This window comes from Candoia aspera, chromosome 18, assembly GCF_035149785.1.
Source record: "Candoia aspera isolate rCanAsp1 chromosome 18, rCanAsp1.hap2, whole genome shotgun sequence".
Lineage (NCBI taxonomy): Eukaryota > Metazoa > Chordata > Lepidosauria > Squamata > Boidae > Candoia > Candoia aspera.
Window position 1 is genome coordinate 3,622,839 of NC_086170.1, and position 284,574 is coordinate 3,907,412.

The following is a 284,574-nucleotide window of genomic DNA, read 5'->3' on the forward strand; positions in this document are numbered from 1 at the left end:
TTTCACATGCCAGTAAGGTAATGCTCAAGATCCTGCAAGGTAGACTTCAGCAGTTCATGGAGCGAGAATTGCCAGATGTACAAGCTGGGTTTAGAAAAGGCAGAGGAACTAGAGACCAAATTGCCAATATCCGCTGGATAATGGAAAAAGCCAGGGAGTTTCAGAAAAACATCTATTTCTGTTTTATTGACTATTCTAAAGCCTTTGACTGTGTGGACCATAACAAATTGTGGCAAGTTCTTAGTGGTATGGGGATACCAAGTCATCTTGTCTGCCTCCTGAAGAATCTGTATAACGACCAAGTAGCAACAGTCAGAACAGACCACGGAACAACGGACTGGTTTAAGATTGGGAAAGGAGTACGGCAGGGCTGTATACTCTCACCCTACCTATTCAACTTGTACGCAGAACACATCATGCGACAAGCTGGCCTTGAGGAATCCAAGGCTGGAGTTAAAATCTCTGGAAGAAACATCAACAATTCAGATATGCAGATGATACCACTTTGATGGCTGAAAGTGAAGAGGAACTGAGGAGCCTTATGATGAAGGTGAAAGAAGAAAGTGCAAAAGCTGGTTTGCAGCTAAACCTCAAAAAAACCAAGATTATGGCAACCAGCTTGATTGATAACTGGCAAATAGAGGGAGAAAATGTAGAAGCAGTGAAAGACTTTGTATTCCTAGGTGCGAAGATTACTGCAGATGCTGACTGCAGTCAGGAAATCAGAAGACGCTTAATCCTTGGGAGAAGAGCAATGACAAATCTCGATAAAATAGTTAAGAGCAGAGACATCACACTGACAACAAAGGTCCACATAGTCAAAGCAATGGTGTTCCCTGTAGTAACATATGGCTGTGAGAGCTGGACCATAAGGAAGGCTGAGAGAAGGAAGATCGATGCATTTGAACTGTGGTGTTGGAGGAGAATCCTGAGAGTGCCTTGGACTGCAAGAAGGTCAAACCAGTCCATCCTCCAGGAAATAAAGCCAGACTGCTCACTTGAGGGAATGATATTAAAGGCAAAACTGAAATACTTTGGCCACATAATGAGAAGACAGACACCCTGGAGAAGATGCTGATGCTGGGGAGAGTGGAGGGCAAAAGGAAGAGGGGCCGACCAAGGGCAAGGTGGATGGATGATATTCTAGAGGTGACGGATTCGTCCCTGGGGGAGCTGGGGGTGTTGACCGACAGGAAGCTCTGGCGTGGGCTGGTCCACGAAGGCACGAAGAGTCGGAAGCGACTAAACGAATAAACAACAACAAGATCCCTAGAACACACCCAGCTACATGCAGAGAAAACTTAAACAAGGTCAAAACAGACCATGCTTAGTATGTTGTACTAATCCAAGACTTACACTGGCCTGGTTAAGCATTTTGTGTGAATCTTGTGTTCCACCTGGATTTTTATCCAGTAAGGTTTAATAGTTACCTGAGTTAATGGAGGAAAAAAATTTCTGCACCTTTCTGCAGCCCAGCAATATCCATTTTGAGTCACGTTTCTTCCCAGAGCTTAACAGAGCAAACTTGCCTCTTGTTATATTTATTACAGCCCTCAAATTGGGAGTAGCCGGAATGAAATATGGCCTTCTAAATGCAACTTTGCAGAGGTTGATGTATTCAGGCATTCTAATATTAGCTGGACCCAATGCAAACTGGTGGGCTGGCTATTTTTTTCTCCACCCCCTCCCATTTAAAAAATTAAAGCAATTTCACAAATGAAGCCACCTCTGAGGACAAGACCGGCTGAGAATTCTTAATGTAATAAAGAGGTTGAGGGTGAGGAAATCCATTGGAGCAATTAATTTAATTGAAAAGCATTGCAGAGGAGAGAGAGTCAAAAGAGAAGTAAAAATGCATTTTCTTTTGACAGGAACTAACTGAAAGAAAATATACAGTATCTGGGCATTTTGGCTCCTATTTCCTGCTGCTCTTAGTACTTTTAGTCTTTTGGCTGCGTGCCCAGGGGCCAGCAAGCTTCAAGTACTTTTTCAAATAGATTTCTCCTTTTCCAGACATTTAAGGCAGTCCCCACCACAAAAGTAGAGAGCGGGTGGGTTAGAGTTGTAGATCTGGAGGGGCTTCAGGGAAGGAAACTGATCAGATTTGATCCACAGATTCACCACCCTTATTTTTGGCTGTGCAAAATATGCCCATTGAGCGCTGTGGGGTTTGTGCAAGTGCATTCCTCAATAAATTGTGTCTGGACAATCAAATCTCATTCTCCCATTAGTCTAAGAAGGGTGTCATTGCACAATCCGTGACAGCCTAAAGGTGATGATTTGAGCCACGCATCTTACGCAGATCTGGTTAGTTTGTGGTTCAGTACAGAAAGAGCTCAACCTGTCTCTCAGGTGTGCCAGGTAAGATCAAGAAAAGCTCTCAGGTGTGTTGGGTCAGTCCAGGCAGAGAGACCAGAAGCACAAAGGCAAAGCAGATCTGAAATACACCAAGCCAGGCCAGAATTAGCAGATCTAAAGTGTACCAAGTTAGACCAGGAAAATAAAACTAGAACGTAAAAAGGAGACCAAGAAGAGCAGACTTACAGCTTTACAGGCCAGACTTGGGATGTCTATGAATGAATACCAAGTGCCTCTTCATCTTGTGATATATTATAGATGACTGTTCTATAGGGCTGCGGCTCAGTTGTTGATCTATGAATAAATCATAAATAAATCCATACACATCCACTCTGGTCCATACCTGAGTTCTGTCTTGAAATTGTAAACAGACAAGTCACTCTTCACCCATGTATCTGCAATATGAGGATAATATTAGCCTACTTTGTAAGAAAAGATCATAGGAAGATCTTTTAAAGGAGCAGAAAGTGCTCTACAAATGTAATGCAACAATAAAACATACAATGCAGTATAATTCTTAATGCTGTATCAGCTGTCAGCCAGGAGATGGCACTATAGTTTATTTTTATTCTTCCCGGCCTGTCCCAACCCATTCACCCCTCTGTCCTCGTCCCTTCCCACCCCACCGGTCTGTTTTCCTTCCCTTTTCATAAAGGCAAAGAGTTAGAAGGAAGCTTGCCCAAGGATGTACCCAGAGGATCCAAAGGAGAACCCCACTGAGCCTCTGCTTAACCTGTGGAATTCATTGCCACAAGATGTGGGGAGGGCCAACAAACCTGGATGGCTTTGAATGGATGAATCCATGGAGAACAAGGCTATCAGCCTTGAAGACTCAGTGGTATCTCCAGCTTGGAAGCAGCTTCCAGGTACCAATCTGGTGGGAGAGAGGCAGGCTGTTTCATTGCCAAGAAGCTCTGAGGAGCAGGAAATGCCTTCTAAAGTTCAACCAAACTGCTTCCCTGCCATTTCCACCCCTTGGTTACCAGGCCTGCCTGCTGGGCCTGTCATGACATTCAGCACCCACAGTAAACCGTCTTCTCTTCCTTGACAGGTGATCTCAGCCAGCTAAAGCCCAAAGGTAGAATCCGGCGTTTCAGTTTAGTAGTTTTCTGTTCGCTTAAAGAGTTTGCTCCCAGTTGAGTTTCACTGCTAGCTGTGTGTGTTTTTAAATTGTTCATGGCACAATCTAATATCTGCTGGTGGAAAGCATGCCTTTTTCTCATGGAAGGAGGACACCTTTCAGAAAAGAGAAAGCAAAATTGCCAAGTCACATGTGATGTGAAATAAAAGCAAATACTGTCCAAAAGTTCTGTTAAATGTCCACTACAGACCACGGTGAGTAATAGCTCTCCTTTATTTGGCACTTGGAAGAACTCACCTGGACGCTTTACTACAGCTGTGTTCACGCCATGCGCATAACTTGCTTAATTAATTAATTAATTAACTGACCCTGTGATCTGGGTTTGCACAATACTTGGAACCTTAAGCCAAGCAGGCTGAGTTCGCACAGCCCGCTGAGCTGCCAAAGACTATCCAGGATAACAGCTTGGATGTTGTGTGAATCTCGTCTACGGAACTGAGGAAGGCTGGGAGGAAGACACCCTCCACGTCGCAGCAATTTGCTTCACTCCCTAAAAATGGAGCTTTCAAGCGTGCTGTGTGAACTTAGCCAATGGTTTCAGCCTCAGAAAACGAGTCTGGGGGCTGCCAGTCCTTATATCTGATGATTCTATATGGTAGATTACTGCAGTGGGCAGGGGGCTGGACTTGATGATCTCCGGTGCCTTCCATTCTGTGATCCTGTGCCTCAGAATATCAGCTACAGAGCTTTAATCTGTGCTTCTTCCTCATTTGATAGCAGAATGTTTTAAATATACCCCTCACCTTCTGTATAGGTCATCCCTATTTTCTAGGGACCAGGGCATTTGCCAGGGCCTGCATCCCTTCGGGGCCTCTTCTGTGGCTTCCCACAGCCTTCATCTCCTCCTTCTCTTTCAGCATTCATCTGCCCCTTTGTCCCCCTGCTTCCCAGCATGTTAATTCTGCATTCTACCCCTTGTATCACCTTGTATCCAGAGATAAAAGATAGGAAAAAAGATAGGGAAAGGATTTTGACCCATTTTGGAAGGGAGAGTCCCTAAAAGCATCTCTGCCCGGTCTCCCAAAATGTTGGTCTCTCCAGGCTTGAGGAGACAGCAGCAGAAGAAAAAGGTCTTGGGTGGGGAAGGGGGGGGTGGAGGGAAAAAAAAGCACAAACTGAGTTTCTAGATTAGTTGCAAATTCCTTACAGGTATTTTCTTTTCTGATGTGAATCCTGCTCATGGGTACCTGGGGTACATTCATGACGTGTGTTGGATTTTAACTTCCATACTTTCCTAATCAGCAAGGTATTATTGTTGTAGGACAGTTGTTGTTTCCCTAATATTTTCAAAATGGAAATTAGAACTTTAACGGTAGAAGCCTGATGGCCTTTCAGTCGTGCCATCTATGCATCGAATTATTCTGCTTCGGTCTGTATGGACATTCATAATAGAAATCCATGGTGCAAACACGGTCTCTGTCTATAGACAACTGTACATTCACCAACTCAAAACATCCAGAAGTATTACTAGAAAAAGTATTTGGCTTCTACCAGCCTGGCATTCAAATGTAGAAATATGCACCCTCCACCTGATAAACGCTTGATGGTAAATATTTTCTCTGACGTCTCCCTGATGGACTTTAATCCCTGCCGACATCATTTTCTCCACAATCCAATGATGGAGGCCCAATCACATGATTGGGTCTGTGGTAGAAGGAAGGAAACATTGCTCCCCAGCATGGTTCCTAGCTAGTTTGATTGCTGAGTAAAGATTGGAAGAGGAAAAAATGTAATCGTTTCTGAGTTCCTAGAAGGAGGGGAGAGTGGGGATAGGATGCGATCGAAGAGAGGTCAGTTACAGGAGGTTAGATTTCGGCTGAACATTAGGAGGAAAGAGCTACCCAGCTGGGCAATCAATATTGGGCAAGGAGGGGCTTTTAAACCAAGACTGAAGAAAGACGCTTTGCAAATGTTGGACTACCTTTCCCTTCAGGGTCTGCAAGTGGATGTTGGGGTCCCTGGGAGTTACCTTCCCCTGATGTGAAATTCCTGATCTTTCCTTCCACTCTCCTTGCATCACGCTTGCTGCACAGTTTGCAGAGTTTGTAGGAAAGCCCATCAATTACTCATTCTTTCCCAAACAAAGTTCTTTAGAAAGGAAGGAATCAGTGATTCAGGCGGGGAGGGGGACAGAGAGGAAGGATTGCTTAAAAAAAATAAATGAAAGACATGAAACCATGTTCCTCAGGTAATGTGCTGTGGTGTGCATCTCTTCTAAAGGCTGGTAATGAAGTCAGCCGTGGTCAATAACTGGCAAGCTGTGAAGGGCTTGGAGAAGGCCTGCTCCACGTTCAGGCATGCAAAAGCAATTAGACTTGGATACTCCTGTGCCTTCCAGTCTGATCTTGAGGGATGAGGTTGAGTTTATGTGGTCGGCAAAAGGCACATGCTTTTGAATCGAATCCATGCACAGGGGTGTCTTTTGAAGATCAGAACCAAATGGCGCCCATGATAGCCAGCCAGCCAGCCAGCCATTCAGCTAGCTAGCTAGCTAGCTAGCTAGCTAGAATCCAGTTCTCTTTACACAGTAGCAGCCTAAATGCTACTGTGTAAAGTGGGAGGAATGGTGGTCTGTTGGTTCCTGAATCATTTGGATTATCCAGTCTGTAAGACCAGATCTACCTTCTCGGCTTTACAGGTAGATTTGGCGTTCCTCCTATTTTGAAGGTTAGGAGCTACAGGTCCCCTCATCCTTAAACACATTGGCTGGTATTACTGGGGCATTTGGAGGGCCATCCATCCTCCATTCCAGTGGGTATCGTTACTAGAAATGTTGCCTGTGATCAATTCAGTTTAAAGCTTAAAAAATGGGAGGGTCAAAGAGGCAGAATTAGGTTAATTATTATTCTGCATGTCAGTGAAACCAACTGTCCCAGGAGTTGAGTCGATGGCCATTTGTCAGGGAAACGGACAGGATTCTGAAGATCCTGCAACTTGTATAGGCTTGGACTGGATGACCTCTAAAGCCCTTCTCCACATTCACTAGTTTGGCATGGCTCCCACCTTGCATGAATCATCACGAAACCATCATGCCTTTGTCTGCTGTAGCTTAGTGCAGTGTGCAGAATCTATAAATCATAGTTTATGGTTGCCATGTGAGAAGCCAGCTAACAGCACATTACTCACCAGGCTGTGATTCTCCAAACCGTCCCTTAGCAAGATACTTACATTCTATCGTTTCTCTTCTTGAGTTGGCTTTGGTAACTAATATTTTCAAATTGCATCCTGCATATATCCCATTTCCTGTAATGTTCTAGCATTTGTAAAAGAAAAAAACGGATGAGGATGAGGTACTATCAAATTAGTGTCGAACTTTTAGCGACCACATAGATGTACCTGTCCCCAACCTGCTCCTTCAAGCCTTCCAATGATGTGTTCATCTCCACGGTAAGTAAGTCCCTCCACCTTCTGCTGGTGGCCCTCTTCTCCTCTTTCCTTCCACCTTTCCCAGCATTAGAGCCTTTTCCCGAGAGGCATCATGTGTCCAAAGTAGGATAATTTGAGCCTGGTCATTTCTGCCCTGAATGAATACTCTTCTTCGATGATCCATTTATTTATTTTCTTGGCTAGCTATGGCATTCTCAGGAGTCTTCTCCAACACTGAAAAATGGGTAGTATCTTTTTAAAAAGTGGATTGCACTCTATGATGACACATTCTGGTGATCTCTAGTTGTTCTGGAGCACAGGTCCTAATCCCTCAGGAAATTAGGCTGGGAGTGGTGTCTTCATGCCCTTGGGATGTGCTTGGAATGAAGCCTAGACCGTGCCCCCACCCGCCCGCCCCCCATTCAGAAGGGTGGCACATTGCAGCTTTGGAGAGAAGCAGTCTTGCTGGCCTTTTCTTGCAATCCAGTGGTAATTCAGACAATCCAGCAAACTTTATTTGGTTGAACAGATGCATGGAAATGTTAAAAAGAGAGAGAGAGAGAATTAATGAGCCCCAAATGGTCAACTCCTATGCATTCAGTCCTGTTTACGAAGAGGGTGAATTCTTTTCCCTTTTTGCAGATTTGAAAGAATGTACTGTGTGTGTGTGTGTGTATTAGTAGAAAGAAAAATCTTTTAAAGAGCTGGAGTTGTATCACTTCCCCTGTTTCCTGCGCTTTTTCATGCTTCTGCTAATGGGAATGGCAACAGTTACATTAAGTATTTGGCAAAATCTCAAGATTACGGCTCCCCCTTAAATTCTCTTTCTTCTCCTTGACGTTCTGCACCCATTAATCCTGTTTTTATGGATTTAAAGGAACAGCAGAATTACAGGTTGAAAGTCCCACGGGTCCCCCACTACGGAGGGCAATGGGGGGGGGGGTGAAGGAAAAAACGGGAAGGGTCCCCCTTCTGCCTTTTGGCAAGAGGCATCCAGGAGACACTCTGCTGCGTTATTTCAAAGGTTTGAAACCCTGTGCCAGAAGACAGAGAGAGAATGTATGTATATAAATGTGTCTGCATGCCTTGAATCTTAATATCATCCCTTTTACCGGAAGCTACTTTCCCAGAAGCCCTAATGCCTTTTCATTCAAGAGGAATCTGAAACTGGAGTTCATTACTTTACATAGCGCCCCCCCCCCAATTTAACCTTTATGCTGTCTGCAAACCACGTGGAGTTCTGCAAATGAGATTAAATTTGGGACTCCTGACCAGATAGGGACAGAGGGACAGAGTAGCTGCCTTGCTGAGGATAACACTGATGCTTAAAATGTGCAAGCATCAATTCACTATTCCAGTGTAAAGTGCTTCATTTCACAGTTCTGGCCTATTTCATTTGTTGCGCCCTCCATCTTCAAGTCCTCTTTTGCAGTAGGCGGAACTACAAAACAGGTTTCTTGCAGCAGCATGCTGTCTTTGTTTTCCGACATCTGGCCTTAATTTTTTTTCTTGCCTAATAATTGATAGGACTTCTGTGAATCTCCCGATTTCCCTCAGCCTGTTATTCTTGGACACCGAGGGGATTCACACAGCACCTCAATTCATAAGTTGTTCAACAGGCTGCCAGAAATGATGTCACAGATCGTCCTGTGGTTGCTGTGCTCAGCATGTTTTACAGACCCCACCATTAAGATCTGTAAATCGTGGTTTATAACTTAGTGGATTGTGTGGATCTTGCCAGGAGGTTAGGAGTTAAACGAGCCACAGTTTAGCCAGGATGTGAAACCATGCAGCATGGATCAGTGGCCAGTTGACCAATAGCTGGCCCCATATGAGGTATTTTCCCTTTTTCTTCTTGGGGAACAACCTCAGCAAAGGGCCTAAAGTCTGGGTCAATGAGCAACTTAACATGGTTTGTAGGAATGGATATGGGCAGACCAAGTGTGTCTCTGTTGCCAAATCTTTTGCTGCATGTCTCTATAAAATAGGAACTATGAAGCAATTTCAGGATTTTTTTTTTAATAAAAAGGCAAATTACAGGAATCCGTTGTACAATTTAAAAAACCATCATGGTAGCAATCTGTGTCCCAGGGCATCTTTTCCTTTCCTTTTAAAATACAATTTTATTCTATTTTATTGACATTTTATATTTTAAAGTTCATGATGGTATTCTGCCTCCATTCCCTCCACCACCCTTGCTTCCCCTGGTTATCTCAATTATTTTTCTGTGGCTTTCCGGTGTCTCTTGCATTCTTCCACCCGAGGAATTACGAAAATCCATTTTGTACAATGCAGCAGAGAAAAGAGGGCGGTGGGAAATATTTTTATTTCAGTGTTATTAGCCCATGACAGTGTAACTGACTTTAGTATCTTAAGAAAGATAGATTGCCCAATGAAGCATTTTTACTTCTCTCAATTAATCCCAACCATAATACTAATAAATCCAGCAGGAGCTGTAATTAAATACAGCCAGCCTTGGGCACCTACAGGCTGTCAGAGGAAATGGAGAGAAATATTTCCTGCCTAGGAGTGGTTGAAGATGGATATGTCAGCGGCAGAGAGATTTCTCGAAGAGATGAATGTCAAAGGTTGGGAATGAAAAGCTTTGTGGTTTTTTTTTTACAGAGTACATTTTTATTCTGTCCATCCGCATTTGGGTACCTGTGTGGTTAAGAGGGCAATCGCGTATCCGCAAGACTGTTAACTCCAGTGCAATTTTAAATTTTAAAATGGGATTTGATAATGGAGAATCTTCTCTGACCCCCACCCCATTTGGCCCACTTAAACTGAAAAGTGGATTCCAGCTTTTTCAGGTTTGAAAGAACAATTCGGATGCTTAGATATCCAGGTCATTTGCCATGGACAGTCTGATTTTTTATTTTCCTGCACCACAAATGACATTAAGCTGTAATTATAACAATAATGATATGGATTGCATATGGCTTAGTGGCCTGTAAATCATGGTTTACGGCACTGTGTGAATCCAACCAGTTTTGATTTAGTATTAGAGATCGTAGGCTAGTGTGTTCTTTGAACGAAAGCCACAGTATTAAGAATGTAAGAATTTGTCAAGCATTCCATCTCTATCCAAGATGAGTCAGCCAATGTCCTTTAGTATCGTTGTATTTCAGAGAGAGACTGCCTCTAAATAGGGAGGATCTATGAGTAATTGCTGTGATGTTAGATGGCTTGCCCTGAATTCGAATTGAGATCATTCTGTCATTTTTTGGATTGTATCCAAGCACTGCTTTAGCCACTTTACTATTAATTATGAAGGCTACTCCATTTCTTCTGTGGTCCTCTTGTCCACAGTAGTAGATCTGGTGGTCATTTGATGTGAAGTGGCCCATTCCAGTCCATTTCAGTTCACTGACGCCCAAAATGTCTATCTTGAATCTTGACATCTCACCAATAACCACATCCAATTTGCCCTGGCTCATAGATCTTACATTCCAGGTTCCAATGGTGTGTTGATCCTTAGAACATCGGATTCGCCGTTCACCACCAGCACCGTCGGCCGCTAGCCGTCCTTTCGGCTTTGAGCTAGCTGCGTCGTCACGTCTGGGGCTAGTTGAGCTCATCCTCTGTTCCTCCCCAGTAGCATTTTGACCATCTTCCGACCTGGGGGTCTCATCTTCCGATGGTATACCGACATATCTCTGGTTGTACTGATCCATTTAGTCTTCACGGCAAGAATACTGGGGTGGGTTGCCATTACCTTCCCCAGGGATCGCATTCAGTCTGACCTCTCTGCCATGACCTTCCCGTCTTGGGTGGCCCTTCACGGTTTAGCTCATGGCATCATTGTGGTGCTCAAGCTCCAGCACCACGGCAAGGTAACGATCCTTTGCTGAAGGATGTTACAGGAGTGAAACTTGTGTAGAAAATCATAAGGAAGAGGTCTGAAAAGCAGGAAGTTGAAGGAAGTTTACGTTAGGGGCTTTTTAGCTTAGAAAAATGGGGCACAAGGATAGGGTAGATGTGGATACAATTATACATGCTGTGAAGAACATGGGCATTTGAGTCCTACATATTGGAGGTTAAGGCAGGCGGATAATATTTAAACTCTAAAACTGTTACCCGATATCTTTATTTCCAAAGTGACTACTTCTGGGACAACTATATTCAGGGCATAAGAGCACCCTCTTTCTTTCCATTGTTTTGAACATACCAAGGCCAGAGACCTCACGGGGATAGACTGCCCTGTTCAGTGGAGGCTCCATTCGTCTAGCACACCTAAGAGCTGTGGACCTGGGCGTGACGATACTCCCTTTCCCTCCACGGTTTTGAGTGTTACAAGGCTGGAGATGTCAGCAGCGCGAGGCTGCTGAGAACCAGGAGAATTCATTGAGGTTTTTTGTTTTTTTTAAAGGGTGACTTAAAATCAGGAGACTTCATTTGAGTCCGTTAAAAAGGGACACGTTTGTGTGTGTGTGCGCGTGTGTGTGTTCAGAAGCGGCTCACTGCATCACCGAGAGTGGGGAACAATTACAGCAACAGAGTTTGCTCATGGATGACACCGTGGGAGATTTTCAGGCACATGAAAGAGCACTCCCCCACCCTTCCTCTTCCTCCTCCTCCTCCTGTGTGTCATGCATAAGCAATGCCCCCTCTGAGCCCTGCCAAGGACTAGCCCCTGCAAAGCTGTGCTCCTTCTCCAAGGATCTACCTAGGCTTCAGGATGTGGGTTGAATGCCTCATCTGCCAGACCCGAGCATCTGCCCTGACCTCACAGCTTTGCTCACGCCCTCCAGGCTGACTCAGGAATTGCACATGAACACTCCCCTCCAAGCATTTCCTTCAGATCTTCTAGGATCTTGCCTTTCGATTCCAGCAGACATTCCTTCTTAATGGTATGAATAATGCTCAGAGATGTTAGCACTGAGGGGGCATACAAGCCCAGTTCCCCAAGGAAGAAAACACGCGGCTTAAGGGCTGCGCTCTCAGTAGGGGGCCGTGCAATTATATTGTGGATCAGTTTGGATCGGGAGGCAACTATAAAGAAAAGGAAGATGTCTTCGAAAAGCAGGCCCCCATCGAGCTTGATTATTGTTGTCTCTTCACAACCACAACCCTGTAATTTTCTGAGGAGCAACATGGAAGTGGCTTGCCACTGCTATCTTCTCAAACCTTTCTTCAATTTCCCAGGCTGGTTTACAGCTCTGGAATCTCCTGGTGGTCCCATCCAAGTGGTAATCCGGTCTTTTCCCAGGGCTGCTGTAAAGATACGACTGCACCGAAGAGATAGATCGGGTAAGAAGGAAACAGAAGTTGCCTTATGAGACCAGACAGTTATGTCTCTCTTGCTTTGAATTATTCACACATCCTCCAAATCTCCAGTTTTGAATTATTCAATTCGCTTCTAATTGCTTACTCTCTACATTACTGATGGATTTGATTGGCTGCACATCCCCAAAACCTCAGGCAAAGGTTTTTGGCAGCAATCCATCTATTGCTTGATCACCTGCATGGAATTTGGGACCATCTAACTAGGGGGACCATCTAGCCCACTAAACAGAGAAGGGGTAAATTTGTAACTACTGCAAAGATTGATTAATTCAGAAATGATATGCTTTGCCCGTAGCCCAAGATGGTGCCCAGATTAAGCTAAGAGTCTTCTCTGAAACACTGTGAGCATGGTGTCTTCAGTGCCCACCATCCCTAGCCAGCAGGGCCATTCATGGGAGTTGTAGTCCAATACAACTGGAGGCAGCAGGTAAAGGAAGCATGTTGTAGGAGATGTGAATATTTCTTCACTTACTAGATTTATAGCACTGCGCAACTCAGTGTGACTCTGGGCAGCGTGCAACAGAAAAACCAACAATAAGCCCAAAGAACCACATAACGTTAAAATATATAGAATATATAGAATGCAAGATATAAAATGGCAGCACACACAGTAGTAAAAACCAAAAAGGGACTCTACCCTAACCCTGAACGCTTGGGGAAGAAAAAGTGCTTTTCTTTGGCCTCAGCTGAGAAAACAAACAGGGTTATATCTCTACTTGTTTGGCAATCATACACACCGTCTTCTAGCCAACACTGCCTCTTTCCCTTCCTTCAGAACATATTCCAGCCCCCACTGGGCTCTCATTAATAGATTTAGCTATCTGAAAATCATTATGCAGGCAGGCGATCTGATGAAGGAATGGGTCTCCCAGGGGCGGCTGTCTAGGGAGGTGATTGAACTGTGGCGGCAGAGAGATTCAGCACAAATACTCTGCCAATGTCCAATGTCACTGACGGAGGTTAAATTTGAGAGAGAGGAAAGTGCAAGTGTAGGGAAACAGAGCATGCGTTGGAACCTAGTGCAAATATTTTCCCAAAGATGTGGGCTTGATTTAAAAAAAAAAACCGCCACTGGGAAAACCTTTTTTAATCGTTTAGTAATCTGGGATATCTTAACAAGAGTATTGACAGATTTGCTGGTTGATGGTTGACAGATATCCCAAAGCTGTTTTAAGGGCTCTGTAATGTTCAGCTCGGCAAGAGTGTAAGCAATTTGAACAAAAAGAGGGCCTCTGTGTTACTTTTATCACAGAACCGAAAATAAACCAATAACCTTCACTAACAGAGAAATGGAGTCTTTTCTTCAGGCACCTGGGCCAGAGAATATAATCGTACAGACAACGTATTTCAGACTACAATCCCCTTCATCTGCTGGATCTGATGGAAACTGTTGTCCCAAATATTTGGAAGGGAGCAGATTGATCATCCTTTTGACACATTTCAGTTCCGAGTCAGCCCTACTGAACTCAATGGGACTTCAGAGTAGAAAAATAAAACGAATTTCCTGTTGCTTCAGGAAATAGGGAAAGTGAAACAATAGGGAACCTTTAAAAAGAAAATCAAGGTAACCCTCATCTTCTTACCCATGGAGCCCAAAATCAGCTCTGGCATACACACCGGGAATATCAGAAGATGGCAAGTGCATGTGTGGGTGCCTATGTATAATGCCCACTCGACCTGCGAGTCAAAAGGAAGACGTGTGCCAGCAAAACCACCTTCCAACTACTTGATTTTCGAATGTCACAAGGTGCGCTTGAGCCCAGGCCCAAGAAGTGGAATTTAACGAGGAGCAATTAAGAAAAAATTCAAATGATTGCAGTCCTGATTTGTACAAGGAAAAAACCAAGCAAGACATCCAACGACTAGCTTAAAGATTGAGCGTTTTCTATGCAGCCGTTGCTCCAGGTTTAACACAATGGATGAGTTAACCCACTTTCTGGATTCCCAAAAATGTAATGAATCACAAACTAATTAAAAGAAGACTGGATTAGCATATAAATCTAAGCCACGCACAGAGAAAGCCCGGATAAAAACTAATCAGGTTAACATGCTATCAGCTAGAATCCCTTACATCTTTCCCAGCCGATTAACCCTATGCTGCAGATCTTCTCTTCTGAACGCATCTCCTTAATCTCAGGCATTCAGAAAGCCACTGAGCCTGCAGGTCCAAACTGAGCCATTGTGGTTTATGTTGGCATTACATATTGTGTGAACCAATCAGTCCTCCAATCTGTCTAGTGTTCTGTGTTAATTGGGTATAATCCTGGTGGTTGGTTGGAATTGGTCGCCAACGTTGGCTTCACACAACACATCGTCGTTGTTTGTGGCTTAAGGTCTTCTATCAATCTGTGGTTTGTATACCATGGCTTATTGTGCTGCGTGGGGCATGAACCTAGGTCAGTGTGGCTTGTTCAGCAAACTGCAGCTAAAAAAACCATCACTTAGTGCAGTGGACCAATATGGTCCATTTGGTCCAACAGTCTAAAAGGGAAAGCTTCTCTTTTCGCTCTTGTGGAATTACACTTTTGGGTGGTAGGCACCTTTGGCATTCTAGAAATGTGGGCATTTTTGCAAAATGGCGACTAGCTCATTCATTAAAGAGCTGCAAAGGGGCCTCCTTGCCCATTGCAATGACCAATGACCTGAATGTCTACTTACCATCATCCAAGACCGCAGGAGGTTATGATTTGTGCTTGACCTTTCCTAAGGAAACTTACAAAGCAATGGTCTAAGAAATATCTTAATGCTCGTCTGGCACTTGATTTTATAACATACCCATGCCCTGTGTATGTGTTTTTTTTTAAATTATCTTTTCCTTAGGCAGAGCAGGGAATGCACCAAGTTCCTCAGTGTTGAGTTCCTGCTCAACCTTCACTCAGGATGCTTTCTCTCCGGTTAAATTCCCTCCAAATATTTTTTTTTCGGGTGGGGGGGACTTTCATAAAGTGCTATTTTAGCCTTAAAAGAAAAGACCCACTTGAAAATTAGAATCTGTAATTCTAACTCTCGGTGATGCAGTGAGCCTAACAGCGATTAGAATTATCATAAAATTGTAGTAAAGCTTAATTAAATATTAATGTTCTTGAATACAACAAAAATTAAATGGTGTCAAATGTATTAAATGTTTTTTTCCCCTGCCAAACTGAAAAGCACGCGCACGCACACACAAAATCCCAGCCTCACTGCAACCTCGCAAAAGAATTGCCCTGCAGTTTTGTCTCTCCAATTAAATTGTTATTGTCGTTCCCACGTCGATTCAATAATTCAACTGCTGGCCCTCCCATTACAAACAAAGCTTGTTCAGGGTCCTATCTGTGAAATATCCTTTGTACAATCAGCATTTCCCAGGAGAGTGCTAATTTGGAAACAAAAATGAGACGATCCATCTTTAGGTGTCCCTGATGCTTTCCAACGTTGTCATGATCATCAATGACAGTTTATTTCCTTGTGGTGTACCTCATACAAAGGGAAGAGAGACCGCATCCCAAGGAAGAAGTGGAGGAGACAGACAGGCTAAAAAAACCCTCTATATGTCACTGAACATTACATTTCCCCAGAATCTGCCATGTCCCCAGCCTGTGAATGAGTCCCCCTTAACTTGCTCTTAGCTTTTCTTACTCTGTCCCTGTCCAAGACGTGCCTCAAGGTGGGTAAAATCTGTGAGGTTTTGTCCCCCATTTCCTTGGAGATAGATCAGGACAGGGATGCCAGGCGGCAGAGGGCACGTGGGCAATTGATTTCATGCCAGGCCAGTGGAGCTTTCCCCCAAGGGTGAGTGGAGACCTCTTCGTTGCCACCATGGGAAATATCTAGTCCAGTGGCAGTAAGGCAGAGAAAGGCCAAAGAGAAGGCTGTTGCCATACAGGCCCTTGACTGCTCTGGGGGCGGTCCACGGACTTCTCCAAAGATGGATTTCACCTTCGGATGCCTCCTGGGTTGCTTGAAATGGTTTTGAAAGCCATCGCAGGTTCAAAGAACTGTTTTACTCGGGGTCCCTTCATTTATTTTGTCCTACAGTGCTCAGCGAGGCAGTCCAAAACCCATCTTGGACTTGTCCCGAGTGAAGGAAGGGCAGGGCCTCCCCCAGGGTGGCACCAAGACTGAGTGCCATTTGCGTAACTCCTTCCTTGTAGGGCCAGTGGCTGCTTGGCAATTCCAGCTGGCATTTAACCCAGGATCGGTCATTCTGTTAAAATACTTTGCTTTAATCCCCCCACCTCCCAGGCTGTAACTGCTGCCACTCCTCCTTTTAATCCTTGACTGCCTTTTACTGCTGCCACTCTTTCCATTTATTGTTGGATATTTGAACAAGAAAGGGGACTATAAGGAAGTGGGGTTGTAAGGACACCCAGAACCTAATAATCAAAGCTTGCTCGGTTACCCCCTTCTCTGGGTTTGTCCGGCACGCTCAAACCCCAAACTAACCACGCCGGCGTGCAAGGCGGGCTACTCTCTGTGTCGGCGAAGCTTCCCGTCTGCACCGACCGGTCGCCCAAGCCCGACACTCGTTCCGATCCGCTCCGGGCGGAGCGTCGCCTCTCAGGGCAGGGATGCAGGAAGTGACTGACTGGCACGGGGCGACTCCGGAGTAAACGGGGCCAGAGCGCTCGTTTCAGCTCTTTCCGGTTTGCCCTCCTGCCAGGAACGCGAACGGACTTTCCGCGCTGAGCGCGTCTTGGCGGAGAAGGGGGCGCGTTTCTCCCCCGCTGCGGAGGGAGAAGCCAATCCGAAGGAAAACCGGGGCGGGGGACGGTGCCGACCCCTGACGTCCCCGCTCCCAAGGCACCGCGCTTGGGGGCCCCCAGCGGCCTCCCCCGGCGCCCTTCGGTCCCCCGAGCGAGGAAGCAGCCGCCCGGCGGGCAGCGGAACGCCAGGAGACAAGACGGCGGGCGGCGGCTCCCTTCCGCCCAGCGCCGGCCGAGCCGCGGGCTCCGCCTTGCTCGCCCGCCCCCGGAGCGCCTCCAGCGGAGCGCTGCACCTTGGCGAGTCGCATCACGTGCGGCGGCGGCGGCGGCTCGATTAGCCATTAACCGGAGCGGAGTCGGTTCCGGCGGCGGACGGGGGCGTCCTCCCTGCCGGAGCCCGGCTTCCCTCTCTCCCTCCTGTGGCCGCAGAGGCGAGCAGCGGGGCCGGCTCTCTCCCCCCTGCTCTCTCTCTCTCCCCCCCTTCCTCCTCCTCCTCCTCCTCCTCCCCCCGGCTTGCCCCCTCCCCTTCCCCTTATCAGCAATTCAGATCACATGCAAATTCCTCCCCCCGCCTCCGCCGGAGCCCTTTTCTGCCTCTGGCGAAGGAGGCGGCCAGCCTGCGCCGGGAAGGGACGGGAGCTCTCGGCCGGCGCCTCCGCGGGGCCGGCAACGCCACATCCCTCCGTCTCCTTTCTCCGCCCCCCGCGCTCGCTCGCTCTCCCTCCCGCGCGCCTCGCAACTCAGGATCGCCGCGGGGGGAGGCGCGCAAGCCAGCAGGGGAAGGCTCGCCCGCCCGGCCGCGTCGGGACGCGGGCAAACTCCGGCTTCCTCGCGCGCGGCCGCTCCCGGGCTTCCCCCTCCGCAGCCGGGTCTTTTGTGCCGCGATGCGGTGGGGAAAGGGCTCCCCCGGCTCGCTGCTCTCGCTGCTGCTCCTGCTGGCATCGTGGCCGGCCCGTTGCAACGGAAGCTGTCCGGAGAAGGAGCTGGAGCGGCGGGAGGAAGAAGCCAACGTCGTCCTCACCGGGACGGTAGAGGAAATCCTCAACGTCGATCCGGTGCACCAGACCTACTCGTGCAAGGTAATTCGGGGCAGCGGCCGCGGGCGATGGGGGAGGAAGCTGCCTAGATCCCGTGGGTCCGTGCGCGCGCACAGCTCCCTACGCACGCGCACACCCTCGGTGGGAAATCGGCGGGTGCGGGGGGGTTCCCTCCGTCCGAACTTTACCCGCTGGGGAAGAAGATAAAAGGGCCACTGCGCGGCCCCACTTGTTGCTTTCCGGCCCCCCCGTCCCTGGTTAGGAAAAAAGACGCGTCAACAGTGCGCTGGGTTCCTCTGGTTTTTCTCGGCCAAGGTCTCTGGTGCGCCGAGGATGTCAGGACTTTTGCAGGACCAGACTAGTTGGGAGGAAGCCCTTCCTTTTCTCCGAGTCGGAGCTCCCCCCGCCCCCTTCTTCCCTCACAGGGGCTTCTTTCCTGGTTGGTGTGGAAGTGGCCAGCAGCTGGTTCTGCATCCAGGACTGAAGAATGAATTAAACCGCTTTCAGACTGAGTTCTCCAACAAGCAGGGAGTGAACCCCCCCCCCCCCCCCGTTTCTGTGTCAGTGCCTTTGGGCCCGGAGGAGCAGCCTGGCATTTTAAATAACTGCAGCGGGAAGACTGTCCCCATTCTGTCTTAGCTCTGGCTTCTAATAAAGTCTGCCTTGGACCCTTCGCCATTTTTTTCAAAATCAAAAGCATCTCTCTCCACCCATGTGCCAGCAGGACGTTTTCAAGGAAAGTTTGGGAACAAAATTCCACCTTGTTTTTCAAGGTACACGTAAAGGTACATTTTAGGCACTTTTTCAAAAAGTTTTCTTGTAAATGCACAGCCACAAAAAAGCAGGAAGGGCCTTGCTGGAGAACCAGGCACTTGATCCCCTTTTTCTTTATTCCAGAAGAGTTGAGTCAGATTGTTAATCCTTCAGTCAGCTTCTGTGGGTGAAAAGCAGATAGAAATGGATGGATAAACACCCTCCCTAACATATAATCTGCCTGGGAATAAGTCTAATTAAAACAGAAAAACATCACTTCCAGGCTGAACTCTCCGCTGATGATGACAACCAAGCCTTGGTTTACACATGATGCTAAACCATGGTGTGTTTTGACTCTGATTTTAATAAACCAGGTTTGCAGGCTGAGTTATAAACCATGCATGGCTGGGGGGGCCCAGCAGCATGTGGAAGAACTTCGGTTGCACAATGGAGCGGTCTCCTCTGTGAGTAGTCCCCGGTGGCCACAGACAGGGACCACTGTTCTTCCTTAACGTGGACACCTGGCAGGTTAGAGGGATGCAAGCTTTTTGGTTCACCTGCATGAAGTTTCTGGTCACCTCTGTCAAATAATTAAATGTCCTCGTCTTTCCATAATTTTTCCCGCAGCCATCACTGTAGACGTTCAGGGAACGCACATGATTGATGAGATAAGAGCTCAGCTCGCGAGTGCAGAAATACCGTTATTTCTTGCAGGGTTCAGAATCCTGTGCAACCTGGTTTTTGAGCCCACTGGGGGATCTCTGCATGCAAGGCAAGCTTTTTCCACGTTATGTAGAAGATATTTACCTCTGGCATCTAAAGCTTATTCCCTGTCATTGCATGACAGACCTTCTTAGATATTACATGATGGAAGAGGAACCCTTTGACGTTCTTGGAGAAACAGGAGCTGCTTTCCCTAGAAGAGTAGGGTGCAGGACAGACCCATGCAGGGGCACAAGAGATGGACTTATAATTCAGAATAATTCTGAAGCCCTGTGGAAAGGAACTGAGCAATTTACAGGGATTTGCTGCAGGGATAGGGCAGAACTAAATGATCCAAAAGGGGATGGTTAAGAAAAGGGGTAGAACAGTAAATCATACAGAGAAACTAGGCAGCTCCATGAAGGTGCTCTGGACTCAGCCAGAGCATTTAATCCAGAATTTCTCCCGATCCATCATTTGTGAACTACTGTGCTCCCAGATGTGAGTGTTCAAGGGAGTTCAGCTGGAATTCAGTGGCCAGCCTCACTCTTGGTGGTATTTTCACCTTCGCTAAACGGAATTGCTGAATTAACCATCTTTTCTGCTTAAAGCTGCCGTGATTTGCTGTATCTTCAGATGCACCGCTAACTTCCCGCAAATCTTTTTTATCTCCATTTATTGCCAGCCAAATTTAAGATTGGCTTGCGCTCACAAATGCCTATTTGATTATAGGTGCTTTTAAAAACTTTTTTTTTAATGTTTGAACAGGATTCCATTTTTAAGACAAGAACATATGCTTCTCATTGGGTTTGAATTCTGGTGCATAATTACGTATTTTTAGACAGCAAGTAAAGAAAGGCTATTGCTTGAAAAGTCTTTGAAAAATTGCTGCTGAGGGAATCCAGCCTCAAACATCTGTACTGGAGCAAGCTGTTTTTACACATTCCGGTTGGAAAAGTTTCAAAGCCACCCCTTGGAAGAGAGCCTCTAGTTGAAAATAGTAGCTGTCTATTGTTTGACTCTAAAACCACCTTCTAGCTACAGATTTTTTTTCTTCCTCTGCTAAACCTTGCTGATTTTAAAACCAACCAACCAACCAAACTGAAGTGCCAGCTTTGCATAGTTGTTGGTATTTTCCAATCCTGTATTGCAACACTGGTCAAGACAGTATTCTCTAAAAGACTTCTGCAGTACTGCTTGTCTCCAGAGAGCGAGGGAGAAAACTTGATACTGAGAGAAGATTAAGCTGCTAATCTGTTAACCAAGATCTGGTAAGCTGTAATTGGATGGGTTGCGCATCCCATCCAATTACAGCTATAAACCGTGGCTTATAAACCAGCCTAAATCAATCAAGACATATGAAGGCTAGGCGCAACACGCGAACCCTGTTGGCCAGAAAATGCCTTCAGGTATATTCTTTTCATGCTGCAATATGTACTGGAACGTTTAATATTTCTGGCCTGTATTTGACAAATCTCTTTTGCTGTTCACTTGGCTGCTGAATGCCATAACAGATACCTTCACAATGCAGCTCTCCAATGGTTCATGTCTGATCTTGAAGCACATTTTGTGATCCTGTATTTATTTTATTCCTCGTGCCAAGGGAATTAGCGTTGCATAGAATTTTGTGGGGGTACAACTCGCCCTTCAGTCCTCTTTTCTCCTTGTTTAGAAGGACATACTTGCTATGGCAGAACCCGTTCCTGCATGAAAGCGGTCTCTGGTTTGATTCACCTACAGAGCTAAACTATAATGTGATCAGCTTTGGCTTCGGGGGCTGCGTGACTCCAACGAGAGAGGCAATATTCCCAGTGGAAGTAGACCTGGGAAAATTCTGGATTCAATTTCCTGCCTCTGACTTGAGCCTTTCCTCTGTTGCAACCCCCCTGTAAATTATCTTTCTCAATACATTGCTTCGGAATCACCCACCAGCCTACCTCATGGGGCTGTTGTAAGGATCCATTGGCAAATCCATTTAAGGCATTGCAAAGGACAGGCGTGAGTGAAAGACCTGTAACTTTGGGGCTGATCTTAGATTGACCTGAAACTTCAACTTTGCCCCCAAATATGTGGGGTGCCACAAGCTGCTCTTATCTAACTGCGCTTGTTAAATCCTAACACCCATTCCCCAGGCCGAAGCCTTCGGTAGACCCCAAGATAAGGAAATGCAGCTGATGAAAGAAATCTAATGCTGTCTAAACAGTGGCAGTTTGCTTCCAGCCATTAACTTCCCAGACAACTGATTAACTATTGAGGGGCAAAACAAGAGGAAGAAAGGTTAGGAGTTGAGGGATGGAGACAGGCTAATCTTGTCTCCCTTGGCTGTTCCTGGAAATTGTGCTTTGCTGCTTTTGAGCTAGGTTTGATCCTCTGAGTTAGGAGCTGAAAAAGCTGAGCCAACAAGGCTCAGAAGGTGGATGGGTAGTTTTTAAGGTTTTTGGATGGCTGGCTGGGAGAGCTGGGTGTGTCAGTTACCGAACAGTATTCTTTGCTCATTTTATTCCAGACACACAGGAAGCTGTGCCCAACACTCGCTTCATTTCATGGAAGCCTAGAATTGCAGAGTTGGGAGCCCACAAGGATGATCTAGTCCAACCCTTGGCGGTGTGCAGGAAGATCAGTTAAATTATCTGTGAGTGGCGGCCCGTCCTGGCTAGTGACGGAGTTAGCTGTTTTAAAATCTTTTCCAGCCCTCTTTGGGAATTTGGAAGCTAATGAGGGCCTTTAGAATATAGAAATGATATTGTAGGAGCTCTTCAAAATGGTTTCCGTGGGAGAGGGGCTTGGTTTAGTTTGAAAAGGGCCGCTACAGAGGCCGTGGCCACCGGTATCCAGCAAGCAGAAAGTCCCCGGTTGGAGGAGATGGGCGGTGATATAAATTTAAATAATAAATAAATAAATAAACGTCAGCAGTTGTTCCCCCTCTGTCCCTACGCTGCTTCCTTCTGCCCCAGCTCTCCTTGGGCCTTTTGTTTGGCAAGTAGGATGGAAGCCAGACACCATCTTTATCTTCTAGGAATTCCCCTGAGCGCAAAAGCCTCCTTGTCAGCAAGAGGGGATGTTAGAAGTTAGTTTTTCACTTCGCAGCATGCCAGCCTCCCGCTTGATATTGTAAAAAATGAAAATAAAATTTAAAAAAAAACCCAAAACTGACAACCCAAAGAAAAAGGCAGTCTGTTTTGACTGGCCGAGGCCCTCCAAGGTTTCTGCAAGAAGTTTTTCTGAAATCAGAAGGGCAAGATCACCGATGACATTTGCATGCTTGGATCAGAAGGGTTTTCAGTCCCTGAATTTTCAGTCAGTTTTCAATTGAATCCAACTCAGTTTTTAGTGGAATCTTCAGTTACAAGGATTGTCAATCCCGGAAAAGGCAATTTCATCACTTCAGAGACCTCCCCATACAAATCCAACCCCTGCAGTTCGTAAACCTCAATTCGATGCCTCGGGATGTTGCGTGAACCCTCCGGTTGGTTGTGGCTTATTTGACAAACTGTGTTTGAACAGTTTAAAATAGATCAACTTCTCTGGGAATTCTGTGGTTTCTGCCTCAGTGTTCTGGGAAGTTGCTTTGTATCGGGAGGTGGGTTTTGTGATGTTTTATTGTCCTGGATAGTTCTGCACCCTCCCCCCCTCCCCAGGGTCCGAGCAGCATAAAAATGTGGCAATTAAATAAATAAAACATTGCAAAGTCCGAAGCCCTGTAGATGGTGATGCGAGTAAATCTGCACAGGCTTTCATTAGGAAAGTCCATCTTTGAAAGGCTGCCCCCCCCCTTTTTTTTTAAATGGGAGACAGCTCCAATTAACCCCACAGGGTTCTTAATGGGTAATTTGCCACCAAAGTGATTGGCCATTCCTCTCAATGTTCCCTGCTGCAATGTCATTTCGGCTATTTCTTAAAAGCATTTTTCCACCCCTTGCAGCGCACTGTCTTTCCCTGTCTTATAAATCTCTCTGAAAGGCATCCTTGTTGCCAGTATCTCCCTTGCTCAGACTTGATCCTCTTAGGAATCTTCCTTCCCACTTTTTCAAAAAAAAGAAATCCTCCGTGTGCCCATAAGGAAACTCTCAAGGGGCTTAGCGCAGCTCATCTTAATTGCCCCAGCCCCGGGTGGCGGTGGTGGTGGTTTTAACTCTCCTGAGCAGGCTGCTCAGTTATTCTCCCCAGCCAGCCCAAGAATATCTCTGGAAGCCTTTAGTCCTTGGGCTGATCCTGGCAGCATATTCATAACCTCAAGGCAAAAATGATGGCTCACCTAGATTGCAGGCCTTAAGGTAGCTCAGAGCTGAGTTTTGGGGTTGGTTGAATCAGCAGCAAGCCTTGCTGCTGCATTCGTTGGTTATTTTAAAATTCACTTACTTCTCCAAAAAGGTCTCAGTGGCACAGATGCCTCCCCTGCCCCCTGTTTTTATCCTCAAAACTGCCCCATGCGGTAGACTAGACCGAGGAAGGCTAAATGAGCTGAGCTTACTTATTAAATATTGTGGCTGAAAGCCTCAATAGCTTACTATTGATCCTGAAAAGGTCATTTTATTTAGTGTTCATGTAACCGTATTTTATATGTAGGTCTTACTGTTCTGTGTTTTGTATTCTGAGCAGCCAGCCACGTATTTTGCATGCTTGCTAAAGGGTTATACAATCTGTGTTTCTGAGGGCGATGGGATTTGTAGTCACAAGCACACCTTAAGGGTGCTACATGAAGGAAGCCGTGGATGCGTTTGGGTTGGGTGATAGATATTCTTTAAATTCCCGGACACATATGCCTCCCTTGTTAAAGGGGGATGATTTGGTGGTTGTGGTGTGTGTTTAAATAATAATAATAATAATAATAATAATAATAATAATAATGATAATAATATAGTCAATATGTTTGATAAAATGTTCCAATCCAATCGCTAAAATCTCTGCTCTTTGTAGGTTGCTCTTATCTACGCACTTAGACATTGCCTTTACCCCATCTTTCAAACTTCTAACTATTTTGAATGAACTACATTTTACAAACTGGGGTGGGTCAACATGTCTCAGCATTCCTTCCTTTGCCATTCAGTCACCATTTGCATTTAAATTTTGGGGGCGGCGGGGGGGGGGGGAGTCTCTTTCCAGATATGCATGGAGGAACAGGTGGGGAAGAGGCCAACTTGTCAGACTGGGTTTTCCCCCTGTGGCCCCAACCTTGGCATAAAAATCTGCTTACAGGTTTACAGGCATTTTCTCCATCAGGCTACACATCCTGGGCCTTTCCAATTCCTTGTCTTCCCTCGTTCTGCAAAGAAGTTAGGTGGGGCTATTTGTGTGCTTCTGGGTTATTGGTTCCCGCCCCCCCCCCCACGTTCCTGCTGTGACTTGAATCTGGAGCAAAGTGTAGGCAGCCGGTGCCAGGGCTTTTCCCTCCTGGAGCAGTTTTTCAACTGGTGTGGCTCCTGTTCACTCCGGTGTCAGATGGCCCCTGTTAATGCGGGCTTTGTTAGGGCCATTTCTTCTGTTTTCCTTCCTGGAGACGGCCGTGGTCTTCCTAGATAGAGCAGTGCCAGCCTCTGCCAGGACAAATTTAAGGAATGTCTAGTATTTGCCTTCTGATACTCAGCATTGTTTGTCTGCTCCTCACCTCTCTGCGCAAGGGGGTCAGCCGCCATGCGGAAGTATTCTGGGTATGGCAAGGGGAGCTGAGTTGCAATCTGCAAATGCTCCTCTTTCTGCAGTGGGTGCCACTGTCTGTAGAAAATGCAGCATTCACGCTCTGAAAGTGGGAACTTCAGTGAGAATATTGAGGAACAGGGCTTCAAACCAGGCATTGGCTTTCGTCCTGAACACAGGAAACCAAACCTGTGCAGGGTGTTTTATGCACTCGATTGATCAATGCACTACTTCCAAAAAATAAAATAAAAATCTCTTTGCTAATAATTTTGTTTGTTTGTCTGTTTGTTTTCACCTGGCCCACAGATTGAACTGGGTTTTTTATTATTATTATTTTTTTTTTTATAGAGCCAGAATGCACTGCTAGGAACTTCTTTGGGTCCCCTCTCAGCCAGTGGGGGGAAAGTATCCTTCTGAACAGCCCGTTTCCCATTGGCAGGAATGCAGTTTTGCCTCTTCACTTAGCCTTCACCACGAGGATTTGCCTGGCCCACCTAAAAGGCCATGCTGGCTGTGGCTGATGGGAGTTGTGGTCCAACTCATCCAGAAGGTGCCAGATTGGGGAAGAGCTGTGCTAGGTAACCTCCAAACGATTTCCCAAACCATTTGTGGAGGCCTGGCTCCTTGCTCCACACGTAATTCGGTGGTGGTGTTTTAATTCCGCCCCTAGTCGATATAATCCTCCATCTCATTTCTTTGTTTTTTTAAAAAAATCATTTCGTTCGGACTTCATTACGCGCAACGTTGCCCTCACCTCTTCACGTGGCTTGGTTTTGTGTTACTTCTTTATATTGGTCCCTGCCTCCTCTTGCTGGCTTTCTTTTGCTTGACTTCGTGGTGTTTGCTGTGATTGTTGTATTTTATCCTTTTAATTTACCTGGGTGCAGAGAATTTTGGGTGTCTGCAGGGGAAGAAGAGTGTAGAAGAAGGTAATTGCCTGCTGAAGCTTCACATATATGAAGGTGTGGATTCTAATCGAAGAGGAGATGGGCTATAATAAAAAAAAAAGTGGCTTTTATGATGCTGCTAGAGTTTTGGGGTTGCAGTGCTGCTGTTGATTACGTGCCGTCAAGTTGTGGTCAATTCCTGGCGACCACACGGAGCAGAGGAACAGTAACGTCTGATTGAGGGGTTGAGCTAGGTCAGTGGTTCTCCAGCATTTTGGTCTCAGGACCCCTTTACATTCTTAAAAACGACCGAGGACCGCAAGGAGCTTTGGTTTATGTGGGTTGTATCTGTCGATACGTATTAGAAATCAAAACTGAGAAATGTTAAAATATTGGTTGGCTGGTTTGTTTGACTTCACGGACCCCCTGAAACTTTGCGAATTGCTGGACTGGGCAATGTCCAGTGTCCCTTCCAGCCCTATGATTCCATGGTCCACCTGGCTCTTCTTCATTCACAACAATGATGTGGCCACTTGAGCATCTGGAAGCACAGGTTGTCCACCTGCTTGCTAAGTGCAGCCGTCCTATCAGTCTCCCTGCCCTTTCTGAAGCAGAAAATGTTGCAGAGCTGGCTGGTTCCAGCAAGTTAGTTGGGATGGCTGTCTCATGTCAGCAAGGCTGTCTTGGGATTATTGCCTCTAGGGTTCAAATTTCGCCTTGGATCGAGCGTCTTGGTGCTTCTTTTCCCCCCTCCCCTTTGGAATGCAGAATTTTGGGGATCCCCCTCTTTGAGCGCCTCTGGGATCGTGTTCACGCAACACTTGACTTGGTTGAAAGGACATCCACCTTCGTTGCTGTGTCATGGCGTGCCCCTGGTCCCCTTGGTGAAGCAGTGTCACCCGGTGGGTCCAGGAAGGGTGACTTCTCTGCTGTGGTCCCTGCCTTGTGGAACACCCCACCCCCCAGAGATTTGGATGGCCCCAACCCTGTTGGCCTTTTGGAAGGTGTGAAAACTGGCTTTCTCCTTAGGCACTGGGGTCAAGATATTAGTGGAACGCCTGTGTTCGTTACGTGGCCTGGCAGATTTTTATACAGGTATCAACTTGGTTTTTTAATGGATTCTGTTTCCATCTTTTGTGCGTGCCCAAGAGTCTACTGGTTAGAGGGGTGGTTCTCTACCTTCGTCTAATAAATATATGAAATTAGCTCCATTTTCCAACGGTGTAGTTAACGGCCTGGATCAGAACGCTGGCCGAAAGTGACTTGAGCGTTGAAAAAATAATCTCAGTGTTCTTTCTAATGTCGTCTTCTTTAATTTCTCCTCCAGGTGAGGGTTTGGAGATATCTGAAAGGGAAAGAGGTGGTGACGCATGAGGTCCTCTTGGATGGTGGGAACAAGGTGATGATTGGGGGTTTTGGGGACCCCCTAATCTGCGACAACCAGGTCTCCACAGGGGACACCCGGATTTTCTTTGTTAATCCTGCCCCGCACTACATGTGGCCTGCTCACAAGAATGAACTGATGCTCAACTCCAGCCTCATGCGGATTACTTTGCGCAACCTGGAAGAGGTAGAACACTGCGTCGAAGGTAAGTCCTAGGCTCAGAATTTGGGTTGCAATGTTGGCTTGTTTTTATCATTTTACCCTGCTCTTATTAATCATGGGAAGTGCCCAAGATCACATCGGGCAACCAGGAATTCCTAGCAATTAGGCCCAATCCCTTGGACCACCCTTCTGTCATGAGTACTGATGGTGAGCAGGAGAGGGCCCCTGTCCAGGGGGGAAAACGCATGTGTAGTTTAGAGACTTTGAGCTGTCATTCAAAGAGACACAGAACAGACCCGCCTTGACTTTTGGGGGTTTATCTGTCTGGGTTTTCCCACGCTCCTTCAGTTTGGTAGGATTTTCTGTCTACTATAGCAATAATAAAGCACTTCCTTGTCTTGGCATGGTTCTTGCTTAGTTTGGACACCTTTTGAGAATTTATGGGAAATTTCCTGTGTTATAATCATAAGGACTAGAACCCTTAAAAAAAAAAAGCTGAGATATTCAGACAGCAGGCAAAGATATATTCCATTGTGTGTTTTTGCTTTCCTGCAATTTATTTATTTACTTGTCAAACTTAGCAGGCCACCCAACTCCATAAAGTTTCTGGGTGGCATACAGTATTACAAACCGCGAGAACGATAAAAACAAAGAAAAGAATGATGTACGACCAGAAGGGAAAACATGCAAACTGACATATAAAATCCTATAAGGAGCTTGCCACCCATCCTAGCCCAAGATTTGGGGAAGCAGCCAGGTTTCCAAATACTTTTTAGACACCGTCAGGGTAGATCTCTGGAAGCGGCTCTGGGCTTTTGTGCATCTTGACCGACATGGTGCGTGTCCCATTCATAAGAACTGTGTGCCTACTTAAGTGTGTGTGTTTAACCGCTCCAAACCCCAAAGGAAGCTCCTTAAGCATTCTAAAACTGGAATGTGTTCAGAATTACACATTCCAGGCTTGATTGCCTCTAGCTTTTCTCTGTATTTGCTTTCCAACCTGTGATTATTTAAAACCCCCCCACCAAACTGCAATATGTATATGCTCTCTGCCATGCCATGCTGTGCATTTGTTGCTGATTATCCCTTGTTTAGAGCACTCTTAGGGCAAATAATGTGTTCCATAAGTTCTGTTTGAAAATCAGCTTGTATTGTTTTAGCTTCTTTGCAACCTGGCAGACGTGGCCGGGACATAGATTCCACACCAAGACCTAGCTCAGGGTTAATATATAAAATATATGTAACACACAAACCAAATGGTACGCGGTGCGTTCCTCCATGTAGCAGGTGAGCAAATATTAAGACAACTTCTGGAATCCTGCTGGAGCAGCAATAAACTTTCCCACCAGTCTTGTCATCCTGTGAGTGGCTTTCTGAGCAAAACACAGAAAAAAGCCCTAGAGACTTCATATGTTTGGCCTCTGCACCTTTCCAACCAAGGGACCAAGTGCAGATTAGCTTTGGCAACAGGGAAACCATGTTCTGGAGGAGGATTGGGGGTAGAGGAGAGAATAGGGACATATTAAGGATTGTCCCCAGTCCCCAAAATGTTGCCCATTTCTGTGGTTTTTATATCCCTGGGAATAAATCCCATTGAGCTCTGTGGAATTTTCTTTGGGGAAAAGATTAAGTGCCTAGAAGACACCTTTTAAGTTTCACTCAATTTCCCTTGGATTCCTAGAAAGTGTTTTGCTTTATTGGGTACATTTTTTAAAAAATAAGTCAGTGCCACCGTTGTCTGATCTGTAACATTGACCTGCTTTGTTTTGTTGATATGTGTCTCCTGCAGTGTATATTTATCCTGAAGAGCAATGTAAAAAACAAAACAAAAGACACAAAACCAAACTCTAAAGCAGAATAATAACCAGCTGTATTTTAAAGAATGCCTTTTGCAATCACACCGGTGTTTTGTATATAGGTAGAACATTAAGGGGAATGAGGTAGTCTCCAAGTAAGTACTTTCTTTTCATCAGGCTTAATAAAGAGGCACAGGGCTAAATTTCAGTGTAATTTTGTATAGGTTGGGGCGGGTGGGAAGGAGGACGGTATTTTCGCCTAGTTTCCTCCCAGGAAAAGAAATATAATCTCTACAAAATTGAGTATTTAAAGTGCAATAGAATCTTGATTTAGAATCTTGCAAACATTTCTTGTCTTTTAGGCAGGTACTACAAGTGAGAAGTTGACAGTTTTCCACTGGAAAGCTGGTGCAGTGACGTGGCTAAAAAAAGTCTAATTTCCTAAGCTGATGTACGTTCGTACAGAAAGCATTCAGGGCTGGATCCTGGCAAACTGAGGGATTGGCTCTGATGATGCAAAATATGCACAAATCTTCTGTTTTGTCACAATAAGTCAAGGAATCTTCAATGTACTTTAGGTTCACAACTCACACCTGAATCAGGGTTTGTTTTAACTATAGTCAGAACAAGCTAGAATGGCCTGATTTACACACAATTCTGGGTCAAAGCTATGATTTTCAATCACAGTTGCTGGCATCACAGGTCGGTCTGTTTATTTTATTAGGCTTGTCAGCTGCTCCCATCTTGATATTATGACTCCCTGCACTATGTGGGCCCACCCAGTTTCCTTAGACCCAAACTGTGAAACAAGGTTTGCTGAGTTTGGAACCCATCAGAATCTTAAACCAATTTCTGTGCTTAGTTTGAAGTTTCAAACTAAGAAACGTCAAGATCTTGGCTTGTTATGAACCAGGAAACCTTAGCTTCCTGTGACATTCAAATCAAGGCATGTTGGTTAATTAAAGACTTCTGAAAACAATTGTGGCCTGCTGGGTCACAGGTGGGGTCCCTCCTACTTACTCTGGCTTATTCAGCTAAAATTTGGTCATCTAAATAAGCCCACTTTGCAAACACCAAAGTGGTGGTGGAAGTATTTGATCTAGGAGAAAGCACGTGGCATTCTGGTCTAGAGCTGCGTGTTCTTTTTCTTCTCTGTCTCTCTCCCTTCTGTCTGCCAACCAACCTACTCATGTGAAAGTTCTCTTTTCTGTTCCTCGTTTGACTAACTGCGCTCCAATTTCCCATCAGGGTGAGTGTCTCTGACTGCAGGTATGAAAAATGAATGCGGACTTCAGTGCAGGGAGTCGGACTCTGTGCTGGAGATTAGAAAGAAAAGAGGAAAAACACCTTGGCACAGGGTGGGGGGAAGAAGGTTGGCACTGTGCCAGGCAGAACGCTCTCCTCCATTCATTCATTCCAACGCAATGAACTCAGCTGCATTTTTGCTCCTTTAAATCATGTGGACTTTGAACTCTGTGGGTATAAAAGAGAGAGGTGCATTCCCTGGGAAGTGGTGCCAATCCAAACTGGTGACTAGGACATTATTTGAGGAGGAGGTGGGATTTCCAAAATGCCAGGGAAGAAATGGGGCTAATCCTCCTCCCTGCCACCTTAGTAGTTAGCATTCACACATTCCACTAAGCCTTAATATATCTGGTCTGGTTTAGCTCTGAAAAGGTCTGACTGTTGTGGTTTCTGAAGCATAATCAGTGGCTTAGCAGGATGTGTAAACCAGGCTGCAGTGGCTTGTTCCACAAATCATGGTTGAAAGAAACCATGGCTTAATGCAGGGTGCGAACCCAGCCTTTGCAGGTTAAATCTAAGCCAAATTCTGAATTCAGGGAAATTTCTGAGCTGCTTGCAAGATCATTACTGTATGGAGTTCATTACAGTGGGTCCCATTGTGTTGTTTATCCTGTGCACACTTGTACACACACTCACACTTACTTTCAGACTGATGTTAATGCAGTAATCTTAAGGAAAGGAAACCAGAGTTTCAACAGGAAATAACTCAGATGGGATTATAAACCACAAGGTCTAGCTGGAGTCATCATTTTGCTTTGAATGTATTTTCCCTCCTTCCCAGGACTAACATCTGGGCTCTTGTTCCTAATGAAGAAGCAAGATAAAAAGCCACTTGCTTGAAGGGGGTCAGTTTTGAAGACCATTTAGCCCAACCTCCTGCTCAGTTCAGAAACCGAGATCTGGAGCATTTAAAACAGCCAGGGAAAGGCCCAAATATACTGTACTCCACGTATATATTTATTTATCCATTAGATTTATTCCCACTGCTATTAAGGAGGCTCATGGTGGTTTATAGCACATCTGTAGAAATACTGTAAGAACCCAATGTAACAGTCAAATAGATCTATATAAACAAAATCCCATAAACCCCAAATACATACAGCCAATCAGTAACCAGTGGCATCAGTTCATCCCCCAAAGTTTCCCTGAAAGAGCTCATTTATAGTAGCTTACAGGAAGCCAGTTGTTGGGAAATTCCCCCTGCTCTTGACTTTCTCCTAGTACTCAACCTAAGATGCTGGAAGTGAAGCTAATGAGATCTTGTTCTCAGAGAACCAGTCCTTGTTGTTTTCTGAATGAACAGATCATGCCCTTGCTTAGCCTGTTCTTCTCCATCATGTGTGAAGTGTGGTTGGCCAACGTATGGATGGCTGAGTGGAACTGTCCAGTGAGTGGTGGCCAACCTGTGACTGGACTGTACCTCTTCATGGAGCAAGTGGGCTCCGAAAAAGGAGGCAGGAAATTGCTTTACTCTTCCCCCATCACGCTCTGTGTATGTTTGTTTTAAGGAGGAACATTTAATGGGTGTGAAATCTTCACCTGTAGTTGAAGTGGTAGAGTCCAATGGAGGTTGACTTCTGTGTCTGCTACTTCGTAAGAATAAAAACTGGCCAAAGCAGTGTTTTCTTCTGAATTATGTATCCCATTTTTCTTGACACTGTATGTTCCTCGCAATGTTAATGATTAATATCGGGTGAGTATTCAGGACTAACAGATATTTATTCATTCAGCTTGATAACCAACCCAGGTATTCAACCTGAGTCTTCAAGACTCCACAATCCATATTCATTCTTGAGCTTGTCTCTTTTTAAAGTTTCCATTTTATCTAGTTGCTCTCTTCCTGCCTGCCCTTTATTTTTTTTTCTCCACCTCACTTTCTTTCTTCCTTTTCCACACAGCCTCTCTTAACACTGAGAAGTTTTGTTCTTGTAAACTGGCCCGTGCAAAATTCCCTTTTCAGTGGCCTTAAAAGAGCTTGTAAGAATCTCCTGGAGGGAGGCTCTAAGCAAGGAAAATTGCTGGCAGAGCGGCTAGATCTTGGTGAAATCCGTAAATTTCCCAGGCTCCTGGCTCTTAGCAAAACGCCATCAGCTCTGGGAAGAGTTTTCCTTTTCTGTCTTAATCCTTCCTTGTGCCTTTGTGGTGGTTTTCAGGCAAGAGAAGGCCTTGTTTTCTTAAACTCCCTGTGTGTGTGTTGTGTCTTTCTCTCTCAAACAGGCTTCTGTTTCAGGAGGCTGAGAAAGTTGGTCAACAGCTGTGAAAATGGTATTTTACTGTAAGGAGCTCCTGCTGGGCAAAATTCTGGCCTGGAATTTGTTGTGAGGCTGAGATATCCACAGGGGCCAGAGAATGTGATAGATCCTTGCCTGCTGCATTAGGAAACCTCAAAGTTGTAATCTAGGTAGTTGTAATATCTAGGGAGCCTTGAATAGATAGATAGTTGTAATATCTAGGGAGCCTTGAAGAAGGGTAGGTAGTCTTTGCTGGGCTTCCTGCAGTTTTATTGTTAGTGTTGCAGAACTGTAATTCAGAGACGTGATATCCATCAATTGTACTTGGAGTGGTATAGTCCTCTCAGAGTTCATGTGCATCAACTGTCATTTGCTACTTGAACATCTTTTTAAACTTGAAAAAGCCGATGCCGGAATCTTAGAATTACAGAGGTGGATGGAGCCATTTAAGGACATTTGCTTGCTCAATCCAGATTAAAGCATCCCAGACCGGTGGCTCTCTAGCCCCCACTTCCACACCTCAAAGAAGGGGAGCCCACTGCCTCTCTGGGAAAATAGGCCTCGTCTTTCTTCTATATAACACCCCTTCAGAAGTTTGAAGAACACTATCCTGCGATCATCTTACCTCAAGGCTGAATATTCCCAGATTCTAACCACCGAATCAGCCATCTTGCCTTCCTTGGAGCTTATTTCAGTTTTCTAAGCCCTTCCTAAATGTCCAGAGGAACTGGATCAAATTCTTGACGTAGGATCTGAGCAGTACAGAATAAAACAGAACAATGGTACCCGTGATTTAGAAATTATGTGTGGCCTAAAACAGCATTTGCCCTTCTTTTTAACCGTGTCACACTGCTGATCCCTATTCAGCTATTATTCCAATCTCCTTTTCCATCTTCTTTTTTTTAGAAAGGGGAAGTTGTTTCATAAGACGGCATATGAAAAGCTTGTTTTCTCCCCTCCATTCAGGTTCAGCAGAGACCTATTCCCTGGTTAATGACTTAGTTGTTATTAGTGTTATTTTAGATTCTTTTCTCTTTTCCGCCCCCCTTGCTTTTCCTGTTTTGGCTGGCTGATACAGATTGTCAAGGCTGTGAACTTCTGATTTGAGCAGAAACACAGAATGCAAAGGATCAGCTTGGTCATGGCCACTGGGCTATTATCACTCTCCAGAAAAGGAAATCTTGACAATATCCAGTCTTGCTTCTGCCCAAATCTCCCTTTTTCCTGCCTTTTGAGTTGCTTTTGGCTTTCAGTAATTTCCTGTTGGTGCAGCACTCATCTTTTTGCATGGGAATAGAAATAGCCTTTAAAGACAGTGCTCTTACAACTAATGGTTTGTGAATACCTTTATTGGCTGTATGGGAGAAAGCACAGAACATTTGTCTCTGGATGGACTGCCCATGAAATTCACACAGCTCTACTTCCTACATCTTGGAAAAGATATTAAAAAGCAGGAAAGGGATTGACCAAATGAGTAGGCTAGAATAGACAATATCTTAATGATTTGATTTGATTTGATTTGATTTGATTCGGATTCGGATTTGTCACCGCCCATCTCCTCCCACCGGAGGGACTCTAGCTTGGAGCAAAGGTGGGTAAAGCGAAACACGATAGAAATACATCGCAATCATACCTGATAAGGAAAATAAACAGAGACAATTTTGTCTCTTTCCCACAAGGTTAAAATCGAAATCAGCCCCTGAAGCGGAAGAATAGAAAAGTCAATGGATAAGGTGGATTGTTAAGAATCACTTCCCAGCCATACAAGTTCTGGAGACCATTTTATAATCAGCCGTTTGCATGCTTTTCCCTTGTCGGTGAAAAGGCCCATCTCTCCTTGCAGAAAGTTAATAAAGATAATATATTATTATATGTAAGAAATAGAATAGAAAGTTAATCAGAATGTCTCTGCCCTAATGTATATGCCGATGGATTGAGTCTAGTCCGTTTGATGGAATTCTTGTAACTCTACCCTGCTCTTCTCAAAGATCTTGTTAAAGAAGACTGTGAGAATCACGCTGGGAAAGAATCACTTTCTGAATTAAGCCGTTGCCAAAGAGTTTATCATGGAAGGAAATTGCTGGGATGTCCTTGAAAAACTTCACGTTGATCACAGAGGACAGGATGAGAGGAGAACACTTGGGCATAATGTCACCTGGAGCCCAGCTCAGTGGCACCTAACTAAAAAAAGAGGAAAAGGGAAGGATCTAGCTATCAGTGTCCACTAATTTTGATGTCTGTTTTCTGCCTCCTGAGTTCCAGGCAGCAAATCTGAATTACCAGTTAATTTCTGTCCAAACTCTGCATTTGTCAAATGCCTCTGGTTGAAAGCTGAACTGACACAGAATGTCGAATTGAGGTACCTCTTGGCTTGCTCCAGCCTCAGGGTTCTTCTTAGGTTCCTACATTTTAAATCTCACCAGGAGTGAGAGAATAAAAGAATTTCCTCTGCTGTGGATCTTGCCATGAATACAGAGGAGATTATCCTTGGGTGCAGCCTTGCATTTGCAACCTTCGCTGTTTCCCGGCCTTTGCACAAATCATATTTGTTGGAAACGCTGATAAAATTTGAATGGGAAAAGAGATGGTGGGAATAAAGCAGCTCTTTAAAGCCCAAGCCAGAAGAGGTGATCGTTTGTCCATCTCATGGACCCAAAGGACATGTGGGGAACGAAAAGAGGAAGTGGTAAACAGCGAGAAGCTATGAAACGCAAGGCGTGGGGTTGGTTAACCTCCTGCACCAAACTCTGCTGTGAGGTACCAAGTAGAAGTCCCTGGAGATGCAAGGCACTAGTCCAGACTTGCCTTTCATGATTCTGCCCTGAAGAATTAAGTTCAGTGTTGGCTGTTTATCTTACTAACTGCTCTGTGTAAAAACCCACATTCTTTTGACATGACTCCTGGAGAGAACAAGATTTGAAGCTGAGGGTCTTGTAGCTACCTTTTCCAAAAAAACCTTTGGGCCCCTGTCCAGCACATTGGCATGCTTGATCCCCATCCCCAATTACTGGGCAAATGGCCTCTTCTGATTGTTTTAGGATCCATTGGTTTGTTTTCTTGCTGTACATGGCATTCTCAGGAGCCTTCTCCACCACCAAGGTTTGAAAGCACCAGTACTCTTTCTAATCTCCTTCCTGCTTCTTCGAAGTCCATTGAACATCCTTGGTTGTTTACTGAAAGAGGTTACAATTTGCAGATGGAAGGAGCTACTGTTGGTTGTGCTGCGCTGCCACCATGAGAGGAGGCCAGGCGTGGTATTACATCTGTGGAGTTCCCAGCAATGCAAGGGACCAAGAGGGATTTTGCATGCATCCTGTAAAATGTCTTTGTGGTATCTTTTTGCTGTCTGAGCAATTTATTGCTTGGCTGTGGATGAAATGTTGGCTGTTAGTGGACTCAATCCAACTCATTTTTTTCCCCTCTTTTTTTTTTAAAACAAAAACACTAGATGAGCGTTGAGGAGAAAATTCTGCAGGTGTAATGCCAAAAATCTTGGTATTTTTGTAGGGGCTGTAAGGGCCAGTTCTAGTTTTAAATTAAAATCCCCTCCCATTCTGCTTTCCCTAAAGTTGCTGTTGCACATCTGCCTTGGTTTTCTCTGCTGAATTCCTTCTAAGTTTTAAAATATAACCAAACTCATGACAATGAAACGGTTTAGCATATTGTTTAACTGGAGGGCGCCGTCTTCGAAGTGGAAAATCGTAGAAAATGACCCAGGAAAAATCCAAAGTGGTTAATAAAGCTTTGCAGACTGTATCTGGCCAAATCATAAACATGCCTAAGGGAAGAGTGGTGGCTGTTGTGGGTGGAGGAAGGATAATTTGACATAAGGCCTTCATTGGCCTGCCTGCCTCCTTCCTTCCTTCCTTCCTTCCTTCCTTCCTTCCTTCCTTCCTTCCTTCCTTCCTTCCTTCCTTCCTTCCTTCCGCAGCTGGCCCCCAAAAGCTGCATCATCTCATGGAAGTGTGGGTGGCAGGTCCTTCTGGCCTCTCTCTCTGATCTTGTGCACATAGAGCATTGGCTGGTCCCTGCTGCTTGTAATGATTGGGTTGGATCAAACCGGAAGCCCATCTAGTTGATCCCCTGTTCCACAGCCAATCTGCACTCATCGCTTAAGTCTAAAGAGGTCCAGACGTTGCGCTCCTGAAGCCTGCCTTTCTCTTCTCTGCTTTTGCACAGATTCTCCCTGGCTTAGTTTTTTACCCTGGTTCTTGGCTCCCGTTATCTAAAAAGGATGACCTTCGAAGGATTGGGATAGAATTGCTACCATTCAGCTTCTTTGGGGCTGTTCCTTGTCTGAGCCCTGCGATCCTTTCTCTCGTACTTTCCCTCCTCGAGAGTGTCTGGCCAGTGTTGAAAACTTCCGATCCACTGCATGGGATGGAAGTGCCCAGGCCTGTGGACAGAGGCAGGGGCATTCCTTCCATAGATGGGGCAGATCGGTGTTTTGTCAAGGAGCTTTGCAGCTGCCGGGCGGATTCTCTTATAGAGAAGGGTGAGGCACGTGGAAAGGGAGGAGAATCAGCAATGCTTCTGAGCTGCCATAGAAGTAAAAACACAGCTCCACTGGCATAAATTACATGCATCAGCACATAGCCACCAGATGTGGGGTGTGTGTGTTTTTTTTACGAAATATCACATCAGGTGCCTTTGGATAGGTTTCAGCGTTCATGTTTGAGACCATAGGCTTAGCATATACCAACATTTTATGCTATGTAATAGGAGGCCATGTTCTTTAGCAGGCCTCTCTGGCGACAGAACAAGAAATTGGGGAAATGCACTGATGGTCGTATTTTGCATGGAGAACCACTGAAGTCTGTGGCATAAATATATGGCGCAGCATCTGGACCCACCCAACGGAATTTTACAAGCTGACCATCAATAGTAGCCTCAGATGAATCTCTGTGAGATTGCCTAATCCATCTAGGCTTAAGAGCCATCATATTTTTGGGAGAAGCAAGCACTGTAAATTAATTTCGCGTCGTGCACACACATTTTTGTTGGTTTCTTTGACGGAGGGAACAGAAAAATAACACCCCAATAGGGAGAGCCTCAAATTGGCATAATTTAACCCTGCCTCTTTCCCTCCAACCTTGTACCATATTAATCCCAAACTCCTTGTACCATCCATATTGCAGCATCCATAGGGACAAGGTTTACGCCTTCCTGAAGGTTTCCGAGTCAAATGAAGGTGAACTTTGAACCTCCTTTTACTTTTTCTGTGCCTGGTATCTCTACCAGTTCTCATTATGCCCTTCCCTTTTCTGTTGCAAACTTCCCTAATTAACAGGGCGAAGAAAGTTGGCAGCTGTTCTTTTCTTCCCTCAAGGAATGTAAACTGTAATTCTTGAAAATATACATGCACACTTGTGCACACACACACACACACACACACACGCCCAGAAGATAAATTAATACCCTTTTTTTTTCCAGGCAATGGACCCATTGTTATGCTTGGGGATTTCCTACTTTCCAAATGATGGTCTTGGGAAGAAACAATGAGAGTTCACGATCTTACTGTGGCTGAAGAAACAGAAGCAGGAGAAGGGAGGGCCCTGTGGGATTTTCTAAGCAGGTTAAGAAATTATAGATAACTTGAATTCGGATCTCACCACTTTGCTTCCCGCTTGCTGTCAATTTGGTGCTATTCCAGACCAGCCCTTCTCAACCTTTTGACCCTGGAGGAACCCTTGAAATGTTTTTCAGCCTTCAGGGAACCCTTGCACATTCAGGCTCAAACAGAGGCCAGAAGATATACAAAATTATTCTATTGGTTCCATGTGTTGGGCTGTATAGATGCATCGACAGTGTTCTTAAACTAAAAATAAAGAATGAAACTTACCTCTTGAATGTGAAGTAGCCCGAACTGGAAATAATTTTTTAAATAAATCGTGATCTCCCAGGGAACCCCTAGTGATCTCTCACAGAACCCTAGGGTGCCACGGAACCCCGGCTGAGAAACCCTGCTCTAAACTAACTCTGGGATATTGCAACTGCTGTGCTATCCAAGGTTTTGAGGGTAGAATGTCAGATGGGCTCATCTTTGCCTGTAGAAGGCAAGCATGTTAGTGATAGAAAGTCAGCCTAAAATCCGCTCGCTCTCTCTGGGGATATTAGTTAGTAAAAGTGGGGTTTGGCACATAACCTTCGTAGCTGAGCAGAAATTTGAATCCAAAACTTCCTGGTGCCTCTGCTCAACCTGTTCTAAAATTTGCTCTCTGGCTTCCATGTCTTGGACGTTCCAAGAAGTCAAGTGCCTTTGATTTACCAAATCCAGACATTGGCATCTTTGCTCCTGGGGCCTCGAAGAGCACGAAAGCAGATAGCCTGAACTTTGATCCCCACCAGCCCAACCAGTAGGGCCAGTGGCAAGGATTTGTGGGAGTCATCGTCCATAACCGGCTATGGACCCGACTGCCTCTCCCTGCTGAAACTAACCAAGGTATGGATTTGTTCTTTGTTTGTTCTCTTGCTTTCTCTAGATGCCTGCTGAAAATTTCCTGTCCCAAGGAAAGCTGTTTTTAACCTGTTTTGGCATGTGCCCAGGTCAGGTGGATTAGAAAATCCGCCAGTTTGGAATGCCAATTATGTACCTCTTCAGAATTCAGGTGGTAACAGAGACATTTTTTTCCCCTCAAGAAATGGGTGGCTCTCTCAGGGAATGTAATGAATTGAGCATTGCATAAGCTTCCCTTCCCTTCCCTTCTCTGGTCATGCATCTGGATGCTGAAATTAATGGTTACCCTTACTGTGTATTGCTGCACATAATGCTCTCCTTTGGTCACTTTGGGCAGGCTGTTGGCCATTCAGTTGTACCTTACCATGCATCTTTTGTGGCTCACTCTTTGGGCACCTCACTGATATTTATTTGCAGAAAGTTGAGGTAATCGAATCAAATCGAATCAAACCCAATCTTCATTACGGTTGTAGACCAGTGTAAGAGTGGCCAGTCAGCTCTAGCCTTTTCACATTCAAAACTCACGTGGCCCAGAAATCACGCTCACAAGATGTGATGCTGGCTACCAGCTTGGTTGGCTTCAAACAAGGGTTTGAGCAATTCATGGAAGTCCTCGGGATCAGTGTGGCTATTAGCCTCGATGGCAATGGGACCTCCTCTGAAGGCCATCTTATGGGAGACTAGTGGCCATCCTTGTCAGTTGGTGGGCCACTGGGGAACAGACTGCTGGGCTAGGTGGTCTGATCCAGCAGGGCACTGCTTATGTCCTTTTGCACATGCAGCTAAAGGTTTAGGGTGCAACTCTTTGTTTTCATTTGCAACAGTCCCTTGATGGCATCAGAATTTTGCTAATTTAACAGTTCCTGGTTCAATGGCCCTGAAAACGAAAGCATCTTATATGATAGCAACAGTGTGATTGGATGGCACCACAGATGCAATCTGAATAGTTTTAAGTAGCAGCCTACATTTTCCAATGTTTGGATTTCGACCTTTGGTTGACTGCAACCTTCTCACTATAAAACACATGCAAAGTAAACAAAGGCCTAGGTCATCCTTGAGCCGATTCTGCTTCCTGTTGTATAGCTCGATGGAAGGTGGGAGAGAAGGCTTGTTTTAATTTTTTTGTTAGTGCTTAATTGTTTGTGGAAAGAGAAACTTCCTATTTCACTGACACCCAGATTGGGTTACACCCAGACAGAATGACATTGTTCTACTCAGGAAGCAAAGAGAATGAAGCTTTTAAAACCGTACCAGGAATAATCTCACCCATTACTCGCTTCCACTAAATCTCCCTCTCTTTCTGGCATTTGTTGGTTTTGCACCCCTTTGTCCCAAACTCACTGCATCCAAAAGACACCCATCTCTCTGCATTCTGCTCAAGATACACCTGAGAGGGTGATGGGTGTCTGCTGATTGATGCTACTGGGAGTCGGGGTACTGATTTTAAAGAGGATCAGCAGGTATATGTAAGAGGTGATCCAGGATATTGTGGCTTGTATTCACAAGTTAATTCACCTTGGGCCAGGTTTGGTTGGGGACGTAAGCCATTGTGATTGAGTAAACGTGGTTTGCAACTTGGCATCCATGTGAAAACCATCCAGTATGTGATTTATTTTTTCTTTTGGAAGAAAAATGTCATTGTCATCATCTAAATCTTGGCTCAGTGCAAGGTGTGACTCAGATTATTATATAGTTAATTTTACCCCCTCCCCCAAAAGGGTTAATTTCGTATAAGCTGTGGTGCAGTGAAGAATACGGGAGCTATATGCAAAGGTTCCTGATCTCTTCACATGGACTCTAAAAGTTTCCTGAGCCTGCAATCTTGAAAAACTGCTGCTGGGTTGATAAAAAGGAGTTAAGATTCTTTTATCCAGCAGGAATTAAAAAAAATTCTGACATATGTAAATTTGGAAACTAAATGCAGTGGCTTACCTACCCTTCCCTTAGAATGCAACTTTTACGATGAGCAAAAGGTAAAAGGAAAACAGGATTAGCAATAGAGATTACAGAAGACTTGGAGGACTGACTTTGCGAGGTGTTGCAACGAAAGGCATCCATGCTAGCATTTTGGGCGCGCACATTATCTAGCAGTAAATATGCCGGGCCGCCCACATAGTTCCCATACCCTCCTGAGGTTTTACAGATGAAAAATACAGGCTGTCTTGTGTACTTGAAACCCCCCTCTCCTCATTCCTCAGATCACTTCTCAAGCTGTCCCTTCCCCACTGTGTCACGTTGCTCAAAGCTTTTTCCTGTTTGCTGAATGTTGCATTCATTTATTTTTCAGCTGCCTGCCCTGCAAAGATTTAGGAGTAAAAAGGGCATTTGTTCTCTGGGTTAAACACATTCTAGAAAAAAGGGAAACCCAAAGATTGTTCCTAAACTGATGGGATGGAGGCGCTGAAAGGGTTTGCATGGTTTCCAATATTGTATAATATGTTATTCATCCCTCTGCAATGTCTTTTGTTCTGCCCATTACCACTTCAGAGCCTGGTGCTGTGGGTGCTTATTTGACACCAAAGGCCATAATGGGAAATTAAGACATAGAATGCCAGAAAAATTTAACTTCTCAAGGCCCAGGCATGGGGGCTAGAGGAGTAGCAAGTGATGAAACGGTCAGATTCTGGAGATGCTTCTGGGCCCAGCGGAAGAGAACGATACTGATTTTAAAAAAGAATATCCCCACAGCAAAAGTAGGATGCAAAATTTGATCCATCTTGACTCCCCGCCCCCCCAAAAAGGCATCTTAACAAATCTGTATAAGACAGCTTTGAGAAATGCAAGCAGGAAAAGCTAGAAGTGACGGGGGGAGGAGGGGGGGGGGAGAAGATGAAGATCTTCTTTACATCTTTTTTGCACAGTTGCCTGGAAATAATTATTTACTCACCCCAGGTGACTAGGTGAGTGATTATTGGTGCCCCTTCGCATTTGCAAGGCTCACAAATAGGCATCGAGCAGGGATGGGGTGGGGAAGGACAGAAGGCAGAAAGCAATCACTTGCTGTAAACCGCCCAGGAGATGGGCAGGGATAAATTAGATTAAATAAATAAATTTAAGTAAGTAAGTAAGTAAGTACAGGGCAGTTAAATAGATTTTGGTGGGGGGGATCCAGGTAGGCTGTTTGGGGGCAAAGAGGGTAGAGGCCAGGTCAAAGTCTCTGGAATTCCATCCCATTTCATCCCACAGGCCCTTCTTCTTTTCTGGCCGACGGACGATGTAAATTGCTTGGGTCTGAGGATGGAGGCAAGCATGAGATGGAGGGCAGTGATGTAAGAGCCATCCCTCCTCACTTGTACCCAGGCTAAAAAAGGCGGGCAGGTATTTCATTTGAGGGGCCAACATCCTGACTTCCTGGCTTAGCTTTTGCAACCTGCCCCTTTTGCAACGAACACCCTGGGAAATGCAGGCCCAGGCCCGCCTTTAAAAGGCCGGAGAAGCTTTTGAAAGGAGAGCGCTGAAGATCCTTGGCAAATCAGTTCCACCCCAGCGGTTTTCGAACGGCTGTGAGACAAGAGATTCTACAAGGGGAAGGGCGATAGCTGCAGACAAGCTTCTCCTCGAAGACCGCCGGTCTGCGGCTGGCTCGCTTGCCAAAGGCTTGTGCTCACCCGTGCAAATCATTTGTGCCCTGGAGGGCATCCCAGAATCCTCTGCAACCCCGGGCAGAGAATCGTGCCTGGCAGGGATTCCCTCTGAGCATGGAGGAATCAGCATCCTGAGACATGTCGGAGACAGGGAGTGATTCTCAAGCCCTGCCGACACACAGCCGTATTCTGAGAAGCAAGGTATTTGTTTGTTCAATTTCAAGGCCGCCCAACTTCGTGGCTTACCAATAAAAATGAAAACACAGTAGATCAAGAAAATCAGCAGCAGAGGCTGCCCACTGAGCCCCTGCATGAGTTACTGCTCGGCTTTGGTTTTGCAGTTCAAACTGCCCAGCCTCCAAGGAAGTGACTGGCTGTCTCTCTGTGTGAGTCAGTCTGTGGCCAGGCTTTGTCCAGATTGCCCAAAAATCCAGAATAGCAAGCTTGCATGTAAACCAAAGGAAGGTGGATGGGTTGGCTGCTTCCCAGGGTAATCCTTCTCCATTTGGAATAAATGAATAGAAAGTTGCTTTATACTGAGCTGTGCCACCTACAGACTGGCTACGACTCTCTGAGGCAATACTAGAATTACAGCAACTACCCAGAGTTGTAACTCATGTAGAGACACAACGGGCAACCTCGTTATGGGATGAGTTAGTGAATTACATCCCCTTTCCATTTAGACACGTGTGATTTACACTGGCAGGGGGTAGGCCCGTAGTATAGCCTGAGAAACCTTGCCTTCCAACGGCCTTCTTGCAGAAGCAAGCCAGTTTACAGGTCGGGGCAGGCCCAAGGAGACAGGGAGGAAGATGCAAATTTAAAAACGGGCTGTCCTTGTACATCTGGTTTCCCCAGCCTTGGAGAGGGATGGAGAAAAAAGCAGCAGCAGTAGGTAAATTAGGCCCAAACGTAGAAACGATGGCCCGCAGCAGTAGGAAGGGAAGAATAAGCAGCTTTGTGCTCCCTTCTTCATTGCTTGTTGTGGCGCACGCCACCCTTGCTCGGAGCCTCAGGCTTCGATTGGGATCAGCTAGTCAGCCGGCATCCGGTGTGGAGTGCCACCCTTTCTCTGGGGCAGGGGAAGAACCACATGGAGAGAAAGAGGTGGTTGGAACTGGGGTTGCACTTTTATGCACAGCACTTCTATCAACCGTGACTTTTATGGACCTAAATTCCTCCAACGATGGGGATGTACTTGGCCTCCTGTGGAGGGGGCCAGGAGGGTCCCTATCCAATGGGGGGGGACGCATGGCATTCTCGGAAATCCCATCCCCGCTGCTCTTCCTCCTTCAATCCACAGAGGAAATTAAAATGTAGGAAATCCTCAGGGCATTCTGTTCTACCACCAATAATGCCTCTCCGGTTTCATTTTGGCCCGATAAACAGCGGCTCTTTTGGCAGTCCTGGGAACAGAAAAGGCTAACACTCACCGATAAACTGAAAATGATTCCTATTTAGTTGAATGTCTGTTTGCCAGGCAAAGTAGGCAAACAAGCATCTCAAAAATGGCACACAAGCTATGGTTGATATGGTGGCCTGACATTTTCGCCTGGAGAGAAATGGGTTTCCAAATTGCTGGGTTCTAATACATATTGCCTTCTTTGGGGCCATTCACTGCATCTCGGCGGTGGAGAGGGAAAAAAAGCTAGATAGTAGATGGTCTTTTCAAGAAAAAAAAACCCTTAGAATTGGAAAAGATCAAGAAAAGGGCCATTAAAATTATTAAGGGGAGGACTGGAGCAGTTTGTCTGTGAGGAAAAACCAGTGCAGATGGGTCTTAATTATTCCGAATAGACTTCTGGCAGAGGAGAAGCTTGGCAGGGTTTCTAGAATTATGCATGGTTTGGGAAAAAGGAGAAGAAATGCTGCCTTTCCCATAATACTTGAATTGGGAGCTGTCCATGAAATTAATCAGAGGAAGAACTGGGCTTGATAATTTATGCCCCAGGGACTGTCTGTGAAACTTTTTATTGGTGTTACCTGTTAGTTTATTTCTATCTTGTTCTTCGCAATAAAGCTGTAGGTCTAACTGCTGGGAAATTGGGGTGGGGGCCTTAACCATGCCCAGATGTCAGAGCAGAATCCTTGGGATGCCTCCCCATTTTGCAGAGGGTTGGACTGACAAATTCACCAAAGAAAGCAGCTACTCTGAGAATCTGCAGCCTCAAAAGAGTGAGGGAAGGAACAGGAGGGAGACCAAACAAACAGCACAACGGGGCATTTTGCTGGAGTGTAGGCAAAATGACGTCTGATCCGTGGGAAAAAAAGGGGGGCCTTTTATGAACAAAGATGCGTCGGCAGATGTTTTTGTCAAACGGAAGCGGCTTGGGTCCTCTCTTCCCAGCGTTACCCCGATCAGTATCACTCCATTAAAAGTTTTTTCTCCGTGACTGTCCTCTGCAATGATATTTCCTCTGTGATAAGAACAATTTCCTCTTTAGTCTTAGTATGGCCCCGTGTTGCAGTCATAGATAAGGGTAGTGGACGACGTGTGGAGGTGGGACGACACTCCACCCAACAAAATCCATCTGGTTTTCCACCAGAGAGATCCTTCCAGAAGGTGAATGGACTGCTACTACCGAACAAGGTTGTTCCATTGCGTATTTTGAATAATGGCATCTCCGTCCCTGGAGCTTTCGACAGACAGACACAGGAGTTGACTGGTTGACCTTTGAGATCTCTTCCAGATCTCATGTTCCACACTTCAAGAAACCTTTCCATGTCTTTGTCCCGGTAGTGACCATCACTACACCGGCAAGTCCAGAGAACATGGATACTGCCACGAGAGAATTACAGAATTACTTCAATGAATGGCAGGGGAGAGGAAATCTCATCCAACCCAGATTTCTACCTTAGAGCTCTGTGGGGTGAAGATTCATTACTCCCCATTCACAGGGCGTCAAATTTAGTGAGGAGTAACAAAAACAATGAAACAAACTAAGCCCAAAGAAGAAAAAATGGAGAGGCGAAGGAGTTCCTTTCACTTATCGCAAGAAGGAACTTGTTTTCTTCCTGTTGGACCTCCGCATGGAAACCCATGGGTGGGAATAGGGAAGGAGATTTTTACTACATTTTAGGGTGTATTTCCATACAATAAGAGTTGTTCAGTAGATGCTTTTAAGAGTCGGTAGGCTCTTTTCAGAGGTGACGGACTCGTCCCTGGGGGAGCTGGGGGTGGCGGCGACCGACAGGAAGCTCTGGCGTGGGCTGGTCCATGAAGTTGTGAAGAGTTGGAAGCGACTGAACAAATAAACAACAAAAGGCTCTTTTGTGGTGGAAATATCTCAGCACAGGTTGGAGGATTGACTGTGAGCATGGTAGGTCCACACTCAGTGGTGGGTCGTTCCTGTGGTGCCCCAGTTCTATGTTTCTATACAATCCTGGGATTCTCTGAGCCCCTTTTGGGATATCACTGATTGGCATTCCCTCTCCAGCAACGTCCTGGCCTTGCTTCATCCATCCTCTGTTTTTACCTGTGGGAAACAGCCTTTAAATAGAGACAGAAAGTGGGACTTATAAATCAAATTAAGAATAACAAGCAATCTTCCTTCCTTTGGCCTTCTGTGTAAGAGATTGTGTGGATGTTGAGAAAGAAAGAAAGAAAGAAAGAAAGAAAGAAAGAAAGAAAGAAAGAAAAAGAAGCAATCAGCAGATGGGAGATCTGGTTACCAGCTGATCAAGTAAACGAACTCTTAGTTCATCATGAAAATATTCTGGGAAAAAGAGATTCAAAATCCCGCCTTAATGAACTCATTAACAAGGACTTCTGGAGGGTCCCTATCTCAGTTCTCAAGGTTATGTACTCTAATCCCTAATTTTTGGCATTACAATCCGTTAAGGAAAGTCTGTGAATCTTGGTTTCTTGATTGTGCTCTGTGTTAAGGGTCCTGACAGTGCAGTTAGGTGGATTTCGATGATGCCGTATGCCAGCAGAAATAAGTTTTTTGGAAAACAAGCTCTGGTTGATGTTCCGTTTTAGCAGAGCTGGGATCCTCAGGGCGGAAAACATGTCTGGTGCAAGTTCTGTTGGAAAAGTTTAGGAAAGGCTGGGAATGTACAGATAACCACATTTGGAGTCTTCCCCATAAAGCAGTCCTTGTCAGGCCAAAGACTTCACAAGACCCCTTACCCAGGAATTTGGAGGAAGAGATTACCATTCACTTTTCTTACCCGTCTTGCCCCTTTCTTGAATTGGTCCTACAAAAGCTTCTGTTGATCGGGTGCGTTGTCCTGCGCAAGAAACCTCTCTGGCCTTTGGTGTGTGACGCCGTCTGTTTTGAAAAGCCGAGTGGCCAAGCCGTTTCACTCTCTGCTCTTCTCCCCAAGGAGCTTCCGAGTTCCAGAAATGTTTTTCTGTGTTCCTTGGTATGCAGCAGCAGAAGCTGCTGTTCCCTGGAGAAAATGGAAGGTCTCCTTTTCGTTCCATGTGGAGACAGGGTCAAAGATCATGCACATTTAACCCTAGGCACAATAACACGGCCTGTGGCCAGAGTCCCATCCAGAGCTATTCTCAGCGAGAAAGGGCTGCTGAACTTTGTTAGCCCTCTCCTGTTTTTGTATTCTCCGTTCCACCCAGCCTGGCCATTCAAATAAGAGAGAGATGGATAAGTGCTGTTTTAATTTGCAAGGAGAGAAGGAACCAGGAGGGAGTAAATGCTAAGGCTCTGCAGTGCTTTGGAAATAATTCAGAAAAGGTGTTTTGGCACCCACAAGGGTGTGAGTGTAGGTCTACAGCTCTTTAAAGTAGCTGCGCCTTTCCTTGCCCTCCGTAGCTACCATGGGATTCCGGCAAAACTGCTGCTGCTTTAAAGATTGCGGGCAGGTGCGATGCTGATGATTGAAGTACTTCAGATTAAAGTACTGCACAGCCTTAGTAAATACTTTTCAGTGCCCTGTAGGTCTCCGAAGCTGTAGATCCAAGGACCGGAAAGAAGAATAAAAAGTGATTTGTCAGCCACACGCTGCTTGGATGCTCTAGGTTGTCCATCCCTGCTGTGGCTGATGGTTTTCAGCCTCTTCAGAAGCTCCACTTTTTTGCTGGCACCAAGCAATAAAATTAGATTTATTCCAGTGGTAAATATTTCTGTGACATCCTCAGTGGCATTTAAAGGGTTTGCTTGGTGTTATGGGCGGGATGTCAGAATAGAAAACTTGCTTGGCCATAGAACATGCTCAGTGAGTTGGGTGAATTTCTATCTATCGGCCTGAATTGCTTCCTGGAGTTGTTCTAAAGATGACATCGACCCTGCGGTCCTCGGTTTTTCGGAGCAAGAGAGGAACAAAAACCGGATTAATCATCAGGACTACCAAACAGACAGGTCGCTGCCCCCAAGTAGTTACAATTAGGCGTGCGCATCCCCGATAAAATCTGACTTGTTGATTGGATTGAGGGAGTCAGTCCTCAGACATTCGAATCAAACTGGATTGATTTAGTTGGAATTTCTTAATTGATACGGAGAAGCCGTTCCTGTGTGGGCACAGAAGTGTCCAAATCGGCACCGGATTCCAAAGGGGGATAATTTGGAGATTAGGACGAATCGCTTGCAAACCTTCCGATCTTAATTTTTTGCAAAGTCTGTCTTACACGCTTGGATTTGGCCGAAGGAGGAGAGGGGGGAAAAACAACCCTTGCAAATATGAAAAAGGGCCACGTTTGTTTCATTTCAATTTGGCATTGTCCCCCGACAAGAAATTCCTTTCCTGGTTCAGTTATTGCAACCTGTGCAATGAAAAAGCCTGGGGGTAGGTTTCCCACCCACCACCCACCCCCGCTACTTCTGGCTGTAAATGCAATCTTTTAAAGTATGAATATAAAAATATACTCTGCAAGGGGAAGTTTGGGCTGAACCTGGTACCCTTGACATACTCGTTTGACAGGCGGGGGGGGGCATTTCTTTGCTAGGGAATGTTCAAAGAGGCAACCATCCCCCCCCCTTTCACTGTTAGGATCATCCTTGGTTTTCAGGCAGGTCTGGCTTAATGGGGCAGTGGGACACGAAAGACAGGAAGTGAGGAGACAGCCTCCCCTCTTCATCTTAGATTTCGGAGAATAGTTCTGATACGTTTCTTGCAAATGACTTCAAAGGCGTTGCTCCCTGCAGCCTTGGCACGCTCTTTTGAATGTGGGCATCAGCTGTCTGGCACAGTCACAACCGTTCTAGGCAGAGGCAGATGTTCCAGATGGGAAGCGGTCTGAAAGCATATTCTCAGTGGGCCTCAATTCTCCCCGTCTTGCCTTTTAAAAGTTTGAGATTTCCTAGATGGCCAAAATTTCATTCTCTCCCCAGGGCCCTGAGGAGGTGGACTAGCCCCCTTCCTAATACTGACACATCGCATCTAACTGCTGGGGAAGAGATTATGTCACTGTGGGATGACATAATGCAAATGACATGATGTATGTGCTTGTATCAGGCATCATGAGGTCACTCTGCCACTGCACAATGACATCACCAGAAACATGTCATCTGTTTGATTCTTATGGATGCTAGAGCATGGATGCCAAGCCTGGTCCATTACTAGAAGTTCTTACAATGCTTGGAGTTTTGCCCGCCCATCAAGGACATTGCTGTGGGAAAGGAGAATGCTGGCTGGGGGCACTTCTGGATGCACTTGGCAAGGCTGTTTTATAGTTTCTTGAGTCTGCCTCTTTCATTCCCCGCAGATGCCAAAATGTATTTTGAGCAGTGATCTCATGCGGTCGAGAGAACGTGTGTTTTACTAATGCATCGTTCCTGAAAGAGCAGGTCTTGCGGGGGACAGACATGTTGGATGCAACAGACAGATAGTTCAGACAGATGTTGGATGCAACAGGCAGTGGAGAGCCCATTTCTTCAACCTGGCCCCCTCCTAGTATTTGGGGCTACAGTCTTGCCTAGCCAGCACACCAAGCACATCTGGAAACCTGGCACTGAGCTTTCTGTGATGGGGAATAAGGAAGGGCTGGATTTGGTATCGAAGAGCAAGCATATGAAAAGCATATCTTTATTTCCATCTGTAAAACATTGGTGGTCTTGTTGAATTTGTTGAAGATGCTTGTAGCAGAACCACGTAGCTGTTAGCATTTGCGTGCTGAGAAAAGCTGGTGATAGAATATACTGTATGGGAATCCACTTGCATAATTTTACTTGGCTGGAGGTGGAGAAGGAATTAAGGAACGTGTCCTCCGTCTGCTTGGTTCTGAAACCCTGCCCAATTCCATGTGTTTGTTATAATTTTATTTCCCCTTTCCTGGGAGAAGAAACACAGCATTGCAACAACCCCCAATTTTCCCAGCAACATCCACCCTGCAAGTTGGGCCAGGCTGAGAGAGAAGGACTGGTCAAAAATCTGGTGAGCTTGAACACCATCACCACTGCAGAATTAAGCCACCTCCTTTTGCTAAGCTCCATTCTCTTCCCAGGCCTATCTCTGAATTAATAAGGATTAGAAACCTGGCTTTTTGGGGTTTTTTTTTAAAGCAGACATTCCAAAAGTGTTTACATTCCATGCTTTGTTTTAAATAGTATATATACACTGAATTGCAAAGGAACAAGTTGGGTGCAAAATGGGTGATGGGGCAGGGGGAAGGAAGTAAGTGTCTCTTAGAAAATTCAGATGTTTTATCTCCGAGATACAAACTCTGCCAGGGCCTGGATGCAGCCTTGATGAGAAAAGAGCACAGAACAGATTTCTTAAGAAAAAATAGTTTGCTTAACCCTGGGAGAATTGGAGCAAAACTGAGTGCCTTGGAAAGCTTTCAAGAGCATCGGCCTCCTGGGAGGAGGAATTGTGCTGGCTGCCATTGGTTCTAAACAGAGGGAGAGTCCCTGGAAAGAAGAAACATCATAATTTCAAACGGTGGCAGAATGGCTTTAGAAGACAGTCACCCCATGGCTTGGGAAGGGCTCATGGTTTGGCAGGACCGCATTGACATTGCATGTAGAAGGCCACAGGTGCAGCCCTCACATCTCCACTAGCTTGTTCAAAATATTGGCAACCATCTGCCTTTCCTAGCCTGGATGGTTTTCAGATGTGTGGACTTCAGCTCCCAGAATCCCCCACATGACCACTGCTGAGACTGCTGGGAGTTGGTCCACATCTCTGGGAGATGCCTAGGCCTAGCAAGGTTGCCATAAAGCTGCGTGGGAATTCACTGTGAGGCAGCTGCCAATGTACCTGAATGAGTTCCAGACTTAGCCCTCTAGTATTTGTGAGCCGTTTGTCCCTTTTTTATGCCTATGATCGTACAGAGCACTTAAGCGCCTCATTGAATGAACAATGCACTAAGCCACAGTGTGCCATTTTAAGCCTGGTAGCAACCCTGCAAGGCAGGCTAGGCTGAGAGGGGAGGACTGGGTCAAGATCACCTAGTCACAGCCTCATAGATGGAGCGGGGAGACCAGACCCCGCATCCTGCTGGCTCAAATCCAGCATTCTGGTTGTGTCCACACAACACCCTTTAGCGGGCTGGAGAAGGGCTTAGCAAATGCATTTATGCATCCTTATGCTTTGTCAGTTCTTTTGTGGCTGAGCCTGTTTATATGGTCCCAGCAGAGGGGTTAGTTCCCAGCTAGCTTAAATGCGTTGTCTGAACGCAGCCGTTCTGTCTCCTGCATGAGCAGGCCCAGAACTTCAAAGCAGTCAGTTTCTGGCATATTTGGGGTGTCTGCATACAGCTCTTTCCCCCCTTCTTGGTGAACCCCATCTTCAGGGTATTTTGAGCCTCTCTATTGATCCCTGAGCTAGGGAAAAACAAAATGGGGGTTGCTGCTGCACTCAGAGAAGCTGGCCAGCACCTGTGGAATACTGGGGGGGGGGGCTTTAGCCTCAGTGCCAGATGTGTTGTCACCTCCCAAGCATTGCATCTGGAAAGAATGATACCTTTAGCCAAGAATTGCTGGCTGAGCCCCCTCAAGGAAATGTATATTTGGAGGGAGACTCAGTGGTGGGTGATAAGCATGGGAGGGGGGAAAAGAATGAACGCCATGGGTGAACTTTCTCCCAACACAGTCCCGCACTTTTAGGATGCCCACCACACCTCTCACCTTCCCTGGCGGAATATTCGCAGGGGAAGGTGAGAGGTATGGTGGGCATCCTTGACCCGGGAGCAATATCTGGAAGAGATGGGTGCTGCATTTTTAGGGACCTGTCAGCTGAGTGTGTTTCAGGCCCAGGGACGAAGTTGGCTCTCGGTCCCTTGTTTGACATCTGGCAGATTGTGCCTCTCCTGCATCAGAAAGCAAGCTCTCTCTAGCCTTTCCAAGAGAGAATATTCTCTTCCTTTCCCTCGTTTTTTAACTAAGCCCTTTATTCCGAGGAACAGTGAACGGCTTGCATCTGGCCTGCATTTAAATGTATTTGTTATTTCGTTTATTTATCTTAGGAAGGAACGCGAAATTCCTTCAGCGTTTGTTTCTCAGTCTGCGTTCAAACCAATATTGGTGGGAAGTTTTCTGGGGTGGGGGGTGGCTTGGAAACTCCGGGGAGGGGATTCTTGTCAGCCCTCCACAGATGTGCCAAGTCTTCACTCAGCCATTTGCAGAGGCTGGTTCCAGCCCTCCCCTCCCCAGACTGATGGGTACAGTGATCTTCTACCAGGAGCACAGAAGCGCTTTGTGTTTGCTCTGCATTTTTTGGAGCTTTATTGGCTGGGAATTTTGGACATCATAGTTCTGGCACATCTGGAAGATGTCACGGTCGGGAACGTTGTTTCAGACCTACCCATTGCGTTTACACGACACATGTAATCTAGCTACTGAATTAATCTATTTTCTGGGCTTGCACAGTCTTGAAACTGAAAACAGAGCTTGCAGGACAGACTAAGCCATACGCAAACAGCCCTAACCAAAAGTAACCCTAACCAAGCTTTGGAGAACGTGCAAAAGCAGGTAAGAACTCGGCTGAGCCTATTTGTACAAAAGCTGTCTTTTGCGGGTGCCTTTAAAACAGACAGGATTGCGTGCACGTACATCCTGATGTCCTCCTTGAAACACCCGTCTCCTGGCCTACCGCCCGCCCTCCATTAACGTGATTAAATTGCATCATGCCAGTAGACGAACGGCTGCTCTTTCTGCCTCGCAAAAACCAGCTGGTTGAGCATCAAGAGATCTGATTCAAATTTCAGCCGTACTCTGAAGCCACAAGCTGTTCCTCTGATAACGTGCGACACGCAGGCCGACAAGCCTAACTTCTGCATGCGAAGAATCCTGGGAACAGCAAAAGTGCGGTTCCGTTTCTTGTGTTTGCAGCAGCTTCCTTGCTGCTTTCGGCTTGCCACAGCTTGAGAGGTGCTTCGGGCTGTGTGCTGAACAGGGCTGGGTTATGTAGGAAACTTCATATTAGGAGGGCAGAAGCCAAGGTTTCAGGTTAATGTCTCCTTTGGGGACAAAAATGGTAACCCTCTGCTTTTGGTTGTTGTTCACTGCAGTCTCAAAACACCTTCCCTGCCTTTTTTTTTTAAACTTCTGCCATTGCTTGTTCTCTCTGTGGCATTCTGGCAGTGACATCCCTCCAGAGGAGTGGCGGGAGAGGAAATGAATTTCAACGAACCTTTGAAAGAGTTTAAAATTTCATGTTGAACTTCAATTATTCAGGAGTTCTGGAAAGCGACTTTCAGGCTTCGGGGGAGAGGAGAGAGAATGAGCTGGTGGCTGTCTTTAGTTTGCTGCAGACACTTTATTTTTAGGGGGGCCCGTTTGGTTTGGTTCTGCTCGAGTTCAGTAAGAGATGCTCTGGGAAAGACAGGTTTCTTACCGTAGCTGGCACCAGTGACTTCATGCGTGCGATGAGTCAGAGATCAAAGAGTTGCGGATTTATTTTCATTTAAAGACGGCATGATTGGAGGGTAGGGAAAGGAATTACGAACCTTGCAGTGCAGTGCCGGTGGCTCTGCTGAGCGAGGAAGATTGATTTTCTTAAAACCCACTGCCCGTTTTCCTGCAAAAGAAAAGCATAAAAGGAAAAAGCTGGCACTCGTTTGTATGGTTGCAGTTGGCTTGCCCTTCAACCTCTGGAACAACTAAAAAGGTTCTAGAGGTGTTTTTGTTTTTAAAACAGGTTTCTGGTCCTCATGGTGGCTGACAGCCCTTGGATGGTAACTGACAATGTGGCTGCGAGATTGCAGGAAAAGGGGGGGGGCACAAGGACCCACTTTTGTATTTCCCCCCTTCCTAGCGCATGTTCCCAAGGGTTGAGATGAGGTCTTCTTCACACTTACTTATTAGATTTGGGCCCCATTTTTCTGCTCAAATGTGCATTGAAGGAGGCTAACACAATTGGAAATAGACAGTGGAGAAGATTAAAGCCATAAAATAAATGCTAAAGTCAATTTCCCATGAAAAGTCGGGTGCCAAAGATATATTTTTACAGCTGTTTTAAATGCTCTGCCTGAAAGCATTAACATGGGCACAGTAGTTGTTGCGGTGGGGGTTAATAATCATATTAATGGTAATAAAACTCAGTACATCTTATTTCAAAAGCAAAGAATGCAAAATAAAATGAAGTGCGTTTTATTTGTTTGAAAAGGACAATTCAAAAAAAAAAAAACAAAGCAGAAAGGCTCTGAGATGGCCAATCCTGGGAGGGGAATCCAGAGTTGCTGGCCAGAGGCTGAACTCGGTTGTGTTTTAGGTACAGATTGGAGACTTGTGACCCCAACAGGGTAGCCCAACGAGTGAAGAAAAGACCATTTATGCCGTCTTTTTCATTTATGCCGTCTTTTTCCACAAGCCACAAGGTTCAGCCTTTCTGTCACGCCACATCACTCGAAAGCTGTTTTGTCTCTTTGCGCACTGGATTTATTTACGCTTTACCCCTGTGCCAAGGCTCCTCTGCTCCTCTCCCGAGACTTCCCTTTTTCCCCGAGCGCTGGGAGAGCTGTCGCCCTTAAACTTCATGGTAACATAACCCCTTGTAACGCTAAAGGAATTTGTGCGATTCCCGCCCAGCGACTAGAACTAATGATTCACTGGGTCTCAGAAAACTAATAAATAGACCACGGTTAATCATTTCCAGAACAAAAAAAAAGTGACCCCTCTCTAAATTGCTTCTGCTGTTTCCCCCAGGGAATCCCAACCCAAGTCCGAGAAGCCCGGAGTTCGATTTTGGGGCTGGGGATTTGGATAATTTTGAGCGAGTGCCTCTCTTAACCAAGCCCCCCTTACAGGGCTGTTTAAAGATAAAATTTGAATCCTGTATTTTGCATACGGTCTTGGGGGGAGAATGGGAGGAGGGACCGTGTAAGTCTCCGGAAGAAAAGCGGGATCTAAATCTTAAAACCACAGTAATACCACATGTTTTACACTTGCGCTATAGCGGGGGATTCAAAGAGCTGAAGCCCTCTGTGTCCTTTGGTCTGGGGAGAAGTTCGCTCTTCCTTCCAAGACACATTTTTGGCTCTTCTTCTGCGCCACCGTGCCAGCTGGCCATGCCTCCTTTTGCAGGGCTCCAGCCGGTTGGCATGCAAGGCGGGTCTCCATCTGCACAACCCCTCGCCGGCCCGGCGTAACTGCGCCAGACAAACACGTCTTTTCTTCTTTACTGGAAGAGCTGCCAGCCCTGGCTTTCTTCCCAGCGCACAGAACTGTGCGAGGCAGAACATAAGCACCGATTGTCCACATGCTGGGCGGGTTTGCGGGGGCTTTGTCACAGAAACTGCCCCCCCCCGAGATATTTTGCACAGAGCAGCAAGGGGGACAGAGTGGCGTTGAGAAACGAAAGCGGAGAAGGGCGTTCTCTTGATTGTATTTGTTTTGCCCCCTTTCCCACTTTCTCTCTGAGGCTTTGTGAAAAGGAACATGGCTGGACATTGGCACAGGAGGCCCTTTCTCCAGCAGCCGAAGGGGGCCGTTTTGGAAAACCATCCGAGCCAGGAAACTTTAGGAGAAAGCAGCCCCCGATTGAGTTTTTGTCTTTCTTTCACTCAAGGAGAAAGAAAACCCACCTCAAGATGATGGGAGGTTGTATTCTTCTGGGCATTGCTCCTCTGCTGTCCCTGCTCTGTGGCTACCAGATCTTTTTAACCCAGAAACTGAGGCTGGGCCTTTTTGCATTTGATTGACTGAGCAGCTCCAGATGGCTTTCAGGTCCTACCCACGTGACAACAGCCTTGGGAGGTAGGCTAGCAGGGGAGGGAAGGAAGGATCAGGAGCCAGTGATCCAGGTGGCTGAAGAAGCAGGGATATAACTCTAGCTGCAACTCATTCTGACTCACTGCAACTAGCACACTGTGATGGATGACTTTTCTACACCTGTCCGTGCACCCTGCTACCAAGCTATGTCCTGCTCTCCTAAATTTCATGCCATTAAGATGCCGAGGGAGGGAGGGAGAGATTGAGGTGGCATTTTAAACCTATGGGCTTCAAGCTAGAGAGAAACTCTATGTCAACACAGACTGCAGCTAAGAATACCAGACGCTGGACACCACAAACTGGGGAAGTCTGTTGCTTCCTTCTTCCCCAAGCCATTCTTAATCCAAAGAAAAATGCCCAAAACAGAACAAAACAAAGCAAAACATGCTTCGTGTCTAAGTAGTTTGCATGAAGTTTTATGCTGATTCAGCCCACAACTTCACTGATTTTGAACTGATGGCATAAACTCAAGATTTTTTTTTGCCCCCTAGATGCAGGGAGTCCTAGTCTTCAGCCTGGGCCGTGAGGCAGGAATGCACATTTTTTTGTTGTTATGTCCATTTCACGGCTCATTTAACAACAATTCGGATGGGCTCTAGGGAGAGGCGGGCAGCTGAAAGACTTTGTGAGTGATTCCCTCACGCTTCCCAATTTGACCGGGAGCTGCTTGGAAAAGTTGCGGTGTGGCCTGAAAGAAACTTCAGATAACTTCCGTTTTTTATTTCAAAACACAGTTCAACGGGATTGCTGGAGGTAACGTTAATTGGCATTCTGGCAAATGGGAAGTATGGCAGTGACCTTTGCTTATAGGGAAGGGGGGTGGCCGAAGCAACATAAATTGAAATAATAAATACATAAAACATGTATTGCCTAAAAGAAGGCTTTATGTATACCACCCAGAGTCCCCCTGTTTGGGGGGAGATGGGCGGTGATAGCAATTCGAAAAATAAATAAATGTTCAAGGCAGAAAATGGATATTTGTCCCCTTCCAAATTTTCTTCCATATTTCTGATTTTTTTTAGCAGGCCCTGCCTGCAGACTTCATCCTATTTTCAGTTCATTCAGGGCTCAGTGTGTAAGAAGCTAATGCCTGTAGTTAGAAACTGGGGGCATTACCGGCATGTGGCCGTTCTTGCCTTAATGGGGAGCATCTGATTGCTAAAAAACAGCCTGATTCGAAATGAAATCTTACCGTGCTGCTTACCATTTTCTCCCAAAACAAAGAGGTGGGGACTGCTGAAAGAAAAGGAGTCAGTTGGGAAGAGAGGGGAGGTGTGGGGACTGGAAGGGAAAAAAAATCACAGAGCATAGCATGTAAATTTGGAAGGGATCTTGAAGGTCATCTACTCCAGCCTGCTCTCCAAAGCTGAATCTAATACTATGCCAGAATGGAAGATTTCTTTAGGGGATGGGTGGTATGACTTAACCCCCTTACATCTGCACTGGTATTGTTTTAGACGTGAGTATGAATTGTGGCCAACACGTTATAAATCCCTGAATAAAACCATGGGCCGTAATAAATTCAATCCATATGAATAAAAACCTCTTTTGGTTTTGATGTTCTGTGAAATTAAAATATAGCCTCTACCCAGAGAGAAACCCAAATTTTAGATGTGATACAAATCCATGTATTAAGTTGTAGTCTAGGGATGGTTTCCAGTTTGAATTAAATTCTGTGTCAGATTTACTTTTAAGACCCAGGCTTATTCCAGACATCGAAGTATGTTCCCACAACTCAGCTAGCCATTCTTTGTGGAGGAGAGCCAGAAAAAAGCATGCAATATCCTGCGGCAGTTAGCATATGTGCAGTTAATCCAGTATACTTTGAAGAACTATATGGTTTGGTAAAGTTTAATATCATCCAGTCTTTTGCTCTTCTTTTCCCATCTCAAGTGCAAACATGTACAGTTTCTGATTTTAACCTAGAGAAACTGTGTGTGCTAAGAATCTAGATTGCCCTACTTCTTAAAAATAGCAGCACCTTTCTTAGTGCTTTGGGGGCAGTTCTTCCCGGCCTTCCCCAAAGCATGTAGCAGGGGATAGCCTGGTGGCGACAGCTCTGAGGGGAACCTCAAACCATTGCAAAGCTCTTACGCCTAACAAGACATTTCCTACACGCCTGGTTTCAATTCGGGAAGCAGCTCAGTTACAGCTTGGCGTGCGAGTGGTTTAATTTTTTTCAGCATGTACCTTGCAGGAATTTAGCAGGTTCCTCAGTGGCTGGTACATCTTCACCCTGCAAAGCAAGGGCTGATGCTCGCCTCCCGCCAGTCTTCCCCAATCCTGCCTTCTTCCCTGGAGAGAGAAGTTGATTTATAAGTGAGCGCCGATCCCCTGCCAGTTGATTGATAAGGGGGCATTAGCATAGGCTGACCATACGTCCCATTTTGAACGGGACTGTCCCGTTTTTTAACATTTCCAGACCAGACGGTCGTTTTAATATAAATGTCCATTTTGTCCCATTTTCTTAAAAATCTTACTTAAAACGTTGAAAGTTCCCGCGAACCTGTCAGAATGCAGTCCGACTTTGGGTGGAAGGAGGGGGAGCTCAGCAGAAACGGCGGGAAAAAAGCCGCAGAGCTCAACCCGGCAGGAAACCTAAAAAGAAAAAGACAGGATCGGCTGATAGGCGGTGATCAGAGGGCGAGCCGATTGGCTCCTGCCTTGAAACGGCAGGAAGAAAAGAACGTAAAAGCACAGCCAGAGGAGGAACGGCTTGTCGGGGACAACCGTTCACTAGACTCTCCGGCCCAGCCTTGCCTCTCGCAAACGAAGGAATCCGACGATTCCCAGCCCGAGAAAACCGAAGAAGTTCCTGCCTGCCGATCCAGCCCCTCGCCCAGCCCTGCCCCGTTTTGCCATCCCAATGCCCCGTTTTTGTCCCAAGGAAATAGGGTCAGCCTACACTGGCAAGTGTCCTAAGTCGAGAGATGCTCTGAACACAACCGATGAATTCACCTTTCTTTGCTTCTGGAAAAGAAGTGACAGTGTTCAGGAGAGTGCCTGGATTTGAGGCCCAGTGGAAGCCAAACGAAATGTTTGTGTGTGCTAAGTATGGGTTGTTTCATTGAACAAGCCACTCTGGTTTGGATTTATACAACCCTCAACCCAAAAGCTGATAAACCACAGTCTTTTATTTATTTGTTAGATTGCTCTTCTGCTTTTCCTTCAGGAGCTCAAGGTGGCATCCATCACACCCCCTCTTCTAATTTTTCCCCCCACCACAACCTGTGAGGTGGAAAGACTGGGCTCAGAGAGGAAGACTGGGCCCAAAATTCTGTGGCTGCGGGGGCCACCAGACCCTGGTGCCTGGCCTCATGCAGGCAATTACCACGGTTTGGCTTCTCCCTGTAACAACGACGACGACACAACGCAGACCAGGCAGCTTCTCACAGAACTGCCTTTGGGCAGTGATGGATCTCAACTCTCCCCTAATTCCGTTTCCCCCCCCCCCTCTCCAGTCCCTCTTAATTGCCACTTGGCTCAATAAGCAAATCTCCAAGATCAACAAGCTGGTGTGGCTGCGATTCCCTCCTTAATTTTTTGTTCTACTGCACATAAAACCTCAAAAAGATCGTTGTGTTGCTATTTCAAGGGCAACACACTGATTTTTGGTATTTTTTCCCCCTTTCCCAGGGGAAAAGCCATCGTTCAGTGCTTGGACCACCACTTTTACGCAGGAAGTTTCAGTGTCTAAAATCTCCAGGTGGAGTTCTTTCCCGGGAAACCCTAATGCAGTGTTTCTCAACCTGGGCAGCTTCGAGCTCTGGGGACTTCAACTCCCAGAATTCCCCAGCCAGCCATGCTGCCTTTGGGGGACTGAATTAAGCCAGTGGGTTTGCACAGTCCATTAACCCCAAACTAGCCCAGCAGCCTGGGTTCCCCTGACGTGTTGAACCACACACTCCCCCAAAATAAGTGTGGCGTGTGGTGTGGTGCAGCTTTTAGGCTGGCACAGGTCTGGCTAAGCAAACATTTCGGATGTAAGGAGAGCCCTTGATGTGCCATGAGAAGAAACTTGAATCCGTAGGATGTTTTCATCAACGTTTAGTTCTAATCCAGTTTGGACCGCAGAGATTTCCCTTGGGAAGTAGTACATCCCCCTCCCTGCTTTTCCCCTCCAAGAACGATGCTGGATTGCATACCTTGCTGTGCTAGTTCCCTATTTTCAGGTATTTCCCCCTTTCTTTGGTTCCCCCCCACCCCCTCCAGGCTGGGAAGTGCCCCCTGCGTCTACTGCTGCAGGGTGTTACTTAGCCGCCCAGGCTGGGAATGACTGCCAGCTTGAGCCACAAGGAACAGAAGCAGGCACATTAAAATAGAAGAAGTTGGCTTTGGATGGGTGATGCTGGTCAGACGGTGGGATCTATAAGCGGCAGTCCTTTGGGGTGTCTGGACTCTTGTGGGGTTAATGTGCTGTGTCCTCTTACAGCTGGGCCTTTGTCCCAGCCTCTCCTCTAACCACAGACCGACCGCTTCTGCAGGCTCATCCCCATTTGCAAAGAAACCCACGTGTTCAAAGAATCTATTCATCCTTCCCTCCTCCCCTTCCCCAAAATAGCCCCAGTGGTATGGGATATTTTAAGCTGCTTTAATCCAACCCTAGGGCCTGCAGCACGGGAAGTGGGTCAGGTTGCCAACATGTTACATCGCTGCTTTGGCACGCCTCCCCCCACCGCCCCAGAGGTCCTTGGGCCACTTTGGGAAGCTCCCTCTTGCTCCGTGCCCCTGGTGGCCCTGGAGTCAGCTTCCTTGGCTGTTGGATTGGTTGTCTGAGCAGTGGTTGACATTATCCGCTTGGCACTGTGGGCAGAGGGGTATTCCCCCCTCCCCAGTGTTGTTTCCTGTTCCTCTGCACATGTCACACCAATTCTTTGCAATCCCATCCCCACCCAACCTTGGTCAGATTCCCCTTTGGATCCATTCTCCCTCTGCGGTTACGTGCTGTACCAGCAGAAGCTTTCAGAGGCAGGGTTAGAGGGATACATCCAGGATTGTGGCCACCTGTTCTAAATTCTGCCCCGTGGGGTGGGGGTGGCAGAAATGCGTTTTCCCAGCCAGTCCAAATTGTAGGGTGAGACCATGGAGTGCAAACCAGGCTGCAGCCAGCAGTTCAGTGGAGTGAGAAGTTGTCTTCCTGTGATGTAAGCCTCATCAGGAACTAACCTTGAGTTGAGTTGAGTTTATTAATTTACACACAGAGACCCCCAAAATAGGTTTCTGTTTTGTGCACAAGAGAGATTGGCAATAATATTCTAATAGTTCTGGGTAAATAGATTGTCTTTCTGCGTGTGTGTAGACGTTTAGATAGGCAGGCAGGCAGACAGACAGACATTCAGTGCCCTTAAGCAGTGTGAACACGAAACCCAGAACCTTGTAATAGCGATTGGAAGCGAGCAGGGCTTTGCTACCTCCGTGGAGATTCCAGTGGAGGAGCCAGCAAATTAAACCAAAAGCAAAGCACACCCTAACTTTAATAAATATATCCTAGAGTATAGTATTTTTTAAAAATTCAGGTAATTATGAAAACTGCAAGAGAAGCTTCTAAGAGGATCTCTTTCTAGGCAGCGTATTGTTACTCTAAGTTACATCTTCCACCTTCTGTGAATTCAATAACTTCACCGCAGCCCAACAGTACTTTCCATTTAGTAAAGGTAAAGGTTTCCCTTGACATTAAGTCCAGCCGTGTCCGACTCTAGGGGGCGGTGCTCATCTCCGTTTCGAAGCCAAAGAGCCGGCGTTTGTCCGAAGACACTTCCTCTGTGGTCATATGGCCGGTGTGACTAAACGGAACGCCGTTACCTGCCCGCCGAAGCGGTGCCTATTAATCAACTCACATTGGCATGTTTTCGAACTGCTAGGTTGGCAGGAGCTGGGACTAGCAACGGGAGCTCACCCCGTCACGCAGATTCGAACCGCCGACCTTCCGATCGGCAAGCTCAGCAGCTCAGCGGTTTAACCTGCAGCGCCACCACGTCCCTACTTTCCGTTTACCCATGCCCAAATTTACGTCCATTGATGAGGCGTTACCTTCTGTGGATGAGAATGGAAAGAACTGATCTTCTCCAAGCAGCTTCTTCTCCTTCCTCTCAGCTCCCTCTCCTCAAATAGGCAGAAATTTCATGAATCAGCTAGTTGACACTGCCATCCTTTTGATCCCTTCGTCAAGAAGCCTGGTCTGTCCTGATGGCTGAATTCAGACCTAGCTGTAGAGGTCAAACTCGAACCCCTTCCACAAGTTTGGATATACCCAGATGGCTGGGGATGCCCACTTGTACCTCAACCCATTATCGGGTGAAAGAAATAAATTCTACAGCCTTTCTAAATTCTGCATCTTACGGTCATTTCCCATGGTCATCTCATGTTTCTTCCTATTTTGTGTCATTCTCTTTGGGTTAACCCCTTGGAAGATCCTGGGAAGCTGAATCCAACCTTCTCCAGCACAATTAGTGTTCATTAGTTGACGCTACCATCCTTTTGATTCCTTCGTCAAGATTCCTTCACCAACCTTTTAAATTGCCCGTCAATTGAAGGAGATACTGTAGATTCCAATTGATTGGAGTGGGATATCCAGACTAACAGTTGTGCAAGAGGACACGAATGAAGGAGTTGGGTGGGACCTCAGGGGCAAGGTGCTGGGACATCTAACTCATTTTTTAGTTGACGTAGTCATGCCTTTCTTAGGAAGGTTGGAAGGATGTCAGGAACTCCTTTGATACCCCTATTCTAACATCCTAATTTCTCCTTTTCCTCCACCCCTTTCTCCCTCCCGCTGCTTTGTAAAGACCACAGGAGGCTGCTTGCTGGTGAGTGGCAACATTTCCCCCAAATTCCTCTTTGCCTTCAAAACCCACCCAGCTGTCCTCACTTCAGGAGTAGGAAATCTGCGGCCCTTCCAGATATTCATAGAAGCTTCCATCCACAACCATCAACACTGCCTATACTGTAGATAGGAACACAGAAGCTGTAATCCAAAGTATCTGGAATGCACCGTTCTCCAACTTTTATCTCTAAGTGGGGTATTTTCTGCCGCCGCCTCCTCTCTTCCAGACTGCTTAAGCTGACGTAATATATTCATCATTCAGCGCAAAGAAAATCACACTGATGTGTTTCAGAGGGTTCTTTTAAGGTGAGCGAATTAGTTAGCTGTGTAGTAGAAACACCAAATATCAATCCCTGGTTCTGTTTGGCCTACTTGGTCCTCCAAGAAAAAGAGCTGGAGGGAAGGAGTGGCTGGAAAAAAGGAAAACAGTCTCCATCAGAGGACTTGGCTGCAGTGCTCAAGCCAGGCCAATAGTGAGGATGCTGGGGATGTCTTGAAGCCTTACGAGAAACGTAAGGGGGAGCTTCTGTGTTCTCAGAATAATGGCTTTTGACTCCATCATTGATTCTGTGGGCCTCCCAAAGCACTAGATTTGACAGAGCCAGTGGCCGACTGGGATAATAAAGGATATTTACAGGAGCAGGGTTGAGTGCAGAGATATGAGACGTACATTGCATGGAAGCAGTGAACCAGTTAATGAACTGTTTTAGATTTTAAAATGGAAGTTAGTTGCTCTAAAGCCGTGTTTCTCTACCTTGGCCGCTGTCAGATGTGTGGACTTCAGCTCCCAGAATCCCCCAGCCAGGAATTCTGGGAGCCAGAGTCCAGACATCTGACAGTGGCCAAGGATGAGAAACACGGCTCTAAAGAATAGAAGAGCTTGCTTTAAACAGCACATTGCAGCTGGCATAAGACAATGTTCTGTGCCTTCTGAAGAATAGATGTTTTGTTCTCGCTGCTAAGAAGGATTTTTCGACGGATTGATTTGACGTCGTCGTCTCAGTGTTGCAAACTGAAATCATAAAAGTCCTCCCTTGTGATACAAGCGCACTGTCCTTGTCTTTCGCGGTAGCTGGTTGCCCCCTCCTTGGCTCTGTGTGTGGTTGGCAGAGGGGCAATTCGCCCTTGCCAAAGGTCTGAATGGATCCCTTGCAGAAGAGGGTGGAAATCAGGCTGGGAGGTGGAGGAAACTAGCGTGGGGGAGTTCTCCAACCCACCCCATTCGCAATGGAAGTTGTGCATCCCTGGACATTGGTCTCTTTCCCGCCCACCTTCCCAAGCGGGCTTTGATGAACTGGGATAGGATACCAGCGGCTCCTTTGTTCCTCCGTGGCAGCTATGGGCAGCATGCGAGACAGGAATCTGGAATCTGCCTGGCTCTGCCAAGCTATGCCTAGCATGCAAAACCCATTTTTCCTTCTGGTGGCTCTTTCGTGCTGTCCTTTGGCTGGTGTAAAGGGCTACAAGCAAGAAACACTGCCCCCTGGTGGCTACAGTGAAGCAAACGAATGCAGGCAAGCCATTATTCGCCATCCCACTTTTTCAGTCGGCTTGCGACAGCTGGATTGGTGTTATAAACCTTCTTAGTTTCTTGAGCTGGGTTCAGACTTCACACTAAACCACGGTCTGTCAAGTAAGCCACAGAGGCCGGGCTCAGCCAAAAGGGGTTGGCTGATTTTTAAAATTACGTTATGCAAATCCAGTGAAAAAGCTGGCCCCAAGGTTTACAAGCCAGTGGCTTCATTCATACAACTGAGCCCAAAGCAAACTTAATTAGCACTTCAGCAATTAAGGAATCAATCAGATTTAAGTCTCTGCTTTACATTCAGCAGCTCAAGGCTGTCTGTAGCATTTCTTCCTTTTTGCAGGAAGAAGTGAGAGAAACTGGATCTCTCACTGATGTTTTTTCCAGACTGTCAAATAAAGACTTTTTCTGGCCCTCTGTCACCTGCTGTGGCTGGAAACCCTTGTTAGAGCATAGGCAGCCCCCTTGAGCCCTCCTTCTGGGAAAGTGTTGTCCAACACCACCCCCTGCTGGCTAAAAAGCAGAATGCGCCTTTTTCCACCTTGCCTTTTCCTCCGTTATTCACAATTTTTCTATTTCCCGTGTTCCAGTGCTGTGTGCCTTTATTAACATGGACAAAAGGGCATGACTTTCATTCAAGGCCCCGCCCCCCGCCTCCAAGTTTGTATACTCAGTTTTTCTGTACCAAAATCTAGGGTTTTCTTGTGCTGTGTCCAGAAAACCTGGCTGGCTGCTTTAATATTAAGAAGCCATACAAAAATGCATCATAGCAGAGGTGACTTTCAGATTAGTAGTTTGGCCATTCATAGATTGGAATCTTAGTCCGTTATGTTATGGCCAGCTCTTAGGATAAACAGGTTGTTTATCCTATTTTATTTACTGCCTCTGCACTTCATCCTACGCCTTCCCCAGGGATCAGGCCTGTCTCCAGTCCCCAGCTTTTGTGGCTCACCCTAACCCTTTTTTCACAAGCTACAGACAAGATGCCTCTCAAGCAGTCAGGCCAGGAGATCTGTTCCATTTCAGCAGATGCAGCTGGTCGGGCTTGGCTGGTGGCCTGGCTTCTGTGGTGAGGGAGAAGTTGTGAGAAATTTATACTTGCATCCTCTCTGTTGGGTTGAGGACCTTTTGCCCCAAATTTGTGCACTGGAAAGCTGTTTATTATTCTTGCTGATCTGTTTGGCAAGTCTGCTTCAGTTTTCGGTCTCTGAAAGACCAGTGGGTGGCAGCATTGTCCAGCAGAAGGGAGGAAAGGATGCTGATTGTTTATATCCTGGATCTATAGCTAGGTAACCAAACTGCATAAGGGGCTGCAGTTTTTCAAGTTCTCTAGACCACCTCCTCTTTCTTGAAGAGCTAAAAATGTTCAGTACTTTACATGTCTGTCCTTGCACTTTCATTAAGCTACGCTCTGCTTCTCCCCCTGTGTTTTAGGAACACAGTTTTTGCTGGGGCAACAATATTCTTACTGCCTGGGACTGAATTGAGAATGCATTCATGCCCATGGATGTGCCTATCATTTTGAGGCTGTCCTTTCACTTGCCCTGGAAATTCTGCAAAGGGCCTTTCTAAATCAGTGACTTCGGTTTAGGTTGCCAGATTCTAACCACTGCGTCCTTTTCAGGTGCATCAGCTTCTCTCTGATGGGAATTAGGGTTTGAGATCAGCTTTGGGGGGTCTGTAGGAAAGGGCACCACTGGCTGCTTTGTTCTCTTCCTTGTGAACTGTTTGTCAATGGCTAAAGAGATCATTTTAAAAGATGCTGATCCTGGGAGTTTTTGTACCCAGAGACATGCTTTCAAAATATTCCTACTATCCAGATGATGGGTAATTTACTTTTTATCATCATCATCATCAAGAATCAATCAGCAACCAAACATGAAATAAAGTGGATAGCTAGCAGTAAATGAGAATGCCATGGAAAATGGGGGTCCAAAAGATGGTAAGAAAATATTGTGAATCCTGATGCCTAGCCAGAAATAAAGTTATGTTTGAGGGGAGGCTGGGACCAGATTTTTGGGGGAGGGGGTTGAGATTGAAGCCAATTTAGTGGCCTGCTAGAATTACTAAAATGGAGCAGAGCTTGTAACACAGCTGAGAAGCTGGCACAGAAAAAGAAAACTATCTTAGATAGCTTCAGTGAGCATGCCAGAGAAATACAGGTTATGGATCTTACACATTCAGCCCTCCCAAGTTTAAAGAATCACACGCTTAGACAGATTAGGTTAAGATAAGTAAAAGAGAATCTTACTGACTTTATTGTTGCTTCTGTTACATCCATCTTGGTGGAAAAGATAAATTCCTTTGTTCTTCTTTTCTTTCTAAATACTTAGTTTGCCCTAAACTCTCAGCCCTACAGCTGCCAAGAGCTGTGTGGAAGAAAAGGGTAGAATCCTTCATCAAGGCCGGAGCACATGGCCCTGATGAATGCAGAGCTGCATGCTTGCTTCTCCCTGGGTGGAAGAAGGGGAAAGAGAGGGAGACAGGAAGTGGGAGTGGCAACAAACAGCTTCCTCAGAGTTGCATTGTAGGACAACTCAATTTACATGCTAATTCACATGCTAATGAGGCATGCTGGATTTGCCAGGACTTCCCACAGAGAGATGGTGGTAGCCATATCCTGTGCACTAAAAATAATTAGGGTCCGCCATGTAGGTAGGGATCCTCCCTTGGTTGAATCTGGGCCAAGCTTGTCTTGCAGCTCAGTGACGGCATGCTTTGAAAACACAGGTCCTTGCTGGGAGGGGAACGCTGGGATTCTGGGAGAGAGACTTTTTAATGGGGTTGTCATGTTCACTGATTCAATGTAGCTTATACATGATAACGTTTCCCATGCCGTGGCGCTGACGCGCGTTTCTGTTTGGGAGGGAGCTGCTGTGAGACCTTGTACCAAGCTCTGTATGTGAAATCAGTACACTGGAATGTGTTTGGGTTATGTTCTCTGCTCAAGGCCTTTCCCGCAGACCATCAGAAACCGTTAGGAGCACCTGGGATGGTGAACTTGGGAAGATTCTACAGGGGGAGGGATCTCATTTGCACCGAGGGTTTTTAGTTTGCATTTGGCGCGCTTTTGTCGTTCTCAGCTTTCTCTGTGATCCTGCACACTATTCTTTAATAGATCAGATATCTTTGAATTCCTGCTCATGAGTCTGATGGTGCTTTAGAATAGGCAACCATTACAGGGGTGATATTTCACTTTGAACATAAATGAACATTGCTGCTTTTCTTCGGTGACTTGCAGCCATCTATCTCCCCATCTCCTACCTTTGCTTGATTTGTCAAAAGCAGCCCTAGAGTATTGACTCCACTGAAATCTCCTGTGAATTAAGCGGTGGGCGGGGAGGGGGGAACTGGCTGTTTCCCCACCACTCCATCCCTGGTCCTTTCCCCTGGCATCTCCGGCCAGGGCAAGGAAGAGTATGGCAGATGAACCCAGACTCCAACTTCTGTGGGCCACCAAGTGGGAGCCCTGCTGATTGGATCAGCAGCTCAACGAGGTTGGCGATCGTTGAGGGATGAGGTCAGAAGACCTCTGTCTTCCTTCTCCACATCCCACGGCTTCTTCCTGCCCCAGAGGGCACGTTCTGGGTCCCCTCTATCAAACAGTGCCATCTTGGTGAACCCAGGAGTGGGGCCTTCTCTGTGCCAGGACCCACCCCCGAGATCTGGATGGCGCCAACTCTGTTAGCCTTTTGCAAGGCTCCCAAGACTTGGTTGCTTCCTTGGATACATGTGCCAGGAGCTTAGGCGAGCTCTGCCATTGACCCACTTTCTTTGATTAGGGTGAATGTCGGGTGTCATGGGTCATTGCTCGTGACTGTTCTTTGAATGTAGTCTTTAAGCCGCCCAGAGTCACTGTTTTGAGATGGGCAGCCTGATACATTATTTAAATAAGATAAATAAATAGCATGTGGACATTTCCTTCAATTAGCAGCTAATGAGAGAAACCCCAGCCATCTTGCATGATCCTCTGTAGCATCCACTTTGGGCATCTTTGGCTCAGGAGGCCACGGGGGTGGTGGTGGGGAGTTGATTGAGCTGGGCGTCCCCAGAGAGCTTTTCGGTCATGAACCCATTAGCAGCTCTGTGCTTTTAAGGAGGCTGTTTCTAAACATTTGGAGTTGGAAAGTTGGCGGGGTTGGGGAGGGAGAGAAGCAGAGATTTTGTCAAACGCTATCCTCTTCCCTGCCACCTGGAGGGGCGTACCTTTATTTATCTGCACGTTTTATTTGCTTTGTTCCTGCCATGGTTATGGGCAGCTTACAAGCCACACTTCATAAAAATGGCATTAATGCAAAGCCCCAGTTTTTAAAAGGCATTATAAGGGCTTGTGAAAATAAATACGTGTTGAGTCCCCGCCCGAACCGTAATAAAGAGGGGGCTTACTTCAGATCCAGTACAATTTATTCCACAAAACAGCCCCCGTCTTGGAAAAAGCTGGACAGGGTAATGATATCAAAGATATCGGTGGAAGGACCAGCAAAATTTCTCCTTTGCTGCTTGTTTTTTTAAAAGTCTCCCCTTTAATGCATAGAAATAATTCTGTTTGGAAAACTTCGGGGTGTGTGTGTGAAAGAAACAGAATAAGACATGACTGTTTCTGCCTTCCTAACAATGTGCAGGTCACTTTTTCAGCTTGGCCTCCCCAAACGGTGGAGTTAAGTATATTTAGCATTAACTGTTGGAATGCATGATTTTGATCCAGGTTGGAATAAGGGACAGGAGTTGTGTTTTTCAATATATCCTTCCCAACAGGATGGTGGGAAAACCCTTCAAATAGGAAGTTAATGTAACGGAGCAGGCTGATATGCATGCCTCTCTTTGTTTTTTTAAAACAGAGAGAGTATTGTGCAGAGGGGCTGAGAACAAATCCTCCATTCTGCAATCTAAAATGGTGCCATCTGTTTTTTTTTTCGCCCTTTGTTGAGAGGTCTTAAAAATGAATCAGGGTATAACAGGGTCAGTTGCAAAATGGGATGACCCCATTTAATCAGTTAAATTGGCTTTCTCCTATCCCCTTTTAAAATGGTTTAAGCAAAGCTTCGTGAATGTCTGCCCAAGCCAGATGTGCTGGAGTGTGTTTTCATTTTCTCCAGCTAGAGAATGTGTAAAGAAGCCAGTGCCTTATAGCGAAAGTGCCCCAGGCATATGGTTTCTCTGATGGATGCATTACTTACAGGTAGTCCTCGTTTAGTGACCACAGTTAGGAACTGGAAATAGGTGAAGTGATCGCTAAGTGAAACCGCAACTGTGCTTACCATCTTACTTCACCCTTCCTTTGCTTTACAGACCTGCAAAGGTCATAAATGCGAGGACTGGTCGCAAAGTTACTTTTCATCACCGTTGTAACTACAAGCAGTCGCTAAAGAAGGCAATCACAAAATGAAGACTACTGGCACTAATTTTTTGTAGCCTGTGGAAAAACTGCTCAACAGGGAACGCAAGGCGTACTTTGCTGCTGTGATCCTCCCTGTGTGTGTGTGGTTAATTAATTTTTCATGTTTAGCCTTTGCTTTGCTAAATTATTGCGCAATATTTAATGTCACGTCCGTCCCTCTGGAGAGTCCTGATCCTGCTCTTCTCCAGAATTATGGGAACAAGGTAGAATTTATTTATTTGTGCATTTATGTATAGCAGGCTGGAGTGCCAAGATAAAAAACAGGCAGATCGGGGCTGTGACCAGCAGAGGGTGTTTGGAGTGTGGGAGGAAACGGCTTTTGAACTGTCGACAAATGCCTTGTGCGCTGCAACTGCTGTGGGTCACCACTGAGCAAATGGAGGCAGGGGGAAAAAAAGCCCCATTCCCATGATACAGACTTAATGTATGCAACTCACAGCCCCAGGGAAAGGGGTGCCTTCTTAGAGGGACTAGATGTGTTTGTGGTTTACGAAATGAAGCTTCTGTGCGCAGGGGCAGTCTACCTTTCTCTCTCCCGTGCTTGGAGAAACAACAGGGGGTGGTCCTGAATCACCTTCCTTCTGCCCCCGCGTTGAATTCTTAACCCCCCTTTGCTTGGGTATCTGACCTTCCTTCCCTTCCTCCAGTTTTCACAGAAGGGGATAAAAAACAAATGAGGTTCAGGCTGAGTTCAGGCAGTGGCCCATGGCAAGCCCCCTGCCCTTTATATCTCCCACCCAGCCTGCCTTCCCCCCTCCCTCCCCCAGATCCCAGGATATGCACTCCCCAAATCCTTCCTATTAGCATTTCATGCCCAACTGGCAGATTTCTTGAAAACCCCAGTTTGTCTTTGCATGATGCGGGATGTCAGTTTTTAAAAAGCCAGCTTTTTAGAAACATTCTTTTGCAGTCTAAATTCTCAGGTTGGGCGGCTCCGTCTGGGAAGATACAGAGAGGCCCTGGCTATTTTTGCAAAAGGGCAGTTTACTTGAAGCCACCAGGTGCCTCCTTGATTTGGCAGGTCCAGGGTCTGTTCTGTATCCTCCCTGGGCATCTTTCCTGCCCAGGGCTGGGGAAGAGGCCAGGGCTCCGTTTTGCAGCCCAGGTCCAATGTCAGGTTTGAAGCTTGGGCGTCAAGGGGATGGACCCCAGAGAGTCAGGTCCCTCAGGTGATAGAGCTTTGTGAGTTAGTGGTCAGACGCCCTACAAGGCCACTACCCGCGCTCCTATCTTGCCGGCAGGAGAGAGGCATTGGGGAAAACATCCCTCTTAGCACTATGAAAGCTGGCATGGTAAGGAAAACTTCCTTCCCTGCAACGCCATGCATCGATGTACCCAATGATTTGATTTATTCTTAATTCAAAGCCCTGCAAGACTTCTGCTTTGGTCCAAAGGCCAGGAAGAGACGGGTCACCGGATTCCTTCTTTCTCACTTCCCAGCTGCTGCCTCCGTTTGCCTGGGTCAGATTCTTCTCCCAAAGAGCATGAAAAGGGGACCCGCACATCCTTTGCATAAATGTCTCCTCTTTGACCCAGCAGGGGCCCTGACTTGGGGGGGGGGGGACATTCCTGTCTGCTGTCCTGGCTTTGCACCTTTATTTCTGGTTGCAAATGTATTGTTTGCCACTTCCATTCTCTTCCTCCCTCCCTTCCCCCCCTTTTCCTTTCAATTCGTTTTTTCCCCCAGGGTGAACCCAAGGGCTGGGAGATTTAAAGCTTTTGGATTAGGTCCAGGGTTTCCAGGAGAAAGAGACTTTGAAGTCTTGGGCCTTATCAGCGGAGAAATAGAGCTTCTGTGTAAGGTTCCTGCCCAAGTGCCCCAGGATAACATTTCTCCTGAGAAGCCCAGCCCTCTTTTTCCAAATACTTTTGAGTATTAAGCATAACTTCTTTCTCGCTCCCGGAGTGAGAGGAGCAAGCTGGAGACCTCTGGTCCGAAAACCAAAAACCCAAATCTCTCTCCTCTTTTAAAGAGGCTCTCTGCAAAAGGGTCTTTTCTGCTGGCCCTCCTCCTCCAGGTTAATTTCCCACAATGCCCCAGAGCAATGCATTGCACCATCATCCACACCCACTAGAAGAAACAGCAGGGAGCTGAATTTCTGGGAGCAACCATTACAAAACCTCAGCTAATAGTGTTTTAGTATCTTCAGCACAGAGCCATTTCCAGATGTCCCAGCCAGATGAGGAATAATGGGCAATTAGAAGGAGACCGCAATTTCCTTGGTTGCCCTGGCTTCTTTCATAAAATTACAGTTATGAAAGGGGCCACAAGGACCATCTAGTCTAACGTGCAGGGAAGCCAATTCAACCATCCTGTCCAGCCTCTTTCTAAAATCCCCCAGATGGTGAAGCCACCACCTCTGTAGACTGTTCTACCATTGGCCCCCTCTTTCCTTCCTCTTTAAATGGAATAGCACACCACAGCTTCTTGAGCATCACAACCTGGGATCGAAAAAGAGGCTTTGTTGAGACCAGGCTGGGCATCTGGATGTGAGTGTTGGAGCCTGTTACGTCAGGAATCGGTTCCGGGGCATCACGAATCAGTCTGGAATTAGAAAGGGCGTCTCACTTCTGCCTTGTGGGCAGGGAAGACAGAAGTCCTGGGAGTCTGGAATTTATACCCAGCCTCTGGATGTAGAAAGGCTGCTTCTTCTGAAGGCATCTCAGGATACTTCCCAGATCCCATCACCACATGTAGGACGTCCTGTTACACCTCCTTTGTCCAATCTCAGGCGTCGAGCCTCCCACTCAGAGTCTTTTAGGAGGCAGATGGATCTGGGTCAAAGACAAACTTCTGGGGAATTGGTCTTTTGAGAGGGAAGGAGGAGGAACTGGGAAGTCAGCCGTCTTTTCCTGGAGTTCTGTATGCAGGAATAGAAAAGTCGCAGTTGATCCAGCCAGTCTCAAATCCATCACTCTTTTTTTCCAGAGGAGCCAAGCAGATCTCTCTTGGAAACCCCCCAACTTCAGCTTGAAAGACTGAGCCCAGGTTTGACTCCCCTTGTCCGCTGAAAAGTTTCCGTATGCTTGAATAAGCTACAGGCAGCTTTGGGTATTCCCCCAACCCCACCATCACATTGGGTCTCCAGAAAGAAAATGCCATTTCTTTCAAGGGGGAAACTTTGCCTTCCCCCTCCCTCCCACCCCCCACCCCTGGGCACAGCTGGCAACTCCTCTGTCCAGCACCTCCTCCCCACAATGCCACCGTGCCACTGCCTTCCTTCCTGCTCCCCAGTTTCCCAAAATCCGCCGCCGCTGCTGACTCGCTGCGTCTGTCTGCGGGGAGGACCTATCAACGTGTGCGCAGAGAGGCAGTGCTCGGAGGAGTGGGGAGAGAAACACATAATGAATTTTGACACTGTCTCCTCCGCCCCTCTCAACATCTTGAGTTCGCAAATGAGACGCCGGGGTTGGGGGGGTGGGCGGGCGGGCGGGGTGAAGAGGGAAGGGAGGGGACGAGCGCCTTTTGCCGCCTTCCAGGGAAACAGGAGCAAGTGAATGGAGCATTCCTGCCCAGCCCTCCCCTCCCCTCTCTCTGGAAATGCTGACAGGTGTCCACAGGTTCAGAACCCCGGATCTGGGCTCCTGTTTGCGTGAGGACGGCTTCCCCCCGAAACCCAGGGTGCCGACGTTCCGCTTCCCCCTCCCCGGCCATCTTCTCCCCTTTGTTTTTACAGCTTCTCTGGGCCACGCCGTGGCTGAGCGGGGTGGCTCTGCGAAGAAGACCCCGGCGTGCCTCCCCTTCCCTTCCCTTCCTTCCTCTCCTTCCCTCGCTGGCGCCTTCTTGTTCCACTGCCTTACCAGGGAGCAACTGAACATTCGCACTGTTGGGCTTTTGTTTGTGGTGAAAGATGCATCGGAGGAGGATGGTCCAGCTGCTGGCTGTTTGCAGAGGGACCGCTTAGGTTGGGTAAGACGGGCGAAGCCACAGCGGTGACTCAGGGACGCTGGGGGGTGTCCGCCTTTTGTTCCTGCTTTTCCTGGCTTCCCACCCCACCCCACGTGGGGTTAGGAAACTTGGGTCTCTGTTTCACGCCCCGCTGCTCCGGAGGCTGTTTCCCGACGCGCAAACAGAGCCGCCGGAATCCGGACTCTGTGGACGCCGATGCCCCCTCGGCCCCCGCAAGGTTTTTAATGTTCAGGTGATTCCCTTATTCCAGCACAGCACCTCGAGGAGAGGCGTCTGGAGGAGGCAGCGGTCCCGTTTGCTCATCCCAGCGGATGCAGAATCGGCAAAAGGCGCTTGGAACTGCCTCTCCATGAAGTAGCTAAGGAGGCACCTAGACTGAAAGAGGCTTTCGCCAGCTGCTCTCGAGGAAACCGCAGCCGAGGGCCCCCTGCCCCCAGCTTTGGCATCCCTTTGAAAGAGGCACGGGGATGCCAGCGCCGAGGCGTCCCTTTGAAAGAGGCACCTGTCTCCAGCGCCGAGGCGACCGAGTTTGTCTGCCAGCTTCCTGGGTTTACTTTAAAGGTGGCCCAGGGGTCTGTCCCTCTCTTTCACTCAGTCTGTCTCCTCCATGCCTTTCTCGCCCATTTGCCCACGTCCCCAGCGGTTCAGATGGGCCGAAGGAAAGCACTGCAATACGGGCACCACTCAGCCATTAAGTTGCCGGCTTAATAAAGAGACCCACGCCTTTTGAGAACTTCTGAAGACTCAGTTAACACGCACGGTTGGTGAGGGACCTGCCTTCCCCCCTCTTCTTCTCCTTGCTCTTCCTTGCATGAGGGTGGACAGATCTCAGGACTACGATTATCCTCCTTCCTCCCCCCACGGCAACTCTGCTAAAGCTGCCGAGTGGAGTTTTACATCAGGGCGGCTCTTTTTCAATCCGGGGGTACCTTCTGGCTTTGCTCCAGAGTGGGGAGTTTCCTTCCTGGGGCTGGAAATGGTCTATTGTTCGTCATGACTGCGTCCGAGGTGACAGTGGGATCCATCTGATGGGGCCCTGAGCCATCCGACTCCGGCTTCTCTCTGGCTAGTTTTGGATTATGCTCTGAAGATGGCCTGGCCCAGGATCGGCTTTCCTGCTGAAAACTAAGAGCCCCAGGCACGCTAGCGAAAGAATGGAAGTCACTGAAACCACTTAGCTAAGGGCCATCTTGGAGACGGGCAGCAGAGGGTTGGGGCCCCCGTGGAATCGCTGCCCTGGATCTCCCGGGGGCGGCCTGGACCCCTGTTCGCGGCATGACCGCTTGCCAGTACCCCATGGGACCGGGTTCCTTGGAGCGGGACCGGATGTACCAGCACAAAGTCTCCCTGGTGGTCCGGTACTTCATGATCCCATGCAACATCTGCCTGATTCTCTTAGCCACCTCCACGCTGGGATTTGCCGTCCTGCTTTTCCTCAACAACTGTAGGTGTCCCTCTCAGCGTGTGGCTGGGGAGCGAAGGCGTGGGGAGGGGAGGAGCTGAGACAAAGCGGAGGGCGGGGAGGGCGGAGGATGACGCTTCAGCAATAACTCTTTTGGAAGGCCGTCTGGGGGGCTCTTTACGGTGGATGCAGTTCAGCATTTTTCCCCCTTCTGCGCCCTGGGTAGTCGTCCCTCTGTACTGTCCCCCAAGGGGTGGGGCCTGGCCTCCTCCTGAACCTCCCCCCTCCCTGGTGTTTTGAGCAATTTTGAGTCAGAGCTGCAGAACAAAGTGCCATGAATGGGAGCGAAAATCAGGAGTGTGGAGTCGAGCCTTGCTTCGTATAGAAGGAAGTGACCTGTGTTGACAGTCGAACTTTGCATATTGATAGGGCGCGGGGCGGGGGGGGGGATGCCATGGCCTTCCTGTCTGTCTAGGCGCTGTGGGAGCATGGATGCTGGCCCTTCGATGCACTCCAAGATGGCTGATCTGATGATGCTCTTATCCCCAGATAACTGGGAAACATGGCTTGGCTTCTGCGAGAGAGGTAATCATTTTCCTGTCCAGCAGAAGCCAAGCCATGTTTCCCAGTCTGCTTTCATCTCTTCAAGAGCAGAACTCTGCTGGTGTGTTTTAAATGAAAGCACACGCCCTCCTCCCCACACGCATTCTCTTGAACCCGAGGCCCAGCTCTACAGCCTGTGCTGTTGGGCCGAGCTCCCCGCACTGGGTAGGCTGGGGAGGAACAATGGTGTTGCCGGCTTCAGTGACCTTCTGCCAAAAAAAAAAAAAAAATCCCTCTGCTTTTCTGGTTTGATTTTGGCATCTCCGAGGCGTTTGGCTGAGCCCTTTTGAGCAGGCTGGTGTAACCGAATCTTTGGCCTAATCCACAGAGGTCTTAGCTAGAAATGGAGCCTCCATGTGTAGTGGCCGTATACCTTTTTGGGCCGGGGAGCCCAGCAGCAAAGAAGGGAAAGGGTTTTGTGCCGTGCCCCGTGGTGTCTAAGTGGCCACCTGAAAATGAAGGATGAGAAGTGGCTTTTGTTGCTGTTCCAATGGGTTCTTCTTGGACAGAAATTGAGAAGGAGAGAACTGCAGCTTTAGGCATGCGTGGGCTGAGGCTGTGGAAGCAAGTGCTTCTGAGTTTTCCAGGACCTTCTCTTGCCTCCTGGATGAAGAATCCTGTGCAACTCCGAACTCAAACGTGATTTTTCCCCCTCTGTTCAGTCCCCCATAATGCCCCCACCTACTGTCTCCTGTATGCTTGTTGGTCAGTGCTTGCAAAGACTTGAAAACTCCATATGTGCGTGGCAACGGGTGGGCGGGGGAGCACGATTAAGGAGGTGACTTGGAGCCATAAAAAGGCATGGGTGAAAAGTGTGCTTTCTCAGTCATGCCTCCAAAAATAGTTTTTGGTTAAGGTGCTGGGCTAGAAACCAGGAGGCAGTGAGTTCTAGTCCCGCCTTAGGCCTGAAAGCCGGCTGGGTGACCTTGGGCCAGTCCCTCTCTCTCAGCCCAAGAGCCAATCAGGCGTGGTAGGAGAGCTCTAGTCCCGCCTTAGGCACGAAAGCCGGCTGGGTGACCTTGGGCCAGTCCCTCTCCCTCAGCCCAACCCACCTCACGGGGTTGTTGTTGTGGGGAAAATAGGAGGAGGAAGGAGTATTAGGTATGTTCACCGCCTTGAGTTAGTTATAAATAAAATAAATATAATAAAGGCGGGATAAAAATTAAAGAAACAAAGAAATAACCAACCAACCAACCAACCTCTGGAGTTGATGCTCTCAGCCGGCTTGTGAGTAACATGTAGTTCAGCCTTCCCTCTGAATTGTCCCGTAGGGAAAGCCTGCTTCACTGGCATTTGCATCTTCTGTTTCGAAAACCCCAATCCAAGGCACACTGGAAGAAGAAAAAGAAGGTCTCTCCTTTTTTTATTTGAACTTTGCAAGCTCTAGGCCTGGGCTCGGGGCCAGAGGTGCCGTTGCAGGGATCTTGTGAACCTTTTAGGAGCGACACCAAGTCTGTCTTCTGTTTTTCTGGGAATCCCTGGAACGTGTTAGGGAAAGAGCAATAGGGCGTGGTGGGGAGTGCGACCGGGGCTGGAAGTATTTCCTTCAAGGGCCTCTTATTCTTCACATTTAGATCTGGCCTCGGACGCAGGAGATCGGCACCGATGGGCAGAATTCATTGCTTAGGAATTCTGTCCACGCACAATTGCCTGGCTCCCCACCCCAGGTTATGAGTTGGGGCAGAGGCTTGGTTTGGTGATCGCTTGGAACCCTTGCAAGAAAAAAAGTAAAATCTCCCTTGAGCCAAACTAGGCTCCTGGTGATTTCATGGATGTGTCCAGTGGGGTTTTCTTGGCAACAGCACAGAAGTGATTTGCTGCTACTTTTGGATTGTTTGGTTTTTCTCGACTTCCCAGGTTTGCTCACAGCCCCATGGTCTTCCTGGTGGTCTCCCATCCAAGGACTCACCAACACTCACTAGGTTTTTGAGATCATTTGAGGTTGGCCACAGGAAACCTCTGGGTCTTCTAAAGGATGCCATGCTGCTGACTCCCCATGCAACTCGATTGTATTTTATATCGTATCAGATAAAAGTAAGCAGGAAAGAACCCTTTGATGATTGGACCCCTGCATCTTCTTGTGCTAGTGTTTAATTTGGGAACTGGGTAACCAACTACAGTTTCTGAAGGAGGCTGTTCCTCAGAAGAACCCCCTTCCCCACAATTTCCATTTCTGCCATCCAGGGATCTGTTTTCCATTGGATTCTCTTGCATCTCTGAGGGGGTGCTTCAAAACTTTGCTTGCCTGGTTATTTGTTTAAATGTATTAGCCGCCTAAGTTCAGTGGACTCTTCTGCATCTCTTCTGCGTTGGTCTGAAGCCTTTTTCGCGCACTCTGGTCATTTGCTGGAGGAGGGGAGCCCCCATCTGAACCTGGGTTACCAATCAACAAAAATGGGTTTGATGGATCAGTATCTTGGGAGGCCCCTGTGTAATAGCTAATAAATAGTTTGATTTGCATCGCAGCTGGGGTCAGGAAGGAGCGTAATGAATTGACTTGCCCCCAGCAGCTGTGGCCAGGTCTCCTCCCTCCCCTTGTCCAGGAAAAGATGTATTTGCCAACCAAACGTGTGTGTGTCTCCCGTGTCTTCTACTTCATGAGACCTTCAGCATCAGAGAAGATTCCCTTTTCTGACCTGTGAAGGATAATTCCTGATTCTAGAGGAACGTGTGTGTGTCTCTGTATGAATTGCCGTTCTTAAGTGTCCTTCCTTCTGGGAAGGCGTTAATTCTAGACTGCCTTGACAGAGCCGGGAAGAGAGAATGTAATTCTCTAACGCAGCTCGATACCTCAGGCTTAACTCAAATCACGTCTGCTTCAAATTCATCCTAGGACTGTTTCCACCTCCCCAAAGCAAACACTGTTTGGAAGCAGGCAAGACCCGAAAAGTTACCCATCCAGGGAAGCAACAGGCAGCCTCGCTTGGGGCAGTTCTCAAGACGCGCTCCAAGATCTTCAGGAGCCAATTGTATGAAGAACTTAGATTCTTAGCTCTCTGTAAGCAAGAGAAAAACAGTTTTGAGGCTAGAAATGTTTTCTCATGTTCATTCCTCCCATTTTTTCTTTTGTTTTGTAGATAAACCGGTGAATTACTTCCCCCAGGCAGTGCCCCAGGATGGTAAGTTGTAAAAAAATCAGATCTGACTAACACTTGGCTTTTCTGCTCTCGAAAGCTAATCTTGCAGATTTTGAGAACTTCTGAGGGAAACTCCTTCCCAACTCTTGACTCAGTAATCTAGTGCACTGACACCTCCTTATGCAGAAGTTTAATTTCAGTTTAATTTTACAACAGCCTTTAGCCAGCAAACAAAAGAAAAGCAAAACGATAAGTAGATAAACAACAAACAAGCATACGCAGCAATCTATATTTTCTACTATGGGCCCCCTGCCAGAGCCTTGATGCTAAAACTTCATAGCAGTTCATGGATACAGCTGTTGTGTCTAATACCTAATTCTGTCATCTGAAAGATAAGTTATTTCCACTATTAGTGATCTTAGGGGTGTGCGCAAATGATACCTGATTCAAATTAGTATAGAAAAGGGACTCCGTTGGATCAACTTGATCTCATTTATCAAAACAGAGAGAAAGGGCGTAGGGCAGGTCTCCCAAATTGTAGAATCAGTCTGGGGACATCTAGTTGCTCCAGAGCGACCCATCTGATTTAGAAACTGAACCACATCGCCTTCAAATTCCCAACAGAAACTTTTACACACTGATAGTCTTCTAATACCAACACAATTCATGCAAGGGGGTGATGATGATTATGCGGTGTTCGGCTCTCATCAGCATTCCCTACGGACAAGGGGATTGTGGAAATGCTTGGCAGAGACATCTAGGGGTTGCCTACCCCTGTCCTAAATATAGGTCCCCCACGTGCTGTTGGGATGTGGCCGAGGGGAAGAGCCGGAATAAAACCTTAGCGGAAGAACGGCACTTAAGCCCGGAATGTGGATGGAGCCTAACCAAGTTTATTACCAGTTACTTCTAATATTATCCCCTTAAAAAACTACATAGTCCAGCACAAAGAAGGGGTTGGTGGAGATGCGAAATCCCGAAAGAATTCAGCCCGTATATGTAGAATATATATTTCATTTAAATTCCCTGCCATCCCAAAGTAAACACACCTGGTGTGCAGATAATGCACCTGTGGTTTGCATCCATGCAGCTTTTCCATCTGTCTGTCTGTGCATATATGTGGCTCTGGCCAATTACTTCCATGTGCTCACTGAACTGGCAAGGAATTGTCAGTGGGTTCCCCATGTTCCCCCCCCCCCTCAAATAAAGGTAATCAGTGTTACTTCTCCAAATTGTATATGCCTCTGAGCTTTGCAAAAGTGTCGAAGACTTGGTATAAATGGTAAAAAGGCAGGCAGTGGTGAAGAGGTAACTCGGCTCTGAGTAACTTCAAAGAGTGCAATTTTGGGGGGAATAATTCAGATGTGGTTCATTCTCACTTCCTTCTAGGAGGTAATTTTGCCTGTGCCTTGGATCCCCTAGTGGTCCCCCATCCAAGTCCTAAGTAGAGAGACAAGGTGGATTGCAGTTATTTGATAGAAATGAGGATAGACCTCACCATCTAATGAGTATGAAGGAAGTGCTCCCTAAAGTTCAGTGTGTGACAGACTCAGATTACCTTCAAAAATAAAAAACAATTATCTTTTTAGAGATTCTGTTTCTGTTGCCCTTTCAGATGATCTATATTATCTTGGGGTGGGGGGGGGGCATTTCAGAGAAATTCCGAGCATGCAAAATGCATTTGGTGAGAGCTTAGATCTGAGATCTCAAGCAGGTTAGGTTTAGCAAAGCTTATCTTTATTCTCCCGAGTCTTGCTAAACCAAAAACTCTCCTTTGAGCTGACAACTCAGGACTGACAAAGCTTTAGAAGTCTTCCAGGCTACCCACTGACCGTGTGTTGGGCAAAGTGTTTTCCTTCCTGGGTAGCATTGACCCCCCAGCCCACCATGGCAATAAGGAGGACATTTATTTAATTACCTAAATTGTTTGTCTTGCATCCATCATGACAACGGCCCGCTGTGGGTTGGAAAGAGCAAAGTTAAATGGAAGAGAGAGCATTTCACAGTCGAGAGAGGGGAACTGACATATCTTTCTCCTTCTCTTAATAATAATAAAGACTAAGGTCTAGAGATGGAAAGGAGCTTTGGAGGTTATGGATGGAGACTTTGCTGGCTTTCAAGAATCTGTTATTGGTTACTTAATATAACACAGGGTGTTTTTGTTTCCCCAGACAAGGAAAATAAATAAAAATGTTATTTGTTTTTCTTCTTTACTTCAAAACGCACTTGCTGTCAAACCAGTTAGAAGGAGCAGCAATTAATGATTTGCCGGTTCTTCTCTTCTTTGTCGGAGCAACAGAGTTACCAGAGATAAAAAAGTGATTAATCCATCGTTGGACCAGGGGCATCTAGTTTAAAAATACAAGTGAACGTAGGTGTAGCTTGCATCCTGGTGGTGCTGTGAAATATTAATAAACCCAGCTTAGCCATATGACATGTTCCATTAAAAGAATGCAGCTTAGCCAATAGATCGGAGGTATTTTCTTCCAAAAGACAATTTTAGGATGTTCTGTTCAACCCACCCTGTTGCTTGATGGGTGGCCAGTAGGTTGCCTAAAAAGGGATTTGACTTTAAATGTTGGCTGTGAGGCGGGTGGGGTACCTGCCTTCCCCTTCCATCACCTCATTTATCTGGAAGTATGTTCTGTGGACAATGGTAAGCCGTCTGATTGCATATGGAAACACTGTAAAGAGGTCTGTGAACAAGGACACATTAGTGTTCGTAGTTGGAAGGCTGGACTGAGTAGCGAAGGAGAAAGGAGGGATTTAATCTGCCGCTTGTGATGGCATAGACGCTGGCCTGTGCATGCTTACCTGGTTTTATTCCCTCCTTTCAACCCAACCTGCACTTTTCCCTTCCAAGCATCAACCACAAAGACAAAATTTAGCTTGTTCAGTTTTAATGAAAAGGATTCTTAGGGAGCCCTGTCAGATTTGCAGGGTGAAAGCTCCAGGAGGTGATGGGAATGGTGCGCTGAGCTTAAAACAGCCCCCACATCCATGCAGCCTTCCCCCCCCCCCCCTTGGATTCAGACACTTCACCTTGGAGTCAAATTCTTTCATCCCTCTGTGTACTGTTGGCTTTGGCCTTTTCATCTTCTCCAGCTTGGCACACGTTGAAGTAATTGGCATCACGTTAACACAGCGGTCTGGTGGGAGATGAGTAATTCCCCTCTCCCTCTTTTCATGAAACCTTTTCATGAAACCAAGGGCAACGAGGTACCACACCCCCATGAAAGACCTTTATAATGCTGCTTTTCCCAGAAATAAAGGGAGGTGGACTTTCGAGGGCAAGCTGGTCCAGATATTTGGTGGGAGGAGACAGAGTTCTCAACTTTTGCCTTTTGGGGGGCAAGGGAAAGGTTGGACTCAGAACCAAAGGCTTGCTGCTTTGGACTGATGATGTTGGGGGCCTTAATGTTGCCTTTATGCTGCAATTAATACGTTGTGATTTAGTGAGCCCCCTTAAGAGAGTTTGGAAGACGGCCCGAGCCTGTTTTCAAATAAATAAGCGAATCCAGTTTTGATGCCATCTTCGGTTGAGGAGGGACCTTAGGAAACTTGAACTGAGTTGGATTAAGAGAGGAGAGAGACACCCAGGATGGAAGATTAATTCTCTTCTGAAGGATCCTAGATCTCAGTATTCCTCTCTACGTGGTCTACCTTATAGGGTTCTTGTGGCCAGGGAGGGAACCTGCAAACCATCCCGTGGAGGGCTAATAAATGAAGAAGGCTCCCTGCCCCAGTGTCACCCCCCCAAAAAAGTGGGCATCCACAACTCCTTGACAAAAGCCTGTGTGGCGAGCTGTGTAGTCCTGAAAACGGTTCTCCCTCGTTCCCTCGCTCTCTGGCACGCATAAACCCACCCGCTCTCCCTTTTCCCCGGCAGCTCCTAAATGAGAAATGAGAGCTTCAAAAATATGGGTCATGAACACAGACACACACGCACATATGCACATAGCGGAGCAGAGATGCGCGGTTGCAAGTGGAGCAAATCTCTGGGGCCATCCAGAATGCCTCTTCTAATCAGGCCCGGGGGCTCTGGGTGAGCTCAGAGGAATGGCAGGCCGGGGGCTGCTGAATTAGAGGGTGGTGCGGGGATGGTGGGGGAGGCAGCAAAAGAAGCAGCACAGCAGGTCCCCAGAGAGTCGGGGCCAATGACGCTGGAGCACCTCTTTTAAGGACAGAGGCCATCAATCAGTCAGACTGTTTTTCTCTGTGCCGGCTTGTTTATCTACCCTGCGCAGGCATTATTAATGGGGCCTCTGCGATCACTTCCCAGCCCTTTCACACCGGGGTGGGCTATTCCTTTGTGCCTGCTGTAAATTGGAGGCTTCATGGAGAACTCTCTGCTGCCCCAGCCCTTCTGAAACGAAGCAGGATGCTGGAATCCTGAAGGAGCTCCCCGCTTCTGTTTCCAGAGGGGTTCAGGAAGCCCTTGGTTTGAAGTGGGCGTACTCTGGTAGCAGGTGCTGATTTCCAGAACAGGGTATTATCCTGCAAATCCCAAATGGGAGGTTTTGGGGAAGGTCGCGTTGATAGGGATGGCTCGATCTTAGGCTCGCTGGGCAAGGATTGTGGTAACCCCCTTCTGCCTGGTCCGCAAAGTGAGGGGTGGGTGTCAGCATATGCTAAAATGCCTTTTTATGTATCATGGCTCCGGGCCAAGATTGAACACATTTCATAACTTAAGCATGTGGGGGGCTCTAGCATTTGGAGTTCAGATCCACAAATATCAGGGCAGCTGCAAATTTTGTGATGCTTTCAGCCTCTCTCGAGCAGTGAGCAGATTAGAAAGGAAAGGGGTGTAGACCCTCCTGCCTGAATTTTTGCAGCAAAGATTTGGGGGGCCGCCTGCTGAGATGGCAGTGGGTTTGGCATAGAAAGCAAAAAATGTCTTTTTTGAGAGTGTTGGGTTTGAGGGGGTAACGTTGGCATCCCTGTTCAACGTGGACCAGGCCATTAGATTTGAACTGAAACGGAAGCCTCTGTAGTTAAACTTGAGGTTAAAGTTAACCACCTGTGCTGCTGGATGTTAATCCTTGATTAACTTTCTGCACCGTTTTGCCCATAGCTCTTTACGAGTGGAAAAACCTTTGCTTCATCTCTTCCGTGTTGTCATAGAAATATCTTTATCCTCTACAATTTTGTCTAAAGTTGTCAGGGCCTTCCTTGCTGAGATTAATCTCCTCTTTATTTCTCTGGCACGTTGTCCATCTTTTTCTGTGCATGAGCCCAGGGAAATAAAACCTGTTTACCTTCTTCCCTTTTTTCGGTCCACTGTTAAGCCCGCTAAGAATGCAAGTTGACATTACCATTGTCTTCTTCCTATCTGGACAATATTATCCTGCTGTAGCAATGGATCCCAGCACTGGGCAGGGGGTTGGACTAGATGGTCTTCAAGATATTTTCTCACATTTATGTCCTGTGATCTTTGCTAGCATTTCTTAATAAACAGGGACTGTCTGTTTGTAGAGCTGGTGCTTTTTAGCTACAGATCCTCCCTGATTTTCTCATGGGGTGGGGCGCATTTTCTTGCCTTTGCTGTTGCATCCCTTCGGACTTCCAGATGTCAGATGTGTGCCTTCCACACCGCATCACATTTGTCTGTGCACCACAAGCTGGTCCAGCCTGTTTAAGGCTATTCTCCAAGCAAAAGAAAGCATGTGTCTTCTGTCACAGCACTCTGCCCTGCTTTCCAGCCTTCCATCACTAGTCTTCAGCCTCAAGAGTTAGCATGTACATGCCAATGCTCAACCAGATTGCTTCATACTGAAAGTAATGAATTTCCTTAGGGTCTTCATTCTCCTCTTTGGTTCCAGAGACTAGTACTTAAGCTGGCTGCTCCATGGGGTGGACTTTTCCCCCGGACTCCAAATAACAGCTAGAGATCTGCATGGTAGTCCCGTTCAGTGGTTTCACAGTTGTCACAACCCTTCAGGATGATAAACTTGGGACTGAAAGAAATCAATCAAACAGACAGTAGTGTTTGGAATCCGGTGGGGTACTGTATGAAAGTCTGTGTTAGCACAGGGTTTAATCCAGGTTCTTCTGGATTAAAATTCAAGTCATGCTTCACCCTTAAACTCCAAAGGATACCCACAGATTTTCTTGATTGGCTCTCGTTCATGTCTTGCAATTTGTGCATACATTCAGTAGTTCATTTATGGATTAAAATCCCATCTCCCAGAACCATGTTGTGGTTTATTTGTTGTTGGCTTGTCATACGGTCTGTCCCACTTTTGTGGTTTATAGACCCCGCAGCTTATGGCCGGTGCAGCGCATGAATTCGGCGAACTGTGGCTTTTGATTGCAGGCACGTCCGTAACACTGAAGCAGTGTTCCCACAACTGTTTCAACCTGGCTGCTGAAACCGTCTCGATCGCACTATGAATTGCATCATGAACGCATCAAATCGGCAAGGTTTATGCACTTCTCCGGGCCACAAAAGAACAAAATTAGAACAGCCCAAGTTCAGCACATTGTGCAGCTGCAGCTGTTGCGTTTGTATCTGGTTAGGGATGTGGTGTGGCAGTGTTTGAGTAATGCTCTCTTCCTCGGACTTTTAACGCAGCCTTGTACGATCAGCCAGATCTGTGTGGTTGTCAGCCACTTCCACAGGGAACTCATGCAGGGCTGCAATGCACAGGAGCAGCGTCATGCTCTTCCAGAAATAAAGCAGCTTCGCCCTGGCCGAAGATCTTGAGAGAGCTAACTCGGGAAAGTGGCAGCTATGCGCACAGGTTTAGGCTCTTGAAACGACAGGACCATGGAGAGCTCATTGCAGGCAACACATGGGCTGGGCGGATTTTCTTGCTTCAGCATTGGCTGGCAACCAAAGGAGGTGGCTAGTCATGCTGATCCCTTAGTGCCACTCCTGGTCCTGCTGATCGGACATTTGAAAAGCAGGTGGCCCTCACTGAACTTCCAAGCCCCTGTGTGGCTGGGAAGCTGCAGAGGTACAGAAGCATCCTCCCAACATTTGAGCTTTCAGATAATAGGTGAGGCACATCCACAGTCTGGGAAGGCCGTAAAGGCGGGTTGAAGGCTTCCCCAAATAAAGGTAGTCCTTGTTTAGTGACCATAGTTGGAACCAGCAACTCAGTCGTTAAGTGAAGTGAAACCACGACTGGGCTTACGGTCTTGCTTCAGCTTTCCTTTGCTCTGCAGACCTGCAAAAGTCATAAATGTGAGGATTGGTCGCCAAGTTACTTTTTCATCACCGTCGTAACTGCAAACGGTTGCTAAGCAAGGCAGTCGCTAAACAGGGCCTACCCGTAAGGGGGATGTGGGGTTCATTGTCTTCTGAGTCCTCCTCAGGGTTTTGCTGGCATTCTTGCTCTGTGGGCATGAGGACTTCCCTCTTGCTGGCTCCACGGTGATGCCCACCTTGCCTGTAGAAGGTCCCACAATCCCCTGCTGATGGTGATAATCGTCAAAGCCACGGCTGTCCGGGAGAACTGGTTACGTGGAAACCGACCACGGTGGACTCTGCAGCCCCACGGCCTTAGCAAGATGGATTACGATTGGGGCGGATCGATTTCCGGACTGTAGCCTCGGGGGGGGGGGTCAGCGGCAGACGTCAGGAAAGCCGCGTGAATATATTTGTGTGTGCCTGCCAACTGTCGGGGAATGTTGAAGAGAAGTCTGACAAGGGAGGAGGGCTCTTGTGTATCCTCACCCCATTCAGTGGCGTAGTGGTGGCTTCCTCTGTCGCCAGTTGCGATGTTGGCTTGGCAGAACGGGGTGACTCATACTGGCTCACGGCAAACAAAAAGAAAAACCAGGAAGGAAGAAAGAAGCATAAATCCTTTTGAAATAATAATAATAATAATAATAATAATAATAATAATAATAGCCTTCCTATTTTGCTCCTTCCTCCTGAGAAGCAGCACAAGGGAAAATGCACCATTTGGGGCTGATTGCGTGTTTCCGTTAGACTGACGACAGGGAACGCGGTGGTAGCTGAGTCGTCTTTTGTCATGGCTAGTTTCCAGACCGGTCAAGATTCAGGAGACCGTTGTGTCAACAGCTAGTTGCAGTGTCCTCTGTTGTTAGTGAAAAGAGCTGCCTCCTCACTGGATGACAGGAAGGCTGTTGGAAAGAAAATCAGAAAAGTTCCCAGCCAGATGTGCACGGGGTATAGTGGTTCTCTGTAGGAAGTAGTTCAGTTGCTGGAGTTCTTTAATTCCACCCCATTCTTTTCCATAAATCATGTTGAAGAAGACTCTGAGAACAGTAATGGGAAAGAATCCCTTTGGATTTAGGCAGCTGCTGAAGAATTTGACATTCTTCCCCATGTCATTCTCCCATTTTATATTCTGTTATCTTGGGATACCAGGCCTTGAATTCACTCATTTGTTTCCATAAGCCAAGATACCCACACTTCTGGTTAGGAAAATCAAGACCAGTGCAAGTGCGCCACTTCCTCTCTCTTGCTCCCTGGGTGAACAGTTGGGATGGTCAGAAGTCATTTTATTCTCTTTTATTAGTAATTGGGGATTATCCAAAGTGTCTTGCATATGATGTTGAGGTGGGATATGGATGTTTATAAGGAAAAACCACATAAATAAATAAAATATTCATGGGTAATAAGCAGCAGGTATCTTTTGAAGCCTAAACGGATTAGCCCGTTGCATTATTAGCTTTATCAAGAGGTTATCCAGGGGGTCCCCTTCATTATGGATCCTCACTGCCTGCTTTTAATGAAAGCATTAAAAAGAGGCACTCCCAACCAGCCGAAGCACCTGAAAAGCCAGAGGTAACAATGGGAATTCTTTTCCTTCGTTCCTTCAAAAGCGGATTTGCTTACTCCAAAGTAGTTTTCCCCAACCAGCTCCCTCCAGGAGTCCTATCCTAATCCCATCTGTCATGGCCCATGGTTGCAGGGGCTGTGAATGATTGGGGATTACGATCCAGCAGATCTGGAGGAAGCTGACTATAAGGCAACGCTAATTTTTCAGTCTGCGTGAGATCTTTCCATAAGTCTAGCAAGTCACTTCCTCTCCTAGCCTGGATGAAGAATGAGTGCAATTCCTAAAGAGAAAACATGGTTCTTTTGAAAAACAAGCTGCAAAGTGACCTTTGGCCTCTGAGGTCACAGAGGGGGATCCGAAGAATTATTTTCTGCGCTGTCTCTCGTTCCTCCTGCAGTCTCTGCAGGATCATGCTTTAAACAAAGGCTAGACTCTCTCTTCCTTTGCCTTGATGACCATCTCTTCTGGCCACGGACCCCAAGTCTCATTCCATTTCAGTGACACAATCTATTCCAGGCATCCAGGATCTGAAAGGAAGGACGCCCACAGATACGCATTCCTTCTCCAGGTGCTGTCTTCCCATTGTGGAATCTGCTGTGGCAAGCTTGCCAAAATCATATCTTCAAAGCCTTCCAGAAGAATTAAATCATCAGATCATAGAACCCTGGAACTGAAGAGGCCATTGAGATCATCTAAGCCTGTGTTTCTCAACCTCGGCAACTTTAAGATGGGTGGACTCCAACTCCCAGAATTCCCCAACCAGCATCTGGGGAAGTCCACCTATCTTCAAGTTGCTGCGGTTGAGAAACACTGATCTAAACCAACCCCGTGCAATGTGCAGGGAAATTTTTCTTATCTCCCCCACCCTTGACTGAAGGGACTATGCATTGGCTTGATTGGGAATTGTAAACCACCCTCCCTGTGGTGTGGATTCTTGAGAGTGTCTTGCAAAGGAAGCCCTTGAATTCAAGCGCCCCTTATCTGCCGTGCTTACCCAGCCCATCAGAGTCCTTGCCAAAAGGAGATGCCACCGGAGGCCTTACCTCTTCCCTTCCTGCCTGCCTGCCTTCATCTCGTTCTCTCCAGAATCCATAAAAAGCCAGCTCCCCAATGAAGCTTCTGCACGCTCCAAGGATTCTTTCCCAAAGTTTAAAACACGTGGAAGGAACTGCAGTAAAGGGTGTGTTGCAAAGTTTCCCCACTACCTTTTCTGCACCAGCGAAATGACTTTGCACAGGCGACAACCGAGTGCTCTCAGAAGAAAGAAACTCTTAAGCAGGAGAAGATGTAGTGGCTATTAACCTCAGGTTAAGTGGTGAGCTGTCATTCCTTTGTCTTGGCACCAATGTTCCTTCCCTACATTTCCACCTCAGTGTTCTTCAAAGCAACCGAGAGCCCTATTTATAGAAAGGAGCATCAATGTTAGGGCATCTTCCTTAAAGGTTCATTCTCCTGTACGGCATTCGATAGCCGAAGCATACCTTTCCCCAGAATTCCTCCTTACCACCCCTCAAATTTTCAGACTGCCCGAGAGAAGAAAAGCACCGAAGGAAATCCTCCCTGTCGTGCCTCTGCATGAGTTTGGATTCAAAATAACCAGTTTCTCCGGACCAGGGAATCCTGCAGAGGTGCAGCCTGCAGCCTCTTCCCTTAAGGGCATAGAATCGATGTGGTGGCGATGGAGTGATTCAGTAATATATACCCGTAAAAAATGCTGCTAATTCAGTGGCTCAGGTAGATGTGATTAAGGAGGCAAATGCGTCAGGCAGAGACCAAATAACTATTAGTATCTCTGAAAGATTCTTCTCCTCTATTTTTGATGGAGAGCCGAAGGAGTGTAAGTGCTTATGTGAATGGAGAGGGTTATTCCCTCCCTACCTCTTGTGTTGCAGTGCTGCAACAATCTTGACTTGAGTTAAGGGTGCTTCAGTCTTTGGGCCGTTTCAGCCTCTTTCAGGTTTATTGGAAAAAGGAGGACAGAAGCTAAACATAGCTCTTGGGGGTTGGGATTTGTGCGGAAGAAAAGCTGCTGGTGGTTACTTATTAGCTGCAATGTGTGATTTCTTCAGAATATAGATAGAAGCAGCTATATATGTGAAATTCCCATCTCCTCTCCCACCTGTGTTTGGCAGGAAGGCTGTAACAAAGCCTTTTGGGGAATGTGTTTCTCCACTCTTCATGTGGCTAGGAAGGAGGAAGAACAGGAAGGTGAAAGAACCATTTTGGATCTAGGGATGGGGCTCCTTTGACTGGACTTCACATGGGACTCGGCATCCTCTCCTGTTGTCCTTCCATTCTGTGCTAGGCAGTTTCTGCACATGGAGTCCTGCTTGCCTGCCTTCCTCTATCTTAGGATCCATGTTACTCTCTCGGCAACTGGAAGGAATTCCATAGCTCACTTTTTACAGAACAGATTTCATGGAATCACAGAATCCTCGGGTTAGAAGGGGACTTGGAGGTCTTCTAGTCCTGCCCCCTGCCCAGGGCAGGAATCCGCAGACCATCAAATGGCTGGCTTCTTGGAAACCTCCCACAATGGAGCCCCCACATCCCCAGAAGGCACTTTGAAGAGACGTACATTAGGCACCTAAACTGAGTTCTTCCTATTGAGCGAGGCCCCATCAACGTCTGAATAGTTAAAGGGGTCCTCCATATTTAAAAGCAGGATATCCCTCAACGCCAGGCCTCAGGGAATGAGCTAGAGAGAAGAACTGTAGCTTCCATGCCCAACTTCGTCTCTTCTTAGAAAACTGGAGGCATGGTTGGAAGGAAGGTACAGTGTCTCTCCAATGTCTTGAGACTACAACTTCCCAAATGCTCAGCATGGCCAGTAGCTAAAGGGATTATCTATCTGAACCGAGAGGAGTCTCCCTCTGTCGTTGTAAGGATTGCCTATCCTAAAACACTGTACATTGCACACTGAAACAGTGAACGTGACAGTTGTGGTTATTGTCCCCAGCACCTTCCCAACAGTCATTTATTAGAGCTGTTCCTGGTAAATGGGGGAAAGGCACCTACTTGCAAAAAGGAGCTGTGTGAAAAAGTGTGGTAAAACCAGGATGGAGTGTCACGACCCTCAGCTTCTCCCAGGGTCTGAAAAAAGATGGTCTACCCAGTTCCAGTAGAGAAGAAACTGGTCCAAGGCCTCTGAGCAATGTTGGTGGCCTCACCTACCCTCCATCAAAATGTCCCATAAGGCTCCAGGGCAATGTTTTTGTCGTAGGCATGGTGGAAATTTAACAGCTGCTCCAGATTTAGCTCTCCCTGCCCCACAGCCCCACCAGGACAGCCAGCCAAAGGGGCCCAGCTGGTGCTGCTCCTGATGACAACGAACAGCAGGCCTAAGTTAGGGATTTGGCGGGGAAGTCTCAGCTTGGGCATAGCTTCCATGTTGTTTGGATCAAGCGCAGCCAGCACAGGGAGGAGAACAAAGGCAAAACTGAGAATGTCCCAGGTGGAAGCAGGAGGAACGCCGTGAAAATTGGCCCAATCCTTTGCCTGACTGCACGGGGGCTGTCTCCCCAGACCCTGCTGTGCAACTTAACTGCCCCCTCCCTTAAGGAGACACCAGGGTCCATCCAACCTTTGGGACAAGGGAAGGAAGGCAGAAATATTTCTACATGTTACCATCCAGCTCTCCGATCCGAGCCTGGCTGGCGGGCCATCAATGCCAAGGACCAGCTGTTCAGTCCCTAGGTCACTTCCACTCTCTTGTCCCCTGCTGGTTCCCCCATCTGTCCCCTTCTGGTACCACTTGTTCTGGAGTGGCACTCCTCCCTCCCCCCACCTTCCTTTGCCATGGTAACGCGGCACAGAGCTTAAGTGCTTCCGAGAGGCAGAATGCAAGGATTGTTTTCTTGAGCAAATGGCCGTTCCTCCATCAGGAAAGACAGTGCCAGATCCCCATGGAGCAAAACTCCCTCAGATGCATCTGTAACATTTAACCTCCCCCCACACCTCTTCCTGTCTTCCCATTCTCTTTTCCTTAGCTTGGTGTCAACAGCATCAGCATCAACTGCCTCTTCTCGTTTTTAAGGAAGATCAAATGGAAGCCTTCCAGATTTGCTGATGGCCCAACGTGGGCCATGTCCCTCCCGTGCTGCAAGAGTGTTCGGGTTGTTACGATTATTATTATTTTAATTTAGAGCCTTGGACCAGGTTAGACTTCTTGTCTGTTTAGTTCAGGGTTGTTGCTTGGATTGGCAGCGTCTCTTCCAAGATCTGGAGCAGAGAGAGGCCTTCTCCATCTCCTGGTCCTTTGGAGATGCCAATTGGGCTAAACTTGGGATCTGTCACATACCACGTAGCATTCACATAGGAATGGTTTTCTTTTTGCTTGGAGGTAGGTAGATGTGTTGTATCTTTATTGCAGATTTGCATAACAGTCTTGGCACCCATGTGGCAAAGTTATATATTTTGGGTTCCACATCTTCCTGATCCGAACTCTCTTGGTGACTGGTCCCAATTCTTGGGCAAGCTTAAGCTGTGTGGATGGGAAGGGCATGGTGTGTAAGCCGAAAGAGCAGCCAGAAAGCTTGTAGATTAATTGGGGAGCACCAGCTGATCCAAGTGTGAACCAACCCAATGGTAAAGCTGCTCTACCTGGACTCCTGCAGTTCCCTCCTTTGACCAGATTCTGCTGGGGGCGCTCAGTTTCAATTGGCTTCCTGAATTCCAAACCAGTTTGGAATCCAGCCCAGAATCTGAAAGAGACAGAAAGAAATGAAAGCTGCTTCTTTGCTCTTTTCGCACTTCCCCATCCTCCCCGCCCTGGTGCCTTTTAATTTAAAAACGTATTTCTTAATGTGTGTCACGCCGTTCCCTCTGCTTTCCCACTGCGGAGAGTTCCTTCAGGGCATTCTGCTCCTCCCAGTTGGGTTTTATTTTCAGCAAGGGGTGGGAGGCAGCGTTGGTGGGGGTGGGTAGCAAGAGGCAGGGTGGATCAGGAGCTGGTTGTTAAAGGGAAGCTGAGCCACCGCAACCTCGGTGCAGCTCTGCCTCCCGACTTCTGTTGCTCCTGCCCTTCCCCTTCCCCATAGGCACCCCCCTCCCCAGTTTTTCCCTCACCCCCCCTTTTCTCCCTCTCCTGCTGATTAATGCTGATGATTAAGAGCCAGCCAGTCTGTCAACCAAGCCCCCCCCCCAACCTTGGAGCCTTCATTACAACCAGAATTATGACAAATGGCTGAACATGGCACAGCGTCTGTGTGATTGTTAACAGTGATTTAGACTCACCACCATAGCTACGTCCGGTTTGGCAGGCCTATTGCACTGCCAAGAGCTCCATCAACTCCAAATTAAGCTACTTGGAGCTAGCTTAGCCTCCAGGGTTTTCTTAAGTTCCAACCCTTCACGATGAAAACCCAGTTGTTGTTTTTCTTGCCTACCACAGCCAACTCTTCTCGCCACCCCTCTGTCTGTGGTCCAGGGAAACATCCTTAAACCTTTTGGCTAGCACTTTCTCTGCATTAGCTCCCAAGAGCCCGGAAGCGAAGATTTGCTAAGCCACCTCTTTTTCAGTCCATGTGCAAAATGCCTTGGCTCACATATAGTATTTGCAGTCTGAAATGTCAGCATTGGACAGACAAGAGGAGGTTAGGCCCATTCCTGACTAAGACGGATGGAGTTGTAAGCTAAGACTTAAGGGCTCTCTCTCTCTCTCTCTCTCAAAATATCTGCCTAACAGAAGCCTAAAATGAATATCAGAAGTTGGCTTCCAGGTGGTATCTCAGAATGAAGGATTGAAGCTACTTGGGTATGAACTGTGTTCTTCAGAGGTTATTTCAGAGATGAAGTTTGATTTCTTCCCTCTTGGCCCAGACCAGACGATGTTGGGAAAAATATCCTGGTGCTAAAAGCAGATTGACAGTGGAACCAATTTCTAAAAGGATGCTGAATTCGGTCTTGCCAGAGGCCTTCAGGAAGGTGGAACAGATGCCTCCAACACCCTTCCGCACCTGCATTTTAGCTGGCTTTGGAGATGAATTTGAGATCACCAGTCACTGCAGGTAGAAGCTGCAAGCTGATCTTCTCTGGAATTAAGCCCGGATTTGAATGGGAGACCACACAGGAATCTTGGGGGTGTTGACTAGGCACTTGAAGCAGATCCCTCAGGAATGTCCTGACAAGCCACTTCTGTGCTATTGCCAAGAAAACAGCATTGAGGCGTCCATGTATTTAAGTTCAGCTTGAGCACACTTTACTGCTGCCTCTTCGCATTTTACTTTTTTCCACTAAAGGTGAATAAATCATGGTACCCCTGCAACAATGTGGGCTAGTAAAGTAAGATTGGTCACAAACCTAGTATGGAGAAGTCTTTAAAGCAGCCATAGAACGGACATCAATTCATGCCTTTCTGCCTGTGAACAAATCCCGCAGCAGTATGAGGCTTCTCGGAATCAATACTTGAAGAACGGCTTATCAGTCTCAATACCAAATAAATGTAAAGGCCACCCCTCACGGCTGCTTCGTTGCAACTTGCCTCAGGACTCCTGTGCAGTAATACGTGACCGCATGAAGGTTGTTTTCAGAAGTCTTTCAAAGATCCAGTCCTTCCAAGTAGGGGTGTCCCAGGATAGTTTATGGGCTCAAACCATGGAGATGTCCCAAATTTTTATTCCCTAGGTGCCCAAAGGGAATGTCCAAGTCGTTTTTGAATCCACCATGCGTGTCCAACCTCAGTTAAATGTGAAAAGGTGAGGAAACTCCTTGATAATTTTTGTCCTCTCTGTTAGGATGTGAGAGGAACATTGAAGCAAGCTATTTTCAAACAACTGGTATCATGTTTGGTGGCCCTGTTTGGAAACCATACTTCAGCTCTGTCAAGGAAAGTATAAACAGGCCTTTTGGCTGTGCAGACTAGCTTTCATGATAGGACCAGACAAGCTTGGATATCTTCAAGTCACCGTTGTTTCCTCCTGAACAAGAAACAAGGGCCACAGCTTTAGAAGAAGGCATTATATCATGTCTGAAGCTGTACTGACATTCCAGCTTTTTCCAAAGCTGGCTGAAGTGGGCCAATATAGTTAATCAGAGGCTTCACACTGAGGAAGAAAGGCAAAGGGGTTAAATGCATCTGGGAGAAGCTGGGATAAGATCACTCAGATGGTCTCGGCATGGTCAATCCAACAGTCATAGTAACAGACTATTTGATTGGTTTGCAAACAGCAGGGTAGTTTTTTCCGTGCGCATGGGTGTTGCCAATTAACTTGAGTGTTCCTTTTGAAACTCCATACTGTCTGAATTTAGAGACTTTTCTCACCTTGCCAAACCCACGTGAGATGTACAGCCTCTGGTCAAAAATCTAGAATATCCCAAATTCATCGCAACCCAGGGACCCCAGTGCCAGGATCCAAAGGATACACTGAAGTACGAAGAAGGGAAGACACAGGCCCCTGGTAATTTCTCGTGTAATCTGTATTTGTTTTCCCAAGCCTTCTACTATATTTAAACCAGGCTGTCTCCTGCTGCTCCCCCAAAGCTTGGAAAAACTACTGGGGACCTTCATCCATCCTTGCACAAGCCTGGGGTGATGCAATTAATATTGATGGAAGGGAAGGAGGGGCTGGTGGGGAGGAGGGACTGAGCGCCCAAGTGCACCAGTTGGATCTGCTGTCTCACGGATCTCCATGGCAACATGCACCTCGGCTTCATGCAGAATTTATATCGGCTTTTCCTTTCCTGTCCATGCAATTCCCCTCTTCCCCATCACTAGTTCCCGGCATCCCGTAGTGATTTAAATATATATTAGATACCCTTTGCAAACTTTCTGGAGGAATAAGATTCCACCGTCTTCAAGGCCTCCCCAAATTTTTAGCTTTGCCTGGAGATGAGTTGTGTTGTAATCTTTGGGAAGGAAAATGTGGGGTGCGGAGTCTGGAAACCTGGACCCTTCAGCCTCTCAGTGCTTGACGATGGAAGATTATGTCCATCGTTGATTGATGCTGAATGAAGAGGAAAGCACCACTGGGAGAGAAGAAAGAGGTGGGGAGCTAGTCCCTTCAAGCCGGCCGAGAAAGTTTTTGCCCAGACGATGAACACAAACCGACTTTTCTAGCTCCCAGCACACTAGAGGCCTAAAGATCGCATATTGGATTCCTCAACCAGATTGAGTCAGATGCGGGGAGCCACCTCAGAAAAGATTTGGTTGCATCAGCCCATCAAAGAACCGGATAATGGAGTTTTTGAATGCTGCCGAAAGAACACTCTTTCATATCTTTGAGCATTTCTTTTAAAAACATCAGCAACCCCCTTAGGTTGCCCCCCCTTCTTCCCGCTTGAGATGAGGTTATCTTAGGATAGCCTTCAGGCACTCATCTCCAAATGTGGGCTGTACTAAAAAGGAAAGAAAATCATTGGTGTGGGGAAACATTTTCACACCTCAAGTGAAAATACAAAATAGCACCCCGGACTTGAGCTATTATAAACACTAAGATTAAAAAAAAAAAAAAAAAAAACAGCCTACCAACCCAGAAAACGTTGCTGGGGCTGGGGGCATTTAAATACCGTTTTCACAGTTACATTTTCCATCAGAGTCTGAGAAGCATAAGTTTGACTACAGATGTCCCCCTTGGAGATGCTGAGTCCCAGACACAACTGCAGCTTCCAGAAACTTTTTGGAGAAAGAGATTGGCTGCAAAGCTGATTCAGGTCCACAGTGACAGCAACATCCAGAGACGGGCAGGATTCATCTCATGCCAAGACGTTGACTATTTGACTCTATTTTTGAATAAACCACAGTTGACCCAGCATCCTGGTTTACAAATCAACCATGCCAGTCCATACGTAGAAGCTGGTGGCAGGGTAAAGCCGAAGCCCGCTATCTTCGAAGTCCCCCCATTCATCACACTTCCTAAACATTTTCCCACGAACTCCTTCCCATTTTTCATTCTGGCGGAGAAATTACAGGCGCCCTCTTCATTTTGGTGCCAACTGTGTGGCTGCCACGGTGTTCGGACACCAGGGTGGCTGGCTAGCGAGCGTTTAGGAGTTATTTTTATATCCCTCAGATGCTGCTGATCTAATGTCCGTGCTGCCTTGCTGTTGCTTTTAATTTAATTTGTACTGAACGTTTGTGTCTTTATGTTTTGCCCAGGGTCCCTGCTAGCAGCCAAAGAGTGGGTGTGCTTTTTCAACAAGTAAGACAAGCAAAGCGTCCTCTGAGGTTGACTGGCCTTATTGTGTTAGTGCAGAGAGGAATATAGTCTTCGGGGTAACTTTAAATCTCTCGTTTTGCAAATGATGCAAATGCTTTTGTTCCCTTGGGAATCCTCCTTGGGTTATGCACAGTATGCAGACAGAGCTTGCCTTAAAGGCCATCAATAAGCGTTAGAAATAGAGAAAGCCCTCAGTTAGGGTGCTGTGTTTTCCTCACTGCAAAATTTCCCCAACCCCACCGGCAGTGCAGCTTTCTGTTTGGTTTTTCCTGAATACTTTGCCTCCAGACTCTTCTGCTATGAAACTTTACTTGTTTATTTTTTTTATGCAGAACAGATTTCCTCTTTCCTTCCACGTTGGGACCCTTGCAGGTACCGGGGGCTATAAAAACAACGTGGTGTTGTATAGAACTAAAGCAATGCACAGAACTATGAAGTGGAAGAAACAATGATATGAAAACATACACTTCCATTGGAAAACGAGGAGGAAGAAGAATTTACCCTTTATTTATTTGTTTGTTTCTTGGTTGGTTTGTTTTTCAGATTTCTGTTACCGCCCATCTCTCCCAAAGGGGGGACTCTGGGTGGTTTACAATAAAATCAAAATTAAAAGCGTATAAATTACAACATAACAGACCAATAAATAAAGATGAAATAGATATAAAATCCAAGAGGTGAAGATCTTATTTGTTGGGGAGAGATCTATGGCACTGGCCACCCCCAGGAAGAGCTGGTGTCCCTCCCACCCCAGGCGAGGCAGGTTTTCAAGTTCATCCAGAAGGCAATTTCATTGTGGGGTGGGCATGGGCACGTTTGTTTCTTATCAACCATCTTTCCAAGCCATCCAAGAACTGCATGTTCTCAGCAGCAGGTGGGCCACAAAAACATTAAAGTATGTTTGCATTCTCAGATCTATAAACTGAAGGGTCTATTTTCTGACGGAAAAAAGCGGCCCAAGAATTTCAGCTGTTGCAACCCCTATCAAATACTCAGCGTTTGGGGAAAGCAGGGAGAAGATTTTAAAACGCAGCCAGGTCAGTAGCTTCCCCACCAAAGGGAATAAAACATCAAAATGGTGAAGTTTTTTAAGGAGACACGTCATAGGAAGCCCGGAAGTTTGCAGTAGCTACTAGGTTCCAGGCCCACCCTCGTTTGCAATTAATACACCTTTCGCAATACATTTAGTCTTGCAACAAATGAACAATTCGACAGTTTTGTAGCCCTCTGTGAAAGAGCCCCCCCCCCAAGCAAAGTTCTGGTGGTTCCACTGTGAGAGTTAATCACTCCCCCCAAAAATACTCTTTGGCTGCCTCTTCTTTTGAGCCATGCATGTCCCGAAGGAAGCCCTCTGCTTTGAAAAGTGTTCATTTTTCCACCCCAGTGCTTCTGCTTTTGCAGGCTCTTAAAAAGATATGGAGCTAGGTAAATCCTACGCTCCTATTTCCCACCTGGGAGTTTTCATCGTAGTTCCTGCTGTGTTTTGCTGATTGTTTCTCTCCCCCAGCCTGAGTGGCGAGGGACAGGGTTATGTATGGCAGCGTGTACAGGTGTGATCTGTTGCACGTGGAAAGGGACACCCTGCAATAAACAAGTGAATGCCAGCTTTGAAAACAGCCCCGAAGCCCATCTCATTTGATCTGGAGGGCACTCTGCAGGTGCTTGAAGATACTCCTTCGTTCTTCATTTCCTGATTTACAGGGAAGTTTGCAGAGCTTTGGTTTTCATGCCAGTGTACCTAAGCGAGAGGACAACTGTAGATTTAGCCTTCTCCCCACCGGCCTCCAAGTTTCTGCAGTTAGCTTCTGAACATTCAACGCTATTTTCTGAGAAACCAGGCTTGCTGTAAAATCAGTCTCTGCGTTTCCAAATTCTGCCAGGCTGAGAAAGCGTTTGCTCATACTGTATTTTCCTATAATTGGTTGGCTTGAGGAGAAATAGCTGTGATGCTATTTCAGTAGAGTAAATCTGGCTGAACTGGGGAAAGTTTACTTCTGAGTAAATGCGTCCAGCCCCCAAACTGTTTGCCCCGCCCCTCCACCTTATCTGCTGAAGATAAGCTCTGCACAATTGCACGCCCTGTGCTCCAAGCCCCTTGCATGCAGATGGAGGTGAGGGATCTGCCAAAAAATCAAGAATGTGAGCAGGAGTGAGTGGCTGTAATTAAATCTGTCCTGGTTAAAACTGCGGTTGCAGAGCCCACTTAGAATTTCACAAAGCCATGTGCTTGCCCCCCTCTTAGATGAGCAAGGTTTCAGAGCTTTATATAGCTGCAAAACTTGGTTAGATGAGGGGTGCCTGCTGCATTCTTCTGTATGGGAGAGGATTTTTCTGTATCCAGCCGTGCTTTTTTTAAAGAGTCAGCTGATTCTTAGGCCAGTGGAGCTTGTGGTCCAACGTGTCCCCTTTCCTGCTGAAAAAGCCAACCGACAGTTAAAATTCTGCAGATGAGGGATCAGCGTTCCCCCATAAAGTTGCAGCCTCTACAAATTGCTTCTTCCCTTGTGATGCGTTTCCTGGTTGCCATTATTTCATGGGTTCCTGGCTGTTGCCTGCCTCCCAGTTTGGTGCTGTGTAGCGGGGCCATGGGTTTAAAATCGTGAAATTCTTGTCTGGCTGAGATTTTATACCCACCCCAGATGAGAAATTGGGACTTCTCCTTTGCGATGGGACCCTGCCCAGCTCCAAACGTGATTTCTGATTGAGACTAAGAAGGATTTACAGGTAGTCCTCGTTTAACGACCACAATTGAGACCAGAATTTTGGTTGCTAGGCGAAGCGGTTGTTGAGTGACTCTGACCTGATTTTGCCACCTTTTTGTGGCAGTTGCTAAGTGAACCATGTGGTCGTTAAACAAATCACATGGTTCCCCATTGATTTAGCTTGCCAGAAGCCGGCCAGGAAGGTCAAAAATTGCGATCACGTGATCATGGGATACTGCGATGGTCATGAATGCGAATTGGTTGCCAGGCACCCAAATCGTGATCACGTGACCGTGGGGACACTGCGACGGTCATAAGTGTGAGCACTGGGTCTAAGTCCGTTTTTTCAGCACTGTCGTTAAGTCTGAAAGGCCACTAAACTAAACGAATGGTCATTAAGTGAGGACTACCTGTACTTTGGAAAAACTCAGATGAAAACCATCTAAGGTACGTTCTTGAGAGGCTTCTCCGCTTTTGCCCCTGTATTTTATTCTCCAGTTATTTCTGGAAGACATGACTTGATTTGATTTTACTTTACTTCACTTTTGCTACTGTGCAAGAGATAAATTCAGTCTCCCCTCTCCCACCGTAGTTTCTTTTCTTAGGCCTGTTTGTACTTTTTTATTTATAGAGTGCCCAGATGCTTCATTCTTGCTGTTTTGCTTGTGTTATTAAGGGCCTTGTAAGAAGAACGTGTGCATGGGGGGCTGAGGTTTCCATGGGTCATTCAGCTTCATGATGCAATTGCTTTAAAGAGAGCGTGCCGCACCCTCGGAGTTTGTAGTGGCTTGGTTACTTGCTGTCGAAATGACCGTGATACTCTCTTCTTCCTTCCGGTCCCAGTTGGGGCAGGAGGAATGGGGGCTATGCCATTTTGCCAACTCTTCAGCGGTGAAGAGTTCAAAGTGACGGGCACTGATACCCAGCTCATTTTTTCCCCTCTCTGACTTGTCCTCCTTTGCCAAGGCTCCTTCCTCGGATCACAATTAACGTCTCCCACCCTGGGACAAGAATGGTCCAATAACGTCTTTTGTTCATAGAAACCCAGAATCCCACAGTTGGAAGGGAGCTGGGCCGCCTCGAAACGTGTGGACTTCAACTCCCAGAATTCCCCAGCCAGCATGGCCCCAAGAAGTCCACACACCTCGAAGTTGCCCAGGGAGCTGGAAACGGTGATCTCGTCCAAGCCCCTGCTCTATGCATCTCTGACAGATGGCCATCCAGCCTCTGCTGTCTGCTTTGTGCCAACAAGTCTGCCTGAGTCGGTATCCATATACTCCTAAGCAGTTGGCAGATCACTCAACATTGATTTATTTGTTCACTAAGTAGGAGGGGAAGTTATGAATTTGGGGGTAGGTGAAATGGAGTATTAAGCGTGCAGCTGATTGCTGAAGTGAGGCGGGTTCATTGTGTCACTCGAATTCCGAACCAGGGTGAGGAAGGGTCTGGGAGCAGATTTCCCCACCAGGGACAACCCCCCAACTCAGTGATGGGGTATGAAGTTCATTCAGTGAGCTGGATCACAGGGTCTTTACCACTCTCAGCATAGCACGCGTGCACACACACACACAGGCATTCTGCAGATAAAGCCCGCTTATTCTGACTTAAGTCCTTTGGAGAGCTTGGCTATGGTAACTAATAGCTGGTACAGAAGAAGGGTTCAGCTTGATACCCCACAGGGACTTGGCACCGGTCTATTTCTGGGAGCCTGGATCGAGCCTCTGATCCGTTCTGCTTTGGAGAAGGAAAAAGAGGTATGTTACCACTGGGCGGGAAGTGAAAAGACTCATTCAAGATATTCTCTGTGTCTGCTTGGTTAAAGCCACCCCCCTCCTTTCCTTTCCCTCCGGTCTCTATGCACAGATGTGTGGAAGGGCTGTTTTGATAGACCGTTTGCTGCTTTTGCCCATGCCTCCACCAACCTCAGAGGGGGGGCTTCGCAAAAGGCCAGCTTCGCTGCTCCTCTTTTATCTATTAATTGCAGGAACCTCCCCCCATCTGCCAATCCTATATCTGCCATCCTTGACCACTTTTCGAGATAGCATCACCACAGGACGCAGAAATGGCCCTTTGCTCCCATCAGGAGTGCAAGATTTGGTTCAAATTTTGCGGCTGGTGCCAAGCAAGACACAGCTGCAACGATTTTGGCAGAAGCCCCGGTTTCCACCAAATTCCTCTTTCGTGGCCGCCTGGCATTCTGCATTCCTGTAATTCCTTTGCTTGGTCCTTCAGCTTCAGGTTTTCCCCACCAAGTCACTTCCTGTGATGTGGCCAAATCCCAGTTAGAATGCAGAATCTCATAGACAAAGGCCACCTTTCCTGTGCCAGAATGTCCCTGTGTTTTCTTTTGTTTATGTGGACATCTGCACTGCATCAGGACTGCACTGCTGGATTGGTCTCAGCCCACTCAATCTGGCATCGGAAGCCCTCTGTCTTTAATTCAGTCTTCACAACAGTAATTTCTGATGCGTCTAAAACATCTGCCCATGCTTGATGCCTCCGTCAAGGAAGGCATGTGAACCGTCTTGGTGTAGAGCACCTAGATAGCCAGACCAGTGGTTGCTTCTGGACAGGGACAAAACCGTGATGGTAGAGCGTGGGAAGGTCCTAAACTTTCACAGGGCTGGCACAGAACTCTGACTTTCTGGTATGGATGCCTTTGGACGGGCTTTGGATGCCAACCTTGGAAAGCCCCATCTCTGTATGATCCAAAGGATTTGCGTTTCCTTTAGGGTTGCCCTTGGTGGTTGAGATGGGCTTTGTCTCAGTACCAGGGAGTTTCCAAGAGCCCCATCCTTGAAAAAAAGAAGATGAAGTGCAGTCATTTCAGAGAAGTGCCATGGAGGGGGTCTGTAGTATGGAAACTAAACCCCACTGCGTTTAGGCTGAGAAGGTTAACCCTTCTTCAAATGGACCAGCCCTCAAGAGGGCAAAACCAAATCCGAGGAGGTTAAAATCTAGGAGAATAGATCTTTGTTGACTTCATCAAGAGGTGATGGGTTATCCCTTCCTAGAAGTCTTCAGTGAACAGCTGGACAGGCCATTTCTCAAATACCAACCATCTGCCCTGTGTCGCCTTCCAGACAGGCTGAATTACAGCTCCCATGATTCCCAACCAGCAAAGCATTAGTTGCTGCCAAAGAAAACTCTTTCAAAATCCAAGAAAGCAATGATTCGAAACTGTTTAATGATGCTAACCTGCTACTTGGGGGCAGAAAATCACCATCGGTTTGGAGTGATGTGCCCTAAAGAAATGGAAAGCTCTTCCAGCCCCCTGTGCTGTCTCCGTTTCCATTCTTTCTTGCACCTGACGGTGGGGTGGGGGCCTGGATGCAAAAAAGCGCTGTTCTTTTGCTGTCTGCAAGAGAATAAAAAAAGCTTCCATGCCATCCTGAGATAAGATTTCATTTCATAAAAAGTAATAAATCTAAGAAGAACACTCATGCCTTTAATGGCTCGCCTGCAGTTTTGCTATTTAATCAGGAATCATCGCCTGCCTTTATTACAATGGGGATCCCTAGATCATTGTGTGGTGCAGTTAGCTTGGAAGGTTCCCACCTCTGCTCCTCCAGTTTCAAGCCCTCTCCCATCAAAGCAAAGTAAGTGGGACAATTCTCCGGGGCCTTAATTTAATTTAGCAATACTGTAACAGGCTCATCCTGAGTGAGTCACTTCATTGCCTGTAAGTCTGAGCTGATAGGATGCTGGCAACAATAAGGGGGTTGCAATATCCTTCCTAAATTCTCACCTGGGATATTGTGGGCACGCTTGGAGTAAAACTGGTTTTGTGGAATACTGGCCAGGATGTGCCACAACTGACCACTGTAGTTACTGTTAAAGAGGAATGCTGCCTGTGGCACTGGTATGATGGAGGTGAGGCACCTTCTCTATCTTGCCAAAACGTGTCACAGGCAAGTGGGCGGAGATCAATATTTATGGGACCATCTGGTGTTGACCATGGCATATGGAACATTGCAGCTTGGAAAGTAAAAGAAATAAATAATAAACAGAATGAATTGATGCATTAAAGGAAAGGAGGATAGATGATGTATGTCTGGGAAACGAAGAGGAAGGGGTAGGAGGTAATAAAATGTGAATGAAGATGGTGGAATGGATTTGATCAAGACACAAAGGGAAGTAAAGCTGTGAGTTTAATTAGGAATGAAAGGGGCAAACTATGTCAGAAGGTATCAACTGATGCCGTCTAGGTGGTCCTGGCTGCGTAGGAAAGTGGGAATTCATAGGCTGTGGGTAGTTGCACAAAACGCTCTTGTGAATGGGGATAGTGGGGGGAAAGGGATGAGTTTGGGGGGAAATTGCGCAACGTTCTTAACTAATGTGATATTCGAGGTGGTGGGAATGGCTGGGTGGGAACAAAAGACGAGGATGCAGGAAAAGCGGTTGGGCCATTTGGGGGGCAAGTAAAGAATGAGAATGGATCCTCAAAAAGACATGAAGTTAAACCAAGATCGCTAGGTAGCGATGTGATAAAAACAAGGACGGGTTTACAAGGACGATTTGCAAGTGGAAAGATGTGGAGGGTTGTAGTGAGTATGTTGGGGTACTCTGGGTCTAGCCATGCTCCCTTGTCTTCTCCTTTATCTTCTCCCTTTAATTTCCTGATTTTTTGTCTCTTGCTCTTTGTCTATGCTTTTATAAGCCTGAAAGTTTAATGGCACGAAACAGGCTCCCCGTTTGAAAAGGAAACACCCGCCTGAATAATTACCATAAACCTATTCCGTGTTTTTCATGTTTTTGCGGGAGAATTGAGAGCTTCATTTCATTTGTTTGCGACCCCTTTGGGGAGATTCTTTTGAAGGCGATGCCTTGCAAATAAACTCCTTTTTTTTTTTTTTTAATTTCACCACTGAAGAGGTCCATGTTGTCGATTTGTGCTTGAGGGGCTGTAGGTTGGAGACTGAAGAAATGTTAGAGCTGTGCAGGAGAGAAAAGGAGAAAGGCAAGAGGAAGGCCCCACTTGCTTTTTAAGACACCAGTCCATTTACTAGCCAAAATCCAACACCATTTTCTTTGAAGGGCTCTATTCAAAGAATAGAGTTACGCACAAGTAGGTTGCAGTGAGGGCTGGTCGGTCAAAGGTTTCAGTAGTATGTTGAACCATCACATCATCTGTGCAAATGAACCCTTTGTTGTTTTCTCTCTCCCCGCCCCACACGTGTTTATGTGTGTGTGTGCAAATTTAGAAGTACATGCTAGAATGGTAATTAAGCAAGTTAATTAACTTGTAGCACAGATTGCACACCCTAGCAATGTGCTGCATGCTGTGTCCAGTCTGCTTACGACTTTCTAGGAAACGTGGGTTTGTTCCTAGTTACAAAAAAGTAGGCAGTCTCTGGCCTGATTTCAAAATCTCAATGCAAGAGGTCAGTTCAGGCAGCAGGTAAGAGTTTGTGTCACTTTCCCGCAACCTCCTGCTTGGAGAGGAAGAAGGACGAGATCGAAAAATGGGGGAGGGAGAATCGGGTTTCACCCTTCACCTTGAGAAATTCAGAAGCTGGCTTAGCAAGTTCTGTGAATCCATTGTGGCTTGCAGACTTTACATCCAGGTCCGGGCACTGCAAATTAGGAAGGAACGTGTCAAACTGCAGCATGTCCCAAGGAGGGATTCCTGGATGATGAGCTGGAAGGATGTGCAGAGAGACAGGGTGGCTGCTTCAAGTACCTGAAGGGCTGTCATGGAGAAGATAGGGCAAAATTGTTCAGTCATCCTAGAAGCCAGGACAAGAAATAATGGGCTGAAGTTGCAAGGAAGTAGATTTGGGGTGAACATCAGGAAGGGTTTCCTAATGGTGGAAGCTGTTCCACAGTGGAAGGGGCTATCTGGGGAAGTGGGGGATTCCTTTGCGAGGGGGAAGTTTAAACAGAGATCGGTTGCCATCTGTCGGGGATGCTATAGTAGTGGAGTCCTGCACTGGGCAGGGAGTTGGACTAGATGATCTCCAAGGTCTCCATTCTATGATTCAATGATTTTACTAGTAGATTTTGGTTGGACGTCGAGAAGAAGTTCCTGGGGGGAAAGCTGCTCCACAATGTAAGATTTGCCACAGGAGTGGTGATCCTTCCTTCACTGAAGGAGGCCAGGCTGGACAACCATCTGTTGGGGATGCTCTAGTGGTGGATTCCTGCACTAGGCAGGGGATTGAACTCAGTGATCCCTAAGATCCCTTTCAATCAGTTCATGATTCCAGGTACATAGTTTTAAGGCTTAGTATGACGTGTGAACCCAGTTTCGCAGTTTGTAAGCCACTGGTCAATGGTGTAATGTGATTGTGACCCATTCATTATGGCTTAGTGTACTCAACCCCGAAAGCATGACTTGTAAACCATGGTTTATGGCTTAGTGTCTTCTGTGAACCCATCCAACTACAGTTTAGTCCACAGAAATCTGTTTTTCAGCAAACTATTCACAGGATGAATGTGTGGGACCCCTTCCATGCGACCTTGTTCTGATTCATGGCTTGCTTCAGTCTCATCCCCAAAGAAGGAACGACATTTTCCATGGAAGAAGGAAATGCTGCCCGGCTCTCTTCTGGGCTGCATTTCTCTGTTTGGATGCGGAAAAAGCAGCCCAAAATGTCCAAGGTAGAGCTTTGTTGCATTTGCTTCTGTCCCAGTGATCCTTCCTTACGCAGCGGGGAGCCACCTCAAGAGGTGGTAATGAAATAGTGAAGAGGAGTCAAGGGTTTTTTAAAAAGGTGGCTTCTAGCCCTGGGGCTCAAAATCCAATTAAATCAATTAGGTGAAAGAAAAAAGAAAAGCTGTCTTTTGTTCCCCTCTTTCCAAGGCCAGTTGAAGCAGATCTATCCTTGTTTGCTCAAAAGATTAGACCTGACTGAGCCAGAAAGGTATAATGGCCCATAATGAACACCTTTTGCCAGCAGCAAAGAATCTCTCTAATAGGATGAAAAGGGTTTGGTGAGAACTCCCTGTTCCTTGCCCTTTTTTGAAGAGACCACCACTTAAACCTCTTCCCTTTGTGTGTGTTTAGAAACAGACAATTTTAATCCTCCGCTGCCCCTCTCAGGTCGAGAGCTATCCGGTGCTGATGAATTGAATCTGACATCCAAAATAATTTCCGAAGAAGAAGCTTTAACATCTCTGTCTTGCTAAGGCTGTGAGGATAGGCAGGGAAAAACACTGGATGGGGGCACCGTTCGCTGTTTTGTGTTTTTTTTAAAACCCTTCCCATGTGTGACTACTTTGACTGTACACCTTCCCTGGCTGAGAACAGAGTTTATTAATTAGCATGAACTGCAATAAAGGAAGGAGTAGACTTACTGCTCTTCTCTGCCCTTGTTTTCCTGATGTGTTAAGAGGCAGATACTTAAAATTAACTTCTGGGTCCATTGTTCAAAAATACCCTTCAATATGTCCAATGTTAAAATATTATGCCTCATTCTGTATTAGTAGACTAATTAGTATTAATCTAAAAATTAGTATTAGTTTGAGTGTTCTCCTTTAATTATAATCTTGAGTTCCTTCTAGCTCCCTCTAGTGTCCAATTTTTAAAGTCTTACTATGTTTTTTTTTTTTTAACAATTCAAAACAAAAGCATTTTCCCATGGGAAGGATTCTTTGACTCCAAAATCTTATTTCAAATTTATCTGGACCCTTAGTCTGTTTGAAACTTTCTAAAATCAAAGTTTTAACCACCCTTTTGCTGTTTATTCCAGAAAAAAAATTAAGTCCTTAAACTTGTATTTAAATCTTCTTTTGCTAAGGATTGAAGGAAACTCAACCGGTGCTGTAACATCTGTTGATCCAAAGGTACCTAATAGCTGGAAAGCATTTAACAAGCAACTTCAAAATGTGATTAGAAAAGGAAGTATGTGAACTCAGTGTTCTTTTAAAGGCACCGGCTGCAGTTTGAGCGAGATGGCTACTCCCTTACCTCCCAGAGCTCTAAGCCCACCAGGGACCAATATTTTGTGGTCTCCTCTCAGGAAGCAACTGTCTGGGGCACTTGTGGGCGATCTCAAGTCCTCTCCTTGTCTGGAGAAGAAACTTTTCTACTCGCCGGTTCTTGTCTGTGCCGGTTGTCGGCTCAGTGCCTTCAGTTTGCCATTTCCCCTCCAGAAGTCCAAAATAAACCAGAATATATATGAATTTGCCTGATCTGTCCTTCCATTTGCGTGGGCAGATCAACCAACCAGGAGAAAAAGTGAACACTGTCACGCGTGGCTTATGTCTTATCATATCCAAGCATACCAAGATTATAAAACAGCCCAAGCTGTGGTTGGCTTACAAGTTCCAGTTTCAGTTGAGTGCGATAGTCCTTGGACTGCAGTTCACGTTCTGGTTTATTAAGGCGTAGTTCATGTCTGATAGTGCTAGGCAATCCTTACCAGCACATTGCATACAAAAATCAGTGTCCCTTAAGCTTTGCATAGGCAAGCTCACCTGGCCATTTTCACCATTTGGTGAATGTCTTTTTGTCTTATTTCTCCGTCTGCTTTAATCATTCAGGCGCTCAAGCCACTCATTTCCTGATGCTAGTGTAGGCAAATTCTTGGACGGCACTCTGGACTGTCCCACAGTGGGAATGAGGTTGGAAGTAAGTGTGCAAGGAAATCTGCTAAAAGCCAGCGGTCAACCACACAGGCTTGATAGATCTATCACTTTCTCTTCCGTTGCTGGACTGATAGTTACAGGGAGATGCGGCTTACCATGCCCCTAACCGTTCTTGTGCCTGTGAGCACCTCACATAAAAAGTCACAGAGATTAAGGCCTAATTGCCATCCGACGTTAATCAGGGCCCTCTTGGATGCTGTGTGTGCGTGCTCGTTTGAAAGCTGATTACTAACAGCCCATACCTAACGTCGCCATGACTATCCAGGGCACAGCAAATACACCACCTTACGACAAATGCTCGACCTCTGTCTTTCGCAGCTCTGGATGCTGTTGTGCATCTCCCCAAACACGCTTCTTCAGAAGTCAATCTGGAAATCTTGGAGGAGTAATTTGCCCCTGAAAATGTGGGCCGGGCAGGAAGGTCTGATCCTTCAAAGGTGATGTCCCCTGACTTCCCCCCTTCCCAAATCAAGAGCATCTTTCCTTGGCCAAATGGGCCACTTCAGGTATAGACAAGCCCTCCTGAGGAGGCAAAATATAAGACCTCTTATGGATAAAGGCCTCCTTTTGAGTAATCCTTGGGCAGAACTCTGAAAGCTCACCGTCAGAGTTTCTAGAACTTTTTCTATTCTTTTTCTGGGCCTTAATCTTTCGGCTTCTCCTTGACACTCTCGCCTTGGGCGGTCTAACCTACGGACTTGCTTTGGAGAATCAGCACCCTCGCCAAAATTTGTCTTCCCATCTTCCAGCTCCTGTGCTTTCATGCACTAGCGCATGGACAGACCCCAGCGAGGTGTGGCTGGGCTTGAAGCGGGATAAGCCTGTGGTTGCCTGGAGAATCCCAGAGATGTTGTTTTGGTAGGGCAGACTGATCAGATTCAACAGCATGGCACTTGCCCACCTCCCTGCTGAGATTCTGGATAAGTTGGAGGTTCTGCAGAGTGATGCCGGAATGTGTAAATAGGGTGCCGGAAGAGCGGGGAAGTAACTCAACCATATGCCACCTGCTCAGCGCTCATGCATTTTTCATTGCCTCCTAATCCAGCTGTGTTCTCGCACGCTCTTGGCTCTGCCAGGGGAGACAGAGGTACCCGGGCCTTGCTGAATTTGCACTAAATTATTCACCAGGCCTTGGACCTGACAGGACGAAAAAGGGAGGGTAAGATTATCTTAACAAAGATTAAAGATTAACAAAGGGAACAGGCTTTTTCTCCAAGTGACATGGGTGGGAAATACAAAATAGGTCTCCGCTGAGAAGCTGATTGGGAAAATGTGAAGATCAAAACTTAGAACTGACTTCCTTTGCTGCTGGCTCTTGTTTCTCTTCCACGGAAAGCCCCCTGGAATGATTTTTACTCCATGCGAGGTGCTTCTGTTATTTGTGGACGTGTCTGCAGGCAAGGAATCGCCGAAAGACCTTCCAAAGAATGCTTGGGCTACTTGGGCACATTTGGTCCCTGGAATTCAGCCCCCTGCTCTACAGAAATCCAAATTAAAGCACACCCATACAGAAGGTCTTCTGGGCTTGCAGCCATCCACCACCACTTGGGTTAGGAACCCTTAGGAAGGTTCTCCTAACATTCAGTTGGAAAAAGTCTGTTACTCTGTGTCCTACAGTTTGAAATGAGAGAATGCACATCTTGTCCTTTTTTATGAGATCCTTTCGATATCTATCTTAGCTGCCTTTTCTCACTGCTGTTCTCTGAAACTGTTCCACCTTCTCGGAACCCTTCTTAAAGGACGGCGCCCAGAACTGGACTGCACTCGAGGCAAGTCTGACCAACTTAGAATAAGATGGAACTGGTTCTTCCTAATATTTGGAAATTGTACTTCTCTTGATGGAGCCCAGCACTGTATACTGCTAGTTGTGTTTAGTTTGCATTCAGTTACCGGCCCAAAATCTTTTTCTCAAGCCCTGCTGACATCCAGGCATTCCCCATCCTACCTCAGCGCATCGGATTTCTGTTTTCTAAATGAGGAGCTTTGCATTCGTCTCAGATAAATTTTGTTCTGTTCTTTTCCAAGACCATTTGTAGGGATAAGTATCTGTGGTTCTTTAAAGACTGACGTAGGCTGACATCCTGGCAGAGTGTATTTTGTCTCTGCATCAGCCTTTGCAGGACCATAGATACTTATCCCTACAGATGGTCTTGGAAAAGAACAGACTTTTGCCCCACCCACTCTCCAGCTGAGGGCTATGCTGTCTCTTATCTGACTACTCCCTAGGTAGCGCCTCTGGGCCCAGTCTCCCAAGGTCATTCCCACTTACCATTACCCAGGAGCTGTAGATGCTCAGCTTGGGGAGGCATCTGTAAGCCCAGAAATAAATGTAGCATGGGTCATGGACTTTCTGGATTGGCTGGGACTGGGAAAAAGTCTTCCTGTGGCTGTTGCTCTGCTACTGAGCCTTCAGCCCAAGCTCCTGGCTTCAGGACTCGGAGTTTGAGGAGCGTGCATTTCACACCTGGATTGCTGTAGCCAGCCTGTCGAAAGCAACTATTCCGAAGTGGCATATAACACATCAGCCCTGTCTCCGTTTTCCCGTCTTCTCCCATGGGCTGAGCCGCAGATAATAAACCAAGACATGCCAGGAATTGGGAAAAGCCAAAGAGAGTTGAAGCTGAGAAGAGTATGGGGATCTATCGGAAGAGCAAGGTTTAATACACATAGGAACTCCATTTATAGTAAGAAGGACCAACATCTATTATCCAAGTGCAGAGGCTTTTGAATTGCAGATGGGAGGTCAGTTGTACAAGATCCGACCAGGCCTTGTCGGTCCCTGATTGCAGCTTTTTCTCCCTGCTCCTGAGAGACACTGAACGGCCTTCACGAGCCAAATATCTCCCATCTTCCTCCCTTCTGAAGCATCCAGCTAGAGATTCCAGGGATTGGGACAGCTTCAGAATTGGAGGCACCTCACTTGGATCCATCCCCAAAAAACTGAACACTGTCAAATTTCTCTGCAGAGTCTCCCTGCAGTCCTGGACAGCTGTATCTTATTCCCCCTTCTTAGTTTCCCACAATACTGCAGAGCGCTGGGGGCATCCTGGGAAATTAAGTGACTAGATTCAGCTCCTTGGCCCTGTCCAAGGTGCTGGACCAGGAAAAGATGTGCTGTAAAATGAGTGTGCGAGCACCAGGGGCTCTTCGCAGCTGCTCAAGATTTGCTTGGTGAAAACATTCAGGGCTGAACCAGGAGTGTTTTGTGTTTTGCAAAGCATCTGTCTTCACCTGACCTACAGTCCTAATATTTGGCTGTGCAGTCCTTGAGAAATGGGAGGGACAATATCCCCTTTCTGACACATCTCTGGATCTCCTTTCTCCTGCCAGGAGAGAATCTTTCTGTCCCTTGGAGTGACAGTTTACTAATGTGCTACAACTTCAGCTGAAGTCTGGAAAAATTGGCCAAGGGGCTTGGAGGAGGTTGTGGGAAAGGAGGGGAAAAAAAATTGCAATGAACTCTGCATTTTTAAGCGCCCATTGCTTTTCTTGCCTCCTTCCCCACCCATTATCTCACGGTTGAGGGGGGAAAAAAAGATTTGTCTGCTAGTTTAAAAAAAAAAAAGCAGGGAAAGAGCTGGTCTACAGAGCTTCATAAAAATGATAAATTGCTTTTAGATATTGGGCAGAAGAGAAAAAGAGTTCATTTTTTATTTGACAATATTAGTCTCTTAGTGTATTGTTGCCATGCATATGAGCTTAAATTCTCCAGGCAGCTGGAGCCAAATATCCATGTATTGAAGTGTAAATGAACTGCTGGCAAAGGTTTTATTTTTTCCCCCTCCTTTTTATGATTTTTCATACTTTAAAAAAAAAAAAATGATTTTCTACTGAGATTATACATGGCAATCTCTTTTCCCTCCCCTCTCCCCTAATATGTGTGCCGTGTCCATAGAAATGTGAAATACCCTTCATGATATGCTAATCATCTCTAATCAAATCAGTAACTCGGGAGAGTGCAAAATAGAGGTGGGGCACAAATACTGTCCTCTCCTGCAACCCTCATACAGTCCTTCTGAGTGGGGGGGAATATACCCCACCCTCTGAGATTTGCAAGATACGTTAACAGTGACAATATATAAACTATAGGTCAAGCGCAGTGGAAGCAATGTGAAAAAGGAGAACGTGATCTGACACACACACAGTAAAATTAGCAGAAAAGCAACAGAATGATGGAGGGAAATAGCCAGCAATGATATCCCGGCCTTGATCTTTCATCCTTTCAGCTCTTCAGAAGAATCCACACCTTCCACGCCGGGTTTAGTTCCCCGGCAGCCTTGCAGCACATGCTGATAGCTTGGGCCAACGATGTTGAGCTAGGTGGACTAATGAAACGAATGAGGTTGGCCCGCTGCAACGAAGCTGAAGGCTCTGCTGGTGTTATAGACTTGTCCCCGTGTAGCTTTGCCTCCCCTTCTCTTACTGTCACCCTCTGCAAGCATCTCCTACACCTGAGGTACCTGCAACGTCCCCATGTTGCTCAGCTATAATTCACAGTGATCCCAACCATGATAGCTACTCATGGAGAGATGCCGGAGCTCAGAAACATCTGGAAGAGCATCCTTTCCCCATCCCTGCTCTAGAGAACCAGAGCTGGTCAGAGTCAATCAGATCTTTCCAACCTGGGGCCTTCTAGAGGTGTTGGGCGAGAAGTCTGATCATGGAACACTGGCAGTAGACCACCCCTTCTGGAAGACCCCCGGTTGGGTGACATGGATGGGGCAGTAGGAAATCTGTTAGAGCTATATCGCTCTGGGTGTGAGCTTCCTCTCTCCCAGTGAGAAGGCCCAGAAGCGTTGCATCACCCATACCATATTTTCAGCCTCACCTTCTGCCTCCAGCGCCCTGGTTCTGACATTGGACCCTGGGCAGAGTTCCAGCTGATGAGTAAAGCTTCAGGTTGGCCGATGGAAGCAGCTTCAACATCTGGATGTTCTAGTTCAGACCGGAGCCAGTAAGGTAGTGGTGGGAAAGACCTTCTGATCCGGTGCCAAGCAAGAATCAATTGGACTTGACGGAGGAATAGGGCGAGCTGGCAGGCGTCGGTTGGCAACACTTCTCCCTAGCTTGGAGGCTCACTTTCTCAGCACAGGAGAGGGAGAATGGAAATTTTAAAAGGTGTGGAAATGCTACTGAAGTGTGAGAGCTTAAGCTAAGCTAGGCAGGAGTTTTAGAAGTGGAATTTCATTGCAAGAAAGCGCGAGATCAGACTTCTAGCCTAGGGCTTTGCACAGCCGAATATCAATTTGGTACCCTGCACCCGAAAGATCTAAGGAAGATCCTCTGGGTAGCTCACTGTCTATTTCATGATTGCACGTCTGTGTTTTTCAGTTTCTTTTACCTGGCCTCTCTTCCACCACCCCAATCACCTCCAAAATTAAAAAAAGAACAGCCGTCACCTCTACTTCATTTGCAATGTAAATGGAAGACTAGTCTATGCCAGCTTAGCTGATTACATGGCCTCCCTGCTCATCTCTCTGCACACACACACACACACACAGACACACAAACAGACACACACCCCAAAATGGCTCCTAGAATCCTGTATGGAATTATAGTCCACTTGTGTAGGTAAAAAAGGTGACTTCAGAATGGTTTGTACTGAAGCTTTTAAATGGGGGGTGGCCCTGCACTTATGAACTACAACTCCCAGCATCCTTCACCTTTGGTCTCCTGCATTAGAAGGTTGCTGGAAATAGTACAATTGTTCATTTCGGGGTGAGATCCTCTGAGGCTGCAGGGTGGGCAAACTCTGACCCCCCCCCTTCCATCCTTTGGAAATCAGATTTACGAGTTCATTACATTTATTGCAAACCAGCAATTGAGAGCTGAGTTCCAACCACACTTCCCTCCTTCCTCCCTCTGGAGAGGGGCTGAATCTTATTCATCTGCCCTCTCAACAGAAGGGCTGTGGGGAAGCGTGGACTCGGGAGACAGAGTCTGTGTTACCATGACATGCTTGACATTATCAGCCAGGTTGTGGATTCACACATTACATAGAATTGTAAACTAGCCCAACAAGAGAGTCGCCCTGTATCCGCCAGACCCCCTCCTTGAGGGGGAGATGGGCGGTGATAAAGTTGACAAATAAATACGAAGCCCCCCAAAACAGGCCGAGTGTAACATGCCAAGTTGTGTGAACTGGACCTGAGGCTGAATTCATTGAGGTCACCCACGGCACTGATTCTTGACACCAGTGCGAGGTTGTTGCATCCCATTTTGCCTATACAAGTTTTGTCTATACTTTCATGCTTTTCTTCATATGGACTAGAGACTTTGATCCAGTTTTTATTCTTCAGCCTGTGCAGAGCTTAACTCTCTTTTCCTTTACACCCACAGTCTGTCGAGGGATGCTGTGTGGCTTCGGTGCTGCCTGTGAGAAGAACCCCGTGGACCCTTCCCAAGGTTTATGTGTTTGCAAGAAGACCACCTGCCCTTCTGTGGTGGCTCCAGTCTGTGGTTCAGATTACTCTACCTATAGTAACGAATGTGAGCTGGAGAAGGCTCAGTGCAACCAGCAGCGTCGCATTAAAGTCATGAGTAAAGGGGCCTGTGGTAAGTGACAGTGGCAAACATTTCATCCACCACACCTTGGACCTCAGATGCTCCTGCATCTTCTCTTTCCTCTTCCCGTATTAATCATTTTTAAAAGAAAAAGAGAAAATGAACAAGCAAAAGCGGGGGGGGAAAGGAGAAAAAATAATCAATGCAGGAGATCTAGTATCAGTAAGTGGACAAAGGAGTTACCAAGGTTGTACAATCAGTGCTCAGTACAAGTAGTCCTCACTTAATGACCACAATCGGGACCAGAATTTCAGTTGCTAAGTGAAATGGTCATTAAGCGAATCCAGTCGGATTTTTATGACCCTTTTGCAGAGGTCATTAAGCGAATCATGTGGTCGTTAAGCGAATCATGCAGTTCCCCGTGGATTTTGCTTGCCAGAAGCTGGCTGGGAAGGTTGAAAATGGCGATCGTGTGACCACGGGATGCTGCAAAGGTCATAAATGCAAACCGGTCGCCAAACACCCAAATTGTGATCACGTGACCACTGGGACGCTGCGGCGGTTGTGTGAGGACCGTCATAAGTTGATTTTTTTCAGCACAGTTGCAAGTCCGAACTGTCAGTAGGTGAATGGTTGTTAAGCAAGGACTACCTGTATATCATAGATGGAAAATTAACCCTAACAAAACCAGAGCACATCAAGTTACTTTTACAAGCAGAGAAAGGATTTCAGAGACCTTTCTGAATCTCTGAGCTGAGCGCCAAATGTCTCCACTATTTTGTTATTTAGGGATACCCCCACCAAAAACAAAAGGTAGAAAGGAAAAAAAATATTATAGGTAAACGTTAAGTTTCTAACTTCCCCTTTGCTGTGCTCCAAGTGATAGATAACGTCAGCCCTCCTGGTTGACTGGCATCACCTCTCACAAGATGCCGGCTGTGATGTTCCTAAGTCCGGTTTGCACCCGGAGCGGGTGATTTTCTGGAGAAGGCCTCGTAAGCAAGGCTAACGAACCCTCCGTGGTAGCGTGGCACATGCCTTCCGAAAGCGAGAAGCTGTGCAAATGAAAACTCCCCGTCTGCTTTTCTCCGAGTAAATTAACTTGACCTTTCCCCCCTCCCTCTCCGACGGAGAAGTTCCCTCTCTTAGTGATAAATCTCCGCTTTTTTCCTGGACTCCTGCAGAGAGCTAGGGAGATGGAAGTGCGGGGAAAGGGAAGGAAGGGAGACGGGGTGTGTCATCCTGATTTATTTAAAATAATAACAGTGGGTTGGGGTGGGGAGGGGGAAATGTCTAATGGAGGAGGGGGGTTATTAAATAAATAAAGGGGAGCCAACCAGGGCCTATAAATAAGAGGCTGCCCCCATCCTAGGAGAAAAGCTGGCACCTCTTAATGTCTGTCTCTAATTACGTTTTGCTCACGGCACACCAAGGGTATCTCCTTTTTGCAGTTCAAACCTCATTCACCCTTTTGCCTGGCAGACCTGGGTAGAGCAGCGCCCACGATTCCATGCAAAGGGAACTAATAATATCGAGCTTCCGGCCGCAAACAGCGGGGCCGTGCTTAAAACAGTTGGGCTTTCGGCATAACAAATAGGAAAACAGTAGCTGTGGAGGTCTGTTATTAGACAGTGGCGCGGTTGGGCACGATGGCAGCAATACCGTCATTTCAGCAGTTTGAAAGTGGAGAGCTGATGTAACAAGCTGGTTTTAGGCACCCCCTCCACTTCTCCACTAAGGTAAAGGTAAAGGTTTCCCTTGACATGAAGTCCAGCCGTGTCCGACTCTAGGGGGCGGTGCTCATCTCCGTTTCAAAGCCGAAGAGCCGGCGTTTGTCCAAAGACACTTCCTCTGTGGTCATGTGGCCGGCATGACTAAACGGAACGCTGTTACCTGCCTGCCGAAGCGGTACCTATTAATCTACTCACATTTACTCACTTCTCCACTACCTGCTGAAAAAATCCCCTTTTCTTGGATTCCCTTGCGAGCGTCCTACCGTTCCCACCCATGGTCTGGAAGCTGATTTTGCCTGCCCCTCGATCCCATGATTCCTGTTCACCAAATTGGGTCTTCTCCCCACTTGCCAGGTTCAAAAGACCCCTGCACAGAGGTGGCCTGCAGCTTCGGCAGCACATGCGTCCGTTCCACGGACAGGCAGTCGGCCAAATGCATCTGCGTGTCCCTCTGCAGCGGCGTGCCCGAGAACATTGTGTGCGGCAGTGATGGCAAGGACTATCGCAGCGAGTGCCATCTGAACCGGCACGCCTGTGACAAGCAGGAAAACATCTTCAAGAAGTTTGACGGCCCATGCGGTAAGTTCCAAGCGCAGAGAATATCTGTAGCTCCAGGTTGAACGGTTGGGGTCTCGGTGTTCTCTGCAGACATTTCGTCACCAGACCAGGCAAATCATCGGTGCGTGGGGGAGTGGTAAGTCCACCAAGGCACGATGGCGACGTTAGGACTTGTCCTCTCATTTCATATTGTGCTGAGTGCCGTAAAACCACGTTTTTACGGCCCAGCCCCTGCAGGGACACCAAATCTCACGGTGATCTCACGGCTGAGATTTGGTGAAAGGGCTGCATTCTCCCCCAATGGGAATGCTGAAAGATTTGGCCTGTTTTCAAAGAGTATTAATTGGGGGGGTTCCGTGAACCCCTGATGGAAGGGTTGTGGGTCTTTGGCACCCACAGGCACTGCGTTGCCTCCTTCTGACAATTTTAGGTGCTGGGGAAAGAAACATGCCCCTCCCAATCTGTGTATAGGTTTTGAAGAAACACTCTTTCTCCCCGCAGACCTCCTCCTCTGTGTTCAGATGTTCTCGGTGACCACCGATTCAGGATTTTTTTTTCTTTGTGGGTTGTTGTTGTTTTTGGCACCTGGAGCGAAATGGCTTGTTGTGCAAAAACCCGTTGAAATCCGAGCATGCTTCTGATCTCGCTCTTCACTTCTTTGTCTGCAGGGGTTAAGGTGTGGTTTGTTTCCTGTTTTCCCCAAAATAGACACAGACACACACACACACACACACACACACACACACACACATGCACTACGATTCTTCAGTCTCCATGGTGACATGTTAAGCTATTGTCCCTCTTGGTCTGATATGGAAATGTAGGTATTCCAGAGCCCAGCATGGGGTTCTGTTTAAGGGGGAAAAAAGTATGTTTTTGCATTTTGGTTATTAAGGGAGCAGAAACCTGTAGCTTCTTCCAGGTATTACCAACGAGGGTGTTGGAAATGCCCCTGTGGAGAAGCTGAGAAGGGGATTAACCAGCCATCAGGCTGATCTGGAGCCTGGCATCTTGTGCTTTCTGATAAGTCCATCCGAGCATTGAAAGGAAGGTGATCTGGCTAAGCCCAGATTAAAGAGGGTAACTGACGGCCTGCTGTTCCTGGCTGGGTTGTTTTCATCCCAGCTGCTCACATGCATTCACCCGCAGGCGCCTCTGGGGAACTCAGCACACATCAGTACCACTTTTCCAACTGGTGGGCCTAGATTGGGGGGAAATTGGCCCATCTCCCTAGTATCTTGTGAATGGGCAAACTCACTAATACAGCTCTAAGCAGTGTGGGATTTTCTTGCAAAAGCTGTTTGGTTTGAGAAAGACCCAAGTTAAGAGAGAGAGATCCACGACAAAATGTTGCAGCGTGCAGGGTAGCTATTCCAGATACATTACTCTGGTTGCCCTCCCTTCCAATTTTCCACCCCGCCCATCACCCCTGTACTCAGCTGGCTGCTTCGGACATCGCTCTAAGCTGTCTGTTTAACCTAATCAACCCTGAGGGGCAGGTTCAGGCCAGGTGGTAACCAGGTTTAGCCCAGCCTTTCTCAACCTTTTGACCCTGGAGGGACCCTTGAAATATTTTTCAGGCCTCGGGGAACCCCTGCGCCTTCAGGCTCAAAGATAGGCCAGAAGTTACAAAATTATTATATTCGTTTCATGGGTGGGCCTGCATATATGCATTAAGAGTGTTCTGAAACTAAAAATAAAGAGTGAAACACACCCCTTTAATGCAAAGTTGCCCAAATTTGAAATAATTTTTTAAATAAATCATGATCTCCCAGGGAGCCCCTAGTGACCTCTCGTGGAACCCGAGGGTGCCACGGAACCCTGGTTTAGCATGTAATGTGAAAACTGGGTTATATTGTTTCTCCAAATCATTGTCTTTTTTTTTCCGCCCTGCAGATCCTTGCAAAAACACCCACAATGACATGAACAGAGTTTGCCGTGTCAACCCTCGCTCGCGGCAGGCTGAGCTGCTGCCCCGGCCTGAAAGCTGCCCCTTGAAGGAAGACTTGGTGTGCGGGGATGACGGGGTGACTTACGAAAACGAGTGTGTCCTGCTGAGGACGGGCGCCATTCGGGGGATCGAGATCCAGAAGTTGCGTTCAGAACAGTGCCAGCTTCAAGGTAAGTGAATTTCGATGTCTCGCTGCCGTCCGTGTTACTCGTGCCAAGGATTCGCAGGCCCAATTTGGAAGTCAGGAAGGCAGTTTCTGATGTTCTTGTGAATGTGCCTGAGGTGGACAGGTGGAAAGGGAGTTGGGGCCAAGAGCACAGACACACACGCTCTCCCCCCCCCCCTCCTGCTGGCCTTTTTGTGCTGTTGAGAACTGATGCCACTTTTCTCCTCGGGGCCTCCAGACAAATGCCGGGACGAGTGCCGTTTCAACGCCGTGTGCCTTATCCGCCGGGGACTTGCCCGCTGCTCCTGCGAACGCATCGTTTGCGATGGCTCCTACCAGCCTCTCTGTGGCAGGGACAGCCAGACCTACTTCAATGACTGCGAGCGCCAGAAGGCGGAGTGCCAGCAGAGAGCCTCCATTCCGGTCAAGCACCATGGACCTTGTGGTAAGTGAGGATCCCCAAATGGCCCGTTTCTCTGCATCGATCCGGTGGGTGCGGCCGAAAGAGGTAAGTCTGCCCCTGACGATGAGGCAGTCCGACCTGCTCTCCTCCTTCCTCTCAATTTCTTCCTGGTGTTGCCTGCACTCCCCTCCGGGCCTTTGTCTTGTTCTAAACCTGTGTCGTCACCCTTTCGTCCTTACGGGGAATTTTGGATAAGAGTGTTCAGTCCTGTCCACCTTCCATCTTTCCATCTTTCTGTCTCTCATACCTGTCTTACCTGCTTGCTGATTGCTTTCTCCCACCACAGTTTGGGCATCCACACTCTCCTTCTGCACCACCCAGGCTGGTTCCTGCACACCTTTCCATCCTTCCCAACAAATCTTTCTTAGTTTGCAGGGGTGAGTCCTGGCAGTGTCTTTCCTTCCTCGCCTTAAATCTGTGGAGGACAAAAATTGAGGCGCGCAAAGCAGGTCATGCTTTCCCTAAAGAGCTCAGAGGAGTCAGCTCATTAAAGAGGAAGAAGCGGGGATCCAGCCTGTTCATTCATTCTGTTTATTTGTATGCCGCTTTCCCGTTAACTTTTACCCAAAGGGTTTTGCAAACAAATGATCGATATAAACGTTCAGAATGAAATGTAACGAACACCAGTCCTTGGCCCATATATCACCACTTCGATCTACTTCCTCTGTTTCCCCATGTGGAATTTTAGACTGAAGATTCCTCGGGCCAGAAATCTGGATATATTTTTTTAATAGCATGAATGATAGTTTTGAGTAGGTGTCAATCAGGGAAGTCCCATGCAGAGACTCAGTTGTTGAGGGTGCTTTTGGTTCACTTTGGCTTTTACTCACAACCGTGTCAAAGAAGGACTTAGCAACTTCATTCCTACAACATGCAAAGTAATCCATTAATCTTAGGAAGGCTTGTATGTTGTGCAAAGACAGCCTGTCTCCTTAGTTTGTGATTCAGTGTATTACGTGAACCCAAAACAAGTTAAATCAGCAACTAGATTAAATAGCTAAACCATGGTAACACCAAACAGTTTCCCACCTCCACTGAAAATTCATTGGGGAGCAATACGATATTATCTCTCTCAGGAGCGTCCAGAAAAAAACAAATTCTTGTTTTTCTCGCTGGCTTCAAAAAATGGTGCGAAAGGAAGAAGAAAATTAATCTTGCCTGTCGTGTGTGCAGAAGCAAAACTGACTACATATCCCACCCCCTGAAAGCAGCCAAACATTTGCATCGATGCAAGTAACTGTCCACTAACTCTTCTGCCCCAATACGTCTTTTAATCTTGAAATCGCCCCAAGATCCTTTGATGCGCAACGTAACATTCACAGGCTTGATTGAATGAACGGTGGCGACAAAAGCGTTTATTACGCACGGCCAGCCACTTTCCGTATTTTCACTTCGTTCCGCCCTCTTGGCGGTTCCCAAACACGAAGGCTGTTTGTGAAACGCCTCTTTAAAACCCCTGGTTTTAAACGCGCCCCTTCACCACGCAAAACTTTGTCTGTCCCCCCCCGCCCCTTTGTGCAATTGACAGAAATTCGATTTAGGGACGAAGCTGCGTTAGAAAAAGACCGATTTCTCCGCTGCTGTCAGAGGTGGAATTAAACTGGGGTGTGCCTGGAAACTTGGGGGAAGCAGTCCATAGCTATGTCTGTCTCCCCCCCTTCTTTCTCTCCTTTCTCTTTCCTTTCCCTTTCTCTCTTTCTCTCTGTTGTCTTGTGTTTTCTAGTGTTTCCTGTTCGGAGAAAGGAAGTGCGCCTGCCCAGTTCTCCAGTGCACTCTACCAGGAGAATTCTGCTCCGAGGTTGGCTTCTTCCCTCTCCTGCACTGTCTTCACCTCCCCTTAGCATTGCTTGCGTCCCTGCATCTTGTAGGGTGGGGGAACCTCGTGTCCCTCTTGCCGTGAAAGCGTTTTGCACCTCTCCCTTGCCCGTCGAGGCCCGAAAGGCACGGCCTTTGGTGGCCAGCGTTTTCTTCCCCATCGAGGGCAAGACCCCTCAGCGTCCTAGGCTGTTGCCCTTCTCCCGAACACACATGCTGCATTCCCACAACGTTCTGAGCCTGGAGACTGAATTAGCTCATCTTCTGGGTTTGGTTGTTACTGCATGGAATCCTAAACCGAACGAATGGGATGATACGGGGCAACCCGGCACAGCCAGGGGAAAATACTTATCCCAAAGTCAAGGAGGTCGGGGAGATGGACCATTACGTCTTTCGTTGGCCTGGTTAAGCGTGTTGTGTGAATAGAGCCACCAGGCACTTGTCTCCCAGGGAATGAGCTAATTTGGGCTGCTCCTCTTACTTCCAGAATAGGTCCATTTCTCCATTCTGACCTTCCTGGTTGGCTTTTTGGAATTGTTTTGCTGCCCTTGTCATTTGATTTACACACCCCTCTCTCTTCCTCCGTCTGCCTGCATGGGAAGAGCCATGCTTTCCTGGCCGCATGGAAGCTGAAAACATCACCTATCAGCCACCGGGCAGGCTGGGAGCTTGGTTTCCATCTGGGCCATGGAAGGGAACACAGCAGAAGTGTGCGAAGTGTGCAAATATTCCTGGCAGGGAGTAGAACGCCCCTAGATTGGTTGGGCCACCTTTAAACACGAGGGACCTGTCCTCCTGCCCTAGTTTTCTGCATGTTGCTTTTCCATCCCAGTTTTATCCCAGTTTAGTCTTGAGACCTTTTTGGGATGGTGGTCACCACTTGGGCTCAGGACAACATCTCTGGCCTGCTTGGCTGAAAAAGGGCTGAATCCATCTGCCAATGGATAAAATCTGATAGCCTTTCCATGGAATGTAGATGCAACATAGGAATGCCCTTTAAAACAATTGCTCCCCACGGCTTTTCCCGTCTTGGAAATGGCAGTTTGGCAACTGGTTTGGCGATGGTCCCCGAGGACCACAAGGAGTCCTGAGGCTCAAGTGGTTCCACTCCTGGGTTACAGTGTGGAAGGACCCCGGTTCCAACAAACTATTAGGGAAGTTGGCAACATGCACACTTTCTAAAAAAGTAACTTCAGTTAAGAAATCCACACCCGGCCAAGAGGTTTGGTGGCTGGCCAGCTCACTATGAAATTTGAACAGTGTCCCCTTCCTCCTTTGCTGAATTAGGGATGCGGGGGGCGGGGGAAGAGTTCTTAGACGTGCTGGGCATTTGGTTACTTTTGGGCTAGATTTCCCATTTTCCTTTTTCCTTGAGGCAGGAGAGAGCTTGATGCTCCCACTGGCCACGTTTAAATCCCACAGAGAGGCCTCTAGCTCACGAGTGAGAAAAGTGCATGGCTTACCTTCTCCCTGACAGGCTTGCTTTCTGCCTGCAGGGAAATGGTTAGGAAGGGGCTCCTCCAGCCAGCTCCCTGCAGATGAAAATCCAGCAAGATCTGAGACTTCCTCCCCGATGTCCTGTGGTCCCCTGGGCTGGGGTCTTGTTTTAAGATTGGCTTTGTTGTCCTGCCCCACAGGGCAGAACCCAACCGACCATCGCAGGAGATGCAAACTTTAGAATAGCAATGGCCTCTTCTTCCTCATCACTGCATTTGTCATCCTGTCTCAGCGGTGTCCCCCACCCTCCTGTTCCTCTCTGTTTCTCCCCCTCCCTCTGTGAGCACTGTGGAATGCAGACTTGCCCTTGCAGTGAATTTCCCCAACCTGCTTTTCACTTCCTTCCTTTGAGCAATTTGGAATTGCGTTGCACCCCGATATCGACACTTTTGCAGACTGAACAGTTGCAGGTTTTTTCTCCCCCCCCCGCCCCACTTCCTTCTACACCCTGAGCTCTTCCCACCTCCTTTGTGCATGAGGGGCCCCATCTAGACCCAATTAAGGATTGAGAGAGGGAGAAATCTCATAAATAAATAAACCCCCATTTCACTCGGAGGCTGAAAGCGCCAGAAATTCTAAGTTGGAACTGCTGCAGTGCACATCTTTCCTCTCTGGGACAGGAGGCAGAGTGTGCTTTTGTGGGCAGAGAACTCTGAGTCCTAGAGCTTGTTGCTCTGATGCAATTAGTACTTCAAAACAAAGTTTCTAGTCCTTATGAAATGTATAAACATACCACAAAGGTGGAGCGACAGTTATTTCAGGGATCCAGGTATAAATGTTGATGCTCGCTAGGTAACTTTGAGTCATACTTTCAGCCCACCTTACAAGGTTGGGGTGAGGAGAAAAGGTGAGAAGGGGAACTCTATGTTCAGCCCCGAACTCCTAAAAATACCAAGGGTTGTTGCTGTGCTGGATTGTAATAATGTTATTGGAGAAGAAGGAAGAGGAGGAAAATACAGTATTCCCCTGCAGCTTATTGCAGTGCTGCGTGACTAGCAGGAATAAAAATAAGTGTGTCCTTCTGGGCATAACTAGCACAAGTCAGAAAATAATTTTGGAAAAAGAAACAGAGGGCTAAAAAAAGGCGGATCTGCCCCGTGGCACAGCCAAATCTCCGGCCCACCCATTGGGCGAAACCTGGAGTGTGCCTGCTGTGGCTTTGCCACATGGTTGGCGATCCCCCGCCCTCTCCGTTCCCTGCCAACTGCCAGTGGTGGGAAACGGGCCGCCTCTGGTGCAGACACCCCAAACATGTGGTGGGAAACATAACTGTGAGCAGGTTTTTTTAGGAGAGAACACTTGATCCCTTCCATCCTGCAATTCGTAAGGAAGTCCCAGGAAATCCATTTGCCGTCCTCCCACCCATTTGGGTAACAGGAACAGCCTGATAGTGGATCGATTCCTGAAGTTTCACCCGAACAGTTTGCGGGCGATGGAGACGGAGGACTCTGTCCAGCTCCAGGGGATGTTGCCTGGTCTCTAACCATTCTACCCGCTTTCCTGCCATTCCGATTCAGATCTCGGCAAGCCGAGCCCCTGCCTGAGCGTTGAGTGCCAGTTTGGGGCTACCTGCGTGGTGAAGAACCAGGAGGCCGTGTGTGAATGCCAGCAGCTGTGCCAGAGCATCTACGATCCAGTGTGTGGCAGCGATAATCTCACGTACAGCAACCCTTGTGAGCTGGACGCCATGGCGTGCGCCCTGCGGAAGGAGATCCAAGTGAAACACAAGGGCCCCTGCGGTGAGTCCTTAGATCACCTTCTCCCAGAGGTAAAATAGAAAACAGCTATCAAGTAGTTCCCTGGCCGCCTGCAAAAGCAGATAGTTAGCTCCTGCTATCGGAGGCCGTACCATCTGAGTGGGATCCAAAGGGGACGGGCAAAGAAGCAAAGTTGGCACATTGGTGAGTTCTTCCTGGTGGCAAGGAAACAGGCCTTAGAAAGCCAACCGCCCGCTCGGATTTGGGGCAGCATGCGGCATCCCGGACGGACGGCCTCCGTTTCCAATAAAGCAGCGGTCCTTTCGAGGGGCCCGCGAAGTCAAACCGATAACTATTTTAACATGCCTCAGTTTTAATTTCTAGCACGGCAAATATTGACAGATATAACCCACATCGACCAAAGCTCTTTGGGGCGCTCAGTCGTTTTTAAGAACGTAAAAAATCGGCAGTCCAAAGCGTCTGAGACCTGCTGCGCTAAAAGACTGACCAATAGCTGTTAACACCGATTGATGGCCTGTTGTGGGTCAAGCCTCTGGTGCTAGGGGCGCAGTCTGAGTGTCAAGCCAGGACCAGGAAGCACCAGTTTCAAATCCCCGCTCGTCCAGCAGAAACCAGTCCCCCAGTCTAGCTCCAGGCCTTCTCTACTGCTAGTGTAAAGCTCTGCTTAAAAAATTATCATGAGCGATAAAACGGAGCATCAGAGATCAGGGTCGCAAGTCCCACGGCTGTATTGCAATCAGATATTGATGCGTAAGCAATTAGCTGAGGAAGCTGAGAGCAGAAATTCCCTGCTGCGTAAGGAGCATATTAAAATCCAACCTAAGGTGGGACCAGGAATTGTGCGGTGTGGGGAACCCAGAGATAAGGACAATACGTTCATTTCAGTTTCTTGTTCTTATGCTTGCTCACAGGAGAATGTGGGGACGTAGGCTTCCCCAAAGAGGTGGGTTAATTTGGCATGCAGCACCCCTCCCCTTCCTTGTGCCAAGCATTGAGCCGTCTTGAGGACTAGAAACCTGATGCTTCTTGTAGGGCGCTGAGCTGATTTCTCCATGGCTGCCTCTGCATGAGTCCACATGATGCTGCATTTGGGGAGAAATTACAGGGTGAGGCCCAGCGGGGAGGAAATGCAGTCCTCTCCAGACTTGTCAAGTCAGACAATCTTGTGCGTCAGGGATGGGAATTTCCTCCCCAACCTTCAGAAGATGGGTTAAAAAAAATCCAAACACATACCTTCTCCAGGAGGGACGTCAGCCATGCTTGCTTTTAGCAGGTTGCTTTAAAAACTCTGCCTAACGCGGCTGTGCTTTCAAATTGCTGGAATTTATTTTTATTGTTTTTACTGTGATCCTTTTATTGGACTTCATAGTCTGTTGTTGTTATGAACTGCCTGGGGAGCCAGAATTGACAGATTGAACAGGAGAGAAAGAAATGCTTTTCTCTCCATCCTGGGCAGTGTTTTTTTTAAATCTTCCTCAGCCCCCCAACTCTTTTCTCTTTCTCTCCTGAAGAAAACAAGGCAGGGTTTTTTCTGTCCCCTAATATATGCCCCGGTTTAACTACGTAAAAGAAGGACGGCTTAGTTCTTGCATGCTTCCTGTCCTTGCCATCGCCACCTAAAGCTGGGAAAAAAATGTTGGTCGGAAAATTGGGGACGCCCTTGCTTCAAAAAGTAGGGAAAAGCGAGCTGGCTGGACAGTGCTCTCCGATGCATTAAAAGTAGTGTTGCGTGTTTCTCAATCCTGCAAGCCACCGACTGTGTGCCTTTGAGCCGTTCGGCTGCGAGATGGCCACCCGCCTCAAACAAACTTGCTCCCGGCTCGAAGCCTCTTTCCTTTTTAGCTCCTCGACCAACAAATTGCACAACTTTGTTGGGGAATGAGACCGTGGAGGCGGAGAGCGCGCAAGAGAACAAAGCTGGGTTGCGGTGCGTGGCGGCTCTACAGCAGCTTGGTTTTGGCCGATGTTCAAAACGGCTCCACTTGCAGGATTTGGGGGGAAGGCAAATGATTAAGCAGCATCCTGGCTGGCGGTTGCGAACACACATTTTCCAAGCGTGAACTATCAGTCGAGGTAGAGAAGCAGTCCGCGCCAGGGCAAACATACGGGCTGTGCCCCGGGATGGTGGAACGTAGCAGCTGGCAACCCGTTGCCAATTTTAGGCCATAATTAAATTGGCAGGCATTGTGGAGCATGCAGGTTAAGGTGCCAGGCACAGGGCCCAGGTAATGCCTCTTGCGCAGATCCTCCTGCAGGAAACGTACAAGAGCAGGCGTCTGGGCCAAGGTTGGCATCAGGGTCGCCCTGGAAATAGCAGATCTTCGGAATCTAGGAAGCCTGGAGCCATCTTGTCCTTGGGGAAGGATTCTGGAGCCCCCGAGCCGCGTTTGAGCTCCCCTTGTTAGCACCCACATCTTGGCCCTGACCCCACACGCCTGGGAGGGAGACACTCCCCTCTGGCCCACTGTTGGCCTGAACCATCCCCAGCTGTGCAAGATGGCGAGGAGGAGGGAAAGCATCTTTGCACCCCAGATGTTTCAGCCCTTTCTGGCCAACTCTTTCTTCTCCACGGCCGTAGACATTGCAGGGTGGCTGCCGAGACGGTCAGCTGCAGCCACTCCTTTTAGCAGGGAGGCCAGACTGGCCAGCTGGTCGATGGTTTGTGCATCTTTTTTCCTGTCTTGCCCTCCCCCGCAACCAAAGCCCCAGTGCCATTGCCTGTTTATTCCCTGTTGACTGACGGGGGGACAGGAACCACGTGCATTCTTGAAATACCCCGTGGCTCTTACAGTGAAGAGTCGCTCTGCTTTTTGATAGATAAGCAGTGCCAGAATCCCAAATGTAAAATCAGAAAGACCATTAGCTGCGGTCTGGGTTCTTCCCCGCTCTCCGCCAACCTGTCATTCCTTCGCAGGCTGCCTGCCAAAGATACCTTGTACCAGGGCAAAATTCTTGACCCATCTAGCCCGTCGCTTTTCCCTGTCTGAAGTCTCTGGGAGGGTCTGATCCTTTGTGCTGTTTTGCTTGCAGGGCATGCCCTCAAAGACGCATCATGGTCCCCTCCCTCTCCTCTTGGTATCCGACAGCGGCGGGGGGGGTTCTCCTTGTGAGTGTGGTTGCGGGGAGCAGGACTAGAGAGGCGGCAGATCTTTTTCTGCACAGGGGAAAAACACAAAGGAGTTTCACAAAGGAGGCTTCAGGACTGTCGGAAGACACGTCACACCGCTGTCAATACAAGACTGCCGTTTGGAAGATCTCGGTTGGGTGACCCGTCCCTCCTCTTTCTTCCCATCTTCCTCCCGGCGTTCAAAGAGCTTCGGCTTGATGAGTGAATTATGAGGATAAAATACACCGCCTGCCCTCCTTTTCCTCCCTCCCTCCCAGCCCGCCCCACTGCACACACACATTTACTCAAGGAAGATGGGGAGGAAGGAAACGGCAGGAGCTGTGAATTATTGGTGTCATGCTGTAAATACATCTCTTCCCAGGAAGAAGAAGAAGAATTCATTAAAATTAGGGGAAGTTGCCTGGGTGGCCAGAGAGGGAAACGTAAAATGCGCATCCCCTTCCAACGTGGATTTAATGGGCCTGGTGTGGGTGGCTCTTCGTTTGCAGCGTTCTCAGCCCCGGAAGCACTTTTCAGTCAAGGCCCTCAGCCACAGGAAGGCGTGTTGGCCGGAGAAGTGGCATCCAAGGGAGAAAAATCCCTTGGTTGGATTGGGCCAAATATTCATTGAGCCATTTTTGGGGTCCCCTTGCGTTGCAGCCACTCACAGTTGTTTATTTCCCCTAGTACTATATTCAAATGCCCTGTGGTGGACAACTTTAGTTGGTAATTGGGTTAACTGGTGGCTCCACGTATTGGGCGGGCCCTGAGAGCGACCGGGACCAGCTCTCCATGATTTCAAGCCACAGCTTTCCCCAGCCTGCTTGAAGACACTGGGAATTGAATCAAGGGCCTTCCTCCCGCAACGCAGGTGCCAGGCGCTACGTTATTCCAAAATGAGACCTCTTAAATCCTTACTATCAGATGGTACACTCCAACGCCCATCGTCCCAGTCAGTGGCAAGGGAGTCCTGCAGCCCTGCTCTAGTCCTCCTAGGAGAAATGCTACCCTGCTTTCCTTTGGGGGAAAAGGCGAGTTCAAAAGCTTCCTGCCCATTAATCCCCATTTTGAAGTCTCTCTCCTCCCTTCCAGGCCACTGCGGAAAGTGCCAGTTCGGTGCCATCTGCGAGGTGGAGACAGGGAGGTGCGTGTGCCCCACTGAATGTGTTGCCTCCTCTCAACTGGTTTGTGGCACCGACGGGAACACCTACAGGAGCGAGTGTGAACTCCATGTCCAGGCTTGCATGCAACAGGCCTCCATCGAGGTGGCCGCCCAAGGCAGCTGCAGTGAGTCCGGGCTTCCTTCTCCCCTTCCATATCCGGGCTGCCTTTCGGCCCCCCTTGGCATCCCATTGGCACGCCCGTGCCCTTGCACCTTGAAACTGATTCCCCTCTGAGCCAGCAACTCAACCATTCAAAGAGCTTCATGGTCTCCCTCCTCTGTTTCCTCTCCCTGCCCCTGCAGAAGCCTGTGGGGCCACAGTGTGTTCCTTCGGGGCGCAGTGCGTGGAGGGGCAGTGCCTCTGCCCCCGTTGCGAGCAACAGCCCTTGGCCCGCGTGTGTGGAAGTGACGGCATCACTTACAACAACGAGTGCGAGCTGCGTCTGGCGGCTTGTCAGCAGAAGGAGGACCTGGAGATTGTGAAGAGAGGTCCATGTGAAGATGGTAAGTCCTTTTCCTCCTCTGCTGTCTGAAAAACAGCCCAAACTGTTGGGAAGAGTTTTTGAATAGAAACTTCCCCCCTAAAGTAAAAAAAAAAAAACAACTTCTTAGCAAGCTAAGGCTTGCTAATCCTGGCTAGTATTAACCAGGGTTAATACTTGGCACAGCTTGGCCTGATGTACAAATCCAGGTCATTTCGTTCATTTGGATCTGGCCATCGGGCAGCTGTTCCTCTTAGGTTTCACACAACGGTTGATAATGTGATTTGATCAGCTTGATTTATTATGTTGAGCATCACGTTGCTACTTGATTTTAATCGTGCCCCACCACCAGTCTTTGGCTTTGAGAAATAGGGTTGCATAAAAAAGATAGTAAATAAACAAATAAATTTGTAGTTCAGGGGCTTGTGCAAAGCCGGGAAATGGATTGCTTTGCGAGTCAAATTATGAATGTTGCCCGTATGAATTAAGTTCTAACACATTTTACTAAATTCTTAAGTAAGAGGGCTATCAGATCCAGTTAAACCTTGACTGGTGGCCCATCTAGCAGAGTCACATGTTGGTTGTTGTATTTCATGCCTCTCCGGTGGCATAAAGCTGGCACAAATCTTTTTTTTTTCCTTCAGCTTTTCCCATGGTATTATAACTGTAACATGGAAATACCCAGCTTTTTCTGGGCTGAGGCTCCATTTTTGAGCTGGAATGAAATCTAGGGAGTAGGGTTATTTTCCAAGAGGCATCCCAGAATTTACTCCCTTTTTTCCCATTAAAAATAATAATAATCCACCCTAGAAAAAACTTTTGGAAATCTCTGGTAAATTTTGGTTATGCATCTCTGCTGTCACAAGGGGCGAAATCTTGGGCTTGATTCGACTTGGGGCAAATATAATCAAACTCGCTGGTAAATGTGTGGAGGTCTCTCTCAGAAGTCTTTTTTGGGTGCGGGCAGGAGCTGGGAATTTCCAAAACCTGTCCCTCCTCCTGGGTTCAGATCATGCGTCTCAGATTCTTTGTACCTGGCCTGTACTGCCAAGCATAGGGGGGTGTCCCCAGAATTGGGGGGCTGCCCAGGCTGCACATGGGGGCTTGGAGAAGCGGCAGGGGGCTTGGAAGCATCTTCGGCTTCCCACCTTTGTTAGACTCCCTTCTTCCTGGGCGTGTCGGGGCCGCCCCTTCCCTTTCTCTTTCCACCCCTGCCCCATCTCTCCTTCACATTGTCTCTTTAGCTGCCAATAATGAAAGGCGATGGCCAGTAATAGGGCTCCGCAAGGAGTCTTTCAGAGCTTTAATTTCACACTTCAGAGCATTGAGGGAGGTGAGAGAAAGGAAAGCTTGCAATGTGCTTTTTCTGTTTCCTTCCTTCCTTCCTTCCTTCCTTCCTTCCTTCCTTCCTTCCTTCCTTCCTTCCTTCCTGTCTCCCTTTCCCTTCCCTTCCCTTCCCTTCCTCCTCTGTCTGTCTCCCCTCCCTCCCTCCTTCCCTCCCTCCCACTATGTCTCTCCTTCCTTCCTCCCTCCCTCCCTCCCTCCTTCCCTCCCATCCATCCATCCATCCATCTTCCCTTCCCTTCCCTTCCCTTTCTCCTCTGTCTCCCCTCCCTCCTTCCCTCCCTCCCTCCCTCCCACTATGTCTCTCCTTCCTCCCTCCCTCCCTCCCTCCCACTATGTCTCCCCTCCCTCCCTCCCTCCCTCCCAACCATCTCCCCTTCCCTTCCCTTCCTCCTCTGTCTGTCTCCCCTCCCTCCCTCCCTCCATGTCTCTCCTTCCTTCCTTCCTTCCTTCCTTCCTTCCTTCCTTCCTTCCTTCCTTCCTTCCTTCCTTCCTTCCTTCCTTCCTTCCTTCCTTCCTTCCTGTCTCCCCTCCCCTGTCTGTCTCCCCTCCCTCCCTCTGTCCTCCCTCCCTCCCTCCCTCTCCCACTATTCCTGAAAGATTTTGGATTGGATGAAAAGGAAATCAAGCCAGAGTATTTAGCACGCTGCCCTGATGATCCACTCCAGATCTTGAGCCTGGCTCCCTAGAACACACCCACAGCTATTAAGAGTGTTCCTGAGCATAGGAGGAATGTATTTCTATCCGTGAAGGATAACAACAAGTAAACATCAAATCTGTGTGTACAGCAGTCAAGCCATGTTCAGAATGCTCGGGTTTGAGAGATCAGTTTGAACCTGCAAATTGGCAGCTGTTTCAGAAAGAGGACGAGAAAAGTCCTCTTGCTCTCTGGGGCCCTTGAAGCCTGTTGTGAAGTCACCTTACGCGCAGGGTGTAGCCAGGACACAGGATGTCACCAGCTGTTGAGCGAAGGATGGGGTTTTCTGAAAGATGAACCTGACATTTACTCAGACTGTGCTGGGGTCAGCAGGGGAGAGGAAATGCAGGTTGCTGTCCCTCTGGGACACTGTGTGAATCAACCTCAGTATAATAATGCCAATTTCCTGCCTTTGATTACTTAATAAACTATAAAAAGAAAAAATAAGCCATCAGTGGTACTTCCTTCTAGAGAATGTTTTCAAGAAACTGAACGAACACAATCCATCACTGCTCTCCTTTCAGTATCTGGGTCCTTCAGTAGGCAATCGTAAAATGCAGGCACTTTTTGCAAGAACTTATTTTGCAGATTTAATTAATGGACGAATAGATAGAAATCATCTAAAGGACAGGCTCAGATGCCTTTTACTGGAGGATAGCCCTAAAAGTGTTGCATAACCAAGTAGGCTGAGCTTGAAAAGTTAGGCAAGGTTAAACCTGGGTAATACCTGGATGGGAGACCACCACAAAATCCCAGGGGTGTTGACTAGACTGAGTCAGCAGGAATTGAACTCAAATCAGAGAGCCCCGGAAGATGTTGACCACCAGGGCTAGAAACTTGACATAGCTTTCAACCAGGAGTGGAATTTCTCACGCCGGGAACTCTGGCATGGGGAATACACAGCCACGGTGTTCTCCTCTCATCCAGAGTGTGGCTCGGGAGGTGGGTCTGGCTCCGGAGACGCCACTGAGTGTGAGCGGGACAGCTGCCGGAAGTACGGGGGCTCATGGGACGAGGATGTGGAAGATGACCGCTGCGTGTGTGACTATACCTGTGGGACCGTTCCACAGAATCTGGTAAGTTGTGCAGCAGCTGGGTAACCAAGACAAAGATGAGATTTCACTGGAGGATTCCAGGCAGAGTCTGGAGAAGCCAGATGTTTTATTTCCTCACGGAGCAAGGGGTTGGTCTAGATGCTCCCTAGGAACCCCGCCCAATTTTCAGCTGTACGATGCCGCGGCAGGCTTTTGCAAGGCATAACTTCTGAGGGCTGAGTCAAGTCCCCCGCTGTGTCTTTAATGCTTCTCTGCCCTCTGGGGCTTTTCTGTTCCTCATTAATTTCACTGGCATGCATTTGCATGCTTTATTGACGGGAATGTGGAAAGTGTGTGAACTCCATGCATGTATGGCATCCTGGATGCCAGCAGATGTGTCCTCTGAAGCAGGGAGATTGGAATTAAGGTTTTGTTTTTGTTTTTTTATCCCCTGCCATGCCTAGATACCACAGGCAGAGTTATCTAGGAATCCATCCAACCTGCTTTTCAAGTTGCCAGTTTTAACCTAGTCTGCACCTAAAATCTGCAAGAAGAATTTTTCCCTCTTAAAGAGCCTTTAAGGCACCAGTTTGGCTGGCAGGGGTGGGTGGCAACCCTGATAAAGCCTAGACGATAATCACGTTCAATGGAAAAAGTTGGCTGTCAACGTTTTAAATATGTCAAACGGTTCAGTTTAAATGCCCCCTTGGGGTAGAACTGCACAAGAGCTGCACCGGAGATCCAAAGGCTGTGCCGTTGCTACCCACGGGCTACACTGAGGCTCCTACTCTTGAGTAGACCTGCTCCCAAATGAGGCATTGACCATCCAAGGCGCTGCTGCTGCTTTCCATGGTCTCTGGGTCAATCACAAGCGAGCTCTGACAAGGCCCTCTCCTTTTCCCCCAACGTAGGTGTGTGGCTCCGATGGGGTGGCCTATGCTAATGAGTGCGAGCTGAAAAAATCCCGCTGCGAGAAACGCCAGGACGTTTACGTGGCAGGCCAGGGATCCTGCCGAGGTAATTTTAACATCCGGGTGGGTGGGAAGTGAGGGTTTTGGACAGGCCTTCCCGACTCCCTGCGACAAGAAACACACATTCCTGCCAGCCCTGCCGAGCCTGCGTCTTGACCTGGCCTACCTCGAAGGGCTGAAGCTACTTGCTGGTGGCATCATCACTGCCTGGCACAGATTTTTAATTTTCCTTCCAGGGGTCCAAACTCTTCCGTCTTCACAGGAACTCGTTCACTGCAGCAAAACCGTTTACGGCTGCTGCCCAGACAATGTGACTTTAGCCCTTGGGGTTGGATCAGCTGGATGCCCCAGTAAGTAGATTTTTTTTTTGTTTTTGTCTTGGAACAAGGCTCTTAAATGTGAGCTCGGGGCGGAGGGGAGTCCTCCCTGGCCTTCTTCAGGGCCCAGGAGGGAGCACACTCCTCGGCCCCAATCTGTCCTGCATTTCCTTCGTTCCCCGCCACCACACTCAAGCCCACCAGTGCAGACTTTATTAATTTTTTATGGAATAATTAGCCACAGCCATCTCGTTCACCTAACGAGACAAGGAAATAGTCGGTGGCATTTTGAGCAGCTGAGGGCGAGGGCCAGCTGGTTAGCAGGCATCCATTTGAGCGACAGTGGCCGGCGGGGAGGCAGCAGCCTCGTCCGTGGTTCGGTAGAGGCAGTTTGTGCGCCGGGTCATTTATTCAGCTGCAGCGTTCCAAAAGCGGTTTGAATCGCTCTGGAGCTGTTGACCCAGAGAGCCACGAGAGGGCAAAGAAATAGTGGATTTCCCTCCGGGGGTCACATTGATAATCGAGGCAGTGAAGTAGCTCAGAAGCTGAGCTGGAGATTAAAATCTCACGTCTGCCTCTGAACACTCATGAGGAGGGCTCGGGAAGATATTCTCACACAGCCTGAAGACCCCCACCCTTACCACCCTGGCCTGTGGCAATATTTTATTTTTTAGATTTTTTTATCCCAGCTTTATTATTTTTTTATTTATATATATATATATAAATAACTCAGAGCAAGGAACATACCTGTCCTGGCTTAAGCAAAGACCACACTGAGACAAGGAAAATGTCTCTAGTGCTTATTTAACTGCTCTAGTAGACAGAAAATCCTACCAAAGTGAAGGAGCGTGGGAAAACCCAGACAGATAAACCCCCAAACTCAAGGCGGGTCTGTTCTGGGTTTCTTTGAATGACAGTTCAAAGCCTCTAAACTACGCATGCGTTTTCCCCCCTGGATAGGGGCCCCCTCCTGCTCACCATCCGTACTCATAACAATACCTTCCTTCTTCTATTTTCCCCACAACAACAACCCTGTGAGGTGAGGTGAGCTGAGAGAGGGGGTCTGGCCCAAGGTCACCCAGCCTGCTTTCATGCCTAAGGCAGGACTAGAACTCACCGTCTCCCAGTTTCTAGCCTGGTGCCTTAACCACTAGGCCAAACTGGCTTTCTTTTGACTTACATGGCGGTTTATTTATTCAATTCAATCGGGAGGGCGCCTGACTGGCAATCACTCTGAAGCTGAATTCTGCTTGCGTGCTTGGACAGAGGTACCCCAAGACCCAGGGATGTTTTTCTTGGAAGTTTCCAAAATTCCCACGTGGGCTGCATTGGAAACTAGTCACATCGCCCTGCTGAAACTAAGCCTCTCTTCTACAAGATAATAATGAGGACTAGAAACCTGAGCTATGCCGTTTAGGGGAAGACTTAACGATCACTGGGTTAGTTAGTTAGCTTTGAGGAAGCTTCTCTGCCCCAGTGGGGGAACCTGTTTTAATTGTGCATCGATTGCAAAGCCCAGTGTGAAGATTGCTGTAACCCCGGTGAGATTCTCCCCTGAAGTAGGGGAGGGTGAAACCTCTAGATTTGTTACTTGGTCACAGCGAGCTTCAAAACAACCAGGAAATGCTGGCTTGGGATCCTAGGAATAAACAGAGATCAGACCGAGTTTTCCCAGGGGGTTCTCAGCATCCCTCTGCATACCAAGTCCCCCTGTCCTGCATTGCAACAAACCTCCGCTGGTGCCTTTGCATCCACAGCAAGAGCCATAAATCAAGATGTAATCACCAGTCTGTAAGCGCATCCCTGTGCCTCAGGCCTCAGGTTTATTCCCCACCGCCAGCTTCTGCAATCATTCCTCCCTTTCCCTGTTTCCCTCCTCGGAGGGTGCCAAAGTCAAGGAGAGTCACCTGCTCAGTTTGACCTCTTGCTCCCTAGGATGGACTGCCCTTCCAGCTGCCCACTCCCTCGGAGGAACAGATAAAGGGCCGGACCATTTGTGCCCAACCATTTCGTTCCCAGGAATTTGCAGCAGACAGCAGAGGGGGACGGACAGAGACCCTTGGGAAGTTTTGCATGAGAAAAAGCAGAGGAGCAATCTCTTTCTGACAGTGCAAAAAAAGAGCTGCTTTTAGTAGCCGGAGATTGTGCAAAGAAGTAGAGTGGGCTGGGACAGGGATCATCCGTGGGTGCATCAGCTGGCAAGCCTCCGAATCTCTTTTAGAAGGCCCAGCTCCAAGACGCATCAGTTCCTTAGAAGCCACCCATCGCGCTAAGCTTGGTTTTCTGCCTTCCCGTGACTTAGGAATAAGTCACCAAATAAGCAAGATACATTTTATTCCCTGACCCCGTGCACACGTCCCGGTAAGCCAAAAACAAATCAGCCTGGGATAATCTAGCCCACAGTTTTATTTCAGAATGATGGACCAGCTTATTGCAAATTACCTGCCCACCACAATCCCACAGAACGTAGGACCAGAGACAGCGTTCAACTTCCAATAACCTGTTCCGCTGGTGGAGAAAGAGGGTGGGGTCGGGGGTTTCTGCCCCCCCAGCCAATTTGTAGAGATCTCACCGCCCCCGGCCTTCTGTCTCGCAGGCACGTGTCACTGTAACCCCTATGGCTCCTATGGAGGGAGCTGCGACCCTTCCACGGGTCAGTGTTCCTGCAAACCTGGCGTCGGGGGGCTGAAATGCGACCGCTGCGAGCCCGGCTTCTGGAACTTCCGTGGCATCGTCACCGAGAGCAAGAGCGGCTGCACCCGTGAGTACCCGGGCTTGCGGCCCCGGCTGGAAAAATGCATCCTGCTTCATCTCCCCCATTCAACCCCCAATTTTCCTGAGAGGTTGCAAGCTCGGAAGGGGTTCAGAACGTTTAAGCCCCCTCCAAAAAAGCAGGCCCGTTCTTGAAGCCATCCAGGAGGGTGACTCTAGGCGTCCCTGAAAAGCTGCGTGGCCCCTGGGTTGGCACCTTTGGGCTACGTGGGCCAGCTGCCAGGCTCCATAGCAGGCTCTCCCATGTTCCTAGCCAGGAAGCGCCTCGCAGGACGCATAAACCAGAAAACCCAGCTAGCTCAGTGGAAGCTTTGGTGCCCAGGGACCCACCAATGGCTACAGATGTTCTATTATTCCAGAATGCAATGGGGGGAAGGCTCTTGGTTGAGTTCACCCCAGTCATACAGAGATTCCCTCTGGCGTTTATTTAGGATATGGAACTGACTACTGATAAACCTCCCCCTCTGTAAATCTGTTGCAGAAAACAGCACAGAGTCTTCTGTCCCTGAATACATTTATTGCAGTGGTGTGAGAGACCTGGAGTTGGGTTTTTTCGTCTGGACGTCCCCAATCTCATGGCTTCGGGCTACATTGCCCATCCTTCCGAACAAGCATGGCCAAAGTCTGGGGGGCTGGATTGGAGGGGGTTAGTCCAGGCACCAGTTTAGGGAAGGCCCTTCAGAATCTCAGCTAAGGCAGTCTTTGATTTTTGGTGGCTTCCTTGGACCGCTGGCAAAACAAACGCAGCTTCACTTTCTCATTGTCTTATCTGTGGGGCAGAGAGCATGGATGGAAGTGTTAAGTGGGAATTACTTCCCACCCTCCATCCTCCAGAAGCTCAGAGTAACAGTCTCCAGAGCAGAAGGTCAGATCACACCCAGCACATGTGAAAAAAGTCATTATGAAAAGGATTATAACAAGGAACCCGTTTTTTCAGAAAATCAGACTTGGGTTGAATATCCATGTGTGTGTGTGTGTGTGTGTGTGTGTGTGTGTGTGTTAATTTCAGACAGCAGCGAAGCAAGCTTATAAAAATGCAGAGTTGGCCTGCAGCCAGAGAAACCTCAAAACTCTGTTTGGAATGAAGCTGTGTCTGCAGGAATCTGATCTGATTCCATCAAGTTAGTTCACTGGGGATTTTGACTCCAGATGTTGGAGGAAGCTGGTTCCATTTGCTTACCCTCTGTGAAAAAAAATCCTTCCTTTCCTCCAGGTGCTAGAGAAAAGGGTCCTGATAGCTTCCAGATGTTAGCTACAACCACATTTCTTTTTTCTCTGTGTTTAAAAGATCTCGGGGAGAACCCCGATGGTGTCTTTTCCAGATGTTAACAGTAGAGCTGTGGGTTTCACCATGCTCTTTGCCAGATGTTAGCAGAAGACCCCATGGGAAGGGGACCCTTAGATTCCCTCCAGATGTTAGCAGAAGCTCTGAATTTAAGCCTGGCAGCAGTTTCCTACTGTAACAAGAAGCATTCCCCATCCTTGTAGTACAGGCCTTAACTAAAAAAGTTACAGAGGTGTTTTTCTTTGCCTTTAGGGTTAAAAACTTCATTATTGTAGGAAAAGTTTGCTCACCACTGGGCCTGGTGCCACCCTGAAGCACAGGACTGCAATCCTCAAAATCTCAGTCCTTTGAGAATTTGTGGTCCCAAAACATCAGAAAGGGAAGAAACTGGGGTCTACTGTAAGAAATCCTTAAAGTTATACAGACTTTTCAGGGCTTCGGCTTGAGCAGAGATCTGTTCAGTTGGCTTCTGAGCACAAGAAGTTGTCATTGGCTGGTGTCCCAGTTGGCAGGATAGCGTGCTGATGTCGATTTCCTTTGTTTATAACATCACAATCATACAGCTTTTCTTGACAGGCATTGCCGTAGAATTTTACTTTTTTAAGTGCAGGACGTACACAAACTTGGCTGAGGAGGCAAAGGAGATCATTCATGTCCCAGTGTCGTTGCACAAGGGATGAGAATTACAGAATTTGTCTCATTTGCACAAAGTTGCTGTGACACATGGTGTCGTCATGCCTTATTCCAGATATCCACACGTAATAGAATATCTGCCAGACTCTGGAAACCTGAAGGAGGGAACAAGACCTATAAATAACAGGTTCCTTAATCCAGGGGAGGGGAAAATAAATTCAGAGTAACTCTGTCTTAATTCTGGTGGGTATAAGTCAGTGTTTTCCAAACTGGGCAACTTCGAAGATGTGTGGACTTCAACTCCCAGAATTCCCCCGCCAGCCATGCTGGCGGGGGAATTCTGGGAGTTGAAGTCCACACATCTTAAAGTTGCCAAATTTGAAAAACTCTGGTAGGTGAAAGTGGATCTGGAGATGTGCTTTGGCAGGCTTCCAGAAACCATGCAGTTCTGGTTTCTGGAGTTCGCCAACCCTGATGCTGTGCCTGCATACAGCTTGCACTGAAAGGTAAGGCTTCGGCCTTCCCTGATCAATATGATTTTGTGTTAGGGTCCATCCAGCCCATCAGCATCTTTTTATGAATGATGCCGAAGCGTGGCTTTGGGTCTTTTATCTTTTGGTGGCCTAACAGTTCTGAGACCCATGCTAGCGAAAAAAACAGCACAAAGTTTTCCAGAGAAGGACAGGTTTGGGAGAAACTGAGAACGAGGTGCTGCAGTTTAAGCATTTCCCTCTTTGGTTTCCTCTGTCGGTTGCTCTGTTTTCGTTCTGTGACTCCCTTTAAAAATAAAACAAAAATTCAGAGCCGACGTTCTCGACCGTTAAAAAAAAATCAAGCTTGCTAACTGTACCAGGTTAATATTTTTGATGCGCTAGAAAATACATACAGCAATTCTTCAGCTCAATAGCTAACCAATAGCCCATCGAGCGGCATTTCGCTTCTTGCTAGCCATGTCCTGGCGATGCTTCCCTGCTCTCATTGTCTTTTTTCGCTCCTCTTTTTTCTCTGATGCCTCCCATGATATCTCCTCCGTTTCTTTGGGGAAATAGGAACCAAATTACAGTCCGGCAGGCAGGGGAATTGATCGGATTGATGTCAGTTTCTCCAGATTTGTATTGACAAGCTATTCCTTGAGCAAACAAGAAAGTGAAGTGGGCGGGGCGGGCAGGGGGGAGGAGGGAGGGGAGCCTGTCTTAATTTCAAGGTCCATTGGAGATAAAAGCAGAGAAATCAATAAAGTGGCAAATGGGGAGAAAGGGGGGATTATCAAGAGAAAGAGAGTTATTTGGAAGCGACAGCAAACAACCGAGGACGGGTGTTTGTGTGTGTGTGCGTGCGTGCGTGTGCATGCTCACGAAAGACTGTGAGCGTGAAATTATTACAGGCACATCTCTTTCTCTCTGGAGGATCTGAACTGTTCTGCCGTAGTCAATCCTGAAATGGAGACTGCTGGATGTATCCAGACTCCCCACCATTAGAGGGCGGGGGGGAACTGAACGAAGCACCAGGTGGGAAATCAAGATACGTGTTCCCATTTTGGATGCTGGGAGCCAGCCCTGCCCCTTGATAATTATCAAGTGTATCTTTGGGTGTGCGTGCGGCACACACCAGCGTGCGCATGAGACGGGGAGGTAATTAGATGCCAGAGACCCCACGGGGAATTCGCATGTGGGTTGTCTAATAGCATCATCATTAACTGTTGGAACCGGGAGCTGAAAGGGGAGCAATGCCATTTCCACAGCTCCAAATTCAGTTTTAAAGATACCCGCTGTCTGTAAAGAGATTTCCACCCTCACCCCATTTATGGATGGGGTGCTGGGGGTGATGGATGGGGGACGTCCTCAGCCCCTTTTCCTTCCCGACTCATCTCCTCTGCTTTTTGACGTGGGGTAGCCCGAGAGCTCTTGTTTGGGAAGCGTGGTGAAAAGAGGAGAGGGCAATATATTTCTTCCCTATTCCAGATGCAGCTGGCTGCCGGAGTTGGTTTCTATTAAGGTGTAACCCTTTTTCTCTCCATTGGCTAATTCACCCTAATAGGGACATTACCCCTCTTCCTGCTACAGTGCAGCAAGAGCATTGTGTTGCACTGTTCACATGGTGGGTCCTGACCCCATACCCTGGTTAGCTGTACCAGAGCTGCGAAAACATCCCAGGCCGTGCTGGAGTTCTGCTCAAGCTACAGTTGGCTTTGCCAGCTTAGCCCAGCAGCCTGCTTTAAATGCAGGAAGGTATTATGTTCAGTCTCCAGTTAGTGAAGAAACAGACAGACAGTAATAGAAAAGTCTGGTTTAATTTCACAGATTTATGGTCTGCTTTTCAGAAGATGACACCCCCACACGCCCCCGAAGTGGATCACCACTAAAAATGCATAATCAAAACACAAGCGTTTAAAAGACAAATAATGAAACCAGTAAGTGACAGAGATAAGGTAGTGGAAGGGTTAAAAAAAAACAGCCCAGCACATTAAAAGGAACTACATGTGGCCCAGAATTTCTTGTATGTTCTCCAATGGAACGGCCAGGGAAAAGGGGGCCACACAGACTTCCTGGGGAAGGGTTTTTTTTCCCCCAAAGATGCAGGCCCTTGACAGAAAAGGCTCTGTTTCCGGGAGGAAAGGAATGGCTAAGAGACTTTGGACAGCTAATCGGTGTAGATGAAGATGGGCAAAGTCTGTGGTCTGGCATAGGGCAGCTGTTTCGAGTCCCTTCTCGGCATATCCACAAAGACAATGTGGAACCAGTTTACTTATTATTTATTATTATTATTATTATTATTATTATTCAAATTTAATTACCGCCCATCTCCCCATCTCTGGGCGGTTTACAATAAAATCAAACTACAGCCATAAACGTTAAAATCTCATAGAAATCAAACACATTACAGTTATAAAAGGCAAACTGGAAAAAAAAGCTGTGCTTCCTTCCTATAAACCAGCCTTACCCAGCCCAGGTCCTTGCCAGATGTGTGTCCTAGCATTCCCCACCGATTTCTGCATGGAGGTCAACTCCCAGAATTCCCCAGGCCTGCCTGCACATCCCTGAGAATTCTGGGCATTTGGAGCCCACTCCTCTGGAAGATGCTCAGAATGGGGGAAGGGGTTCTAAAACCAGCTTGTTTCTTCCCAATCCGTTGCTGGCCCGAATAGCCTGCCACTGCGACCCTGTGGGCTCAGTGCGTGATGACTGTGAACAGATGACCGGCTTGTGTTCGTGTAAAGCTGGGATCACCGGCACTAAGTGCAAGCAATGTCCCAGCGGAAGCAAGTTAGGAATGTCCGGCTGCGAGAAAGGTAAGGTGGGTAAGGAATGGGGTCTGGGCATTCAGATGCAGCAGCTTTGTGGGTTAAAGATTAACGCCTCTCTGCTGGTCCCAGAGAAGGATTTATTTCTGGGCAGATGAAGTTGGAAGCTGGGGTGTCCTTAACGCTTCCAGTGAATGTCATGCATGCTCCCCAGATCTCTCAGCACCCTCATCCTGCACTGAAATGACCTGTGAATTTGGGGCGTCGTGTGTGGAAGTGAACGGCCTTCCCCAGTGTGAGTGCCCATCTTTACTTTGCACGGAGGCTGACACATCCAAGGTGAGCAGAGGGAGTACCTGGGAAATCAGGGCGAGGTGTTGTCAAGCTCACAGCATCTCCCACTAGATCAGGTTCAGCAGATTTTCAGGAACTTGGGAAGTGGGAATTACCCCCCGGCCCCGGGATCTGTAATCACACCCCTACCGGCACTGATTTGCAATAATGGCTGATGAAGTCTCTTCTGTTAGCCCTTCGAGGTAGTCCAGACGAGAAGCACAATCAGGAGCATCAGCACTATCTTTCTTGTAAAGTTACATTAAACAGAGTCTTGAAAGACTGAAAGCATTTCTCCCCTCCTCGCTTTTTAGTCTCCGGAAAACCCGGGAGGGTCAACTCTGAAATGCTTCCCCTTCTTTCCCCCACCTGTGGGCTCAGCTGCCTCTTACCTGACCGTAGTCTAGGCTGTGAGTCTTGCTCCTGTCTCCCAAGGTCATTCCCACAGACCGTCACATCTTCTCTGGACAAAAACCCTGTAACCTTCCTTTTAGTTCTCCTTCCCAACAGCCTTAATTCTTTTTTTCATTTCCATTTTACAATGGGGAGATTAGTTGACCTTGAAGGAGATGGACAAATAGTTGAGCTTTAGACTTTGCCAAGTCTATAAGCATATTCTAACCTATGATTAAATCCATTTCTTTTGGACAATTTATGGTATCTCTGTTCTTGGGTCCCGTTTACGGTTGTGGCTTGCTTTTCCCCCAGAATTCCCCAGGTTTGATCTTCATCTCATCCCTGCCTAACCACCATTCCCTATTTCTTTTTCTCCTACCTCTCCCTGCCCCAACATCCCAACTCCTACCTTCTAGGTCTGTGGCTCTGATGGAGTGACCTACGGTGACCAGTGTCAGTTGAGGACCATTGCATGCCGGCAAGGGAAGGTCATAGAGGTGAAGCATTTGGGCCCGTGCCGAGGTGAGTCCCCAGGGTCACCATTTGCACATCCAAGTTCCTTAGACCAAGCAATTGCACAGATTGACAGCTCCCCCAAACTGCCACTTCTTTTAAGAATGGTTGAAAAGCGCAAGATGAGCCTTTTGCAAAATGATGCTCTTCAGGTACAGTTGGACCTCCATTCTTCATATCCCAGCAACGTGGTCTTTGGCTTTGGTGTATTATCAAAGCTGGTGAGAAACGTGTTTGGGCCTGGGGTCTTAAATTCACAGAGTTTGCAGGGGGAGAGGCAAAGGAAGAGAGGGGGAAAGGGGCGCTGATAAAGAAGTGGAACCACCTGCAGTTGCAAATGGGATTCTTCTCTCCCCGTGAGCCATTCCTACTTCTTTTGTTTGGTAATGCAAGGCTCTGTTTTTCGAGAGACCCAAAAAGAGTTACCCGTCCTCTTGGAAATCAAGATGACATTATAGATTGCAGCGGAGCTATCCCGTGTAAAGCCAAGGGGATTCCAGCAAGATTCGACATGAGTTTCACTTGGTTACCAAATGAATTCATTCACACCTGCATAGACTCCGAAACTAAGCCCCTTGGCTAGGTTGGCATGAAAAGCAATCCATTACACAAATCCAGCTGGCCCACTTAAGCCCACTGGGGCAACCGTTGTCAGTGGGTGAAAATCCACATCCCAGCTGGGAAACCTGAGCTTCAAAACTCTCTCTCTGAGTTTCTGAGAGTGAGCTAAATCCATGGCCGGGGCGAGAAGAGGGCAGCCTATTGACGGATGTGCTAAGCTGTTGGTCTTGGAGACAAGCCTTCAGTTTTTGATCCAGTAATTGTTGAAAATCAGGTATCAGATGTGTTCTTCTGAGCAATGCTTCTTGATGAGAAGTTATTGATCTTGGCGTGTGATATGCAATCCAATCTGAAGTATTCGCCTGAGCTAAAATTAAATTGGCAGAGAAGAGCCGGGAGAAGGAATGCGCTTTGAAAAAAAAGCTTTGGAAACTGTGTTTTGTATCCTCCCCTAATCGTTCTGATAAAATACCTCTAACAATACACACAAGGCAGCAGTTCATTTTACAAGCCTTTTTCTTTGCAAAAGGAAAATAATCTGAAAAAATCTATATGAAAAAAAGCTGTGTTAAAACAAAAAACCCAAAAACGCTACGCAAGAGTTGCATCTTCATACAAGTTAGCCATCCAGTCTCTTCGGTTTGACTTGTGGGATCCTGACGCCGCTGGGAATTGATTTGGATAACTATTGTGGGGTCTGCTTTTTAAGATGCTTACAGAGCAGCGGCCCAGATCTAGCAAAATTGTGAAGTTTAGCAAAGCAGCTGAGAAACTGGGCCGAAAGAAAGGCGGGTTTTGCTTAATTGCAGGGTTGAGCTTTCAGTGGTGTGGAAGTTGTCTGTTCTGCATGGAATTTTATTTATTTATTCATTCATTCATTTATTACATTAGTCACCGCCCATCTCCTCCCACCAAAGACTCTGGGCGGTTTACAGCAAAATAATCAAAGAAATTACAGTTTTATTTGATGTTCATTGCTGTTTGCTGCCTTGTCAGCTTAACTTTGTGGGCTTATATACGTCTGGGTGGTTGGGCATCGTTCAAAGAGACCCAAGAGGTAGCTTGGGTGTTATGAGTTTTTACAAAGTCAATTTTCTCTCCCATATGTGCAGTGCTTAATAGCAAACAGAGCTGTGAATGAATTCTGCCATAGGTGTGATTTCTTTTCATACACACAAACACACACACAGACATGTGCATGGGCATGCAAAGACACCCCTTGCTGATCCTGGTCTTCTACAACATGCCTCCTCTTCGATCAGCTCACTGTCCACTAGCTTAAATGGAAGCAGGAGCCATGGTTTGGTGACAGTGGTTTCTGCTTTGCACATGGAAGCTTTCTGTAGGCCACGACAGCAGGGAGAACATTAGTAAGCTCCAGGGAACAGTGATAGAGAGCAGTCTTCTATACCCCAAGGTTGCTGTAAGACTGTTGAATAACATTTAGGCCTCAAGGTGTTCACTAGGGCAGGAGGTGGTTGACTGACTGGCTGATTATGGGCCATTGAGTCAGTGCCAACTCTTAGTGATGACGTGGATGGACCTTCTCCAGGAGGACCTGTCCCCAGCCTGGTCCTTCAAGTCTCCCAATGGTGCATTCATCTCCACTGTAACTGAGTCCATTCTTGCTACTGGTCGTCCTCCTCCCTCCTTCCACATTTCTCAGCATTTCTCAAAGGAGCTGGGTCTTCGCGCATCATGTGTCCAAAGCAGGACAATTTCAGCCTGTCGTTCGGGCCTCGCGTGAGAACACTGGGTTGATTTATGCCAGGACCCATTTGTTTGTTTTCTTGGCTATCCCTTTGAGACAAGATGCGCTTCCCCCAATTTCTATCTTCCTGGCACCTTTCTCTGCATTGCCTCTTTCTCTGATTTTCTTCCAGAATCCCACGCCAGCCACCCCACCCCACCTGCAACGCAACATCCTTTGGATTCTGTCCTCCCTCTGGCCCCCGAAACCACGGCCCTGGCTCCTGAGCTGATAGGGTCCTCCTCCCCCCCCTGGCACTCAGAAGACAATGCTTCCCGCCAGAGTCAGCCGGTCACTTGGAGGGTAACCAGGCCTCCTGTCCTCTCCACTCTTCCGTGGACCACTCAGGGCATCCGCCAGACCACCATTCGACCCCTCTTGACAGCCCCGGTTGTTCCTGCCGCCACCCAGCCGGCTTACGTTGAGTCAGGCAGCGCGGAAGGCAGCGGAGATCCAGAACTGGGCACCAGTGGAGATCAGGAAGGCAGTGGGACCAGCTCTGCAGGTATGTGGCACAACTTAGCTGTGTGTGCAGACACCTGACCTCCTTTAAGGCCACCGGGCCCGCTCATTAGTGCTCTGGGGAGAAACCCTTGGACAGAATGACTCAAAATTCTTTTAATCAGCCTTTGAAAACCAGCCCTGTAGGTGGCATGCTCCTCTCTGGGCCCAGCCAGTTCGACCTTGCTAATCAAGCCACGAGGGTGTTCATTTTAATCATTGTCAAAGAATGATCGGCAGGTCGTCTTTGTCTGAAACTTGATAGAGTCTGACTTTCTTTTGGAAAAAGCTCAGTGCCTGGTCCCTCCGGCTCCTGTAGAAAACAGCCGTTTTTTTCCCCCCATCATCAATTGCTGAGTCCTTTGCACAGGCCATTTTATCCTCCCCCATGACAATAACTTAAAAATGCTGAGACACTTGGCTGTGATTTTAAAACAGAGATTTTAAAAAGCTGGCCTTCACACCAGATTTGTAATCTGGCCGACCTTCTTCCTGTTGCTGAGCAGGGGAGGAAGGAATAGAAGAGGCCAAGGTGCCAGGTACCCACCTGTTCGAGAGGGCCACCTGTTACAACACCCCTCTGGGATGCTGCTCAGACGGCAAGACTCCTGCAGCTGACACCGAAGGAAGCAATTGCCCAGGTAAATTGCCAGTTTCTTCTGCTGATGCTGAGTTTTGCCAGCCTGAGTTTTGCCAGTTTCTCTGGAAAACTACCCTCGAGAAATAAGCCGCGTTGTGTCCCTCTGTGTGTGGTCAGCTAGCTGGCTAGTTAGGTGGTGGTAAGGGTGAAATTTTGGGGCCCACCCTTCTGCTTCCTTGCCTGGCTGCAATTCTCAGGGTCTCTTTGGTAAGACACAGCCACCCCAGTACATTTCATGTGAGTTTATATGCACAACAGAGCTGACTGGGATGTGGCCAGTGATTTTTTGGACTGGTGTGTTGCTGATTTCTTTGCTAGATTCAGGCCTCGCCTTTCCTCCAGAAGTTTTAAGAGCTGCACCGTAGCATTTCCTCCCCACAGTGACGGTCCAGCGAGGTAGTCGGGCTAAGGTATCCAGAGTCCCCCAGGAAGCCTACAGAACTGAGTTTAGGATGCATATATAATAGCTCCTCTCTCTCACTCTGCTCCAGCTGCTTTCTCTGCCTTGGTTCTCTGTCCTTAGCCTGTCTCCCTGTCTTATTCTGGAAGATAAAAATTGGGATTGATAAGCTGGGGATAAGAACCTAGCAAGCTCCACCAAGCCCTCTGCTGGTCCATAAAATGCAGAGCGTGAACAGATTTCCTTCACTTGCAGAGACAGATCCACCCACCACCCAAACTCACACAGCAAAACTTGCCAACTTCTGTCCCACAACAGAGGAAAAGTCACATTTGTAAGATGAGTGGTTCAGAGAGAGAGGGAGAAAGAGAGAGAGAAGGATTTTCCCTGCTTCCAGTTTGTTCCTTTATATAATTTGATGCAATATGATACAATGCAAGATTTCTGTTTTTAGACCTGAATAATACTTCAGCAATAGAAGCAAAATTAGTGCATACAAAGGCCAGTGAAATGGAGCATCTGGGGAGATCCCACTGCTGGCTTTTTTGGTGTGCACTGAGGGGGCAGAACCCAACTTTCTGGCCTTTTGCCCATGCTTAGTTCGCGTCCATTGCCAAGCCAAAATGCCCAAACCGGCTTCTCTCGTTCCTTTTCTTGAGCTTTCTAGGATTCATGTGCCTGGGGAGAGAAGCGGAAAAAGGAAGCAAGCTAACTGAGTGTGGAAAAATAAGTGTTGGCCACTAATCAGTTACTTAAAATTAGTAGTTACTTAAACTTGTGAACCTAGAACTCCTGCCAATCTAGCAGTTCGAAAACATGCCAATGTGAGTCAATTAATAGGCACCGCTTCGGCGGGCAGGTAACGGCGTTCCGTTTAGTCATGCCGGCCACATGACCACAGAGGAAGTGTCTACGGACAAACGCCGGCTCTTCGGCTTTGAAACGGAGATGAGCACCGCCCCCTAGAGTCGGACACGGCTGGACTTACTGTCAAGGGAAACCTTTACCTTAAACTTGTGAAAGCTTTAGAAACCAGGCCTTCTCCCCCCAAAATCCATAAACGTTCCCAAACCGGAGAAGAAAATGGGAAAGGAAGGTAACGTTTGAATTCCTTCCACGGTATCCTTCTCTTCCCCCTCTGATTATGATTCAGGGGTTCAGGAGTTGACTCCCAGTATTCTAATCTGCTTTTGAAGGCCTAATTTGTAAGAGGTATCTGAAGATAAGGTGGAAGGTTGGCCGGGTAAGCAGGGGGTCGTGATTACGCAGTTCAAACCGTGCTTTGCAAATAGCGTTCTTTGTGGCTCTGGTGGGTTGCTGCTCAGTCTTTCTGGTACAGGAAATGCAGTGCGTTCTTCTCCCCGAAAACGTGGTGAGTTTCTTACATGGATCGGCGAGAACCATGTAGGAAAACGAGAGGGGGTCTCTCCTCTTCTCTCCTTCCCTTTCTTTCTCCCCCTTTTGGTCCAGAGTTTGCATGCCGGTAACCCACCCGCTCCCTGTTCAGTACGTGATGTTTTCCTCACTTGGCCCTGGCTAACCCTCTTTCTCTTGTTACTCAGCCGGTCCAGGAGGGTCCCCACCCAGGCCGCAACTTGGAGGAGCTTGTATGGTAAACGCTGCCAGTTCTCACAACCCAGGCTCTTTGCTACCCCGATCAAAAGACTAACCCCCATAAGCCTTCTTCTGATCCATCCAGACTAACCCTGAAACCCCATCTGCCGCCATCTTGTTGCTTCCCCACTTCCACCGAGGGGCTGAACACTCTTGATGGTTTGGGTGCCGAAAACGTGATATGTTTAATGTTGCTCCTGTCTCGCCCTCCTCTCTTCTCTGCATTCACCCAACCGTTTCTTCCCGGTCTTGTCTCCCGTCCCGTGCGTCTTCCCCGCAGCCACCAAGGTCTTCCAGGGGGTCCTCAGCTTGGAAGAGGTAGAAGGCCAGGAGCTGTTCTACACCCCGGAAATGGCCGATCCCAAATCGGAGCTGTTTGGGGAGACGGCCCGGAGCATTGAGAGTGTGGTAAGTGAGCGCAGAAAACCAGCCCCCCGCGAGGCCGCGGTGGCTTTCTTTGTGGTGGAATTGCGCAGTAAAGCTGGGACTCTCCTGGCATCCCCAGGGACTGGCACCCCAGCTGGTCTGCCCGACCGAAAATCCAGCTGTTGCATCAGTTAGCCAGCTTTTGATGAGGCCTGTGAATATGGATGCTTCTTCAAGGCTGGCCCCTCGGTCTTTTTTTTTTTTTTCTTCTTCAATATTGTTCCCTCTCCTTGTTCTGTCTGCCCGACTCACAGCTGGACGAGCTTTTCCGCAACTCGGACGTCAAGAGGGACTTCAGGAGCGTCCAGGTGCGACATCTGGGCCAGAACAGCGCCGTGAGGGTCATTGTCGAGTCCCATTTTGACCCAGGTGAGTCTGCACCTGGTTTCCCCCCGCCCTTCGAAGCAGGTGCAGACCTGCATGCCTCTCCTAGATTATGACCGACCTGTGGCTTGGTTTGAATTCTGTTGCTCTCGAGGCTACATCTAGTGCTCCCTCCTCCCTTTTTCCCCCACCACAACAACCCTACAATGTAGGCCGGGCTGAAAGGCAGCAACTGGGCCAAGGCCCCCAAGGGAGCTTTCCCCTGCTCCCAGCCCCACTTCTTCACCACGAGACCACTCTGGCTGCATCTGTTGTGGGCCTAAAACTCCTTTCCCCTCTCGCCAGGCTGGCCAGTGGTCAAGGATGATGGAAGTTGAAGGCCGAAGTATTTCTGTTGGCCTAGGCAATTGTTGCCCCATTCTCTCAGTTCCTAAAGCTGAGGGTTTCAGGGGTGGGGGGATTATAATAATCCTGCTCTTCCCAGGAGCTAGATTTTTTTGCTGGAATTCCAGGGAAGGCAAAACTTGTACTTCTTTAGAATTTCTACTTTTTATAACGTAGGAACAACATTCAGTTCGATTGGGCCGGGAGAAAGGAGCACGATCCGTCTTTTCTCTCCCTGGAGCCAAAGGGCTTGTTTTTTAGTTCAAAGCATCCATGAGCCAGTGGCACAGAAAAGCAGCCTTTTTTCGTTTTCAAACCCCTTTTCAGGCAGGCCTTTTGCTTCGCGAAACGAAAGGGAAGGGAAGGAAGCTGAGCGCAGCTGGGCGGGGGGTGCAGAAGGTCTGTGGCTCAGAGGTGGGTGGGGGGGTTGTGTGCTGGCTGGAAGGTTTCCTTTTCATGGGAGATGCAGGAGGCCCCCCCAGACTCCTGTTTCTTCTTCTCCTTGACGTTTATAGCTACTTCCTACACGGCCGCCGACATCCAGAAGGCCCTTTTGAAGCAGATCAAAGTCTCTAAGAAGAAAACAATCTTGGTGAAGAGGCCCCAGCAAGAGAACATCAAATTCATGGACTTTGGTGTGTCCCTCCCTCCCTTCTTCGCCATCTCCCCTCCCTCCTCTCCTTCCTCCCTGTCTCTCTGCTTTCTCCCTTCTTTCTGTCTCAGCTGTAACCTTTTCCTTACAAAAGAGTCCTTCGTCTCTCTCCGTTCAGCCCAGAACAGCCCAACTAAACTTTAGGCGGTCCACTCACCCCTCCTTGTTGTCACTGGGACTTTTAGGGAGGATTTCCACCGTGAAGGCAGACAGTGCCTCTTCAGTGGGCAGGATGGCCAGGTTCCTCATCCTCTCTGTCCCACCTGAGCTTCAGGTTTTGGCGGGGACGGCACCCACAACTGCAGAGCCAGCCGAGAGCGTTTCTGGTTCTCCGACTCTGCCCCGTCCAGCCTTCTCCCCAGCACATGTAGGTGGACGCTTCACAGCAGGGACTCCCACCGCCACATCCCGGCCCCCCAACCCTGTCACCTCGATCTCGTTCCAGACTGGATCCCCCAGCTCTTCACCACCACCACCACCACCACGATTGCCACCACGATGGCACCCACAGCCGCCAGTTCCCAGCGGTCCCCTACCACTGCTGCGCCCTGGACCCTGAACCCGGGATGGCTCAACAGGAAGCCCTCCGGGGGCCTCGCGACCAAAAGGCCCGGCACCGCCCTTCCAGCCACGACAGACAGGAAGAAGCCCATGCGCTTCGTTCCCGCCACCCGGAAGCCTGCCCGGCCCTGTGATTCTCACCCCTGCTTACACGGAGGCACTTGCGAGGACGATGGCCGGGACTTCACTTGCAGCTGCCCCGCAGGGAAAGGAGGAGCGGTTTGCGAAAAATGTAAGTGCGCTTGGGGAGAAGCGCCGCATCTTTGCCTCTCGGCTGTGGCAACGCGGCCTGCGTCTTTCCTTTGATTTATTTGCGGCTGGCTTTCCTGCACTGCTCCCCTCGAAATGGCTCTCAGCGGATCAAAGAGGAAACATTATACACCAAGTTATCTCACAGGAGGGGGGCCACCACCGAGAAGGCTCCAAGCGCATTCCCGGTTTTCAAATAAATGAGTGAGGCATTCACAGCCAAAGGGAAGCGGGGGGAAATGGGCAGGTGCATCACACTTCAGTTTGATAAAGAAAGGGTCTTTCATGCTGCAACATGCCCGAGGGAACAGGATTTGCCAGTATGAAGGACCATGGTTAGAGTTTATCAAAAAAGGTTCTTCTATCCCAGTGGATACAAAAGCTCTTGCTTGAATAAGGAACATTGCAGGGTCTCGGGCTAACAGGAGGAGGAAGGAGTATTAGGTATGTTTGCTGCCTTAAGTTATTTATAAAAATAATAAGGGGGGGGAGAGAGAAAATAAATAAATAAAATAAAATAAAATAAATCTCCCACTTCCTTCCTCTTGCTTTTTTCTTCCTAACATGCACCTTTCGATTTGAATTCTCCCCCAATCCCCTGCCCACCACAGCCATCCGGTACTTCATCCCCAGCTTTGGTGGGAAGTCCTACCTGGCGTTCAAAATGATGAAGGCGTACCACACCGTCCGCATAGCCATGGAATTCCGGGCCGCCGAGCTCAGCGGGCTGCTCCTGTACAACGGGCAGAACCACGGGAAGGATTTCATCTCCCTGGCGCTGGTGAACGGATTTGTGGAGCTCAGGTGAGAGATGGCCTGACAGGCTGCAGAGTGCTTGTGGTAGGAGCAGCCGAGGGGCAGGGCTTCCTGGAAGAGTTTCCTGGAAGCTGGATTAGACCAGCGGGCTCTTCATGTGACTGGATGCCAACCAGATGCCCAAAGCGGAAGTTCACAAGCAGGACGTTGAGGCGGCTGGAATGCCATCATTTCCCTTTGCTTTAAACAAGTCAGTGGGCTCCTTGTTAACATCTTGGGCCCACCAGATTCCCAGACACGTGGCTAGATTCTCATCTTCCTGGCAAGGCCAGGGAGCTGTCCAGCAGAGAAGACTCCGTGAGGGTAGAAGTTGAGAACTTTCAGCCCCAGATCTTGGCTGGTCCTCTTTTATCACAATTCCAGGGGGATCAGGTGGACCCTGATTGGTGTCAGTGATTGAGGGGGGCTTCCAGCTTAGAATTAAAGGGGGGATTGAACAAATCCATGGAAAAGAGACCCAGCTGTGATTAACGGTCTTGGTAGCTAACCATATCCCTTAAACACAGCTGCTGGGAAGCTCTGAAGTCCACAGCTGTGAGCTTCCCAAAGCAACGGGTTGTCCATGGGCCCTTGGACTGTTCCAGTCCCTTTGGTCACAACCTACTCTCAAGTAGGATTTGGGGTGATCGGCCTTGTGCTGTGCTAGGAATCCTTCAATCCTATTTTCCTTCAAAACGATGTGGTGCTTCCCATCAAGATGCATGGACACCTTCAGTGCATCCCAACTGGCTCTTCTGGACAGCAGAGGGCTGTGGGTAGCCATACCGTACAGGATTCAAGATCTATTTCCTAAATCTCCTGGAAGTAGACTCCAGGGTGGGTGATTGTTCAGTGACCGTGACTCAGACCCATGTCCAACTCTCCCAGGTTCAACACCGGCTCTGGGACAGGCGTGATCACCAGCAAGGTGCCCGTTGAGCCTGGCCAGTGGCACCAGCTGGTGGTCAATCGGAACCGGAGGACCGGCGTGCTGTCCATGGACGGGGAGCCCCACGTCACTGGCGAGAGCCCGAGTGGGACGGATGGGCTAAACCTCGACACTGACCTCTTTATTGGGGGGGCACCAGAAGATCAAATAGCTGTGTGAGTAATTTGGGGGGGGGGGTCATCCACCAATGGCCAGCAAGAGCAGGGCACTTAGTTTCCTGGAAGAAGAGGCTGCAGCCAGTTTTCCAGATCTTTTTCCTTTTTTCTATTACTCCCTCGCAACCAAATTACAATAAACCGAAGAAAAATAGCAGTAATGTGGCGGTTATTACGGACTCAAAAAAGAAATGAATACATCATGGTAATTAAAGCAAAAGGAAAGAAAAAGGGGCCCATATTATATGAGCACAGAACCAGGGCAAATCTGGTAACCTGTTCATAAATCCAGACTACCCTGGAACATGCTGCTTCGTTGACTCGTTTTTCACAGTGTAACGACGTTTTGAAAATGGACGGGGAATGCAAGGTTTTCAGCTGTTCTCCCACCAGACGCCACCTGGCCCAGACCCAAAGGGGCTGTATCTTGCCTCTTCCAACCCCTTTGGGCAGCTGAGGGTGCCACAGGCAGGACCCTAGACGCCAAGCAGCGTGGTCCTCCTAACGCCACTGCCCCACAGTTTTTTTTTTTTTGCACAGGGTGTTGCTTAAAGCAGGCTGAGCTGTGGGGCTCTCCTGGCAGGCTTAGGGCCCATATCTCGAGGGGGAACACGCCGGGGTTCAGTCCCCAGGTGGAAACCTGAGCCTTAAATCCGGAAGAGCCCCCACCAGGGATGCTGAGCCGTTGCCCAGTCGCCCAGATGGGCCAACAGTTAGCCTGAGTTTCCAGGCCGTTCTCCGAGGCTTGAAGCCACCCCTCCTGACAGTTTCCCCGTTGCCTCCCTTCTAGGGTGGCCGAGCGCACCTCGGTTGCGACTGGTCTCAAGGGCTGCATCCGCCTCCTGGACGTCAACAACCAGATGTACGACCTGCGGGAGAAAGGCAGCAACGTGCTCTACGGCAGCGGGGTGGGCGAGTGTGGCAACAACCCGTGCCAGCCCAACCCTTGCCACCACGGCGGCCTCTGCCACGTCATGGAGGCCGAGATGTTTCACTGCAAATGCCTCAACGGTTATACAGGTGGGGAGGACCTGTGGGCGTGTGTGAGAGAGGGAGACCTTGCTGGCTTCCCATTCTTCCCTGCAAGGCTAGCTTTCTAAATGCAAGGAGGCAGCCTTTTCCCCTGGCAGGCTAGTTTTCTCTGTGTACTTTTTGCAGAGGAGGCAGGGGCTGGAACTTTCCTCCCCCATCCACTGCCTTTGCAAAAGCGATTGCCACTATGAATCCGTGAAAAGCTGGTCCGGGTTTAGCTGCCTAACGGCGCCCCGCATTCTCGTCTTTCGGCCTCCCGCAGGGCCCACCTGTGCTGACGAGAGGAACCCCTGTGACCCCAATCCCTGCCACGCCTCTGCCACCTGCTTGGTGTTGCCGGAAGGCGGGTCCAAATGCGAATGCCCCATGGGACGAGGAGGCGAGTTCTGCGAATCAGGTAACCCGTGCCAGCGAGGATCGGGAAGCGGGGAATAAGGCCAGGAGGCAGCAGGGATGCAGGGCGCAAATCATCAAAGCTGAATGACAAGTCGCTTGGCTTCGTCAACAGGCTCCTGGCACCTAAATCAGAGCTGCCCAGCCAGCCCTTAAGACGCTCCTCTGATTATGCCCTTGCCAATATTATACCCTGGGCCTTTGCCTGTTTCTTTGTAAAATGGGGCGTGATGTAAAGGAAGCTGAATTCCTGAGCTGTCCTGCTTCCAAATAGGCTTAAGGATCCCCCCAGCCCAAACTTGCAAGTGTAGCTTTCCATTTCTTTGAACACTTAAAATGCAGGAATGTTATCCACTTTTGAACCCCCTTTTCTTTCTTTCTTTCTTTCTTTCTTTCTTTCTTTCTTTCTTTCTTTCTTTCTTTCTCTCTCTCTTTCTTTCTTTCTTTCTTTCTTTCTTTCTTTTTTGTGGGAGCTCTCAGTCCACAGGCCAGGCTCACCCAGGGCTCAGCCCGTCCTGCGGTGTGTTGGATTTGGGCCTAGCAAATGACATGAGCCTGGTTTAGCCAACAAACCACAGTTGAGCACACACACAGTAGGTCACTTTTATTATTCCCCCTGTATTATCCGCCCTGCCTCTTTTCCCTCCTTCTCTTAGTTGCTGAACTGGACCAGACGGTGCCTTTTCTGCCGGAGTTCAACGGATTCTCGTACCTGGAGCTGAACGGTCTCCAAACTTTTGTGCCAGACCTCCAGTACGTTTTATTCCTCCTTTTCCTTTTCTCTCCCCCACCCTTGCTGATTCCAGAAAATTGGGCCCAACACTGCAAAATAAGCTTTCAGAAATGGCAGCAATATTGAATGATTCAGGCACAATGTTAGCAGTTGAACTGGAAACCCAAGATAAGATAAGATAAGATAAGATAAGATAAGATAAGATAAGATAAGATAAGATAAGATAGGATAGGATAGGATAGGATAGGATAGGATAGGATAGGATAGGATAGGATAGGATAGGATAGGATAGGATAGGATAATTAATCTAATCTAATCAAAGTTCCAGTTTCCAGTTCAACTGCTAACATTGTGCCTAAATCATTCAATATCACTGCCATTTCTGAAAGCTAGCTAGCTTCCTTCCTTCCTTCCTTCCCTCCTTCCTTCCTTCCTTCCTTCCTTCCTTCCTTCCTTCCCTCCCTCCCTCCCTCCCTCCTTCCTTCCTTCCTTCCTTCCTTCCTTCCCTCCTTCCTTCCTTCCTTCCTTCCTTCCTTCCCTCCCTCCCTCCCTCCCTCCCTCCCTCCCTCCTTCCTTCCTTCCTTCCTTCCTTCCTTCCTTCTTTCTTTCTTTCTTTCTTTCTTTCATTTACCATGCCGTTCTTTGTCCCAGAGAGAGAGAGTGTGTGTGTTGTGATGCATAAGTCTCTGGTTGCAGTTAATGCCACTCCTTGTCCCACTCCAAAGATGGGATTTCTCTCCATTCCTTTTTTCTCTTTCTATGTCTTTTTACTCTTCTTTTTTCTCTCGTTTCTTTCATTCCTTTTCTTTCCTAGGGATGTGTGAATTGGGGCAAAATGTGATTCAGAGATTCAGTTGATTCGGAGTCGTGGTCCTGTTTGATTCAGGAAGGATGGACTTGATTTGAGTCAATTGTTGAATCAGTTCATTTCAGAATTCCAAACTGATTGGGAGGGGGGGCCGTCTTTGACAAGCATAGACGTTATCTGAATCAGTTGGGAGGCATCTAAGTTGGTTTGAGAATTCAAATCCTTTTGCTGATTCCCAATCTGATTCAGTTGGGAATCAAGTCAACTCTCCAGATGAAATATTCGTACGCCCTACTTTTTCCCCCTTTTCTTCTCTTCTTCTTTTGCGACATGGGAATTGATTTGAAAGTTGATTTTCGTCTGTCCAATCCCGCAGGGATAAGATGGCTATGGAAGTTGTGTTCCTGGCAAAAAATCCAAATGGCTTAATTTTCTATAATGGGCAGAAGACAGATGGTAAAGGAGATTTTATCTCCCTGGCCCTCCACAACGGATACCTGGAGTACAGATATGACCTGGGGAAAGGAGCAGCCGTAATCAAGTAAGAAAATGTTCTGTTATCTGTTAGTTAATTAATAGATAATCTAATAATAATTATCTATTATTTATTAACGTATAGATTTCTTTTCATTCCTTTTTTCTCTTTCTACCTCTTTCTAGTCTTCTTTTGCTCGTTTCTTTCATCCCTTTTCTTTCCTAGGGATATGTGAATTGAGGCAAAATGTGATTCAGAGCCATGGTCCTGTTTGATTCAGGACCTATGAATCTATAATCTATTAATTTTAGGTGAAAAACAAGGCACATTTCTGCCCTTACGGGATTCAGAAAGAACCTAGGAAAGCAGATCTTGTACATATTAAGTCTGCTTTGCTAGATCATGAGATCCTGCCACAATCGAAAAACCCTTGACAGCTTCTGAGCTATGAAAAATTAATTAAAGCCTCCTCAGTACAATCCGGCTTAAATATATTTTTTATCTGCATTATAAAATCATAGCCTAATAAATCAACCAAAAATGTACTGAGTTTTGTGAAGTCATTACAACTTTATAACTTTATGAAGATATTGCTACGTTGAGCTTCATAACAGCGTTACAAATAATAACAAATTATATCACTGTGGTTGGATATTTTGTCAGGGAGGAAGGAAGGGAAAAGGAAGAAGAGAAGAAAACAAAACAAGGAATTAAAGTTTTTGAAATTTCGCCACTTTCCTTTGATTTAAAAAATTATATATTCCTAGAAATCATTATAACTCAGATTTTAAATATGGAATTAAACCTGAGCCATATGGAATCATATTGTCCAATCTTGCTTCTCCGAGATCTGACGAATTTCAACCCTCAGTCAGAATCGATAGATGGCCCGAGACCAAACTCAATAAAAAGACCAGCAACACAGTGCCGTAACTATAAAAAAACGAACTTCAAAAATGGTGAGAAAGTCCTAGAACAGCTAGCAGCTAACAATTAATGCCATGGAGGAAGGACCAGACGCCTTCGAACAGCTAAAGCTGTTGATAAGAGCGCTGCAACCTTAGAGGTTTCTGGTCACCCAGGATAAGGATAACAGCCTCCTGATCAGAGCAGCAATTAAAAATATTAACAATTGGGAGTATTAAGCTTGATTGCCACTGCGGGTATGGTAGACGTTTCAATAGCACCTGCTGACAAATTTGACCTAGAAGAACAACTTCCATGTTGTGTGCCAGTTACGCCCTTTCCTGGATCAAGAGGCCCTTCGAATGGTCACTCGTGCCCTGGTCGTCTCCCATATAGACTGCTGCAATGCGCTCTACATGGGGCTACCCTTGAAGAGTATCCAGAAGCTTCAGCTGGTCCAGAATGCAGCCGCATGGGCCATTTTTGGTGCCCCTAGGTCGGCACATATAACACCCTTATTGAGCGAGCTGCACTGGGTGCCAGTTTTCTTCCGGGTCCAATTCAAGGTGTTGGTTATGACCTTTAAAGCCCTACATGGCACGGGGCCAGGCTACCTGAGGGACCATCTCATCCCCATCACATGGACCTGTCCCAACTGGTCACGCAAAGAGGGCATGTTACAGACCCGGTCTGTAAGAGAATTCCACCTGGCAGGGTCCAGGAAGCAGGCCTTCTCTCATCCTGCCCCCAGAGGTGAGGCAAGCCCCCTCCCTCCTGGACTTTTGTAAAAAATTGAAGACCTGGTTCTGTCAGCGAGCCTGGGGCGGGGGGAGGAATAGTATTCTTGGGGATGGCTAGCACCTTAGAATGACCCCCTATATATTCACGGACTGAAGCAGAACTTATTGCCATCTGGTTTTTACTGCCTTTTATCTTTTTCCCTTCTATTGTATTTATATTTAATGTATTGTTTATAGCTTGCACTGAATTTTAAATGTTATTTTTACTGCAAACCGCCCAGAGTCCCTCCTTGGGAGGGAGATGGGCGGTGATAGAAATTTTATAAATAAATAAAACAAGCAAACACGGAAGATCCTTTGGCCAACTAGCGGCTGATTTTGAAAAGTTCCCGGTGCGGACGCGGGGGGCCAGTTTAGCTTAATGGCTTCAGCTGGATTGAATGGGTTTTGTTCTGCCCTTTTCTCTCTGGGTCATACCTTGCATTCTTCTACCAGGAGCAAAGAACCAATCCCTCTGAATACCTGGGTCAGTGTGTGGCTGGAGAGGAATGCCCGGAAAGGCATAATGAGGATTAACAATGGAGAACGGATCCTGGGTGAATCTCCGGTAAATTAACGCGGCTCCCGAAAACAACATTCAGAGCGGTTTGGGACTCCTTGGGGGCAGGGTCTTCAACTCAGACAAGAATTGAAATAATCCCCCCCCCTTTGTCCCCACCCTGGAACAACTGAAGACCCCTCTTAGCAGCTGGTGAGATTTTTCTCCTGAGCCCCAGAACAAGATCTTGGCACAGTGTTTCTCAGCCTGGGCGGCTTGAAGAGGTGTGGACTTCAGCTCCCAGAATTCCCCAGCCAGCCTTGCTGGTTGGGGAATTCTGGGAGCTGAAGTCCACACATCATCAAGCCGCCAAGGCTGAGAAACACTGCCTTAGCAGCAGCCTTTCTCACATACCTTACCTCTAGAGCTCTTTTGTACGCAGGTATCCTGCCTTGAAATCTGGAGGTTCCATAGCTCTGACAGTCAATAAATCGTAGGTCTGTGGTTACGCTTAATTGCTTTCAAACCTAGTTACGGTGGTAGCCGGCATCATTAAGGCTGCAACCGTGTGCGACTTCTCCTGGGAGCAAATCCTATTCAATGCAGCGTGACCTGCTTGTGTGGGACGGTGAGTCCGAGCTGGCTGCGAAAAGGCATGTTTTCTTTTGTCGACGCTGCACCGCTGTCCATTTCGTTCAGCAAGCTCTTAAGGCGTAAGAGGGCAAACTTTTTCTTTCCTCCCCGTTCCAAAAATACACCAAGCAATTTAATGCCAGGCCGAGCCTTTCCCCTAAAGTCAAATACTGTTTTAAAGGTGAACCCCCTTCCTTTCCTTCTCTCCGTGCCTGGATCGTTCGGAGGGCCTTTTCTGCTCTCTGTTCCATCTCTTAATTGGCCCCTTAGAAGCCACAGTGCCATTTGCAACATGCATCTCAGAATCCAGGCCAGCTGCAAAGATTCCTACTGTTCCTCGTCAGCAAAGGGGGCTGCTGAGGCAAGAAAGGCTTTTCAACCCTAAGAGGCAGTGTGCCGTTTTTTCTCAGGCCGAGGCTCACGCGCGGCCTTAGAATGGCCACCTCCTGAAAAACAGGCCTAGGCGGGGACCAAAACAGCATTTGATGTAGTTTGATTTAATGGAGCTTATGCCTGATCTTTTCCAAAGATCTGTTTCTCCTCTCTGCCTTTTCTGTCTCGGTGGGCTGCTAATGAGGAGTTAATGGATCTTGGGACTCTCCATGTCGTGCTGCTCATATTACTGATCTTTTCTCTCTTTTTTCTCTTGATTCCCATTTGTGTTTCCTCCTTCCGTCCCCCTTCCTCTTTCCTTTCCCCTCCCCTTTCCCCATCCCCTCCTTCCTCCTCCTCCTCCTCGCTGTCTGGATTTCAGAAATCTCGTAAGGTAAAGAGATAAGTATAACAACCGTCCTCCTCATCTTGTTTCCATCACGCTCAGCCCTTTTTTCGCTTCCCCATCCCAACGCCAGTAATATTATCGTGTCCCTTCCTTTTCCACTGTAGGACTTCCTCTGTTAGTATAGATCTTTCCTCCTTCTAGTTAAAAGATTCATTTGCCTCCACAATAATTACTTCTATTTTTGTTTGGTGTCGTCTCCCCTTTACATTTCCACCAAGTCTGGGCCATTTTCCATTCTTAACGTTTTCACGTATTAGGTAGTTTCTTTTTAACACAGCGACTTTGAAAAGTAGTGGTGCCTTTGATAGAGGGGCAGATAAGGGTTCAGGAAACCATGGGTTATGATTGAGGAAGCTGCAACAGTCCTTTTCTTCCCACAACAGTGGGAACCACTGATTCTCAACAGTAGAGCTGACTTAGAACATCTTTGGCAGGATTGAGCCCTGAGAAAAAAATGTAGGAGCAGATGGATCTAACAAGCTGTTGGTCTTGCAGCTGTTATGAGCTTATTAATACCAACTTTGACTGGCAGCATTTCTTCTGTGGGCTGATAGCATTAAAGGCATTGAGGAAAGCTACTAGAAATCTTTTGGGTTAGTTTATTGCTAAATTGGTTTGTTGAGGACATGAACCATCTATTCATACAACGTGGTCCAATCAACTACCGGTTGAATATAGCCATGAATATACCATCTACCGTGAAAGCTGTACTGTGCTGTAATAAATACAGGTAGTCCTCATTTAATGACCCTCCGTTTAGTGACAGTTCAGACTTACAATGGCACTGAAAAAATGACTTACGACCTGTCCTTGCACTTACGACCATTGCAGCATCCCCACGGTCAGGTGAACATGATTTGTGCGCTCATTTACAAACATCACAGCATCCCAGAGTCAGGCGATCACCATTTTCAACCTTCCCAGCCGGCTTTCAGCAAACAAAATCAATGGGGAACTATGTGATTCGCTTAACAACCGCACGGTTCTCTTATTGACCATGTGGTTCGCTTAACGGCCGTGATTTGCTTAACGACTGCTGCAAAAAGGGTTGTAAAATCGGTTCAGATTCGCTTAGCAACCGCATTGCTTAGTGACTGAAATTCTGGTCCCGGTTGTGGTCATTAAGCAAGGGCTGCCTTTATGTTAGTCTTCAAGGAGACCCAAAGAGGTTTGATTGCAGTGACCTCACTTTGGCTTTGCCTGTCCCAAAGTAGAGTGAGAAAGATCTTGCTTCCAGTCTGCACAGCCTCCATTCTCAATGACTTTTCCTCCCCCTTCTTCCCTTTTATCCAGTTGCCCCACACTTCACTTAACTTAAAGGAACCCCTGTATGTGGGGGGAGCACCTGACTTCAGCAAACTGGCCCGTGCCGCAGCGGCGTCTGCTAGCTTTGACGGAGCCATTCAGAAGGTAAGGGGCGTCTGCCTCATCGGCTGTGTCAAAAACAGGCGGTGTGGATTCCTGGCCATTTGCGTTGGGTTGGTTGTCTTGGAAGGGAGGTTTTACACTCCATTTTGCTAGTGAATCTTCCAAACCATTAGCCTTGGGAAAGGGGAAAAAAAGCTCGACATCCCTAGGAACGATTCCGTTGAAAATCTTCTCCTGTTTTGAAGGCCATCCTAGTCGGCCTCCTAAGAACCTGTTCCGAGGAAGTGGGGGGCTGGTGCTTCTGTGGTTATTGTAGAACTACCACTTTCAGGAGCTCCAGCCAGTATGGGGTGCAGGATGCAGGGAGTTGTATTCTGTAGCTGTTGAAGAGTTAAAATGGGTTCCTGGCAGGAAAGACAAGCAGAGCTGCCGATTCACTAGGGAAATGAACCTGGTGAGAAAAAGCAGGAAGGACTGCTGAGGCTTAGCGCTGAGAAGCGAGAAGGATCCACTTGGTTCTTTGCTGTAGGTGGGACTGGATCCCAAGGGGAGGATAGTTTTCAGTTGAATGCTAGGAGGAATTTTTTTGATGGTCAGGACTGCCTGAGAATGAAATTGTTAACCAGAAAGGGGTGGCTAGGTCCTCTAGAAGCTGGCTAGATGTTGGTTGAAAGTTCTCTTGTCGTGAAGGTCGTTAGATTAGACCAGACATCTCCATCCTGATGTCTTCTAGAGCCGTATGGGATAGCAGCTTCCATAATTACCTCCTAGCGGGATCATTAGCCGTGCTGGCTGGGAATTATGGGAATTGCACCTGGAGGGCACCAATCTGAGTCAGGTGGGCTTCTCTGATCCCTGCGGTGGGATTTTGCAGTCTGTTAGTGTTCGTTGTTTTTCTTCAACACCACCAGCCCCTTAATTCGCTCTTCCCTCCCCTCTCTCCGACGGCTCAGATCTCCATCAAAGGGACCCCCGTCCTGAAGGGGGAGAACATCCGCAGCGCCATTGAGATTTCTCCTTTCCGCTCTCACCCCTGCACTCAGAAGCCCAGCCCTTGCCAGAACAGGGGGACCTGCAGACCCCTCCTGGAGAGCTATGAATGCACCTGCCCCCGGGGCTTCTTCGGGTCCCACTGCGAGAAAGGTGAGTCTGGGCTGGCAGGAAAGACTGCAGCGGGGTCTTCCCCGGACAGACGCTTCCACGGCCAGCCCGGTCCTTGATGGCGTAGAACGGGCAGGCCGCCTTTCCCAACCTGGTGGGTGCCCCCAAGGACAGCCCAAGGGGGCTGCATTCTGCCGAATCACAGTTCGGGTGCAGGGAGCCCCGTATTCCCAAGTCGGGCTGGATGTGGCAGGGTATTTTCCAGCCGGACGTATCAAAATTGACATTCTCTGCACAAAGCGTGGCCAAGACACAGACCTGCTGTTGGCCTTGCTGGCTGGGGATTATGGGGGTTGCAGCCGGGCACCGGGGAAGCGGGCCGGCCTGTTCTGAAGTTTTGCTTCCCTCCAGTCATCACCGAGAAGGCGGCTGGCGACTTCGAAGCCATTGCCTTCGATGGCAGGACCTACATCGAATACCACAATGCTGTTACCAAGAGGTAATGCCTGGTGGAGGGGTGCGGGGGAGCAGAAGAGGTTAGAGTAGAGGATCCTGAATTTAAAATCTGGTCCTGGGGAGGGAGCCCCTTTTCTTACAGGCCCTTCTCCCTTGGGCGGAGCTGAACCACTAGCCCCGCCCACTATCGGAGGGACCAGAGCCGTGCTTCTCAACCTTGGCAACTTTAAGGCGTGTGGATCTCAACTCCCAGAATCCCCCAGCCGGAAACACTGCCTTAGAGCAGAGACCCCAGAGTCTTTCCATTCTCACGATTCCCAAGTTCAGAGCTCCCTCCCCGCAACAGAAGTTTGGAGGGGAGCTGATCCCTTCTCCCTCCACCCCTTCCGCCTTTGCAGCCTTCCCTGTGTCTTGGAGGTAAACAAGGGACCCAAAGCAGAAGATTCATTCCCAGCTCAAAACCTTGAGGGAAACTAAAATTAGCCTGTTGGGTGGGGCATCTTCCCAGCCTTTCTTTCTTCTGCAAAGCCAACTGCCTCTCGGAAGCTCACGGGCAGAGTCGGGAGCCGCCGCCTTTCCCCTGCGCCCATCTTTAGCGCACGCAGTTTGCAGATAGACTGCTTCTGTAGAGCATTCAGCTCGTACAACATTGCTCATCTAACCTGTGTGTCTGCCCACTTGTGTGTGCATCTGTGTACGTCTCATTCTTGGCTGATTACTCATTCTCCAACTCCCATCCAGGATTTCCCAGATATCCTGGGCTTTGGGGACTCGGCAGACAACTCTCCACTTCTGGAGTCGGGTAGTCCCTTGGGAGCATGTGATATGTTGTTACTCTTTTCCTTCCCTCCTCCTTTCTTCCCCTCTCTCTGTCCTGAACATCTTCGTGTTTTTGTTTCGTTTTCAAGCCAACTGACCAATGAGATACCGGCGTAAGTAAAGTCTCTTCCTCTCTAGCCCTTCTCCCATCACTTTCTCACGCCAGCCATCATTCTGCTTGCTGATCCATCCTTTCAACCTCTTCCCACCAAGGGTCACTTGAGAATTAACGCTTGGCAGTAGCAAGAAGACAGCCTAGCTTGTTGTCTCCTTTTCACTTCTGTGCACTTTTACAAGCCTTCCGCCCTTCCCTTGGACCACAGAATCAAAACAGTTGGAAGTATAATCTGCCAGCACCCAGTTCCTGTATTGGTCTAGATCAGTGGTTCTCAAACTTGGCAACTTTAAGCCATGTGGACTTCAACTCCCAGAATTCCCCAGCCAGCATGAGAAACACTGAGCTAGAGGTCTCTGCCTCTAAGAGGTTACAGTACTCCAAGAAGGATGGAGGTGTAGTTTGTTGGCGTCCATGCATCCACCCCAAGACCCAAAGAATTTGCAACTGGGAGAAAGCCCATCCCCAATTTCCAGTTACTGGTTTCCCATCTGGGAATAAATGCAGAAAGAAGTCCAAATGAATGTGGGAAAGAAACGTCAACATGATTCTTTCCCTTGCAAGTGGGGGAAAAAACAGAAAATGATTTGAAGCAGAGACGTTGGCCTCTCTGCTTTGGCAAAATGTACGCCTCTGTTCAAAAGGGATAAATTTGGCGTGTGTGAGCGTGTCAGTCCGAATGAAATGATGCCTGTATTTAAACAGAAACTGTTCAGAAAATTAAAGAAGCAAGTGGAAAATGTTCAGTGCAAGCCATTGTGGGGTTTGAGGGTTTTCCCCACTTGGCAATTTTTTTTTTTTAAATAATTCTCCAAACTTCACAATTGAGCCAAATGGCTGGTGGGCTCCGCTTTAGCAAAGATTGTGGGTCCCTGTTCAGCCTTTACAGCTGAAAACGATCATCGGGGACTCCAATTCAGAGGGAAAAAATAGCAGACTTACTCCACATTCATGGAATTGAAATGTTTTGAATAAATGCCACGATTTGTTTCCAAGACTCCTGGTTTGGGGGTCATTTTCCTGAAATAACTGGCTTTTTATGGGGAAAGAATGTTGGGGTGTCCCCTTTTCTCAAAATCTTGGATTTTCCTTCCTTCCCCCTTCCCTTCCCTTCCCTTCCCTTCCTTCCTTTCTTTCTTCCTTCCTTTCTTTCTTTCTTTCTTTCTTTCTTTCTTTCTTTCTTTCTTTCTTTCTTTCTTTCTTTCTTTCTTTCTTTCTTTCTTTCTTTCTTCCTACACACCCAGCTCTTGAGTCTCAATGCTTGAATTAATTTCAGACAGAAATCTCAATTTGCGTAACTGAAATAATGATGTGAGGTATGAGACGGGGTCCCCAATTTAATTAGAGAAGGCTTTTTTGCTGTGCCTTTCTACTTCCTTCCCCTCTTCCTCCTGATTTAACCCTCATGCACTCTAACCCAGGGTTGAAGTAACTTTATGAGTTTTTCTAGCTGCCAATTACCCATTGCTTGGTCTGCTGATTACAATAATTCCTTAACAGTGTAAATAATGTATGAGGGATGGTTCCACAGGCTGCACAAACATCAGTGCTGGGCACACCGTTCCAAATTTGAACCGCTTTCGATTCAGAGCACCCCATTTCAAGCTGGAAAGGGTTGTTTCAAGCGTGAATCAGCTGTTCTGCATTTCAGACACATTGTGGGGAACCGTCTGGAAACACTGCTGAAACATATCCTGTTTTGCCTTCATGATGTTTGGCACGCCCCTTACAGAAATTGTGGTGTGGCCTGGAAGTATTGCATTTCTCAGATCTATATCCAGAAAAAGCCACCAGGGTTGCTCGGGTTTCACAGGGACTGGCCCCTTTTCCGCATTGATTGGTTCATATTTTGTCCCAGTGCTTAATGCATGCCTCCCCTTTCTTTCTGCTTCTAAGTCCTGATGCTTTGGACTATCATCTGGACGTCAGGTGAGTCTTGTCGAAGAAGCTGTGCTTGTATCTTGTGTCCAGATCTTGCTGCCGTTCCTCGCTCTTCCCTTTTTCATTCTGACATTTGGCTTGGCCCATCTGCATGACCTCTGCAGCATCACGGCATTTCCTGTTCCTTGCAAATTCAACTCCCTTTTTTGGGTGCAGAAGGAGGCCCGAATGAAAATCCAGTTGGGTGGACTGGAGGGTTCCCCTAGAGCAGAGAATCTCTGCTTTCTAAACTTTGAGAACAGAGTTAAGCCAGGTCTGGCTAGCAGAACCAGTCATCCAGATCTTAGTTACCCATATTTCCCAGCTTTTATAAGACACCAGAGTTCCTCAGACTGGATCTCCAAGGCATGACAAGGTTTGGGATCATAGGATCCTATGACAGAGAAACTGACAAATTCTGTTTCAGTCTTCCATAGTTCTTATATAAGTATTTTTCTGTTGATCAAGTTTATTTAGTCTACCCACAGTTCCTAGGCTTCAGTTTCCCCAATTCCATGGGATTTGGATACTGAAATTTCCCCATGGAAAGACTCAGGCCACTCTGGATTTCCCAGATCTGCCCCGGATCCAGCCAGCTAATTATTAATCTGGCCCGTTAATTGTCAATTGCAGACGGATTAGCTCCTTGCTGTCACGGGATGTGGTCACAGTCAGCTGAGGGCAGCCACTTTTGCCTCATTTGGGGAGCTGATTTCAATTATCTGGATTGCTGTAATGAGTTAATCCAGCCAGCTTGCAAAACAAAACAAAGTTTAAAAAAAAATTGCCAGCGTGGAGCTGATCATCCTTTAAAAAGCTGACGGCCACTATAAAGGAAGGGATTTAATTTAGGTAATTCTTAATTCTGTTCACAGAAGAGAAATAAGGGAAAGGAAAGATCCATCATAGAAAATAGCCAATGAGGAAAAAGGAGGAATGGACTTCTTTTTTTCCTGGATTGTAGCTGATAACAAGTAATGGAGACTTACTTAGTAAATATATTCTCCTCTATTGGTAATGGAGTAAATCTAATTCTTAGCTGGCTCCCTCCTCAAGTATAGTTTTAAGAATTATGCTGCTTAATGATTCAGCCACAGTTATAAACTAGGCTCCCTTAAATAGCACACAGGCAGGGCACAAAGGCAACTTGCTTGTCCTGTTGACTCTTCCCAGCGTCTGGTGTCCTAGGGGTATACTGCCTCTGAACATGGAAGCTCCACTTATTTATAGTTGCCTCCTCCTCTTGAGAAACATTTGAATGGATGCCGGTGGTGGCTTTCAACTCCAGACCTTTAAACAGCTGGTTTCCTCTTTCCGTTTCATCTCAAATAGCTTCTGCCTAGAGTTACCCATTTCTCCCCTGTGTCCAGGTGGGAAAACAGCATCCTCGTTGTTGTTGTGTGTCTTGTGTTGTATGGATGTGTGTACATGTGTGCATATTGTACTCCGTGACAACGAAACTCTTGATAAACAATCCAGCTGGGATGTTGATATTTTCTGCTCTCATCAAACTTCTTGGGAAGAAAAGAGATCTTGGCATGGAGGGAACCAGTGGGTAAAACTGGTTCTGGTTAGTTGGTTATCTCACTTTATGCTTTGGAAGCCACAGAGTCTCTGAGACTTTAAATTCCAGAAATATACGGCACAGCCCTTCAGAAATAATTTAAAAACATGAACGGCATCACGGGGAAGATGAACTGCCTACCAGTTCGTGCCATATGAACCAGGTTAGGTTCAAAGTCTTACTAGAACTTGGGTCCACCCATCCCATTAAGCTACAGTTTGTCTAGTAGGAATTCAACCCTAATCAGCTGAGTTTGCACATCCTGAGCCATGGACCGCTGTTTGTAAACTACGGCTGGTTGGTTGGGGCGGTGTTCGGTACCAGAATGCAACACACAATGGTCTGGTTTAGGGCCACGTGTGAGCAGCTTGGGGCTTGGCAGCTGGTGCCCAACTGGAGGCTGCGAAAGAGGGCGGGGAGAAGATGCCAAAAGGTCATCTGCTTTGGATGGAGTGGGGCCCTTTGTGTGAGCCCCAGAGGGGGGGCCCTCTCTGTTTCCCGAACTGACCTCTCCTCTTCATCCCAATGCAGTGAGAAGGCCCTGCAGTCAAACTACTTTGAGCTCAGCATCAAGACCGAAGCCACACAGGGCCTCATCCTGTGGAGCGGGAAGGGTCTGGATCGCTCTGACTACATCGCCTTGGCCATCGTGGACGGCCGTGTCCAAATGACCTACGACCTCGGCTCCAAGCCCGTGATCCTGCGGTCCACCGTCCCTGTCAACACGAACCAGTGGATTCAGATCAAAGCGTCCAGGTGGGGAATCACAGGGTCATCCATCCCTTTGGCCAAGTTTGCTCAGCATTGGATGGAGAGTCATAGCTTAAAGTCCTCTACAGAAGGCGCCCGATCCAGTAAGCCAAATCCACCCCCCAGTGAAGATCTGGGGTCTCCCGTAGGTGGGTGCAAGTAGGAATCACCTCGAGGAACAGGAGGAAGAGCCTCAAGCAAGAGGACGGTCAGATAAAGGAGATTTGAGTCCGAGGCAGAAATGCAATTTGAGAAAGCGTCTCAGGCCTGACCCTCCCTAGTTCTCACGAAGATAAAGGCAGGGCGGGGGGAAGTGTGTTCCAACTTGCAAGATTCTGTTCCTGTTAACCTCATACTAAAAGCAGTATTAGCATTCAACTTTGGTTTCCTAGTCTGGCCTGCCTTGAAGGGCTGACATCAATCTTGCAAGTCACAGTACACTTCCCCCTGCCCTCCCTTTATCTTCGTGAGAACTAGGGAGGGTCAAGCCTGAGACGCTTTCTCAAATTACATTTCTGCCCCGGACGCAAATCTCCTTTACCTGGCCATCGTCTTGCCTGCGGCTCTTCCTTCTCTTCCTCGAGGTGGTTCCTACTTCCCATTACAGTAGGTGAACCTTGTGAGCCTGTATGAGGCAGCTTCACCCGTTCCTCTTTGAAATCAGCCCTTATTTATGACCAGCAGGCTGGGTCAATGGGTGAGTCCGCAACGGAGCACAGCAAGCGTTCGGGGCAGGCTGAAACGCTCAGCTTTGGGGCAGAGAATATTAAACTCAGCAGGCAACCCTCTCACAGGTGCTTCTGGGAAGAGAGAATTTCAGCAGAGCCCTCGGTGTCTGAACAGTAGCAATGAGCCATATTCCCCCAGAGCGCTGAATGTCAAAGAGCTTTACTTGGATCAAGTCTGCCACCCCTCTTAATCACTCACCCACTCCCACTGTTAAGTTTCCAGAAACTGTCCTCTCTGCCTGCAGCCATGGGCTGAGCCTGCATGTGTCGGTACTGCCTTCGAAGGAGGGTACGCGCTTTATGCTTGAATGCCCTTCCTTAGCCAAAATGGCCTGCTTATGGAAAGCTAGCGCATCGGGGTGGAGGCCTGACCTCCTGACTTTCCACTTGGGGGCGTGAGGTGTTACTTCTTTCACCAAGACGGGGGATAACCCCAAACGCTGCAAAGTAATTGTGTTTCCAGGCAGCTGCTGTGTTGTCTTCTTCTGCCTGTTGGGATTGGCTCTCCGTTTAAGGGGAGACACTCAGGTCTTCAGAAAAGATCTTCTTCTTCTGAGGTCTGCCCTTGTTTCATCTTGGCTCTTCCTGGCTCCAGAGAATACTTCCACTTTTCCCTGCTGGCCGAATCCCTACTTTTTTGTGTGAAATGCGGTTTGGTTGCCAAGTGTCACTCTAGAAGGTGGCTGGTCAGTGCCAGCTCTTGGCTGACTCATCTGGCATTGGATGCCATCCTCCAGATACTTGCCTAGACTTGTTTGTTGTGGTCCTAGAAAGAGGTCAAAAAAGGGACAAGGAAAAGTCCCTTTCGCTGGAGTTCCGGGCCTATGGCTCACCCTTCCATTGGCGTCTTCGCCCCCCTCCCTGCTCTTGCATGATTTTTATTTATATCACTGGGATCTGGAGATGGCTGGCTGGAAGGCCAGAGGTGAACGGCTGATGCCTCTGAGATCCAGGAGGACGTGAAGGACGACTCAAAAAACATGTCCAGACAGGGCTCAGATTCCAGAAGGGACCAAATGCCTTTTGGTGGTGGTGGTGGTACAACATCCCCACTTTAGCTGCTGTTTTTCGCGGGTCTGTGGTTTAGCTCAGATGGTGGGGGCACGGGATGGGGCATGTGAACATCAGAAATGGGATTTAAAAAAAAAAATCAACTTCCTGGATTGACTTGGGCAGTTGTTTCAATAGCGCACTTTTACCTGGCTGATAAATAGGGCTGCAATTAGTTTTCTCAATTTATGGGATGTCCAGACTATCCGAACAATCACCAAACAAACCGAGGTTGCAGTTATGGTAGGAAAACAGCTGTAAAGCGTTGAGCTGGATACAGGAGTTCTGGGTTCAAACCTCTGCTCAGCCGAGCTTCCCGAAGGACTCCATCCCATCGCTTTCCGTCGGCCTGCAGGGCGGCTGTGGCGGATAAAATGTGACATTTGTCCTGCGGCTGCCACCTTGGGCTTCAAGAAGAAAGGCTGAATAGAAGGTAATAGTGACAGGAAGGGTGATGATCGTGCGCAACTCCCAACATTCCCAGACATCATGCTTAACATCTGGAGAGCCTCAAAATGGAGAAGGTTGGTCTGTAGGACTTCTTCCTAACCTGATGGGACATTGCAATGCATCTCCTTGTGCTTCTCCTCTTCCGGCAGAGTTCAGCGAGATGGGTCCCTGCAGGTCGGCAATGAGTCCCCCGTCACAGGTTCCTCTCCCCTTGGAGCAACACAGCTGGACACAGACGGGGCCCTTTGGCTGGGTGAGTTCACGAGCGTGACCACAGCAGCCTGTGCTTGACTTAGGCTGTCTCTTGTAAGGATACTGGCCACAAGGTGGGCTGAGCTCTCCAGGAGTGACAGAGCATCTCTCGGCTGGATCTGGAATCTCCAGTCCACTGACGAAAGAAACTGGGAGATCCAGCTATGGTGGGTTAGCCTGGAGATGGGGCCCGCTGTCTTTACCCCTCCCCTCTGCCCTTTTTTTTCACAGGTGGGTTGGAGAAACTCAGCGTGACCCACAAGCTTCCCAAACCCTTTCTCACCGGCTTCGTGGGCTGCATACGAGACGTGGTGGTCGACCGCCAAGAACTGCATCTGGTAGAGGACGCTTTAAACAATCCCACCATACTACAGTGTGCAGCCAAATGAAAAAAGCCTGCGTGTCTCTCTGTTCCCTCCTCCTGGCTATTGCTGTAATTATTTTCTATTTTTGTAAAACTTCTTGCTTTTTATATTTTGGGGGAGGGGGACAGGAAGAGCGGGGATAGCAGAGAGACGAGGAGGAGGAGGAGGAGGAGGATCAAGAGAGGACTTTGTTGGGGAAGAGAATTTCTTTTGCGTTACTTGTTTGGTTGCAGCATTATCTCGCCCATCGGACTCATGAGGAGCAAAGCCTCCATTTTTCAAGCAAGGCCAAGCATCAGGATGCGACCGAGGAACAAAGCCGCCCCACTCCGCTTTTGGGGGTCGGTTCTCCACTGTAAATGTCACTCATACTTGAAGTCATTCTTTTATTATTATTATTATTATTATTATTTTTAATCAGGTTTTTTTTTTTTGGCCAACACCAACGCTAAGGGGGAAACACAAAGGTGACCGCCACTGGAGGTCACAGGAAAAAGGTGGTCCAAGTCATGGCATCTCTGAACAAAGGAACAGCAGCTACTGTACAAACTCGAGGGGGAGGCCTCCCACCCCCCCATCCCCACGGAAGAAATTCAACGGGGATTCATGGCAGAAGTCCAAGAAACTGGACTCAGACGTTCACCCCGAAGCACCAGCTGGTCCTTTAGTCTTAACTAGGCTTAATATTGTCTTTTTGTACTCACAATTAGAATGACAAGCTGCTTGGTGTGCGTGTGTGTGTGTGTGCATGTGTGCATGCACACACACATCTATCCTTTGTCCTCTTTTGACAGAAGCCCACGGGAGGTTTAGCTCTCGGGTAACAGTGGCGAGAATGGCTCTGCTGGAGAGATGCAGGATAGAAAAGGTGGTCAGATAGTCTCAGAGAGGTAGGCAAAGGAACTGGGGAAGAGGAAAAGCCAGGGGGGTGGTGGTGGGTGGTGGGAAAACAGCATTCCTAAACCCTCGAGGAGGTGAGCTTACATTTCTTCATAGTTCACAGAGATAAGTGGTGAGGCCTCAGGAAACTTGATCTGCAGCCTGGACACCAGATTCCTGACACCACCTAGGACAGGGTTTCTCAACCTTGGCAACTTTAAGATATGTGGACTTCAACTCCCAGAATCCCCCAGCCAGCATGGGGAGTTTAGCATTCTGGGAGTTGAAGTCCACCCATCTTAAAGTCACCAAGGTCGAGCAACCCTGTCCTCAGATCTAGGCTGAGCATCCACCCAACCCATAAAATAATTTTGGAGACATTTCAGAGCAGTGGAGAGTTCTAACTATGGTCTTTAAACCAAGTCCAGGCAAGGTGGCTGGTTCCCTTAGGTGACGCTCTGCATGGTTGGCTGCTCTGTATTCCCACCCTGGAAGAACAGCATTTCAGAGGTTTAGCTGTACTCTCATCCTTGGGAGGTGCCAATCTTGCCTAAAACTGACTCTCCAGATTTGCACACATGCTCGTGAGCACCTCCTCCCCCAGATTTGTGTCTCATGAATCATCTGTGGCTCTCTTTGGGTAAGAAAAAAAATACATACATACACACATTTCTATGGTGTGGTATGTACAGCCAGAAGGGAAGGGACTGAATCCAGGGACTTTCAGAAACTTCCTCCTACATTCCAAATCCTTTGGAGATATTCCAAACCTTTGGGATGCCCTTGGCAGGAAATTCAGAACGGGACCCTCCCAAAGGGGTGGCAAGCAGTGTAATTAAAAGAAAGCGGCCCTCCGCAACAGACTTCCTGCGATATCCTGAAATTGCTGGTGGGAAACTGGCAACTTCAGGGCTGTCCCCCGCCCCTTCCAATGACGTCACTCGGGCAGGTTGGCCCATAAGATGGCTGGGAGAGCAGCTCGTAAGTCGACCGAGGGTGGGTTTTGAGTGTGCATGTATGTTTTGTTAATACGATTCCCTGTTTCTACCACTCCTGGTTGCGTGTGAGACCTATTTCCACACGTCGTTTTTATCCAGCTGTGTGCAACCCCACTGCTCTTTCTTGGCGGAATCCACCTACCAACAATCTTGCGGCTTGGGTGACTTATTAGGGGAGGAAAGCGATCCTTGAAAATGCTCTTTCAGTGCATTCCCTGCAGTCATTCCACCCTGTCCAAAAAGCCCCAAACAGTTCCCGGGAATTATTGCAGCCACCCGTAAAGGTGCTGAAAATAGAAACACTTCGGATTGATTTACAGGAGTGTTTTTCAAACTTGGCCATTTGAAGACGTGTGGACTTCAGTGCTCAGAATTCCACACGTCTTAAAAGAGGCCAAGTTTGAAAATCACTGCTTTACAGCAACCTGTTTTTCTCAAACGATGATCTTTCTGGCTTTGTGGGAAGTGAATTTGGAAACGGTTGGGTTTCGGTTGAATGGCATCTCAAAGCCCGAGGCATCTGTTGCTTATGGTGTTGAGAGTGGTAACCTGAAGACCCTACCCTGAGCCTAGAACATGGCAACCTAAGGAGGGCTAAAGCCCCTCTTCCTGGTCACCTGTCTGGGTCTTCTTTTGACTCTTATGCCCCACCTGGGTGTTGCGGGAACTGAAAGGCACCATTCTGATGTCCCACCATGCCGTTCATGGAGATGCAAGCCATAGTGGGAAACTGGAAGGGCTTCCAAACGCAACAGATTGGACTCAACAGAGGCTGCCTCTCCCAGATCAAGAAGTCAGCGGTCACCCGAAAGATGAGATTTGGCAAACCTCTTGATCCCAACCTATTCAGCTCAGCACCAGGTCTCATGGACAGCTGTTTTGGTGTGTTTTGGGCGATGACGCAACAAACTGGATCCATTAATAAACGCGTTGAGGTCCAGAATGGGGACTGAGCTAACAGACGAGCCTCTGAAAAGAGACTTTTTTTGCCCGAGTGAACCCTATTTGAGAGAGAAAACCACAGCAACCCCTATGCCGGACTGCAAATACATTCAGAAACTGGCTTTGCTGTTCCAAATGGCAAAAAACATCCTCCAGGACCTCATCTTTCCCTTCTTTGGGAATTGTTGGGAAAATCCACTCCGTATGGAATTAGGCTGGGCTGGATTTTCCCCCTGATCCTCCAGTGGGCCAAATTAGTTGCCCCAGAGCTTCTGAGCAGGTTGCATGCTCCCCTTTCCATCCAATGTGAAGCAGCTTAGCCCAAACTCCAGGCCAGCTTGGCACTGAAGCTGAATGTCCGAATCCCAATTTTTTTCCACCCATCCAAGGTGGTTCCGAGTGGCTCAGCCTCCCTCTCTTGGAGGCCTAGGTACAGGCACCCTGATCTGGAATTTAAGGCTGGAGAAGGAATGTACTTGGAGGAGAATAATATCAGTGCAAGAACACCGTGGTTGCATTTCTTAGCATGGCCTTCCTGGGTACCACTCGAGACATGGGAGTGATGGGAAGGAGCCACACCCCTAAATGTGAAGGAACTGGGCCAGCTACTCTCAGCCAATTGTTACTCCTGTGACTGAGCTCTGATTATCGGGGACCCCCTTTTCCGCATCTCCCTGTTCGGTATCATTAACACTGATGTCTCTGTGGTGCTAGGGGCTAAACAAGCGAAAACAGGACAGCCGTGTGTTTCAAAAGAACAATAAACATCCAAAAATTGGGAAAAGCATCTCCATGTTTATTTCAAGGCAATGCAGGCTGCCAAGCCAGCTTTCAGATGTTCAGGGGGGTCTTCGGCTTCAACACTTCCAGGAAATGTCCTGGAAAGAAAAAAGAAAAGAAAATACAGGAAACTTCTTGGTTGGCAACGCAGGATCTCTGCCCTGTAGGGCCCTCTGCAATTCTGCTGGCGAAGCGGTTTGCTGAATCTCACGGTTGCAGGAGGCCTAGAGCAAACTGAAGGCACCAATCTTTCGCTGCTGTTTGAATCTGGGGCTGTTTTGAGGGGAGGGGCCTGGTTGGATCTCGGAAAGGGCTCGGGGCTTCTTAACCAGCGACCATTTTTGATTCTCGCTTGGGGATCAAATTGTGGCTTTTCCCCATTTGGCCACCTCGTTCAAGTGTCATCTTCAAGCAGGAACAACTTGGCTTTAATTCTTCCCACTGTTAGTTCCATCGTGCTTGCTCAAGGGGCGGGGGGAATCCATTCAGAGAAAATAATTGCACTTTGTCATCGGAAACCTCAGGAAACACTTCAAGGGAATTGTGTGGCGCTCAATAGTCCCAAAGGCATTGGAATAAACAGCAGTCCTCTGGGTACAACACTCTTCCCTGTTTTTAACTGGACCCAGATTTGCCCAACCCGCTTGGAGATAGTTTGTGGGTCCTGCTGATTTGCTTGGGGGGTTGGAATTAATAGAAATGCGGGAAGCTCAGGAGGCTGCAGACTGTACAAGGGAAGAAGGGACATCCACACACATCTTTTGAGGTCCAAGGACGCAAGCGCAAGAACACCGCCTTGGAACTAAGCGCCCAAGGCAGATGGTTTTCTCTGCCATTCAGTGAGAGTGCTGAAGGCGGAATTTCTCAGCCTGGCCTTTGGTCTCATTTTGCAGCTTTTGTGCATTCCTTTGCATGGCCAGGTGATTTTGGCATCACCCTGGCAAATAGGCAAGAGAGGGTGTGTAAATTAGGTCACTCGTTGGGAAGAAGAGCCACGGCTGAGTGGAAGGACTGAGGGTTGGGTTCAATCATTTCTGTATCGGGCTGGGGAACCTCCCTCCCTGGAGAACCTTTGCTAGCCTGAGTTCATAAAGATAGATCTGTGGTCTGACTTGTCATGAAGCGGCTGCTTCTGTCCTTGCAACTAACAAGCTAGCTCCTCGGGCTCTGTTCCAGGAGTGTTAGCTTTCTGCCTACAGAGATGGACCCCGCATTTTATCGTAAACCGCCCAGAGTCCCCCACTGGGGGAGATGGGCGGTGACGTAAATTTAATTAAAATTTTAAAAAAATTCATGTCCACTTCTGCACAGAGCCCCCGTTTGTCCCTCTCCTTAACTCGCTCCCGTGAGCGCACAGTGGAGAATTCCATTCTCCCCAGCCTTGTTGCAGTTGGTTCTCATGACTCAAGGGAGTCTCCAACTTTGCAGGTGGCTTGTTCTGAAGTTTCCTTGTGTCCTGAACCTGGGTGGAGCCTGGGTGATAATCCAAGATCAAATCCCACTGGTGGAGTGCTTCCTGGAAGAATCGTTTCCCCAACAAAGGTTGCCTTGTTCTGGCGGCTTGTGACATCCAGCACTCTATTGTGACCGTGACGCAAAGCAGGCGCGGGGGGGGGGGGCAGCAGCTAGCTCTGCTGGCGTGAGATGAAAACATCTGGCTCATGCGAGGGCCAAACTAGGAGCAGGGGTGTTGGGAGAAAATAAAACAACACAGCTCTGTTTTGGGTTGGCTTGGTGCAACTTTGAAGTTTTGCATTGTCTCTGCCTTGGGGAAAAGGTCCCTTCAGACATTTGTATCCGAAGCTGCCTGGAGAGGTGGCCAAATTGAGAGCAACCAAACTGGAAATGTAGAAAAGCACAGCACGAAAGAAAGAAGTGATGGGGAGGGGAAAGGAAAGCAAAATTCTGGCATTCAGTCTTTGTGATAAATGGGTTCTTGTAGCAGCAGGCTGGGATGGAAAGGGAAGGCTCCCAGCTCCCAAACAGGCTGGGAGGCCTCTGGCTAGTAAAGCTGGTCTTGTTGAGTGAGATCTCACCCTTTGAGGGTTGTATCTCTGTATGAGTCACTGTCCTGGCTTTCTTCTCCAAGAAGCCTTGGTTTGGGCAGGTGGATAATTTGGTTCTGCATTAAGGGTGATAGTATAACTTAAACATGACCAGCATTCAGAGGAGGCTGCTGCTGTCTCTCTATATGAGTCTCTGTTCCTTGGGATTGCTTCCGTTGGGTGCAAAAGGCCAAAGGCACGTGACTCAGTTGCCCCTGGGTTTGCAATGTAGCCTGGAGGTTGCGCTCAGGATGAAGAGCAACAGCAAGCCGGAAGTGAGGAGGGATTCCTTGCAAAGGACATTATCCATCACAGATCGCTCTGGGGGTTTCAGACTGACTCAGAGAGAGAGAGAGAGAGAGAAAGGAGCTATTTTATTCCCCGCTTTTGAGAGTTTGGGGAAACAATGGAGCCTCAGTCTTGGCCGAGCGCATTCAGAGGTGCCCTGGGGTTAGTCTTTTGGTAGAAGCGTTGACTTGCAGGCTGCTGGGGGTGGGTGTGCATGCCCAGCAGTGGGGAGCAAGGCATCCTGACCTCTCACAGCCACCACATGGCCTGCTGAGCTCATCAGCAACTCCTTTGCTGGATTTCCCCTGGATAGGTCCCGCGCTTGCCTTAATTTAGCACCGCCAAGGTTCCCTGGGGCGGGGGGGGGGGGAGGCGTGTTGGAGAGCAGCTGGTTCACCTTTTTCACCCCCACTCCCAAACCCACAGGCGGGGACTTCCTTCCTAGCAGAAGACCCCTCAACGCAGGCCGTGATCGATCCAGACTGGGATAGAAATGTTAATTTTCCCCTTCCCAAGCGTGTCTGTTTTTAAAACAAATGCAACCTGTTCTTTGCAGGGCGTGCAGGCAAAAGAACTCCGCAGGGAGAGCAGTTACTTGAGTGAAAAGGATTGGTTAGAAAAAGGAAAAGCTCGCTTCGTCCCGAGCGCAGACCGGTTTTGATCTTGGCGGAAGACCGCTTCCATCTCCTGCAGATCAGGTTAGAATAGCAAGGCGGCAATAATGCGAAGCTACAGGGGGACAGATCCGTCTTTTCAAAAGGAAGAGATTCCTGGGATTGCCCAGGAATGATTATGCCCTTCTGGATCAGGGCTCCTATGTGGCGGTCGGCTGGAATAAAGTAGGGGTCGCTGCCCCGTTTCCAGAAGAGGATGAGCTGGCCGTTTAGAAGTGCTTCGAGGTGGTGCTTCGAGGTGTTCTCCAGAAAGATGGGTGTCAAAGCGCAGCAGCCAAGAGGAGCCAAAGGGCCTGCAACGGCGGGGAGTGTGGATCCCAGGGGTGATGGGAGCAGGGCTGTAGATTTTACGGACCTGCCTTTCATGTGAACGGCGTACATTCCTATTTATGCAGGCTGCAGGGATGTAAATCGGTTTTTAAGCCCGTGTTTCTCAGCCTCAGCATCTTTAAGATGGGTGGACTTCAACTCCCAGAATTCCCCAGCCAGCGTGGCTGGCTGGGGAATTCTGGGAGTTGAAGTCCACCCATCTTACAGTTGCTGAGGCTGAGAAACACGGGTTTGGGCGATCAATAGATCCGACCCAGGGCTTGCTCACTCAAAGTCCGAACTCCGGAAGGAGAAAAGTAAGGATCGGCTATGCCCCAAGGTCGTACCGATTGCCCCCACCCGACGAAGAGCTCTGCAGCATCCGAGAGCGTGCGGCGCGCCCCTTCAGCGGCCCTGTCCCTTTAAAGGCGTGGCGCCGCTGCTAGGCGGTGCCTGTTGCCAGGCGGCGGTGATTGGCGGAGCGGGGATTCCCTTCGGTATGACGTCGCTGGCCAGAAGAGCTTTCCCTTCGGCTGACACGCGGGTTTCCAAAGCCGCCGCGGGGGGGAGGAGGCGTGTCTCGGCGGCTCCCGGCTCCCGCCAATGGGGGACTCAGGCGTCGTGGGGACGGGGCGGTAGGTTGTCCGTATATGGCAGAGAGGAGGCGCGGCTTGGGGCTAGGCTGCTCTCCCCGGCAGCCACTCCCTTTGGCTCCTAGCTGCTGAGCGAGCGAGCGACTTCGGTGCTGCGGACGGGGAGACGCGCGTTTCTCCGCCGGGTCGGTAAGCAGGCAGCCGTTTCAGACCTCCGCCCGTCCTTGCCTGGGCTGGAGCCACTGCAATGATTTCCCGCAGGTAAGGAGGTCAACCCGTTCTCAGTTCTTCCTGGGGAGGGAGTGCCGGTGGTAGACTGCTCCTGGTGATGGAGGTTCCCTTAGAGAGTGAGCGGGAGGGCCCTGCCATTTCTGTGCCCGGACGTCGGTGGGATAGTATTTAGGAACCTTGTTTTGAGGTTGCACCTATAAGTCATCCTTGGTTTGATAGGAGTTCTGCTGGGGGTGGGGGTGGGGGCGAGAAAACCTCTCTTCCTCTTCCCAAAGGTGGATATAAATTAAAGATCACGCCAGCACCCTTATTGTTCGGACACGGAGATAGACTGCTTCTGCGCGGGGAAGTTCCATTTCTTTAAGGCGCCTCCGTAGATCGGCCCCCTTCCATTTGGGGGTCTTTGCTGGAGCAGGGAAAGGAGGTGCCCAATTTGGTTGGGTGGGAGGGAGCAGGGAAATACTTCTTTTTGCCTCCCCATTTGGGGCTGTTTTGTGAATATCTGAACTAAAGAAAAAAAAACTTTCGCATTCTCTGCAAGCCGGCTGCAGCTTCTTCGGTATCTCTGAATGGCATCCTGTGCGTGTGTTTCCTCTCCTTTCTTTCCTAGCTGTAATGTAAATATCAGTTCAGAGGCAACATTTCCTGCCTTTTTTTTTTCTTTCCTATTTCTCCTTCTCTTGAAAGGCTTGATGCCATTAGAGCCTCATCCTTCCCTCTCTTTAAAGATTTAAATCCACCAGGAGGGACTTCAAGCACATTTGCTTGGGAAGTGCTTCTCTGAGGCCTCTGAGATCTCTTCAGTCCCTGTGCCAGATGTCTGCAAGGAGTGGAGCAGTTTTTTTCCTCCTTCCTAAGGAGTTATAACTCTGTGAAAAAGGGCCTGACCTGAGATTCCTGCTCTTTTGCAACCCCATGAAAAAAACCTTCCTTCCTTCCTTCTTCCCCCTCTCCTCTTCCTTCCTCCCCCCTCCCTCCCTTCCTTCCTTCCTTCTTCCCCCTCCCCTCTTCCTTCCTTCCTTCCTTCCTTTCTTCCTCCCTCCCTCCCTCCCTCCCTCATCACCCTAGCTGACCTCAGCTCCCTTCTAAAATGAATTTCCCTCACTTTAAACCCTTTCATCTTGCAGTCCCATTCCTTGCTCCCTTTTCCACCATCAGGCCTGCTTCCAGCTTAATGTGCAAGGAAAACCTAGCCAGCATGGCTTATAAACCATGGTTTAGGATGAGCATGAAGGCTTCTCAAGCAAACCACAGCTTAGCCTGAGACGGGACTCAAGTGCCTCATTTGAGCCTGCGCATGTGCGCCCTATATATACCACCCTAACCTTTCTGGTGGAACGACAAGATAAAAATGTAATCAATTTGCAGTGTCACTGTTCAGGAATTTCTTATTTTAAAGCTCTATTTTTAATGCTGCTAGTTTGTTTTTAGGCTAGCTGGCTCTCGGGGTGTCTTAAGAATACGTATTTTTAAAGAAACGATGCGAGAGAAAATACAGTCAACATCACCCTTCAAACCAGACCAGTTCTACCACTGTCCAACTTTGAAGCTGCTTTTCCCAGACCCGGGAAACTTAGACTATTGATCTTGGTTACTTGGGGGGCAGGCGATTTCACGTCCATTTGGGAATGAGCAACCCAGAAAATGGGGGGATTAATTTAGGAAGCCAGGTTAGGGATATCTAATCACCCTGTTTACTTTGTGAGATGTCTTTGCATGGAGGAGGATGTGCGGTTATCGATCTAATCTCGCTGGTCACCTTGCCTTGGGTGAATGCTTCAGCAGAAAATCTAAAATTGCAACAGGGGAATGGAAGTAGTAAACTTGCATTAACAAGGGCAGTGCTTGGACTGGGGAAGTGTTTTACCAGAAATTTGGGGATGCATCCGTCTCTTAGCGCGGCTCATTTTGAGCTAGGCAAAACCCAGGCTGGTTTGAAGGCCGCTGGTCTCTATAACTGTGGGAGCTGGTGGTGCAAACAGGGGTCACGCACGGGAGGGCCAAAAAGGGATGCTTGTAGGAATAGAGTCATGGAGGATTGGGGGAAGGAAGGAGAAATGTGGCGGATTCTTGGCATGGAAAGGATTTGGGGAGGAAATAAATGCATCGTGGCTTTGATGGGCGCACATCACCTCCAGTGCCGAAATACTCCTTATTTTCTGCCCCAACCTTTGTGTCCAGACTGTTTCCAGACCTTGTTAAATTGCATCTGATGCATAAATCCACATTGACCGCAAAAAAGCTCCCGTCCCTCCATTTTTGTTTCTTTGTCCTTTAAAAAAATCCCGGCACAGTTAGGATCCCAGCAAGTTTGCAACCTTCTCTGGAAGCCGTCTTTCTTCCTAGTTAAAGTTTTAGACTCTTCTTTCCTTCCAAGAGGGTGCCCCGAGCTGATTGCTGCATTTTAGAAAAAGGATGGATCTGATGGATCAAAACTCTGATCTGGTGCAAACCAGTGGCGTGTGTTTTAAGTTAGTATTTTATAAGTGTTTTTTCCCCCTTCACTCTCCTTCCCACATTGCGAAAGAGGCTAATTTTTCTGCCTTGTTTTCGTGACACCTTAGAGCTTCAGTTTTGTTTTCTTTCTTTTTTTTAAAGTCTTTGTCTTGTGGTGGTTTTGAGTTTACTTTTGTGGTGGTGAATGAGTGTGAAGACTGCATCGGCAAATAATAGCTCATTATTCTGCAACCTCCCTGAAAGAGGTTCATTTTCAGATCTGAAATGCCCTCGAAGGGGGGGAAAAAAACCTTGCTGGCAGTTTTAGCATTTGACAGCTCAAAGGGAACAGACTGGAAATACCTTCGTCAAGAGATCTTTGCAGGAAAGCTGCCTCCCCTCCCACACTGGAAACTCTTTGAATGCAAATTCTTTTCAAAAGTTAGAGGGGGAAGAGGAAAAGCGGCCCACACCAAAAATATTCTTAGAAGATTAGCATGTGCATTCATCGAGGAATAAACAGATAAATGGCACTTTGTCCTCTGGTTCTCGCAATTTAAGAACTACAGCACAGAAGATTTGGCGCTAAGCGACAAAGCTATTGATGCCTGGGAGTTGCGGTGTTGAAAAGAGAGCCTCCACATCTGGGGGCACTCTACCTTTAAATACCAAGCACCGGGTTGCCTTGATGCCCCTCTGGGCTTCTAGAGGCATCTCCTAGCTCCAGAGGGTGCCAGCCTCAATCTTTTCCTGGCAGCGCTACCCATGTCATTTTCTTCCTCTTCATTCCTGCAAAATGTTGGTGTTGTTTGGCGTGAGAAGATTTTCTTTCTGTTCCTGTCTTGTCCTGATCAAGCTGCCGTGTCTGTTTCAACCGGACGCACACCGTGCTTCTGCGGATGAGTCACAGCCGCAAACCTTTGATGCCCTCTTGACGTGTTCACATCTCCCCTGCCTTGAGACTGTTTCCTCTTTTTGGTAGACAGAAAGAAATGACTGACGGGTGAAAGGTGATCCAGCCTTGCAAAACATTCCTTTTTATTTAAAAAAAAGTTTCGGCGGCTGATCTGCAGCACTGAATTGCAGAGAATTAAATGCAGGGAGTCTGGCAATTGTATCTTCATGGAGGATGTAGATAAGGTGGTTATTATTATTATTATTCTTCCTGAGAATAAAAGGAAGTTCATGGAGGGAGTGTCAAGTAGTAACCAGTGGCCGAAATTTGATTTTGCAGCGTCGGTGAATTTCCTAGCACATTTCACCAGCGCTGATTTTCCCAACAGTCATGCGCACATTGGCCCAGTTGCAAATGAGGAGGCCTGGGCAGTTAAGACCGCCTCGGCCTCGGTGGCTGGGCGAGGGTGCAGAATCTTCAAAATTGAATTATCCATTCAGTCGTTTCCAACCCTTGGCGATTCCATAAGCCAGCTCTCTCCGTGATTTCCGATCTTGTACGGCTTCTAAGCAGAATCTTCCCCGTGGTCAAAACCCCATGTTTTCTTCCTTCCTACCACGTCTGTGGGGCTCCCTCACCTGGGAGTCCATCTGCATGGCAGCAGGAATCTAGACACAGGCTGCAAAGCTGTGCCAAAACAAAATACATTTGGTGGCACATGGAGGGCTCCAGTTCAGGGTGCCAGCCTCCTCGCCGAGCCCTCTTCTAGGACCCTCCGTTCAACTTTCTTTGGAGCTGTTTCTGAGCGTCCCCATTTAAAGCGATTAAACCAGGATATGATGGGACAGGGACGGGCATAGGGAAAAGTAGCAAAATACGTTAGGCCTGCTGTTTGCAGGGAACCTCCCTAAAGGCAACTTGGCAGCGTGCAGGAGCTACAAAGATCTAGCAGGGCAACAAACGTCTTTATCGCAGGCTTGGCTTTGAGCTCCAGCCCACTGGAGAACTCAGTCCAAGAATAATTTTTGTGATGGCAAAGTGGAGGCTTTAGGTCCATCCGTGTGTGTGTGTGTGTGTGTGTGTGTGTGTGTGTGCTGAACAGCCTGAACTGGGACACTCCTTGCTGCAAGATTTTGTTGCAGAGGGGTTCCTGGTTTTATAAGTTTCTGAAATCTCCCCTCCTGCAGATCAGAAGGGAGGGATTTTTCATGTAATGGTTTATCTCCTCTAGTGGCCACATGAAAGATGCAGCTTCCCACTTCTTTTCCTTTCCCCACAAAGGGCTCCTGTGGGTTGTGTGCTTCCTTGGGTATGGAGAGCGGTGCAGCTTTTCAGTTTCCATCTTTATCAAATGCACCTTTCACAGCATCCACAGGATAAATCCATAATTGCAAAGGAGGCAAATGGCTTTGTCTGAAAAACTAGCCTGGCAAAAAGTTTTGAAAAAGCCCACCATGAAGGATAAATGTACTGTATTCGTACCTGGTCAGCATTTCTTAGTTCTGTTACTAGATGGAGAAACTGAATGTGTCTGTTTAAAATGTTTGTGGTCCTTCAGATTTCACACTTTTTCATAAATGTTGATATATTTATGTGCATGCAGGTAGGTCCGCTTCCAAGTGTCCTTTCACTTCCTTCCGTTCTCCCTTTCTCTTCTCTTGTCTCTTCATTTTCGTTTTCCCCTTTCCTTTTGTCCTTGGTTCATTTTCCTTTTTAACTCTGCATGTTTTTGTTTGTCACATGATGCGCCGTTTCTTCCAGAGAAGCGACAATTAAAAAAAACAACACCTGAATAATAACTCCAAGGTATTGATGGTCCATAATAGTAACAATAATAATAATAAAAGCAATAATAAAAGTTACAAGCAATGAGTCACTCATTTTTTTGCAGCGAAACACCCTTTTTCTCTCCCGGAGATGGCTGCCGAGTTGGGTCTTGCTCATTCAGAACAGGAAGGTCACCCGTACATGCGTCAAAAGTTGCAAATTACAAGCACAGCAAGAACCATCCCAGTGGGAAGCCACACTGCACTCTTGAGAGAAATCCTATGCACTGAATGTGCTTTTTGGCTTTTTCAGAAGGACCACTGATTTGGGAGTCAGGAACCTGTGCCAGGTAGAAAAAAGGGAAGAATATAAAATCGTGAGCCTTGGTGGGAGGTTGCTGCACTCTGCAGATGCCCCGTTCTGTTGGCAGCTCCCTATATATACGTATACAGGTAATCCTCGACTTACAACCACAACAGGGGCCGGAAAATTCATCGTTCAGCGAGGCATCATGTGACTGCACCCGATTTTATGACATTTTTTGCGGCGGTTGTAAGTGCATCACCACCGTGGTTAAGTGAGTCACGTGGTTAAGTGAATCATGTGGTTAAGTGAGTCACGTGGTTAAGTGAATCACCTGGTTAAACGAATCACGCAGTTCCCCATTGATTTTGCTTGTTGGAAGCCGGCTGGGAAGGTCGCAAATGGCGATTGTGTGACCCCAGGATGCTGCAGCCACCGTAAATACATGCCAGTTGCCAAGTGCCTGAATTTTGATCGCCGCTTTTTACATTGAACAAGGAGATCGGGAATCCCTCTTCAAAACATTCAGGTGCCTCTGGATCGCATCCTCTTAACACCAACATACACAGAATTTTTGTGCAGAATAAGCTTACCAGATTCTTCAATGCCTTGAACAACAGCAGAGCTTCTAATGTCCTGCCTTCGCTGGAAAAGGTCTTAAAAATTCAGGGAGATATTCAGAGCTGTATCTGGCTTGAAAATAGCCCATGTCCTTCCTACTGAACTGTTAATAGCACAGTCAAACATCAGGAGCTGACCACAGGAAACGTTTTACGGCATTTTGTATTCTGCCATAAAACGTTTTACGATCACTTTTATATCATAAAACGTTCTGTAAAATTTGCCAAATTTCTATTCCACGGGAGCCGTGGGTCCTGGATTTTGGATGCATTCTGTAAGTTAGCCCGTATGAGGTACCTTGATTCAAAAATTGTTGCCCTGCAAGGCACTGTTTGTATCAAACAGTCATAAGGGTTTTACTAGTATATAAATGGTGATGAGTATTATTATTACCCCAGCCACATCTGGGCACTACTAGGGGCTTTGGAAAATAGCTAAAAAGGAAAGTTAGGTCATAATGGGAACGGAGGGATCAGAAATAGGAAAGGAAAAGGGCATTGTTTGGGTGATGGGGAGGGAAAAACTGCCTTTGAAGTGTGCACTGCGTAATTTTCTACATTGTAAATCTAATTTTTAGATTTTTCCCCACATCCTGCCTCCAGCCGTGGGGCACAACCACTTTGGGGGAGTATCCCCCGTACAAATTTGCTCTCCCGAGGGCTTTTCCCAAAATGTTATTGCCTTGCCAAATTACAGCTCAGGTCTCGAGTCGGGGTAGGTGACCTCGGGCGTCTGGCTGGCTGGGGCTTCAAGTGCCATCAGCCTGGAGCAACATGAGCAGGACTATGGGAACTGTAGTCCAGAATATTTGCAGGGGGTGGGCGGGCACAGCTGGTTGCCCCACGGGCGAACGTGAGCAGCCTTCAAGGGAGCTGGCCAGCGATTGTTTTTAACACCTTCTGCATTTTGTGATGTGTTTTTGATGTCACAAACCCTCTTAGTTTCAACCTGGCTTTTGCATGGAAACAGAACCCACCATATCTTAGATGCGACAGGCAGAGGGAATTACGGACGACTTGACTTGCAAACCAGGGCGTTTTGCCATCTCATTCTCTCTCTGTTTGAAACCACATCGTGAATGAGACTCACTCCTCCCTTTCCTTTTGCTTGATTTTTAAAAAATGAGGTAAGGAGGTGGGCATATTTCAAGCCAGGTATTTTTGGAAGTTTTTATAGACATGGCCATTGGAACCTGGGGTATAGGATAACCCAAGATGTGGCTGTTAGTCCTGCAAATCTTTAGCAGGGAATAAGACATTCAGGTGCTCTGCAGATGCTTGCAAGGTGCCATCTCCTGGAAGACATCTTTGGACCTACAGAAAAATGCCAAAATATCTGTTCAGGCAACGCCTGTCTGCGGGCCAAGGAGGAAGTCACTCATCTTTTTCCAAACTTGCAAGCATTCTTCAAGTTTCCTTTTGTTTTCTTAGCGTTAATCTCTCTCTGTGTTAATTTTATTGATTTTTTGCTTCTCAGTTGTTTTGAAGGCGAGTCGGGTGGCCCCAAAGCTGCATCTTTATCAAACAAAGCACAAGCTTGATCTTCCCCTACATTTCAATTTGATATGCACTGAATTGGCAAGGGATGATGGTGAAGAGGATGATTTTAATAACAGAAGCTGCCCAGTTACAACAGTTCTTAAAACAAGAAACGCAGCCAAACGATCTGATTTCTGGATTTTTAGTTGGTCAGCCAGGACAATATATATACATATACATATACATATACGTGCGCAACCTTCTACAGTGTACACAAAATTTAGGCAAGGTTTTGCTGTTTTGTGGGGGGGGATCTAACTCAATGATATCCCCAAAATTGAGTTTTACTTTTTGCAAAACCGGTGGTGATGTGTGCTTGGTTTAGCCTCTTGCAAATCTGACAAAGATTTTTATAAATCTTAATTTCTTCAGTCTTCAACAGGGCACATCGTTTCTTCCTCCCTGTGCTGAAAGATAGGAAAACCTTGATTCTGCCCTGCTTTCCTTCTTTCCTTCTTTCCTTCTTTCCTTCTTTCCTTCTTTCCTTCCTTCCTTCCTTCCTTCCTTCACTCACAGATCTCTGTCCCAATGTACATGCAGCTGCCACCCCTGGCCAATAACTCAGATCCTTGGTTAGTTCAATTCCAAAAAAAATCATTCTGCAGATGAAAGCGTACCATACACAGCATGTCGTAGTCTAATGAGATGTGTTGGCATTAATTCCCAGAATTCCCCAGCTAGTCTGGTTGTCGCTAGGGATTCTGGGAGTATGTTCTCTTTCCCCCCCCCCCTCTCCTCATGGAGAGAAGAAAAGCAATCCAGCCTAAGTTTATTCTTTTCCCCAGGTATGGTAAATGTACTATTAAAAAAACAAAGGCCAAATTACACAGACTTGTAATAATTTAACATAAAGGTCAATTTTTATTATCCCTTTCCTTTTCCTTCTTTCATTGGCCATTCTAAATTTAGCTCCTTGGCCAGCAAAACATCCGTGACAGATTTACAGGTTGTGGTGGCTGCTGCCAGGCTAGGCATCCTTGTACAACGGAGATGCTTTTCTTTCTGACCAAACCCAGAAAGTTTCCAAAAAAACGGACACATCCTGTTTGGCAGGGGGAAATGGCCGTGACGGATGAAGATGAACAAACAATGCCCATAAATAGCTTGGTTAGGCCTGGCTGACATCGACTTTCACAGTCCCAAATTAGATGGAATATGGCTAAAGGAATGGAAATAGCCGTCTTAAAGCAGACTGCGTTGTCACTGTGGTGGTGGTGGTTTGATTCCCCGAAAAAAGGGGGAACTTTTCAATATAGGCCACCCACTTTGTTGTCCGGCTTTGATCCTTGGGCATCCACAAGAAGTCGGGGCTATAACTTTCATCTTCCACCCCCAGAAACTTTCCTTGGCTGTCGTCTTCCTCTTTTCCGACTTAAGCTGCTGTTTGAATTCTACCTGTATTATTTGGAGTTGCACTGCCCATTGCAGGGAGAGAGAAATCCTCTCTAGGATTTCAAGCAATATTTCTGCTTGCATAGCAGTGAGATGTTCTCGCAAATAATTGCACTTCCATTTACAGCAGCCTCCATGAGGTCTAGCTGCCCCGTAAAGTGCATTCATATTATTGTATCTTTGGGAATCCCCCCGTTTTGTTCTCACGCTCTGTGGTTAAAGCCATAGAGGATTCCCTTGTTGTCTGGCCCTAGGAAAACCCGTCATTCTTAGCTGTGTAACTATGCCTAGATAAGACTCTGCAGTTCGAACAACATATTGCCTTGTTCTAAAAATATTTGTGGTTGGCTCGGAACAGGGTTGTGCCAGCAATCTTTCCGCAGCACCTGTACCTTGTTGGCTTCTGAAGTCACCCAGTGGCACCCCCTCCCTGTTTTGACGAGTTTTCTCTCTTCGCCCCAAATAATGTTTCCAGCAAGATTTTCTCTGCTACAGTGGGGCGATTCCTAACTTTTGCCATTTACACGATTCCTTTGCGAGTCCAGAAAATGTATTGGCATCCCTCCTAGACAAGTCAAGAAAATAATATTTTCTCTCCTTTTTGGTCCACTCCCACCCTCTGGCCTTCCTTCTTGAGTGCCGTTCACCCCAAAAGCATTGGCTCTCAGAGGTCCTCCAAGGCTTCTCAAATTGCATCTTGGGGGACTTGCAAAAGAATGCAGGGAAATACGAATGTGTGCTTGGAACTGCAACCAGGACAGGCTATGCAAGAGCTGAGCTTGCTTGCTGAAAAATCAAGCCCTTCTCAGTTGCGTTTGCAAGTTTGCAAGCAGCAGAGTTTGTCTTAATGGCCAATCTGTTCTTGGCAGAATTTACCCACCCTTTGCAGAACCTGAGCGGTGGGAAAAGGCTGCAGCTCCTTTGCCAGCTGGGGTTGTTTTCTTGTGGGGGAAAATATATCCCTTAATGTGTGTGTGTGTGTGTGTGTGTGTGTGTGTTTTTAAACAGCTATGAAAGAATAGAGCAGAAATGAGAACACGTTAAGCAGTTGAAGATGAGACGGAGTGTAAATGGGAGTGAGGCCAGGCAGTATTAAACGACAACAAGAAAAAAGGTGCCTTGCTAGGACATAAAATGGAGGAGTTGGAAGGGATCTTAGAGGGCATTTAGTCCACCCCGCTGCTCAGTGTGTTGATGGACTCTACCAGCCCCCATTTGAAAATCTCCAGGCAGAGTGTTAAATTGCTTTACAGCTGTCATTTTTGAGAAACCCCTCCTAATGAAGCCTGGTGATTGTCAGCTGTCACACCCATGGGTAGAACTTCGCCCTTTTCAAGCTTGTGTTTCCAGGACACAGGAGGACTTTCTTGAATCTTGATCCTTAAAGACTCAAGGTTTTATTTTCTTCCCTTCCCTCTTGCAGGTTTTTGATGAAGGGGGCTGCCGAGCTACTCCCTTGCCCCAAGTTTTTGGGAGCCACCAAGCAGAGCCCTTCTCTGGCCCCCAGTGCCAGCGAAGGCCCCAAATTCCCGTCTCTCCCGTTCGCTGCCTCCAAAGCGTGAACCGGTTGTTAAGTCGACGGAATTTTCCTTTTTCGATTGGCAGCCTACTCTTCTTGAAGGAAGTTTATTTATTTACTTATTTATTGTGTCATATTTTTATTACTGCCCATCTCCCCCACTCGGGGGACCCTGGGCGGTTCACAATAAAACAGCATAAAACCAAACAGTATAAAATTCAATAAAATCAGAATAAGTTCCTCTGTTACTTCTCAAAGAGAAGTTTGCAAACTCCAAAGCCCATCCTTTTGCCTTCCTTCATCCCAAGGACCCTATAAAGAGCTACAAAGTGGTCATCCATCCCCCTCCCCTTTCTTTTTAAAGTAATCACTGTCTTAGTTAAGTTTTTGGCTAACTGCTAAGACGCAAACCTTTGACTTTTTTGGCGGGGGGTGCCTTCAATTTTTGGACTCCACTAATGGCATTAAAATGCTGCCCGGGGCTATTTTTATTCTGTCTAGCCCCCCTGCCACGCCGACGCCGCCCAATAGCACTGTTGGGTGGACAGCGGGCTACTTGATGGAGCTAAAGTTTAGTTAAGTATCTCTTGGGAAGCCCTGGTTAATTATTAAATATACTTGATAGACTTTCGGTTTCTTCCGCACCAGCAAATATTTGGGCGCAGCCAGCGGGGATTAAAACTGGAGTGCTCTGTAGCCAGCCCACCGAATTGAACAGATGGTGCGCGCTTGCATTGTATCAAAGACCCACCTGCAATCTTGAGTCTGGGGGCAAGGGCTGCAGAAGCTGCTTAGGTTCGGCGCCCAGCAGCCAGGAAGGCAAATGGTGTAGCTTGCTAAGCGCCTTTCAGCCAAATCTGAAGTTTCCCACGAAAACATTGATGTGGGTCGTACATGGAGGTAACATGAAGTAAGGACTCCTTAGAGTGAAATGAGTTTATTTTATTTATTTATTTTATATCCCGCCTTTATTATTTTTATAAGTAACTCAAGGTGGCGAACATACAAATACTCCTTCCTCCTCCTGTTTTCCCCACAACGGCAGCCCTGTGAGGTGGGTTAGGCTGAGAGGTCTCCCAGCCGGCTTTCGTGCCCAAGGCGGGACTAGAACTCACAGCCTCCTGGTTTCTAGCCCGGCACCTTAACCACTAGACCAAACCGGCTCTAATGGAGATGATTTCAGATGGCTGCTGGAAAGTGTAGAATTTGACCACAAAATGGGGTCAATTCAATTCAATTTCAATTTCTTACAGTCGTAGATAATAGAAGCAAAGTGCTCAGTGAATAAATATAGATTTATCTTAATAGATAATAAACAAAATAAAATTTAAGACAAAGTTAGAATACATTTATAAAACAACCTGACTAACATCTATGAGTGAGGTCCAGGGTGCAGCCTATATTTAAATTATAAAATAGACACTAAAATTATGTAAGCATGGTAACATCTAAAATTAAAAAGAAGTGATAATATCTAAAATGTGAATGAAATACAGTTACACAGAATGCGTTTGGCTAGTGGAAAATTGGCCCATCAGGGTCCGGTGGATCTTCTCTGCTGCTGCACAAAACCTGGCCAGGTGCTCTATAACAAAAGGTGGTTTGTCTGTGAGCAGCATCTGGGCATAGGCTGAGTCTGAGTAACCAGGATGTCTGCTAATCAGAAGTAGGATGAACCTGGTTCAAATGTCTCCACAGAAAGGGCAACAAAGAAAGACGTGTTCTTAGTTTCCAGCTCTGTGAAATCACAGGGGCAAAGCCTTTTTTATATTTACCATCCAGTACTGTAGAGGGGAGTGCATGACATTGGGCAAGAGGTTGGGCTAGATGACCTTTAAGCCCCAAAGCGGGGTTGGGCTAGATGACCTTTAAGCCCCAAAGCGGGGTTGGGCTAGATGACCTTTAAGCCCCAAAGCGGGGTTGGGCTAGATGACCTTTAAGCTCCAAAGCGGGGTTGGGCTAGATGACCTTTAAGCCCCAAAGCGGGGTTGGGCTAGATGACCTTTAAGCCCCAAAGCGGGGTTGGGCTAGATGACCTTTAAGCTCCAAAGCGGGGTTGGGCTAGATGACCTGTAAGCTCCAAAGCGGGGTTGGGCTAGATGACCTTTAAGCTCCAAAGCGAGGTTGGGCTAGATGACCTTTAAGATCACCGTCCACCTCGTGCGTCCTGTGAAAAACCCAACTGCCCATCTTATTAAGAGTGGGGCTCCCTTTCCCTCCCTGTCCCTCCAGGTGGTTTCATCCAAACATCAGTGGGATTGAAGCAGAGAAACTGCTGCTAACCAGAGGGATCCATGGAAGCTTTTTGGCCCGGCCGAGCAAAAGCAACCCTGGAGACTTCACTTTATCGGTCAGGTAGGTGCCATAACTCCGGGACAAAGCGACAGACAGACTCATTCAGGCATCTAAAACAGATCCTGTTTCATTCACAAAGTGCCGTGTGGTTTGTTCAGCTTCACCTTAGGGTGCTGTGGGAGTGCACCTAACCATGATTTATTCCATTACCTTTGGTTAAGCTCATTTTTCCCCACCCCGCCCCCTGCAGATGTTCTCTGCTGACCCGCCGCAAAATTAAATGGCTGTGCTTAGCAGGAGAAAGGCACTCTGCTTGAGCTCAGAAGCACCGCTTCTTCAGGAGGCCCCCTGGATGTTTGCAAACGCACAGGGCCATCCTCTGGCTCTGTGGGGCATAAGATGACCTCTTTGTCATGCCAAAATCCTCCAAATTAGCATTGTGAGGATAGAAAAACCGGAGCATCAATTTAGAATTGGGGAACTGTCACTGAAGGGGCAAGAACCAGCGTCCTTCTGTGCTTCCTTAAGAGGCCTTTGGAGAGACATTGCAAAGCTGCTGAGCTTGTGGGAAATGGGGCATATTTTTATGGAGAAAGATCTTGGTGGTTGTATACATTGCTGGAGAGCCCTGCTTTTCCTGTGCTCTGTCAGGGCGACTGTTTTTCTAGTCCTCTTTAACAGATGTCACTTACTTATATTGGTTATTTCCAGCTTTCAGGATTACAGCTCCCAGTTCCAAGTATCCTCCAGTCTTAAAGTTTGACCCACAGTTTTGGGGAGGGCAGAGAAGTGTAAGAAGGTGACAATGGAGGGGTGATTTGCTTGGGCCAGAAGTTAATTTTTTCTAGTTCTGAGCTTCATGGAGCATATAATTCTATAAAGGGGTAGTTGTTTGTGCCAAAACAGATGTCTTCAAACACTAGAAATCTTTTTTGTATCTCTTCCCCGGTTTGGTCTTGGTTTGCAACCAGGTTTGCTTAAAGCAGGCTGCCGTAAAACAGGACGAGGAGGATGCCGGCTTTTAAAATGGCCAGCAGCAAACGCAGCTGCTCAGGGTTGTGGCTGTTGTTGTCATCGATGTTTCGAAATTTGGTTGGTTTTTTTTTATTGCAAGTTTAAAAAACTAACAACAAAGAAATTACAGGAAAGCAAACGATAAACTAAAGGAAATACAGTTAATAAACAATAGTAAAACAAAAAAGAAATTACAAGCGGTCTGAGCTTAGCATCTGTGTATTAAGTATTAAACAAAATAGGAAAATACTCCTCCTGAATTTTGCCACCGTAGACTAACACAGCTGTCCTCCTACAGTTTCCTACTCCAAATGTCCTTGTTTGCGGGTGCGTGTTTTATAATACGCAGTATCCTGAATTTTCTCAGCTGGAAAATCTCATGGGAAAAAAGAAACTTGTTTCAGGCAAGGCTGTCTGAGTCAATGAGATACTTTTCCCCCCATGTTCAAGTGTCTTAAGTTTTGAAAAAAAACATCAGCTAAATGTGTCCAGTTGTCCATTTTTGTTCATTTCTTTTCCTTCAGTTTTCTCCCCTCTCTTCCTCCCTCATCTTAAAAGAGCTTGCTTTGACTTGCAAAGACACAGAAGGGAGGGAAATGTTGCTTGGAGAGAAGTTTTGTAATTTCAGCTTCCTTTTTCCCATCTTAAATGACATTCTTTGCAACTTTCTGGCTCACTGAGTAGGCACAGCTCAACCGCCTTGCAGGGCTGTTGTGAGCAGAAAAAACATACAGTTGCTTGTTAGATGTTAAGAGCCATTGCATGTCCATTGGTGAATCCAGCCATATTAATTTCTCAGCCACTCTTAATTATTTCCAAACACCTCCTGTTGGTGACCCAGTTCATAATTCCGTGTATTTTGAATGCCTAAGTCAAGAAACTATTCTCTGCCTACCTATTCCTCATTTTAAAGAACACCTTTTTCTGTTAATCTGTAATGATTACCCCATCTATTGTTCCACTTAGCCTAGGATGTTTTCCAGGCTATTTTGATTCCAGCCCATTTCTGAAAACTTAACTGCATGTTGCCTGCATTCTACTTATGCTTAATTGAGTGCACTTTTAATGTTTAATTCCCCTTCCTTTTTTTTTTTAACCAGTAGGCTGTATCTTGTGGAAGGATGGGAAGTTATGGGAAGAATTTTCTTTCCAGCACAATGAGAGAACTCTGTTTGGCCCAGTTAAAAGCTGCCCCTTTTCACCAAATGCCCATCTTCAAGGCTCAGTTAATTGCATTTTAAAGGCACTTTAGAGACAGCCCATGTACTGAGCTCAGCCAGACTCCAGATATTTGATGGATGAGCTTGGTCAGAGAGAAAAAACAGCTCTCCCATTTCTTAATCAAGCTTTGGGCTTTTTTTTAAAGAAAGAAAAAGATAAGCAAATGAACTCAATGGATACATGAGCACAGCTCTGCTTTTAAAGCATTTGTACTAGCTGAGAATTCAGTTCTTTGTAAATTTTTTAAAGAGCAAGTTTCTAGCCCTCATGGCCATAAAGATATTCTGTGCCTTCTTTTTTATTTTCATTCCGCCCTTTCTCTGAGTTGCTGAAAGGTAGGTGGGCAGAGAGAAAGAAACAGGCTTCTGGGAAGCCTGAGAAATGTCTAATTCAGGTTTTCAGAAATTAGATAGGACCACCGAAAGGGATCCCAACGGTGTGATGTAAAAGAAAGTGATGCCAGCTTGTTTTTTGTTTGTACACAATTGCTGACCTTGGGGCAGATCAATTCTGGGTTGCTTTTCATCTCATCACTGCTGTGAAATCTGGCTGGTTTGTGCAACTCACAAAACATTCACCTGCCGTTCAGTTTCCCTTGCTGTCTTTTTCCCCTCTCTCTGCTTTGCAATTTTCCAGATTCCTACTCAGCCTTTTTTCTAATTCAAAGTCGGTGCAATTGTTTGATTAGCAAAACAGCCACATCAAGGGCCTTAAAGCGCCTGAAAAGCCGTCAGCCACCATAAAACAGGAATTTAAAAAAGGCATCGCCCAGTTCATTCTGAGGCAGGCAAGGCCTATACGGCGGCGTTCCAGAATGCAGTAATTTAGTACAGCATCACTCACCGTTTTTATCTATCTTTTCTTCGTGCTGATGGCTTTAATGGGCTTTAATGCGCTGATGCGGCATTTTGTCATTAAAACACTTGTCTTGGGGGCTATTCTTGGCATATTATTTGCCTTCTTTATATTTATATTTATATATAAATATAAATATAAATAAATATAGACATGGACCAGGGCTATGCACGCTTCAGAAGTGGTTTGGAGGGGGGAACACCCTTGGGATCCTGTTCGGCCAAACTTTCATGAAAAGGAAGAAAAAAATAAAGGCATTTCTTGGAGAATGGAGTAGGAGAACAGGAAGTTGGTTCCCAACAATATCCTTATTGTCCCTTCCTTTTGCTCCAACAGTGACTCATCCGTGGCTCTCTCTTGGCCACAGCTTTGCCAGCGGCCCATTTGCACAATTTTTTCCAAAATTAGGAAATGCCCGATGTTAGTGGGGCCGCTCGCCTTCCTTTAAAAAGGCGGCTGAGGCTTCAGGGGGGCTGTTGTGGGTCTGCCTTGCAAAGTGTGGTGTGGTGACCGGCCAGCTTCAGGAGGAGGGTTGTTTCTGGGGTCCTGGCTCAGCGGTACAACTTGGATTTAAATTCTAGGGAGAAATTACCGAGCGAAAAGCCAAAGGTCCTTCTTAAACATTTCCCCAAGCCTTTCCCTTTGCAGCGGGAATTTATTTGCCAGTGGGTGGTGGGGTATAATCTCTGTGGTTTCATCCCTGCTGCTGTTAGAAGAGATGAATCACAGCCTTGGTATCCTCTGTCCTCGTTTTCAACGCCGGAGGCGACTTCGAAAGGCTGCCTTGGGGGGAATTGGGGTGGTGTCAGTTTTGGCCCATCCAGCATCGTCCTTTTCCAATCCTTGGCTGCAGGAGGAACGACGAGGTGACCCACATCAAAATCCAGAACACCGGCGACTATTACGACCTCTACGGAGGGGAAAAATTTGCCACCTTGGCTGAGTTGGTTCAGTATTACACCGAACAGGAGGGCCTGCTGCGTGAGAAAAACAGCAATATAATAGAGCTGAGATTCCCTCTAAATTGCCAGGACCCCACCTCAGAAAGGTGAGTTGGAGGAGGGGGAACCCACCCAGACCAGGCCCTAAAGGGTTCTGCTTGCCCTGTTTAAGGATCGTGCTGGCCTACCTTATAAGGCCGTTGTGAGAATAGAGAACAGATTGTGGGAAGGCTTTGAATTTACTGTGTAATTGGTTTAAAACATTACTGCTGATTTGCACAGGGAAGAGTTTAGCCTGCCTCCGACAGACCTCAGTGCTCCTGGTGGATGTAGGGAACTTTATGTCACTCACTTGTCCCCTTCATGTGAATTCAAAGTTGCAAGCATGTAGGGGTTGGGGGCAGCTTTCCCCTGGCCTTCTCCAGGATGTGCCTCTGACTTCCAAGATTAGCCCACCTTCCTGGGCTTTCCAAGTGGTCTCCCATCCAAATACCAAGCAGTGCCCCGAACGAAGGAATTCTGAGAGCTGTAGTCCAGCATCTGGACTCCACCATTGGACCCTGCTGGAAATTTTACATGGGCCACGCCGCGCACAACCCAAGTCCCAGTTCTTTGCTGAAGTGGGCTTCATTGTCCCCCACTTGCCGTGTGGCTTTTACACCCCAGGGGGAAAGGGCCATCAAAGGTGATGCTTCAAGGGAACAAATGGTGGGCGCCCTCTAGAGGTCAGAATAGAAAATGTGCCATTCTTGGACCATTCTGATGGATTTTTGAAACCCCATACAAAGATGGGTGGGCAGCTGCTGAAAGGCTGATAATGCAATGTGCAAGATTTGGGGATTTCCTCACCGGGCGATGACAAATCCAGAAAAATAGCAGGGAGGCTTCCCATTTAAAAGCCGGCCTCTCTCTTTCAGATGGTATCACGGCCACCTGACCGGCAAGGAAGCTGAGAGGCTCCTCACAGACAAAGCAAAGCCGGGCAGCTTTTTAGTTCGTAGCAGCCAAAGCAAACCGGGTGACTTCGTGTTGTCCGTTTTGACGAACGAGGATAAAGCCGACACGGGGGACCGGAAGCCCCGCGTGACCCACATCATGATCCGCTACCAGGTCAGCATCTGAGGCTTCCCTGTTATCTTTAAATCTGCCTATCGGGGTGCTGTGGGGTAGGACCTTGGCGGCCATCTTATCTAGCCCGGCGCAGGCATCAAAAACACCTCCTGGAAAGGAGGCGTCCTCCCAAAGCAGCTTATTCCATTGCTGGACAGCGATTCCCATTTGGAAACTCTTCCCGGAGCAGAGCTAGAGAATGGAAGGGTGGCAAGGGACCTAGAGATCATCTAGTCCAACCCCCTGGCATCTGCCACTGCAGCCTGGCCATCTGTTTAAACACCTCCAGCACAGGAAGGCCCCTCCCTCTCGTCCTTCACATTCAGCGGCTCCCTTGATTTAGCCACCATCTGCTGTACTTGCCAGAGCACCCGACGCTACGTGACCCAAGGAACAATGTTAGCCCTGATGTCATCCGCCACCAAGCCCAGCTGCCGCTCGGTAAGCTTTCGTTCTCTCTTTGCAGCTGGACGGAAAGTACGACGTGGGCGGGGGAGAGCGATTTGACACCCTTGCCGACTTGGTGGAGCATTACAAAAAAAACCCCATGGTGGAGAAGTCGGGGGCGGTGGTGCACTTGAAGCAGGTGAGTCGGTAACGATACCGTGAGCGGAAGCGTTTGGCCCAGGGGGCTAGAGGCTGGGGCGTCTCCTCGCATTCGGGCATCTGGAGGAGGATCTGTGTTTGGCAGCCTTTCAACGCCACCCGGATCATCGCGGCCAACATCGAGAACCGGGTCAAGGAGCTGAACAAGATGGCAGACCACAGCGAGAAGGCGAAGCAAGGATTCTGGGAGGAATTTGAGGTATGGGGAACCTGGCAGGTCAGATTCATTCGTTCCAGCCTTGCTCTTACAGGCGGGTTGGGGGCACAATTCCCAGCATTCCCATTGGCTGTGCTCCCCAGGAGTTCTGGGGATTCCCCTCCAGCCAGGTTTGGAAGGTCGGGGTGAGATTTCCCCCAGCCCACCTGGCTTGGGCCGTGCTTGCTGGGGATAGCGGGGGGCTGTTTTAAAGCCTGGGGCCCACGGGCAACGAGAAAGGTGATTCCTCTTCAACTTCTCTGCTCCTGCAGATGTTACAGCAGCAGGAATGCAAATTCCTGTATCCCAGGAAGGAAGGACAGCGGGCCGAGAACAAGGCGAAAAATCGCTACAAAAACATCCTTCCATGTAAGAATTTGGACCATCCTAAAAACGGAAAATGTCTTGCCTTTGAACAGAGCCTGGCTTACGAGGGCAGGAAAAAATCGTTCTATTTGGCGTTGCTTCTGTCCCTGCGTGCTTCCCTCTCTTAAGCAATCCCAGAAATGCCTGAGTTTCCTCACTCAGAGCCCAATTTGTATTGCAGAGGTTAAAGCACACCCCGTGTGGTTGTGAAACCACCTCGTGGCCACCTTGCGGGGTCATTGTGTAGGGAAGCAGTGAGCTGGAGGGTGAGCCCCCCGCCCCTTCCCAGTTTTGAGTGTGGACAAAATCCAGCACAGAAGTGAAAAAGGTTGAGTTTTTAAAAAAGAGCGGGCAATTGAATCCGCTCAGGATATAAATCCGGGGGCAGTAACTGCAAGTATTTGTCCCCCGCTGTGGTTTTCAAGAGGGATGCTAAGTTTTTCCTGCAGTTACCCTGTTTCCCGGCCCTTGCAGTTGATACAACCCGGGTGGCTCTCCGGCACGTAGACCCACGGGTCCCAAGTTCCGATTACATCAACGCCAATTATATTAAGGTGAGTTGTGGCGGGGAGGAAGAAGCTAAGTAGGGAGGGGATCTAAGTCAATTCAGCAGGCAGAGACTGGGAGGTCTCAGGATGTGTTTTCCAGCCCTGCAGAATTTTGCAAGCTTTTGAACGCTGCGTTTTATTTTTTGGGACAGAGAAGATCGGGGCCTCTCTGGATAAGTGGATAAATGCGGTGAATAAAAGCTGCGTGGGAAAATGTTCGGGGCGGGAATTGGGGAGGCACCCAGGCTGTCTCCAGCCTTAATCCAATCAGGTCATTTAAGGAGCAGACAGTGTAATGAACGCCGAGGAGCCTAATTGGTGATAGCTTCGGTAGTTGGCTTCCTTTGGCCCCAACCCTTCCTGATTCGGGGTCCTGGCGGACCATGTCTCCCGACAATTCTCCCCTCTATTGTCTCCCCGGTTCTAGAATACCCTCGAAGACGGCCGGAGCACCCAGCACAGCAAAGTTTACATCGCCACCCAGGGCTGTCTCCAAGGCACCGTGGACGACTTTTGGGCCATGATCTACCAGGAGAACACCCACATCATAGTCATGACCACCAAGGAAGTCGAGCGAGGCCGGGTGAGACCCCCAGCTGCAAACCGCCACCCTCCCTTTGTTGCTGGTTCCTTCTGCCCATATCCTGCAGAGCTTCCCACTCTGCCCCTTGGAATTTAAAGTCTCCCCCCGTAGAAAACCAGCACGCAGAGTTAAAAAAAAAACCCAAAGTCCCTGTGCTCCATATTCTCCTTCGGGAGATCATTTTCTGCATGGAAATAGATTGCCTCAATTAACGGTAGGAACAGCCGTGAGACGATGGATCTATTTTTCTTTTTTCCGTTGAATTCCCTTTGCACCCAGAAGAGAGGCCATATGTGTCGCCGATAGATATTTGGGTATATTTTGTTCAGCAGCAAGGAAGCCCTTCTCATGGTTTTGACTGTTTTTTTCCTAGATCTGTTGCAGTTCTACAATACCCTTCCAGACCCCAAAACCTATGTGCTGGTTTGCTAATTGATACCAAAGATGGAGCATGGGTTCTGTCGCGTCCTTTCCCTGTGCAGATGTCAAGGTTGCACATGGGGCTGAGGATGTGCGAATTCTCCCCGAACAACCATCTTGTGAGGTGGGCTGGGGAGGTTCCACAAGGCCTGAGCCATGGAGGCTCAGTTTAATGACCCCCTCAGACAACATTATACACGCCCCTCGATATGAGAGTTCGGGTGAAGTTGTTGCAGAGCTTCAAATGCCACCCCTCCTAAATACAACACAGCAAATATTGGGCAAATAATGTACCTGTGCTCCCCGCATCTTTTATAAGGAGCCTCCTGAAAAAGGACAGATTATTATTATTATTATTTTTAAAGCTTTTATGCCGTTTCCAACCAGTCCCATTCCCTGGCCATGACTCCAGGCACTGGGGATGAGCAGCAGGTGGTGCTCCATTGGAGATGTGTGCAATTCACAGCTCCACCAAAAGGTTCAAAGTGCAGCCCCTCCTTACTTCCTCTGTGGGTTGGAAAAGAGCAAGTGGATTATAATTAGCTTTCTGATGACCTGGAGCAGCCTCGCTGGAGACTGGATGGGCTGAAAAAGCGCCAACCAGCGTCTGTCACATGAAAAGTCTGTGGCGTCACTTGGTTGCTTTTTAAACTGGCTGGATAGAATTGACTGGACTCACAGGACACGCTAAACCATCCCCTACAAGCCAACTTCACTCAGCACATTAAAAAACAGCGAAACCGCCTTGGGGCACCATCACGTGCCGTGTGAACTGAGTCTGCATCTCTCCTCTCTCTCTCTTACAGAACAAATGTTTTCACTACTGGCCAGATATAAATTGCACCAAGGAATTCGGCAACATCAGCGTGCAGAATATCAGTGAGCGGGAATGTCAGGGTTACTACATCCGGGATTTGCAGATTACGCGGATAGACAGGGTAGGTTCGGGGTTCTGTGTAGCTGTTTTGAAAGGAGTCACATTTCTAGCCCTCGGGCCAATTCAGCGGGCCTTTGGAGAGCAGTTGATGCCCTAGATAGCGGGTGGGGTTTTTACTGGGCTCTTCGGCAGCTTTTTAACACGCTGCCTAAGCTCGTGGGCCGTCATGCTACAGAAGAAAAAGCTGCAGAATAACGGGGAAATTACCTCGGATGACCGAATTAATTTGCTTGCAGATTCAAATGTGGGTCCCAAATTTCTTTTTCCTTTTCGGCACGCCCTTATTGTGAAAGTTGTCCAGTTCCTCTAACCTTCGTTGCGTTTTTTTCAATCAATATATGCCCGATGCCACTCTGGGCTCACTGCTACGCCCTCTCACTGCTTCACCCCCGACTTGCAGCTGTGCAGGCCCATTCTCCTCCCCTGGTTTATGACTCACCCCCTTAGTGGCGTTTCAGGGCCTTTCTCGCTGCTGTCGTATTTCCTGCAAATGCTAAGTGCTCAGGGAAAGGAGAACGTAATCAGAGAGCCAGCGTCCGTCACTTCCACCGCGTGGGGAATGTGCAAATATTTACCTCGTTCTGTTTATGCTGTTCCTTGATGGCTTGGGTTGCCTGTCATAACGCTTCACGATTTCCCCACCCGCCTCCCCCAAATCAGGGAAGTTCCCACCGCGGTGATACGTAGAATATTTCTACAGGATTTGGCCTCACCCCTCTCTCCTTCTGTCCAGGATGAGCGGCCCAGAAAGATTAAGCACTTCCAGTATTTCAGCTGGCCCGATCACGGCGTCCCTAATGAGCCGGGGGGCGTCCTTGGTTTTTTGGACCAAGTCAACAAGGCACACAGGAGTATTCCAGAGACGGGACCAATTGTGGTGCACTGCAGGTGAGGGGCACCAGAAGACCTGGGATTTGGTCTCTCCCCCCTTGGCACAGGTGCCCATCAAGACCACGCTCTTGCTTGGACCACCTGTTTCTTCCACCAGAAATACAGGTAGTCCTCGCTTAACGACCATTAGCTCAGTGATGGTTCGGACTTACGACGGTGCTGGAAAAAATGGCTTACGGCCAGTCCTCATGCTTACAACCGTCTCAGCATCCCTGTAGTCACGTGATCGCAATTGGGCGCTTGGCAACCAGTTTGCATTTATGACCATCGCAGCACCCCACGATCACACGATCACCATTTTTGACCTTCCCGGCCAGCTTCTGGCAAGCAAAATCCATGGGGAACCGCATGATTTGCTTAATGACCGCTGCAAAAAAGTTCATTCGCTTAATGACCACTTTGCTTAGCAACTGAAATTCTGTTCTCGACTGTGGTCATTAAGCAAGGACTACCTGTAATGAGAAGGAGCAAGGAGTTAAGGATGACATATTCTTTCACATCCCTCCTCTCCATTTCCAATAAGCCTTTTTTGGGGAGGGGGTGGTCCTTAGCTCTCCTTCTAGTTAAGAGCCAAGGGTCCGTGAATGAAGTAATCACATGCTTCCCTTCTTTGCCTCTGTTTCTTTCCAGTGTCTAGGATTGTAACCCTAGTGGGGCAGAGACTTGTTAGTCCTCCTTTAGAAAAGGCTGCCTGTCCACGTGTGATATTGCGTGGATGATGGTTTGTGTTCATCAGGGAGAGCTGGGTGAATATCCTTCAACATCTTCCCTTTCTCCCTCCTTTTCCAGTGCTGGGATTGGACGAACGGGCACAATCATAGTAATAGATATCCTGGTGGACACAATTCACAGGCAAGGTAAATATAGTCCTGCCCCTTTTCCCCTCCCTGCCTTTTCTCTAATTTTATCCAGCAACCAGCCCTTGTCATCATCTGGATTTCTGTGGAATGTGCCCCTAAGATAATCGTCACTGCTGACGGTCATCTCCTGGTTGTTGCAAATGTGAGTCGATTAATAGGCACCGCTTCGGCGGGCAGGTAACGGCGTTCCGTTTAGTCACGCCGGCCACGTGACCACAGAGGAAGTGTCTACGGACAAACGCCGGCTCTTCGGCTTTGAGACGGAGATGAGCACCGCCCCCTAGAGTCAGACACGACTGGACTTCATGTCAAGGGAAACCTTTACCTTTAAGACAGTCTTGAGGGCTAGGAACTTGGTTTTTCAGAACAAATGGAACAAGAGCTTCTTTCTTTCCCCTCCCTTTCCCTTTTGGGCACAGGTGACTGTTCTTTAATTCTCATTGCATTGAAGTGAATCACAAGGACTCGAGTGTTAACGGCAGTCCCTTTTTTGGTCATGCCTAGCTCACATGCCTAAATTGTGAAGCGGTGAGATTAGTCACATCCGACGTGCTGAAATCAATGCGATTAAATAACCGTGTCTGCTGACACCTTGCATTGATTTCAGTGGGTTTGCAGTAGCGATGACCGTGTCTCCATCCAAGACGTTTTCACCCCCCCAAAAAAAACCTGTAGGAAATGTCCTTGCCCAACATATAAAGAGGAAATAATACATAAAAGGAAACAGTGGTGCGTGTCAGAGCGTGCCTTTCGTTTAACGTGAGCACGCTCGCCCTCCTGCTCCTCCTGAATGTCCCGCACAGCCATCTTTGGCACGCTTCCCCCACTCACGTCTCCACTTCCTTACGACAGGCTTGGATTGCGACATCGACATCCCAAAGACGATTCAGATGGTGCGAAGGCAGAGGTCGGGCATGGTGCAAACGGAAGCTCAGTACAAATTTGTCTACATGGCTGTGCAGCAGTTCATCGCAATGGAGCAGAAGATGCTGGAAGAGGAACAGGTACGGGAAACGTCCCACGGGCCCGATAAGAGAGACCACCAAGGTGTTTAGCTCAGAGAAACCCCGTCCTTTAAAACGCTCCTGTCCCGGGATATTTATCTCTCAGCTGAGTTATTCCGTTGTGGCTGGCTGTGGCTTTTGCTAAGCCCCTTTTCCAGCTGGCACGTAGGGGGGCGATGCTCCTGTTAGCACGACCCTTCATTTCCTTGCGAGCCGTGTTTATTTCTAAGCGGCACTTGAGTTGGACAAACATTGTCGGAAGGAGAGAGAGAGTTCTCTAAATAAAATCTGGCTGCTGAGTACGCAGGAGGAGCGTTGTCTCTCTGGTGCGGTCAGTTGTGGGGAAAGAGGAAAGGTGCTTTTCCTCTGGCACTGCAGATGTTGCCTGGTCTGGCAATGAAACGTCTGCAAGAAAACAAGGACTCCATCCATCTCTCTCTATATATCTATCTATCTATCACTATCTCTATCTATCTCTATCTCTATCTATCTCTATCTCTCTCTCTCTCTATCTCTCTCTCTCTCTATCTCTATCTATCTCTATCTCTCTCTCTCTCTCTCTCTCTATCTATCTATCTCTATCTCTATCTATCTCTATCTCTATCTATCTCTATCTCTATCTATCTCTATCTCTCTCTCTCTCTATCTCTCTCTCTCTCTATCTCTCTCTCTCTCTCTCTCTATCTATCTATCTCTATCTCTATCTATCTCTATCTCTATCTATCTCTATCTCTCTCTCTCTCTATCTCTCTCTCTCTCTATCTCTGTCTATCTCTATCTATCTCTATCTCTCTCTCTCTATCTATCTATCTCTATCTCTCTATATCTCTATCTCTGTCTCTCTCTGTCTCTCTCTCTCTCTCTCTCTCTCTCTCTATCTATCTATCTATCTATCTCTATCTATCTCTATCTCTCTCTCTATCTCTCTCTCTCTCTCTCTATCTCTATCTCTGTCTCTCTCTGTCTCTCTCTCTCTCTCTCTCTCTATCTATCTATCTATCTCTATCTCTCTATATCTCTCTCTCTATCTCTCTATCTCTCTCTCTATCTATCTATCTCTATCTCTCTATATCTCTATCTCTATCTCTCTCTCTCTATCTATCTATCTATCTCTATCTATCTCTATCTCTCTCTCTATCTCTCTCTCTCTCTCTCTATCTATCTATCTCTATCTCTCTCTATCTCTCTCTATCTCTATCTCTGTCTCTCTCTGTCTCTCTCTCTCTCTCTCTCTCTCTCTCTATCTATCTATCTATCTCTATCTATCTCTATCTCTCTCTCTATCTCTCTCTCTCTCTCTCTATCTATCTATCTCTATCTCTCTCTATCTCTATCTCTGTCTCTCTCTGTCTCTCTCTCTCTCTCTCTCTCTCTCTCTATCTATCTATCTATCTCTATCTATCTCTATCTCTCTCTCTATCTCTCTCTCTCTCTCTCTATCTATCTATCTCTATCTCTCTCTCTATCTCTCTCTCTCTCTCTCTATCTATCTATCTCTATCTCTCTATATCTCTATCTCTATCTCTCTCTATCTCTCTCTATCTCTATCTCTGTCTCTCTCTGTCTCTCTCTCTCTCTCTCTCTCTATCTATCTATCTATCTCTATCTCTGTCTATCTCTGTCTGTCTATCTCTCTCTATCTATCTATCTATCTATCTATCTATCTATCTATCTATCTATCTATCTATCTATCTATCTATCTCTATATAAACTGAGAGCAAGGCCCACTCCCTCCTTGCACTGCAGATGTTGCCTGGTCTGGCAATGAAACGTCTGCAAAAAAAACAAGGCTCAGAGAGCACCCAGGACTCCAAAGGTGCTTTTTCTCTGTTAATTGAGACCTGGCATTTCTTTCGTTTCCTTGTATCGCAAATATCTGTGAAGCCCATTGGCTAAACTGCTCCTTCCATGCCTGATACTCTGCTCTTGATATTCCATGATAAGCAGCATGCTCTGTAATATAACACAAGATTGGAGAAGGGTAGCCCACTTCTCTCTTGTAAGTCTTGCAAAATTTCGACCCTCACTCTTGTCTTTTTTTTCCCATTCCACATACTGTACATCGATTAATTTTTCTTGGCCAATCCTGTAACCTTTTAAAAAAAATCAGATTGGAATGGGTGCCCTTTGAAATAAGAAGTGTATCTTAGGCAATTCATTCATTTATTTATTTTTTTACTGTCACCATAAATCCCGGCCAGGAAAGTTTTAAGCTTTTCCATACTTTTTGAGATCTTGTTTTATTTCTTCCCGCAATTTGTCATAACTGTTTTGAAACACGTCTTGGGGGCTGCTAGTTATGATTGCTGGAGAATGCCTCCAGGAATAGAGGCAGTCTATCCTTCTTTTCCTGTACTTGGGGAAGAGGGGGCAGAATAATCCTTCCTTGCGGTTTTGCCAGAGGCCTCTTGCTGGAACAAAATGCTGGACTTAGGGGACCTTTTCAGCCATCCTGCATCCTGATCATGCTTTGAAAAAAAAGAGTTATAAAACCATTGAAACTCTTTCCTGCTATTTCAGAGATGTCTAAGGAAGGACACGGGTTACTTAAATATCCGATACTTACCAATGGAAAAACCCCGGGCCAAAGCCCGCCCTCCTTCACCTCAGGTCCAGATGGGGTAAGATCCTTTTTCTGTTCTCCCAGTAGTGGAAAGATTAATTGGAGGTGCGCTCGAAGGAAATACCTAAATGAAAAAACACGGGCTCCTGTGTGAACCGGCGAACAGTCCCCTTGGGCATGTCTGCTGTCCCTAAATTAACTTGCCACGATAGAATGAAACTATTCCTGCATCTTCCCATTTGCCATGATGTCAGCCCAAATTGCTTTTTCAGCCCCGTTGGCCAGGATCCTGCTAGGGACAGGTTTAAATCCCATCGCTTCTGTGCATGCAAAGCTTTTAAACGATATTCAGGACTGGTGCCCTGGAAGACGTTCCAGGTTTGAGTCCCTATTCAGCGGAACGGAGCAGAGATTGAACTCACACGGGCCTCGGCTTGTTCGGCTGACTAGGCTGACCGCTCGGCGTAACGCCCAGATGCCCTCTTGCTCCGACAAGGAGGATTAGAAAGCTCTGAGCTTGCTTTATTTTTTGGCAAGGCCGACCGCTGATTCTGTCTCTCTCATTCCGCAGAGTTGCTGATGAGGAAACGACCTCCTTGTATGAAAATCTCAGTGTCAAAGCCACCAAGGTCTCGGGAATCAATAGCTCAGGAAGATAGTTGCTATAGAACAGGATGGAGACAGGTGGCTATAAAATAGGTAGGAATGTGCCTCCGTGTGCGTCACTTTTTGTTCGGATTTCACAGACTGGTGGATCAGGGAACGAAACGCTGCATCCTACAATGCTGCTCTCCAGAACGCCATCCACCCAACCAAGCCTTCTGGAGGACTCTGCGTTCTCCCAGCCAACGCTTGATACCCGTCTTTGTTATTCATTATTTTTCTCCTAGACTTAAAAGTCTGCACCACTGTGGGGCGGGAGGAACAAAGGAGAAAGGCCGGCTCACGTTTGCCGTGTTCTTTCCTACCTTGGCCTTTAGGCATGTGATCAAGCTTCCCAGGTGCTGGTTTTTAAAGATGGTGCATTCTGAAAGGACGCCAATTTTGTTTCCTTCTTGAGGTTTATCATGACCTCCTCCAGGTTGATGCCGTTTGCTTGTTTACATCCCACCTTGATTTTCCATCCTGAATGCACCTTAGACTCTGTCCATAAGACCAAAAAATTGGTCTAATTCAGTGCTCTTCAACCTTGGCAACTTTAAGATGGGCGGACTTCAACTCCCAGAATTCCCCAGTCAGCCACGCTGGCTGGGGAATTCTGGGAGTTGAAGTCCACCCATCCTAAAGTTGCCAAGTTTGAAAACCATTGGTCTAATTTATGCAAGAGGTAAGATATGCCTCCCTTCCTTTTCATGCTGTGTTGGATTTATCTCCAAGTGTCTCTGTCTGTAACAGAGGCTACCAATCTCCTTGGGGATTTTATATATATATATATATATATATATATATATATATATATATATATTATATTATATTATATTATATGTGTGTGTGTGTGTGTATATATATATAAAAGAAAAAATATATAGTGAATTAAGTGTCTACTTTTAGAGCAGAGGGATTGCGCTGTTAAGTATACTGGCTGGGGAATTCTGGAAGGTGAAGTCCACCCATCTTAAAGTTGCTGAGGTTGAGAAACCCTGTCCCAGGGGACAGTCTGATCTTACGTAAGAACTGTAACCTCACGCTTTTGTGTATTATCTAGTTAGATCAACCCGGGACTCAAATTAAAGTGCAGAACCTCCAAATGCCACTGAACTACAACTCCCAACATCCATCAGGATTGGCTGAGGCTGGTGGGAACCCGTAGTTCAGGATTCTCTACACGGATCAACGGTTCCTGTCTCGACATTATAATAACGCTGCAAGTTGTGTTGTGCCTAAACACAATCTGGCCTTTTACGAAAGAAATGCACAGTTGAAGCCACAGATTAATATTATATGTACCTCTCTCACTGCTGCACCAGGATTCCCGCTGTTGTTTATAAAAGAGTTTAGAAAATACTACAAATGGTTTCCCTCCTTTAATTTGAATTTGCCCGAGGATGTTTGGGGAAGAGTTGAATTACAGTGGTCGCCACATTTGCAGTTTCTAACTTGGCTTTGGGTGTAAATGCTGGTTGGAACCTGGCTACGGGCGTTGAAAGATACCAAATCTCAGTGTGACACAGCCAGAATAAACCCGGCCTGTTGAACAATCACATAGATAAAGATAAAGGTTTCCCTTGACATTAAGTCCAGTCGTGTCCGACTCTAGGGGTCGGTGCTCATCTCCGTTTCAAAGCCGAAGAGCCGGCGTTTGTCTGTAGACACTTCCTCTGTGGTCACGTGGCCGGCATGACTAAACGGAGCACCGTTACCTGCCCGCCGAAGCGGTGCCTATTGATCGACTCACATTGGCATGTTTTCAAGAAGGGTACGAATATTGCCATCTGAGTGTCTAAGATTCCCAACCCATTCTCGCTGTGTGTGCATGTCTATGTATTTTGAGGTCTATAATACAGAGAAACAACTTTTCCATTTTTTGATAACTGAATTCAGAGCGGTCAGTCTTCCAGATTTTTTTCCCCTGCAGAAAACCTTGCCTTTTCTGCATCTGTTGGCGCATAGTCTCAACTTCGGGACATTTTCTCTGACCTCACCCAACCCCATTCCCTCTAAGAGGAAAAAAGGATGCCAGTTTTTAAAAATTAAATTAATTTTTTTCCCTGCAGGAAACCTTTGCTGAGCATCCATTAGGATGCGGTCCCAGCGTTTTCTCTGTCTTTGCCCAACCTCACCCGCTCTAAAAGGAAAAAGGATGCCAGTTTTGTTTTGTTTTTAATCAAATTATTAGAGGCAGAGCCCTGTGAAAAACAGAAAGCCTGCTTGGGTGGGCTTCAAAACAGAAGCAAAAGCACCAGTGGGTCAAAAGAATTTAGATTTATGGGCATTTTTCACTCTACCCTGTCTTTCCCATTGGACAAGGCGCAACAGGCAAGGTTCCTCCTTCCCCATTCTGTTGCAACAATTGATCGCCCCCAAATATGTCAGAATTCTCCCTGTCCTCATTTCTGATCACGATCCGTGCTGGCTGGGGAGGATGGGAACTGGAATATGACCCCATCCAAGCAGTTAGGGATTCCCACCTATGTTGACAAGGGATGGGAATGTTTTTCCTCTCCCTGAAAAATCTCAGTTGTCCCAATTCTGTTCCTCCCTCTTTTAATCCTGCGTATTCCTCCCTTCCCAATCTGCCACGGAAAACTGGTATCGCCACAAGAACAGTAACTGTACCACATGCAATCCAGCGGTATAAAACTGAAAAGTTTAATAATAACAATAGAAAAGTGTTACTTCCTGGGTCCCCACCATTCGCCCAAATGAAGTAGGAGGTAGAGGCGAAGTGTCAAGGGTTGGCTCTTTATGCTCAGCAAAAGGGGGAGACTTTGCATAGCTGGATCCATCGGCTCGGATTTGCGTCCTTCCCCTTGAGAAGGGAGAGCACTCCGGTTCTCTTGCCCCTACCCTGGTGGCAGGAGCAGAAAGGCCCCTGATGGGGAGCGTGTTCTCCCCTGCGTGCAAAACGGGTTGTCTTCTGCTTGGACTGGGGCAGTTGGGCCTCACCAAGCGGGCATGTAGGTTGGCAAACCAGAAGACAGCTTAGGAGGTGCAGAAGCGGGCACGTGGAGGTCTCAAGTTGGCACGATCCAGAGGGTCTGAAAAGAGCATCGAGCTGTCCCAAGACCGTGGGCACGCAAGCATTTCTGTGAGCTGTGTTGCACCCGGTCAGCGTGTTGGTCCTTCAAACCCAACGCGGCCCTCTAGAGCGGGCAGGACCAGTCCGCCCCCGTCTCCCTGGTCCCTCAAGAGGAGATTGGGACTCTGCAGGCAGAGCGGGCTTCCTCCCGCCGGAGCGGCACCGCACGGCCCCCTCCGATCACTCCACGAACCTGGTGACGTCCAGCGCAGGGGCCTGGGTGGTGAGATGGTAAGGCGCGTGATTTGGCCGCGGGAGCGTGAATTTGTGGATGCAGCGCAAATTCCCCGTCTTCATGAGGCACTGGACCGGCCACAGGATGATGCAGAAGAGGATGATGATCAGCACCGAGAGCAGGAGGACACGCTTCCAGTCGTCACACATGGAGCAGCGGGAGAGGCGCCCCAGGAAGCCTTCCGTCGGGGTCTCGGGCACCTCGGGCTTTCTGGGGGCGATGTCGATGGCGATGCAGGCATTGGCGTGCTCCGGGTCGGAGGACTGCCGGCAGCACAGCTTGGTCCCTTCCATCCAAAGGGTCTTCTCCTTCTGCAGCTCGGGCGGCAGCGTCGCCAGCACGTCTCTGCTCGTCTGGAGGCCGGGAGCTCCGTCGAGCGGCATGTCGGTGAGCTGCCTGCAGAAGGGGCAGGGCAGCTGGTCCTCCACCTGGTTGGGAGGCAGGGCGGCCGTCAGCCGGGCCAGGCACTCCAGGCAGAAGGTGTGATGGCACTGGAGGACCTTGGGCGTCTTGAAGAGGTTGTCATAGGTGTTGAAGCAGATGGAGCACTCGACGGGCGAGGTGGGCCTGTCCGTGGGGGAGCCCAGCCTGGTCTTGCCCTCCACCGGGGAGCCGACGGGCGAACACACCCCGGGTCGGTCTTCCGTGGAGGGAGAGGTGATGACTATTGGGCTGAGCGGGATCGGTCTCTCGTGGGGGGCAGCCAGGACGGGACTCAGGGGAGACACAGGAGATTCTGGCACATCCGTGTGCCAGACTTGGGTGAAACAGGACATGACGGAACCTGCAGAAATGAAGAAATCAGGACCAATTAGATTAAGCCTACAGGAAGTCATTGCATCTTCTACGCCAGTGTTTTTCGACCTTGGCCGCTTTAAGATGGGTGGACTTCAACTCCCAGAATTCCCCAGCCAGCCATGCTGTCTGGGGAATTCTGGGTGTTGAAGTCCACCCATCTTAAAGCGGCCAAGGTTGAAAAACACTATTCTACACTTAAGACCAAACTCGTTCCCACGGTCTTTGGGCGTAGGAGTGTTTCGATTTTGCTTTAATTTGTTGAATGGTTGCATATTTAAGGATTGCCTCCTTCTTTTTCGACATCACCATAGCAGATGGCAGCTGATTTTAGGGAGGGGGGCTGCTGGGAAATTCTAAGCAAGGTCAGATTTGCTTAGGATGGGGGACCACCAGGTAATGCCAGGAGGGTAGTTTGAGTGGGGAAGTGGCACATTGGCCCCTGAAATGTCAGCAGCAAACCAATTCCAAACCGCTGCTAAGAAAACTCCAATAAGTCACTGGAAATCTTTAATTATTACTCTTTTTAACTAAAAGCCATACCAGTTCCTTCTACTTTGGGGGCTCCCCCACCCCCCCTTATTGTGGCTCTGTAGATTTTTCCTATAATACAACATTGAAAGCATATTGGAGCTTACGTGACCGAAATGACCATCAGCGTGTGCAAAGGGGAGCTGTTGGTGAGCTTGCTGGAACCCGAAAGTTTGCAAAAATAGTCCTTTGGGGAGGAGGGATCCTTCGATCGAAAGTGGCGGGGACGGCACATGCCCAAAACAATTTCTTAACAAGCTGTAATTTTGTCCATGTGCAGTGGAAATTAACTTTCCAAACCAAAATCTTCCGTTTGGGATCCTACATTTCCAGCATTCAGCTGGCCGAAAGAATTCTTGCTCATCTTGAGTCTGAGGACAAATTTGGAAATAAGGCTCCCCACTCCCACCTGCTTCTCTGCAAACTGTTAGAAACCCACTTTCTACCCACATCTAGAAGGAAAATGACAACGTTGGAGAGGTCCTTCCGGTTATTATTTGCTGGAAATCTGAAAAAGTCTTCCAAAAACACAAACGTGCTACGGGGTTCGTGCGACACCCTCAACCATCAACCCAAGCGCAATTTTTCCATGCATGGACGTGCTCTAGGGATCCTCTCCCACCACCCTACATTTTTAAACACCCTTCAAATAAAAATCTAGGCTCCGTAGAAGTTTATTTTCTAACTTGTTCCAAGACCTTGCCTGCCTTTTCTTCAGCCTTCTCAAAATCTTCCATAACCTACCGTGGGAATAAAAATCCATCGTTTATCCACTTGCCCAGAAGAGCAACTGTCCCCTTTTGAGACAGGGAGCTCTGGCAGAGCTTCCATTATAATCTGGGGGCGGGAGGGCCTCCTTGAAAACATCAGGATACAAAGAGGAAAAAAAGTCACACGTACCCCAGCCGGTGCTTCTCCTAAGGTGAGAAGGGAGGAGCGTTGCTGTCTCCATGAAATCCGCAAGGGATCTCGGTGGGCCTGGCTAGGGACCTGCTCGTTGGGGGCAGCGTTGGCCGGCCGTGCACAAAAGCCTAAGACAAACCACAATACAGGTAATCCTCACTTAACAACCATTCGTTTAGTGATGGTTTAGACTTACAACGGTGTTAAAAAAACTACTTATGACCAGTTCTCACACTTATGACCGTCGCAGCGTCCCCATGGTCACATGATCATAATTTGGGCATTTGGCAACCAGACTGTTGCAGTGCCCCGTGGTCATGTGATAGCCATTTTTTACCTTCCTGGCTGGCTTCTGGCAAGCGAAATCAATGGGGAACCGCGTGATACACTTAACGACCACACGGTTTGCTTAAAAACCATTGCAAAAAAGGTGGTAAAATTGGGTCAGGTTTGCTTAATGACCACTTCACTTAGCAACTGAAATTCTGGTCCCAGTTGTAGTCGTTAAGCAAGGACTACCTGTATGAATCTGTTCGGACCACAGGGTTGGTGGATGCCAGCGTGGCTTAACTCCCTTGACTCGAGATTTGGGGCATGCATGTTTGAGAGCCATGTGCTACCAGCCTCATGCAATCCGCCCTCCCCTTTGTTGCATTTCAGAGGCGGAAGGAAAAATGAGCTGTAAGCTTTGCCCCCCAACCTCCTTGGCCCCCCTTTCAGCTTTGGGACTACAACTCCTGACCACCAGCCTTATGGGCTTGGCATTTGCAGGGAAGCGGCTTGCCTCGTTTCCTCTGGATGTTCAGAAAAACTGGCCGGGCACCATTTTCTCTCTCCCATGATGCTTAGACTTGGGAGGGGGATTTTGCGATCCCCCAAAATGGGGATGAAAGTTTCTGATTCTCCCACAGAAAAACTCACATCCTGCCTGCCCCGGGAAGAGAATCCCTGCGCTGTTGGCCACAGATACCCATCCAGATAAATATATAAACTGAGACTTCCACCGTCAACTTGCAAGCAGAAACTCAGCAGCTAAAGCCCTCTGGGAAAGCTAGCTCTGCCAAAAGAGGTGTGCGCATCAGAATATGCTAACATCTTTTCAGCATCAGGATCTTCTTCTTCCAAGCCAGGATCCCAGGTTCCCCACGTTTACGTGGCTCTGCCCGTTTTCCCACCTTGCAAGCGTGATCCAGCAAAACGGCGGAGGGGGATTTTGAAAGCTCAAAAACTTTCTGGTTCTCATAATCTCAACCTGAGTAACCCTTGCCTCCTGCTTTGTTTTTATCTCGGTCTAATGTGAACCGTTTGCTGTATCAAATCCCGGGCGGGTCACATTAGCCACTTGATTTTTATTTATGACATGCTAATTCCCCAGACCTTGGTGCCTGTCTAAGGGATGTGCCCCATTGCTGGGGACGGAAGGCTTTGGGCGGGAAATCCTTGTTCCTTGTTTCTCTTTTACGATTCCTCCAATCTGTCCCTGCAGCACCAGGAAACTCCAGGGCCAGGGGCTTGACAGGGAAGTCAGCAACAAACTTTGCTGAAAGACGTTTGAGGGCTACCTGGCCATTTTCACGTAGTTACCAGGAGCTGAACGTGACTTATTTTTAAAACAGAAAATGGCTACCTCTGACCTAGCAGAGCAAAAGCAGATTTTGCAGAGGAAGGAGAAGAGGGATCTCGCTATACAAAAGGCATTGAGGGTGGAACTCGGGAAATGCAGCGACTTTTGCAATCTCATTTCTGCATCAAGCCCAAATGGGTAGTGATGGTGGTAGTGGCGGGTGGGAAACCCACGTTAATTTGTGTGTCTGCTGCCCGAAACGAGTAAAACTGGTTTCTGAGCCTCGGCTGCTCTGGAGGAGTCAGTCACCCTAAAAAAACTGAGTCACCCCAGTGATTCCCCAGAGATGCTTGGGTGACGTTTATTCATGTGATGGGAGTCACATGCTGGGTCCTGATCAGAAAACGCCAACAGCACTGCTACCTTGAAGCTTTTCTCAAACTTGATCCGTGGACGGAGAGGCATTTATAAGGGGAAATGCATACTGCTGCCTTTGCCCATCGTAGCTAAGCACGGAAACTGAAAGACGGGGTGGCATGCCACCCTAAGTTTCCTAAAAGGGGCCGCAAAAACCCCTCTCCCCTCCTGAGACATCGCTCCTCAGTCCCATTGAAAAATCTTCCCCCAAGTTCAGCCCAAGCTGAGTTAGAATCAACTGGTCTTGATTTGGGCCCGTAGCTACACGCTCCACTGGCCTCATTTTTCCAAGAAGGAGGCTCCTCTTAAGGGTATTTCCCCCCAAATTGTATTGTACCAAACCACAGGTCCTCCCACATGGCACAAAACTCCGCCTCCCACTACGGTGTGTTAGAGAGCTGCTGAAATCCATGCCCCAAAGCAAATGTTTTTAAAACCTTGCTTGCTTTTTCAAAAAAGCTGACGCTTTTCATTAGTTAATACGGCCCCGGGGAAAGACTGATGCTCTGCCCCTCCTTACCAGTGGCCCCGCAGACATATGGGTCCTGCTCGCAGGCATCAGCGTGCCTCTGAGTGAGTCCTGTGCCTTCCCCATCAACATCCTCTTTGAAGTCACTCAATTGCCACGCTTGAGATGATTAAGTGACCAAGAGGCAGGATGTTTGTCAGAAGCATTAACCAGGGGTGGAGCCCTAGAAATATCTAGCACTCAGGGCTTTTTGGAGAGGCACCTCCTTTTTGCCTTCCAGCAAACGTGACTGAACACGCGCGCAAGATGGATTTATCTCCTCTCAGCCATCCTAAGGTGGTCATTCCATGCCTATACTCAATGCTGAGACAGTACTGGCAAACAGATTAAAGTTGATCCCGGTTGTAAAGCAGCATCACGTTCCCCTTCACACTTCATTAGAATGACTGATTCTGGGCTGCAAAACTCTAGCCAGCCACTAGATGGCAGAAGAGCCTTCGCGATTCGTGTCCCTCTGCTGCCCCTAGCGCTGATCTGGAGTTTTGCAGACCATTTTTAAAAAATTTAAACTGTTCGCTTTTGCTCAAACCCCGGATGCCTTCCAACCAAGTTGTTGATCAGAGGGTGAATTCCTCCTGAGAAAGGCACAGGCAGTAAGATACAAAACCCACTAGTTAGATCTAAGCCCAAAAAGTAACCCCCAAGAATAAAGCTGATTGATAATAGGCTCACATGTATTTGCAGCTATTACTCAAGTTTATTAATCAGAATTTTAACCGTTTATGACCGAAAGATTTCTAGCTGAAGGATGGGCAGTGTGAATCCAGATCCATAACAGAATAATCTGGGAACAAGTAGAAAGATCTTTTTTTCCCTCATTCTCTCTCTATCTCTGGCCCCTTGGTGGTAAATCTGGGGAAACTTTTTTCCCACCAGCTCAAAGCAATTTTAAAAGCAAACTCACCTGTCTGGGTGGGAAGATCCTAGGAGTGGCAATGCATCATGTTTTAGCTTCTGGATCTTTTTTTCCTTCCTTCAAAGAACGCGGGGAAAAAACAGGTTCTGGTCTGTTCACGGCATGAAAAACGCTGCACTGGAGATATCCCTGAGAAAACAACACTGTTCGCATCGCTGGGGCCAAGGCATCTCTTATAGCCTCTGCTGTTCCAGGTGACTTGATGGCTCATACCTGCCTGGTCAAGGTGTGGCTCTTGGGCTTCTGATTGGCTAGCTATCCAGGAGGGGGCGTGGCTTCTTGTGTTGACAAACAGGACCGGCTGGGGCAGCTTCTGGACAGAGAAGTATATCCCCAAGGAAATCTGGCTTCCAAAGATTGGAGGAATAAATGCCAGCGTGGGCCTGTTTGAAGTGGCTCAGATAAGCTTGACGGTTGGTGGGTGGTGTTTGCCAGCCATGCAACGTCCAATGAACTGGGAAATTGGCACAAATCTAATCAAGGACTTTGCAATGGCTTCTGCTCAGACCAGAGAATCAATCTATCTTTCTTTCTTTCTTTCTTTCTTTCTTTCTTTCTTTCTTTCTTTCTTTCTTTCTTTCTTCCTTTCTTTCTTCCTTTCTTCCTTTCTTCCTTTCTTCCTTCCTTTCTTTCTTTCTTTCTTTCTCTTTCCCATGCAAAGGAAAAAGAAGGGAAAGGAAGAAAAAAGAAGGAAAAAGCTGGCTTGCCATTAGGTTCCCGTCACGTTCCGCAAGTAAATTATTAACATTTCATCAGTTTACTTAAGTATTGGGGGGGGGGAAGTGGGAAATGAAACGGGAACGTGCAGCCCACGTTGCTGAAGAAGCCTCGAAGTAAGGGGGAAATGATGACATAGCCAGCGGTGGAGTGAATCCTATTAATAATATTTAATTAATTTATGCCATTAAATGTAAATCACGTTTCTAGGTTATCTCGGCCGTCTGGCTCCTCCGTCCAAACCTAGTCTAATTTTGGAGGAGCAAAGCTCAACCACCAAGTGTTGCTCTGATATTAGAGCAAAAAGTAGTGTTTCTCAACTCCTGCTTGGCTCTCAAAGACTCCATGGAAGTGTGGAAGTGGTTTGCCATGGCCTGTTTCTGGATTATATTTATTTTGCCTTCCCGGTCTAGCCTGCAGTTATTGGATTTCCTAGTGGTCTCCCATCCAACTCCTAACTCTGCTCGGGTTGGTGTTACCATCTAGCTGGGCCCTCTGACAGTTTACATAAACCATGAAGTGGCCAATACCAAGACAAGGCAATACCAGAGCAGTGCCCGGCTCTGAGATATTTTGATTACTTGACAAATCCAATCGTCCTGCTCTCTGATCCTCCTCTGGGGGCCAATTGATCTTGGACCCCGTTTGAATAAGAAACAGGCAGTCCATCAGTGACCTCCTTTGGGCCTTCTGAGATTTCTGTAAAAGTATCTTCTGTAAAAGCTCCTGAGGACTAGAAACTTGTGTTTGTTAGTTTCTCTCTGAAAAAAGAGAAGAAAAGCTGTGACGTTCCCCATAAAAAGGCCAAACTTCCCTTTGAAAAACTGCGGAAGAAGATAAAAGAGGCTCCCTGCTTTCCGCCTGTGATGTTTTCAAAAGCCCTTCAAACGTTCGTTTGTGTACGGAGGCAGGTTTTATGCTTTCCGAACAGCTGTTCGTACATCTGCCCGCTTTGCATAGAGCGGCGGCGATATTCAGCGACAGAGCGCCCCCCAACAGGACTGGGTTATGTGTCAATGAAGAATCTGTGCTGTGCAGATCATCCTAATACAAGAACATGGAATTACCAGGAGGGGAGCATTTCTTTCTTGCTTCAAGCTCCGAGGATCCCCACGGGGCTGGAGAAATCTGAATTCCCCGAAGTGGGGCCTTCTCAATGGACTGGGGTATACAGATTGTCCTTGCTTAATAACCAGAACTGGGACCAGAATTTTGGTTGCTAAGCGAAGGGGTCATTAACCAATTCCGACCTGATTTTATGACCTTTTTGCAGAGGTCGTTAAGTGAACCATTGTGGGCGTTAAGCGGACCACGTGGTTGTTAAGTGAATCACATGGTTCCCCATTGATTTTGCTTGCCAGAAGCCAGCTGGAAAGGTAGAAAATGGAGATCATGTGAGTATGGGAAGCTGCGATGGTCATAAATGCGAACCGGTTGCCAGGTGCCCAAATCAGGATCAGATGACCGCGGGGATGCTGCAACAGTTGTAAGTGTGAGGACCGATCATAAGTCGGTTTTTTCAGCACCGTCGTAAGTCTGAACCTTCGCTAAACAAATAATTGTTAAGCAAAGAATACCTGTAATCGGGCCTTTGGGCCCAGGATGATGGATACTGCGATCTCATGTAGACAACGTAGACAACGCTGCTTTGTAGATTTTACTCTAAAGGCAGGAAAAGTTGTTTTTTTGGCAAGAGGCCATCAAGAAGCCTTCCATTTCCAGAATCCCCTGGCCAGCATTTGGCCATTGCAGAGAATTCTGGGAAATCCACGCCCTCTCCAGATACACAGGCTTCACCTCCCAGAATCCTCCAGTCAGCTGGTGAGAATTCTGGGAGTCGACGTCCCACCTGGAAGGTGTGCAGTTAGGAAGAGGCGGCGAACCTCCAATTCCCCCCCACTTACTTTGAGATGGCTGGACGTTGATTCAGCATTTCTCTAGGCAAGGGCATTAATCCGAGCAAAGCTGCTTTAACTGGCGTGAGCTCCCGGCTTTGCCGCTCTTCTGCCACGATTATGTAACCATTACTGGGCACTGGGCAGGCACAAGGCCGATGAAGTCATGCCATCCTGGCAATTCAGGGAGTGAGTCACCGGCCCCATTTCCCAATTGTCGGGATAGCAAGCATTCTCCTGGGGTTAACATCAGGTCTTTTTCCCAGGCAATTACAGGTCAGGAGACAATGATCTGGTCCCGGAGAATGGATGAATTGGCCACTACAACCGTGGAGCAAACCCTGTTGAATTTCTGCCTGGCCTCTTTCAAACAGAGCGCCACGTCTCCCGCTGGAGCTAATTTGGCCAGGGCCAACCCATCCTACCCTTAGGTGGTGGAGGACGGCACTGTGTGGATTTCCAGCTGAGCCGGTTTCCAGAGTGAGCTTCCAGCCCAGAGGGGGTCTGCAAAATCCAACTATTGCTCCGATCGACGTCTGCAATTTGGAAAGAGTCTACAATAACCTTGGATTGTGCAGGGTTTATAACCCAAGGGCAGTGCAACCACCCATCCCAGCCAGACCTGTCCTTCCCCCAGACGCTTTCAAACATTGCCTGGAACTGCAATTTGGAATGAGGCTGAAAGGATGGAACTTACGGAGTGTCCAATTGGCCCTTATTTGGCTCACCTAGTTTCACATAAACACACAGAATGGAAGTCATTCCATTTTATTCTGGACGCCGCTGGTTTCTTGGAATTAAGCCCCCCGTGTGGCCCCAAAGGTGGCCCTTGGTTAAGCAATAAAGGCCGTGCGCCCTGAGTTTAAGGATGGGGAGGCCCTTAAACCGCGAAGGGTTCTGGGGGAGGGAGGAACGGAACAGAATAAATTCCAGGTGGACATAGCTGGCTGGAACTGCAAGGAATGCACTTTGTATCTGTCCCCAGACCGCGTGCTGGAGCTGTGGCAATCATACCAGACATTCTGCAGAAAGGAAAAAAACATCTTGGCATGACCAGAGGCCTTTTCCCTCCCACCTTCCGAACGGATGCCAGATTTTATGGCAGGTGGAATATTGTCTTTGTGCTGCAGGCGAGGCTTCGGCCAAAGGCCTTCCCTGCCTTTGTGGCTCGGCGTGGACGCGGGTCACCCCGATTCGGATCAAAAGCCTGTGCTTGGGCACAAAGCAACCTCCCGTCAACCCAGCAGTCCCCATTGGGTCCAATGCATCAGAGGGGTTGGCCGGTTCAACCGGGAGAGGGGACCGGGTCAGAGTGGAGCTCGGCATGCCTCCGGTTGGGACTTTTTTCCATTGCTGATGCCGACATGCCGTTTTAATGCCGCTCCAAAAAGGATGCAGTGTCAACTCAGGAGCGCATGAGGCCAGACATGCTAATTGCTTTCTGAAATATGGAGGGAATGTGCATCGGACAGAAAGAAGCTGTTTGGGAACAGGAGGCCCCGTGATCTGCAAACACAGCCTGGAGCAACAGGCCGTCACGGTCTTCCTTAATAAGCCACAATTAGTCAGCCCAGCTCATTAGCAAGGAAGAACAGAAGCGACAGCCGCCAAGATCCAGGCTAGCACTCAACCGAAGCAAGTCTCTTTCTCGCTCCCTACTGGCCACGCAAGGATGATTTTGGAAAGATCCATCTTTGGCTGGTGCAAAGATGGATTGCGCTGAGCCTACAGCAGTGGGAGCTCACTCTGGTCACAATGGCTGATCGCTGGAGGCATTTCTCCCATTTTGAGGCTGGAAAGGCGAGGAATGGATTTATTGTGTGTCCTCAGATTGGCTTAATATGGTTAGGGGAAAGAAAAAAAAAACTGTTAAGCATGCCCCTAAGCCTGAATAGAAAATCAGAGAATGAGGAAGGAAGTGTCTTTTAATAACCTGGCGGGGCTGGAGAGAGGACTAATATTGCCCCAGATAAGGCAGGGTATAAATGAGGGACAGGGGGTTAATATCACATGCAAATTATGAGAAACACCTTTGAGTTTGATAACAGGATCAATGGCCTGGGAATGTCAGAAGCTGCGTCTCACTGGCAGGGTCCATGTGCAGGTTGGAAAGGCTCCAACGCTGGTTTTCCTGTTTGAGAAAGGGGGTTGGACTAGATGACCTTGGAGGTGCCCTGACTCCAACTCACTCACAAATTCTGCCTCTTTCCTGGTGGTGCCATTTGGATCACAGAAAGCTGTTTACTTCCTCCACCCCTTCCTCCTTCAAACCCCAAACCCATTTATAGCTTTTTCCACATACTTTACTGCTGGTGCAGATATCAATTGCACTGGGCAGAGCAAAGATTTACAGCCTCCTTCAAAGTGGAAGGCTGTTCTTTGGCCAGGAGGCACGGCTTGAGAGAGATAAGGGTGCTCTTTTCTTAATGATTCCTGGTTAAGTTTAAACTGGATAATAATAATAATAAAATAAAAAAAACCCAGTCATTTCCGGCAGAGAAACAAACAAAACCGCATGCATGCACTCAGACGCACTCCCTGATGGAGTTTGGGGCAGTTTGATCATGTTTCATCTGGCTGCAAAAAGAGAAGGAGGTTATTGAAAAGAGCCAACCAAATCTAGATCAGGCGAAACTGTTCATAAAGCAATAAAAAACAGGCTGACCACGGAATCTAACGTGGCACCAGGAAGCGTCAAAGAGCAGGCGTTTTTAATCACACCGTTCCTACCACAAGCCCCCATAATTAACCACAGCACCAATTACAGTCACCTCCTGCCTGTTTGCAGGTGTATCCCCCCCAGCTAGCACGGGCCATGACAGGGAATGAAAGAGGTTTTCTTCATTTTGCAAATCGTTAAAAAATAATAACAATCAGAAGCTAATGATTTCCCTGGATCGAACTGCTGGTCCCCACGGGGTACATAAATCCATGGATGCATTGCAGGGAAGAAATCAAGCCATTGGAAATCCAAGCACCTGGTTTAACCGGAGTGGCCCCAATTCCTCTCTAGCTGAAACACGAGGGATGCCACAAAAGATTTCCGACAGATTTCTTAGGAGGAGTTGGGAATGCAAGCCATTTTTTTCCAGACGCGTGGTCTTTAAATGGTGGTGGGAAGCAGGTAGCCCACAAAGGGGCTCAGTTTTCTGCCTCTTTGACTTCCTATTCCCAAAAGGTGGAGAATTTAAAAGTCTTGTCTCATCGCCTTGAAATAGCAATGGAAGATCAGCAGTTGTTCTGGTTTTCCATGTTCCTGTTCCTGCAGGAGGTAAATATTTCTTTTCTGTGATTCTGTCTCTTAAGAGACTGTCTATCTCTGCAGTCCCAGTGAGGGAGAAAACCTTAAAAAGGCAAAAGAGAAGATTTCCCTTCATCCTGTCCAGTGCACTCTGATTTCCATAGATTTCCACTGGGTGTTTTACCTACCTGGCCACTATTAAAATAATGTCCTTGCGGTTCCCTCAAAGAGAGCTAGGTGGTCCCCAGGTGGAGTCGAGACAGTGATTAAATTAAAAAAAAAGTAGTTGTAAGCGCTGCATCGTTAAATTAGAGCTGGTTGTCAAAGCAAGTGTGAAATGCGCCAATTATCTTCAGCGCACACAAGGCTGGGTAAAACACTAGCTCGCATAAGGAAGCATTTCAGGTGTCTTCCCAACATTTTCTTAAGCGAAGTCCCCTTCACGTCAGCTCCTGGTGGCTTCATGGAGATGCTGTTCAGTTTTTTCTCTGTTGTGGATGTAGTTTGCCACTGCTGCGTTCTTGATTTTGGTGTTCGTGTTTGACTTCCCAGTCTAAAGAGATCCTGGTGGTCCCCCATCCAGGGATTATGCAGCTCTGGCCCTTAGCTTTTGGCAAGATCAGCCAAAATTAGGGAAGTGTGGCCTCTGGCTGTGGTGAATGCTTTCTAGCTAGGTATAAATTTGGGAAACAACATTTCCAGGCGAAGCGTGGTAGAACCATGGCTGAAACTAAATCTGAATTATTTGCATTGATATGTCACTTCAGCATTGTAAATGCGATTGTTTTGCAGCCATGTGCCTGGCAATCTCCTCATTCCATTGTATCTAAAATTCCTTTGGGCTTTAAATTAGGCATTTCTGCTTTCAATCTTGAAGGTCCATTTCAAAGGGTTGGTGTATGGGAAGACAATGTGCAGCTTTTCTTGCCATTTTTTGACTTCCTTCCTTCCTTCCTTCCTTTCCTTCCTTCCTTCCTTCCTTCCTTCCTTCCTTCCTTCCTTTCCTTCCTTCCTTCCTTCCTCTCACCAGAATCGCATTGCTAAATATCATTCAAAAAGCAATGAGAAACACAGTGAAATTGAGCATTCTGGAGATTTTTTCCCCAAAACACAATCAAGAGGTGGCATATCATCTTTCAACTTCGCACTTGATTGGGTAACTGCCCCTAGAACTGGAGGTTCCACTTTATTTTAGTGTGTCTAATAAGACCTGCCTGGTTAAATCAGGGTAAAGGAGCAGCATGTCCAAAATCTTTAGGGAGGCAGCAATCAGAATGCACTAGCCCTCTCTTGCCGGTCTTTGTATTTATTTTTTATTTATTTACTTCCAACAGTTGTTATGGCCTGAAAAGAAATACTTTCCAAAGTTTATTACTTTTTAGGAGCAATTTGATTGAGCAACACTGCATGCAAAATTGATTTCTAAAAAGAAAGGGAAACCCCCCCCCAACATTACAAGTTTCACCGTCAAAATGAAAACCCAGCAACCGCCTTCAGAGAATTAGAACACAGCCCTTCATACGCTCTCGTAATATGTTAATCTCACTGGGAGAATGCTAAAGCATTAATAAGACTGTAAATCTGAGAAATATATTGGAGCACCAAGTATCATGAATAAGTAACATTATTAAAGAAAGCAGGGGTTAGGCAGGATACTGTAACTGATGGCTTGCATTGGATTATGAAGTCTTTAGTGGAAGGGGGAAAGATGATTAAAAACAAAACTGGGCAGTTTACAATTTGGTCTTCGTAGCTTAAAAATTCCTAAAACCTTCCTAGCCTTTCCAAAATCTACTCAATATCAAGATTTTCCTCTGTGTGACTTGGTTGCACCAAGTTCAGCAGAGATCAGATGAATCCACCAGCTTCAGCAATTCCTTACTTAGCTAATGATTTTTGCCCTCTGTAGGAAATTTTGATTGGTGTAGGCGTAGGGCAGCCTTTCCAATGGCTTTATCAGCCAGACCTGTTAAGAATATGAGAACCATCCAGGGTTTGCATTCATCCTAACAAGGAATGGAGCCTCCTCTTTCAGAGGCAGTATAGCCCACAATTACATGAAGCCAACAGATAAACAATTGAAAAACTCCGCCCTGTCTTTCTGGTCCATCACTCCACTCCCGCTTAAGGTGGGAAAGGACATTTTTTCATGTTTATTTGTGCCTAATTTTAAATGACGATAGTTATTAATATTGTTATTTTCCACACTGAAACAGACCAACACCTCAAAACACGTCACAGCAGTTGAACAAAAGCAAGTTTGACTTCCTGGGTTTGATCAGAAGTTTCCAAGGGTGGAAATGGAAATCTAGCAATCCAGGACGAGCTGGGCTAGGCTACTCTTGAAAGTGTGCCCCTTAATTTATGTTCATTTCCTTTAATTTTATACCCCCACCATCTCTCTGGGCTCCTGGTGGTGTGCCAAACACTAGATAGAGTTATGCACAAGCTAAAAGCATTTGTTATGCCGATAACAAATAAACATCAAAAAGAGAAAAACTTCATTAGCCCTGGAGAATTGACGGACTGGGGAGTTGAGGGTATGAAACGGAGCTCTGGCTGCAGGTTTGAATGGGAGCATCCACACCGCTTCATTTGCCAAAACTCCCACTGGCGATCAGAATATGCAAACTGAAACAAAACTTAAGTTAATAATATGTATACTGTATATATTTAATATTTTTCCCCCTTTTTAAACTAGGGCAAGAAGAAAGAAAAGGCAAAGCCTTCAATTTTCCAGCAGAAGACGCATCACCAGAGTCCAACCAACTGCAAAACTTCCTGCTACTAACCCAGCTTTAAAAAAAAAAAAAAAAAAGCTTCTGAATTTGTTCCTCTTCTCTGTTCATTTGGCTGTTGGGTTGCAAAACGGAAGGATTACAGCTGGAAGACGGCTGGGAAGCTCAAGTGGCGGGTTGCATAGACACGTAAACTGTTTATAAAACAATCTAACACGCCCCATGACTTGGCAGTATCCACTTCCATTTCTTCCAACCGCACCGTAATTCCTTATTTGCAGCAATTCCAGGTTCAGCCAAGGCAAGTCACCTGCCAAGGGATGCTTTTGAACTATTTTCTGCGGGGAAAGAGAGAGAAAACTCATAGATTGTTACGAATTCGCTGGCAAGTAATTTGGGTCAAAAGCTATCTGGCAGCAGAGCTAACACTCCAACCAACCAAAAAAAAAAATGCGGTTTGTAAGACTCTTTTTATAAAATGAGGCCTAAATGCAAAGGATAGGCACATCGCTTCCTGGTGTTTTTCCTGGCAAAGTTGACCGCTCTCCCATTTCTACACCCGCTATTTCAGACGAAGAATCCGCATGGAAGTGTGCACCAGACAGACACATTTGGGTGTGCGCTCTCTCAACACCTTGGGAAGCTGCGAAGGGGTTAGATCAGCTCACCTTCAGATCAGCTCACCTTTATTACGGTCATAGACCATCAGATGGGTACATAATGGACATGCCAGTTACGTGGAGACGCAGTTTTGTTTGGGGATTCAGAGTGATGGGATACGTAAGCATCTTTGATGGAGAGAGCAGACTTTCTGCTTTGTGCCCAAAAGCACCCCAGATTTTTCCGGCATTACTGAATATGGCTAGAAAACATGTCGGTGTGACAACGTTGGGTTAAGGCAGTGTTTCTCAACCGTGGCAACTCTAAGATGCGTGGACTTCAGCTCCCAGAATTCCCCCACCCAGCGTGCTGGCCAGGGAATTCTGGGAGTTGAAGTCCACGGATCTTAAAGTCGCCAAACAATGGGTTAAAGGGACTTCGCCTATAAGGCAGTTTGCTTCAAATGAATTTTATTTCTTTGAAATAAAACATGTTTGCACTGCGCAACTCTAATACCTTGCAAAGGGTACCCAACTTCTTGCAAGCATCGTTCCAGCTGGCTGGCGACTGGCTTAAGCTTTGCTTCCTCTTAAACAGCAGCAGCCAGCAGAAGCTCTCCTGCCCCTATGTTCTTCCCACAAGACTTCCTCCTTTGAGGGCCAAATTCCCCTTTGAGGGTGCTCACCCTTGAGCTTTGATCCGGCTCTCGCCTCCGGGAAGATGGGCTGGGCTGCACTCAAAACCAGGAAACACTTCCAGGGGCAAACCCCAAGGCTCTCCAGTGGGAAGAACTGTCCTGGGCTGGCATTTCTGCCAAGTTCCCCATGATCACAGGCAGAAAGAAAAAGGTGGGGTGCTCTTGCTTCTTTTTAATACCAGACCCCCTCCCTGACAACTTTTCGGTTGTCTGAACATGCCAGGGTTTCGATAACATGCATCTGAATCTTCTCGGCACAGCCCTTTTGAAAGGCATGCAAGCTTTCAAAAGGATTCCAGCCTTCAAGAGCGGGTTGCCCCGCATGGCCCAAATAATTAGCTAATTAATTAGTAACAGCTACAAGCAAGGAACAACTCAAGAGTTCTCCCTCCCCACTTAATCCCACCTAATCACTTTCTCCAGCGTTTGCCCCTCGGTCTGTATCTGTCAGCTCTCTCAAGCAGCGTCTCTCAATCTCGGCCACTTTAAGACGTGTGGACTTCCACTCCCAGAATTCCCCAGCCGGCATCTTTCCTCCTTTTCTGCTTACGACTTTGGGGCTTTGAAAACTACAAACATCACTCGAGTGGATTTAACCTGGCCAGCTGTCTCTCTGAAACTCCTTTTAACAACATGCTTCGGTTTCTCCCAAGAGAGAAGGATGGTTAACAGCAACCTTCCCCTATCTGCAGCGAAATAATTCTCATACACATGGGTTCTTCTTTAGAAGAACATGCTCCCTCTAGGGGCCAGGGAGCAGCATGGAAAAGTTATTGCCTTCCTCAGGATGCTGTAAGCTGAAAAAAACTTGACTTATGCATGGACATAGACACAGCCATTTTGAGAAAGCAGAGGTAGCTTTGTTCAAGCAACACAGGGAAAGAAAGCCCAGAACTGGCTGACTCTTTTAAGAAGTGATAGAATTAACTCTGATATTCTGCTTTTATTGCTGCTGATACACCAGGCTTTTTGACAGCCTCCAACGGAAAACTGAACTGACCCGCATGCCATTCCAAATTAGCCCGTGTGTTAGTAATGCACCAGATCAGTCACCTTTTAACATTAAAAATATGTCAGATTCGGTGTGCTTTTATTCAAGGCAGAGGGAAGGGGGGAGGTGAAAGAGGAGGGAGTGAAAAAATAAAGATGTATATACAAACCCACACATTTTGCATTTGACACAATAGTGTGAAGGAATTAAAAAAAGAAACTGTATCTATTCCAGTGTTTTGGTTTAAATGGCTCACTTCAAAAATTTTTCACCCTTTCTGCTGAAAGAACAAACACTCTTTCCTTGCTGCGGATGGTGCAGTTCAGTCTGGGCGCAACCGAAAGAAAAGTACAATCCTGGAATAAGAAACAAATCCCAAACTTGCTATGGGCCAGAAATTCAAGGCATGTCCTTGAGGTTGAAACACATTACCAGGCAACAGAACGAGAGCAATGGCTTTTCCTAAAATTCTGCCCGGAGAGGAAGAATAACTCTAGCTGAAGCAAGCCACAAATGCACCAGGAAGGAAAGGACTGGCTTCGGTGTGTAAGGAGATAGCATGGTTTCATTGCATAGTATCTTGGTCAATCAGAGGGAGTAAAAAAGAGAAAAAAGAATCTCAGGACTTCCACAGGCTCTTCCCAAGTCACTTTCCCACAACAGGGATTATAAAGAATCCAAGAAGAGGAAAGGATTTAAAATAATAACCATGCAGCTCCAGTGTCAACAAACAGATTTTAAAAAAAGCTTTGAGAGAGGCATGGATAGCAAGACTACTGAACCCATGGTTGGCCACAGGCTTTTGGATTTTAACTCCCGTGAACCCAGCTAGTGTGACCAATGTTAGGGATGGGATTTGTATTCTGACAACTTCTGGAAGACCACAAGCGCCCAGGCCTTAACAGAAAGCAAGGCAAGGAGAACACAGTGTCCTTATTTAGAAAAAAGGCAGAAGGCATGTGACTTCTACCGCACCCCTCTCGTGGTCTGGCTCAAACATCTGGCAAGGGCGCCTACCGTTCAGGAGCGGGCGCTGTTCTCTATTTCCTAGATAACCTGAATCAAAATCACCCCCAAATGAAAATGAGTTGAAGAAACCCTCCACAGGGGAAGGAGGAGCAGTCTGGGGCCATTTAAAGTCGCTGAACATTGCCTTTGGAGAGTTAAGGACTGGCGCTCCTCAATTTGCATAAAGTCCTTGAAAGAACTCGAGTTAGGAGATCTGCATAGGGCGCAGGTGGGAAGGCGGGGAAGCGAGTTCAATTATGGGGAAAGCAGAGACACGCGTCAATCTGGAAGCTAAATCAATATAGACACTGTGTCCCCCCTGAAGGATATAGATTTACTTTTGAGGAGCAGCAAACTGAACGCCAACAGAGTATCCCCAATTCCCCGTCTTTCTCACTGCTGGCGAACGGAGGCCACGAGGTGAGCTGCCGACCGCTTGCAGAGCTAACTCTGGGCTTCCAAGGCTGGACACGGGCCCGTCCGAGGTGCGGTTTGGCCAGCACTCCAAGAACCGGAGGAGCAGGCTAGGATTTTCCGAAGGCGGGGGAACTTGGCTCGGTCCTTTCCGGATGCAAAGTGAAAAGGGGAGAAGCAATCCAATCTGAATGCTCAAAAAAGGCAATGCTGCCCTGAGCTTAAGGCCTTGGTCAAACTGTATGAAAAACACAGAACAGGAAGGGGGCCAACGTGCTTTCTAGCAGCCTAGCCCGTATCTGAGAAAACCGCCTCCGGAAAGCAGACGGTGCGATTTCGTTCCCAAAACCCGCCCGCACCTCCAAAAAATGGCACTTGAGAATCTCGAAGCGCGGCCACTTCCTCGAGGCGGCTCCCCGCTGGCAAGGAGGCTCAGTCCCAACCGTTTCGAAGTTGCCAGGGGACCTCTCGAAGCTGCTTGGCAACCAGGAAAACTCGCTGGGCGCCCATCCGAGAGCAGTTGCTCTAACCGTTCCTCTCCTAAAGCTAATCAAACTCCGGAGTTCCCACTCCACGCAGACGGGGACAAGCCTGACGGTAGCACGGTGGCCTTCTGCCCCCAGCCACCAATTCTCTTCTTCGGCGCTTCCCCAGAGAGGCGACGGGCTGCTCCGTTATTTACAAGTCCCAGTGCTACACGTTGCTGACCCGGGTCTCGGCGGACAGAGCTGTGCTGGTGCCGGAGGTCACGAGCGAACGCTCCCGTCGGACATAGCGGGGCTTCCGGACTGGGGTCAAAACAGAGACGCCGTTAGTTCCTATCCGGAGTTTCGTGAAAGCAGCTTAAAATTCATGACTTTTTACCAACTCCCCAGGAACCTTAGGAGAGCAGTCAGACACCCTTCTAAATATACGCAGGGATATTTAGTCACACACACACACACACACACACCCCATTTGCAACAGCACAGCTCCAACTGATTGAAAAATCGGGTCACTTGGACCAACAGGCCTCCCTTCCTGGAAATATCACATGGCTGATTTCCATTCCCTTTCTCTTTGGACTCCGGCTTACCGCATTATGCAAAACCCAATTTTTTTTTTTAAAAAAAAAGGAAATCAAAAAGAAAAATGGGGAGGGGACACTTGCATTTTTGAAATGATATACAAGGAGGACACAATATTTTGATTTGGAAAACAAGTGCTCCCTGGGGATGGCATGAGCCTCCAGCTCCACATGCTTATTAAGACAATTTTGCGGAAGAACAGGAGGTGGGAAGAAATCCAGTCCCCCACTGTAATTATTTTTTCTGCTCTAGCTGCCTGAAGCGGCGCAGGCATTTGCAGTCTGCAGAGATCGAAAACAAGCCACCTGGGATTTATTCAGGCAGACCAAACTCTTTGAGGCACCCAGCAAGGCGAGCCCAAAAACGCTTTTTTCAAGCACGCTGGTAAAATCCTGCGCTGCTCGGTCTGTTTTGAAAGCCCTGCTCCTTAAGGGCCAGAGCCGAACCGGGTGGTGGAAGTGGGGAGGGAACCATTACGAGGGACTGGGGGAATTGCTGCTTTGTGTTGAGAAGAGATTTCTGGGGATAAGATGAAAAAAATCAGACCACCAAAGCCAGCCAGGATCCCTAGCTTCCTTTTGAATAACTTGACTGGATGAAACTTGAGGGGGTTTTCCTGCCTAAACACCCTTGTTACTTGTGGCGTCTCGATAAGGCATTTTGCACAAAACAGAAAGAGGGAGAAAAAAAAATCCTTACTTGAAGAAGGTGGGGATAACATGGATGCCTAAAAAGAGAAAACAAAGTGAGCCTTCCGTTACGATAAACCACCCCCTGACCCAGCTTCTCAGCAAAACTGACAGCCGATTCTACCCATAAGGGGGAAGAATATCTATGGTGATCTCATGCCATAATTTCTCATTGGGACTGCATTTTCTGGACCAGTGTTTCTCGACCTTAGCAACTTTAAGATATCCGGCGTGCTGGCTGGAGAATTCTGGGAGTTGAAGTCCACCCATCTTAAAGTTGCTAAGGTTGAGAAACACTGACCTAGACCAGTGTTTTTCAAACTTGGCAACTTTAAGATGGGTGGACGTCACTCCCAGAATTCCCCACTGCTTTAAGATGTATGGGCTTCCAATTCCCTGCATGCTGGCTGGCTGGGGAATTCTGGGAGTTGAAGTCCACCCATCTTAAAGTTGCCAAGTGTGATCTAGACATTCCCTCCAGCCCTCTAAAGAGGCTTGGGGACCCCCAAAGCCCAATTCTGCTCTGGGCCTTCCTGAGGTTGCAACTCACCACCCTCTGAAAAAACAGGTCTGCTAACAGATCAGGGGAAGGTGAGCAGGAAGGGGCCACCCGGGGCCTTCCAGGTGGTGGGAGCTTCACCACCCATCATCCTCAGTCACCTCCTTGCCTTGTGAGGCTTTGCAGGATCTCAGAAATTCACATTCCTGACAGGTGGATTCGTACTTACTGATTCAGCAGTCTGTACAATGGACCCTGGAAAACACAGAAAAAGACAAAAAAAAAGAAAAAAAGAATGTTATTAGAGAGAAGTCCACTTCAATTATGTGCGCTGACATAAAAGGGCTCTTTCCCCACCAAGGGACTTGTTTCTGAACAGCTGGGTTAAACGGCCAAGGAGAGGGATTTTAAATGCTTTCATCCGCGAAAACTGCCACCGGAAGGCCTGACAGTCCCACCATTTCCCCCCGGGGGTGGGAATGCAACAGCTGCTGGACAAGCATACCTTTGCTTCTTCGATAGAAGAGACTGGGGAGCTTATTGGCACGTTTCAGGTAGAAGAAGGACGCAACGCACAGGATAAGGAAGAGGCTGATCAAGAAGGTCCCAAAAATTAAGGAAGCAGCTACTTCTGGGCCTCCTGTAAAGGCGAAAAACCGAGCAAGCGTCTCACAGAAGGGACTTCCTTTCCGAATGTTGCGGATTAATCCTTATTCCGAGTGGTGGAAACCGTCTTGCCGATCACACCCCGTTCCTTCCCCAGAATGCACTTTTTAAAGGAAAACAATGGCTTCTTAGCTGGGTCCTAGAGATTATTCCCAGAAGCTCAACACCGCGGTGCCTGGAAAGCACCCTTGCTGAGAGCCAACCCCCTTCAGAGGGTCTCTTCAGTGTTACTCACCAACACCGAGGTTAACTGGAGTTACAGTGGTTATGTTGGTCAAAGGATTCACTTCCCCGGCAGCATCTACAAGCAGCCAGAGATTTTGGGGAGAGAGGGGAAAAAAAAAAGGCACGTTCAGAGCGCGGCTGAATTTATCCAGTGCCAGTTGGAGCCGAGGCTTGCGTATAATTATTTTCCCCTGCTCCGTCACTCTGATTTTGCTTTTATATATTGGGGCACAGCGCAAAGCCACCCCAATTGCCAGTGCTATCTGTGGGCATTCATTGGGTTGACCATTCAATACAAACAACTTCTTATAACTTGCTTTTCGTAACAGATGCTGGCAAAGGGATGAACAAGAATTCAAGGTCTTGAGAGGCCTGGGTGCTCAGAATATCGCATGTCTGCCTATAATCCTGGCCATAAACCTCTGAAGTTAAGCAGGAATTCGCATTCCCGCAGCTGCAAAGGCGGAAGGAAAAGGAAGAGGCTGGCTGGCTCATCAAAGAACGCCACCAAAGAGTGTACCCGAGATAAGATGTGGGTAGTCCTCGCTTAACAACCACAATTGGGACCAGAATTTTGGTTGCTAAGTGAAGCAGTCATTAAGTGAACCCGACCCGGTTTTACGACCTTTCTTGTGGCAGTTGTTAAGCAAATTACACCATTTCCCATTGATATTGCTTGCCAGAAGCTGGCCAGGAAGGTCAAAAATGGTGATTACGTGACTGTGGGGACGCTGCGACGGTCCTAAGTATGTGGACCGGTCGTAAGTCTGTTTTCTTCCAGCACCATTGTAAGTCTGGACCATCACTAAACAAATGGCTGTTAAGTGAGGACTACCTGTATGAATCAAGGGGCTTCTCAGACCACATCAAATCAACAAGGGGCTCTTAACTGTGTTGTTCTCTTCTAAAAAAAATGAGGACTAGGACCCTGGGCCATTTTCCTCCCAAGACCCTGAGCCTTTAAATGCCTCTCTTGCGCCGTCTGCTGGATTGGGAGGGGGGAAGCAACGAGACATCCCACGCCAGGCAGAGCATCCCCAACTCGGCCCCAAGGGGTTAGAAGTCGAATCAACGACTCACCATTTTGGCAGTCAGTCAGGTTGTACACCGAGGCCGCAGGGAGGGTTTCATTCTCACATTTCACGCAGCTGCTGCTGCCGTCTTGGTTCCACCGCCTGTAGCAGCCTGCGTGGGGAGGGGAGGGGAGGGGAAGAAAGACAGAGAGCTGAGCAGAAGCAGGAATTCCCTTTCATGCTCAACCAAGCATCGGGGCCCAGTGTTCCTGACAATGTTCTTTCATCGCCTCCTGCTGAGAACCAGCACTGCAGTCTTTCAGGCCTCGGAAACTAAAGTGGAAGAGCCCTGGTGGAGATTTTTGACAGCATTAAAAAGAAAAGAAGACAGGAAAACAGAGAAAGTTCTCTTTTTTTCTTCCTCTCCCCTTTGGACAAGTTAACCCCTTGTGAGATACAGAAAATTAAAAGGTTGACTGCATCAGCATCTGTTTTACCACAGTGCCATTAAACGCCAACCAACAGTCGTTTCCTACCAAGAGAAAGAGCAGGATGGAGGTATTAATCTTTAGCTTTAAGACAAAGTTGCTCGGCACTTGGGAATAAGGAAGCAGGAGGCGGCAAAATCGCCCAGAAGCACGTAGGAGGGCTTGCCAAAACGTAAAAAAATAAAAAGTAAAAAAACAGTGTCACCTGAAGCGTTCATTTCAGCCCTGATCCCAGGAGGGGAAAACACAGTAATTTTTTTAAATGTTAGAGGAAGCTGAGACAAATTACTGGGATATGATTTTCACAATGACTGGTGGTTGAGATTTTATGTATTTATGTATTTGTTTATCATATTTTTTATCACCGCCCATCTCCCCCACACAGGGGACCCTGGGCGCTTCCCACTAAAAAACATTAAAAATTCAGTAAAATCATAAACACTACCAATAATCAATACACGTCGATGCTTAAAAGCCACGTCTAGGGCCTGCAGCCTCCCTGCTGTTGGAAAGGAGACCATGGAGAAAGCCAGCTGTCCTCAGGATGAAAATGTGAAAATGCTCCTTCGCCACCCTCCTTCTCAGCAGGCCCCGACTGTCACTAACTGCCTACCTGGAGTGCACTGGCTGTTGGCGAGACAGGTGTGATTGGCATCCATTGTATCGATGCAGCATTCTGCTTCACATTCCTAGTGCAGGGGGGAAAAAACACGTTTTCCCAAAATTCACTTCTTGGAATCCTGTTTTCCGGCCCCTCGGCACCCAGGAGAGCCCAGGACCACAAAGCAATACCGCTTGTGTGGCGCCACCTTGTCCGAATCACAACCAAACCCACAATAAATAACAGAACAGAAGACAGGCTGCAGCTGTGCTTGGGGGGAAAAAAACCTACATGCAGCCTGGTGTGGTCCTGGCCCTTTGCCTCCGAGGCCCACTAAGTTAGCTTTGCGATAGAGAGGAGACCCAGCCCAATTCTCCGAAAGGGAAGAAAAAAAACCCTTTTTAAAAACCACCCGCCGAAGCTCGCCAGAGATCCTTTGCCCAAGAAGCACGCTCCGCTTTGAAAAACTGTTCGTTCGGCGCCTGCCAGAACCTCTCAAACGACACAGCAGCCTTTTGACGGGCACGGGGCTGTCAAAGCAAATCTAATCGTGCCTGGTTCTTGTGGCCGATGACGGCATGCGAACAAACAGCTCCGGAGAGGATTCCGATGTGCCTGCAATGCTCTATTCCCTCCATCATCGTTTTAACAAGAAGTTGGCCCATGCTCTTGCCCTAACACCCTCCAGGCACCCCGAAAAACAGAGAAGAGAGGGGTCAAGGGGCAGCCTGGGGGGCTGTTGACCCTACTTGTTTCTCCTTCAGCGCCTTGGGAAAAGATCTGCCCTGCTGGCCTGTGGGACTCACGGATACTAGGGAAAGAGGCCCCAGGTCCCCTTCAGAAGAGCTGAGGTTCATGGCCAGCCCCAAGCCAGTGTTCCTAACCACCAGTTTCTGGAGATGACGGTTAACAGAGGTGGTGGGAGATTAGAGCTTCACCTCCCTGCGATGTAACTTTAATACGACCCCGGCTTGGGACAGGCCGGAGGATCAGTCAAGGCCCCCCCAAAGACCACGTTTTGGGGGCTGAAGCTGCCAACAGCCCCGAAATGCATCCTTCAGGCTAAAAGCCCATCCACGTCTGCTTAGCTGGGAGGAATCTCAGCAGGAGTAGGCAATGGGTTGCAAGTCCCCGAGGTCAGGCACTTCAGCTGTTTCAGAGTCAGAACAAACCGGGACGGCCTATACATTTCACGAATAAATCATTCCAACCCAGGAAGGATTTCCCACCAAAGGGGAGACCCATCCAGGACCGATCTTCAGCAGCGAGTGGCTTGCTTTTGACTCCCTGCCCAGAATCATTTGGCTCAAAGCCATCCGAGCAAGTGCACTATGGGCATTTAAAAGCGTGTTTCTTTTCTTCCAGAGCATACCGCCCTGGGCACAAAGCAAGCTCTCGCGGGCTCCCCTTCCGTGTTCCGCTGGTGTTCCAGTTTGAAAGCTGCTGTTTTATTTACAATCCGGGCCCACGACTCCCGGAGGGAACGTCTTGGTCCTGCCTGTTCTTGAGGCCTGCTGCTGGCGAGTCGCCAAGCGCTGTGGTTATCAAGACCGGCAGGATCGATCCAGAAAACCAGCCCTTTTAAATGAGTTGTCAAGACCGCAAACACCCCAATCTCCAGCCCAGCTTTTACAAGAGAGTTATTGTCTTCCTGCCAAGGTCCGGTCCCTGCGATGCTTTAAGGCGTGGCGATCTTTAGCAATATTTTCTTTTGCCTGAAGTTGTAACACGCCATGAGGACAACTGCTAAAAAGCAGGTGCTGGAATTTATTGGCGGCACACACGAAGAATAATAATTCAATCCGGACACAGTGCTTGCCACCAGCGCTGGATTTTGGATTTTAAACTGGAGAGCTGGGATATAGTTGCCTTTCCCGGGAAAAATATTACTTGAGGAACGTTTTACATACGGGTGGGGGAGAGCCTGCATCGAATAAAGACCTATTTTAAGTGTGCTCCTTGGTGATCAAAGAGTAGATGTCCTAATAGCCAGGAACCACGCTGAGACGAGAATAGGTCTCTAGTGTTTTATTACTGCTACATAAACAGAAAATCCTAACAAACTGAAGAAGCGTGGGAAAAACCCAGATATATAAACCCCAAAGGCGGGCCCGATCTGTGTCTCTTTGAATGGCTGACCAATTCCTCAGTGCTACGCATGCGCTTGACAGTCTGGGTGGGAGCCCCCTGCTCGCCATCCTTACTCATGACAGTAGATCCTATTTACGATGTTGGTAAAAGAAAAGAGCCAAGAAACAAAAGCTCTACAAAGATACTGATTTAGGGAAAAAAATTCAGATGGAATCAACTTGAAACCAAGGAAATCTTGCCCCTGTCTTGGGTTTTAATGGTTGCCCAGAAGATCACACTGGCTAGATTAGCTAAACTAATTTGTGCTATTCTCACCTCAACTGTGTGCGCCAGAAAAGAGCCGTCTAATTTTAAAATTTGTGAAACCAGCAACAAAACACGACTGAAATGCTTCGGACTCCCAGGGCGTGATTTTGGCTAAAGCCTTGCTCTGGTTTTGTCCAGGACAGAATTACCCACTGTGGCCAAAAACCGCAACACTCAGACACTTGGCCACCGATAAGAAGCCACTTAAAAACAGATTCCTGTCATTCTGAATTATGGGAATTCTGAATTATGGGAACTGCCATCCTACACATCTGGAGGGCTTTGGGCTGGAGTGGGCTGCTTTGGAGAGTTCAAAGGTCGTCGCTGGGCCCCGGGCTCACATCTGGAGGTGAATGAATAGCCAGGATACTTGTGCTGGAGAGTGTGGGCCCCCCTGGGGCAGAGGGAGAGAAAACCCAGCTCTACCAGGCCAGATAGACAAGGGAAGAAATCTTTTTTCTCTTTTAGAGAAAGACGAGAGCAGATTCTATCCAGATCAGACCGCAAGTTACGGGCTGCGGGAATTCTTGCCATTCCTTGAGCAGAAATCAAGCCCGCCCTGATTCACGGATGCTCTAAATCAAGATGAATATGAGGAGTCACCTATGAGCAGGTAAAAGAGATGAAAAGCACATAAGAAGGGATATAATTCAGCCTTGGTTGGCTTTGTAAATCACGCTCAGAAAGATTAGCTTGGGCTTGGCCTGTCTGGAGGAAGGAGAGAAAGGGGGGATGCTACCTGCGCGCAGGAATCGAAAATGGATGGCTTTGAAGCGGCAGCGGAAGCTCTCCCCACAGGAGGAAAAGGCTCCCAGCTCTAATTATTATTACTCTTCCCCAAAAATGCTGCGCTTGAGAAATATGCTTTGCAAGACCTGCCCCCAAGCCCCCAAACTGCGTGTGCTGCTCCGCTTGTGCGGCGTAATTTGTTCCATTTCAAAATGGTCACGGAGCAGAAGAAATAGGGGGTGTGCGATGGAAAAATCTTTTTCCATCTCGGTATTTTCATTCTAAATTTGAGCCAAACAACACCAAGCTGTACCTACCAAGCTCTCAGTGGCTTTGCTGGTGACTTCTGCTCCGAGCACAGTTAGGAGGATGACGCATGGCACCGCCATGCCCGAGAGGGAGCAAACTCTACAAAGGAAAGGAAAAAAATCCAATGCTCAGAGCTCCACCATTCCCAGTTCGCTGCCCCCACCGACCCCCTGTTAATAGCAGCACGGAGGCAGAATGGCAAGGACCTGCTTTACCTGGCCTTCGGAATAACGCAAATGCTAATTTGGAGACGCTGGGGGATGTCACTGCCAAAACAGTGCTGAATATTCCTGTACCTGCTGACGGGCGTGTGCAGCTGCTAAGAAACCAGGGGATTTATCAGTGGGTTCAAAATACAGCCAAAGGGAGGTTGGAGGAGCCGCCAATGGGAACAGTCCCGTAGCGACGTGGCCCCGTCGGTGACAAGATGGCCTTGCAAATCCTCAAGCCGCTGGGTGCAGGACAACAGGTTCAATATGAAATAGGGGATACAGAAAGGAAAGGCAGAGCGTCTTTTGCTTTTGTGGCAGGGTGCGTCCACACCCGTCCGCACACAGCCTGGACATGACAGACACGCAAACACAAGATAAATTTCTACTTTTGCAGACCCTGCATGACACGCTGTCTTGGGAAAGGAGCCCTTCTAAAATCCCAAGGGGACAAGACTTTAAAACTTCCCAGTTGGAATCAGTTGTTTTAGGGTCTTGTTATGTCACACAAGCTATTTTGAGCACTGGTTACCTGGGGCGAACAGAAATCTCCTCCAGGTGATCAGACAGGGAAACGCTTGCAAACACAGGCTCCTTCCCTCCTCTCCTGCTTTAGCACACCAGTAAGTGACATAAAATGAGTCACATCTTGTAAACTCCGGGAACGATAATAACTTTTATGAACCCATTTACAAGGCTGTATTAAGTTCTAATTTGGCATGCGCAACTGGAGCAAACTCCAGTAACATAAAAGCAATTTTGATCAAATTAAAAGGGCGGTGGGGGGGGGGGAGGCAAAGGAATCCAGTGAAGTACGCAGAACAAATTGGCTTTTTGATAATCCAAAATTGGAAAAAGGATATGCCTCCTTCAAGTGATAACTGGATGTCCTTCTCTCTCCCCCACCCAAAATGAAGTCTTAGAAAATGAAGTTATCTTTTTAATCTCCAAAAACGATACTAAATATAGCTTCCGAAGCACAGGGAAGGGGGGGGAAAGCCTTTCACATCCATCATTTTCCTCCAAGCCAAGCTTGCTCATTTATTCCTGGGAATTTATCACATCAAGAACCAAGCAGACCTATTAAAGGAGAATGAAAAACTGAGAGAAAATACACGCCTCCTTTCTTGCACTTAAACCAAACAGAGATATCAAAGCTTTGTGGTTTGTCAAGGTCCAGGGTACTGGCAAGCCTTTCTGTTAACTGGCATATCAAGCTGGGAGGTTTACAAGCCTGTTCGAGGACCGTTTCTTTTCTATAGGAAAAAGGAGGAAAAAAAAACCCAGTTGGTTCTTGATGCAACCAACAGTTTAGGAGTTGTTTTTTTACTCATTCCTAGGAGTTAAGACTTTGGGACCTCTGGGCTGAGATGGACTAGCACCTCCCCTCTGGGATTCGATTGCCAGGATCTGGCAGATCAGAGGACGGGCTGGTTTTTGCAGATGGCAAGTTGGTGTTAAGCAGAGTCTGCCTCACCCTCTTGCTCTAGAGGCCTTGGTCAAAATTAAGTAACCCCGGCTGGAAAGCCAGCAGAAATAGAATAAAGTCAGGAATCATGCTTTTTTACTTGTGGTCCTCGTGAAAGAGAAAGAGACAAGGAGGTGAAATAAGAGGCTGGCCAGGAAAAGGGTGCTCCATGTTTGCTTCTTGGGACCAAGATTTCCGGAGAAGAAAAATGCCTTTTTTTGGTGGTGGTGGGGGAGCTGGCTGACACCAATGTTGAATCGTCCCCAATTTTTGGGCTTCAGCGACAGCAGCTCTGTTAACTGGGGTGAACAGTTTGCTGCTGCTGCTGCTGCTATTATTATTATTCCCTCCACTTAGAAACCCACAGAAATCAGGGAGGTTATAAACATCAGCATAGATTGGCAAGTCCACACGCATATCTGCTGTTGAAGGCAATTATTTCCTTGCTACGTCTCCTTGGTCTTCAAGGAGCTATGGAAGAACCCGCTGGGGCTGGCAAGATCAAGTAGCGGAGAGTTCCTAAGACACTTCTTGCCAAGGCGGGCGAGAGCTTGCCTCTGTTCCTCGGCAGGCATCCCAGCCTCCTTGCCGCTGCTTCATAAAGATATACTACATATTATTGCATTTATAATCAAATTATGACTTCCTAATTACCTAATAATTTTATGCTTTCTTGGAAAAGGGTGACAAAGGAGAACCCCAATCTTCCCCAAGGATGCTGACAGGGCTAATGCTGGGGAGAAGATAATGCTCCTTGGGTGAATTCTGGGAGTTGAAGTCCACACCTCTCAAAGTTGTCAAGGCTGAGAAACACCGCACTAGATGATTAACAGTATGGCCACGCGTACGGCCCGTCTTGTGTTTTGCCAGTATCAGTGGGAAAGGAGAAGATAACATCCACTCCTTCTAGCTAGCCAGTGGTCACTGAACAGCCCCTGGCACTCACACCTGGCCTGATGCAGCACGCGCCACATCTGGAATTTAACCAGCCAACTGCGACAGCCCTGTTTGGGGACAAGGTGGATTACTTCGCAGCTGAGTTTCCTTTTTAAATGAGCTGAAAAATGGGAAGGCTGTCTCAAGGGGACAGTAGGCTGTCCATCCATCCCACCGATGGTCCTTTCGCACGAGCTGCCGTGAACGCTGTGCCGGAAAGCATCCATCCATCTTCTCCAGAAGAGAAGAGAAATTGGAGCCCGGTCGTGGAAGGATCCTGGGTCTAGTGAGACTGGTCTCATCCTGCCCCCCCTCGAGAGTCCAATCATGTTCTTATCAACCAGACAAGAGTGTTTATGGAGAGATCTTTCTTTGCTGCTACAGATTTTAAGAGGCTCATTGCTGCTCTGGCAGGAACAGGACACTGGATTTATCTACCTTCACGGCAGAATTGATCTGTCTCCCTTCAAGATTGAGCCGCCGCCGTTTTTATTCTGGCTAAGCCAATATTTTTCCCTCCTCCGAGGAGCTGGACTCACGTGCCGGAATCGCTGTCTCCAGCCCCCAGCCCCCTTCTCAGCGCCGGGCTGGATTAAAGACTTCCATCAGAACCCCTCCTGCTTCGAAAAGATGTGGTAGGAGAGGCCGTGCAAGGCTGTCTGCAACCTCTTCCTAGTCAACTTCCCTTTAAGGCCTTCTGGAGTGCGATGTCAAGTGTCTGTAGCATCAGGAAGAACTGATCATTTTTGAAGAGCATTCCCAAATAATCCAGGATTAAGGAGCCAAGCTGTCTTTCAATCAGCACATTCTTTAGGATCGCAACTTAGCAGGGAGACAGGATGGGGACAGGCCTTGCTCTGAGAAGGCACCTGCTTGTTTTAACACATTGGGGGAAAGTGCACCACAGAGTGCTCGAAAACAAGCCCATTTCTTTCCAGCCTATTTTGTCCCCAAAAGGCCACCTCAGCAGGCGTCTCTGCTAGGGCTCTGCTATCTTGGTCAAGCCTGCCAACGTCTCGAGCCCTCGAGGACCATTTTACAGGCTGAGCACAAGATCTGTGGCTGGCATCTTGCAGGGCCTCCTTGACACAAGTCAACTCAGGAGGTGTGCAGAGCAGTGACAGAAAATACAGTCATTTTAACGCACAAATTTATAAATTAGACCATTTCCATCAGTCTTTTTTTTTTTTTAATAGCACACGGAACCCATGTAATTGGCAATGAAAATGGGGAAATTATTCCAACCGAGTTTTGACAAAGGACCACGGCTTCTGGCACAAATGGTGCCTCCGCTTTTCCCCAGAAGAGTGAAACCCACCAATTGGGCTTACATTATTTGGCTCCGCTTCTCACTCAAGCGGCGTGAGAGCAGGGGTAAAGATTTCTAATACTTTAATAGTTAAGCTGATTAAAAGGAGGCAAAGCGATCAAAGCAGGCTATTAATCGGGACTGCAACCGAAAGAATGGCTTTCGAAGGGCTGTAAATTAAAAAACCAGCAGAATTCATTCCAGGGGAGGGAAGAACAGCTTTTTTGAACGTGTGCTGAGCTAACGCTGAAGCAGAGGCTGAATCCTTCCAAGGGTCCAGAGGCACACCGGATTACGGCTTGAGGTTCTCTACCCCTGTTTGGGTTGGTTCAGGCAATCGCAATTTGCCAGCCCACTTCCAGAGTGTGGTTTGGAGATCACTGCTAAGCGTGGGCACAAGGCCAGCTCTGTTGGTGCACGAGAGGGGAAAAGTGACTGTTCGTGCAGGAGCCCGGTGTTCACTCTATGCTAGTGTACGGGTGAAATGCACACCACCAGGCCCTGTGGAGGAAAAAACTGCCCACCCCACTTTCTCACACATTTTCGCCCTCCCTCCCAGCCTTCAATTCCTTCCTAATTCCCTTTCGCGTGTCCTCCGAGTCCCTCTTACCAGTGGAAAGCCGAATGAGCTGCACGCGTCCCTCGCCTCTTCCTCCCCAAAATGGGACTCACCTTCGCTCAGCTTCTTTCTCTAAAAAGTACTAAGCTTTTTGACCACACAACCAGGGAAGGCTTCATTCTACAATGGGAACCTCAAAGCCGCTGCTTGAAAATCCACAGAGAGGCCCCTTTTAAAGCCCCACCGTCCCACGTCACAAAATGGGGGGAGGATTATTTAGAGAAAAGAATATAAACTGATTGAGTATAAATTTGATTTAGAATATAAATGGGGGTCACTAGCTCCAGAACCCAGGAGGAATGCAGGGCCCGGAAGCTTCATTCAACATTTCTGAATCTTGAGAAGGCCCAAAGCCAACCTCTTCCCAAATCTTTCTATTTCCTATCAAAAGTTGTCCAATGAATAGGCTAGCCCCCTTGGCCATTTCTGCTCTTTTTATTTAATGACACGAAGGCCAGACTAGATGCCAGCAAAAGGAAGGTTCAAGCAGAACAGACAGCTCAAAGCAGCGGTTTTGTGTGCAAAAATCTCCCTGCTTTGCCAAGCCCCTAGTCCTCAGGACTATGAGCAAAAGCACAGGGCGCCAGTCAGTGACAATCTGCCCCAGCATGTGGGGCCTTCCTATAAAATTGTCCTCATAGCGCTGATGGGGTGATAAAATAGCCGAGGAAAAAAACAGCTCCATTATTAAAAAAAAAAAAATCTCAAGAGATGAAGCAGCCCTTGCTGTCTTGGAAATGTCAACCAACTGTTAGGAGAATTGGGGGGGGGGTGTCCTTTCTCTTCCAAAATTTGGCCAGACTTCCAGAACCTGCCGAGCTGGTTACCCTGCCTAACTTTCTACTCAGCACATTTCCTGGGTCATTACAGGAATGAGTTCAAAGGACACTCTGAACCTTGCTCTTCAAGAAATGCAGGATGCTGTATGAACTTCGATTAAAGTCGGGGCTTTTGCAAAGGAATCGAGAGACTTCAATTAAAATGACGAATCTCTTGCTTTAGAGGGCTTAGAAACTGTTCAAGTCTCTTGCTACAGAAATGCATCCTGGTTTTTGTTTTCCCACCCTCGTTGGGCTATTGTTGCTAAGTCCACCAACTTCTTTTCCTCCCTTGACGCCACCAAACACCATTCTTTGACCGATCCAGGAACTTCATTTCCTGAAGGAAAAATCCATCTCAGCCAGAAATTCTTCAGGGGGCAGAAACGTAGCATTTTAGCACACAGTTGGAAAGCCTCTCTTTTTTAGGAATAGTGCCTTGATTTCAACTTGGGGTACCAAACCATACATCACAGTTCCTTTCTGACAATTACAAATGCCACAGTTAAGTCCAGAGACAGCCCACGCGGCAAAGCTGAGACCCAGCCACCTCGAGATCCTGTGTGGTTTTCCGCGGAATGTTTGCTCCTCCTGGTTTCTAGTCCTCATGAAGGCAGGGGAGAAGGATGAAGGCCCCGATGCCTCCGCTTACCTACAGATTATCTGGTTCTTGCTCCCTAACTGGGGTGTCAGCATTGAAACTATTCCTTGAGCAGAGCCACAAGAGAAAAAGATGGCTTGATCTTCTACTTCCTTAGCAGATGAAAGCTGCTTCAGAGAAGTAGCCACCCCAAGCCTACAGGAAGTCTGGTGACACATCCTTGGAGGCTGAAAGGGCAAGAGAAAGTGCAACTCCGTACACTTACGCTTACGTTGCCGGTGGTATTTTTCCCCTCGTCCTTGTCTCTCTCCGATTTTCCATCCGTTTCTTGCACCTGGTTTGCTAAGACTTGTCTGTACAAACGGTCGGTCATTCTTCAGCGGCAACTTCCTGTTTCTGCTTTTTCAGCCGAAACCAGGTTTTATACCGGCTCAGATGGCTTGTTCCTAGCAACCCGGGCCGAGTGCTCCCAATCGCTCCGAGAAGGGGATCCACCCTCCCTGGCTTCCTCCCATTTAAAAACTGAGCCCAGGAGGATTTCTAGAACGGCACCCTCCAGATTAAAAATTGCCAAGGTTTTTAAAAGATGGCTGAGTGGAATTGCTGAGTTCCCGGGGACAATCAGAGGCGTGATATTACACGTCTGAATAGCAGCTGCTGGGCCAGGAAGGCTGGGAGCGATGGGAAATGTAGTTCCACATGTGGGGGGGGGCACCTGGTTGGGCCAGAAAGGCCATGCGTGGGAAACCGGAGGACGGTGGCCCAGGCCAAGCTGACTGGGGATGATGGGCAGTGCGATCTCCCCTACCCAAGGTGGCATGATGAGCCAAGCTGGGAGGGGATGATAGGCATTGCACTTCCCCGGAATTGGAGGGCATTGCATCAAGACTGGCTAGAAGGAGAGGATGGGTATCGTACTCCCACAGATCTAGAGGGCATGGCATTGGGAAAGGAGGGGATGATAGGTGCTGGACTTTATACTGGGCCAAGCAGGCAGGGGAGGATGGGTATTGTACTCCTACGCAACTGGAGCGTCTTGCCTAGGGCTGGAGGGATGGGCTTTGTACTTCCACGCGCCTAGTGGCGGGGGAGCGGGAGCCCCACACCCCTGGGGGGCAGGGGATGCTGGGTGTTGTAATCCCACGACCTGCAGCGCACCTGCAGGCGAAAGCGATCCCCAAACTCTCCCCGCGGGCACCCGGGGCGCCCCCCAAGGCAGGCGCTGGACCGCTGCCCCATAAGCCACTCCGGGGGTCCCCGCCGCCCCGAGATCGCCCGCTCCGCCGCCCCCGGTCCACGAAGGGCGGGGCCGCCGCTAGCTCCGCCCCCCTCGCCCACCGCGCCCCCCTCGCGGTCTCACCTGAGCGCGCGGGCGCAGGAGCAGCCCTTGGCGGCGGCCGCCGACCACGCGACCGGCTCTCGTTCGTACCCCCCGCCCTGAGACGGCGGCCCTACCTCGCCTCCGCCCGCTCTTCCCTGGGATTTGTAGTCCCGGCCGCCCCGCCGAGGCCCGCCCGCGCATCGGGCGGGAAACTACGCTTCCCGTCGATCCCCGCGGCGCCGCGCCTCACCTCGCCCAGGTAGACGCCGTGCCGCCTGGCCCACTTCCCTCTTTCCCCCGCGGCGCCTCTCGGGAAATGTAGTTTGGCGTGGGACTCCATGCTGAGAGGACTAGGCCGCGGAGACTACAAGGACCAGAGATCCGCCCGGGCGGGGAGGCCATCTTGTGGTTGCTAGGAGACGGAGACGCCCCTAGTGCAGGCAAAGGGATCAGGTGAGAGAGAGGAGGGGGTTTACGGGGGGGGGGGTGAACCTATGTGCGATGTATAAATGCCCCGTAAATGCACTTCAGCTGCAATTTAATATAAAAGGTTCTCCTCAAGAATGTGTGCGAAGGTTCACTTTAAAAGTACTGTGTCTATGATAGGCCGTCAACAGGACGCGATGAATAATGTGCAGACACACCTATCATAATTGTGCTATACATTATGCAACCCCAATCCTACGCAGTAATTCACCAAGGTTGTGCGAGATAATAAGGCAATATGCATGCTGCCATCCCCATGCGCGAAAGAGTGGCGTCTGAGAGGCTGTGACTGTTTAGCAAGCAATTAGTTTCATTTCAAGAAGCTGAGCAATTTATCCCCAAATTGCAACAATTTGCTCCTCATCAGAAAGTATAGAATGATTTTATTCCAGTCCCCAACAATTTTGTTCTTTCTTGAAGGGGGGGGGGTATGTTTCGGGCTCAGGAGAGACAGGAGATGAAACATGATTTGGATTCCTTCTTCTTGGGCCCCATTACGCCCTTGATCAAAGGCACAAACGAGGCTTATTTCAAACAGGCAGCCCCAAAAACCAAATCAAGGAACCAACAGGAATAAAACCAGACTGGTAAAAACTTTATACCATCTCAGACTTGTTGCTGGCGTTCCTACGAAAACGTTTTCCGCAAAAGTTTATCTATGCAGGCAATAGACAGAGGTGGCCAGCTTCTAAGGTTTTTACCAGCAAGGTGCCACGACAAAGTAGGCCCTGCGTTCTGCTGGGGGGGTCAAAAAAGTCAAGGTGGTAGCCACATCTACATGACCAGAGCCCTGTCTCTTTTTAGGGGTGTTGTGTCTAAAGGGGGAAGAGCTTTCCTCACACGATCATGGCCATCCTCTCGGGTTTTTTTGACCCACCTGCCTGCCTTGTAGCCTTCTACAACATCTGAGTGGTGCTGAAATCCTAACCATTTTTGCAGCAATTACAAAGGTAAAAACTGGCTCCAAGCAGGTACTTTCCAGGTCAAAGGGGTTGTTCCCCTCCAAACTCTTTGCTGGTTGAAGGTTGGGCAGACAAATTTTATCCAGTTGGTGCCTGTGGCCACCCCCCAAATGCAAAAAGTTTGAAAGATTTGTCCAGAGGGGCACCTTGATGCGAAATTCTCACACGCCTGTTTGCTATCCCTTCAGCATTCAAGGTGGCTTTGATTCGATCCATTCGTCTGCTGGAGTGGAGAAGGTGGGACGAGATGGCAACTACAAGATTAGGGTAATTCTTATTTTTAGGGATTATTCCCACAATGCAAGGCACAACAAAAAAAAAAGTTGGTGACGTGTGTCCCTTAGCCTATGGCTTTTCTTTGCAGACATTTTCAGTGTTTGCTTTGGATGGCAAGGGAGCCTTGCAGGAGATCTCAGAGGACTGAACAGATGTCCCCTTACAAATTAAGACCTCGTCCACGCAGAGGCTTTGTATAATGTGTAGATTATAATAGAGACCTTCCCCCCCAATGCAGTTTCTTCCATGTCAAAAGGTTGTCACAAATGCCCCTACAGATGCCTTTCAGATGGACTCTGAATTTCCTCTGTTGGGAAGGAGAGGCCAGGAAAATTCAACTGCTGACTCCGCCCCTAATTGGATGGCCCCTCCCATTCTGCTTTGGCTCCTCCTGCAACTTCAGGCTCCTCCCTCCCCTATTAACTTCAATTCTTGCTTGCTTACTGGACCAGTACAAATGTATGTTATATAAATAAATGCATGCACAGAAATATGCATAGCTGGCTGGGGAATTCTGGGAGTTGAAGTCCACACATCTTCAAGCTGCCAAGGTTGAGAAACACTGCTTACAACAGTGAGGTCACGTAGGTGGCAAGATAATGACTGGTCCAAGGCCCCAGAGGGTGCACTTGAACCCAGCTCTCCACATTTACAACTACACCAAACAACTTTGAAATTTGGAATTCACTGGAAGTAGACCAGCTCGAAATTTTGTAGAGGGAAAGACTGAAGTATTGCAGCAAGGAGCAAAACCTCTAAAAAAAATAATAAGAAGAAAATAGCAAAGAGCAAGATTTGTTTAATGTTCTATCAGCCATCGAAATGCACTCCACTGGTGGAGAAAAAGTGCACGGTGGGGATGTATCGACCTTGTTGAGTTTTAAGTGCTCTCCATTAGGAAGACGGCTGGAGATACTTTGAAATAACAAAAGCAAAACTCCACAGAAATATTGGCTTGGGATTTGGAAAGACCCAAAGTCATCTAAACTCAAGTCCCTTTCCCCCATTTCTGCCTGCCCCAGACTCTTAACGGTGTAATATTTGTGCCTGGCTATGTGGTTTAAGGTTTTCAAACTGCCATTAAGATCTCCGGAGAATACACCACAACCATTTTCCAGGTATTTTAATAAACTAGTCTATTGGTCTTGTGCTCGACTGAGTGAAATTTTAATTATCTGTGTAATGAGGCCCAAACTGATTGAACTGTTTTTCTGTCTGCTTTAAAAAACAAAAAAGGGGGTAGTTTATTCCATTAACTTAAGCAATGAACTTCTATCCTGATCACAAAGCCATTTCAGCCGCAATTAAACCATTGCTGTTGCTTTCCAAAGGTCCTGCCCACACACACACCACCCCAAACTCCCACATTTTGTGTTCTGAACAGCAGCAGTGAAGCCTAGATGTCAGGCATTGCCCAAATGTATCAGCAAAATTGTCCAGTCTTCTAAAACCATATTGTCCACAAGGTCAGAAACAAAGCACATACAGTACATACAGATATTTGATAAGACCAGGAAAAGCAGATGAGCAGTTCATGTTAGACTCCCAAGTTTTTTATTGTGTTTTTTTGATGATTCACAAAATGTCTGGTTTCTGGCCATCGCTAAGAAGGCCCTGTCTCTTGCACACTTCAAAGTGATCTGGCTTAACAGCCGCTGTGCAGGCAAATACGGTAAGGAAGGTGCTAACGCACTTCAAAATTACACAGTGAAATTGTAAGCTTTTTTTGAATAACCTGGATCCAAACTGTTTGGGGTGAAGAATTGTGGTGTTTCCAACCTGTGAATGTTGGATCTTTTTTTGCAGAGAACCGTTTGGAAACAGCATGCAACAGGAGAGGAAAAGAAATTTCTGTGCCTTTACTGTGTATTTTGGAGGCGATGATGATGAAGAGAAGGCTCAGACGGCAGACACCGAGACCATGCAGGAAGCCTTTGAGAAATTCAGAAGACAGCGACAGGTAAGGGTGATCGATTTGAGTGGGAAAACTTCATTTAGTTCCTATGAAAAATGACCTGATTTTGCATTTTTTTAAACAAATACACTCACTCTTTTAGAAAGGCCTTTTGCAGAAGTCTGGCAAAGGGGTGCACGGCTGTAAAAAAATGCAAGCGCATAGGTTTGTAAAAGTAATGTACAAAAATGTGTTCCATTTGAAGGCGTGTGCACAAACTGTGTATGTGATGCAGGAATTGCTCACAGAAATGTGTACATTGGGGAAAACGTGCACAGAAGGGGATCAAAATGTCTGCGTGTGAACTTGGACATGACCTGCTCAGGCCGTGAGGGGGTCCAGGGGTGAGAAAAATGAGGATCTGAAACAGGCCAAAATGAGGTGAAATTGGCAAAAATCGGTTTTTGTTAACCACCCAGAGTCCCCCACTTTGGGGGGAGATGGGCGGTGATAAAATTTGGTAGAAATAAATAAATAAATAAATAAATATATGATAGATAGATATGATAGATAGATATAGATATAGATAGATAGATAGATAGATATGATAGACAGACAGACAGACAGATAGATAGATAGATAGATACGATCAATTGATAGATATGATAGATAGATAGATAGATAGATAGATAGATAGATAGATAGATACAGTAGATAGATAGATAGATATGATAGATAGATACAGTAGATAGATAGATAGATATGATAGATAGATAGATAGATAGATAGATATGATAGATAGATAGATAGATATGATAGATAGATACAGTAGATAGATAGATAGATAGATAGATAGATAGATATGATAGATATGATAGATAGGTACGATCAATCGATAGATATGATAGCTAGATAGATAGATAGATACAGTAGATAGATAGACAGATAGATAGATAGATATGATAGATAGATAGATAGATAGATAGATAGATAGATAGATAGATAGATAGATAGATATGATAGATAGATAGATAGATATGATAGATAGATAGATAGATATGATAGATAGATAGATAGATAGATATGATAGATAGATAGATAGATAGATATGATAGATAGATAGATAGATAGATAGATATGATAGATAGATAGATAGATAGATAGATAGATAGATATGATAGATAGATAGATAGATAGATAGATAGATATGATAGATAGATAGATACAGTAGATAGATAGATAGATACGATCAATTGATAGATATGATAGCTAGATAGCTAGATAGCTAGTTATGATAGATAGATAGATAGATATGATAGATAGATAGATAGATATGATAGATAGATAGATAGATATGATAGATAGATAGATAGATAGATATGATAGATAGATAGATAGATAGATAGATATGATAGATAGATAGATAGATAGATAGATAGATATGATAGATAGATAGATAGATAGATATGATAGATAGATAGATAGATAGATATGATAGATAGATAGATAGATACAGTAGATAGATAGATAGATACGATCAATTGATAGATATGATAGCTAGATAGCTAGATAGCTAGTTATGATAGATAGATAGATAGATAGATAGATAGATAGATAGATAGATAGATAGATAGATATGATAGAGAGAGAGAGAGAGAGAGAACCTGCCAAATTTGGAGACATTGATCTTTGCAGATGGGTAAAAGGAAGAAGCTGAGAGGTGAGTAAATTTGAAAAAGACAAACTCGCTCATTGCCAGCATGGGTTGCACACTGAGAATCTGATGTCTGAATATTATTTATTGTAAATAGTCAAGTAACGCCCACTGAAACTCTCTGGAAAAGCCAACAAACATCTAACTGTTACTATGAGCAACGAAAGGGAATCTATTCAGTTTTGTAGGACAGATGCTTGACTATCTGTGGCCCAGTCCGGTTATACGTTTCGCCTTATTCGTGTTTTGTAGACAGAGCGAAGAAGAAGCCCCTAATTTTTCCCGGTCTTCCCCTTTCGTTCAACACGTTTGGTCTGTCTTTTTGTATTGTTAGAGACTTTTGAAGATGTAACATTGGTACATTTCCTTTTTGCACCAACTCGAGTTCAGCTGCATTGTGGGAATGGGGATGGAAACAGACATTATATTAAACAGGGTATAAACCATTCGCATTTCTTTCATCAGAAATGACTGTTTCTAGGAGGGTGAAGGGTTTGTTTGTTTGTTTGTTTGTTTGATGTGGTTATTAGTGCATGGATATTGCTGAACTGTTAACTAGAATCTGGAAAATGGCTCCAAATTTAAGATGACCCCAAAGCATACATTCCTTGGTTGAAAATAAAAATTAAAAATCCAAACAGGTTGATCTCGAGGCCCACAATTAACGTACACATTGGGCCAGATTTGCAAAGGCAGACATGTGGAGACATCTACTTTATTCCTCTGAAAAACAGGCTGAATATTCTCTCCCCTGATGCTAACATCTGCTGCATCTTAAAAACCTAGGCAAGCTAGTTTTTCCATTCATATTTAAAGAAAGCAGGCTTTAATTTGTCTTTGATGTCTCTCAGGAGGGGAAACCCTTTTCTCAGTGCTGAAAATTCCACTCAATACACAGAAATGCTAGGTGTTATTAAAATTAATGATTGCTTTCTTTATGATAGATTTACATCACCCGCTTGCTGATTAAAAACCGAACCACAAAATTGTATTGGCTCAGGGTTGTATGTTCGGATATGGCTGTGTGTCTTGGCAACTGCCTCTGCTGTTCATTAAGTTCACGCCTTCATTAGCGTTACCTTTGGGGAGTTTAAGTGTGTTTGTTTTGAAATAGATTTAATAATTTAACCGTTCTTACCGAGCCCACCTTTGCAGAGCCGTGGTCACCGGATGTGCAGAACAGATGCTGCAAGTAACGAAAAGGGAGGAATGGGGTAGGGAAAGATTTTCAAAGCTTGGAAGGGATGGATTTTTCAGCAGGGGAAGCATTTGCAGGCTCAGAGTAACATACAAGGTGTGAATTAGGGAGGAGAAAGTGGGGCTGAGAGGGTTAGGATCAGAGGCGTGCGCTGTCTCGAGGCCCAGATGGGATGTCCTGATCTTGACCCTTGAATTCTAGTGGTTTCATGTTTGAATCAGGGGTTTCAAGTTAAAATGGGGCCCTTTTGAGCCCAGAATTCTTCTGCTAGGCTCAGAACGGCTCTTTCGAACTCAGAACGAAGCCCTTCAAACTCGAAACGGGGCCTGTCGATCGCAAGACGGAGTGCTCTGAGCTTGAGGCATTTGAAACCTGAAAACCTGGAAAATGGGAGAAGGTGAAGCCCCGAAACCGAGTTCCCATTTTAAGCAGGGGCCAGGGTTTCCTGTCACGCTTCCCTTCCCGGATCCTCCTCTCTGCGAGCGTCACCTCTGAGCATGTACAGAAAGGCATGCAGAGCTGTGTGTATTTTCCTATGTGTTTTCCGATGTGTATTTTCCTATGGGGCTCATAAGAAGCTGCTAGTTCCACAGAATGGGATTTTTCTTTGAATCGGTAGCTTTTATAACGGCTCCCTCGGGAAACAGAATCGGTGCAGCTATCCGAGGAGATACCAAAGCCGGCTGAGCTGGCGCTGAACGATAGCCACCGTGAACATCCTTTCCAGGGTGGGGTTAATTCTTGGGGGACAGCAACTGGTCACAAAACAGCAGCCCCTGAGCATCTCTCCCCTACCAGTGGGTGGACAGATCCCAAACTTGCTTGGAAAAAACTGAGCAACATCAGCAGGAAGGGGCGCCAACTCTTCCCTCACGCCAACTCTCCATCTTAATTTTAATTTTACAGAAGACTGTTGTCCCAGGAAGAAGCTGATGTGGCCATTTCAGTAAATAGCTGAAAATCTGACCTTTACTAAAGAGCTTTCAAAGGAGACTCGAATGCTCCACCAGTTGGTTAAAATATCCTGGTAGGAAATTCCAGCGTCCCAACCCTTGGCCTCCCTGTTACTTTCTTTTTCTTTTTTGACGAAAAAAGAATCTGCCCTGGAAAAATTTGCCACAAGCTTGGGGGAAGAGGGTTGGGTGCTGGAGCAAGGAGTAGTCTTGACCCGTTGTAGGGAAACGGTGGGGAAATCACTGGGCAAGTGTGTAATATATCTTTCTCCCCCCAGATTTTTTATCCTTTCAAAACCAAAGAGTATGGGGAGCCATACTCTTCTTTCACATGTGTTTATGGCAAGCCCGTCACAGTCCAGCTGGGTAGGCCCTTTCATAAGATACATGCCTCTGAATGGAATGGAAAAGCCAAGGTGGAGAATTGCTCGGGCAGGCCAGAATCAGACAGGTCTCCCGTGCCAAAAGCCTGCCCACCTGCTGAAAAACCTTTGGGGGCTCGGTCCTCTTTTAAGCTCGCGTGGTCCAACCGGAGAAGGTGATTGAACAGGCCGCTCAGTGTCCAAGGAGAGCCTGTTCTGCAACCCTGGTCCATCTTCTTTGTCGTTTCCCCTTCCTTCGTCCCTTGGCTCCTGCTGCCAGGTGGATGGGAAGTTGACAGCAGGAAGGATTGGTGGCGCGAAGGGGCTTGTATACAGTCTGGCTGCGGGAAGATGTCGCATAAACTTGAAATACGCGGACGGCCTGTCTGACAGTGAAAGCCGGCGGGCTGTTCTTTCACTCTTTCCGTTGAATTCTCAATTACCGACGCTGACAAGGCAGAACGGGTGGGAGATCCTTCTGTGCACCGGGGACAGTTAAAGAGATGGTCTTGGGATGCCAAGGGCTGGCTGCGGTTCATCCTTCAGACGTGAGCCTCCTGCATTCGTATGAGGAGTCGTCTGTCTGAAAAAATCAAGCAGCAGGTTGCCTGCAGCATGGAAGGGGCTCTGCGAAACCCCAAGACGCACTTGTGTTGAGGGGCTTCAGTAGCATTGAAAGGCGCTTTGAGGAGCCCCCAAAGGTTGGAGGCTCTGTTTTCTTGGCAGACTGTGCATGGTGGTGCTTCCAGGCTCAGGGGTAGTCTATCTGGGGGGGTGCTGTATGCATCACCAAAGAGAGAGGGAGAAAGGTAATACATTATGCATTAGCAAAGAGAGGAAAAGAGCAGATACAGGTAGTCCTCACTTAACAACTAATCTGGGCCTGGAATCTTGGTTGCTAAGCGAAGCGGTAATTAAGTGAATCCGACCCGATGTTACAACCTTTTTTGCAGCTGTCGTTAACTGAATCGCTGTGGGCATTAAACAAACCCCATGGTCGTTAAGCGAATCATGTGGTTCCCCGTTGATTTTGCTTGCCAGAAGCCGGCCAGGAAGGTTGGAAATGGTGATCACATGACCACAGGGACGCTGTGATGGACATAAGTGTGAGGACAGGTCACAAGTCTGTTTTTCAGCACTGTCATAAGCCCGAACCATCACTAAACGAATGGTTTTTAAGCGAGTACTACCTGTGAACAGGTTCCAGGATTTCATAAAATGGGCTTCCCTCGATAATTGAAAGAGATCAGCTTCTCCTCCTGTCAGAGCAAGTCAGCCAGCCTGTGTTCTGTTGGTCTCTCTGCCCTGCTGGCACTCTGGATGGGCACCCACTGACCCCTTAATTTTTTTTTTTTTAAGCGGTCCCCGGATCAATCCAAATAGCAAGTGACCACTCTGCAACGCCAAGGATGTGTCAGGAGCGCATCGATCATGGGGGCCAGGCCGGACGATCTCTCTGGATGTTCTGGGGTTCTCACTTCCCTCCCCGTGAATTTTCTGCGGGTTAAATCAACATCCTTCCCCATGTCCGGCCTCTGTCTAATCTCCCTCCAAGCACAGCACAGTCCCCACCCACCTGCTAGATTCAAGGCATATTTGTCTGCAAAAGGGTGTGTAGTGTGTGCGTATGAGTTGAACTTGGATTACTCCCATTTGCAGCATGCGACTACTGGTGGGGCAAAGATAAGGGGGCCGGGGCAGGGGGGTGGAGAGAAAGGAACTGGGTTCTTGGAGAACAAAAACTGGCTGAAGCCTTCAGATGGATTGTTTATCACCAAGATCATGGATCATTAGCAAAAGCAGTAAAGAGGATCTGGAGGGCGGGGGAGAGACCTCTCTCCAAATCCTGATTATTTATTGAACACTGGGGCTGGTGACAGTCTCTGCATCTCGTCCTACAGAAGCAAAATGCCTGCAGGGTAGAGAAGGCAGACAGCAAGCACGATCCATTGTGGGGCTCCGGAATTTTGCACGAGTCAATCAAAAAATACCCCCCAACGTTTTTTTTCCCCGGAGCCTGGCAATAAAGGAGCAGATGCGGGGGGGGGATTTTTGGAGACGTGCGCTCGATTTGTTTGCTGGGTGGCTTCCAAATCCCTTTTCCCCGACCCCGAACTGAAATAATATTTAGATTCACACCTCTCAAGATGGTTAGCTTCTCCTTTTATAATTGCCAATTCTACAAGAAATGTTTGTAGGGGGAAAATCAAATTTGGATCATGGTTTGGTGAAGTGTAGGAAGACCCAGATTCAAATTGGGCCCAGCCATGAAACTGACCAAGTGTCTGCCTCTCAGCCTAGCCCACCTCACAGGACTGTTGTGGCGACCGAACTGAAGTACGAGCATGTTGTGTAAAGGCAACAGACTGGTAACATCATGAGATAAATAAACATGGAGTTAACACCAACAGGAATATTAGAAAAGAGGAGCAACAGATTCTATTATCCCCTAAAGAGGTACAGGGCACTATCTTCTCCTTTTTGTTCCTCTTGTAGAGATTGGAGCAGTGTTTCTCAGCAACTTGAAGAGGCGTGGACTTCAACTCCCAGAATTCCCTGGCTGGGGAATTCTGGGAGTTGAAGTCCACGCCTCTTCAAGTTGCCAAGGTTGAGAAACACTGGATTGCGTCTTGATCGAGGGTAGCCCCAAATCAGAAAACATCTGACACTGCCGGATTTTTATTCCTTTTGAGAACTCCATTCTCTCTGGGGTAATTCCTGGGGATGAACCTGCAGGGGAGGGTCAAAAAAGGACAAGCTTTGATCACCTGATCGTGGCCATCATCTGGACTTTTTTGACCCCCATGCGGAGATCCTTGGAATGAACATTTGGTAGTGGTGGACAGGGCTAAGCCCCTGGATTTTTGCACCCCTCTCTCTGCATGCTTCTGCTGTCCGTTTAGCCTCTTCCTTTTAAAAAAAATCACTTTTCATCTCCCTACCAAGACTGCAGCTGGGAGGCCAACACACTCCTTCCATCTGGTAGAGGACGTTTGAAAAAGGCCCACAGGCCACGTGGAATAACCCCCAGAGCCACACAGTGGGACGCAGCTTCGTCAGTCTGCAGCTCCCGATGTTTAGCTGCCCTTCGAAACTCGGCTGGGTTAATAAATGGGTACAAAGCTGCGGAGGGAAGATTTGTCCCTCTCCAGAGCTGCTTCCCAGCTCCAGCCTCCCAAAGGCGGCCCGCACATCACAAAGTGCTGGTGGGCCGAGCCGGGCTCGGAAGATGAAGTTGTAAATTAAGCTTTTATGAAGGTGCCAAAAAGCATCCCGGTGTCCTTTTGATGGTTACATATTTGAGTAATGGCAATAAATTAGCTGACAGCAGCCCAAGGACGCCTTACCCTTGTAGCCCTCATTGATTGCTTGGTTTTAGATAGATTTCCCTTTATTCCCCCCGCACCCACCCACCCAGCCAGGCATGGTATTTATCACGAGCCCCGATTAGGGCTCGTTTTCCGTGGCTTGGGCAAATTCGAGAAAACAGAGGCAAGGCTGATGCAGGTGGGCATTCAAGTCACCTACCTTTTCACAAGGGTTGGGATTGGGTTGTGGGGAGAATAGAAATGGGCAGGGGCAAAGAACATTAACGGCTATTGATGGCTGATCCCTATTACCTGTCACCCTCCACACACTTCCTTGTTTGTGTTGTCCGGCAGTGCAGGAAAAGTTGTGTTTTGCAGTGAGTTGGTACAAAGGAGCTTTGAAATGCTAAGGGCATGCCATTTCTCTTTGGAGGGGGCGTTGATGTTGCTTAAAAGCACGTGTGAGCTGCATTTTTTCTTTAAAAAAAAAAAGGCGCCTGAAGGTCCTGGGATATTGAACCCATTCGTGTTAGGGTTTAATTGGTTAAAAAAGAAGAAGGAGAGTTGAAATTGCATCTCAGGAAATCTTTGTTTTATTGCTAATCTGTTCTTGGGAATTTCGGAGGCTGCAAGGAGCGGGATGGATGGCAAACAATGTATGGCCCGTGGGTTGCTTCTCTCAGTTTTAAAGGTGGTCACGCCTGGTGACCATCTGCCCCTCTTTGACAGGGTCCTCGAATCTCTCCCGTCCTCTCCACACCCTAAAACTTCAAGCAGCCCAGAAGGGAAACCATCCTTGTCAACCTCTTCAGAATGCTATCTTGGCTGATCTCTGCCATCCAGATTCTTTCCCCCTTGGCAAAGGGTCTGGCTCCCTGACCTCTGGGGGCCCACTGTGATCCTTCCATTCTTGTTTTTTGTCTGGATGCACATGGCATACATTCCACGTAAAGAAATGGCTGAGTGAGGCTGACTTCTTTCGGACCATAGCCTGACTTCTTTCGGACCATCTCTGAACAAGCAGGCACAGGGCTGCTCTTCTTTTGGATGGCCTGTCCCTCCTCGGTGCCCTCTGATGGGGAGGACGGGAGTTGTAGTCCACAGCACCTGGAAAGGCCCAGGTACCGCGGGCATCCAGGAGAAGGCGATTGGCACGGTGACAGAGCGCCATCTGGAGGCCACTGTGTCCATTGACCCTCTTAGCAATTCACTCTGAAGGCTGGGGAACATGGATATTTTTGCCTCTAAGAAATTCCTTGCTGCAAAAGCAACGTGGAGAGTTGGTGATCTGGGACCGGGCGTCCATCCCCTGTCATTTGCTTTTCAATCAACGCGCTCCTTATTTGGAACAGCAAATGTGCAGCTGTGTGTTTCTGGGCAGTAAAACAAGGAAACAGGTGAAATTTCAGCAAGGGTTTCCTTCATTATTCCCCCCCTCCCTGCAAAAGTCTGCACTGAATTCAGCTGTAGATGCATTTTCTTTTCTGAACGCCGATTTCTCAGCATCGGCACGGAAGGCAGCTGCTATCTGGAGCAGGAGAGGAGAAATAATGAACACCCAAGATTTCAGTGAGGTCCCTCCGACTCCAGCTTTTCCCAAGCTGATGGCAAATGTCTCTGGCAGAACCCAGGACACATTAATTGCTGAGGCACCTGAATAATTTTCACAGGCCCCCTCCCCGGTATAATAATAGGGAACCTTTCTTACGCTTGCCTTTTATCTGTGACACACACAACTCATTCTAGCATTTCTTACAGACGCTTCATCCTCTTTTTAATTTTGGCACCGTGCAATTTTGTTTTTTCAAGGAAGGGGGCAAACCGCCGCATTTGTTTTTGCATGATCGGAAGCCTCTTCTGTTCCAGGTTGGGAGCGGTGGGTTAATCATCGAGGGCAAGATAGCATGGCAATTCACAGTGTTTTGCTGCTTCTTCATTTTCTTTTTTTTGGGGGGGGGGATGAAAAGGTAGGGGTTGTGTGGCACGAGAGCAGGATTGGCACATGAGGTTTTAATAGAGAGCGGTTGCCACCCTCCGATCAGATTTGCTTGGGAGAATTGTAGGCTGCAGGTGAATACGCTTTCAAGTATTGCACAGTTAGGACAAATGGTTCATGAAATTCCTTGCGTTATCTCCATTCCTGCTCTGGAGCTGGTGCAGTTGATGGAAAAGGGGGAGGAGGAGAGATTTTTCCCATCACCAGCCACAGAGAGGAAAATGTCAGTGGACTTTTACGGCCGAGCCGCTGACGCACCCCCTTATCATGGGACGTCGACTTGATTTCTCCCCTCCCGCCCTCCATTTTCCTTTTCTCTACTTGCACAGGTGGGTTGTCAAGACAAAAGGGCAGATTTCTTTTATTTCATTGGCTGGCTGGCGTTTGTGAGGAAGCAGCTGTCGCCTTCGTGCCAACTGGCAATTCACAAAGACAGGTATCAATTCACCTGGGGTGAATGGAGACTCTGCTCTGGCGACCACCACCTGCTTCCCTTTTCAACACAATAGAAATGCCCCTCGGTCTCCACTGGATTACCTCTTTCCTGCAGAGATTTCTGGAAGGCTGGGCATCTGTGCCCATTCAAGCTACCCTCTGAATTCTTTAAATATGTTTTGAATAACTGGGGAGGGGGAGGAGGAGTCTGCCATTTATAAAATGCCAACCGAGTTTTCTTCACTGGGGCATCGGATTTACTCCCCACGTGGCGCTCTCTGCAGCTGGCACTGGGGAAGGCTAACATTTGTGCTACTATCTGACGTTGCAATGGATGCAGGTTGCAGGCTGTTGGAGAGATGTTTACACACCGGCAAGACACTTCACGCCAAAGGATTTGCCGCCCCAATCCTCTTGGAGCGAAGTTTCAAAAGCAAACCTGCTTTTGAGGGGAATAGACAAGTTGAGGGGGGGGGGGAAAGGGCAAGCAAAGTCTTGCCCGGCCCTAGCAGTGATCCAGGTGGGGAATGTGGGTTTGGAGAACCATTGGGGTGAATGCAGAAAAGTTTAGTTGTTTTTTGGCAAAGGAAGCCCCCCCCCCCTCCAAAACTGTGCAAGAAAGGAGAAAGACTTGACATGAGCTTGCTGCATGGAAGGGGCAATGGGAATTTCATTTTTTTTATGGGAGAGTGAATGTTTAATGTCCTGCTTTAATAGCGCCTCCTTGCCTGGTGTCCCATTCCCCTTGGCACGGATCAGCTACGCGCAATGTGCGCCCGAACGCCACTTCCCATTTGACCTTTCCTCAAAAAAAATGCCAATGTCTAAAAGGCCAGAACGATCTATCCTTTGTGTCGTTCTATTTATTACCACATTTTCTCGCCTGGATTTGCTCACCCACTGACTCGTAGGCATCGGCATTTGTCACGAAACCCGAGGGGTGAGTTGAGCCAAAAGACTTGCTGGCACTTTGGGGGTGGATTTTCAGGCCCATTGCAGACAACCATGGCCGTCTGGGTGATTTCTTGCTGGGATGCATTCTGGGGAAAAGCTTTCTGGAGCTCCTCCATCCGAAAAGAGGGAGGCCGGATGGACATTGAGGACTGGAGCCTTAAGAAATCAAGGTGCCTCGGGTAGATCCGGCTGTGAAGGGAAAAAGGAAAAGCTAAGGAACACGTGTGCAAAATTAGGGCTGTTCTGGTTAATGAATAAACCAGGGGATACACCAACTCTCCACTAATCAGCCCCAGCGATGCCTGAGCCTCTGGCTGTCTGGCTCAGGGGAGGCCTGGCGGCAAACAGTCCCCCCCACTTCCAGCACAATTTACCCCCTGCAATTAAAAAACGACCGCCTTAATTACAGTGTTTGTGTTTTTTAAGCTCCAGGTGGAGATCAGGTGACATCTTCCCTGGTATCAAGTTGAGCATAAACATCTTTGCAGGGTGGGTTGATGGGGGTGGGGGAAATGTGTCCAGGGATAGAGAAGGGGTCTCCCTTGGATAAGGGAGGAGATGCGCCCCTTTCCATTCTCTAGCCAAAAGTACCCCCACTGTGGCTGATGGACCACAATGACGTAGAGACCAGGCCCTGCCTCCAAGTTTGCAAGCCAAGGGAAGTGGCACAAAAGGAAAAGAACTGGGGAGGGTAGAGGAAAAAAAAAAAGCAAGGACAAAGACCTTAATGCTAGCTCTTAGGTGATGACTTGTTGGCACCCATTGAGAAGAGGAGAGGAGGGGCATTCCTTTATTGGTGCTCCTGAGCATGTGAGATTTAGAGGTCTATCTGAAAATGGAGATCCTGTTCAACTTGTCTTTCTATAATAGCTTTTTCCGGCCTTGATTATTGAGGATAATTGAAATATAGGGCCTGATCTTCTGGTAAAAAAAGTCCACCCTGTGCTTCAGGCATATGACATTGAAAGATAGAATGCCTTGGCATGTGGAGGTTCCACTCCTATGTATCTGGGCGGATTACCCCTGATAGAAACAACATCCAGCTAGGAGGGAAGCTGTTATATCTCCCCAGGAATCTGTTTTATGTATCAAATTGTTACGCTTAAAATCATGTTGCCAGGACAGTGATCTGTTCCCCAAATGCCATGGTGTCCAGGAGCGATCCCACCCACCCCAGACTGTTTTTTCTAGGGGGAAACAGAATTGGGACCGATGACGCAACCTTCCCCACTCCTTGCAAAGCCATGGAGAGGTTGATTCCCCGTGGCCGTACGCCAGGCAGAAGCCTGAGAACCGATCCTGGGGGAACTAATTATTCAACCCACACAGCTCACATTCTGCTTTTATCTCCAATTCTCCTCCCGTTTCCCCACCCGGCGACACCCTCGAGGCCAAAACCAGGGTTGGGTTTCCGTGCCAGGTTTGCCCTGTGCCACTCACCTGCCCATCTGTGTGAGATTTGGCAGGCCCTCTTGCATTGTCCCGGTTTGTCTTTCACCATTTTCTGAGGTCTATGTGTTGTGTGTGTGCGTGGAGGGAGGGAAAGGATCAAATCTCTGCCCGGTGCCTTGTAGCAGAAGGGCAAAGTGCCATCTCATTTTCCCTGCCCAAATAAGTCCCGGGGACTTTGCAGAGATGGCAGTTTAGTTTTCTGGGCGGCGATATGGATGCAGTGGGCCATGGCTTTCTTCCAGGTGCTTTTCAACTTCCCAGGCTGAGGTCCGGCCCAGGGATTTCCTTGTAGTCTCCCCTCCAAGGGCTAACCCAAAGGGACACTTTATCCTTTCCCACCGGGAAGCTAGTTGCCCTCTTGGCTCTTGCCAAAATGCAGTTTTGAGGGCCCAAGCCAACTGATGAGGTTCTCCTGCAGGAACAGCCAAGCCAAAGACTCACTGGGTTCTCCCTGAGAAGAAGAGTTTGGGAGAGGTGAAAGAGTCAGGAGGGGCGTGACAGGAGAATAGAATAAAAGAGGAATAGAATCAGAACAAGCCAAGATAGCCATCAAAATAAAACAGTGGCAGGGTTAAAACTAAGACTCACACCCATGGGATGTGGCTGTGGGTCTGAGCAGATAGATTTTTCCATCTTGCACAGCAGGACATCTACGTCTTCACTCCCAGTGGGGCTGTGACAGCACTGGGATATCCTGGTGGTCTCCCATCCAAGTATTAACTAGATCAGACCCTCTTTGGTTATCAAGCTCAGCTAAGTGTTGATGGCTAACTAGGCATATTGCATCATACCTGGGTCCAAATCCCCATCCGGTTGTGCAGCTCAGGCCCCAAAATATCCTAAGCTGATTGCTTGCCCAGGGTTTTTTCTTCTTCCCTCCTCTTCCCTTTTTCCTTTTGCATTCTGACTTTGCAAAGCCAGCCAACCATGTCCATTTAATCTGCTTGCACGCAGTTCCATCAGGGTTTTCAGCTCAAGAGCAGGATAAAAATGCATGGAATAAACCGGTTTTCATGGGGATGAAACAGAGGAAGATAAAAGAACCATGCCCTGGGATCCCAGCAGAAAATTTTAAATGGGGAAAAATGATAAATAACATACCTTTAAGGTGCCACAAACCTTTTTGTAATGGATTGCAGTTCCACATCAGTTTTAGCTGTCGTAAAGCCAGGATGCAGGCGTGCAAATATTTGTTTTGCAATTTGGTCTGAAGTGGCGAAAGAAAGCCTGAGATGGTGGCGTCCTGATTGCGGATGGCCGCCCTTTAGGGGGCAATGAGACCAAGGAAGGTGATTGGTGGGGCAGGAAAGGCTCTGCCAAGGGGCCAGAAGTAATGGGGCCAACAGACAAAAAGCCAGAAAGCTTGGAGAATGCTGGGCAGGCTGCGTTTCCTGCATCTTTTGGATTTTGATTTCAACCGCTTGCCGTTCTATAAAAAGAAAGGCTTGGCGGCACTTGGAGAGAGAGATGCCTTTGGAAAATACCAATTATTTGGACAGGGGGTCCTTGATGACATTTTCTCCATTGCCCCTTCATCTGATGATGTCAGGGATTAAACTGGGGGCAAGGCTCTAGCCCTGTCAGAGCACCCCATCCACCGAGTCGGGACCCACCTCCTCTCTTCCCTTTGCAGCCTCCAAATAACTGATTTGGGCGTAGGCCCCTGCGGGGTCCAAATGGCCCTGCGTCCGCTGGAGGGCACCAGAGGGCAAAACTCCCACTTTGTCCTGACAAAGCACCTTTCAGATTTGGCAGCTTTGATTAGAACTGACGTTGCAGGCTGATTTGAGTTGGCATTCAGAGAAACGCCTCCCTGGGCAGAGCGTGAAAGACCCCAAGAAGTTTTGGTTTGGGATGCCCTGCGCTGAGCAGGGAGGGTGGACTAGATGCCCTCAGAGGCCCCACCTCCAACTCTAGGGTTGGCTGAGGAACTAGCGGGAAAGGTCAACCAGGATTCTCATTTTACTGGCGGTTGCTGGTTCACGTTATGGTTTCTCTGTGTTTGCTAACAGGACCAGGAAGGGCGTATTCCTTAATGGCCCTCGCTTTCTGCCAGTTCCTTTCTGCCCCCAGCATCCCTTATCTTATCAGACACAAGATAAGCCTGACATGTCTTGCAGGTCACCTGGATGACGTCAGAAGGATGGCCTGTGGCAGTTTCGCTGTGGGCTGCTTGGGGTCCCTAACAGGCATCAGGGTTTGACCCAGCTCAGGTGCAGCTGGAGGGGTGTCAGATGGCAGCTGGACCAAGCAGATAGTGAGTCCCATCACTCACCCACTGGGCCTTGTGCTTCTCAGAAGCTGTGGCACGCAAAGTGGAGTTTACCCCCCCCCCCATGGATCTTCCCCACACCCCTCTGCTACCCCACAGGACAAACAATCTCCTTGCCGTGTTGATACACACAGACTTCTATGCACATGGACTATGTGCAAGGATCCCTCCAGGCAAGCAATGCACTTCATTGGACTATTGCAAAATCCTACCTCTTCCTGTTTTTTTTAAATCCTCTAGTGTGGTCCTGACACCCTCTAACCCAGGCAGAAAATAAGTAATTTGGAGGAGGAGGAATTTAAAAAATGGTCTTCCTTTTCAACTTCTTCCCCTAAGGTTACTTGAGGAGGAGGCTTGTACAAAACACAAACGCCAGGAATATTTGGCACGCGCATGTAAATTTTCCTGCTAGGCCATTATTTGGCAGTTTAGTGCCTCTGAGATATGTCGTACAACTATTCCCATAGTGCTTTTATTGGGCAGAGAGGGAGGCAGGCAAGTAGATAGATAATTATTTCATTAAAGAGAAGGATGCACAATACAGGTGATCCTGGTTATTCATAGGGATTATGTCCCAGCGTGCAATTGCTGATAACAAAGCTGCCATAATGATCCTAGAGGAATTGGAGGGCTGGGTTCCAGATCCCCAGAAAATGACAAAAACAAAACAAAACAAAATTCACTCAAAATGCAGGGGGAGGGAGGGAAGGAAAGGAAGGGCAACAGAGACAATGAGGGAGAAGGAAAAGGAGGAGAGAAAGTAAGAAAAGAAAAAGCTAAAGAAAGAGTGAAATAAAAAGAGGGGAAGGGAAGGTGGAAGGAGGGAACAAAGGAAGGAAGGAAGGAAGGATCACTTCTATGTGCCAGCAACAGTGGGTATGTGAAATCCTGGTTATATTTATCCACAGATATGTAAAACTGCAGATGACAAAGTCCACCTATATCTAAACCCGAAAAAGAGATATAAATCCTTCCCCCGGAATAGGGACCTCAAATCACACTATCCAGAAGGTGACGTGTGACGCCAGTAATGACCCCAAACTTTGGAATACTGAGCAATTGGGACGATTGCAGTTTGCCCCCCCCACACACACACACACTTCTGAGATGAAAAGAAGGCACGCGTGCGTATTGCGGCTTCCGGCAATTGTGGCTTTCTGCTCGAGGGACCCCTTGGGCACAATATCCTTTATATTAAAAATGCAGGGAGGGGCTGCGCTGGGTGATTGGAGTCAGCCACACGGCATCGACCCGACGATTGGATTGCCTCCCCTCCCTGCCCTATTTTGGTTTTATTGGAAAGCATAAGCTACCCCTTTTCCGGCGGCCCAATTTTCGGAGGAGCTTTCTTTGATCTTGCCCCGGGGTGACTAAAACCAATGACTGGCTGAACATTCACCCACACGGCAACCATAACTTGGACCAGCCACTCCCAAATGTTCAACCCCCACGCCTTAGAAAAACAAGCCCGTCCTTTCGACCATTGCTAGTGGCATAACTGCATTAATCCCACCAGCCCGGAGAGAGTCTAGAGCTTATTAAAATTATTAAAAAGACCGGGGAACTTTGCTGAGAGACGCTGTCCTGTCCCCCACCACCGCCGTGAAAGACCCCAGCTTCCCTGTGATGCTTCTCCTAAGTTGCGAGGCTTCCCCAAAATGCTGTGATTCATCCCTGCACCAGCAATTTTCTGGGGTCTACGTCTTATTATCGAGTTTAATTCCTTCTTGTCCCAGGGTTTAGGAAGCCCCCGAATGAAAGCCAGAAATGCCAAGTGAGCTGAACCAGGAGGCCCAACTAGGCACCCATTCCTGCCTACTCTGGGATAATGGCTTTAAAAGAGCCATGAGACAGGATCAGGCTTAATGTCCATGCTTTCCACCTTCTGAGGCCAACCACACATGGTGGACCTACAGGGGAAGATCGCCCTTTTCCACCAGTCCGGGCAACTGGGGTTGAAAGTTCGCTGCTGGGGAATTCAGGAAGGCATCAAAACCGGTTGTCATTGCTACACTAAAGCAGTGTTTCTCAGCCCTGGGGACTTTAAGATGTGTGGACTTTAACGCCCAGAATTCCCCAAGCCAGCATTCTTTAAGATGTATGGACTTCTGGCTGAGGAATTCTGGGAGGAAATCTGGGAGTTGAAGTCCACACATCTTAAAGTCACCAAGGTTGAGAGAGACTGCTGTAAAGGAAACAAGAAACAGGGCACCTGATTAACCATCAGTGGCTAAAGGCAGGCTCTGCCATTTTGTCCATAAGCATATAAAGCTGACCTAAAGAAACAAGGTAGATTTTTTTTCAGCAAAGCAACATCAGCATATCTTCCTTCCTTCCTTCCTTCCTTCCTTCCTTCCTTCCTTCCTCCCTCCCTCCCTCCCTCCCTCCCCCCCACACTCCTCCCTCCCCTCTTCCCCCTCCCACACTCCTTCCTTCCTCCCTTCCTTCCGTTTTGATCCTCAATTGGAGAAGCTTCTTAGTCAACTGTTTCAAGTGCCAGCGTGGTTCAGAAGGGAAGCAAGCAGCTAACTTTGGTTTGTGGCTTCCAAGCCTGGAGTCCTTTTGCTCACAGAAAACATTTGCTGCATCTGTAAACCTGGGCAGGTGGCGTTCTGTGCTGACTTTCCCCCAGCCAGTTTCCTCTAGCTTCAGTGCGGCTTCAAAGAAGGAGAAAAACAACGTATCTCCTATACGTAGCTGCTGGGTTTCTCTTGAAGAACAGTATTTGCAGGTCTTTCTGTCAGCATTTTTCTACCAGCTTGTTTGGGGTATCAATAGTTGTGTTTAGGACAAGGTTATGCCCGGAAATCAGACGAACCAAGGAATGCGTTAACAAGGCTTGAGTTTCTCAAGACCAGGGTAGCAGTCCAAGAAATCTGGGATCATGAACAAAAAAACCCTCCCTATTTTAATTGTCATATGAACCATGCTTAAATAATCTGTAGCAATTGTAATAGCATAACGTTCATGCAATTTAATGAGGCTACCGCAGCATTAAATGTGGCAGAAGACAAGCTGAATGCCACCAAGTGTTTGTAACAGTAATTTAGGAGACACCACAAAAGTGGGTACTTCTTCTAGTATTTCCTTCTGCAGTTTTTTTTTAATTCGACTTTATTAAAATGTTAAGATGAAAAGATAAAAGCTAACGAGAAGTGAAAGAAGTAAAGGGGGAAAGCGAAAGAGAAAGAGAAAGAACCAAGTCCAAAGTGCAGAAAAAGGAAAAGAGAAAAAAGAAGGAAAATACAGAAAAGAAATGATTTCCACTGTTCTGTGCTACAGATATAAGTATACATTTACATTAAACTCTTAATCTAAGTTGGCAACCCAGCTTTCGTTAATTCTATTGTCCATTGTTATTTCTAATCATCAAATCCAGATATCAGGATTTCATTTTTTCCTGTTTCAGGCAAAAAGTCCAGAAGGGGTTTCCAGGCAACATCAAAATTAGTCAATGTCCTTTCTCTGATCAAAGCTGTCAATTTCGCCATCTCAGCCAACTCCATCAGCTTCACCCTCCATTCCTCCATTGTAGGTAATGCTGAATCTTTCCACCTTTGAGCATATAAAAGCCCCACTTATAGCTCACTTTCCGATCACTTCATGTTCTCCTTCCAACAATCTTGCAAGGTAGACTAGCTGAGAAAGCTAACAGATTCAGGACTTCATGGCTGAGGGCGGATTTGAGGGGTAACCTCTAGCCCATCATGCCCAACTGACGCTCGACTTGTATTGCTTGCAGATATGACCTCTCATTCAGTAGGAGCTACATGGCTGCAATTTCACACCAATTGGCTTTGTTTTTCAGAATCGGTGCCCTTGTTCTTCACAGCCCACCCCAGAATATCATTGTTGCTCTATTCTTGCATTCTCGTAATGCTTCATTAACATTTTGCTGCTTGAGCTGCTGCAGGTCTACCAGATGTAGTAAGCGAGGATGGGCACCCAGCCAGGCGACCCAATCTCACACAAGCCAATTCAGAGGGAGGGCAGAAAACACACAGGGCAAATTATAGCTAGTGCCAGACTCGTTTTCATCCTTTCTTTTTTTTTTTTTTTTTGCAATTTGGCAGTTAGATGAGACGGGTGACGTATGTCGTATGACATGAGATGAGTGACATACGAGGCCCATAACCATGCCCTCACCCTGATTTGGCTTTGTGGAGTTGTCACATAGCCAGACCTGATGGACTGCTTGGCACTATCTCATTAGCATCGATTACCTAGATCCCGTGGCTAACACCCCCTCCCCAGCATCTTTCTATTTTGAAAACACCACTCCAAAATGCTCTTAAAGGGAAAATTGCTAGCCGTCAAGAAGAACATACAAAAATATGTTTTGGGGCGTTAGGAATGGGAACAAACGTGAGCGCAGAGAAAAACTTTTGAGCTTCCCCTTCTTTTCCATCAAAACTGCAATATGGTGGTCGCTTCTGGAGCATGCCAGGCTTCCGTAAATTTCCCCATCAAACACATTTCTCAGCATTTGTTTCCCCCCACCTTGGTCTCAGGTCTTTCTGGCAGGAATTCTAAGCTGAGCAGACGGTCAAACCCTGTCCCCCCCGCCACCGCCTTTGCGAGGGCAGAAAGTTAAAAATTATTCAATGCGAGATTCCTGGCCTGGAGGCCAGTACCAGGCAAAGATTTTCACCGCTGTTCTGTTACTTAGCCAAAGCTGAGATAACACTCAGCTACGCAGTTCCTTGGACGCTGTGTCTCCTCTTCTAGATTCCACCAGAAAGTTCATCTTCTACCTTTATCCACCCCACCATTATGACCCACATTTCCCCCCCTTCATTTTGTGAGATGTTCCCAGCCGTTAACGATGAATATTTGGTGTTAACCAGGATCGGGGGGGGGGGACTTTAAAGATGCAAATCATTAAACAACCCCATTGCTGATCTCCTTTCCTCCTCCTGTTGATTGCGTTCACTTCAAAGGCCAAGTAAGTAGCAGATTGATTTATTTTTTAAGCCCGGCTGCCCTTCACAAGAATTTTGCATTGTTTTCTCTCCCCTGCGCGTTGAGAAAACTGGACGAGGGCTGGAGGGACGACCTGGGAACTTGCGGCACACCGGATTCTCGCGCCCAGCCAGACGGAGCCAAATTCCCAGGAATTCCAACTTTCCGCCCGCTCCACCTTTTGCCCATAACAAATCACCTGGTGATGAACATAACGGTGGAGGCTTTTTCCAGAGGCTTTTGCGGGTATAAAACAGTAGCTGTCCAGTGTCAAGGACTGGCTGGAGACGTTGGCAAGCATGGATCGCGACCGTCTTCGTGGGTAGGGCAGCCAAGGTAGGAGACCCTGATGCATGGAAGAGGAAGGGGGCTTTTGCAGAGACCCACTGGAGCTGCCAGTCTTACAACGGGCCTGAATTGGTCTCACCGCCATGGCACAGACAGGGCACCACCTTGCCGTTCATCACTTAGGATACTAAGCTGGTCATCGCCATTGGGGACCAAGGTGGTCTGTCCTTCCCATCCGGGTTGCCGTCAGGCCAAGCCCCTGGTCCAGGGAACCAAGGCAGGGTGGTTTGGAGACCCCATCATCATTTTGGGGAGCAAGGGGCAAAAGGCAAGAGACTGTAAAAGAAGGAAAAGCAGATTGGGGAGGTGGCAATCTCAGGATCCAGTGGCTCTGGTTTGCAAAAGACAGTGCGTGGAAGTCAGTAGAGGGGTGCAGCATGGCCTAGTGGATGGGTGCCACCTTATGGCCTGTGTTTAATTATTTGAATGCTTATTAAATGTAGATGAATTTGTTTTTGTCCTGGCTGGGATTGGAGCACAGGACACCCCCCCACACACACCTTGCTCTTACCCCCAGATAGCAAAACCTCTAGAACGGGAGGCGCAAATAGGGTTCCAGCCACTTCCAGAGGGGGTGACCCTGGCCCAGTCCAGCCTACCTGGCAGGGTTGTTGCCAGCATGCAATAGGACGGTTCCCTCGAGCACTTTGCTTGCTCTTCTGCGGTGGAAATATATATTAAGCATAACAAGAATTGGGTCCCTCCTGTCCCTTACGAGATAACTGTTTCAGAGAAGTGATGAAAGGCAGGGCCGAGTTAAAACGGACACAGCGATTTAAAGCAGAAGGAAAGAACGCTCCCCCCCCCCCCAGCAATTGGCGTGTGTGAGTGTGGGATCTAAACTTCCCTCTGTTGCACAAGAGGAATGCAGACTTTGCTCAGGGACTCGGCTTTCCTGGTTCTCGTTTCTTTCAGCCCTGGTTCCACCCAAAGCCTGCAACATGGGCACAGGAGCACCGACCTACCTTGCAGAGCTGTTGGCCGTACAACCAGGGAAGGCCAGAGCTCTCCCATAATCCCCTGCCCGCTATGTCAGTTCAGAGTCACTGGGGCCAAAGACCCCAGTGATGGGTGGAGCCAAAGCCAGTGAAGGGGGGGTGAAGCCAGCGGTGGGAGGAGCCACCCCTCCTTCTCTTTCTGACTCCCTTCTCTCTTTCTCCCCCTTGAATGCGACCGATCCCTTTGTTTCAGAGGCCTAAAGAGATTGCTTGCCGAAGGGTGGTGGATGATGGGTGTTGGAGGCCAAATGCCTCTGGGGGAGCCCATTCAGAGGAAGGCTGGCTCTGGAGCAGGGAAGTGTCCCGTTTGTGAACGTATCCATGAGAATGAACTGTTTGAGCAGAGAACGCTCAGCTTAATGCGCGGGCAGCCAAAATTTGTCTTTTTTTTTGTTTCTGAACTGGCTCTGCTGTTGTGTTTTAAGAGCATTTCCCGCTGCATACACGTGCTAGTCTTATTTAACAACGCTGACAAGAATAATAGCATCGCCTGCACATTTCTGGCCATCAGGTGGCTGCCAACGGTGCAAAATGAGTTCCTTTTCCTATTCTTGCTGTTGTCCTGCCCTGATAAGCCGCTTATCAAGAGTAAAGCCTTGCGGGTCCCCTGTGCTTCGGGGTGTTAACAAAACCCTCTTTGCACCCAGCTGGTTCAACACCTGCCGGGCACCCTTGGCATGCCCCCCCGCCCGCCTGGGCAGCCAATGGGAAGCAAGCGCGTAGCAGCTCCCAGACAGTGTCGGTTTGAAACCCAACACCTGTCTCCGGTTCCCGCCAGGTGTGAAGGCCAGGTAGATGCTCTCTGCTTCTCACCTGGAAGGCCCGCCCTGCCCCCCCCCTTCCATCAGCAGAAGAGATTTGCCCATTTCCTCCTCAAGCAGCCCCACTATCAATCAATACCACTCAATTCTCAGGCTTCAGGTGCCCATAAATGCCTGCCAGGCCATAACAGGAGGCGACTGCAATGCCACCTTGTAGGTTCCCCTTTCAGCAGGGCAGGAGATTGCTGCCGTATGCCAAGCGTCATTCGTCATTCTCTCTCTCACCGAGCCTTTCCAGGTGTTTCTGGAAAGGAGGAAGTCGTGGTCCCCAGCGGCCGGCCAGGACAGGGATCTACATCCAACGGGAATCAGCAACGTTGGCCAGGCTGCGTTGCAGGCCTGCAACCCATCTCCTAAGATTCCCACCCTGGCTGAACTTGCCAAAGCATTCTGCAACCTGGGCCCCCTTCAGATATGTGGACTTCAACTCCCAGAGTTCCTCAGTCTGCATAGTTGATGCTGAGGATGCTGGGAGTTGGAGTCCACCGAGCTGGGGGACAACCTGGGGTGCAGAATATAGGATATGCCTTCCAGCAAGATCGGTTCAAAATGAGGATGGCGGCTTCCAACCGAGGGTTGCAAAACACCTGATTCTCATTTTTGGCCCCATCCTCAAAAAGTGTAGGCAGAAAAGGAAAAAGTGCCTTTAACACACTTTCCCCTGGCTGGGGAATTCTGGGAGTTGAAATCCACCTGTCTTAAAGTTGCCAAGGCTGAGAAACACTGCCCCAGAGAATATGCCACTCCTGGTCCACCCTAAGCCCTCCAGATAGCTTCTCTGACCTTGTGGCATGAGGTATCATCAGCATTTTTAAATTCAGCACTGCTTAATGGCCATTTAATGATATTCCCAGCCAGGGATCCCAGCAGCATCCTACAAGGACAGGACAGGACAGGCACCCCTTTTTTAACCAGAGCTTGGGAGGATGGAAAAAAAAAATCACCATCCAGGGGTCTCACTGGCATGGAAGCCTTCGAAATCTGGCACCGTCCCATTAAAAACAAAAGAAAACCAATTGACCTACAGCCTGATTAGATTTGACGATTTATAGCAAGCTTCAAAGCCTGTTTTCTTTTCAAATAGAAGTTTCCTTCTTTTGGGGACTAGCTGTTCAAGTCATTAACCTGACCCAGTGAGGCTGTCTTATCGCTTTTGGGAATGGGGGTGGGAATGAAGCAAAACCGGATCCCCTTTAATTAAAGCGTTCACCTTCCTACACTCTGCACAATGCCTGGAGGAATACTGGTTGGGTACACGCATCCTTCCCCTTGCAGCAACTTGGATTTGGGCTGCCATTAGCACCCAAGCCGCGCATCTGGACCAGCCCTGCTCCTGGGCTCCTTGAAGATGCTGTGAGTGCAAGCGAGGGGTTCTGGCTTGCAAAATGCTCTTGCCCCTTCAAGTGAGCTGATTCTTCTGTGCATTGCACTGCCAAACCAAGGGGGAGTGAGGCGGCACCTTGAAAGGTTGGCCCATGTGGCTGCAAATCTACCTCTTGGCTAGTCAGTTACTTAGGGGGTATCATAGGAGAAGAGCGATGTTAGTCTGCGGGGGGAAAAAACAACAGAGAAATCTGGTAGCACCTTTGCCAACTAACAACTTGGATTAAAAGGCGTCAGCTTTCGCAAGTTACAGCTTAAGTGTTAGTTTTGGAAAACTAACTTCTAAGTTTTAGGAAGCATCGAGTCTGGCTGGACTCCTGGCCAAGGGCTTACCACCTTCCCCTGCTGGGCTGCGCTTTAGGATGCTTTTGGCTGCGCGAATGCAATTCTGGTTAGCTCAGCTTGGCTTTTTTTGAACTCTTTGAAATGTGCCATTGCAATTTGTAAGCTAGAAGCACGCATGCCTTCCGATCTCCAGTTTATCTCGCCGCTTGGCAAGCCTCCCAGATCCTCCTCGTGACGCAACCTCCCAGGCCTGCAAACACGCAGACACACCTTAAGAAAGCAACGTGTTCGGGAGTCGGAGCTGAATTCTGCCCATTGCTCCTTTGGCCCCTCAGAATAGCTTCTCAACACTTTCCTGGACAGGGAGAGGTTGGTCACTTAATTACTCTGTTAGGGAACTGTGAGTTTACACAAGCTGGGCTCAGTGATTGCCAGATGGTGCCAGATCCAACTTCTGGGCAGTCAAGCGCCGGCCAAGATGGTCATTATTACTATTATTAAAAAAACAGAGCAACCCAGACTTGGAGATTTGGAGAGCAGGTCTAAGCTCTTAAATTATTACGAATATTTACATACCATCTATGAGATAGTGCTGGCTGGATTTGGTAGTTTTGACTCCGGGATCCTTCCCAACAATTTAGGATCATTAAAGGTATTGTCGCGACGCATGCATGGTTCCAAGGAATGCGATTTTTTGGAATTGACGAGCTGCTTTTCAAGCCCTTTTCCAGATCTTTAGGTATGGCACCAATTACTATTTTTGTTACTTATTCTGCTTATAGGAATTGGAGATTGAAGCTTTTACCAAAGCCAAGGTGGGTCAGTCAAACTCTGGAGAAATGCAGGAAAGGAAGTTGGTCCTCTTTTACTTCCAATCATCTCTACAGTTTTTGCCTCACTCCCTTGGAGGGAGCGAGGGGGAAGGCTGAAGTTTCTCTCTCTTTTTTAATCTCTTTTTTCAAATCACCGAAACTATTTCTTAAAATCACCTAAAGAAGACGGAAATTGATTAGCCGGTGAGAGACATGCAGATGACGGGAAGTTAATCAGCCATATGGGACATCCCTGGGCCTTCCCCCCATCCTTTAATACCTAACTCCCCTTGGAAAAAATCTTTTATTCCAAAATGAGCTATGGCAAGGTCATTTCAGATTCTGGACTTCCTTGGTTTAGACAGCCACAGGCCCTACCCAAGGTTTAAGCAAGGCCTTTGTTGTCGGAAAGAATAATATATTTTGACACCAGCTTCAAAATATTTTGCTTGTGCAAGGACCGGCATGTCATCTTCCCTTCCTTCCTGTCCCCAAAACAGTGCACGGATTCCCTGCAGAAGCTACTAGCCGTTCTCTGAATTTGGTTGCCCAATTTTCTGGCTCTTGGGGGCTGTTGCACAAGAGGTCAGAGGTGTCTTCCCCCTTCCTCCTTCCAAGGCCGTGGGGCAGGAGGCAAATACCGTAGAGATGATTGGAAGTGAAAGAGGACCGACTTCCTGCATGTCTCCAGAATTTACTTTGGCATCTTATTTTCCCCGTTCCTTGAAATGCACCATCCAGCGACAGCCTTTGGCGGCATTCTGCTGCGTGACGCTGCCCGGTGGCCCTGCCTCTCCCTTTGCAAAGGACGGTCCGCTGTTCCAAGGTGACCTTCGTGGAAACCAGGCCCCGGAGGTCCCTTCCCCTTCCCTTGGGGCCCTCTGAGCCCTCCCGAGCACAGTTGCTGGCAGCTCTTGGCACCCTCTCTCTGCTTGGAGGTGAAAAAATGGTAAAAATTATGGGAAGAGCTGTAAAAATCAGCTTCTCCCTGCTCAAAGCCAAATGCCCCACATTCCCTTAAAAGATCCAGCCCTATGCCATACGTGATGTGGCTGCATCATCTCTGCAAACTTTAGCCCTTCCTGTGAAGTGTGGCCCTCTCTAGTCTCTAAATCAGGCTTAGAGATAAAAGCAGCCCCCCCTAGTTCCCCCCTTGCACACACACAATCCCATAAAAAGAAAGATATTGGTGAAATTGCTGTGACACATTGTACACCCTCCACCTTTCAGGCCTCTGTTAAAACACCCTTTGTCCAAAGATTTCTGCCTCCCTGCTTTAAAAGTCTTCCCGCTTCAACGTTCAGGAATGCCAGAAAGGAGAATGGGCGAGGAACAATCTTGGGTTGATCTTTGCCCCGGAATGGGCACGCGTAACCGGGTCTCCCCGCTGCTGAAACCGGAAACGGCCGCTGTTGTTTCTAAGGATGCTTCTGGGTGTGCCAAACCAGCTTTGGTAGACCAGTGCAGACCCCCGTCACCCCTTAGCTCCCTTTCCCCACTCTGCGGCCTCCTCCTCAAAGAAAGGACGATCCAAATGTCCATTTCTGAGGGCAGGAGGAGCGGCTTTGTCATTTACAGCAAAAATCCCAGTGGGGGACAGGAGGACTGCGATTCCACCCTGCGATAGTCAAATGATCTGTTTTGCTTATGGCCTGCGGGGCAAGCAATCCGTGCTCGATCAGTCCTGTCTAATCCAGCGTTTCATATTTCCTCCAAAAAAAAGATGGGCCGCACCCACCGAATAGACCAGGAACAAGGTGGTTTTTTTTCCCCTTTTGTTTTCTTTTCACAGAGCAAACCCTTTCTTTTCTCTTTCCTTTCCCTTTGTCTAGGCCTCTGCCGACGCCCCCTTGCGATTTATCTTTAGGGAGTTTCTGGCTTGCGTGGGTTGAAAATGGCTCAGAAGTGACTAAGCTACCCTTGACATCCCCAAGAGATATGGGGCGGCCACAGGAATCCCCTTTTCACGGCCCTTTGATGCAGCCGTTGGCGATGTTGAACCCCCAAACCCCATCCATTTGAACGCAAGCAACTCTTAAAGCATCTGGAGAATAACTGAGAAGAAAGATGCTCATGCTAATGGGTGATCCATGAGGCTGGGATCTGCCCTGCACCTGAGCTGGGTGCAGTGGTGGAGTTAGAGTCCCACGGGTGTCAAAAAAGTCAAGATGGCAGCTACAACGGGGCGATCAAAGCTCTACCTGCTTCTTTGTGTGCGTTGCCCATGTGGCACGTGTGAAAAACAGGCAGAGCTTTGAATGCACCATATAGTTTGACTTTTCGGAGCACCGCTGCAGACACCCCTACACGGTCCTTTGGCTGTGCATCATATAAAGCCAGTCTGTGGGTCCCCTTTGGACGGGGTCCAGCTGGAGGCCAGAAGTTAAACCTTTCCAGGATTCCTTTTCCCTGGCTGGATTCCTAGCTGTCTTTGTTAGAGGCAAGAAGGCAAAGAGTTAACCAAATGCAGGAAGCTTTACCCTTTTATTTTATTTTTCCCCCCCTTGATTTTGTCCCCCTAGAGGTGAATCATCCCTGTTCAAACAGTAAGCTGATATGTCTTTATTTGGGGAAAAAGAAAAAAAAGCAAGAAAGGAAAAAAGAAAGGGAAGAGGTCAACCTGTACCAGGAGAAAGGCACTTTGGAACAAGGCTGACCCCCACGTATTCTTCCCTCCCTGCACGCCTACCCCTGCCCTTCGTTGTTCAGGAACAGCGCTCTCTGCCACAAGTTGTGGAGAGCCGTTAACAGAGCCTGGCAGCAACGCGCCCACCGCTGCAAATGTTGGCCTCTTCTCTTCTCTCCCTTTCTGTTTCTTCTTCTGGAGGAGCCGGACTCGAGGCCTCTTTCCGCCTGGTTTGGAGATTTTGGAAAGCCCGGGAGGAACCTGGCGGGGCAGCCCCCACTCCCCGATTCCAAAACTATCTTTAGCACAGGTTGGAACTGGATCCCAGCCAAGCCCTGGCACCAGATCTGCCAGCCGTTGAGGCTGGCGCGAGAAAGGACCTCGGTTGCCTTAACCCTTCCCTCGGCCTGTCCTCGAAAGGAGGCGGTTTAATGGACAGGCAGTTTTTTGCGCAGCAATGCTTGGCTACCGCCTTCTTCACCGTCCTGGGACTCCTGCCGGGCGGCTGTCCTGTCCAAGTACTAACAAGGCCCAGCCTTGCTCAGAGAGAGAGAGAGAGAGAGAGATGTAATAAAAAACCAAGATGGGACCCCACTCAGTTTTATCCCAGCCTCCCTCATTCAACCTTGCAGAGTCACCTCAGCAGAAGAAGGGGGTGGATGGGAAAAGCCATGGTGGGGAGGTTTCAGCCAGCCTTCCAACAGGAGGTAAATCTATGAGCAGGACATTTTATTGTAAATCTGTGAGCAGTATTTTATGCCCAGAGTCCCTCCTTGGGAGGGAGATGGGCGGTGATAAAATTTGATAAATAAATACGAAAAATAAATAGATTTTGGAGATACCTTTGGGTAAGGCTGGATCCCATTGGGATGCACAGCCTGGGCCATCTTCCTGACAGCCTGGACCCTGTTTCTCAGCTTAAAGCAACATGCCCCAAGTGGGTGCAGATAGGCAGGGCTGGAGACCATGAGAGAAAGGGAAGGGAAAACAGAATTTGTGGGCAGAGCCCTTAAAACATGCACACGCCCCACAGGTTAAGGGCAGTGAGTCCATTCCTGGGTGAAAATGCAGGTGAAAAGAGGAAACTGAGAAACAGAATGGGAAGAGGGGAATGGAGGTTGCTGTGATTGTTTGTGTTCGTCAAAAAGTGACACAAGACAAAGAACACAACGAAAAGAATTAACATCTTTGCCTGGCGTTCTTTGGCAATTCCAGTTCAAGAACCTGGCGATTATCCGAGGAACGTTGTAAAATAGGATGTAGGCCCGGCGAGATGTTTTTTTTTGTAAATCCACCCTTGATATAGCCAAAGTAGGTTTACAAGATTCAGCCATCCCTAGTTATTGCTGCCTCAACAGAAGTTACTTGTTTCTTTTCAATCGTTGTTATATCTGATGTGTTGTGTTCTAGGCAGCAATTGTTTTGTTTGCGAAAATGCCATAAAATTGTAACTTCATTGTTTTGTACAACCTTTTCAGTATTGTGATTATACCATATTTGGGAAACTACTACTACTACTGCTGATCATTGTTGTTGTTGTTGTTGTTGTTATTTTACTGCCCCATGTCTCTGTGCTGCTTTGGAAGCACCTGGCCTGAGAAGTGTGTGGGATATCGGTCTAAGTTAATCATGCACCAGGGATTGGGTGGGTGAGAAAATTCTTCCATTCCCTGGTAAGGAATTAACTCTCGATCCAGCCACTTCTAGTTCAAAGGGAAAATAATCTCTACTTTCCCAGGGCGTTCTTTTCCAACCTACATTTCTTTAGAAGGAAAATGTCCCAGGTGGTTACATGATGATAAAAGATAGTAATTCCCAAACTGAGCTGAGTCCTGATGACTCTGTCAATGCAGGTTTCTTGCCTCTGCCTTCTCCCAGAATATTTTTCATTTTCCCCGGAATGTCCTGGTGATCTCCTATCCAAGTAATGACCAGGTTCGGCCTCGTTTAGCTTGCAAGGGCAGCCAAGGGCTGCTGTGTTCCGAAACATTGCATTAGGAGGCTGTTGACGTGGGTGGGTGGGTGGGCGACAGCAGCTCCTTACATATATACAAATGGAATAGGGGGGCACTCTTAGAAAAGCATATGTCCTGGTAGCAATATCCAGTTTCCAAAAAAGCAAATAACAGGAACCTGGGTCCTGCCTCTTCTTTTACTTAGCTGATCGTTTTCCCCTGGCCCTGTCTCCGTGTAGACTCAAACATTAAGGTACACGTGAAACATGTGGATCATAGCTGGTAGCGTGTTTGGTTTCCAAACTTGGTCTGCCTTGGAAGGCTGACACCACCCATCATCAGGGGAATGGGGGACCTGCTGGTCATTGAGCAGAGCTATTCTGCTACTAGCAAACGAAAGCCAGCACCGAAAGGCAGATTCTCCCTTGTTTGATGACCTCAAAGTTTCAACAGCTGGCATGTTTCCAAGACAGTTCTGAAGACAAGCAATATGTTTTTGTCCAAAGGCCCCATGATTCATGCTTCTGCTAAGCTAAACATGGACGGTTGGTTTGTGGCTAAGCTAAGCCCTTTGCATGAGGCTCAGCCAGTTGTGGCTTCTTCGACAATTCACAGTTAAGCAAAACAGGGCTTTGTTGTGATGCCTCAACCCAAGCGTGCATAAGCGGGTGCGATTTTGCAGCGTTTTCAGCCCGCTGAGCCTTCTAACTAAGCAGAAACAATAAAGCCGGGTTGAGGGGGGAGTGGATATCCATTTCTATTTTTTATTTTACAAGCAGCCAGGTGTATGCTCAAGGGGAGGACTATAGCAAAGCAAATTGGCAGGAGGCCCTACTGGTGTTCGCCGAAAACATTTCATTCCTAAGAGACAAGCTCTTCTGGGGACGCCAGAGAGAAAAACAAATTATGGGAGGAAGGCAGGAGACCAAGGTGATGAAATAATGGCCCGGCTGGGCAGAGGGAGGTAGTCAGTCAGAAATCTGCACTGCACATAAGTCAATCCTATGATGGTTTCAGTTTCAAAGATTGCTTTCTATCTGTTGCAGGGAGAAAAAGACACAGATTCAGTGGGGTGGGGCAGATGTATCCCGCGCTGCATTTTAATGATGGACAAAACAGGCAAATGGAGCCAAGTTCTCCCATCACGACACAAGGACGTTCTTCCCATTGTTATTTATTCCTTTTGCTTTGCAGCCGGCAAACACACAGTAGATAAATACACACGTAAGGATGTCAGGCGAGGTCCCCCGGCCCTTGCCATCGCCTGTTTGTTTCAAGCAGCAGTTGAGAGAGGCTGAGAATAGAAACTTAAAAAAAAGAAAAAAAGAAGTTAAGTTAGAACCACTGCAAGGCACATTGAAAATAAGGTTTTGCAGAGAGGTTAAATGGCATTGCAGCCATCAAAATGGCAAGAGAGAAAAGAAATGGGTCTTTGTGTGTGTCCTGTTCCGAGAGTTGCCCCCCCTCCCCAACAGCACAACGAAATCGTTTAGTTTGCACTTCCCCATCATTGTACGCAACACAACAGCCCAAGAGATAAGGGAAAAGGGCAGATGATTTTCAAGGAGGTGCCCACACTGAATATAAGGCCGTGATTCGGTGGCAGAAAACATTTCGCCAACGACCTCTTAAAGCTGAGATCAGAGAGCAGTCGATTTGCTGCCCGTCGCAAGACACGCTTGCCGTCTTTGCTATCTCGTGCAACGGTGTGAAAATTCACCCTTCAGTCAGAAATGTGCCACATGAAAAATACCTTTTAATCATGCACATCTTGGAGACAAACAGGACGAAAAAGGATGAGTGTATTAGTGAAACATGCCTGCTTGTAAATATGCAGAAAACTATGTAGGATCTATGCAGATATTCTGGCAAATATTGATGCAGATTCCCACCCTAAAACTGAGGCAGAAATGGGATGGAATTGGTCTTGATTTCTTTCTTCCCCCACCCCCGTTTTTCAGTAAGACAAAATGGAAATAAGTTGTCTTAACCCCTTGAAATGCTTTTCGTTACTACAAAAATCCTTGCATATCATATTTGATAAGGCCGACTCTAATTTTACATACGTTGACATTAATGTATAATATTTGCAACTTCATCCTCTTCATTCCATGTTACTTGGCTCCCTGTCCTCTCCTTCCTAAAATCCATTGTGATCTCAGCCCATTGCATAGTGACCATAACGATGTGACAGCAACATGTCAGGGTGACATCACGGGGTGGGCGGAAAATAAGGTTTCGTCACGGGCTGAGGGCAAGCAAGGCAACCAAGAATGAGGGTGAGTTAGTGTGCTTTGAAATCTGTGAGCGAGCATTCTTGCACTTAAGCTGTGGCTGAGCGTGGCTTATCTCTGGCTCCTGATGTAAGCGTGTCTGAGATCCAAGCTGGCTGTGGTGAAGCAGAGGTCTGAGGACAGGGACTAACAATGCAACCCTGTTTTCTCTGGGCCGGGATGGCCCTGTGTGTAGCTAGCAGAAGTGTTTTATCTAGCTTGAGATATCTGGTCAGCATGAACTTCCTTCAGGGAAGCAGGTGCCAACTCTAACACCATCTGGTGTCAAGGTTGTGGAGACTCTGGGCACAGTGAGCGGAAGGAATAGGGTCTCCCCACCTCCTGCTCAGCATCCTTTCTGATCCCCCTGGATGCCAAGTGGTTTCCCTTCCCTACCACCCCTCCGTTCCTCCTTGCTGACCTGCCCCAGGGTTTACTTTCTGATATTTTATTACTTTTTGCTCAAGCTTGTTTTGGAGTGAGTACCACGAGTCCAATCCCTTGGAGGTCTTTTAATTGGGTTTCCAGCAAATCTCCCTCCCACCCACCCCCGCCGCCTTTCTAGCCAGAGACAAGAACAGCTTTGCCCCCAGGTGCCTGATCTTCTCTGGCTCCCCCTGGAGCATTAAAGCAAGACTTAGCTGTCAAACAAGTCTTGTTCCTGATGCCTACAAAACATCTTGCCCGGTGAGCAAATCAGCCCTTCTGCATCCGAGCAGAGAAGCATTTAAGGACGCTAAGCTAGCAAAGAAACCCACTGGGGAAAGTAATATTTGGACAAAAAGTATTATAAGAAAGGGGCAAAGCCTGTTGGTGTCTAAGGGGGTCGACATTTTAAAAAGCTACAAGCCTGCTCCTGGGGGCCAGAAGTCTAGGGGACCCCCTAGAGATGCAGGAAGGCAGGTCCTTATGTTGGGATGGGGCCATGGGTGTGTTCAGAGGTCCTGCTTGACATGCAGAAGATTTCAGATTCAATATCCAGGAAGGGTTTGGGAAGACTCCTGTCTGAAATTCTGGCAAGGGCCTGCTGGTCAATGTTGGCAATATTGGGCTGCAGGGACCGGTCCAAAGCAGGTCCTGATGCTGGCATTTAAACCAAGTTTTATTCAGAAACATAAGGCTTTTTAGGGGACGGACCATGGTTGGATTGTCGAGAGGTCCCAAGTCTCACCCTCAGCTAAGTTTGGATGGGCTCCTCCGTGTTGAGAGTGGACAATACCAAACTAGTTGAAGTGATGGCTTGCTTTGCCCCGTGGCCACCTTCTGATCAAACCCCCTTCCATTCCAAGCTCTGTATCTTTTCCCCACTCCCAGAAGCTTGTCAGGGCCCCCTTTCCCCTACCTTCCCCCCCCACAAAAACTGTGTTTATGAAGCTTCTTCCTGGCCCCTTGGCCTCTCTTTCCTTCAGTCTTAGCATTCCCTAAGGAAGGCCAATCCACCCCCTCCATCCAAAACTGCTCCCAGTTTCAGGAAGGCCCCCCCCCAACATTAAGCCGCCTTCCTCCCCCTTCTCATCCAGAACTCCTCAGTCGGCACCACGGCGGATCCATTTCATCCATCATCTAGGAGATAGCTGTCCATATTGTTGAAGACGTTACAATGGCCAGAAGAGAAAGTACAGTGTGTGGTTGTTGATTCTCTGTCCTCGCCTCGTTTCCTCCCATTGATTAAACAAAACAATCCACCTCTTCTGGAGCTGCCATCTTGCTGACACTTGTCTGTTGTTCTTGGTTCTCCCCAAGTGGCTTGCCCAGAGGAGGTCTAAGGTTGGGTCGCCTCTGTTCCTAGGTCCAGGCCAGGTGCGCAACAGCCGCCTGACTCACCCTGCCCACTCAAACTGTCAAGAATGGTGAGCACCAGCCTTTTGGAGAGCTGAGTCATCTCCACCATCAGTGACGCAGTGACCTTCCCTTGGCCTTGGGTTGCCAAGCATTTGTGCAACCTCGCCACGCTCAAAACTCGGGAGGCATGGGAGCGGTCCACAGTTTCTGACTTCACTGACTACATTATCCTCCTAGACCAAGGCTGGACCAAATAAAAGCCATTGATTAGCCAAGCCTTGAAGGCTGCTGTCAGTGTTTTCAGTAGCATGCATGTGGCACCTTGCAAGGCATGAGGAAATTTTTTCCAACAGCGGCTTTTAAAAAAGAAAGTCAATATATATTTTTTATGCAGCGGGAGATGGGAAGGCTGGCTTGTGCGCCGCTGCACTTTTCAAAAACGGCAAGGAGCTCTCGTTATGCGCTATTAATCATTTAGAAAATAAGAATTCACATGCACGGCTCCATTTACTTGACCCGTTCCAGTTTATCTTTTTATTAAAAAAGAAAAAAGAAAATCAGCTGCCCCACTGATGTTTTTTCCCCCCAGAATCAGCTCTGGGGGAAAAAACCCCACAAAGGTTGTGGTGCAGGGTACGGTTTTTCTTTTCAAAACAGCTCTCTGAGGTTACCTTTTCACCAGGATAAAACAGGCCACAGGGGTGTGCACAGGGAGTGGGTCAAAAAAGTCAAGATGGCCATCACAGCCATGCAACCAAAGCTCCACCCCATTTTATGGGCATCATGATACATCTAAAAGTGGGGGGCTGATTGTTGGTGGCCATCTTGACTTTTTTGACCCACTCCCTGTGCACACCCCTGAGAGCCCCGCTTTCCAAAAATCGCGGTTTGGTAGAGCTTTATCTTTGGGTCGCCCCCAAGGCCGACTCACAGACAGACATTGACGGGAGAGGTTGAGAAAAAGGGGGCCTACAGCAAGCAAAGATTCACTGAATCGTGATAAAGAACTGCATATAAAGCAGCAGTTCTATGCTCTAATGATAATATAATAATCAGAATGATTAATGTTAAGATGTCACCCAGCAAATGCTGCCAGATATGAAGGAAGCAGAAGATAATGTTATCAGAGTAGGCAAAATTTTTATATATAGATTATATATTCAGCTCCTTTCCTACCAAATTAATTTTTCCTCTGTATGTTCCTCATCCCAATTTGTTTTCGGTCTTGGGACAACAAATTCAGATAGATAGATAGAGGTAATCCTCAACTTATGACCACAATCGGACAGAACTTCCATTGCTAAGTGATGTGGTTGTTAAGTGGGTCGTGCCCCGATATTATGACCTTTTTGCCGCAGTCGTTAAGTGAATCACATGGTCATTAAGCAAATCTGGCTTCTGTCCTTGACTTTGCTTGTCGGAAGCCTCCTGGGAAGGTTGCAAATGGCGATCACGTGATCCCAGGATGCAGCAACCATCATAAATACATGCCGGTTGCCAAGTGCCCAAACTTTGATCATGTGACCGCGAGGACACTGCAACGTTCATAAGTGCGAGGACTGTTCACAAGTCACTTTTTCCAGCACCATTGTAACTTCGAATGGTCATTAAATGAATGGTCGTAAGTCAAGGACTACCTGTAGATAGATAGATAGATTTTTTCTCCTTTTTTATTTTAGTTTCCTTGTTAATCCTTTATAGCATACCTGATGGATTTTTCTTCCCAAGCTTTTAAATACCTCCCAGGGCTTGTCTCCAAAACATGGACACTATCCCCACTCCAGATCTGTTTTTTTAAATTTTTATTGTGGGTTTTCCCCAAAGAGCTCAGGCGCCTTACATAGAAGGAAAAAGGAGGAATATTTGTCCTGCTGTAATCTTTGACAATCTTTTCAGGTTGGTCGGGCCGAAGGTCTCCCAGAGAGCAGGTGCATTTGGTTAACAGGCACGAGGGACATATGCTTTGGAAAGTTGACAGGGGTTCAGGCTCATGGTTATAGCCCTTGCTGTGCATGGAGAGCAGTGTTTCTCAACCTTGGCCACTTCAAGCTGTGTGGACTTCAACTCCCAGCATGGCTGGCTGGGGAATTCTGGGAGTTGAAGACCACACAGCTTGAAGTGGCCAAGGTTGAGAAACACTGATATAGACAGCTCCTAGCACAAGCCATAATCCTAATTTAGGCCTGGAAAAAACTCCAGCCTAAATCTTTGGATAGTGGCTGGTTAGTATAAACAAGACTCAACTAGGTGATCTGTGGTTGTATCCTGTGGTGGACGATATTCCAGGTCACCTTATCTCTGCTTTCCTAGCCAGCAAATACCCTTTATTTTTTATTTGCATAGTCTCTCTGGCTGAAAATCTCATAAGCCTGAAAAGGAAACAGCATCCCTGGCACAGCCAACAGGGCCTTCCAGCGCCCCTTTGCCCTGGGTTGAAACCAGATTGTGCTGAAAAGTTGCAGAAGTATTTTCTTCCAGACTCCCCCCAGGAGACCAGAAGGCAAGTTTGTACTAAATGCAGTCAGGGAGTTTTTAAATTGCTCCCACTGCTTGAAACATGGGCAGGCATTTTGCCACCAGGAGAACCGAGTTAACCAGAAAACAGTAGGCTGTTTTTGTGTGAACAGCCCATTTCCAACCACTGCCTGCAACTGGAGTCCACCTCCCTGGGCTGGGCCTGATTTGGTACCCAAATGAATTAAGTGGGGAAATTACTTTGCTGCTGCCTGGATTTGCATGACCCATGCAAAACAGCTTGCTATTTTTTTTTTCCATCCTGGAAAAAATCAGCTTGTTTGCAGTGGGGATCCACACAATCTCTTTTTTCTCTTTCTCCTCCCCAGAGCAGCGAGCAGGGTTGTCCGGACCCCATATCTGCAAATTCAGAAACAAGTTCAGCCACTCCCTCCCTCTTTGATTCATCTGCAGATTGGAGCATCATTCCTTTTCAGCTTTTGCCTGCTTCCAAATGCTGTAATCGCGTGGGGTGGGGCGGTTAAGGGTCAAAAGCCAGTTTAAAGGTTTGTTAAAAATCAACACAGGAATGCACACATTCTAACAAGCCACATTTATAAGATTATGCTTTATTTTAAATGCATTCAGAATTTATGTATTTTTTAGATGTGTATAACCACCTATCTCATACTTGTGATTCTGGGCGGCACACAGATTTAAAATTACAAAAAACTAAATAATCAAAACCATTAAATCAGCCACCATTAAAACACAAACAGTTAAAACTATATTAAAATTTAAAAAACACAGGAGAGGCATAGTTTACGCAGGTTCAAAGAGAAAATTGACATAGATTTGGAAATTAACCAATTCTTTTGCTCCCCAGGACCTTGGACAGAGTCTGACTAGGATCCCTTTTCCCCAAACTGGGGGGTTGAGGAGGAAAAAAAAAGAGAGAGAGAATCAACAGATCTCCTTGGAAGGTAGCATCAACTTAAACATGTTGCGACCATAGTTGGTTTCAAATCTTTTGAGATTAAATCAAGATCTAGAGAAGAAAAGGACATAACGTCATCCTTGGGGTTTTTAGAGCCTTACGGAATTACCAGTTGACCAGTTTGGGGAGGGGGGTGATTTCTCGCCATGTCAACACTTTGACTCTCTAAAAAGTGTCTCCCCAATTAGCAGCATTTTTAAAATAGGAATTTTAATAAGGCAGTGTCTCCTATGAGCCATGCTAAAACCCCAGGGGATCATGTTTCACCGATGAACGGATATTAAAAAGCATTTTTTCCTCTACAAGGGTAAACAAAAGACGGTATGGAAACTGCACTCCTCAAACTTCCCTCTTGGGGAGATTTGCACTGAGAGGGAGGCTGGACTAGATGGCCTCAACAACCCCCATCCCATTCTGGGGTTAGTTTTATGCCCGACTAGGTGAAAGTCAAGAAACTGCATTTCTCTTCTCAAGCAGCTTCCCACAAATGCCAGCTCCTGCCACTTGATCCCTTCATTAACGCATCCAATCTAGGAAAAGTTGAACAATCAGCCAGTTACGGTTCTTTTAAGCGGGCAGTGTCTCTGCGCATAACGTCTACCTGTTCAGGCTGTTGTTTTTGAGGCTTAGCAGAACAAAAGGGGAGGCAGTTCGGTTGCATTTTATTCTGCTTTGCTAAGAGTTTTTTTATTTTTATTTCTTTATTTCGGCTTTTTCCCCCCCCGCCCCCCACCCCCCCCACTTCTTTTGCCAGGCCGAAATAAATGAAGGAAATCCTTTCGCAGTGCAAATGCCTGAATTCTCAGTCTCAAAAGTCTCTTGCTGGCTGGCTGAGAAGCAGGTGTAGCGCTTTGCCTTTTGAAAATAACTGAGCCAGTTTGCGGGGTGGGTGGGTGGTGATATTTTAGAAGCAGCTTCGCTTTTCTTTGTTCACTTCCCCTTGCTAAAAAAAAAAAAACCCTCTTGAGTTCATTCAGGGAAAGAGACGTATTTGCACGGTAAATGCAGTCTGCTGAGTATAGTCAAACAAGCCGCTCGGTTGCATTGTTTTGGGGACACCTGCCCCAAGCTGTTTGCGGTCCTCCCCGTTTGCCTTTTGAGAAAGCAGTGTCATCTCTCCGCCGCCACCCCGTCCTCGCCCGGGAGGGGGCCTGCCTTTGGTGTCGTCACAGGTGGGATGACGCATAGTCGAACTTCCTAGACCTGCATTTGTGGTTTGCAGCAAGTTGTATCGTCGCTGTGCAGGCTGGAGAGAGACATTGTTAAGCCTGGGAGCTTTGCCATCATCAGTTACTCACTGCCTAATGGCAGGATGGGGGGAACAGAGGCTGCAAACTCGGACTGCTTTCCACAACTCATTCCCGCTGCTTTCTTGCTCACACTTTGGTTTCAGGGTTCGGCTGTCTCCAAAATCAAACATCGTTCCGACTCCCAGCTCCTTTCATCGCCATGATCCCCAGCTCCATTATTTGATTCCTGGCTCTGCCCTTGGCACCAGTTTTGGTTCCTGGCTTCCTGCACCTGGCTCCCTTTCTGACCCCTGCCGTTGATCTCTGGAGCAGAAAAAAGTTGGATTTTATCTCACTGAGTTCATTGATGGGAGCGCTAGCTTGCCCCTTCAGTTCTGTCTGCGCTGCTCCAGAGACACTGAAG

At 47.7% G+C, this 284,574-nt stretch overlaps 4 protein-coding genes across 4 annotated transcripts; 2 read left to right on the forward strand and 2 right to left on the reverse strand.

Annotated features, from left to right (window-relative positions):
• Positions 1 to 17,123: 17,123 nt before the first annotated feature.
• On the forward strand, positions 17,124 to 174,052 carry AGRN (agrin). The gene is made up of 36 exons (XM_063317556.1): positions 17,124 to 17,918; positions 27,180 to 27,441; positions 78,619 to 78,660; positions 114,160 to 114,375; positions 116,412 to 116,636; positions 118,512 to 118,736; positions 118,971 to 119,177; positions 124,025 to 124,246; positions 128,424 to 128,618; positions 128,797 to 128,997; positions 131,944 to 132,092; positions 132,962 to 133,067; positions 133,258 to 133,371; positions 135,935 to 136,099; positions 141,174 to 141,317; positions 141,484 to 141,608; positions 142,415 to 142,520; positions 144,956 to 145,327; positions 145,830 to 145,964; positions 148,258 to 148,385; positions 148,658 to 148,772; positions 149,627 to 149,746; positions 150,209 to 150,556; positions 151,185 to 151,377; positions 152,257 to 152,472; positions 153,263 to 153,492; positions 153,767 to 153,901; positions 154,554 to 154,650; positions 155,815 to 155,979; positions 158,055 to 158,166; positions 160,805 to 160,921; positions 161,833 to 162,022; positions 162,392 to 162,479; positions 167,386 to 167,610; positions 169,982 to 170,085; positions 170,316 to 174,052. Exons 1-36 carry the CDS (start codon positions 17,724 to 17,726, stop codon positions 170,471 to 170,473), a joined length of 6,147 nt encoding a protein of 2,048 aa, XP_063173626.1. The 5' UTR covers positions 17,124 to 17,723; the 3' UTR covers positions 170,474 to 174,052.
• A 3,880-nt stretch (positions 174,053 to 177,932) lies between these two features.
• LOC134507011 (tyrosine-protein phosphatase non-receptor type 11-like) lies at positions 177,933 to 205,779 on the forward strand. Its single transcript, XM_063317418.1, has 15 exons — positions 177,933 to 178,218; positions 190,892 to 191,014; positions 194,898 to 195,092; positions 195,903 to 196,095; positions 196,562 to 196,681; positions 196,787 to 196,900; positions 197,170 to 197,266; positions 197,738 to 197,817; positions 198,239 to 198,394; positions 199,621 to 199,752; positions 200,485 to 200,639; positions 201,432 to 201,499; positions 202,355 to 202,506; positions 205,027 to 205,127; positions 205,641 to 205,779. Exons 1-15 carry the CDS (start codon positions 178,205 to 178,207, stop codon positions 205,726 to 205,728), a joined length of 1,788 nt encoding a protein of 595 aa, XP_063173488.1. The 5' UTR covers positions 177,933 to 178,204; the 3' UTR covers positions 205,729 to 205,779.
• Positions 205,780 to 208,964: 3,185 nt separating this feature from the next.
• Positions 208,965 to 211,466, reverse strand: RNF223 (ring finger protein 223). Its single transcript, XM_063317410.1, has 2 exons — positions 211,270 to 211,466; positions 208,965 to 209,827 (listed from the first exon to the last, which is right to left on the reverse strand). Exons 1-2 carry the CDS (start codon positions 211,319 to 211,321, stop codon positions 208,989 to 208,991), a joined length of 891 nt encoding a protein of 296 aa, XP_063173480.1. The 5' UTR covers positions 211,322 to 211,466; the 3' UTR covers positions 208,965 to 208,988.
• A 14,169-nt stretch (positions 211,467 to 225,635) lies between these two features.
• On the reverse strand, positions 225,636 to 243,155 carry C18H1orf159 (chromosome 18 C1orf159 homolog). The gene is made up of 9 exons (XM_063317411.1): positions 243,003 to 243,155; positions 235,691 to 235,781; positions 232,260 to 232,335; positions 231,226 to 231,330; positions 230,156 to 230,221; positions 229,760 to 229,894; positions 229,484 to 229,509; positions 228,766 to 228,793; positions 225,636 to 227,787 (listed from the first exon to the last, which is right to left on the reverse strand). The coding sequence occupies exons 2-9, from the start codon at positions 235,760 to 235,762 to the stop codon at positions 227,693 to 227,695; spliced, it is 603 nt and encodes a 200-aa protein (XP_063173481.1). The 5' UTR covers positions 235,763 to 235,781; positions 243,003 to 243,155; the 3' UTR covers positions 225,636 to 227,692.
• Between the last annotated feature and the right edge of the window lie 41,419 nt (positions 243,156 to 284,574).

What these genes read in the sequence shown, in the direction of transcription:
- AGRN (XM_063317556.1), top strand. Translation starts at nt 17,724, where the DNA reads ATGCGGTGGGGAAAGGGCTCCCCCGGCTCGCTGCTCTCGCTGCTGCTC. An exon ending in GAGCAAGAGCGGCTGCACCC is followed by an intron (nt 136,100 to 141,173) that starts GTGAGTACCCGG and finishes TGGCCCGAATAG; the next exon opens with CCTGCCACTGCGACCCTGTG. An exon ending in CATCAAATTCATGGACTTTG is followed by an intron (nt 149,747 to 150,208) that starts GTGTGTCCCTCC and finishes ATCTCGTTCCAG; the next exon opens with ACTGGATCCCCCAGCTCTTC.
- LOC134507011 (XM_063317418.1), top strand. An exon ending in GACTTCACTTTATCGGTCAG is followed by an intron (nt 191,015 to 194,897) that starts GTAGGTGCCATA and finishes CCTTGGCTGCAG; the next exon opens with GAGGAACGACGAGGTGACCC. An exon ending in GGACACAATTCACAGGCAAG is followed by an intron (nt 201,500 to 202,354) that starts GTAAATATAGTC and finishes TCCTTACGACAG; the next exon opens with GCTTGGATTGCGACATCGAC.
- RNF223 (XM_063317410.1), bottom strand. Translation starts at nt 211,321, where the DNA reads ATGGAGACAGCAACGCTCCTCCCTTCTCACCTTAGGAGAAGCACCGGC. An exon ending in TAGGAGAAGCACCGGCTGGG is followed by an intron (nt 209,828 to 211,269) that starts GTACGTGTGACT and finishes TCATTTCTGCAG; the next exon opens with GTTCCGTCATGTCCTGTTTC.
- C18H1orf159 (XM_063317411.1), bottom strand. Translation starts at nt 235,762, where the DNA reads ATGGCGGTGCCATGCGTCATCCTCCTAACTGTGCTCGGAGCAGAAGTC. An exon ending in CAACAGCCAGTGCACTCCAG is followed by an intron (nt 231,331 to 232,259) that starts GTAGGCAGTTAG and finishes CTCCCCACGCAG; the next exon opens with GCTGCTACAGGCGGTGGAAC. An exon ending in CCTGACTGACTGCCAAAATG is followed by an intron (nt 230,222 to 231,225) that starts GTGAGTCGTTGA and finishes GGCTGCTTGTAG; the next exon opens with ATGCTGCCGGGGAAGTGAAT.